The sequence below is a fragment of the Tachyglossus aculeatus genome, chromosome 16 (genome assembly GCF_015852505.1).
Source record: "Tachyglossus aculeatus isolate mTacAcu1 chromosome 16, mTacAcu1.pri, whole genome shotgun sequence".
Lineage (NCBI taxonomy): Eukaryota > Metazoa > Chordata > Mammalia > Monotremata > Tachyglossidae > Tachyglossus > Tachyglossus aculeatus.
This window is the reverse complement of record NC_052081.1, coordinates 11,028,233-11,281,850: the sequence shown is the minus strand read 5'-3', so window position 1 is coordinate 11,281,850 and position 253,618 is coordinate 11,028,233. Positions and strand designations below refer to the sequence as shown.

The 253,618-nt window shown below is 45.1% G+C and overlaps 3 protein-coding genes across 3 annotated transcripts; 1 reads left to right on the top strand and 2 right to left on the bottom strand.

Annotated features, from left to right (window-relative positions):
* Positions 1-10,935: 10,935 nt before the first annotated feature.
* ACBD6 (acyl-CoA binding domain containing 6) lies at positions 10,936-126,368 on the top strand. The gene is made up of 8 exons (XM_038758597.1): positions 10,936-11,145; positions 18,381-18,445; positions 19,451-19,547; positions 45,901-45,983; positions 61,657-61,762; positions 71,103-71,192; positions 120,062-120,092; positions 124,960-126,368. The coding sequence occupies exons 1-8, from the start codon at positions 10,936-10,938 to the stop codon at positions 125,112-125,114; spliced, it is 837 nt and encodes a 278-aa protein (XP_038614525.1). The 3' UTR covers positions 125,115-126,368.
* A 12,583-nt stretch (positions 126,369-138,951) lies between these two features.
* Positions 138,952-177,478, bottom strand: LHX4 (LIM homeobox 4). The gene is made up of 6 exons (XM_038758437.1): positions 177,403-177,478; positions 159,107-159,278; positions 146,478-146,680; positions 142,637-142,791; positions 141,886-142,057; positions 138,952-139,511 (listed from the first exon to the last, which is right to left on the bottom strand). Exons 1-6 carry the CDS (start codon positions 177,476-177,478, stop codon positions 139,117-139,119), a joined length of 1,173 nt encoding a protein of 390 aa, XP_038614365.1. The 3' UTR covers positions 138,952-139,116.
* An 18,560-nt stretch (positions 177,479-196,038) lies between these two features.
* QSOX1 (quiescin sulfhydryl oxidase 1) lies at positions 196,039-233,709 on the bottom strand. Its single transcript, XM_038758596.1, has 12 exons — positions 233,412-233,709; positions 224,511-224,611; positions 219,336-219,384; positions 218,525-218,627; positions 214,806-214,896; positions 213,375-213,520; positions 208,295-208,429; positions 206,563-206,692; positions 201,992-202,114; positions 201,083-201,230; positions 199,791-199,967; positions 196,039-198,018 (listed from the first exon to the last, which is right to left on the bottom strand). The coding sequence occupies exons 1-12, from the start codon at positions 233,707-233,709 to the stop codon at positions 197,123-197,125; spliced, it is 2,397 nt and encodes a 798-aa protein (XP_038614524.1). The 3' UTR covers positions 196,039-197,122.
* Between the last annotated feature and the right edge of the window lie 19,909 nt (positions 233,710-253,618).

Sequence of the window (253,618 nt, the reverse complement as noted above, 5' to 3'; positions counted from 1 at the left end):
ATAATAATAATAATGATGGCATTTATTAAGCGCTTACTATCTGCAAGGCACTGTTCTAAGCGCTGGGAAAGGGACTGGAGGTGTTTTAGAAAGAAGGTTATCTTGTCCTTGAAAATCTGGTTACTTATGTGTGCTAAGCCCATACTTTAGTAAATGAGCTGAAGATTTCATCATCATCATAATAATTCAGGTAGTTGTTAACCACTTAACTAAGTTCCAAGCACTATGCTCAATGCTGGGATGGATGGGATAGAATCAGATCAGGCCTAGCTGGATGTCCCGTGTGGGAATACCAGTTAAAGAGGAAGGGAGAACAGAAATGTAATCCCCATTTTACAGATGGGGAAACTGTGGAACTGAAGAGTTAAATGACTTGCCGCAGGCCACGAAGCCAGCAAATGGAGGAGCCAGGATTAGAACCCAGGTCTCCTGACTTCCTATCCTGTGCTCTTTCTGCTAAACCATATTAATTTTTCCCTTTTCTCAGTGCTCCAGGCTCCTTTGCTGCGCAGAAGAGCAGCGTGGCTCAGTGGAAAGAGCCCGGGCTTTGGAGTCAGAGATCATGGGTTCAAATCCCAGCTCTGCCAATTGTCAGCTGTGTGACTTTGGGCAAGTCACTTAACTTCTCTGGGCCTCAGTTACCTCATCTGTAAAATGGGGATTAAGATTGTGAGCCCCCCGTGGGACAACCTGATCACCTTGTAACCTCCCCAGCACTTAGAACAGTGCTTGGCACATAGTAAGCACTTAATAAATTCCATCAAAAAAAAAAAAGAGGCAGTCTTCAATTTACAACTGACAAAGTTACGACAACTGGCACTTCTGAAACCTCCTAATTTACACCTAATTCAGAGTTGGGACACAGAGGGACTCAGACACTACGCTGTGATGGTAAGCACTGTATTACATACCTCTGCCCCCTCCCTCTTCTCCCAGCCCTCTCCAGATCCTGGACAGCAGTCCCGTTCCGCTTTCCGGCTTCTCTTCCTGCTCCCATCCCTAGGCCATGTCTTTTATTTTGCCTTTTTACTATTCAGCAGACCCCTCTCCTGGCTGCCCCACCTGTAGCCTGTCGCCGCTGCCTTTGGAGACTACAAAATTGGAGAGCTGGGGCCTGAGCAGAGCGGTCAGGGAATGGGTTGGTGTCTTGTGGGGGTGACCCTGGCCTTGCTCTTCTCCACTGCCCGCCCTCCTTCTCCTCCATTCCACCCCAGCCCGGCTCAGGGCAGTCATCATCATCATCATCAATCGTATTTATTGAGCGCTTACTGTGTGCAGAGCACTGTACTAAGCGCTTGGGAAGTACAAGTTGGCAACATATAGAGGCAGTCCCTACCCAACAGTGGGCTCACAGTCCCAGGGGCTGCAAGCAGAAAAGGGGCCCTCCTGGGCCTCTTCTTCTTCTGGTCTGGCTGGTGGACTCCCGATGGTGGCCCATCCAACTTGGCATCCCACAGAAACTCCTTGCCAATGGATTTAAAACACTCAATCAGCTCACCCCCTCCTACCTTACCTCTCCCACTGTGGGCAGGGAATGGGTCTGTTTACAGTTATATTGTACTCTCCCAAGCACTTAGTACGGTGCTCTGCCCACGGTGAGCACTCAGTAAATACAAGTGAATGAAGAAATGAATTTGCTACTACAGTCCAGCCAGTACGTTTCACTTCTGTAGCTCCAGCTTGCTCACTGTGCCTCGATCTTGCTTATCCCACAGCTGACCCCTAATTTACAGTCCCCCTCTGACCTGGAACTTCCTCACCCTCCATATATGACCTAGTAATAATAATAATAATAATGGTATTTATTAAGCGCTTACTATAAGCACTGGGGAGGTTACAAGGTAATTAGGTTGTCCCACGGCGGGGCTCACAGTTTTAATCCCCACTTTACAGATGAGGTAACTGAGGCACAGAGAAGTGAAGTGACTTGCCCAAAGTTACACATATGACACTTGGTGGAGCCGGGATTTGAACCCATGACCTCTGACTCCAAAGCCCGGGCTCTTTCTGCTGAGCCACACTGCTTCTCTAACCACTCTCCCCACCTTCAAAGCCTTTGGAAAAAGAACAGGATAATGGGGGAATTGGGCAAACCGCAGAGTCAGTCAGACAGTCTGTCGTATTTATTGAGGAATTACCGTATGCAGAGCCCTGTACTAAGTGCTCGGGAGAGTACCATGTAATAACAGACACATTCCCTGCCCACAACGAGTTCACAGTGTAGAGGGGGAGACAGACATTAATACAAATAAATTGTAGATAGAAATAAATTACATGTATAAATAAACAAATTACAGATTATCTAAATTTAATATATTCAGAGAACCCTGAATTGGATCAGTGGGGAAAAAGGCTTGAATCTCTTCGCAGTTTTAAGAAATCAATTGTGTTGAAAGTTCAAGGGCTGTTCCTATTGCTCAACTTCTTGCACAAAGCTCAGTCTCAGCCCTCCCATAATGATCCTTAACTCCCTGGGAAAGCTATACCTCTGTCACACCGCCTTTGGGGAAAGAACTTTATTCTCCTCAGTCAGTGTTCTCCAACTCTGTGGTTCCTACCCACTGCAAATGAGTGTACAACTCATGATAAAAATCACACGTAAATAATAATAATCATCATCATCATCATCAATTTATTTATTGAGCGCTTACTGTGTGCAGAGCACTGTACTAAGTGCTTGGGAAGTACAAATTGGCAACATATAGAGACAGTCCCTACCCAACAGTGGGCTCACAGTCTAAAATGGGGAGACAAAACCAAACATACTAACAAAATAAAATAAATAGAATAAAATAAATGAAATAAATAATCTAAACATAAAAAAGCCGTATCTACATGTGAAAATGCTTCCAAGGAGTGAACCAGAAATATTAATAGCTAGGAAGAATATAAACTGTTAATGACACAGCCCCAAGCTCAATTATTTTCCCCTGAGAGCAGAGGCCTGAAGTCATGAAATCCTGACCAAACAGAAAATTTAAATTGAGGTAATAACATTATGTAATAAATGTCTATTTTATTTTTTACACAGTTTTAATTATGTGTTCTTTCCTTACACTGAGGAAGTGTAAATATGCCATCTAATTTCATTTGGTGCTCTGCAAGCTCTTGAGTGACACCAAAGAAGCAGCGTGGCCTAGTGGAAAGAACATGGGTCTGAGGGCTAGAGGATCTGGATTCTAATCCTGGCCTGCCACTTGCCTGCTATGGGAACTTGGGCACATCCCTTCACTTCTTTATGCCTCAGTTTCCTCATCTGTAAAATAGGGATTCAATACCTGTTCCTTCCCCTACTCAGACTGTGAGTCCTCTATGGGGCAGGGACTGTGTAATACCTGATTAGCTTGTTTCTACCCCATTGCTTCGCATAGAACAATGCTTGGCACATAGTTAGCATTTAACCACACCATTATTTCTAAGACATCTTGAATTATTATTATTATCAACAATAATAAATGGTCATATAATCTATTTAATTGTATCTAAATACTTAAAGAAAATAAATACATCAAATACTTAAATTATATATTACAAATTACTTATTTATTCTTATTAATGTCTGTCTCCCCCTCTAGACTGAACGTTTGTTACGTACTGGGAACATGTCAGCTAATCCTGTTGTATTTACCATCCCAAGTGCTTAGTACAGTGCTCTGCACCTAGTCAGTGCTCAATAAACATGATTGATTGATAATAATAAAAGAAGTCTTAGAAATAGACTTTGATCTACTGCACTCAAATATGCTCAGATCATTGCTTCAATCAATCGTATTTATTGATTGCTTACCGTGTGCAGAACACTGTACTAAGCTCTTGGGCGAGTACGATACAACAGAGTTGACAGACACGTTCCCTGCCGACAGTGAGGTTATAGTCTCCTGCCTGCAGCAGCCTGAACAGGAAGGGGGACTCGGACCCTCATCTTCTCTGGACCCTGATTTTTGTTTGACGTGTTTGTAACTTGCCAGAGAGGTACAGCGCAGTATGCAATCTAGAGATAAAATCAGTAGGCCACAGGTTAGACCCATTATTTTTCCAAGATCTACTGTGATGCCAGAAGAAGTGATGACAGGCGAGGCTTCAGGAGGGTCATGGGGTGAAATTTATTTTATTTTATTTTGTTTTGTTAGTATGTTTGGTTTTGTTCTCTGTCTCCCCCTTTTAGACTGTGAGCCCACTGTTGGGTAGGGACCGTCTCTATATGTTGCCAACTTGTACTTCCCAAGCGCTTAGTACAGTGCTCTGCATACAATAAGTGCTCAATAAATACAATTGATTGATTGATTGATTGATTGAAAAAAATTTGGATCAACTTCATTAGATCAATAGTTTTATTTAATATCACTTCACTCTCAGATCCAATCCAAAAATGGAAATAGAATAGAGTTGACGGTTCATTCATTCATTCAACCGTATTTGAGCGCTTACTGTGTGCAGAGCACTGTACTAAGCGCTTGGGAAGTACAAGTTGGCAACATATAGAGGCTGTCCCTACCCAACAACGGGCTCACAGTCACTTAGTCCCTCTGGTGAGAAGCAGAGAAGCGGCGTGGCTCAGTGGAAAGAGCATGTGCTTTGGAGTCAGAGGTCATGGGTTCAAATCCCAACTCCGCCAATTGTCAGCTGTGTGACTTTGGGCAAGTCACTTAACTTCTCTGCGCCTCAGTTACCTCATCTATAAAATAGGAATTAAGACTGGGAGCCCCCTGTGGGACAACCTGATCACCTTGTAACCTCCCCAGTGCTTAGAACAGTGCTTTGCACATAGTAAGTGCTTAATAAATGCCATTATCAACTGGGCCTCAGTTTCCGTACCTCATCATCATCATCATCAATCGTATTTATTGAGCGCTTACTGTGTGCAGAGCACTGTACCAAGCGCTTGGGAAGTACAAGTTGGCAACATATAGAGACAGTCCCTACCCAACAGTGGGCTCACAGTCTAAAAGGGGGAGACAGAGAACAAAACCAAACATACTAACGAAATAAAATAAATGGAATAGATATGTACAAGTAAAATAAATAAATGAATAAATAGAGTAATAAATATGTACAAACATATATACATATATACAGGTGCAGTGGGGAAGGGAAGGAGGTCAGATGGGGGGGATGGAGAGGGGTACGAGGGGGAGAGGAAGGAAGGGGCTCAGTCTGGGAAGGCCTCCTGGAGGAGGTGAGCTCTCAGTAGGGCCTTGAAAAAGGCAAAATGCCTTTGTACCTGCAAAATGCCTCTTCTCTTCCTACCCTACAGGGAGGTTGTGAGGACAAAAATGAGATAACAGATAGTGGTTTCAAAAATAAACTGCAATACAAAAACAGAGTGTTTTTATTATTGTCCCCCAGACTAAACTCAGCAGAAGAGATGGTTGGGCTGTAAAGTCTATGTTGCCATCGTGTGGTTTTTGTCTGAATTACATACAGAATCCAGTCAATCAATCAATCAATCGTATTTATTGAGCGCTTACTGTGTGCAGAGCACTGTACTAAGCGCTTGGGAAGTACAAGTTGGCAACATATAGAGACAGACCCTACCCAACAGTGGGCTCACAGTCTAAAATAACGGGGTGAATCATGGAGAGCAGGCAAAAAAAAAACCCCAAAAAGCCAATTCTCTTTTCATTAACCAACTCGGCTGAAATGATTTTCTGGATGTATCAGTATGCATTATTGCTGAGTCAATTTTAGTTGATCACTGGGATTTTAGGGGATCCAAAATAGGGTTCAGGAGAGATGACGGATCAAACCAAGAATTTCTATCTAAGAATAATTGGTATACCAGTTAACTTCATTCCCCAAGACTGCTTATCTCTGATACAGGATTAAGTTGCCATCATACCTTGGAATCATTTCTCCCAAAATATTCCCACTAAATTGGACTGTAAAATCTCTGAAGGCAGGTCATATATCTCTCACTTCTTTAATATGTTTCCCAAATATTTAGTGGGAAATAAATTATATTTATTTATTACATTGTATTGTACAATATTGTACAATACAATATATTGTATTGTGTTGTAATCTACAATCTGCTGTGTGTTACCTGCAACCAGTAGATGATAAATACTATTGACATGAGCTCTTTTTGCTCATTTTTGAAAGGAACCCTTCTTTGAATGCTTGATTGATTATTTTCGTTTATTTTTGTAAAGTGAAGGAAAAATTAATTCCACCCTCATTTTGCTCATTACATAGATTATAAAGGAGATGATTTTGGGATTTAAATATCTTGGTTTTGGTCTCTAGCTTTGATTCTTGCTTCTATTTTTGGTAAGAATCTACTGGTGTCTGGTGCATTTGGAAATAATCAAATAAGCCAATAGATTACGCAGATGAAAGAAATGTCCAATGTCTTCATCTATTTAACTGCTTCTACATTAACACCAATGCAGTTAAAGATGAATTAAAGGCTAATGTATTTTCTGTGAATCATATTTAGATCTGCCTTGCTGATAAGCTCTATTTTGATTCTAGTTAATGAGAAATAAAACTTTCAGCAGTGCCTTCTTATGAAGATGAATGATCTCTCTTCAGATACATATTTTCAAAAAAAGTATTCTTAAACTAATCAATCAGACAATCGATATTTATTGAGTGTTCACTAAGTACAGAGCACTGTATTAAGTGCTTGGGGGAATACATTGTAACAGAGTTTGTAGGCAAGTAGCTCAAGAAGCTTATAATCAAGTGGAAGAAGCATGGCCTAATGGATAGAGCATGGGCCTGGGCGACAGAAGGCCATGGTCCGGCTCTGCCCAGTGTCTGCTGTGTGACCTTGGGCAAGTCACTTAACTTCTCTGGGCCTCAATTCTCTCATCCGTAAAATGGGGATTAAGACTGTGAGCCCTATGTGGGGCAGGGACTGTATCCAACCCCACTATCTTGTATCTACCCCAGTGCTTAGAACAGTGCCTAGCACATAGTAAGTGCTTAATACCATTATTATTATTATTATTATTAATAATAAAAAACAAGAAACTTTATGTTCAAAGAACTAAGACAATGGGACAGGAAGTGCAGGCCCTTTACTTGGAGTTGAAAGGGGAGATGGTTTTAATTCCAAGGCGCCTTAAGCCAAGGCATAATGTTTCTTAAAGAAATGAAGGCTCATCATCAAATTAGGGGTTTCATAACTATCACTAAATGCATATGGTCCCTACATTCTGGGCTAAATTCCAAAATAGGAAATATCAACATAGACACTCTGTTGTATTGTGCTCTCCCAAGCACTGCTTACTACAGTGCTTACTACAGTGCTGTACACATAATAAGCACTCAAGAAATACCACTGATAGACTGATATGCAGATATCTAACATGACCAGATACTTGCATTAGGTGGGACAGTCAGGAAATTGAGTGACACTATCCAAAAGTAGTTGCTGTTGCAGGTTTGGTGGGTTGGCAAATGGAGCCTTGAGCAGGGCAGAAATTTGCAGGAAACAGTAAACAGTTTTCCAGTGCTCTGCATACGGTAAGTGCTCACTAAATACGACTGAATGAATGAATTCCCATCCCATCCAGGGACAACGAGCAGGGGGTGGGATGCCATCATTGTTATGGCATTGTCAAATGCCATTCGTTATTAATGAATGATTCTAGACTGTGAGCCCCGCTGTTGGGTAGGGACCGTCTCTCCATGTTTTTTTTTACAATGGCATTCATTAAGCGCTTACTATGTGCAAAGCACTGTTCTAAGCGCTGGGGAGGTTACAAGGTGATCAGGTTGTCCCACGGGGGGCTCACAGTCTTAATCCCCATTTTACAGATGAGGGAACTGAGGCCCAGAGAAGTGAAGTGACTTGCCCAAAATCACACAGCTGACAATTGGCAGAGCCGGGATTCGAACCCATGACCCCTTTATGGCATTGTCAAATGCCATCATTGTTATTAATGAATGATTCTAGACTGTGAGCCCTGCTGTTGGGTAGAGACCGTCTCTCTATGTTTTTTTTTACAATGGCATTTATTAAGCGCTTATACTATGTGCAAAGCACTGTACTAAGCGCTGGGGAGATTACAAGGAGATCAGGTTGTCCCACGGGGGGGCTCACAGTCTTCATCCCCATTTTACAGATGAGGAAACTGAGGCCCAGAGAAGTGAAGTGACTTGCCCGAAGTCACACAGCTGACAATTGGCGGAGCCGGGATTTGAACCCCTGACCTCTGACTCCAAAGCTCGTGTTCTTTCCACTGAGCCAGGCTGCTTCCCCTCCTCTCAGAACTTGCATATGTTTGTACAGATTTATTAATTTATTTTACTTGTACATCCTTCTTACTCTGTCTTGTTAATGATGTGCATATAGCATTTAGACTGTGAGCCCGCTGTTGGGTAGGGACCGTCTCTATATGTTGCCAACTTGGACTTCCCAAGCGCTTAGTCCAGTGCCCTGCACACAGTAAGCACTCAATAAGGACGATTGACTGATTGATTGAGCTATCATTCTATCTATTCTGACGGTTTTGACACCCATCTACCTGTTTTGTTTTGTTGTCTGTCTCATGACCCCTTTATGGCATTGTCAAATGCCATCATTATTAATGAATGATTCTAGACTGCGAGCCCCGCTGTGGGGGTAGGGGCCGTCTCTCTATGTTGCCAACTTGGACTTGCCAAGCGCTCAGTACAGTGCTGTGCCCGCAGTGAGTGCTCAGTAAATACGATTGAATGAATTCCCTTCCCCACAGCACCTGTATATATGTATATATGTTTGTACATATTTCTTACTCTATTTATTTATTTATTTATTTTACCTGTACATATCTATTCTATTTATTTTATTTTGTTAGTATGTTTGGTTTTGTTCTCCGTCTCCCCATTTTGGACTGTGAGCCTGCTGTTGGGTAGGGACCGTCTCTAGATGTTGCCAACTTGTACTTCCCAAGCGCTCAGTCCAGTGCTCTGCACACAGTAAGCGCTCAATAAATATATGTATATATATGTATGTACATATTTATTACTCTATTTATTTACTTTACCTGTACATATCTATTCTATTCATTTTATTTTGTTAGTATGTTTGGCTTTGTTCTCCGTCTCCCCCTTTTATCATCATCTTCATCATCAATCGTCTTTATTGAGCACTTACTGTGTGCAGAGCACTGGACTAAGCGCTTGGGAAGTCCAAGTTGGCGACATATAGAGACAGTCCCTACCCAACAGTGGGCTCACAGTCTAAAAGGGGGAGACAGAGAACAAAACCAAACATACTAACAAAATAAAATAAGTAGAATAGATATGTACAAGTATCTATTGTGAGCCCGCTGTTGGGTAGGGACCGTCTCTAGATGTTCCCAACTTGGACTTCCCAAGCGCTTAGTCCAGTGCTCTGCACACAGTAAGCGCTTAATAAATATCTGTATATATGTTTGTACATATTTATTACTCTATTTATTTATTTTACCTGTACCTATCTATTCTATTTATTTTATTTTGTTAGTATGTTTGGCTTTGTTCTCCGTCTCCCCCTTCTAGACTGTGAGCCCACTGTTGGGTAGGGACCGTCTCTAGATGTTGCCAACTTGGACTTCCCAAGCGCTTAGTCCAGTGCTCTGCACACAGTAAGCGCTTAATAAATATCTGTATATATGTTTGTACATATTTATTACTCTATTTATTTATTTTACCTGTACCTATCTATTCTATTTATTTTATTTTGTTAGTATGTTTGGCTTTGTTCTCCGTCTCCCCCTTCTAGACTGTGAGCCCACTGTTGGGTAGGGACCGTCTCTAGATGTTGCCAACTTGGACTTCCCAAGCGCTTAGTACAGTGCTCTGCACACAGTAAGCGCTCAATAAATATCTGTATATATGTTTGTACATATTTATTACTCTATTTATTTATTTTACCTGTACCTATCTATTCTATTTATTTTATTTTGTTAGTATGTTTGGCTTTGTTCTCCGTCTCCCCCTTCTAGACTGTGAGCCCACTGTTGGGTAGGGACCGTCTCTAGATGTTGCCAACTTGGACTTCCCAAGCGCTTAGTCCAGTGCTCTGCACACAGTAAGCGCTTAATAAATATCTGTATATATGTTTGTACATATTTATTACTCTATTTATTTATTTTACCTGTACCTATCTATTCTATTTATTTTATTTTGTTAGTATGTTTGGCTTTGGTCTCCGTCTCCCCCTTCTAGACTGTGAGCCCACTGTTGGGTAGGGACTGTCTCTAGATGTTGCCAACTTGGACTTCCCAAGCGCTTAGTCCAGTGCTCTGCACACAGTAAGCCCTTAATATATGTATATATGTTTGTACATATTTATTACTCTGTCTATTTATTTATTTATTTTACCTGTACCTAACTATTCTATTTATTTTATTTTGTTAGTATGTTTGGTTTTTGTTCTCTGTCTCCCCCTTTTAGACTGTGAGCCCACTGTTGGGTAGGGACTGTCTCTATGTGTTGTCAACTTGTACTTCCCAAGCGCTTAGTCCAGTGCTCTGCACACAGTAAGCGCTCAATAAACATATGTATATATGTTTGTACATATTTATTATTCTATTTATTTTATTTGTGCATATCTATTCTATTTATTTTATTTTGTTAGTACGTTTGGTTTTGTTCTCCGTCTCCCCCTTCTAGACTGTGAGCCCGCTGTTGGGTAGGGACCGTCTCTAGATGTTCCCAACTTGTACTTCCCAAGCGCTTAGTCCAGTGCTCTGCACACAGTAAGCGCTCAATAAAGACGATTGATTGATTGAGTGATTGAATGACGGGGGGCGGACGGAACCTTTCTCCCGAGTCAGGCGTTTCCGACGGCGCCAGTCCGCGGCGGACCGCCCCCCCACCGCCCCCCTCCGGCAGCGGGGCCCGGGGCGCATGCGCGCGGGCTGGGCGCGCGCCCCCCCCCCGCAGTCGCGCGCGCGCGCGTGCGCGGTCTCGGCGCCCCCCCCCCCCGCAGTCGCGCGCGCGCGCACGCGCACAGCCATGGCCACCCCCTTGGCGGGCGCGGCGGGCGGCGACCTCCCGTCCGGCGACGAGGGGGCGTCCAAACAGTCGGGCGACCTCCCCTCCGGCGACGAGGAGGCGTCCAAACAGTTGGGCGACCTCTTCGAGCAGGCGGCGGCGCACCTGCAGGGCCTGGTGCAGGGGGCCAGTAGGGAGCAGCTCCTCTACCTGTACGCCAGGTACAAGCAGGTAATAATAATAATAATCATGATGATGATGATGGCATTTATTAAACGCTTACTAGGTGCAAAGCATTCATTCCTTCAGTCGTATTTATTGAGCGCTTACTGCGTGCGGAGCCCAAAGTCACACAGCTGGCAATTGACAGAGCTGGGATTTGAACCCATGACCTCTGACTACAAAGCCCATGCTCTTTTCACTGAGCCATGCTGCTTCTCCTATTAATAATAATAATAATAATAATAATAATGGCATTTATTAAGCGCTTGCTATGTGCAAAGCATTCATTCCTTCAGTCGTATTTATTGAGCGCTTACTGCGTGCGGAGCCCAAAGTCACACAGCTGGCAATTGACAGAGCCGGGATTTGAACCCATGACCTCTGACTACAAAGCCCGTGCTCTTTTCACTGAGCCACGCTGCTTCTATTAATAATAATAATGATGATGATGGCATTTATTAAGCGCTTATTATGTGCAAAGCATTTATTCATTCAATCGCATTTATTGAGCGCTTACTGCGTGCAGAGCCCAAAGTCACACAGCTGGCAATTGACAGAGCCGGGATTTGAACCCATGACCTCTGACTACAAAGCCCGTGCTCTTTTCACTGAGCCACGCTGCTTCTATTAATAATAATAATGATGATGATGGCATTAAGCGCTTACTATGTGCAAAGCATTCATTCATTCAGTCGTATTTATTGAGCGCTTACTGCGTGCGGAGCCCCAAGTCACACAGCTGGCAGTTGACAGAGCCGGGATTTGAACCCATGACCTCCGACTACAAAGCCCGTGCTCTTTTCACTGAGCCACGCTGCTTCTCCTATTAATAATAATAATAATAATGTCATTTATTAAGCGCTTATTATGTGCAAAGCATTTATTCAATCGTATTTATTGAGCGCTCACTGTGTGCAGGGCCCAAAGTCACACAGCTGGCAATTGACAGAGCTGGGATTTGAACCCTTGACCTCTGACTACAAAGCCCGTGCTCTTTTCACTGAGCCATGCTGCTTCTCCTATTAATAATAATGATAATAATAATGATGGCATTTATTAAGTGCTTACTATGTGCAAAGCATTCATTCAGTCAATCATATTTATTGAGCGCTTACTGCATGCAGAGCCCAAAGTCACACAGCTGGCAATTGACAGAGCTGGGATTTGAACCCATGACCTCTGACTACAAAGCCCGTGCTCTTTTCACTGAGCCACGCTGCTTCTATTAATAATAATAATAATAATAACGGTGGAATTTATTAAGCGCTTACTATGTACAAAGCATTCATTCATTCAATCATATTTATTGAGCGCTTACTGCGTGCGGAGCTCAGTCACACAGCTGGCAATTGGCAGAGTCGGGATTTGAACCCATGACCTCTGACTACAAAGCCCATGCTCTTTTCACTGAGCCACGCTGCGTCTCCTATTAATAATAATAATAATGGCATTTATTAAGCGCTTACTGTGTGCAAAGCATTCAATCATATTTATTGAGCACTTACTGTGTGCAGAGCCCAAAGTCACACAGCTGGCAATTGACAGAGCTGGGATTTGAACCCATGACCTCTGACTACAAAGCCCGTGCTCTTTTCACTGAGCCACGCTGCCTGTCCTATTAATAATAATAATAATAATAATGGCATTTTATTAAGCGCTTACTATGTGCAAAGCATTCATTCAGTCGTATTTATTGAGCGCTTACTGCGTGCAGAGCCCAAAGTCACACAGCTGGCAATTGACAGAGCCGGGATTTGAACCCATGACCTCTGACTACAAAGCCCATGCTCTTTTCACTGAGCCACGCTGCTTCTCCTATTAATAATAATAATAATAATAATGATGATGGCATTTATTAAGCGCTTACTATGTGCAAAGCATTCATTCATTCAGTTGTATTTATTGAGCGCTTACTGTGTGCAGAGCACTGGACTGAGCGCTTGGGAAGTACAGGTTGGCAACGTATAGAGGCAGTCCCTACCCAACAGTGGGCTCACAGTCTAAAAGGGGGAGACAGAGAACAAAACCAAACATACAAAATAAAATAAATAGAATAGATATGTACAAGTAAAATAAATAAATAAATAGAGTAATAAATATGTACACGCAAGTATACAGGCTGGGTTCTAATCCCAGCTCTGCCGCTTTTCTGCTGTGTGACCTCGGGCAAGTCACTTCACCTCTCTGAGTCGTAGTTTCCTCATGAATCAGTCATATTTATTGAGCACTTACTGTGTGTGCAGAGCACTGTACTTAGCACTTAGGAGAGTACGGTAGAACTGAGTTGGTAGGCATGTTCCCTGACCACAGCGAGTTTACAGTCGAGAGGATCTGTAAAATGGGGATTAAGACAGGAAGAGGCGGGGGCTGGAACCCGATTACCCTGTATCTACCCCAGTGCTTAGTTCAGTGCATGTTAAATAGTAAACTCTTTACAAGTACCAGAATAATAGTTAAAAAAAAGATATTAGGAAATAAGGATCTTAGCTTCCAGTATCCGCACTTTCTTGAATGGCCTTGGGCACATTGCTAAATCAATCAATCAATGAATCGTATTTATTGAGCGCTTACTATGTGCAGAGCACTGTACTAAGCGCTTGGGAAGTACAAATTGGCATCACATAGAGACAGTCCCTACCCAACAGTGGGCTCACAGTCTAAAAGGGGGAGACAGAGAACAGAACCAAACATACCAACAAAATAAAATAAGTAGGATAGAAATGTACAAGTAAAATAAATAAATAAATAAATAAATAGAGTAATAAATATGCTAAACCTGCCTGAACCTCAGTGCCTCTAAGCATAAAGTAGGGTAGCAGTACATTTCGTGTCCATCACTTAATCTCACAGTTATTGCCACCCAATGTGGCAGTTAAAGATTTTTGAGGTTCTTAAAGGGATAATAGTGCCGTAACAATAACCAAGACAAAGTGCTGCCTTTATCACAGTGTGTCAATCCCAGTAAAGTCCTTTTTCCAATCTGGAACTCAGGTATTTGAATCTGTGCAACTGACAAACGTTTTAGCAGAGTATATGATGCATGTACACCTTAGGGAAGGAAATATTTTTAATGTACCCCATCAAGCTATTAAAATTATATTGTCCAACTACATAGTTGTTAACGACCTTTCTTCACCTCTGAGCACAGCAGCTGCCTACTCTACTGTCCCTTTCCATATTTCCATACTCCTTCCATCATCTGATAGAAACCTGCTGAGAGCTACACAAATGGGTGGCCATCAAGGCAGGACAGTAAAGAAGGGATGAAACAAAGGGAGATTGTATATATTAACTATAAAACTAATTGTCAGTTACCCAAACAGTCCTCAGTTTGACAGTACCAGTTACAGCAAGTGGCACTTAGAGCGTTATTAAATTTACACCATATTTCTGCTGTTCAGCACATTGGATTTGACTTTATAATAATACCCTCCTTTATGGTACTAACTTACAGGGGGAGATGCCCGGGAGCAAAGGGGAAATTTTAAACAATTTTAAAAGCTGGGATCGAGTGTGGGGGAGGGAGAAAAGTTTGAAAAAGACAGGCGTATTGAAATGGGAGAAGCCCTACAGGAGGGAGGAGGGTAACTTGGTCACCAGGAAAGTTTCACAAATATATTTTCCTTCTGGTGAAGTCTAAGTTGGCTATCTCACTATGCAACTTGACTCAGTGTAAGTACATTAATGGGGCTGTATTGTTCTTGTTGAATTGAGCACACAAATAATAAAAATGATTGTGGTAATTGTTAAGCATTTACTATGTGCCAAGCACTGTACTAAATGCTGGGGTAGATACAATTGTGGGTAATCTTGATGAAAAATAGGATTTCTGGCCAGTGCTCCATTCCTAACATTGTTCCGGTGATAAACTTGGTCCCAACTTACATTTTGAGTTAGGATGCAGTTGTCAGGAACCAATTATGTCATAAATCTGAAGGCTTGGAATATTTTTACATCCCTAGTGGGCATGCATGCCCACTGCTAGAGGTGATGGGGGCAATTGAACCTAGCCCCTAAGGTTGCTGGTGTCTGGTGCTCTCCCTCTTGCCCTTTTCTCTTGATTTTGTCCTGGCTTCCTCTCTCCCCAGGCTATTAAAGCCCTGGCAAGCAGTTGAGCAGTAAGTACTAGCATAAACATTTGGGGAAAGACAAACTTTCTGAGCTAGGCAGTGTGACAGCAACAGGTAAGGGACAGTGTGGTTTCACCAGCGACTTCCCGCACTCTCCCCTCTGTACTTGATTCCGAGCTTACCCTCCACATCCAAACGATAGATTGGTAGCCGTGATTGAGGCCACAATACCTTCATATGCAAACCAGTTTACAGTGTTTGTTTCTCTGTAATTTCTACCTTTGTTTCCAAATTTTATTTCTGTTCAATGGTGGTGCATTTTCCAAATAAACGCCTCCTTACATTACACTTGGACAAATATTATATAAAGGGAAGCATGTTTTTGAGTCTAAAAATATAGTGTAATTTGAAAGTATTTGCCTTACAGATGCACGCTTGGATTTATATTTTCACATCTGTCTTTTGGGTGTGAAGCAACTGTAATTTGTTTACTTGATTTGGCTGTTTTGGGCCATTTGTATTAATGTTATTTAAACGGTAGCAGGACATAGAATAATAATAATAATAATAATAATGGCATTTATCAAGCGCTTACTATGTGCAAAGCACTGTTCTAAGTGCTGGGGATGTTACAAGGTGACGAGGTTGTCCCACGGGGGGGTTCACAGTCTTAATCCCCATTTTACAGATGAGGTAACTGAGGCCCAGAGAAATGAAGTGACTTGCCCAAAGTCACACAGCTGACAGTTGGCGGAGCCGGGATTTGAACCCATGACCTCTGACTCCAAAGCCCAGGCTCTTTCCACTGAGCCACGCTGCTTCTCCGAATGGCTTCTCCGAAAGAATGGCTTTGATGGTTCTGGTTTATTGGAAAAAGTCCTTAACCTTGGGTATTTCCATTTTGAATATTATCACCATTTTGTACAGAAGCATTTGCAACTTGACAGTGACTTGTATGACAGCGCACTGGTAGTTTGAAGAATTCAGGCCAGTGTGTGTGGGGGCTCATAGTCAATTTGTAATATACTATGAAATTGGCAGATTTTCCACTTGAAGAAATTAGTCTTGTAAACAAGTTTAGAAGATACAATACTTGTGGTATTTTTCTACTTGTCATTTCCCTGCCCCTTAGATCCATATCTAATCTAACTGAACTATCTTGGGTTAGAAGTTTGGTACAATAGGTGTAATAATAATCATGGTATTTGTTGAGCACCAAACTAAGCACTGGGTGATCAGGTCCCACATGGAGCTCACAGTTTAAGTAGGACAGAGAACAGGCATTGAATCCCTCTTTTGCCGATGAGGTAACTGAGGCACAGAGAAGTTAAGTGACTTGCCCAAGATCACACAGCAGGAAAGCGGAAGAGCTCAGATTAAAACACAGGGCATGACGCCCAGGCTCTTTAGGTCATGCTGCTTCCCAGATGTAATTGCCAGTATATATGAATAAGTGGTATTTATTGAGCACTTACTATGTGCAGAGGATTGTACTAAGCACTCGGGAGAGTACAGTACAACAAAGTCAGCATATACTAAATGATGTGGATTGACAAAGCGCTTAGTACAGTGCTGTGCACACAGTAAGCGCTCAATAAATACGATTGATTGACAAAGGGCTAGGGCACACTTAACTGGCGGAGTGATATGGATCCCAGTGCATCTAATAGACAAATTCATTTCTGAGGTAGGATTTAGCTGCAGTCAGAATAAGTTCTTTATAAACAGAAAAACTTAAGTATGATTTATGATTTTGTGACTAATAAGTCACTTTTGATAATAATAATAATAATGGTATCTAAGTGCTTACTATGTGCAAAGCACTGTTCTAAGCACTGGGGGGGATACAGGGTGATCAGGTTGTCCCACGTGGGGCTCACAGTCTTAATCCCCATTTTACAGATGAGGGAACTGAGGCACAGAGAAGTTAAATGACTTGCCCAAAGTCACACAGCTGACACTTGCCGGAGCTGGGATTTGAACCCATGACCTCTGACTCCAAAGCCCATGCTCTTTCCACTGAGCTACACTCAATCAAACAGTTTAAATGGCTACACTTGTGGAAGTCAAATAGTGTGAAATAGACTCATGCAGGTTGATAAATTCCACTCAGTTGGAAGGCGTCAATTTGGAAACATACTTCGAAGCCGTCCAGAATTCCTCCAGAACATTTTTAGATTTCAGAATTCTTCCAAGGGTGGGTTTTTTTTTTCTGAGACAGTTCTACTTTAATGAAACTTATTTGAACAATTGCTTTCAAGAGAATCACATGTATTTAAAAAGGCAATACCGCTTGAGGTGGCTTTGGGTGTGGGAGGGTACTTTAGCTGGGAAGCAAAATTTGTGTTATGGTCATTTTTGAGTGATGCAGAATAGCTTTTTAACTAATTGAAATTCAGAAATGCCTAAGTGCATTTGCGGTAACATTAAGCATTTTTTATTTTTCCTCCTGAATAGTGTGAATAGACTGTTCATCAAAATGTTATTTAATCTTAGGGAAAATAGCTACCTTGCTGTAATAAATATGACTAGTGTAACATGAGGGTTTTAAACCTGCATCTTCAGGGAGACGCTCACTTAGAATACTTTTCTGTTTCATTTTGGTGAAGTTTATTAATAGATCTTTTAAGGATGAAAAAGACTAATAAGTGAGGACTTTTGTGGAATAGAAGAATATTTAATTTTTCAAGAGAAATCCCCACCCTCAGCTCCATAGCACTTACATATCTATACATTTTATATTAAAAATTGTACATTTATATTACTGTCTCACCCCATCTAAACTGCAGGCTCATTGTGGATAGGGTATGTGTCTATTAACTTCATTGTCCCAAGTGCTTAGGACAGTGTTGTGCACACAGTAAGCACTCAGTAAATACCATTGATGATGAAATCTTAAAAATGGGTTGTATCGCTCTCTTTTTTTTTAGCATTTATTAAGCACTTACTATGTGCAAAGCACTGTTCTAAGTGCTTTCTCTTTGCCCTTTATGAACTTCATGGTCATCTTAAGTATTCTGTTTTGGAGAGGAATGCAAGGCTGATGATCAAGGTTTCCTATACCAGAAACCATGGAAAGAAATGCAGCAAATTTTTTTTAAAAAAGGAACTTTTAACCTTCACCTGTATGTACCGCATTTATTCACTTTCTAAGTTTCACTTTTTTCTCTTTAGGTCAAAGTTGGAAATTGCAATGTTCCCAAACCAGGCTTCTTTGATTTCGAGGGGAAACAGAAATGGTAAGGCAAATCTTTGGATTTCTAGTCATCTGTTAGAAATCTTGTAAGCTGTTGGGAATTAGTAAGAAGATTAGTGTGTTCTTTAGTTAATCTCTCTCCCTCCATCCCTCCCTCCGTTCAATTGTGATGATGACAACCAAGCAGTAGGTAGAGAGATTAAAAGAATCCGCTCTTACCTAAGACATTCTTAAACTATGCTGTTTACTCTGGTAACCTACTGGACTGGATATACTTCAGTGTACGTTAAACGAATGGAGGACTTTTTTTTATCCCTAGCTCAACTGAGATGCAGCAGTGTCAACTTGAATAAATAAAGGTCCCTGGAATTCTATATCTTGCATCAAGATAAAATATACAACCTGTTCTCCTGTAACATGAGGGTCACTTTCTTGCAGAACCTGAGTGAAGGAAAACTCACTTTATAGGCTCACTCTTGTCCAAAGCCGCATGCATTCGCACAGCCCTTTCTTCCCACACTGGGTTGTGCTGTAGCCAAACAGATGCACTTAGTCAGAAGAACTTTCCCTAATCCTGCCATTGTGTTCTGTCCAAAATGGGCAATAAATATTTGTGTCCCGGCAGACCTAAGTGTTTATGTAAACCTAATGTAAAGGAGATGTGGATGTTTTATTGGGAAAAGGGAATAAACATAAGAAGTTGCATGGCCTAGTGGATGGAGCATGAGCCTGCCAGTCAGAAGGTCATGGATTCTAATCCCGGCTCTGCCACTTGTCTGCTGTGTGACCTTGGGCAAGTCACTTTACTTCTCTGTGCCTAAGTTACCTCATCTGTAAAGTGAGGATTAAGATTGTGAGCCCCATGTGGGGCAGGGACTGTGTCCAACCCAATTTGCTTGTATTTAACCCTGGGCTTAGTACAGTATCTTGCACATAATAAGCACTTAACAAATGCCATAATTCTTCTTCTTATTATTATTATTAATAAACAGGCTTATTGTATTGCTACTCAAAAGATCGTATGTTGGCTTTTTCTTCTGAACTCCAGGGAAGCGTGGAAAGCTCTGGGAGAAGCAAGCCCCAAGCAAGCCATGCAAGAGTATGTTGCTGCAGTGAGAAAACTGGACCCAAACTGGAACCCTCAGGTAAGAGTCCTAGATGTAAATGTCACTTACAAATTATCCATCAAGTTTGTAGCATTAATATATAAACATCCCTTGCAGGAAGCGTTAAGAAGTATGACATTTTTAACACTTCATTATCACTGTACTGAATCAAGACGTCATGATATTGTATGATTCACTTGGCAGAAACACTATCACTCAGTATTAATGCAACTCATTTCCATCAAAGAACCAGACCACACTCACAATCTGAGATTGTGCAAATCTCAGATTTGCACAATCTGAGAGAGTTTAAATAAGGACAATTTATGTCTACATAGGGAACAAGAGAAAAGGTCCCTCTTTGATAATCAGACTACGCGTCAGAAGCATTTCTCTATCCCTACCAATAGAGGAGTCTGTGTTGGGCACCCTTCAAAATTATTTAGATAGCTGAGGCTTCTGCCCTGTACAAATCCACAATCAAAACTGTGGACTCTATAATTCTCACTTCTATGCTTTTTAAAGTGTACTTAAAGTGTATATGATTGAGAAGCAGCATGGTCTAGAGGAAAGAACACAGGTTTGGGAGTCATTGTTCCTGGGCTTTAATCACGGCTCCACGAATTGCCTGCCGTGTGATCTTGGGCAAATCAGTTAACTTCTTTGTTCCTTCATCTATAAAATGGGGATTAAATCCTACTCCCTCCTACTTAGGCTATGAGCTCCATGTATGTTTGGGGCTGTGTCCAATCTGATTATCATCTACCTACCCCAGTGCCTAATACAGTGTATGGCACATAGTGTTTAACAAATGAACTTACTGTTATTGTAATATGACTATAGAAATCTCCTTTATCAAAATTCACCGGTCTTGTGAATCTATTATACAGTATCCCATCCTTTAAGCGGATGGTTAGAAAATAATTAAGAAAGATGTAGCTAAATTAAAATATAATGACCTTCAAGGAGAGAGTATAAGTTTGCAGCAAAGCATTTTAACACCCTTGAAGATACTTAGTTTTAAAACTGAATTTTTTCCCATTCATCTCAGTGATATGTCTTCTTTGGAAACTTGATGTTGGTCATTCTTTGAGCATGTTAACCACCTACTGGTGTACTGCCCCAGTACTTCTAGTAGAAGGTTCATGACTTTCTTTTAGTTTTTTCCCTTGTTTTGGGTAACAGATAAAGAAAAATAAGATTGTTTTCTGAACACTGCAAGTAACTAGACATTTTCACTTGCTTCCATTCCCTTTATAATCTTTAGTCATCTCCATCTCCTTTTCAATACACCACTCAGCTTGTGAGTTCTGAGTTCAGATGGCAATAGAGCAAAATTATTAAGAAGGCTAAGGCTGTAGGATTAATCCCATTTATCTTTACCCATCCCTGAAGGTCTCAATACATTGTGTTCACTTGGGACTGCATATTAGCATTCTTAGCTGAGATTTCACTGCACACGTTAGTCGATATTTAATAACCCCAATAAACTTCTGTTTAATAGGCAAACAGATGGGGCTGTTTTTTTAGAGAGAAGGAGAAATTTCTCTAGCATGGCTCAGTGGAAAGAGCCCGGGCTTGGGAGTCAGAGGACGTGGATTCCAATCCCGGCTCTGCCACTTGTCTTCTGCATGACCTTGGGCAAACTATTTAACTTCTCTGTGCCTCAGTTACCTCATATGAAACATGGGGATTAAGACTGTGAGCCTCACGTGGGACAACCTCATTACCTTGTATCTACCCCAGTGCTTAGAGCAGTGCTTGGCACATAGTAAGCGCTCAACAAATACCTTGATTACTCTAAACTGAGTATTTTCTTTTATATGTTTTTTGGATTGCTATCATTTAAGTTAATAATCCTGATTTAAACAAAGAGACTGTATCAATCAATCAATCGTATTTATTGAGCATTTACTGTGTGCAGAGCACTGTACTAAGCGCTTGGGAAGTACAAGTTGGCAATATCTAGAGACAGTCCCTACCCAACAGTGGGCTCACAGTCTAGAAGGGGGAGACAGAGAACAAAACCAAACATACTAACAAAATAAAATAAATAGAATAGATATGTACTAGTAAAAATATATCCTGTATAGGATATCTTATAGACTGTGAGCCCACTGTTGGGTAGGGACTGTCTCTATATGTTGCCAACTTGTACTTCCCAAGCGCTTAGTACAGTGCTCTGCACACAGTAAGCGCTCAATAAATACGATTGATTGATTGATTGATATCTTTGGTCTTGCACTCTGTAAAAGTGAACAGGTTGCAAGAACCTTTCTGGTATTGTTAATGTCTCTTCTATAGTTTTTCTTTTTCAGTTTCTTTCCTTTCCGTCATCCCACTTTTACATTTCTTTTGCAACCACAAGGGGGAGCTCAGTGCATTAAAATTAAAATACTACACTTTATTTTGTTCTTGGGAAACTGAAGGTTTTTAAATGTAGGGGTGGAACAAGCACTCTGGTGCCCCTAAGTAAAACTGCATTTTGTGTCTCTGGGTGGCAGTGGGAAGAAAAGAAGGAGGGGGGTTGATAAAAGGGTGGAAGCGCCTGCTACCTCAGTAGTTTGGTACCTCAAAACCCTGGATTGAGAACATAAAATCTTTGTTCCTGTGGTCTGACACCATCCTGGACTTAATCTAGGAGATCCAGTGGAACTGCTGGGTGCTCTGTTCTATATGCCCCTCCCTCCATCCAGCCCAGGTCTGCTCTCTTAGCACCAGAAGTTATGCTTGTCATAGTAAGTATTGGTATTTATTGAGCACTTACTCTGTGCAAACCACTGTATTAAGTGCTTGAGAGAGTACATTAGACTAGGCGCACAATCTCTGCTTTCAAGGAGCTCTCAGTCTAGCAGACAGTGGTATTAATACTTTGAGGGCCCACTTAGTGCAATGCACTGTACAAAGGCACTTGGAAAGTATGAAATGAAAAAGGGACATTTCCCTACTTGAAAGAAATTTGCTTTATAATTGGGGAACTAGACAAACAAATATTTACAAGTAGAGAAATCAAGATAAATAGCTATGATTAATAACTATATATAGTACTATTAATTATTATGGTATTTGTTACACACTTACTAAGTGCCAGGCACTGTACTAAGCACTGGGGTAGATACTAGGTAAAAGGATCAAACACAGTTCCTGTCTCACAAGGGGCTCACAGTCTTCATCCCCATTTTACAGATTAGGAAACGGAGGCACAGAGAAGTGAAGTGATTTGCCCAGGGTCACCAAGCAAACAAGTGGCAGAGCCAGGATTAGAACCCAGGTCCTCCTGAATCCCAGGCGCCCATGCTCTATCCACTGGGCCACGCTGCTTCTCTGAGTGAATATATAGCGTTCACTCAGAGCAGGTTTTGGGTTCTGTGTTGCCTTCTTTCCGCTTCCTCTCCAATGCAAAAAGATTTCACAAAGGACATTTGGTCCCAGGATGATCCGGGGCTAATCCTCTGCAGTGGTTTCCACCATGAAAATGAATCTAGTTTTCTTTTTTCTTAAATGTTAAAAATTCAGGAAATTAAAGCCAACAGCTTTATATACTGAATGTATTTGTTCTTTGAAGTATTCAATTGCTATGGGAATGAGTATTTTAAAACTATTCAATTAGGTGGGTTGGGCTTAATTTCTTTTGTTCATGTCTCTTATTTTCTCAATAATGTTGAAACATTAATTACCCATTGGGTACATAACATTGAATTAAGGGCTTTGCACCAAGCTACGACCTTTTTCCTTTACATTTTAAACTGTGAGAATCAACAAAAGTCAAAATTAGAAGTTGTCAGGAACCTTAGACGAATTGATGTTTGTGATTTTTACTTTAATCAGGGTGACAACTTTTCTGGTATCTGATGGCTGCAAGGGACCTGAGAGGCCAATCTAATTCATCTCCTTGCTTCCAGCCTGGACTGCTCCTAAATTGCCTTAGAGATAATTGGTGTTTTTTTGTTTTGTTTTGCTTTAGTTAAAAAAAACCAAAAACATCAAACCAAAAAGAAAAAAACCTCTGTTGATGATTTGTTTCTGTGGCTTCCATCTATTTTATTTAGGGGAATTCTAACTTTCCATGTTTCTTCTGTAATTTAAACTCATCACCTCTTATCCTGTATTCCAAAATATTTTTGTTCCACATCACCCTCTTTCCTTTAGGCTAATTCCCCTTCCTCTAGCCTTGTCTTAAAGGGCCACTTTCCCAAATTCGTGTTCACTTTCATTGGTCCCCTCAGGGCTACATATTAGCAACCTGAAGGTCGCCTGTGACCCTCTGGAAAGTTCTGTACAGCCCCCCTAAGCCAGCTGGCCCCAGCAGGGGAGTAGGAGGTTAGGGATGCCGGTGAAGGCATCCACTCACCCCGACCTCTGTTACCACTCTGACCTCTTTCTCCAGCTCAGGGTTAAAGACCCCACTTGCTTCCATTTCTGGGAGCTCTTCTGTGTCATTTCTCTAGACGACAAGCTCATTGTGGACAGGGAACGTGTCTACAACCTCTGTACCCTCACAAGTTCATCGAACAGTGCTGTGCACCAGTAAATGTTCAATAAATACCATTGCTTGATTGTTGGATTGATTGGTTTCCGTGGGTCACCCTACATGCCAGAAACCATAGAGAGCATCCTTTGGCAGTCGCAGCAACAATGACCCTTGAGTTCAAAACTGGATCAAGCTTTGAGGATGGGTTCCACTGAGTGGCTTGTCTCCCGCCTCTCTTGCCAGCTGGAGTGAGTGTAAATGTGTGTGTATGCGCTTGTTTTCTCCCCTTCACATCTTGGACCGCAATCCCTGCTCCAGTGGAAGCCCCATCAAATAACCCTTTATTGGCAAGAAATTAATGCAGATTTTTCTATTCAATTTAATATTTTAATATTCCATTTAATAATAGCATAGCACATTGCTAATTCATCAAGTTCTTCCGTATCACATGTTCTCACGGTTATTAAGGAGCTGTAAGCCCAGTTTTGAACAAGTTCCTCTTGGTAAGTGGATTAATTGAATTTTTATCTGGATTGATTTCAGTTTTGTTTCTATCGTTTTCCTACAGGCACATGAAAGTTAGCAAAATATTTAATTTTAAAATTGTGCAGGACGAGCAGAATGAGGGGTAGGATATTTAAATTACACTGAAAATTTACTAGCTAGTGGCATCGTATATTGTAGAATCCATAGGATCTTGAAAACAACGATGTTTCTAGAGTATAAGAATTTTGGTTAGGAAACAAGGAGATTTGAAAGGCCAAAATTCCTTTGCTTGAACGGATGGGTAGGTTAGAAAAATCAGGTCACATTTCATTTCAATCGACTGCAGGGGCAGTGTGCCCTAATACGGGCAGAGCAGCTTCTGTCACTACTGTTACTGTATTTCGCTGTAGATGCGGTCAAACTCTATCATGCTTAGGTAATATTTTACAGTCGTATATTGAGCCTTGTTTAGTTGAATTTATAGAAAGGAGCAAAATAAGTCTGTCGGGTAGGTTACATTTTAAATTATTTTAAAAGGGTATTTTTAAAAAGATATTTAAAAAGCTCATATACCCTGAGTTAGAAATGCATTTATTAAAACTAAGCAAGGTGGATATTTCAGATGTGAGGGCCTGAGAATTTTGATTTTTTAAAAACTGATATGAATTATCCTTCAGGGTTTCAAGCCAACATATTGCATTTTAGGTTTAGCTTGTGAGATTTAGAAGGTGAGGTTGCTTTTGTTTGTATTATCTAATTTATCAATCAGTGGTATTTATTGAACGTATACTCTGTGCAGAGCACTGTACTAAGAACTTTGGAGAGAACAGTGCAATAAAGTTGGTAGACATAATCACAACCCATGAGGAGTTCTTAGTGGTGAGCTTGCAAATAATAGAGCAGCAGCTAGAGAAAAGCCACACTTCTTCCTCCCAGTTTAGTTTCAATTGGGTCAAACAAGGCAGTGAAATAAGAGGTATATTTTTTAACAACTCACCAAAGTATGAATAATATTTGTAAGATGTATTCAAAACTGAGCAGGTCTGTATCCTTGCATGTACACTGAAGTGAGGTGTTTTTTTATATAAGTATAGGAGTTATTCTGTGACTGTAGATTAAACTATGTCCTGTATTAGAACCATGTATCAACAACAGAAGTAAGTTTAGCACCTCAAATGTATTTGTGGAAAAAAAAGGGAGTTCATTCCTTAGGCATTATAAGAGAATAGAATCAAGAACAATATTTAAAGATAATTTATTCACCTGAAGAATACATTTTATGGTTTCAAAATATAGTTGGTAACTAGAATGTAGCTAAGAACTGTGACATGTAATGCTCTAGTTTTTGTGATATTACCCTACAGTTGTTTTGTTAAGTTAGGTTGCAGTTAAGAAGAGTAGAATGTTTTGGGCAGGTTCATTATGAATAGGCAAATAGGTTTTCACTTGATATATTCATTATGATTTCATATTTATTCCATACATTTGTTTTGGGTATTCTTTATTTCACTCCTTCAGAAATGCTAACCAGTGGAAAAAAACGAGTCCCCATTTGTGATCTGTCTTTTAATATCATGTTTAGGTAAAAATCTTCCAATGAGAACTTTCTGTATTTAAAAATAATGAATTGGATCATAGAGTTTAAATCAATGAAACCATGAAAATGCAGCATTTTGACATTGCTACAATTATTTAACCTAGGGTAAGGGTCTTTTTGTGATTCCCATGTAATGTCTAAACTCTGTATCAGGATACCATGGATGACAAATTTTTCACCTCCTTTTCTAGACTATTATGGGTTTTGAGTTTTTCACATAGCTCTTTGAATTAAATAAGATTCTGTAAACATCAACTTGAAAATCAAATTTAGTTCAGTACCAAATAGTGTTATATTTTATTGATGTGTAAGTGGAATTTACTTCAGTAATAAATTAATTTTCCATTAACATCTCATGACCTGACTAGTCCTTTCAACATGAAGATACCAATAGAATCACAGTGGTTTTTATTAAAACCGATCATAAATGCTGCAATTTAACTCCTCATTTACAGCAGCGAACTGAGGTATCATGTGAAATGCCTCCAAACTAGTTAACTCGTATTTTAGTTTTAGTGTACATCCATAAATTATCGGGTCTGTCATGTCTAATTTCAACTATTTGAATCTAGAATGGCGTGTGAGTATATCATTTCCCAATTTCAGCCATCTGTGGATATCAGGTTTGGTGGGTGGGAGAGAACAGTTACAGCAGTGTAATGTGAATTCCATAGATGATGAGGATGATATTGTTGTTACAGCACTGTGCACCCATCAAATACCAAATGGTGCATATTTTGAGAGGTTGGCTTATGTTTGACAGCCTCCTTTATGATCCTTCTGGTACTACAGTTAATATTCTGTTCTGCTTTAGTAGTAATAATAACGGCATGTATTAAGCATTTACTAGGAATTAAGCACTGGTGTAGATACAAGATAAGATCTATTTATTTATTCTCTATTTATTTATTTATTTTACTTGTACATATCTATTCTATGTATTTTATTTTGTTAGTATGTTTGGTTTTGTTCTCTATCTCCCACCTTTTAGACTGTGAACCCACTGTTGGGCAGGGACTATCTCTATATGTTGCCAATTTGTACTTCCCAAGTGCTTAGTACAGTGCTCTGCACACAGTAAGCGCTCAATAAATACGATTGATGATGATGATGAAGATAATCAAATGAAACAGTGCTTGCAGTCGAAGTGGCAGAACAGGGACTTGAACCCAGGTCTTCTTACTCCCGGACCCATGTTCTTTCTACTAAGCCATTAGGACCAACTTTGAAGCTTCATTATAGCATTTTAACTTCGATTTGCTGTTATAAAGCAAGATATCCTCCGGATCTCTTTTCAGTTGGTCTCATAGCTCTTCATCCTACATTTGACAATCCAGAACCATTTCTTTCTGCATTTCTCAATGGATGGAATTGACTATTAGGAGACCCACTTAGTTAATTAGAAACTGTAGCAGGACAGAGAAATGATGTTTTCTATTTGTTCTTGAGGTTTGTGATCACCGAAAATGTTTTGAGGCATTCATTCTGCTAGATTTAAAAGGAAGCGGAATTCCTGATAAAGGAAAATAGTTTTGTTCAATTTTAAAATTCTACTCATGCTAATTCTTGTTTTGTGTAAAAAGAAAACTATGAATTTTAAGTGGGTACAGACACATTCTGCCAGTATTAGTGTCTTTAGTAGTCATTTTACTTGAAGTGCTTAATTACCAAGATTATCCCAATTCACTCGTTACTCTCTGGTAGTAATTTTGGGCGGCACTTTGAGACATACAGGCTACTAGAGGTACTATTTCTTATTGGGAATAAACAAGTTTATTAAACTAAACTATTTACCCATTTGAAGTCACCTGTTAAAGTAGTTCTTTCCATTATACCTTTGTATCTTTCAAGCAGAAAAACAGTCTTATTTGTCTTGCTTTAGATGTGGTTTATGATTAAAATTAATCAATCAGCGGTATTTATTGGGTGATTATTTTGTGCAGAGCACTGTACTAAGTGCTTCTGGTATTCACTTGATAGACACAGTCTCTGCCTTCAGGGAGCTTACCGTCTAGCAGGGGAGCCAGACATTAAAATAAATTGCAGGTAAAGGAAGCAACCTGGTATAAGGATATGTGCATAAATACCGGCTGGGTGGGGTGAATACCCAAGTGCCTAGGAACGTGGATGAGGCCCTAAAGAAGGAAAACAAGGTAGGGGTTAGAGTAAGCATAATCAAGGAAGGTTTCCTGGAGGAGATGTGATTTTAGTAGGGCATTCAGTGGGTGGTAGAGAACACAGATTTCATAAGATTGGCTTGTAGAGGTAATGATGAGCCTTTTTAATTGGTCCTTTGAGATTCAATTAAACTAATTTATAATGTTTTGAATGCCTAAAGATACATGGCACTGAACTAGACGCTATGAGCACACTGACATATTCTAGCCCATGATACTAAATAATGTCATCTTGGATTTACATAGGATTTTCCTTTAAAAACAACCTTAGGTGCCCAGATACTTTTGATCTGTTCTAAAATATAAATAAGGAAATATTTTTAATAAGGAAATATAAATAAACTTACAGAATCAAACTGGTGGATTTATACCAGTTTCTACCAGTCCTCCTGATTAATATGAAATTATAAGCCCTTTTACATGAATTGTTTTAAGACTGATTAACAAATATTACTCATGATGTCTTTGGAAGCATAAGATTTAAATATGTAATAAGTTGATTTGTTTCTTTTAAGGTGAAAATGCAACCAACGTTGAAAGAAGTGTAATTTTCTCAGTCATGTGTTTTGCATGTCAGCCTCAAGTTGTAGAAAGGTATCTAATCTTTCTATCCCTGATGAAACGTCTGTAGAATTTATGATCCAGAGAGAATCAAAGTATTACAACAGACCATATGCACGTGCATTTTGGGGTTTTGTGTTTAGTTGCTTGATTTTAATTTATTGGAGGAAGAATGGTTATCAATTTGTGCTGGTCATCTTCAATAATTTGCAGTTTTAATTGTTTATAGCTTTAGTTTTAAGTCCTTATGTGCTTTTAAAAACAAGTTCCATTCATATTTTTATGTATTTATATATTAAGCAGATTATCTATTAGATTTATTTTACTGAGCAACAAGATAAATATTTAATTTGTTGGATTTGTTGAAGGAAAGAACAAAAGAAGCATTGAAGTATCAGAATGGACTGTCTGCCTCTGCTTCATTGTAATATGTAACCAATTTCTTCAATTATTTATATGTAGAATTTGGCAGTTGTCTGTCATGATTATGTAATTTGAGATGGAACTATCTAAAGAATGTTTCCGTTTTGTGTTGGTCAGACATTGTTTCTTGCAGAATAATATTTAAATAGTCCTCAGTAGGCAGTCTTATTCTAGATAGTTTGCTCTTTTTATTCCTTTCCAGGCAAATCCTAGGCTGTCTTTCCCCACTACTTCATAATTTACAACAAAGCATAAAATGAAAACACCAATGTAGAAATATATGATTTGGGCTCTTTGGTAATAATCTCAATATCAGTGCAGGGCAACAAACATTAAATCCCTTCAGAATAGACCTGGACATTATTCAGGATCCATTTTATTTAGGAATTCCAATTTCCTGATTATTTGAGAAGCAGCGTGGCACAGTGGCAAGAGCTCGGGCTTTGTAGTCAGAGGTCGTGGGTTCAAATCCCGGCTCCACCAACTGTCAGCTGTGTGACTTTGGGCAAGTCACTTCACTTCTCTGGGCCTCAGTTACCGCATCTGTAAAATGGGGATTAAGACTGTGAGCCCCCCCATGGGACAACCTGATCACCTTGTAACCTCCCCAGTGCTTAGTACAGTGCTTTGCACATAGTAAGCGCTTTATAAATGCCATCGTATTATTATTCCTTCCCCCTTTTTTTGCATTCAGTTGAGGTTTTTCTGTTATCTTTGATTTTGTGTCTCTGTAGAAATTTATGATCTTGTGCTTTATTTATGACAGTCTTCATTCAAGCAATTGATTGAAGTACAATAAAGTCAAATTTAGCAGGCATTTCACAGAAGCTTGAATTTGAAATATGAAAGAGTGGTAAACCTGAAGGTTCAAGGCACCAGATAAAATTTGTTCTTCCCCTGGCCCTCCCTTGTTTTTTTTTTTCCGAATCCCTGATCTTTTTGTTGTTTTCCATGTCTGACTTCCTAAAATTTGATCTTATTAATCACCTATCTCGGAAGAAATGAGGAAGGTTGGTTTCTCCCAAAGAAGAGGAAAGAAATTGATTTATTTAGATTCCTATTGATTTTATTGCTCAAGTTTTTTTCTTCCTTTGTATAGCACAGTGTATTTCTGTAATATGAGTATGACATATGAAAATGTACAGTTTAACTCTGTAGCAACCTAGACGAGATTGAGGTACAGTGAATGGGTTGGCAGTAGAGGAGCGAAGTGTGTGTCTGGGTGGAGAAGAATGAGATGTGAGGTAGGAGGGAGCAAGGTGATTGAGTGCTTTAAAACTGATGGTAAAGAGATTCTGTTTGATGGGCAACCACTGTAGGTTCCCGAGGAGTGGGGAAACATGGACTGAGTGTTTTTGTAGAAAAATAATTGGGGCAGCAGAGTAAACTATTGACTGGAGGGGCAAGAGACAGGAGGCAGAGAGGTAAGCAAGGAGGCTGATACAGTAATCAAGGAGAATAGGATAAATTCTTGGATTAATGTGGGAGCAGTTTGGGTAGAGAGGAAAGGATGGATTTTAGTGATATCATGGAGGTAATCAGTGAGTGAGCTTGAAACTACGTACGGTTATTCGAATGTGAAAAAGTTAACTCTGAAGATCCAATAATAGGCAACATTCATGTGAAGATACGCAGTGGAAAACGAGTTTTTGAAGAGTTGGTGTTGAAAACAGTCTAGCATATTTTTATATAGTTTGGATGGCCCTAATAATAATAATAATGATGATGATGTTCTTCCCCCATCCCAACCCCATGGCATTTATATGCATTTCTGTAATTTATATTAATGTCTGTTTCCCCCGCTCTAGACTGTAAGTCCATTGTGGGCAGGGAATGTGTCTCTTTATTGTTGTATTGTACTCTCCCAAGTGCTTAATACAGTATGCTCTGCACACAGTAAGTGCTCAATAAATACGATTGATTGAATGAATGAATGAATAAATACCCAGATGGAGGTTAAACACTGTTTCTTTCCCTTGAGGGACACAAAACTCTCTGCTACAGTTGTACAGACTTTCAGCCTCTGCTTTTGTGGAATGGAAAAGTTTAATGGTTATAACTGATTATAAGTATGGTGGGGAAAAAAGGACAGTAAAGTTGTATAGTGCAAATTCTATTGAACGTGTGGAATTTTCCATGGGCTGTAAATAGAAATGGTTTAAGATAGGTAGAACTATATCTGACTGCATGGAGCACAAACTATAAACTCTTAAAGAGGCATATGTAGGTTCGATTGCTGATCAGGTCTTTATGTTTTTGTTATTTAAAAAAAATGGCAGTGTATTTTGATATGTTTGCCCATTGATTATGTTTTCAAAGCATGGCTGTTATATCTAAATTATGTGTTCATCATTGCTTTTGTCAATTTACATTATGCATTCAGGATATTGATGTTGAGTATGAGAACTGAATACCATATTGCTTAATTTTGTAACTCCCTTCTGTGAAAGAGCTATTAAATGGAGCAATTTAATATAGATGTTCAGCACTTTATGGATAATTCAGCATTTGGATGAATTCAGCAAATGCGCTCCTGTTTTAGTTCAGTATCTCTAGACTGTAAACACATTTTGGGTAGGGAACATATCTGCTAATTCTGTTGTATTGTACTCTCCCAAGCTCTTATTACAATGCTCTGCACATAGTAAGCGCTCAATAAGTACCATTGATTGATTGATTGTTGTTGGGTAATATCAGGAAGGCTTTTGTATAAGGGGGTTTTTGAGATTGGTTGTGATGCTTTTTTTCCTAGAAAATAATTGCATCTATATCAATACATCTTATTTGCATAAATTAGATGTGCAGTAAATGTGGCTACAGAGATTTGCACATTTTAAAGGAATTCTTGGGTTTTTTGCTGACTGTTGCTCTCACTAAATGTAAATAAAGAGCAATTCAGCTAATTCCCTGCAAAGCATTGTCTTTCCTTTCATTTAATAAAACAAAATCATAGTACAAAAATATTCAAAAAGGAAAGGTATTTCACAGGGTCACTAGTTCTCTTACTCTTAAGAATCATACCTTGTTATTTGATTGCTAAGGCAATCAATCAGTGCCATTTATTGTGTGCTTTACTTTGTTCAGAGGGCTGCACTAAGCACTTAAGGGACAGAGTAGGAAAACTCAGTCCCTGGCCTCTAGGATTTTCCAATCTAATGAGGAAAACAGAAATTAAATTAAATTAAAATATAGATAGGGGAAGCAGCCGAGTATTAAGGATATGTCCGTAAGTGCTGTGGGAGTGGGGTGAGTATCAAAGTCAGTACAAACTGTGTGCAAAGTACTGTAAGTGAAGGGTAAAAGCATAATGGAGGAAAAATTAGGCATGGTCCCTGACCCTCCCAAGGGTTTCCAATCGGAAAATAAAAGGGGAGAAAGGAAAAATTGAAGTAACAAAATAACACGATAAAATAAAAACAGGAAGAGGTAGTGTAAGTTCATTCATTCAGTTGTATTTAATGAGCGATTACTGTGTGCAGAGCACTGTACTGAGTGCTTGGGGGAGTACAATGCAACAATAAATAGATTCCCTGCCACTATACTAAACTCACTAAGTGAGCTTATAGTCTGGAGGGAGCCGTTATGGATAGAGAGCTGTTTTTAGGCTTTTCATCAGTTCAGCAGGTCAGTGCAGAGTCCAGGGATCACAACAGGTACAGCCCACCAACATTCAACAGCCCTACAGAGAGCAGCAGTTTCTACTAGTTCCCGCTTCCATTGGGAGAAGGAAGAGAGGGTGATCTGCAGGCTTCTTCTTAATCTGCCCTTTTCTGTCACCTAGCCCCCTATTGTCAGTCAATTCAGGAGCTGATTATGCAATTTAGGGATCGTTTTTGGCATCTCTCATACTGCCGTCCTTTTGGACTTTTTTTTCCACTGCATAATAATACCACCTCTTCTTGCAGCCTTGATTCAACTCTAAAATAAGTAATTTAATGATGATAATAGTGGTATTTAAGTGCTTACTAGGTGCCAAGCACTGTATTAAGTGCTAGAATGGATACAAGATGATCAGGTCCCACATAAGGCTCATCGTCTAATAAGGAGGGAAAGCAGGTATTGAATCCCCAGTTTGCAGTTGAGGGAACTAAGGTACAGAGAAGTTAAGTGACCTGCCCAAGATCAAACAGCAGGTGAGTGGCAGGTCCTCTGACTCCCAGGCTCCCTTTTTCCATAAAACCAAACTGCTTCTCGTGTAGTACTTGTTAGCCCTGAAACAGGTATGGAGAGGGAAAAGATAGGCACAGTAATGACAAATATGTAGGTTCAGTTGTGCCCCCAGCCTTCCTCTCCCATTAACCTCACATAGTAGTTGATTTCTTTATGGAATAACAGAGGATAAAATGAAGAAACTGCCTTTGTAACTGCTTATAAAGAAAGGTTTTGGGATTCTCTTAATTTAATAAAATCTGGCATGAGATTTAGACACTGAGCTGGGCAAAGTGCACTGGAGTGAAAATTATATTTCAGTGATTCATTTGGAAGAAGGGAGAAGGTGGATATAGGTCTTTAGCAGAATGAATAAAAACCTTTAAAAGAATCAATATTTTGGGTTGATTCAGAAAATTCTCAGGGGAAAATTTTGAGCGCTGTGAATTAAAAATAATTAAGGTATTTGTTAAGTGCTTTCTATGTGCCAAGCCCTGGGGTAGGTACAGGTTAATCAGGTGGGACACAGTCTCTGTCCCACATTGGGCTTGCAGTCTAAGGAGAGGGAGTAGGATTTAATCCCCATTTTACCAATGGGGTAACCGAGGCACAGAGAACTTAAGTGACTTGCCCAAGGTCACACAGCAGACATGTGGCAGAGCTGGAATTACAACTAAGGCCCGTGCTCTTTCCACTAGGCCATGTTGCTGTCTGCAGAGAAATAATCCAACTAAAATAATACAGTTTAAATATATACTCAAGTCCAACTCTTTGCAGAAGTACAGAATTTTAATATTATGCTATTGATTCTCACAATGCAGTTGCTTGTAAAATCGCATTCCGCAAAATTAACAATATTGTTTAAATTATATATAGTTTTCATTACCTTAGGCATCCATATATGCTCGATTTTTGAGATTTTGGAAGACGTACACAGAGTAGGGTTTTTTGGTCACAATTCTTAATCTTAGTAATAATGCTATTTTGCGCTTACTGTGTGCAGAGCACTGTGTTAAGTATTGGCAAAGAGTACACAAGTGGTGCTCTCGGGCTCACAATCTAAAAAAATGTTATTGTACTATTAGCCAAATTTTCATTTAGAATTCAAAGTTGAATTAAGTCTCTCCATAGGCTGCATTATATGGTGTTTCCCAGCGTGTATGTATGTTGGCAGCTTTTTATAATTTTCTTTATCAGGTGTGGTAGATTTAGATGAATTTTATGGTTATTTTAGAAGGTTGGGCTGTGTGAGAATTCAACTATCACTGTAATCAGACACCACATTATATAGTGGAGGCTCCAGGCAAAGTTTCTAGAATGCTGAGTCTTCCAGTCGAATAGATTTTTCAGAGATTCTTTGAAAATATTCCAGTTGCTGATTCATGCTTACCCACTGCAAAGAGCAGCTTCTTTGAGCCAAGAATTATTGAAAAAGGATTATTTAAAAAGGATGGGTTTGGTAGATATTAATAAAGTTGGTGGACTGCCCTAGGACTGAGCGGAAGGGCGATGGGGAAAGCAAGCCTCCCTCAGGCAAGGGTTTTGAAACTCTGTCCTCTCCTTCTCCTCTTCCCCATTTTGAGTCCCCACCACATCACTGTCATCCACTGGCAGTCGTGTCTGCAGCGAGCGAAGTCAAGCCAGCTCATAGTTGGAGAGGACTACATGAGGGTGTTTTAAATGACAGAAAATAATGGGAATTTTCTATTCCTTACCCACTTCGTTTTTAAAAATTTGTTAGAAATAATTGGTACGCAGGAGCACTGTGAAACACAGATGGTTCTCAAGACTCCTAGAACTTTGTGTTGGAAAACCCTGAATAATTTAGTGTATGTCCCTTAAGCATCTCACATTCTGATGGGGGTTTTGTAAGAAAAAATGTCTGTTCCCTTTATTCTGAAAGTATCTAACGGTTCACTGTGTGAAGTTAACTTTTCCATCTTGTAAAGTAGAATGTTCAGAGGGCAAATAACTGTATAACTGCATATCGTTTGTTCTGTTTTATGCTTCATGAGCCAGCCTGTCCAAGAAAGCTCTGCGTTTTGCTTCTGTCTGTAATCCCCTTACATACCCATCTCTTTCCGGGGTTTGGACCACTTGCATTCAGGTTAAAGCTGATTTACCATTGACTTTTCTGGAAATAGCCTTAGATAGTAAAGGAGAGGATGGAAGCCATTATGGCATACACAATTAACGGGTTTCTAATCTCCAGCCTTGCATGTAATTGCTGCTGTCAAATACAATTAGTGTCTGCTTAAATTCTCTTCCCAAGGGGCAGCCAGGCCATGACACAGAGACAGAAAGGAAGAACAATGTTTCTAAAACTTTTTTGAAGGTTTGAAGTATACCATCTTCCCACTGCTTGATATTACACACAATAAAATCTTTTTAGTTTTCAGAACCTAGCACAGCCCCATGGACTTCTAATGCCTTTTACTGTTGTTCATTCATTCAATCGTATTTATTGAGTTCTTACTGTGTGCAGTGTTGTACTAAGCACTTGAGGAGCCTAAATCTCAGAATTGTTAAGATTGTAAGTGATAAGTGTATTTTCTGTTCACATTTTTTCTGGCCAACTTCCTGATATTTTTTAGCTATGCCATATTTTTTTCCCTCGCTATACACTTGCTAATGTGCACAACTGATAGATTCATAAAAAACGTTTTTTTATTAAAGCAGTTATCATAAAGTATCAAATGCAAGATAAGTCAATAGATGTTATATTTCATGAGGCATATAAATCTGCAGGATGCTATTGATTTCCAATTGTGAGTCCCCAGATGGCATTAATTAATGTGTTTTCCTGTGTACTGAAATCATAAGTTTGAGTCCGAAGGCAGATAAGGTATTGGTGGTTGAGTTCCTTAGACTTTGTTCTTCTAAAACCTGACCTTCCTGTCCCAAGAGAAACCAGAACCCCTGGGCTTGTGGCAGTCATCTGTTCAGTTAACAGGTCTTCTCCCACTTCTGCAACTGTCCTGGGGTTGAGGGGAAGGTGGATTTAGGAAGATGGGTTGCGAGCCTCCCTCAGGCCAGGTTTTAAAACTCTGTCCTCCCCTTCTCCATGGCCCTATTTTGAGCTCACCCGTCTGTCACTGCCATCCCCTGGCTATTGTGTCGGCTGTGAGTTCAGTAAATCTGGCTCAGATTTGGAGATGATCCCTCCCTAGACAAACTGTGGGTCCTCCAAGCCTGGATGATCATGTGATAAATTGTGGGGGACCAGGCTCAATGACTCCAGTGGCTAGTGCTGCCTCAGGAGGTGTGATCTGGGGTGCCCAGAGCCAAGGAGTTGTGCATTAGGCTACAGAGGCACCAAAATCTACCTTTCTTAGAACGTATCCTCTTCAAAAACAGTCCAGAGTAGTTGATCTAGGCATTGGGAAGGGAGAGGGGCACGGCAGGAGGAAGTGGACTGAAGGTAGCCTGCACCCTGTTTTGGGGGAGGAGAGCATTACTAGAAGAGATGAGGGTCAGGATGGCCAGTGCACTGGTAGATGCCACTTGGGGAGCACTTTAGGCCTCCTTTTTGTGCAATTTGTTAAATATTTACTATGTGTCAAGCACTGTTTTAATCACTGGGATAGATACAAGTGTTTCAGGTTTGACACAGTTCCCGTCTCACGTGGGACTCAGTCTAAATTGGAGGGAGAAGGATTTAATTCCCATTTAACAGATGGTAACTCAAAACCTCCAATGGCTACCGATCAATCTGCGCATCAGGCAGAAACTCCTCACCCTGGGCTTCAAGGCTGTCCATCACCTCGCCCCCTCCTACCTCACCTCCCTTCTCTCCTTCTACTGCCCAGCCCGCACCCTCCGCTCCTCCACCACTAATCTCCTCACTGTACCTCGCTCTCGCCTGTCCCACCATCGACCCCCGGCCCACGTCATCCCCCGGGCCTGGAATGCCCTCCCTCTGCCCATCCGCCAAGCTAGCTCTCTTCCTCCCTTCAAGGCCCTGCTGAGAGCTCACCTTCTCCAGGAGGCCTTCCCAGACTGAGCCCCTTCTTTCCTCTCCCCCTCGTCCCCCTCTCCATCCCCCCGTCTTACCTCCTTCCCTTCCCCACAGCACCTGTATATATGTATATATGGTTGTACATATTTATTACTCTATTTATTTATTTATTTATTTATTTTACTTGTACATTTCTATCCTACTTATTTTATTTTGTTGGTATGTTTGGTTCTGTTCTCTGTCTCCCCCTTTTAGACTGTGAGCCCACTGTTGGGTAGGGACTGTCTCTATGTGATGCCAATTTGTACTTCCCAAGCGCTTAGTACAGTGCTCTGCACATAGTAAGCGCTCAATAAATACGATTGATTGATTGATTGATTGATTGGTAACGGAGACACAGAGAAACCCAAGGTCACACAGCAAGCAATTAAACAGAGCTGAGATTAGAACCTAGGTCTTTGAGTTCCAGGCCTGTGCTCTTTCCACTACGCCATGATGCCCCTCTTTCTCCCGGTTCTCAAGGAGTATGCAATCTTCAGGCGTGACAGACACGAAAATATATTAATGGTAGGGGAATTTTAGTAATTAGCAGATCAGTAATATTTGTTCATAGTTTAGTCTGTAGCTACACTAACCAGAAAAACCACTATAGTTTCAAGGTATTTTCAAACCGCTTTAACCTGACACTTGGTTTTGATTGAACTGAACAAGATTACAAAATAGAATGTTGTGCAATTTCGGTGTTTATAGATATTGAAGAAATATATTTACACTTGTATACCATTGTACAGTGGTACATGAAATGGATTGGTAGAAATAAGATCGTAGGAGATTTTGTAGCTCTGAATGAAATGTTCGTTTCTCTTAGCAAAGATTGCTGCCTTGGGAAAAGAATTGAATATGTGAAGGTTCTTTTAAGGTCATTCTTTCTCAAAACTCTTAATTAAAATTTCAAGAATGAATTGATTCTACTTTTATAAAATTTTGCTTCTGGTTTGACTGTTAATTGTATCACTGCTTGGAATTTTAAATTTGCACACCTTCCAGAACAACATGAAACTGAAAGATTTGCAAGTATGAAGTTAAATTCTCATTACTGTTAAAATCCCTAATTAAGCCCTCTTTACCCTCACTCCCTCTCCCTTCTGCATTGCTTATGCATGTGGATTTGTGCCCTTTGGACACTTGCTATTCACCCCACTTTCAGCCCCACACCACTTGTGGACGTTTCCATAATTTTTTTGTAATTTATATTAATTTGTCTCCTCCTGTTGCATGTAAGCTCTTTATTGGCAGGGAATGTGTCTACCACCTGTGTTATTGTACTCTCCCAAGTGCTTGTATAGTACTCTGCACACAGTAAGCACTCAAGAAATACTCTAGAGCCAACTTGGCCAACCTCCTGATTTTTGTATGTCAAACGTTAAACAACAACTAAGTGACTATTTGAACTTGCTTTTTGATGAAATGGGCATGAAAACTGACCAGCAGCTTCTCTGGTGCAAGGAAAATTACCATTATATTTTCTGACTAACCTAAAATAGTCACTCCATTGCCACTAGGCTTTACCATTCCTTTCAGTCCCAGGCCTCGCTAAAATGTCATCTGTAAGTTTTTTTGTATTGCCCAGAGACATCAGTAAACATCCTGCTTTTATGTGATGCAAGTATTTTCTTTACTGTGTTCAGATATCTATGCAGTTATGAAGCCCAAGGCACAAAATCCTTGGCTGAGCTTGAATCTCTGACCTTTGGGCATTTGATATTCACTCTTCCATCAACCCAAAGCATTTACATACATAATCTATAAATTATAATTATAAATTATTTATATTAATGTCTGTCTCACCCTCTAGACTGTAAGCTCGTTGTGGACAGGGAACGTGTTTATCAGCTCTGTTGTATTGTACCCTCCCAAGTGCTTAGTACAGTGTTTTGCACACAGCGCTCGATAAGTACCATCAATTTATTGATGACGGTGAAGAGGCAGTAGCACAGTTCAGTAGCATTCTGGGTGTCTGAGCAGTCCTATCTAGGGAAACACTGCTAATTCCTAATATCAGGGGAGCCAGTGGAGCCTGCTGGTTTGTCAGGGATGGAATTGGGACTCACTTGGGAGCCTTTCTTATACAGAAGTAATACCGATAACCTGATAATCCTTTGGTACAGTGGTTGTTGATAATAATAGTTTACAAGTCTTAGGAGCGGTTCTGCAACTTCTCCAAGTCCCTTCAGAACACTTGGTGGATATCAGGCAGTCTGCATGATTCATTCAAGTCATGATCTAACATACCCTTATAATTGCTCTCATGGGGGAAATCTTTTCAAATTTTCATACTTAATCTGAAAAACTGGACTATTTTAAAATATAAGTAACCACATAATACTTGAATATGTTTATGTACAATTACAGATTGAGACCAAACCATGGTTTTAAAGTTTTTGCCTTTTTCAACACCCATCAAAGTCCAAGAAATATTCTCACTGCTTAAGTTGTACTTTTTAAAAAAATTTTTCAGTTATCCAAAGCTACAGTAAAAACCCAGGTCTTAGACACAATTCTTTCAGTTCATCGTCATCATCATCAATCGTATTTATTGAGCGCTTACTGTGTGCAGAGCACTGTACTAAGCGCTTGGGAAGTACAAATTGGCAACATATAGAGACAGTCCCTACCCAACAGTGGGCTCACAGTTCACTGAAGTTGATGGTTTTTCATCCTATTCAGATGTTGCTATAGTTTAATGTAATTCATTCAAGTGTATCATTCTTACCATGGACTGTGCTGAGATATTTGGTTAGGTGTTAAAGAAAGGCCCCGTTGCATTTTCAGGACTGTGTCATAAAAGGAAGGAACAGGACAGGGATGACTAGGAGGGGAGAATCTCACTAGCATTACCAGGATTTTTTTCTTTGAAGAACATTTAGATGATAAAGCTGTCCTTTCCTATTATTTTATTGTTTTAGTCACAATTAGATTTTAATGATGCTAGAGCTTATAACTGAGTTTAAGATACTGCTTCTCTAAAAAGAAAATGGAGTTGAAATTGTCAGTAAGCTATTACCTAGGCTTTTTTAAAAAGTGCTGTCATTTTAGGTTAACCTCTGAACCATTTGTTACACGTGGTGCATCTATTATGGCTCAGAACAGTCTAAAGGTGGGCAGCTATAGCCAAGCATCACAAGAAAAGGTAGAAAACAAAATTAATTGTATTAACAAATATTAGACACTGAATTTCTGCTCCATCTGGAATGCAGCTGATAGGTTTTTGCCTCCTGGAATAGTATAACTGATGACAGACCGCCAGGGTATAATTGAACTGGATGGTCTTACATTAACAAATACACTCCTGTGCCTCTAAACAAGAGGAAGAAGAGTTTGCTACCTCTGATTTGCAAAAAAAGCATCAACTTTGCTCCTGCAACTGCTTGATATTGATTTAGTTTGTACCTATTAGATTGGTGCAACCGAACCATCTTTGATTAGAGAATCAGCGAGGCCTAGTGGAAAGAGCAAGGGCCTGGCTCTGGCTCCGCCACTTGCCTGTTGGGTGACCTTGGACAAGTCACTTAACTTCTCTGTGCCTGAGATACAGTGGGTAAATCACTTCACTTTGATCCTCAGTTCCCTCATCTGTAAAATGGGGATTAAGTCTGTGAGCCCCATATGGGATATGGACTATGTCTAACGTGATGATCTTGTATCTACCCTGGTGCTTAGTACTGTGCCTGGCACATAGTAAATGCCTAATAAATACAATTAAAAAAACCCAAAACAGTCAAATGTTACATTCCTTTCAGTAATTGCATGAAGGAATGCATGATAGTAATGTTTAAATATGTACATGGAATTATAGAAAGTACAACTGAAAAAATATTATATATCCATATCTTTCCTAGAACAGTAGTGTGTTTTGCCCCTTGTAAACCCTTTTTAGATTGTAAACTCCTGGTGGAATGGGAACATGTCTTCCAACTCTGTTGTACTTTCCCAAGTGCTTAGTACAGTATTCTGCACACAGTAAGTGCTCAATAAATATGATTGATTGACTAATTTTTTAACCACTCCATGCTGAATTTTCCCATTTATAAAAATGGGGATAGGAACACATTTTAAGGGGACACATAACAGTTAAGGGGAGCAAACCCAAGTGCAGAGGCAACACAGAAGGGAGGGCTTAGTCAGAGTAGGCCTCTTTGAGGGATTAGGATTTTAGGATGGCATTGAAGGTGGGAAGAGGGCTGATTTGTTGGCTGTGAAGCAGGAGGGAGTTCCAGGCCGGAAAGAGGACATGAAGATGGGTTGGTGGACACAAATCATGGTACAGAGAGTGGGTTGGTGTTAGAGGAATGAGATGTATGGGTTGGGTTGTAGTAGGAGATCCTCGAGTTAAGTTAGGTTGGGGAAAACTCATTGCCTTTAAACTAATGGTAAAGAGTTTGTTTTATCCAGAGATGGGTGGGCAACCATTGGAGATTTTTGAGGAATGGAGAAATAGATATGGACCAAATGGTTTTTTTAAGAAAAATGATCTGGGCAGCAGAGTGACGTATGGTCTGGAGACGGGGAGAGACAGGAGGCAGAGTGGTCAGCGAGAAAGCTGATGCTATAGTTAGGGTGGTATATGAGTGCATGGGTCATTGTGGTAGCAGTTTGGATGGAGAGAAAAGGGGAGAGTCCAGAGGTTTTATGAAGGTAGAACTCACAGGATTTTGTGACAGAATGAATATGTTGAATTCACTCATTCATCCAATCGTATTTATTGAGCGCTTACTGTGTGCAGAGCACTGTACTAAGTTCTTGGGAAGTACAAGTTGGCAGTGGTCCCTACCCAACAATGGGCTCACAGTCTAGAAGGGGGAGACAGACAACGAAACAAAACATGTAGGCAGGTGTCAAGTCATCAGAACAAATAGAATTAAAGCTAAATGCACATCATTAACAAAATAAATAGAATAGTAAATATGTACAAGTAAAATAAATGGAGTGATAAATTTGTACAAGCATATATACAGGTGCTGCGGGGAGGGGAAGGAGGTAGGGTGGGGGAGATGGGGAAGAGGAGAGGAAAAAGGGGGCCCAGGCTGGGAAGGCCTCTTGAAGGAGGTGAGCTCTCAGTAGGACTTTGAAGAGAGGAAGAGAGCTAGCTTGGCGGATGTGTGGAGGGAGGACATTCCAGGCCGGGGAAGGCCGTGGGCCGGGGGTCGACGGTTGGACAGGCGGGAACGAGGTACAGTGAGGAGGTTAGCAGTTGAATGAGAGTGCTGTTTCAGAATTTTCTAAACAATATAGCAAGGTCTGGATTTTCATTTTAAATAAATATTACCTTATTTTGCTTTACATTTTTCCAGCCATTTCTAGTCATTTAACAGGGAATGGGATATGGGTTAAAATCCTGAAAAAGTGCCTCCTATTGTAGTAGAAAAGCAATGTGACCTAGTGGGAGGAACATGGGCCCGGGAGTTAGAGGGCTTGTGTTGATCCTAGCTCTGCCATTTATACATGATAATAATAATAGAATTTGTTAAGCACTTACTATATGCCAAGTACTATATAAGCACTAGGTTAGATAAAAGTTAAAGCAGGTTGGACACAGTCCCTGTCCCCCAAAGGGCTCACACACTAAGTAGGAGAAAGATCGGGAATTGAAATTTTACACTGAGGAAACTGAGGTGTAGAGAAGTTGTGACTTGTACAGCAAGCAAGTGGCAGATCTGGGATTAGAACCAGGTCGTATAACTCCCAAGCCTGTGCTCTTTTCACTAGTCTACTCCACTTCCTCCATGCCTGCTGTATTAACATTGAACAAGTCACATAATTTCTCTGTTCCTCAGTTTTGTCATCTGTAAAATGGGGATTAAATATCTGTTCTCCCTCACACTTAGATGATGAGCCCCATTAGGAACAGGGACTGTGTCCAACCTGATTACCTTGTATCTATCCCAGCACTTAGTTCAGTGCTTGGCACATAGTAAGCTCTTAACAAATACATTATTATTATTACTATAATAACAATTTTATTATTACTACTACTGCCCTGTCTCACCTAAAATGACATTCAGTAAATGTTTTCCATTGAAGTGCTTTAAGTAGCTTTAAAGCCTGTATACATGCTAGGATTTTTCAAAGCTGTATTGTTAAAGATTGTTAATATGGAGTGTGTTATGTGATTTAACTTTTAAAAAAAGAAATTTAAAGAAAAGAAAATATATACCTAGAGAGCCAATATTTTTTTTCAGTGAATGCAGAATATTTTTGTGTTTTATCAAGAGATAAGTACCAGCCATTTCTTAAAGCCCCAAGAAAAATAGCTCATGCCCATAACAAATAGCAGATGAGACAGGATTTAATTTCCACCTAATTAGTATGGAAATGACTGATTGGTTTGATGAAAATTGCTACATAGATTTATTTAGGGACCCTGTCTTAAGACTTTTTTAGGATAAGATGCTCAGTTATTAAAACCTTTTCAGTAAATATTAATTTTTGTTTAACAAATAATTAATTGCAGAAAAAAGTTGGATTTTTTCCCACTATTTGCTAAATAATAAATGATTTTTGAAAGGGGATTCTGAAAATTTAAGGATTATTGTCAAGGGGATTCTAATTCCTACTTCATCTTGGTGTGATGGTGTCCTGCTAAGTGTTTCTCTGAGAGAAGAGTAATTTTATACCCCTTAAGAGTAAACTAAAGAAATAAGCAATTTAGTCTGAGTTGCATAGCTGACCAAAGTGTATGAGTTTCTATCTCTAACAAGACCCAGGTCTCCTCACTGTGAGTGAGTTAGTTAGTGTCCAGAAAAGCTGAAGATACAGAGCGAGAAAGCCCTCCCTACTTAAATCATTTCATCATATTTCAACATGAAAAACCCCAAGGAGGAGGCTTTTTTTTCCAGTGGCTAGAGAGACTTCACGGGGTTTTAATCTTGACCCCAAACTGAGTGAGGTAGATTCTAGATCAAGTGATAAAGCTTCAGCCAACAATTTATTCTTTTCTCTCTGAGCTACCTAGCATTTCATATCTCAAATAATACAGCCACAAGCAAAATAAGTTGGCAAAATGTATCCCAATATGTGCCAAGTTGGAATCTTATCCCAGTTGCTGAAGCAACAGAAAAACAGTGTAATGGATTGAGAGTAGAGAAAAATACTAAAACTTCACAAGAGATGCTCTAGTTCCTTTGAAGAATGGTGAAGAAAATGGGCAAAACTTGCCCTACTGCTATTAAGCAATAGAAGGGAGAGTGGAATAAACCAATCTACCCCAAGTTGAACAAATTAGCTCAAAGCAGTTGTGAGGCTTACTTTTCTCTTGGACCATTCCACTGCATTTCGGAAGCAACTGACCACTGCCTTATTGTGGCTCTTTTGGCCTTTTTGCCTGTTGCTCATAGTGGGAGTTGCTACAAGGCCTTTGTAAGTGAGGGAATGGTTGTGTAGACTCCTCTCTTAGTGTGCTGCTTGGGTCTGCAGCATTCCTATTTTAAGACTTGGCTTGGTCCACTTCAAGCCGTAAAACTGCCTTAAGTGTGGCATAAAATCGAAGCCCTGAGCAGGGTGCCAGAGGAATGGCCTCTTTCGCAGAGCCAGGAGTATCTCTAAGAAAGTCAATCAGTGGGATTGATTGAGTGCTAACTATGTACTAAGGAGTTGGAGGAGTACAATACAGTAAAGTTGGTAGACACTCTCCCTGCCCTCCAGTAGTTTACAATTTATGGATCCAAGTGTTTCCAGTTGAATGAATAGAGGAGGCGTATGGCATATCATTCTTTCTCATTATGCCTGATTTATGCAGTAGGGAATTTTGAACTAATTTGCTCAAATTTGTCCTGCCATATGGAAAAATTACATATCTCTGATCTAAAGTGTCAGTCCTGTTATGGATTAAGCACCTTTTCTGACATGAATTTTCCAGAAATTTTAGAGGTACAGTCTGTTTTCTTTGGGTTACACTCTTGGATAGCAAGAGTTACACTCTTGGAAAAACTCCACGGTGAGGAACATTCACATTTTAATATGCCTGCCTTGTTAGGATGCTACTATGGCGTAGTTTAGGGACAATCATCACATTGCACCGTGATATAATTTTGTATGGTTCTCCTGAACAGAAGGATTGCTGACCCCTGTCCCAGATTAGGTAATGTTAAGGGTGCTTAATGTTGCCGTGTGTGCCAACGGATAACTAAGAATTTGAACCTGACTTTTACCTAAATAAAAAAAGGTGTATTAAAAATTGTGTAGTTGACTCATTCCTCCCCTAGGAATATTATTTTTTTTAACCTAAAAAAAGTGCATGTGGTTTAGGGAAGAGAGGGGAGGGAGATGACAGAGTACTTTCTTCAGTAATTCTTTTTGGACAATTTTTCAAGTGAATATGAAGATTCTAATTGTTCAGGAACGCTACTTGGGGAAGCAGTTAAGGAAGGCAAAAGAAAAATGGTTCAAGACCAAATCCTAGAAGTTTCCTCACCACCCTCTGAGCAAATTATCTTAAATACTAATGTGTAATTGAGAACACATCTAACACTATCCTACATTACCCCATTTTCCCAATTTTTTTCTTCTTTCAGACACCAGAGAAGAAAGAGAAAGAAGGAAAGATTGGTTTTGGTGGGCCAGTCATTAGCTCTCTGTATCAAGAAGAAACTATCAGGTAAATCTTTCTTTAGGTATTTGACCACCATTGATATTATTTAAAGAAATTGTGTTGAATTTTGTGTAGTGTTTTCTCTTTCCAGAAAACCATTTAGTGGCATTTTTAGCAGGATAATAAATGGCAGGAAGGGACGTTTTAGGTCCATAATCCCTTAAATCAATAACTGCCTGTTTCAGTGCCAGGTTCTAACCTTTACCAGCATTGAGACGTGGGCAGGGAAAGCCATTCTTTCTTCAAAATCCCCAACTTGAAAGGCAGATTTTTGTCTGTTCTTGATCATTTTATTCTAAACAAATAATTACTTTTCAAATATATTTCAGTAGCTAGGTACATGGATGCTTTATCTTCCAAACAAATCAGTTATAGTTATTTTAGCAAGTCTGGAAATATGACATTCTATTTTAAAAGGTCTGCTATATATATATATATATATGTACACACACACACACACTCTCTCTCTCTCTCTGTCTCTCAAACTCGTGTTCTTTACTGTCAAAGTTGTGGTTTTGTGTAGAAAAAATACATTTTGTGATTGGATCGGCTTGCAGAATGATAGTAACTAGCTTTCCCTGAGGTCTGGCATAATTGCCCAGGCCAGGTGGCCTTTATGACTGCTCAGCTCTAGCAAAACTGGTAAACTTCCCCAGTATCCCTTTTTTCCTTCTCCCTATCTTGTTCTCTCCCCCTCCCCCTTTTCTTTTATTCTGCCCTCTGACCACTGTTTTCCCTTTTGCCTCTACTTTCCTCCTCTTCCTTGCTCTTTCTCTTTGTATCTATGCCTTTCTTTTTACTTTCTGCATGTCTTCCCGATCCCTCACCTCTCTGTTGTCCAAGGGGAATCTGCTTACCTTAATCTAGTTATGATGTGTAGAAGCATCACACAATAGTTTAGAACAAGCAACCCAGAAAAGCAGACTATGCATTTAAAATGGCAGGGGATAACTGTGAAAGTAGTTAAACTCTATAGAATGTAGTGCCTGAATTAGAAATAAAGTATTAAGCATCTTTATTTTGAAAGTATGTTCCCAGAGATCTAAAATCATGACCTCAGAAGTTAACCATTAAAGACAAATATGTCATGAACATGCAGTTCTAAAATATTACTTTTTTTCTAATAATGCTTTTAAAAATACTGGTATTTTTAGTTTTCAGACTCTTCACTGACTTCCTGGGATTTCTAGTGTTTTATTTGTATATCTTTAGAGTTTACAGCAGGCACAAATGAGTGTTTAGTGCTTTTAATTGTTGAGAACTTTTTCCCTTTCACCGTATCAAAGTTGTAGTAATAATGTTTTTTTTATTGGGCATTGCACTGCAGTAAGACCTAGGAAAGTACAGCCCATTCTCCAATAAAAGAGATAGACATAAAATACTAGCAAATGGAGTGACCAGAGTAAGTAATTGCGTGTACAGTGGAGTGTATGTGTCAATCAATCAATCAATCAATCGTATTTATTGAGCGCTTACTGTGTGCAGAGCACTGTACTAAGCGCTTGGGAAGTACAAGTTGGTAATATCAGTGGTATGTATTGAGCACTCTCCCTTCTGTGTCATCTATGCACCTGGATCTGTGAGCTTTGAGTGTTGATGCTCACCCCACCCTCCACCCCCAGCACTTATGTACATATCGATAAATTATATATTAGAAGTTATTTATATTACTGTCTGTCTCCCCTCTAGACTGTAAGCTCACTGTGGGCAGGGAATGTGTCTAATAACTTTGTTATATTATACTCTCCCAAGCACTTAATATAGTGCTCTACACACACTAAGTGCTGAACAAGTATGATTGATGACGATGCAGAGCCCTGTACTAAGTGGGAGACTATAACAGAATAGAGTTAGACTGTGAATAGCATGTGGACCCGAGATGGTGTTAAACCTGATTAACTTGTTTCTACATCTGTGCTTAGAAAAGCGCTTGACACATAGTAAGCACTTAACAAATGCCATTACTAATAGGGTTAGTAGATGTGATCCCTAGCCATAAGTCGCTTACAGCCTATTGGATGAGACTGACATTAAAATCAATTTCATATAGGGGTTGGGCAAAGAAGGATATGATCGTAAGTGCTGTGGGGTATCAAAGTGTGTATGGGTTACACATCTAAGTGCACAGACAGTGCAGAAGGATGGGGAAATGAGGGATTAGTCAGGAAAGGCTTCTTGGAGGAGATATGATTTTAGTAAGTCTTTGAAGACAAGGAGAGTAGCCGTTTTCCAGATATGAACGGATAGGGAGTTACAGGTCAGAGGGAGAACGTGAGCAAGGGGTTAGCAACAATAGAGATGAGATCAACATATATCATTATTATTGTTATTACTATTATGGTACTTTTTAAGGATTTACTCTGCACCAAGCACCATTCTAAGCGCTGGGGTAGATACAAGTTAATCAGGTAGCTTGTAGCTTGTCCCACATGGGGTTTGCAGTCTAAGTAGGAGGGAGTAGAATTTCATTCTCATTTTACAGATGAGGAAACTGAGGCACAGAAAAGTTAAGTGACTTGCCCAAGGTCACACAAGCTGACATGTTGCAGAGTTGAGATTAGAACTCAGGTCCTTTGACTTCCAGGTCTGTGCTCTTTCCACTAGGCCACTGTGCTTCTCTAGGCCACTTGAATGCAAGCACATATATTGTAAGATATACTGTAAAGAAATTAGATTTTCAAGATCGAAAATGAAAATATCCCCATTGGTTCTATTGGGGGAGAAGAAACATGGAATTCATTTTAGCTAGTTCAGTCTCCATCATTTTTAATTATACTGCAAACTCCAGAATTTCCATAGATTAGAAAGTTCACTGAGCAGTCAGAATTTTATTTTCTAGAATGCACTTTAGGATATGGCAGTATCTCCTAATGAAGTCCATTATGATGAAAATTCTTGTTACAAAATGCTGGAGAGCTGCAACCACCTGCCAGCCACATTCTACGTACAGTTTCTTTAAGAGCAAAATTTAATTAGAACAAAATACGAGAAAATCTTGAAGCTCGTCTTAATGACATTCTGTGTACACCTTTTGTTTTGTGAAAATTAGTACTGGTTTTTATGGTTTCCAGTTCCTCATGGAAAGCTCACATCTTGTTTCAAACACAAATTCTTTGTTAACACTATTGACAGGGAAATTCCTAAAAACATCTCATAGAGCTTAGACTGTAGCCCTATGTGAGACAAGGACTATGCCTGACCTGATTAACTTGTGTCTACCTCAGCACTTAAAACAGTTTTTGATACAGGGTAAATGCTTCACAAATATCATAATTCAATTTTTAAAAATAGAGCTGGCATCTAGAAACAATCAAATTAGAGTTATTTTATAAAAATGTCACTATGTGGTGGACAAAATTATTTCAAGCATGCCATCATTTTCTCAAGTTCCTAACTGTGGGAGTTATTTTAAGCTCCATTTTTAAAAAGAAAGCGGAATTAAGACTCAGAGCTAATAGATGAGAAGTGATGCACTCACTGAGACAGTACTTCTGAAACTTTTCAAAGTGCTAACACCCCAAATCCACTTTTATGTTTTTGAAGTGTACCATCCCCTCACAACTTAATTGGAAAGCTCTGTTCAATGTTACCAAGGTTCATTTTTGGGGAAAAAAAATCTAATCTGTAGATCAGCATGTATTTCATTTGTAAAATAGGGCATAATGATACATTTCTGAATAGTGTCCTACATTTTCAAAATCACTGATCACAAGGCAAATCAATATAAACACACTGACCTTTTGGTTCATTTTAGGTTGTGTGGACTTGAGAAGATTTACTTATTTGCTTCAGCCAGGCCTCCTCACATTTAATCTTTCTGAAGTCATTCTCTTTTCTTTCAAAAACGAAAGATAGATACTGCCTTTACATGGCAGTTGTTAAAAAAAACCCAACAAAACACTAAGATAAAAGAGCCATTTCTTAAATCCCAGGCCGCCATTTTTAAGCAAAAAGGGATTCTTCTGAAAATTAATACTTGATAAAGAGGACTCACAAATGGGTTTAAAGATTGCTAACTCAGAATCTCTTACGAATTCTGTTGAAAGGATTAAGGTCTTTGCCCAGAGTAAAGGCATATGAAAAGAAGTCTTTATTTTAGTTGAGGTAAGTGTTTCAAGTCCACTTGCTAATTTCCTCCAAATCTCTCCCACAGAACCTCTTTATTACTTCTGTCAGTTGGTTAGCAATGTCATTTCAAAGCAGAAGCCCATCAGATTAATTTAAAAATATGCATTTGAGAGGTGTGACCTGTTTTAAAAATAAAAAAAACCCAAAACCTTGCTGCTCATGTACAAAGATACACGTGGTAAGAATCATTTGTAGCCCTTGTACTTGGAAAACTCTGATCTAGGAGTTGGAAGATAAATTTAGGAATTGGACAGAGCAGGTATTAAAAGTGCTAACAAATGATGAAGCCGTGCATTCTTCCATCTCTCCCCCCAAGATTTGATGGTCCCCATTATGTTTTGTAGTTTGCTTGATGCCATGTAATCTATCAGAATTTTATTAATCCCACTAACATAAGCAGCCATCTGGACCCCCTCTGAGAAAGACCAGAGTCGTGCACAACTGGAATGATTGATGGGCTCTGGAATTGATTAGTTGTTCTGTGAGACAAATGAACTGTTTTGGCAGAAAATACCAGAGGTCACTGCATGTGGTCAAGCACAAAGGCCTGTAGAATTTTAAAGAGATGCCTCCACCAGAGGCTTAAAAAGTTGCTATTTGCGGACAATAATAGATTTTGAAAACATTACAACAGTTGAAATTTCTTCCCCTCACCGGTAATTGTTTAGCCGTAACTTTTCATAAAACTGAAGGATTAACTATGAAAATGAGAACTGGGAATGATGATTTTTTTTTTCCGTGTTGCTAATAGGTCTTAAGGGCACCGTGTGTGTGCACATGCAGAGCAAATGCTGGACAGTTACCTGGCAACACAGATGTGTGCTTAAACATATATGTGGGACAGGGACTGTGTCTGATCTGATTGTAGTGTACGTACCCCGTCTCATGCTTGGTACTTATAATAGTAATAATGGCATTTATTAAGCGCTTACTTGGTACGTAGTAAATGCTTAGCAAGTATTACTGTCATTGCTATTTTCAGAAAGAACTGTTTTTCACCAGCCCCAAGTCAGCTTGAGACTGACATAATCGGATCAAAGTTCAGGGGAACCCAGGGTACAAGAAGCCAAATTTTACCCCCTTGGCTGCAAGACTGCTCTCCTCTTTCTGTCCTCCCACATAGAGTGTGGCAGAACTCGTTTGGCCCTCCCGGGTAGTGGTGTGTTCTGGGCAGTTGTCCATCTGCTCAAAGGTTGTAGAGAACTGAATAAGGATGGTGCTTATGAATAAGTAATTATGTACCAGGCAGTGTGTTAAGCTCTGAAGTAGATTCAAGGTAATCAGGTCAGTTTCCTCTCCGACATGAGACTCACAATCTAAGAGGACAGAAAGCCGGTGTTTTATCCTCATTTTGTAGATGGGGAAACCCAGGCTCTGGGAGGTTGTGATTTTCCTGAAGACACCCAGCCAGCTAGTGACAGGGCTAGGCATAGAACCCAGTCTCTTGATTTCCAGTCTTGTTTTGTTTCACACTGTCACACCAGTTTAGTTGCAGCAAGTATTTTAAGTCATCATTATAGGCATTTCGTTTTTATTATTAATATGGTTTTTATTTGTATTAGGAATTTCAGGCTTTGAATAAGCACGTCCCTTTAGAACAACATTTTTCTTTCTCCCCTCTTAGCACTTGAAGGTGTAACAACCTTTAACTGCATCTGCTTGGCTCTGTTTTTGTCACTGTGCTGGTCACCCTCAGAACTGGGCTAACGCTTGGACTGTGGGTGGGGAATTGGATGACACATGTCTTGTTACGTCCTGGTTACTCTCAGAGGACTGCACAAGAGTGTATAGGCAAGTGGGTAACTCCCCCCTCGGGAACCTGACTGCTCAGAATGAACTTGAGTTATGGATTTATTCAGCCCGTAAAACCTCAGCTGGCATAAATAATTGAGAAAGCAAAGGTTTGTCTGTGGTCCATACCTCAGGGACACTTAGCTCCCTTCCTCCTTCCTACCTCCCTTTCTTATGAAAATGATCCCAGTTGCACTGCTAGATAATAACAACACCAAGCAATTAAAAGCTATGGGTGGCTGGAGAGAGGAGAAAAGGTTCAGTTAATGAGCTTTTCCTCTTCCCGGACCCAGGAGAACCTCAAGAGTGACGAGGCGATTAAAGCGAAGAGATAATTATAGATTATGTGAAAATGGGTCCCACGGGCAAGAGGACCTTGACATAAACAGTAACTGTTGCAAAGTCTCTTGGATCCCCTTACTCACCTTCTCTCTAACATGCTTCATTTTAACTTGAGAATGCTCAGTGGAATAATGCCAAACAGACTGCCAGGGCCACCTGTTTGCTGTTCACTGGCCCTCCTAGGCAAAGTGTCATCCTTCAAACACATGTGTAGCAATGAATCTCAGATAAAGGCTAAGTCAACAAATGAGAGCAATCACAGCAGTATTAGCAAAGGCCTTCCTCTCTTTACTTAGAGATTTAACGTATGGAGGACAGAGACTGTGTCTGATCAATCAATCAATCATATTTATTGAGTGCTTACTGTGTGCAGAGCACTGTACTAAGCAGTTGGGAAGTACAAGTTGGCAACAACTTGATCTGATTGTATTTCATCAATCTAGCTATCTCAGTGCTTGGCATATAATATGTGCTTAACGAATAGCATAATAATAATTAGTGTTATTATTATTATTGCTAGTATTATAGTAGGTGCCTCTAACTTTGCTGAAATAACTTGAACCCAAGGAGAAAGTAAATGTATAATTTCCCATTTAATAATCTTTCTAGCTTCCTCCTGAAGAAAACTTTAATGAACCATTTTAAAGTTCTGCCAGTTACAGTTTTTTTCAATCAACCAATTGTATTTATTGAGCGCTTACTGTGTGCAGAGCACTGTACTGAGAGTACAGTCTAACAGAGTTGGTAGATAAATTCCCTGCCCACAATGAGCTTCAGTCTAAAGGGGGAATCATCCCCCTGGCCTGGAGTGCCCTCCCTCTGCACATCCGCCAAGCTAGCTCTCTTCCTCCCTTCAAAGGCCTACTGAGAGCTCACCTCCTCCAGGAGGCCTTCCCAGACTGAACCCCCTCCTTCCTCTCCCCTTCCTCCCCATCCCCCCACCTTACCTCCTTCCCCTCTCCACAGCACCTGTATATATGTATATATGTTTGTACGTATTTATTACTCTATTTTACTTGTACATATTTATTCTATTTATTTTATTTTGTTAATATGTTTTGTTTTGTTGTCTGTCTCCCCCTTCTAGACTGTGATCCCGCTGTTGGGTAGGGACCGTCTCTATATGTTGCCAACCTGTACTTCCCAAGCTCTTAGTACAGTGCTCTGCACACAGTAAGCGCTCAATAAATACGATTGAATGAATGAATCTTCTGGACTTTATTATTTAGGGACTCCGAGTTCTGTGGAGAAAAAGCATTATATGAAACCAAGATGTATCATTATTAATATTACTGTTATTACTGCTTTTGCTTGCCAGTTATGAGGTTTAGGCTCCTGAGAGTGCCTGGGAATTGCAGAGGGGGATGGAACACTGTGGTGCCTCCATGACTTTGGGCATACCACGTGAAAATGAAGTACGATTATGCCTCTCCCCCTCCCCAAACAGACATTCTAAGGCTGAACTAAGCATTTTACAAAAAAAATCAGTGTGAAAATCACTTTTACTTACCTCTGAAGTACTGTTATTAAAAGTGTCACCTAAGCATTTGGTCTCTGCACTATAAACTCCACCCAAACCCTATCCTCCTCTTACTCTTTCATCACTGTAGACAGCACCACCATCCTCCTTGTCTCTCAGCCCGTAACCTTGACATTATCCTCGACTCATCTCTCTCTTTAACTCACACTTTCAATCTGCCACCAAGTGCTGTCAGTCCCATCTTCACAACATCGCTTAAATCCACCCTTTCCTCTCCATCCAAACAGCTACCTCATTAATCCAAGCATTGCCTCTAGCCTCCCCCCTCTAGACTGCAAGACTGTTGTGGACAGGGATCTGGTCTACCAACTCTGTTGTTTTGTACTCTCCCCAGTGCGTAGTGCAGTGCTCTGCACAGAGTAAGAGCCCAATAAAGTTGATTAACTGATTGACAGGAATCATGTCTACTAACTCTATTGTACTCTTCCAGTGACCAGTACAGTACTCTGCACTACGTGATTGAGATAACTGGGGGAGTGAAAAATCTGTAAGACTTGGGATAGTACTAATAAATTACCTGGGCACCTTTGGGGTTCATTAACCTTGGCTATTTAGGAGGGTTTTGAATGGGAAAGACTGTCTGTGCAGATGGTTACAGTAAAGCACCCCTAATGTGCAAATGGGGCAGAATGGGACATTTCTGCCCTGAAAGATTCTCAGACATTATATGTCCGGTTGTTAATCTGAGGCACCTCCCCTCTGGAATCACAAGGCGGGTTGGCATGTTGCAAAGTTTACTTTGGCTTAAGCACCTTGCTTGAATAGGGAGATTAAAGCACATTTCCATTTAGCATAGGGAATGGCAGATCAGTCAGTCATATTTATTGGTATGTAAAACACTGTAAAACATCATCGTCAGTACTTTTTGAGCACTAACTATTTTCAGAGCATTGTATTAAGGCACTTGGGATAATTCACTATTACAGAGTTGGTAGACACTTCCTCTGCCCACAAGGTGCTAACAGCCTGGATGGGGTGACAGACTTTAATATAAATAAATAAATTATGGATCTGTACATAAGTGCTGTAGGGCTGAGGGTAGGGTGAATTAAGGGTGCAAATCCAAGTGAAGGCTTAGTTGGGGAAGGCTTCTTGGAGATGTGTTTTTAATAAGGCTTTGGAGTGGGGAGAGTGATCATCTGTTGGATATGACAAAGGAGGACGTTCCAGGCCAGAGATCGGACATAGACAAGAGGTTGGCGGCGAGATATACGAGCTCGAAGTTCAGTGAGTAGGTTGGCATTAGAGGAGCAAAATGTGCGGGCTGGGTTGTAGTAAGAAATCTGAGAGGCAAGATAGGAAGAGGCAAACAATAATAATAATAATAATGTGCTTACTATGTGCAAAACACTGTTCTAAGCCCCGGGGAGGTTACAAGGTGATCAGGTTGTCCCACGGGGGGGCTCACAGGCTTAATCCCCATTTTACAGATGAGGTAACCGAGGCACAGAGAAGTGAAGTGACTTGCCCAAATCTATAGTTTGTTAGTACTACGTGCCTAAATGTGGAGTAGTGTGGAAAAGGTTTTATTTTTGAAAATTAAGAATTTACATATGTGTACATAAAAGAATCAAATTCCCCAAAATTTATTTGGTATGTATTTGCCATGTTTTGGCTCATGTAACTAGTTTGTGTGTTTATCACCATTTTTAATATATCATTTTAGTCAATTTTATGGATCCCTGTGTAGGCTGCTCAGAATGGGGGTTGGGTGCCGGGTGCATTTGTGTTTGGGGAAACAGACTGCCCTTTGTCTCAGAGTACAATAAAGACATGAATGCCAATAATGTAAAGTGAAACTCAGTTAATACCCAGATGGCCACAGAGACCTAGGCAGAGTGCCGGAGTTGGAGCCCATCAGGAAGCTGATGACCCTGCCATTTCCTGGAGTTGATGCTAGAGGCTTGAAGGACCTCCCTTTAGAACCCCATGGGAGAAAGGTCCAAGATGTCGGCTGGGTTGGGGGGTGGGGGTGAGGAGGAGAGACTGGTGGTGGGGCAGTGGGGGGAGAGGCAGGGGAGTGCTTGTTGGACTAAGGGGACCCTGCCTGGGACAGTGACCATGACAGAGGACTGGGTAGTGCTAAGGCTAAGGTGGGACAGTGGGAACTTGCCATCATTTGGGAGCTTCACTGCTATTGAAGCCTGTGACTCCCTGAAACTACAAGATAGCAAATAAATCAATCAGTAGTATCTTTACAGAACACTCTACCAGATGTGGGAGGGTACAGTGGAGTTAGTAGGCATGATCCTTGCCTTCAAAGAGCTGAAAGTATAGAGGGAGAGACAGACGCTAAAATAATTAAGATTGGCTAGATAACTCAAAAAAGATGAGATTATGATTATACAGCAAGAATTGTATTATGAAAAGTAGATCATCTTTGTGTCAATGCTACTGGGCACTTATTGTGTGTAGAACACTGTTGTAAGAACCTGGGAGAGTACGATACAACAGAGTTAGTAAGGCTCAAATAATTCTGTGGTCTTTGCTTAGGAAAATTTACACCCAAATTGATTTTTCATAATAGATCACAGTTATTCGTTCAAATTGTGCCAAAGCACCCAGATTGTTTTAGACCAAATTGATAATTATAGCCCCATTAGACTGTAAACTCCTTGAATGTAGGGATTGAGTCTGCCAACTGTATTATACTCTCCCAAGCACGTAGTTTAGTACTCTTGTACAAAGCATAAAATAAATACCATGGATTGATTGATAAAACTAGATGGGATGGGAGCCATCCCAGGGCTCTGAAAGAATCTGGAGGGGAGGTTGTAAAATTCCTTCAAAGACTTTATCACCTATTGTCACATATAGCCACTGTACTGAAAAACCTGCAAGTCACCAGTGCTGTTCCCACTGTAAGAAGATTCCATAGATTACTCTAGTTATTAGAGAAAGTCAAGTCCCACTTGTGTATCTGGCAAAATGGTAGAATTTAAAATCAAGTTGAGGGTCTGCACTTTCTACTAGGTCAGGCTCTAATTCTGGTTCTGCCACTTGCCTGCTCTGAGACCTTGGTCAAGTCACTTAACTTCTGTGTGACTCAGATTCCTCATCTGTAAAATGGACTGTGAGCTCCACGTCAGACAGGAACCATGTCTGACCTGATTATCTTGTACAGTGTGTGGGATCTAATAAGTGTTAAGCAAACAATCATTTTTATTATTACTATTATTATTATTATGGGGAAATCAGACCTCACTGATCTGCGTGAGGTTTTGAGAGGATCTTATAAGTATGTGGTTAGAGGGAAACCAATAGACAGAACATATGGACAATTTCAAGAGTCCTTTGACAAGATTGCGCACAGCAAAGCTTTTTAAACAAAGTTATAATCATGGGTTATAGAGGGAAGTGTTCTTTCAGCCATAGACAACATGTTAGGGGAATAGAAACAAGGATAGAAATAAATAGCCACTTTTCTAGTTGGAGAAGTATAAATAGTGGGATCCTCCTTGAATCTGTGTTAAGGGCTGATTTTATTTAACGTTCTCTTAAAGGACTGTGTGATGAAATCTCCAGGTTTGCAAATGACACGAAGCCCTTCCAGGTGATGAAGTGCCATGCAAATGGGAATAAACTGCAGGGAGGTCTCATGAAGCTGCGTGAGTGGGTAGAAAATTTGCAGATGAGGTTGAGGATGAGCAAATATAAGGTAATGCAGCTAAGGAAAAATAATTCAAGCTCCAGCTTCATGATGATGCGTTCCTAGCTATTAGTTGTGTTTCAGGAAGAGATATTGGAGTCATTGTAGACTGTTCCCTCAAATTATTGGCCTAATGTGCAGCTGCAGCCAAAAGAGCAAATATATGCTCATCATCATCATGTAGAGTATTAGAAAATCAGACAAAATGCAGAGTTCTTCCTTGTGTTTGCGATGGGGATACTTGCCTCTTGTTCTGTTCAGCACATTGTCCACTGATTCTGTTGTATTGTACTCTCCTACACGTTTAGGTCAGCGCTCCGCACATAGTAAGTGCTCAATGAATATCATCGAGTGATTTTAGGAAGAATGTACAGAACTGAAAGAGGTACAGAGGAAGGATAACTAAAATAATCAAGGAGGTAGAGCCACTTCTGCCTAAGGGTAGACCGAAAAAGATTAGGATCCCACAGCCTGGGTGCGAGCAGAGCTAACATGGTATTGTCCCCAAATCCTACTGCACCAGTATGAGGGGGTAGCAATTGAAGATTGAAACTTGTAGATTCAGGAGAAACCTAGGGAAAAACTTATTTACAAAGATGTGGTAAGCCAGTAGAATTTGCTACCGAAGAAAATTGCCTAATGCAAAAAAGCAAAATGTTCATAGAGGTTTTATATGTTAGAAATGTCCATGCTCTGTATTGAATGGAGAAGCTTGGCAGAAGTTGGTAGCATTCATAACCATGAGGATAGATGTCAGAGAAGCCAACCATCACCAGTTCTGCAACAGTTCTTTTGCTGCTACTGTTGGAGACAGAATACTGAACTGTGTGGACCATTAAGTCTGTCAGTGTTTGTAGGAGTGTATAGTCTGTTTTGCATTTGTGTGTGGTATTTGCATATCTGCACCTGGCTGTTTGTTTTTAAATTAATTTGTGAATTATTTGTTCGTAGATATAGATATAGGTATATGGAAGTCTGTTTTTTTATTTGTAAATGAGAGTGTGTGCATATGTGTCTACAAATCTAATCTTGTTGATCCCGTGGGAAGAGCAGTGCAGAGGGAATCAGGGGAACTGGATTCTAGTCTTGGTTCTGTCTGTAGCTACAAACCAGTGTGGGCAGAAGCTGCTTGTGCACTTAGCAATGTGCTACACCCCACTTGTCTCCTAGGAGGGAGGCTCATCCCCTTCATTCTCTAGGGAGGTGTCCAGGTCATGGTGGGCTTTCCTTCTCCCAAACCAAAACAATGCCTACCACAGCTGCTAAAAGCATATATAAAGAGAACTGTCTTTCCCCAGCAGGCAAGATTGTGAAAACGGATTGAGCCTGTGTTCATCAGCAGAAGGAAATATTGGTAAAACTAATGCACTCATACTCATCTCACTGTTGTGAAAATTGAAGTTCTGCCTGGTCTTTTCATTAAAAATGTAGAGAGACTTCTATAGCAACTTGTAAAATATCGATAGAGTAGTCACAATAGAACATTTAATAAGAGTATTTTTTTAAAAGACTACATTAGCCTTTGGTGGTTTGTATTTGGCATACTAAATAGATATGGAAGATCACTGTTGATTGATATCAAAGAAGAAGGCAGAGCAATGTCTCCCAACATCACGTTTGGACAGAAATATCAATCCTTTACCTTTCAAGTTGACAACTTCTTGTCATGCGTCCAAGGTAGGGAACCTGGAATTAGAAATGTGCCCACAAAGGAGGGGTGATCTTTATCAGCAGTGCTTTTCAGTTGACTGGACAGCAGAGAAAGTAAGTCATGGCCCTTTTCCTTCAGCAAGAGCTTTGTATCAGTAGTTTCTCTCTCTCTTTCTCCCTCCCCCCAACTGTTTCACTACAGTCAGGGGGGGAAAAATGAAGCTGAGATCTGAAGAATGAATCATGATTTATATAAGGCACATAAAAATTGAGGAAATTAAACTAAGAAGTTACCAAACTGAGCCTTCCTTGTTCTGCTGTGTCCTCACCTTTTTTATATTGCTTGGAAGATTCACATTTTTAGCCCTGATCATCCCCTTTTTTTCATTGTCATTTTTATTTGAGAACTACGAGGGGGCTCTTTCTGTGCCTGACTGCCCTATTCAGATTCTAAGGATTACCTCCATTATATGGAAAATAAAACAGTATGGCTACAAATTAAATCAAACCATTGATTTGATTACATAGGCAGCCTAATCTACTGTTACCCCACTTCAAAGGAAAGAATCAGTGAACATTTTCACAAGGGCCAAATCCTGGCTTGGAGTTCCTGTATGTTGAGCCCATTTCTTGAGGGTGTCTATTACAGGTTTGGTCATTGCTTTGTCTCAAGGGCCACATTAAATTAAACACGTAATAATTAAATAAATCTTTAAATTGATGACAAAAATTTTATATGTTTTATTTGAAATAATCAGTCAATCACTGATATTTGTTGAGTGCTTCCTGAGTGCTGAGCAATGTATCAAGCGGTTGAATAGCCTGAACTACGTAGTTAGGACAGATTCCATTGCTTGGTTTTTCAGATTAGGATGTTATTCTAACATTCTTAAAACATTTCCAAGGAGAAGAAATGTTGTACTAGGGTTACATTTTTAACTTTAAACAGATAAAGATTCACAACAATCTAAATATAGCTCCACTGAAGTATTTACAGTTCTCTGAAGGTGGATTGGGGAACTGTTTCCCTTTTTCAGAGTGTAGCGTAAGTATTATTTCTGATTAATCTGCATTAAGGTATGATTTAAATCTGTGTGAAAGTTAATTGAAATGAGGCTTAGTTGTATTTAAACATGTTAAGGAGCAGAACCATCCCCAAGTGTGACATTAAAAAAAATGCACAGGATAGATTACATTACATCATTTCTTGCCTGAAGGAATATGAGCCAGTTATACCATGTTTAACACTTTGGCATCTAAAAAAAAAAAAAAACCCAAATTCTTCCAGCAAGAAATTTTACAATGCCACTGGACTGCACAATTAAGTAATCTGACAGCTGTAGTGAATATGAGATTTTAGGAAGTGTTTTCAGTGCAATATGATGAGACTTTACTGAATCATTTTCAATGACATTATTTGGATTAATGACATGTTATATCACCATCAGATAATATTCATTACATGCTCAGGGATCATTGCATGTGCTGGGCACTATAAAAAGTGAGTTAAGCAGACATGACCCCTAACCTCCAGAAATGTACATCTTGAAAAAGACATTGTGTACCCAGTTACATAATTAAGTAAAGATTATATAAAGAAGAACAGATTTATTGACAACTAAACAAAAAAGAAAAAGTAACTATTTTCAGGATTTATAATGTTGCTGTGTGTAGGGTGCTAAGGTGTGAGTTCAGGAGTCACTTTCACTTTTGGAGTGGAAGGGAGTTGGTTAGGCTTTGTAAAATGGGATATGCCATTTATAGTTGCAGTCAGAGGGCAGAGTTGGGTAGCTAGATTCAGGGGGCATAGGTGGTATGGGAAATGATGTAGAATTATGAGTAAAAATTTACCTGGGGAAAATGTTTTTGTTTTAATCATTTTAAACAGTATTCTTTCGTCATAATGAAAGAATTGGAATTTACTTTCCTAGGTTTCCAGTGTATCAGTCACTTCACAGTTTTGATTCTGGCTTTGCTATAGCAAATTATGTAATATGCTGATAAGCCCCGAATTTCTAACTCTTCTTCTGCTCCCTCATTTCCACTTCTTGGATATTGCCTCTAATAATAAACTATCCTTGGACATAAGTGCTTAAATAAAAACAGGATTTTAAATACCAAAACAGCAGTACACTGCAAGAATGAGATTTACCAGTCTCCTTTCAAGCCCATAAGTTAACAATAACTTGGAGAAGTTAACCACCACAAGCACTTTCCCTTCTGTGTGTTTTCTCATTTTGTGCCCTCGACTTAGTGCATTATGTAGAAAATGCCTAAGATTGAGGTATGGAGTCATCTACACATAAAATGAGTACTGGGAAAATGTAGTAGTGTTCTTGTTGAAGCAGATGGATTTTTTTTTCCTCTCAATACTCTGATAGCATTTCTGTTCCTTGGAAATAGATTGGGCTGTGTTATGATAGAGAAATCATTGGTTGACATGTAAACTATCAGAAATCTGTTTCACATCAATGATATCATTGTGCATGCATCTGCAAAAAGCAGCTTATGTTTAAACTGTATCATATTTGTGTGTGGATCTAATAGGAACACATCTTTTTGTTTTTCACCCCAATTAGGGAGGAAGACAAGAACATATTTGATTACTGCAGGGAAAACAACATTGACCATGTAACAAAAGCCATCAAATCAAAAAAAGTGGATGTGAATGTTAAGGATGAAGAGGTATGAAAAATGGGTCCTGTCCTGATCAATTGCTCCTTGTTTTAGTCAGTTGGGTATGTCTGAATTTTTTTTTAAATTATCAAACTAAATTATGAACACCTCAATAGGGCTCTGTGATCATACAAGCAAGAATGAAAACATCACTGAAATTTCAGGTCCAGCTGAAACGTTTCTTCTGCTCCAGAAGACTCTGGAGTACATAGAGTCTTAATTATTTGAAATTACTGGCAGGGGTGACCTAGATAAATAAAATCCATTGATAATTCTGCAACCTCTCTTTAGCCAGTAATTTCAAATTCTTAGGAGCTCTCATAATGTATTTTTATAGGGAGGAAGTATTCAACTAACTGGTTACATTTGCATAGTTTTCTGTTCCTGTCTATCTTTGAGGTTGAAAGATGAATAAAAACAACAAAAAGCAAGTGGGAAAGTATTAACAAAGAGGAAGGAATAAGTAATCCATCAAATATCTAATCAGCTTCTGAATAATTTAGAGTTGTATAAACTTTAGCACTAATAATACTCTAACTCTGTAGTGAGATCATTAGCATTAGTAGCACTGTCTAGCCCAGTAAGTATTCAGTTTTGTTTCCTTCTATGAACTTGATAAAAACAATCAATCCATTGTATTTACTGAGTGCTTACTATGTGCAGAGCACTAATACTAAATGTTTGGGAGAGTACAGTACAACAGAATTAGCAGGCCCGTTCCCTTCCCATAAGAAAGGTTGGTTTAATAGAAAATGTATCCCAGCTGTGGTCAGTCAATCTAGGTTTCCATCCCAATGTATAGCTACAGTTTTTGGCAGGACACAATCAATCGGGGACACAAATGATTTTCTTCGATCAGTGGCTTCCAAGAACTCTGCTGCAAGGCTAAGAGTCCCATGACCACAAGTAGTAATGACCTTTGCACCTTTGAATGCAGAGGTGCCTAATATTTAATAAAACACTTAAAAAACAACTGCACAGTGGCTCTGCCACTAGCCTGCTATATAGCCTATCTAAGGCCATCACATATGCAGCCTCCTTTACCCCCCTCCTCCCAGCACATTGTATTTTCCCAAACAGATGAAGTGCTTACACATTCATAGACTGAGACGCCACAAATTCAGTTGGGTTCTTTCATAGCTCCAAGCAGATTTCTGTCCTCTCAGCCATGACAGCTCAGGCTGGGGTTTTGAATGCTGATGGCAAAGTTGTTTTGGGTTGGGGGTTTTTTTGTTGTTTTTTTTTTTTTTTACAATTCACCAGGATTTCAAGTGAATTAATTTTGTGAGGAGGAAAAGGGAGTTGAAAATGAAAGTCAAATTTTTACGTTCTAAATGATATGAATTTGAGATTGCGTTGTGCCATTTTGAATTCTGTTTGTAGTTCTCTTAATTTCTATCAACTGCAGATATTGGTCAGTAGTCTTAAAATGAAGAATCAAAAAGAATTACTGCTTCCAGGTAATTCTTCCTAATAATTGATAAAAGATACACACTGAGTAAAATGAAGTAGCAGAGCCTCTATTTTCAAGTCATCTGCAGGTGAACTTGTGATTGTGTGTTCTGTTAGTGGTAATGTGCTTTTCCTTGGAAAGGTACACATATGTTAAAGCTGCATTTAAAGCACTCAGATCCAAGCTGGCTTTCACTTTTGAAGGTGACTCTTCTGACATTGAAATACTAACCATGCAAGTGGGGTATTGACCAAAAAAACCAGATGCAGGACTTGCAGTCCATGCCAAATTGGGTGCACATAAAGATAATTCCTGGCAATATAATACTTTGGCCCCTGGCAGAGTAATTCACTTTTTTCGAGACCACACCTTTTGGTTTATTCATCCTGCTCCCTATCCTCTTGGCTGCCTGACAAATTTTCTGCAGCTTTGGTCTCTCCACAGACCACTATTATATTGTGGGATTGTGACTGTTCCTTCCTTATGCCTTTTAAACGTTTATTCTATCCTTCCTGCTTGTTTGTATCTTTTAGCCCTCCATGCCTCCACTGCATGAGAATCCTGCTGTTAACCATTCTTGTCCCATCCAATGACACTGAACTGCAGTGAGCTCAATGCTGCTGAAGTGACTGGATTTCAGAAAGTCATTGTTGGTAACCTTTTCCTACCGGTTGACGTTAAATAGGGCTCATAAGTGACCCTGCTCATAAGTAAAACTGCTCAAAAAGTTGACTGTGTTTACTGTAATGGTCCAGGTCTCAAATCTTTAAGAAGCTTGATTCCTAGGTGTTACGAACTCTGTACTCCCAAAAGGCATGATGTTCTGAAATTTGGCCCTTACTTTTATCTTTGCATCGTTGGATAGCAGATTGCTTAGGGTGAAGAAATTTGTGACAACATTTGTGTGTGTGTGTGTATAGGGCTTCCCAAGTGCAGGCTGGTATGTTACCTTGGTTTTCCTTAGGCTTTTTGTCAGTCCATAGTTCTATGTTGAATCTGCAAAACAATTCATAATTACTTGCAGGTTGTCTTGTGTTTGTGCCTTAAGAGCCCAGGATTCGACAAGTAGAAACACATACTTTGTGTTTTGTGATCTATAGCAACAGCTTATTTATAAAACCTCAGATGCTTATGCAGGCACTTGGAATGATAACTGACAAATTTGGTGTGGAGACAAAGAAGCAAAATGTGCTCTGAATGAATTATGTTTCAGGATAATTAAGCCGTGGGTTTATTTAGTTGTGATTGACGATAGTTCCTCTTACATCTTTTTGAAAATTCAGTATTCCAAATGTAGTGATATAATTAAATTGGATATCAAATGTGTGGAAATGCAGAATTTCTGTGATTTATTGTAGTTGAAAAGTAAGTAGATCAAATTGCCCTTGTAGTAGGCAAAACAGTTAATAGCATAGATGACAGTTTCAGAATTCTGTGCATTTAAAATCCTTTTTACATTCATATAGCTGAGATCTTTAATGCAAACATTTTCAAGGAAGGTTGGAAATTGAGAACTTGACCAAAAATCAGAACTATATTTGTATTCAGTTTAAAAGAGATATTTAATGTGTTTTCTTGGGATCCATATCAGTACAGAGCCCTCTATGCACCAGCCTGAAAGTCTACTGTGCTAATGATGGACACAATATTTTATTTATATCAACTTGAAAACTATCAATTGTGCTACTGGAATTCCTACCACAAAGTAAATGTGATTCCTACTATCTCTGGAACAAACATCAAGCATTTTGTTTGTTTCTATATTTAATAGTGGGGGTGTTTCGTAAAACTAAAGACAGGGAATTACTGTTTTAATGTGAAGTGTAGTTTAAACCTATCTTAAAACAGAAGAGACTATGCAGGTTTATGTTGAGATAATTGATAGAAATTGCATATTTTTTTTCATTAATCTATCATAGGTCACCCCAAAAACTCTTTCATTTGGAGAAGGTGGTCTTCACATCAGCTCATACTTAGTTTCCTGTAATGCTTTTTGCACTGAGATAATTCCAGTACAGTCTCTTTCTTCATTCCAACCAATTATTGGGTGGCTGTAATGAATAGTCATCTGTATGCTTGCTTATTAATTTTTTCAAATATTTTGAAGGAATTAATCCCTTCCCCCTTCTACTTTCTTTGTTTTTGAATAAATTTGTGACTCATGGCAGAATAAAATTTATATTCGGTTGGCTTGAGAAACTGCTACCAAACTGACCAACTTGACAGTAGTAACCCAAGCCAGGCAGAGAAGATTTAAAAGGCAGGGTCAGTTCACTAAAGCTAAATTTATGCTTTTTTATTCCAGATTTGATGGGGGGGGGGGGGGAAACGCATCCTCTTAAATAACCTCTGCTTAGCAGTATATGTTCTGTAGGGTACTGTTGTTGATTAAAATATTAATTCAGTAGAAAATTGTTCATTCACACTAATGACTGGGACATATATTTTGAATTATGAAATTCCAAAAGTTTTCATGAGTACAGACAATTTAGGGAGAGCCCTAAATTAAAGAAATCATCTAAATTTACCAAACAATACATCCCATTTAAAATTGAAAATTCAGATTCTACATTATTTGTTACTACAACTGTGCTTTCATAAATCCTAACCTGGGGATACTTTGGGAAATTGACAGAATGTGGTGTCAGTGGGACATCAAATCTCTTTCCAAATTAAGGTTCTCCAAAACTGTAGAAATGTCCAACTTTCTCCATGATTATGGCATTAAACACTAGTTCAAATCCAACATGAGGTCTCAGGCAATTTCATTGGTGTTGCCTTTTCAAGTGGCAAAGTAGAATGGCCAAAGAATAGGCCCTGCAATATAATCAGATCGGTGTTGAAGCAGCGCTGGTGAAAACTCAGATTTACTGGGAAGAGGGTATGGGGGAAAAATGGATGATACCAGAATACCAAAGCAGCTGGTATACTGAAATGGGAATATGCAAGTAGGGAAGGAGATTCGAACAAGTGTTTTTAGAGGTCAGCTGACGCACAATCTTAAATAATGAGGTGGAGCCGGGCTGTTGGGAGGAAACAGTAGCAGATGGGACTAGCTTGGTGTCTAACAATTAGATGAGGGATTGTTCACATATACCAGAAGCTTTGGAAAGATTGTCATATCAAGAAGCAGTAATGGCAGGCAGCAGATATAACTGTCACAGCAGCGTGGCCAAAGATTGTTTTTCCACGTACCCAGTGCGTATTGGATTGGGCATCCTCTCACTCAGGGATAAGATCATTATCTTTGAGAGAAAGGGCAGTTCAAAATAGAGAGCTGTCTTTCAGGTTTGTGTGTGTGTACATATATATGAGTGTATGTATCTATTTGTAGCTTATTGTGATGGAAAGATGCTTTTAAAATACCCATTTATGATTAATAGTGCTTTTTACAGAATCAGGTATATATTATAGTGTGTTATAAATCAACAATGCTAACATGCATCAGGTGATCGTATAAAGTAGACAGTAGTAGCCCTTGAATTTGACCTCAATTCACGGTAAGGATACTAAAACCTTTGCTTACAAGAGAATCTTTTACTATTTGTCATTTCTGGTAGCTCTAGAGTATATAAATGTCTTCCCTCTTCTATTTTGGGATTAAGGGCAGGTTTGGGGACATTTAGAGTAACTCTTCAAAGTGGAGTATTTGCATTTACAGGTTGAAACAAATGATTTAAAGGGCATGAAGGGGAACTGCCAGAAGCAGCCAGTCCGTCAGTACCCCTGACACCTTAAAGAAGCCATGATGCAGGCACGAGATCCTGAGCCAGTGGAGGCTCAAGGAAGCCACAGGGTGGGACAGCTCAGGCCAGTGGCATAATGAGCCATGCCCAATCACTGTAAATCCCAAGCAGCTTCATCAGAACTTTCTAAAAGTGCTACATTTTCACATAGAGGAGGGACTTGGGGAACCTGCCTACTAATGCTTCATTATTTCTCAGTCACTGTAACCATGATCAGTCACAGTAATCAGTATTATTGAGGGCTTACTATACCAGCACAGTACTCAGCACTTGGGAGGTAGTGCAATACAACAGGTTAGTAGACCTGTTCCCTGCCGACAGTGAGCTTATAAGCTAGAGGCAGAGAAACTGTAACAATGTAAAATCCATACCTTTGAAGTTTCCATTTCTACTAGCAATTTAAAGATGTTTTTTTACTTGTGTTTATCAGGGCGTTTAAGCTTGTAGTCTTTCTTTTCGTCTTGCATTTTACCATGTGAAGATATTACTAAGTAGATGGTACTAATGTAGCTTTCATCTGCACTTGCAAAGAAAGTCATTGTCAGAAAATTCATTCTAATTCAAGGTTAATTAGTGTACCATTAAAATAATGTGTTACAAAAATTAATTACATATCAGGTCAAAAAGTGTGTTAAAAAGCTTAATGTAAATGTCTGGGATCACATCATCCTCCTTAAAACCATGTTATACAGATACCATCGTGCTGAAAAAATATCCAAAGATGAAAATCATTTGTGAGGTCCAGTCATAGGTGTTTCCCCTAAAGTAAATTTTTGGCAGAGAATATGGGAAATTTAACATGTAACACCCATTAAGAATAAAATAAGTTGCTTGTCCACTTCCCTGTGGCAATGTTCAAAAATTTATATGATAGCATAACTTGTTTAAATGCTTCTAGGTTTCAAAATGAGAAAAGGGAAACTGGGAAAGCCCTTGATGGAAAGTCAGAAAGGGATTTCATCATTCTGGAGCTTCCTTGAGGGCAGTTGAACCTCGTAACATATACCAGGATTTCAGATGACTGGAGGGAGGCAGAGGGGGGCCTGGCTTTCTTTGCATTTTGAGAGTCTTCAGGGCTCCTTGTATTATTATCTGGAGGTTTGGATTGGATGGGCACCAGAGAGCTTCATAACCCCCTGCCTCATTACCACCCAGGCCAATCATAAGCAAGATTCTTCCAAGGCTGCCTAGGAGTTCCTAATAGTGAAGGAAATAGTGAAGAAATTCCAGGAATCTGCAAATAAATGAGTCACCAGAAGACTGTGGAAGTTGATTAGCTTTCTGGAGCCTCCCATCTGCTTGGTAGTCCTTCAGGCTGTGAGTTGGGTTGGGGGCAACAAAAAACCACCTCTGTGAAGCCATGGACTCTGGATCTGCTTGGGTGCCAGCCCACTCACTTATGGTGACCCTAAGAGCCCCAGAGGATACATGTCTGGAATTTGGAGTGGATGAAGGAGAGAAATAGATCCCAAGCCACAGGGCCTTAAAGGGCCTTAAACATTATGGGTTTGTTTTTTGCTTTCTCATTAGCATGTGCATTCCTATCAGCTTAAGCAGCTAGGTTGTCAATGGGAAAGCACATCCAGTTGTCAAATGGCCGAATATTTAATAGTTTTCATTTTACAGTAGCTGTAGTATACCTTTTGCACAAGTGCTTCATAAACAGTTAATTTTGAAATCATTTATATTAATAGTTGAACTTAACAACTATAATGTGTACATGTTAAAATTACAGTTATTAATTATAGAGAAGGTGAAACACTTTCCAAGTGACAAAGTAGAAGATGTAAAGCATTACCAATTTCTAAATTTTTTTAGTTCATAAAAATCGTTTTGGAGTTGTTCATTCAAAGGATGTCATTATGCCTCTGGGGGTTTTTGGAATTAGTGAACAGACCAATTGAATAATTGGGCAGGCAACACAAACCAAAATCATGCCTTGCTACACAACCCAAGATATTTTCTTAAAGGCATTTTGAAGTCACTTTATTTGGTCTTTCCTGACTATTCGATTTACTTCTGACTTCAAGTTACTTCTAGCTCTTGATCAGTAGTATTTATTGAACATGTACAAAGTGTAGAGCACTGTACAGTGTGCTCTATTGAACATGTACAGTGTGCTCTATTGAACATGTACAATGTGTAGAGCTTGAGAGAGTACAATAAAGGAAGGAGACAGGATCTCTTCCCACCAGGTATTTGCAATCTAACGGGGTTGGTCTATAGCAGATACATCAGATTCACTTCTGTGAATGGGGCACCTAGGAGGTTATACAAGCTGTCTGTGAAACTGCTGCAGATAAGGAATTCATTCTGTGTAAAAGAATGATCAGCTAGTACATTACAGTTAAATTAAATAAAAGGAAATAAAATTGGTGAATAGAAGTATTGTTATTCATTTGCTATAAGAGTATTAGTGGATGAGATTTCTATGGGGATTGGAAGGCGGGGAGAGAGACAGACAGACCTACAGAAAGAGAACAAGAACAAAAATGAGTACACACACCAGAATGAGAACATAGTGACATAGTGGGAAAGAGGGAGGGAGGCAGACCAAGATAGTTACTAGCCCAATAACAGGGAGCAAGAGGGAAGATAAAGGTGCCCCACTCCTATCTCTGCAGTCCAGCTCTATGTTCTGGTAGGGAAGACTGCAAGCAAAATGATATTCCAAAGTCCTGGAGAGCTGCCTAGGTACCAGCAGCAGCAGCACCTCCAACCTGAAACAAGGAGGTAGGCTGTAGGTAGAGGTAGGGACAAGACATTCTATCGTGCGTCTTTCTTTTATCCTCCCTCTACAGGGTAATGGTTCATCCTCCTCCCATTTAGCACCTTTTATTAATCCACCGGAAACAGGTATTCCCAAGCAAATGGAAGCAACTCAAACATTAAAAGAGAAAGGTGCAAGATGCATCATATAAATTGTGGCATTATTTATACATTAATTTTTTTTCAAAAAGGCTTTCCTTTAATTAGATGAAGAAATAGCTACATCAGGAAAAGTTTTAAAAAGTGAGTGGGTGGAGAAAATTTGCTTTTGAGAGGTGTTCTTCATTCTAATACCTCCCTTGCCCCCAGTGTATACTGGCTTAATCTCTCCTAAAACCAACATAATGCAAGGATTTGAGTTTAATGTGGAAAAACATTCCACTTTCTAAACATGACCACAGCACCACCATCTTCAAAAAAACAGTGCTAAACTGCACATCAGTCAGTCGTCAGGAAGATCCTTGGCTTTTGGTATCTAGCTTGCTGGATAGAGCACAGGCCTGGGGGTCAGAAGAACCTGGGTTCTAATGCCGGCTCCACAACTTTACTTATCTGCTATGCAGTCTTGGGCAACTCACCTAATTTTTCTGGGCCTCAGTTACCTCCATCTCCAAATGGACACTAAGATTGTGGGCCCCATGTGGGATATGGGCTGTATGCAACTTGATTAGCTCGAATCTACCCCAGCACTTAGTACAGTACCTGGCATATCATAAGCATTCATTCATTCATTCATTGTCGTATTTATTGTGCACTTACTGTCTGCAGAGCACTGTACTAAGCGCTTGGAAAGTACAGTTCGGCAACATATAGAGACAATCCCTACCCAGCAATGGGCTCACACTTAACAAATGCCAAAAAAAAAAAAAGATAGGACTTTCACATCCACTAAACCTGAGCCCTTGTCACTTCCAAATATAGTTATCACACTTGCCAGGATCTGTGAGTGTGCTTGCCTGATGATTCAGGACTTCTTTTCCTTCCAGATAGTCACCATCAGTAGTCTGTCTACACAGAAACAACTTGATTGAGACTTGCTTAAAAACTTGCAAGTGACAAAACCATAACCATGTTCAAATAATATTTGAATGAAAAATTGGGGTGTCAAAGTCAACTGAATCCATTGCAGTGATTAAACAAAGCCCATTTTAGACTTGTACCTAGTTCCAAAAGCAGGTTTGCCCACCATTTTATTTAATCCAGTTTTCGTTTATTTAGGATGATCTCAGCTAAAATGTATTCATCCCTAAAGAAGTGGTGACCAGTGCTTTTCTATATCCTTGGCATGGAAATACTCCTTAAACTAAATATTCTAAGAGTAAATTACTGTTTTAATAATGAGTTTTTTTCAACTCACATTGTAACTTTTTCAAAATTTCAGGGCAGGGCTCTGCTCCATTGGGCTTGTGACCGAGGACACAAGGAGCTGGTTTCAGTATTGCTGCAGTTCACAGCTGACATTAACAGCCAGGTAAGGGATGACAGAAGACAACACTTGTATGGTGCTCTGCATTCTGTTTTCTTCAAGTCATATTTATTATTCCTATAAGCCTCAATCTGTTGGTGAGAGTGAGAAAAACGTATTATAGGAATAAAGGGATTGTCCAGTAACAGTTTTCAAGACAAGAGCGTCCCTTTTATTACTCTGAAAAAAGTCATTTACTAGAGAGTACCATCATGTCCTGAAAGAGTTAATAGATGAGAAGCGGATTCTGAAAATATTTTATTAATGCTCATTCAGCAAAGATTCGATACCCAGTAACTTCTTCACAGGATCTTTTAATTTGCTTAATGTCAGGGCTTTATAGAAGCCTCCTTGAGAAGGCAATTCCATATAAAAATATTTTAATATTGAGCTTCTTATTCTAAGGTTATTTTTCATTTTAACAATTTTATGTACCTGTGGTTTTTCCTGCTACTGAAATACAGCTACCAAAGTGGGTGGGAAATCATCGGAGAAAAAGCTAGAGCAAACAGTGAATAAAAATTTAGGTATGGAAATGTACACTAACTTTTTCAACTCAAAAGTCACTAAAAATGTACTTGGACTTTTTGCAACATTACATAGCCACATATCTTCCAAGGATGCGCTGAAATAGAAAAATACTTGGCTATGCACAAATACAGTTTCTTGAATTGCTTTTTGGTTAAGACACTTCCTAGTAAATACACTTGCTCTTACACAAAGTTGTTTGTGAGGGAATTTTTGTGACTGCACTTTGGATCTTGGTTTCCTTCATTTCCAAAGAATGGTAACTTGCCAAACAGTCACATTTCCTGGAAAGTGCCTCAGTCAAGTCCCCCTGATTGCGGTGGCCACCCTCAACTGTGTGACTGCTGCGGGGCAAGCTTGTGGTATGGGTAGGGAGGGTGGTACTCCCAAGGTGGCAGAGATGCAGCTGCCTACCACCATCAGCATCCCAACCCATCCTCAGCCTTGAAGATGCTGCCATCCAACTCATTGGGTAGCATTGTTCAGAAGTAGCGGGAAAGAAGGACGCATGCCTGGCATGAGTTTAAACTGTATTATTATTTTTTGGCACGCATTTATCAATTATGTTAAGCACTTCTAATGGCAGGCACTGTGCTAAGAGCTGGGGTAGATAAAAGATAATCAGATCAGGATCTCACAGAATGAGGGTGCAAATTGAGGGAACTGAGGCACAGATTTGCCCAGAGCAGGCCACTGGGAGAGCTAGAAGTAGAACCCAGATCCCATGATTCCCAGGCCTGTGATCTTTCCATTAGGACGTATCTACAAGGCGTCAGTTTAGTCGGTCCCCCTACTTATTATCCCAGCTAAGCATTCTGGCTTTGAGAAACAGCGTGGCCGAGAGAAAAGATCATCGGCCTGGGAGTCAGAGGACCTGGGTTCTAATCCCAGGTCTACCATTTGTCTGCTTGTTGGCCTTAGTCAAATCACTTAACTTCTCTGTGCCTCGCTTACCTCATCCATAAAACAGGGACTGAGACTGTGAGCCCCATGTGGGTCATGGGCTGTGTCCAACCTGATTAGCTTGTAAGAGCACGGGCTTTGGAGTCAGAGGTCATGGGTTCGAGTCCCGGCTCCGCCACATGTCTGCTGTGTAACCTTGGGTAAGTCACTTAACTTCTCGGAACCTCAGTTACGTCATCTGTAAAATGGGGATGATGACTGTAAGCCCCACGTGGGACAACCTGATCACCTTGTATCCCCCACCCCAATGCTTAGAACATTTGCACATAGTAAGCGCTTAACAAATGCCATCATTAATTAATTAATTAATTATCTACCAACCCTTTTCTATTGTACTTTCCCAAGTGCTTAATACAGTGCTCTGCACACAATAAGCACTCAATAAATATGATTGATTGATCTACCCCAGCACTTAGAACAGTGCCTCGCCCATTATTAAGCACTGACCAGATGCCATAAAAAAATTTCATTCTTGTGCCTCAGTTTTTTCATATGTAAAAGGAACAATGAATATCTCTTCTCCCTCCTCCTTTGACTGTGAGTGTCGTGTAGGACAGGGACATGCAGTACATGCAAAGAAGAGACTTAAAAAACAGAATCGTTTCACCTTTGAATAGGAAAATAAGGGCGAACTGACTTTTATTAATTATTCACTGGTACCTCACAAGCCCCACCAAAAAGAAATCTGGTTAGAAATGCAAGTTATTCCCTACAAAAGAAAAGGACTACACTGGTAAAGCAAAACACAAGAAAAGGAAGTTTATTCCCAAATCCAGGTGCTTTGGGAATTTATTAAAGACACTGAAAAACTTACAATTTCTAGAATAAGAAACTTTAGGGATCAGGCGGTATGTTTTTTATTTTTACTTTAAAGAGATGTTACCTTTGAAAAAGCCTGCTGCCAGGGAGTTCTTTTGAGTGTTAGTAATTAGCTCTAATTGTATTCCTGACTCCTCTTCTGTAAAGAGGTGGTAAGTGATTTGCCATGGTGGGGGGTGAAGGATTGGGTGAAACAAAATAGACATTCCTGCTTTATGTTGAAAAGGGACATTTATGTAATCGAATTACCTAAATCCTCTGAGCCACAGGCCATTTCTCAGTGGGTGGCTAGAGAGTAAGAGAGAGAGAGAGAGAGAGTGTGTGTGTGTGTTCCTGTGCATATGTGCCTGTAATGTTTTGAGAGGATCTGTTACCCTCAGAATCCAGAGGTTATATCACAGCGAAATGAAATCAGCAAGTCAAGAAACACACAAGGTTTCCTCTTTTCTGGATTCCCTGAGTGTTTCATTGTACCCACAGGGAGTGGACCTCCAGGCTGTGCTTGAGAGACTTCTAAATTCAAGAATCTTCAGAAAACCATTTGGTTCTGGGATTCCCCCATGCAATCCTAGTCATGATTCTTGGGATCTGATCTGGAACCCTTCTGGCTTCCTTGTGCCCTTAGAATCTTGGCCTCATCATCCCAGGGATCCATGGGTTTGGTGACTTAGTAGGGCCCCACCCAGGCTAGATCTCAGTCTCAGTCCGACCCAGTCCCGACCCTTACCCACCACCAGCATGTGGAACTCCTTTCCAGCACATATGCAATGTTGTCGTATGGGATAGTGGGAGTTGTAGTCCTGATACTCAATGTAAGTTCCACTCAATCTGATGCTGAGTTGTAGTCCTGATATTACTGTGGGTTACATCTGCAGACACAAATGTTGCTAAAATGTGTATGTCATCCATTAGCCTCACTTTCCCAAGGCCTTAGTACAGTGCTCTGCACACAGTAAGTGCTTAATAAATATGACGGAATGAATGAATTGCAAGTTAGTGTCTGAATTAGCAATATATTATAAATATGAACCCAGTAATGTGGTAGAAAGCAGTTCCTTTAAGGTATATTGGGGGAAAAGATGATAGATCGGATTTTGTGCTGCTTGATAAATTATTGGAACAATGGAGTTTACTGTTGTTTTTCTAAGCAGTAGTCCACGTATACCCAGGGAGGATAAGATCATAGTGGCAATAGAGGCAGTGCCATCTACAAACTGAAGGACAGCTCTACTAGTGGGAGTTGAAATATGTGAGAAGTTTGAATAATAACAAAATAGTCATGACATATAGGGTGGTTACACATACCCTAGTTAAGCATCTTAAAAAAATGGACGTTTAAGAAATGGAGGTTCATTATTTGCTGACCTCTATTCAAAATATGTGTCACGTTACCTGGATAATTTTATTTTTCTCTGATTGTTATAATGAGGCTGGCTATATCATTTTTAAATGTATAAAAAGATGAGATGAATTTGAGAAATAAAAATAGAGTGATGATAATGTTGAACTCTGCTCTTAGCAGTGCACCCTTGGTAGCTAGAGAAAGGAGGAATCCTCCCTCTGCCCCTTCTGATTCTGTGATTGAAACAGGCACGTACCTCCTGGGCTGCAGCTGCTTGTACTATCACTTGCTTTGTTCCACCCCAACATGGCCCTTGAAGCCACGTTGAAGAGCTGTTGTAGGGAAGAGAAGTGGCAGCAGCCGTGCTCACAGCTGAATTGTCAGCAGTGTGTGCCCACGTCCCCCCCACCCCTAGGCCTGCTCCTCAGTAGTCCCGGATGCCCTCATGAGTTTTCACTTTGCACTGTGCTACCTTCCATTTCCACTAAATCCATTTAATTGTCCCTTCAAGAATCAATCGTATCCCATTCTCTCCTTCTCCGTTTCCTACTCCCCCACCTCCCCCCATTCAGGGGCAGAATCAGATTCAGTTATAGTAATTATGGTGATATCTCAGTTGTTTATGTTTGGTGTCCCACAGCCCTGAGGTAACTAAAAAAACCTCATGGAAAAAAGTATGCCATTATCCAGGTAATTAATTGAAGACAGATTGAGCCCTCCTGTACCTCATGGACAGGTTTGATTTCCTTGCCACTTCTGTCACCCTCAAGCAGGCCTGGGTGCAAGTAGAAACCAACACTAAAGTGAGTAAGGGATTAAAAAAATTATTTACCAGCTTTATATGCACAGCACCTTTTTCTGAGGCACTCAAAGCACTTCACTTATATTGCCTCATTTATATTCACAGTGGCCTTGTATTGTATATAGATGGCAGGTGTTATGCCCATTTTGTACCATAATTGAGAAAATTAAGGCACAGGGAGTTGCCCAGCAAATGCTGAAATGTCATATAATCGCTCCAGGGCAATGATCTATGGGGCATGTGGCAGGCTGTTCTTTTCAATCATTTAACTTCTAGGTATAAATTCCAAATGGTAATCTATGATGCTCCATTTCATCCCAGGGTTTACAATCTCAAGAGGAATGGAAATTAAGTCAAAATTGGGACATAAAATTCTAATGCAGAAGAGAGAGGAAGAATCAGATGATGATGTCTGCAGCTCCTAGTCATTGACAGAATGATCAGATGCATGCAGTGTTGAGAGACAGGGACCCTGCAAGGAAACTGTTACCTAGTCAGAAACCAAACACAGTGATGTGAATGGACTTAGATCAGTCATGTAGGTACCAATGTTCTTGCCAAAAGCCCAGATTTCACAACCCTAAAGACCCTAAGATGTCTCTAAGGAATCTCTGGGTCCATGTATCAGCAATTGAAACAGCCAGCCAGGGATTGAAGCCCTTCCTTGTCTCCAGGGAGTCCTGAGATAGGTTTTAACAGCCTCAGCCTGCTACCTGAAAGTGTGATTAGGTTGCCTCTTTAAAGCCAGTCTGGGCACCCCAGAAGGCACCAATGCACAACCTGCCTAGGGATGAAATGTTGTCTTATGAAAACATTCAGAATCCAGGTGGAAGGAAGGAAGGGTATGTCCTTTTAGTAGACACTTTATCCCTTTGAATTAGGAATTAGAGCTGTTTTGGATGGTTCTCTTCCCTCTCTCTGTAAAATCACTCTGTTCTGCCTTGGCCTCTAGATTTATCCAGACTTTCTCTGGACAACAGGAGACCCAAACTAGATTGCAAATCTAGTTATCCCACATGGTATTATATTACACTTGCTTTTAATTACCCAAGGAAGTCACTTCACTTATCACTTGCGTTGAATGTCATAGAAAGCAGTCTATAGGAATGGAAAGAGTCTTGTCAATCCAGTTTAGAGAACATGAACAGTATGACTCCTGAGCAGGCTTTGTTTATTCTCTTTCTGTTTGCCTCATGCCAAAAGAGTAGCTTTATTTTGCTTCTGAGCTTGATCTGACCTTGCTATTGATGAGATTAAAAAACACAAAACAAAACAGAAGATTCGTAGCTGCTTTTCCTTTACTCCTACCACCTTTCATCAGTAAACTGAGGCGCTCCTGGCTCTGTCAATTCAGATGCTAACATGCTTCTGAATTTCGGGGCTTCTGGAGTCAGTCTCACGAAATAGCTTTCCTCCTTATAATTCCTTCTTTCATGTCTTTATTGGAAAACTCTTTTCAAATGGAGACAATACAAACATAATAAATGGCAGAGAAGGCTCATCTCCCTCATGACTCAATACTTCTCAAACAACATTATTATTGACTGGCCTATTGGTTGCCAAAAAGGAAAATCAATTTTATTAGAAGTAGTTGCCTGGCCACAGATCATGGTACTAGCCCAGCAAAGACAGGCTGATTTTATCAACTATCTGAAGACTAATTTCCACCATTAGCCAGAAACGAAGTAGGAATTATAGATATGTCAAAGTCCACTTGAGATTTTTCTGTCATTTTTTTCCTCTTCATTGCTCATCTCCAAAAGAGATATATGTCTGGGTATTCTTTCATTTCACTGCTGCCTCTAAGTGCTACAACAGGGATACAGATAAATCTAATGGAGTTGAACCCTGGAGTTTTAAATATTATTTTCATCTGGGGAGAAAGTACTGGAATAGCTAGCTCTGTTATGAATGTTCCTTAGCCTTTCTTTTTCCACAGTGCACTCACTTTTGCGGATTCCACCTCCCCTTGGCGTTAGGATGGTTTCTAAATGCGTCCCCTCCACCCAATTTTCAAGTACTGAACTTTATAAAGGTTAAAACTGCCTCCATGGCATAGTAAAAGGAGCCTGAATACTGATGTTTCAGTTTAAGGATTTGTTCTGGTATTTTTAAAAAGGAGTGCTGCAGTGAAGGGAATTATTTTTTAAAAATCATCCCAAGTAAGGGAAAATTGTTGATGTGAATAAGATAATTTAATGTGGAAAATGATCAGCATCTCAGATGAGTTGGCTTCTGTAATTTATTCTTTAATAGAAGAATTCTTCAATTTGGGGATTTTTTTTTCCATCCTTTTTTCTTGTGAATTTATTGGGCTTTTTTCACCACAAGGACAAATGGGATAAAAAAAAGTTGGAGGGAAAAGAGTGATGATCCTTGGGTTAATGTCAGATTTTATTCTGGGTCTGAAATTGGACCCAGCCGTGTCCCCACCGGCAGTTCAAGGTTTTAGGTGTGCTAAGTATTCCTCACCCCAACCTGAGCTGGTCACTGCTGGCAGTGAAGGATGTGCTTGATCCCTTCCATTAGTCAGAAAAGAGATTGAGGCAATTCTTTCTCTGGTCAGCAGCATCAGACATGGCAGGAGCCAAGGTAAAAATTTCCAGGCCCCATACCCAATTTCCAAGACTAAAGCTGCCGAAGGAAGAGGGTCAGAAACAGGACGTGGGCCTCTACTTCCTCCCCATCCCGGTTCAGATTATTTGGGTTTCTGAAATAGATTGGATTTCCAATATTTGGGATGTTTGGAGAGAAATCAGATTTTTTTGAAAAGCTGAGAATTTGGGATAAAATAATTTAAAGTCATAATGAAATGCTTTAAGTATTAGGCAGCATTATCCAACTGCTCGCTGAAGACGCTTTAGGAGCAGGTTCCTATCCTGCACTTCTGACACTTGCCAGGGGGTTTGAAATCCATTAGCCTAAAGAGAAATATCTGCTTGGTAAAACAGGGTAGATTTCTACATTAAAGCATTGACTTGGTGCCAATGACATAGTATTAAAAGTGGCACAGCTCCATGTCGGTATGGAAAGCTGGCTGGCAGCAGGTTGAATTCTAAATCGTCAGCATAGTTCTGTTTTCAAACTTCTTAGTGCATAGACTAAAATTCTTCCAGCTTTTGGGGAAATTTATTTTAACCTCAGCTAGGTTGAGGCTTAGGAAAGTTTTGTTTTGTTTTCTTGCATCTCTCATTTTCAAATGCATAACTGCTTCCTTATACCTTTTTGAAAATTAATTAACAATACTCTTCATGAGCATCGATACAACATTTGTAGAGAGAACTGCAGTAAAATGCAATTACCTCCAAGAAGGGAAATACTTTAATCATTGATGATTTGTAGTCATCAATGAGATATAAACCCAGAGGACAGCAGTATATTCCCTTCTCTATCATAATGCACTTTTGAATTAATTTTTATCATTCCTCGTGTTATGAAAGTGAGGAATTAATAACCCTAGCCTAGAGAGAATCAAAAGGAATAATAATGCAGCCTTTAAAGAAGATACGTCAAAGAACGATAAGGAGGTTGGAGATGTATGCAGTTGGTCAGTTCTGCTGAATCAGGATTTATCATTGCACATTTTGAGTGTAATACTGCTGTGGAAATTAAGGAATGTTTTCTTAACAACATGTTGCATTGGGCACAAGTGAGTACTTGAAGTTGAGGTTCTCCAGGTACAAAACTCCCATATTATGGCAGAACTGACTATATTCAAATCTTTAGTTTAACATTTGGTTCATGATTAGGCCTCTCAGAAGAGAGGGAAAAAAAAATCAATGAACCCACATTAAAAAGAAATGTGTTAATATGACTGAAAGTTTGTGCCATTTCTTTCTTTCAGTAATTTTCCTTAGTAGACTATTTTCCTTAGTAGTACAGTTCAGCAATTCTCACAGTTGTTAGTTTTTTATGTTGTCTATATGGAAAATCTTTTAGGTAAGATGAAAAACTGCTGAGATCCTCCCAAATTCAACAGTTGAATGATGAACTCAAATTTGCTACTTACTGACAGTTCTTAAAGAAGGGTAATATAATGGATGAACTTTTGAAATCTCTGGCCTTCACCTTTCCCAAACCTATTATCTTTATAATAATTCCCCCAAATATTATATGGGAGATTCTCTGTGGCTGGCAGCACATTCATAACCTTTCTTTGGTTTGATGAAAGGGCTGTTCATAATTGAGATTTATAATAATAATTGTGGTGTTCATTAGCGCTTACTAAGTGCCAAATACCGTACTAAAGCTGGGGTAGATACAAGACAATTGGGTCAGACACAATCCCTGTCCCACACAGGGCTTAATCCCCATTTTACAGATTAGGTAATTGAGGCACAGAGAAGTGAAGTGACTTGCCCAAGGTCACACATCAGACAAGTGGCAAAGCTGGGATTAGAACAGTTATTGTTGTACTCTCCAAATGCTTAGTACAGTGCTTTGCACACAGTAAGCACTCAATAAATGTGATTGAACGAATGAATGAACAAACGAACGAACTGTGGTCCTCTGACTTCCACGCATGTGCTGTTTCCACTAGGCAATGCTGCTTCTAAATGATGGTAAATTAGAAGTGTTCCTTTTAAGGAAACCCCTCAAAAATAAAGACTAGTTCCCATTTCAATTTGTTAGATCACAAAATAGTTAAAATTTGTACAGAATGTTTTCTGAACCATGAACGCAGTACAGTCATACATAAACACAATGTGTCTTCTTTCGATATCTCAAAACTAAAGGTATTTTTCCAGAAGTTTTTTTGGGAGATACCCCAACACTATAAAGATGCAAAGTTTTTACCCACATGCCCCCCTCTGCTTCATGCAGTGCAGTATGGTGCTGGAATGGTTACAGATGTGACCTTTCTAATAGAGAAGTATTTAAATAATATTTAATTAGAAATATGGTGAACTAGTTGATGCTTGCCTACAGAGAAGCAGTATATTAGTAAATCTAATAAATGTATGTCCTGGCTTCATTTATAGCAAAATATTCCAAACTATAAGAATGAAAACATTTTAAACTGGAAATGTCTGTAAGTTTGTAAGGAAGTATTTTGAAGCTGTTAAAAACTTTAACAGGTATCCAGACCATCAAAATTGTACCTTTTGTACTTTTATGTAATCGTTTTTACAGTTAAAATGAATAATGATGGTGTTTTTTAAGAACTTTGTCTTAAAGTGAAGGAAGGAAAGTTAAGGGACATACTCTTTGGTTGTCATGCTTCCCACTGTCCAGATGGTCCTGAAAGGTCATTTGAAAAATGTAGGTTAATGTGTTAAATCTCCTGTATAATTTGATGATGCATTTTTTGAAACACTTTAGCCTCATTCAGGTATATCCAGTTTACGGAAAGTCAGGTGTGAAAACATGGCTATTTTGTAGAAGCACAGCCCTTTTAGATAGCCGAGCTGCTTTTCCAGCTGAGTGCATCATTGTGGATATAAACACAATCTTAAAATCCTTTCTTTAATCCTGGGTTCCATCTCATAATGCCAGGAAAGCTGTTCTTGTACACGGATCCAAATTTACTCTCCCTTTGCATTTTCCTCAGTATGTATTGTTCTTGAAGTAGAAGTGCTTAACAGTACTTGAGCTTTTCCCTGTAGGACACAAATCTTTTCACTAAAATAACTAAAGAAGTTCCTTACTTCTGGCATCCCACTGTTTCCATTGCTTATGCTTTGATTTTGTGCTGTTTTTTAGCCTGTTTGGAACATAGTCATTTTTATGTAATAGTTTTCTGTTACGTTAAGTCAAGTTTAATCAATCATATTTATTGAGTGCTCACTGTGTGCCAAGCACTGTACAAAAGCTCTTGAAAGAGTACAGTGTAACAGAGTTTGTAGACATTCCCTGCCCACAATGGCCTCACAGTCTAGAGAGAGAAATGTGTTGCATGTAAACTATTTGTTTAACAGTTACCCTTCCTTTCTTAAAGGTTTGGGAAACAGTGAGTGAATAACAAAGTAAGTGACCAGATATCATTACTTTTTATCTTGTAATAGAAATCGTGCCATCCAATTATGCTTTATGATTTTTAGCTTCCATTAAGATAAATTCCATTATCAGTGGATGGGAAAGGTAAGAAAATTATTTTTAATAACAACATTGCAGCGTGGCTCAGTGGAAAGATCATGGGCTTTGGAGTCAGAGGTCATGGATTCAAATCCTGGCTCTGCCATTTGTCAGCTGTGTGACTTCGGGCAAGTCACTTAACTTCTCTGTGCCTCAGTTACCTCATCTGTAAAATGGGGATTAAGACTGTGAGCCCCACGTGGGACAACCTGATCACCTTGTAACCTCCCCAGCGCTTAGAACAGTGCTTTGCACATAGGAAGCGCTTAATAAATGCCATCATTATTATTATTAATTTTAGCATGTCAGTCACTATCATAGTTTACCCCAGTACTGTCAAACACCTGCTGTTTGATTGACTGATTAATTGTTTGTACTTTCTAGGATTAATCCAAAATCTATATTTCAGAAATGACAAACTGAATGAGCTGTTTTGTTAAGATGAGATGTCATTCTTTTGAGAATCCTGCCAGATGCAGAGTCAGTGCCTTTAACCTAGAAAATGTGAGAATTTCTATGTAATATACCTTTTTAGTGAATCTTTTCCTTTTTGATTTAGTAAACAAGGCCATCTTGTAAAAATAATATAGTTTGCAGGTACCAGTCCCTCTAGTTAGCTTCTAAACCTTCATTATTTAGAATTTTCATTGGCCAGGTAAATTTTTCCCATTTATTTATACACGTTTTCCATGTATTAAGGATATCCAAAAATGTGTTAAATTAGTATACCCATTCTCTACTGGAGTGGGTATTGCCTTCTTAGGGACATTTCATTGATTTGCCAGCTAATTAACTATTATGGGAAAAATCCAAATTGGATGTATATAGATAATAAACCAAAAATATAATAATTCATATCCCCAGAACTGGTTTTCTTCTCCCTTTTTATTTGCCTGGCTTTCTTGGATTATTAAAAACCTATCAATGGCATTCTTACTATTAGTTTTGACAAGTTATTCTGAGGAGACTTGGAAGTAGCCGCAAACAAGGGATACTAAAATGGCAAGGAACCTTTTGATCTCTTTACTGGAAGGGCATGTTTGGGAAGTTGAAGCAAAGGGGGAAAGTCCAATTACTAAAAAGAAATAAAAAGAAGGTAAATGAGGTCATCAAAGTCAGAGAAATTGGTATTGGCAGGTTTCTGAATGATGTTCTTGGATGAGCAATCTTTCAAAATCCTTCCTTGTACACTGCTGCTGTTCTTTTATTTATTATTAAAATAACATGATCCATGAGGAGCTTGGGGTGACTCTCGGCCTAGCTAATTCTAATTAATCCAGTCAGGGAGAGCAGCAGGGTAAGTGGAGCAGTCTATCGGATTGAAATTCATAACTTAATTGAGGTCAAAGTCCCAGCCTGGGAGAACAAAAGTCTTTCGCTAGGACCAGGCAGATCAATAGCAATAAATATCTGGCTTGGATACAAGTAGCTTATAGTGACAGATTATCTGACACTGGCCAGAGGTCTTGGTTCTGTTAAGGACAAAGTCCTGAGCATGGACAGTATGCCATGGCTCTTGCTGTTATTTCTTCTATACCCATTGACAGTGGATAGAAGACACAGACTATGTAGAGAACTCGACGAGCTAGGGAAAAATAGGGTGTGTGACAAATCTCTAATGGCTTTCATTTTTTAGTACGAAAAATAAAAATTTTCAAGGAGCAGGCCTCCTTCAAGGACCACAGAGGTTTCTTTCATCTTAGCAGTAAGTTCAGAAGGATTTGCAAAATTTAGAGTTTGTTCACTGGAGAATTGTCAGAACTGCTATATGCGGAAGAGAATATGATTTATGTCTCCCCCATGAGACCCCATTTATAGACAGTAAATGTATCTATGCACACACATAACATGTAAAATATGAGAATTGGAACAATAAAATATAGTTCAAGTAGCATGATGGTAAATTCCAGAATTTTACTCTAACCTTTTCTCTTCCATCATGACCCCAAATTTACAAAGTATTTTGCCTATTATTTTTGCATCTGTCCTTACATTCTACTCTTTTTTATTATTTATCAACCCAAACTTGGGGTGAAGTTCCAGTTTCCATCAGAGCTGTAACTAGGAGAATTAACCCTGTGATGTCCAATTTGAATGTGCCTGCTAAACACTTTTGTCCCATGTCACGGGCCTTTAACACATTGAGCCCAATTCTCCCAAGGTTGAAAGGATGTGCAAATTCAGTTCCAGAGCACTGTATCTGGAAAAAGTGTTTTAAACTCCCAAAGTTGTCATCATGTTTTTGGTGTACTATGACTCCTACACAATTTTATGTTCCTGAATGTATTTGCTTCTAAAAAATAGGAAAATTTAGATCATTTTAATCCTTAATTTTGAGCTCCAAAATTTACATAAATCCTTTCCTTCAACCAGCTCAAATCAGTTTTTCATAGATTGTTTCACTCTGCACTAACTGAGGCACAGAGAGGCAGATGGTCACACTGTGAATCAGGGCAGAACTGGGATTACAGCCTGAGACTTCTAATCACATTACCTTTTGGAGCACATTCTGCCTCTATGAAGTGCTCCAGAAGAAATATAAATATAGTCAGACAGTTTGCTTTAGTTTTGAAAACAAATTCTTTTTCCTTGGAGGCATGTGAATAAATATTTCTCTCAAAGGAGAGTATTGGTTGAGCCAGCTTATCAATTGGGTTGGTTCCTTCCAGGGTGCCAGAGAGACTAGTAATAGTAGTAGTGTTTATTAAGTGCTTACTTCCTGCAGAGCACTGAACTAAGCTCTAAAAAGATCGGAATGGCTTGGAAAATATTCAGAGACTGACCTGCCAGGGAGGACACTTGTGCCTTTTCAGATGGATCCAGGCTATACCTCTTCCTCTGAGAAAGAATGTATATTTGAAATTGTTGTATATATTTTCCACATAGAACAGTTTGACTCACGGTGCTATCCATGGTCATTTCCCAGGAGCTCCGAGTTCCAATGCTGCTTCTTTCCCATTGATTTCTAGGTGATGAGTCTAGTGGCGCTAGTGATTATTTATTGTTTGCCAGATGCGAGTTTAGATAGCAGTTTTCTAGGAGGGAATTTTTATGGGCAAGTTATAAATCTGTAAAATGAATACATTTTAGATTCTGAGTAGAAATGATAACAAAATGGGACCTACCTTAATGTTTTGTGGATTGCAGAGCAGGAAAAATACTGAAGAAATAATGTGGGTGGGAACACACTTTCTCTTTCCAGGGTTTTTCTGTGCTTTTCATCTTTCTGTTGGCACACAACATTAGCACTCTTAGCAACAGGATTATTTGTTCTGCCTAGAATTGTTTAAATGCCACAGGTCTAAAAATTGTTCTCCAGGAAATTTATCAGGTAGAGAGATTCCTGAGCAGCTTGATACTAAAGACTTTGTACCATAGATAAATTGGATGGGCTCTTAAATGAAGGTTATGTATTATGAGACCACAGTGTCCATGTTGAAGTGACTTATTACCCTTGACAAATATCTTGGCAAGAGCCTGGTTTATTTTATGTGGTTGTTGGTTTATATTTGAATTCTAATAGAGCATATAAGAAGCTGTTTTGATATGTTAATGTTCAAAAACGTGTTTTCCTTTGTTAAATAGGGATTTATTTTTATTTACTCATTCTTGCAGCCTCTTCATCAGCTATTCACTCTCACTGCTGTGCATCTACTCTCTCTCTCCCCCTCAGTCATTCACCTAACTACTCCCTCTTCTCACCATCTGCCATCTTCTCCCACTTTCCCATCCAATCAATCAATCAGTTGTATTTTTGAGTGCTTATTGTGTGCAGAGCACTGTAGTAAGTGCTTGGTAGAGTAAATTACATCAGTATAACAGACACATTCCCTGCCCAAAATGAGCTTACAGTCTGGGGTTGGAGAAAACAGACATTAATATAAATTATGAATATATGTGTAAGTGCTGTAGGGCTTGGGTGGGTGTGGTGAATAAAAGGAGCAAGTCAGGGCAATGTAGAAGGGAGTGGGAAAAGAGGAATTGAGGGCTTGGACAAGGAAGACCTCTTGGAGGAGTTGTGCCTTCAGTAAGGCTTTGAAGGTGGGTAGAGTAATTGTCCGATATGAAAAGGAAGGGCATTCCGGCACTTACTCTGTTTCTCACTTAGCAAGCTGCCCACACTCACATTATCCTCTGCCTGTCTTTGGTATCTCCTTGTCTTTTTTGACTCTCTGTTTTGCTCTTTGTCATCAGAAGATGGAAGGGAGGCCTGTTGGGGTTTTTTCTTGCTCAGCTAGAGAGGTGAAAGAGCAGAAGAGGGAAGAGCATGATGGAGGAGAGGGTATTGAATAGGAAGGGATTGGACACATGGAACCATAGAGAAATGATGTTATGGTTTCATATAATAGAATGGTTTCATTGCATTCTAGTAAAACCCCACTTTTAAGGAATTTTCACAATGTAGCATTTATTATGGCTAAGGCTGAGGGCAAGTGCACAACTGATTTTCTGATCTTCAGAAAATGCAGCGTTTTTGTATCCAAATCCCTAACTCACTAATAATGGTTTACTCAAAGTGTGTAGTGAAAAACATTCTGGCAGAACCGAGTGTGTTGTGTATAAATCGTTATTCTTTCCAGAAGGGGAAATAGAATCTCGACTGTTCTCATTGTATTGGGATAGAATATATTGGGGAAGATAGTTTTTTCACCCATTTAGGGAAGATAATAAAAAGAATACTCAGTTGCTGACTAATGTCCTTTACATACTGTGGAAATTTGCCAACATATCATTGTCCTACCATGTCTTACCTACCCCTTTTTAATGATGGACTATTACAAGATTTCCTGTCTTAAATAGATTTTTAATTGTGCATTTCAAACCTTTCACTCTTTTGTTCTCTCTTATGAGAGCTTCTTCCTGTTGGATAAGTGCTCTGATAGGATTGCTAGAATAAATTGTGGAGCTACTGGATATCATTTCTCCATTTTGCAAGTAAACTACTAGGAGAATGGTCTTTCATGAAGGAGATAAAAAGCAGTTTTCAAATGTGTTTTAGACATTTGTGATTGGATATATACAGGGACACATTTTCATTACTTCTTCTGAGTTGTCTTCCCCAATAAATTAGAATCTACAAGCCAGATGATTATTCCTATATGTCACCCCACCCTGCTGCTCCCATTCCAGTCCTAAGTCTTTGAACAAGATGTATACACTGCCTTCACTGTCACTCCTCCGACTGTCTTCTTCGCCCACTACAGTTTGTTTTCCACCCTCTTCACTTAGACTACACTGTCCAAGGTCACCAGCGACCAAAACACTAGTCTCCAGTGACCTTCCCTTTGTCAAATATCCTAAGTTGACATATCCTAATATCCTAATTTAGGGCATTATTCTGATCCTCCTGACCTAGGCTGGCCGGATTCCTTCCCTTTCTGTCCATCCAGTGACCACTGTCATGCAATCAATCAATCAATCATATTTATTGAGTGCTTACTCTGTGCAGGGCACAGTACCAAGCACTTGGGAGAGTTCTCTCTCTTCATAGACCAGCGGGACATCTGCCTCAGAACTTCTGGCCTCCCACCTTGCCCCTTTCCAGTCCATACTTCACTTTGCTGCCCAGATAGTTGATGTAGAATGGGGTTCTTCCCATTCCTTAAAAGCTGTCAGTGAGTACCCATTCCTCTACCCATCAAGTGAAATCTATCATATTTATTTAGCACTTACTGTGTGCAAAGCACTGTATACAAAATGCTTGGGAGAGTACAGTATAACAGAGTTTTATATATATATATATATATATATATATTGTAAGTGCTGTGTGAGTGGGGCGAATAGCAAAGTGCATAAAGACTATATCCTGAAGTGCAAAGGCAGTGCAGAAGGGAGGGTAAGTAGGGGAAATGAGGGCTTAGTGAGGAAAGGCCACTTGGAGGAAATGTGATTTTAGTAGGACTTTAAAGGCAGGGAGAATGGTGGTCTGTCAGATGTGAAGGGCGAGTAGAAGATTCCCAGCTATTCTTAGCTAGGTTTTATGGATTCTCCTGTCAGGAATGACGGGTGAGCTTCAGCCCTGAGATGTCGGAACTGAAACCCTGTGTGAAGGAATGGATTGGAGTACTGAGATAGCGTATAGCACCACTTTCACTTTTGACTGTCCCCACCAATCATGTTTCTGTTTAGATATATAATGCAACAAGCAAGTAGCTATGTTTAATAAATCTCTAATAAACTCAACAGTGTAACGAAGGCTGTTCCTAGTCTCTGCCAGGTTCAGTCAGTCAGTCAGTTGTATTTATTGAGTGTTTACTGTGTGCAGAGTACAGTATGAATGAGCAGGTAGGCACGTTCCCTGCCCACAACGATCTTACAGTGCAAGTTGCCGGCTAGCAAAGTTGAATTCTGAATTATAAGGATTTTCCAACTGATCAGTCATATTTAGATGTTGGGCAGAACAGGGAGTTTCAATGTAGTGGAATTTCTGCCATAGTCATGGAGAAGGAAAAAAATCCTGTCGAGCCTTTCTTTTATTTTCTACCAGTGGTCAAGAAAAGAAATCAGATCTGTTTTAGGAGGAAGTGTAAGAGGTGGTCCCTTTGCAGAAGTAATTCATTGAGACTCAACATCGGATTTGGGTATGACTGAAGGACATGTATCAAGAAGAAAGGGAGTGAGGAAATTATGTCAGTGGTTCATTGCCATTTTTTTTTGAGAGGAACAGATTAAATTTGTTTAAGGCATTCAGAGGAAAGCTGTTCATTCATAATGCAGTTTTGATATGTGGGAAAAATTTTACCCTGCTAATCAATTTTCCCATCCTACTTTAATTTTTCTTATTTCCCCTGAATAGATTAATCTTTTTGAGAAAACAGAAGAGCATTTCAGTATTGAATGACTAAAAATCATTTGTTCCTCGTTTTCATATTGCAGAGGGAATCAGGTCTTTAGATAATTTTTTGTTCACCAAAATAATCTGACAGGCCTTCAGCACAATAGCGCATGTGAATCAAGTTCAAATTACTTTGGGTTCAGAGAGTGCCCATTGTCACCTTATTTTCACATCTTAACTGAATTATAGGGCACTGTCAGAGTGTGATGACCTCTTATAGTAATTTACCCCTTCTTAATAGTCCCCTGACTACTTTGCCTCTTGCGGTTGCTGCTGAACACCACAGGGCTGTTGACTTCTTGCTGTAACTGAAACCATAAGGTCCTGTTCTTCCTTGGGCGAAGCTTCTTTGTGAAAAATGTTGGTTTTAGCCAAACATTCAGCTAGCTATGCTAACAGGTACTTCAGGTTATGTTGGCAGCATTTTTTGGGTAGCCCTGCATTGTTGCAACTTAAAAAAAATAAAAAAATTCTCTTTCCCAATTTTTTTCTGAGCATAGTATTGGAATAATCAACTCATTTGTTAGACCTCGGGCCTGTAATTTGAAAAGGGATGCTATGAGCTGTGGAAACGTGCACTGGGGACGCAGAAAGAATGGTCTGCGATGGTATGTCGCTACCATATTTCTATGCAAAATTGTAAATGCATGTTTCCTATGTAACATGTTCTTCTGCCAGGAGATGAGATTAAATTTTGTGCTACTCCAGACAACATTATAGTAATAAAAGCTAATAAATGCTACTTGCAATATAGAATTGCAGTGGGTGTTGTTTCCTGAAATTGTGTAGTGTAAACTCACGGAGTGGCTTTTTGGGCAACTAAAATATAGATTCCTGCTTCTCTTCAAAGGACTCCAAAACGTTATTTCATGCCTTAGCGTATTCTGCTTAAATCACTGAAGTGTTTGGGGTTATTTTATTTAAAGAGCACACCACTGTAGTAATATTTCATTTTATTTGAGTCCCCCCCACTATTATTATTATTATTTTCTAATGCCATCGAGTAGTTTCCGATTCATAGTGATTCTGTGGATATATTCTCTCCAGAACATCCTATCTTCTGCCATAATCCGTAACCTTGCTAACGGTTCTTCTGGTGTCGTCGTTATGGTTTCTATCTATCTAGCCACTGGTCTGCCTCTTCCACATTTTCCCTGGACTCTTCCTAGCATTTGTGACTTCTCCAGAGAATTAGTCCTCCTAATGATGTGTCCAAAATATGCTAATCCAGGTTGAGTCATTTGCCCTTCCAAAGACCAAATCCCCCACTATGCCCCCAGATTTTTGGTGATCACAGAATTGTTACCAGTGAGTGACATCTGGGCAATGACAAGTTAACTCTAACAGGGCGAATATTGGAGTGAAAACCCCAAAAAGGCATTTACTACTAGTTGATCAGCTCAGCCTACTTCCTTCTCTGCCTTTAAAGAAAACACCTAAGAGGTTTCAGAAAAATGCTGGGCCAGCAATTTAGAGTCAGCTTTTAGGTTTTACTCTGGGGATAGGACTTCACGACAGCAGAATCATTACTTTAGACTTGCCTTCTAGTTAATAGGGAATATTTTGGCACTCTTTCTAAATGGACACTGTGTCTTGAAAAACGAACAGTTTAGGAATAGATCGAGTAGCCTGTGGGTGTGATGACGTTTGTCACTGTGCTCCTTCTTTTTAATTTTCCAGGCTCTTGCAGACTTAATCCCATGAGCTTCCTTTTAATAACAGAAAAGGATATGAGTTGTCTGTGCTGTGCAGACTGCCACTTGAAGGTTTTTCCTTCCTAAGGAGCTCTGTTAATGCAATTCAAGGCTCTTTCTCAGGGTGCTTATTACACAGTCTTCCAAGACTGCTGCAGAAGGGTGAAGTGCACTGTGGGTTCAAGGACACACTCCCAGTTTAATGTGCGCAGGCATGCTTCAGCTCCTGCTCATTCTCTGATTGGCAAGGTTAACTCTGAGAGACTGCAGCTTTTTAAAGTGATTTGATTACACCCGCTACTTTATCCCATTCGCTTTCCCCTCCTCCCCTTTCCAGCACCAAACTACCACTCTCTGATCCTTTTACTACACTCCTTATTCCACTAAACCATTCATTCATTATTTCATCCCCACGTACTACCTTTTTTGAGGCTGAATTTTGGCATTTTGCAGAGTAAATCAAGGAATCCCAAAGATCAGTTTAAAGCATGGTGCTTTGCCCCATGGGAAGTGTCCTGTCCACATCACACAGTCACACTTTCATGGCCCACACCTCCATTGTTGTGTCCCTCAAAACATTTGCAAAGACTGAGTGGGGGTTTTGAGGTGTGCTATCCAGTTATATAGCCAGTGCAGTACAAAGTTGCTTACCTCGGTGACTGGGATCCACATGGACTGATTATTTGAAGTAAGCCTCGTGTGGGTAATAAAGTTGAAATAACTAAACAAAACTATCAGAGCAACCACCATTCTTCAAGGTTCCATACTTTTAAATACTACCTGATTCCTTACTCACCTTCTCCCATAGATATTTCGTCACAAAATGGAACCAGTTGTTCTGTGCCATATTTCTACAATTCAGCCTCTCTTCCATGCCAAAGCCCAGGTGCTGACCCTACCATTTCACACCTGAGTTACTGCACAAGCCCCTTTGCCAACCTCTCTTCCTTCTATCCTACCAGCGGCTAGGATCGTATTCCCCAAGGGTCATTGTGAGCATATCACTTCCATCCTCAGAAGTTTATACGTGGCTACAAGCTGCCCCTCAGATCAAACTAAAATTCTTGCTCACCAACAGGCCTCACTTGGTTGCCTTTTCTGAAACTAGTCACACTTTTCCAGAAGTTGAAAATTTGGCAGCTCTTCAAAGATTAAAGGATGAGGATTTCACTTAGCGAATAGGTCAAAAGAGAAAAGAACCTTAGGAAATCAAATCATCATACAATTAATTATTTAGCATTAGCATGCATACTGGATTTTCCTGAATGGAAGGATTTTCCCTAGTGTTAATGAAATACTTGTAATTAACCAATCAGGCAACCAATTTTTTGAGTGCCTGCTATGTGCAGAACACTCTACTAAGCACATGGGAAAGTACAGTACAGTGATGTTGGTAGACTTGTCCCCTGCCCACTAGAGAAGCAGCGTGGCTCAGTGGAAAGAGCACGGGCTTTGGAGTCAGAGGTCATGGGTTCAATCCCGGCTCTGCCAAAGCTGTGTGACTGTGGGCAAGTCACTTCACTTCTCTGTGCCTCAGTTACCTCATCTGTAAAATGAGGATTAAGACTGTGAGCCCCCCATGGGACAACCTGATCACCTTGTAACCTCCCCAGCTTTGTGCTTTGCACATAGTAAGCGCTTAATAAATGTCATTATTATTATTGTTATTATTATTATTATTAGTGCTATGGGGCTGAGGGTAGGGTGACTATCAAGTGCTTAATGGGTACAGATCCAAGTCAGTAGGAGACTCAGAAGGGAGAGGGAGGAGGGGGGAAAGATGGCTTAATGGGTGAAGGCCTCTTGGAGGAGATGTGATGCCAGGAAAGCTTTGAAATACTAAAGCCTATCTTTTGTATTCACCAAAAAGAAATTAAGCGCGCACAGATACAGGCTAATTAGTATAAAAAGAAAGATATAGCAAGATACCCTCTGCAAGGTTTTAAAAGTTTCATATTTTGAAAGTATTTGGGGATTCATTATTTTACATGCATCATCTGTTCCACGTGCCTGCTGGCAACATACCCTTTTGAACCCTTCTGATACGCTTATTGAGGGCTAAATTTTTTGATGAACTTATGAAGAAACCCAGTAGAGAAACAGTACATGTACCAAATTGGGATCTACCCTGTTGTTTTTAATGTTATTTTTAAAGGTGTCAAAAATATTTCCGCTGAAATGCCCTCATTTGATTTTGCTCCTCTGGATCCACTTTTAGTGTCTGTGGCTGCAGTTGAGCTGTTGTAGTTGAGATCTTAGCTCTCTGAAGCAGGGCCTTGACCTCCTGTGTAGAGAACTCTGCATACAAAACTATCTCCAGTGAAAGAGCAAACAGCATGGGCTGAAATGAAACCCCCTCCACCCCCCAATTTATTAAACCTTGACATACTGCATTACTTAAGAGTTCTCAGGGAGAATTAAAACCCTTTTGACTTGGTTTTGCAATGCAGGGGAAATTTTTAGTGACATTTAAAAGGTTTCTCTTGTGTTCCTCTAATGGGATAAATAAAAAAGGCTTGTTTTAGCCCAGCAAATGGGGGGACAATCCAATTTCCCTGATTCCATCAAGACACTCTTAAAGCATTAGCTCGTGCAGTAAAAAAAACTAGACTGACCCCCTTCGCCTGATGGCTTTGAAAAGTGTCCTGATGTGTAGGTATTTGCCCGACGCAGCACACTTGGTTATTGCTCTTCCAACACTTTTTTTTCTCTGTGAAGGAAAAAGATGCCATGAAGCTCCAATAAATGTCAGTTTATATTATTGAAATATTGTAGCTGTTACAGAAGTGTCCCCTAGTAGCACCTCTGATTGGAAGCTCTTGTCACTGGGAAATGAATAAGAAAACTTGCCAAATATTTTAAAATCAAAAATCTAATTTAAGGAAAAATATGGCAAAAAGGTGTAGTTTCATTGGTATTGATTTCCCCTTTTTTTACCAGAACAAAAAATCAGTGTTTCAGTGTTTATTTCAAAGAAGACAGAGTAGCAGAAGAGAATAAAGGGACCCATGAATGTTTCCCATCTGGTTCACTCGTTCAGGGTTTGGACAAAACAGGTTGCAGATCTAGCAGTGCTTTTGAACAAGGTGAAGTGCGCTGGTGGTTGTCAGTCCAGGCCTTAGACAGGCATTCATATGATCATTGACACTCCCTTGCTGGTGGTTTCGAAAGTTCAACTTGAGGAAGGCACAGTGCAAGGAGCAGAAGGGAGAAACCTTATCACCTGCGTCTCTGCACTCCCTGCCCTACTAGAATATGGCTTGAGTGGTCAAAGCTGTTACCTTTGCCCTGTAGCTTTTGAAGGCAGAACAGGCAGCCATAGCCCCTTAGAATTAGATAGGGGTTAGCAGAACTTGAGATGCTCCAAGATGCTGACCAGTTCACGTCCCTCCTTTTAGGTGCAATGGAAATCTCTTTAGTCGTAGTTGAGAGCAGACTCTGCGCTGGAATCCCTTTAGTCATGGCTGAGAGCAGCGTCTCACCTGTCTGGGTTTATGGAGGGGTCACACTACTCCCAGTGCACCCAGGGACACTCTATGTCTCTTCCCGCCCTCTCCCTCCCCTCTCTCCCTGGACTCACTGCTTCAGGCCTTTCCAGGGTTTGGGTTTTTGGTTGGGGTTTTTTTTCCCCCATGCAGACTCCAAGACAGAAAGGTGGGAGATTAATTTTCTTCACTCGTGCTCTGAGGATAGAGGTTTTCTGCACCCCACCCGCTACCAGTCTGACCTCTATGTTTTACTCTTTCTCTCTCCTTTCCCCTCTCCCTCTCTCCTCTGTCTCTTTGTCTCTCATTCCCTGGTGCTCTTTTCCCATTTAAACTGCTCCCCAAATTTGGAAAGAGCATACCTGTAGTATGAAAATGAAATTATGTCTTTAGTCTGGTTAAAAAATATTGATAGGCATAGTATTATTGATATTCAAATGTGCATGTTATTAAAATCAATAGAGAGTGAAAATGAACATTCTCCGACTGGCCAACAAACAATACAGTAACAGTACAGTGCCTTGGAATCATATGATGCCTGTCCTTCAAAGTGATCTGTCGTTGCATAAGGCTTGGTCTGCACTGGCCAGGTGAATTAAAGATTTAAGCAATTTTCTGGTTGATTTCCTCCATAATGACTGTTCCACTGGGAAGATCAAAATATTCATTTGAGGGCAAGAATCATCCAATGGGGCTGTCTACTGTCTACATGGAACAAAACCACCAGATAACCAGGGAACATGTCTGCCATTTCTGTTGTATTGTACTCTCTAAAGTGCTTACTACAGTGCTCTGCACATAGTAAGCATTCAGTAAATACCATTGATAGGTAATTGCTGAATCCTCCATTTAATTTGGATTGAGTAGATGGGTCATCCATCCACATAGCATCCCTGTGTGAGAGAGAGGTAGTAGCATTATAGCAATCCTACAAGTGGAAGATTGAAGCCTAGAAAAGCCAATTCACTTGTCCAAGAATACCTGTTGCAGAACTAGAACTATACTGAAGTCCCCTGGTTCCCAGGCTAGTTCCAACCCACTCTTAATCAATGAGTGGTATTTACTGAGCACTTACCATGTACAAAGCACCGTACCAAACGCTGGGGTGAGTACCATATAACAGCAGACACATTCCCTGCCCACAACGAACTCACGGCTTTTGGCTCAAGCTCCCAATCTGGGAATTGTCTTTAACTTCTCCCCTTTTTTCAATTCCATATTCATGATGTCACCAAATGCTACCAGTTTTTTCCTCCACAGCACTTCCAGTCTCTGCCCTTCCTTCTCCATTCAGGCTGCTACCATGTTGGTCCAGGTACTTGTGTCCCAGGGTGACTATCACTGATCCCCATGCCTCAGCCGCTCTTTTCTAGTCTTCATTATGCTGCCCGAATTATCTTTCTAAAATGTTGTTTTCCACCTGTCTCCTCACTGCTCTAAAACACCCAACCATTTTCCATTCCTCTCCACATCAAGCAGCAACTCCCTGAATCACTCAATCAGCAGTCTCCCTCTTACTTATTCACTCTCTTCTCCTACTGTACCCATCCTCACAATCTTTATTCCTCTCAGTCAAGCCTACTCACTGCTCCATTCTCACCTCTCCCATCACCAGCCTCTTGGTCATGCCCTCCACCTTGCCTGGGATTTTCTTCCCTGTCATATTGACATATCAAACCCTAATTCTCCCCATCTTTAAAGTCCCTCTAAAATCACATCTCCCCAGTATGTAGCCCCTCTAGAGACACCTAAGCACTGAACACTCAATTATGTTCGTAGCAAGTCACTTAACTTCTCTGTGCCTCAGTTACCTCATCTGTAAAATGGGGATTAAGATTGTGAGCCCCATGTGGGACAACCTGATTACCTTGTATCTACCCCAGCATTTAGATCAGTGCTTGGCACATAGTAAGCGCTTAACAAAGACCATCACTATTATTTTACATATCTATTATCTCTTTCTATCTGTAATTCATTTTAATAACTATCTCCCCTTGTAGATTGTAAGCATTTTAGGACAGGGCAGGGATTATATATACCAATTATTTTGTACTCTCACAAATGCTTAATACAGTGTTCTTTACATAGTGGGTACTAAAATGCTATTGATTATTATTGTAAATTATTTATATTGACTGTCTCCCCCTCTAGACTATAGGCTCATTGCAGACAGGGAACGTATCTACCAGCTCTGTTGTATTTTACTTTCCCAAGCACTTGGTACAGTGCTCCGCACACAGTAAGTGCTCAGTAAATATCATCGATGATGATGATGATAACTAAATTTAGACTGTATTTTGGATACACATTCTTTTTTTCGCCCCAGTGAATGTCTTTAGGAATGACTCCTGTTCATAAAATACTCAACTCCAATTGGCCTGCCTCTGAAATTGACACTGCAGAATTGAGCTAACCATAAAGGAAAGAATGATGTTCTTACTAATAGAAGGCTGTTTGTTCTGAACTGTCCTTCAGTCTGTTCTGTGCCATTAGATTGGTTGTAAACTTGTTGAGGCTAGGCAACTGAGTTTTTAATTGGATTCTGTGCTCTCAAGCACCTAGTACAGCTCTTCAGACACAAATAGGCCCTCAGTATATGCTCTTGGTAATGAGGCTCCTATTATTTTCAATGACTTTTGAATCTCAGTCAGATTTTTAAGAAAACAGGGAGTTTTCTGCAGAGCATGTATGACTTTCTCAAGAGTTAGAATGCTGTTTGTATTCATAATTTAGTTTGAAAACTAAATATAGATTTGGCACAGCTGTAGGTTATTAAATAAGATAGGGCAGTCAAGATTTTTCCTGTGTCCCTCCATTTCTCCATCAATCTTCTAGAGATCCATTTAATAATCAACTCCCAATGTAACCTTTCTTTATTTCTTTGAAAATCGGCTGTGAGGTAAAAGACAACCACCCTTCTTGGTGTACAGTGCTGGGATTTCACCTCAAGGCCAGGAGTAGAGCAGGGTGGCTCCCAGAAGGAATATTATATAGGAGAGGCCAGGACAGTGGTAGTAGTGGTTAATCTTTATATTTCTACCTCTGTGTGCTGTTCTGATATTCGACAGCCGGTCGGTCGGTCATGGGCCGGGTGCCAGCAGTGACTTTACAGGCTTTGTGGTCCAGATTATTTAAAGGAGATTAACCCTTCTAAACCCCTTAGATTTTAATTATTTCTGTATGTGGTTATAAAACCCGCAGTCTGCTAGTTTGAGGACACAACTGGCCAAGCCCTCATCCTTAACCTGGTTTCCACAACCACATAGTTTTAATTCTGCCACCAGAAAGGCTGTGTGTTTGCTTTTCCTTGTGGTTACATTGTATTCTTCTTTACATTGTGTTTTACATTGTGGGACTAGTTCCCATTTTGTTACCAAGATGACTACAATGTCAAAAGATAAAAATGTGACCAAATTAGAAGTAACTATTTTAAAATACTTGCAAAAATGCTCTTTGATAAATGTTAGAAATATAGTGTCACCAAGCTATAGCCCAGGACCTAAAAGAAATCAGTTATGGATTCCAGATTTCCTCTGTGAATCCTCAGGATGAGAGAGGAAGATTCAAATCTCCAAGACCCATGTGGGCCTTAGGAGGAAGGGAATCCTCAGAAAAGTGGGGATTAGGCACAGATGCACAAAGGGTGCACAAAGCTTCTTGATCTGCTGGGTCCTGTCTCCACATTCAGAAATCCAAAATAATAATAATAATAATAAAGTGATCACTGAGTGCCAGGCACTCTCCAAAGCACTGAGGTAGATACAAGTAAATCAGGTTGGACACAGTCCCTGTCCCACATGGGACTCACAGTCTTAAGCCCCATTTTACAGATGGGAGAGCTGAAGCCCAGAGTAAGTGAAGTGACTTATAGTCACACAGGGGCCAAGTGGTGGAGCTGACCCAGGTCCTTTGACTCCCAGTCCCGTGCTCTATCCACTAGGCCACATTGCTTCCCAAGGCTCCTGGGGTAATAGGTAAGAGAAAGTATGGATAGATACCTTACCACTGTCTTAGAATACTGAATGGATCCCCATTTTGCCCATCTGCTCTAGAGACCCCAAGTTCAACTGCCACCCAGCTCCCTCTTCTGTGTATTTGAAATGTAAAGCCTTTTGAGGGATTTACCCACAGCAGTTGGGGAATATGGGCAAGTATGCCAGAACATGAGATGTGGCCAGAATGGATGTAACCCTTTGTCACAAATTTGGGGTTTTCATTGTAAATTGTTTTTCTGGTTGTGTTTTCGGTAGTCTCCTAGATGGGTGATCTCTTTTCTCTGCTTATTTCCTAAAGCTTCCAAGTGGACAGACTTGGGCTACAGTGTAGGCTGCTCAGACTAGTAAGGATGGGTTTGGATGTGTCCTTTGTCTGAGAGGACAGAAGAGAAATAGGTACCAATGGCTTTCCCAGCTCTGTTACCCAAGAAGCTCTGAAGTCTAGTACAATGTACCGAGCATAACCCCTGAAATAATGGCCACCTCATAAGGCGTCCAGCAGGAAGTGGTATTAAGTATTAAGTGGTATTAAGTGCTCAATAAATATGATTGAATGAATGAATTAATGAATGAATGAGCCTGTATATATGTTTGTCCATATTTATTACTCTATTTATTTTACTTGTACATATGTACTATTCTATTTATTGTATTTTGTTAATATGTTTTGTTTTGTAGTCCGTCTCCCCCTTCTAGCCTGTGAGCCCGCTGTTGGATAGGGACCGTCTCTATATGTTGCCAACTTGTACTTCCCAAGCGCTTAGTACAGTGCTCTGCACACAGTAAGCGCTTAATAATTACGATTGAATGAATGAATGAAGTAGTAGTTAGGGGTCATCAGGAATCCATTGACTTTCGGAAATGTTATTGGATGGCCTAAAGAATCTCTCACAGAACGCAGCCCCATAGCATAATGTCCAGCAGCTGAGAAGCTATTAACTTTAGTGGTGATCACTCTCAGAAGAAAGGCCAGGAACCATCTTGATTGGGTCAGGCCATCGGAGCTGAACTGCATGCTTTCCAGAGACCATCCTGCCAGCAAGGACCCTCCTTGCTGAAGACACTGAATGCAAAGGAAGACAACCCGAGGGGAAAGATCAGAGTGTGGCATAGTGGAAAGAGCACAGAGCTGGGAGGTAGAGCACCTGGGTTCTAAACCTGGCTCTGCCACTTGTCCTTTGTGTAGCTTTAGGCAAGTCACTTCACTTCTCTGGACCTCAGTTTCCTCATCTGAAAAATGCAGATAAAATCCTACTCCCTCCCTCTGCCCCACAGCCCTAATGTATTTATTAATTTCTATTAATTTATTTCTGTTAATGTCCATCTCCCCCACTAGACTGTAAGCTCATTGAGGGCAAGGAACATGTCTACCAACTCTGTTATAGTGTACTCTCCCAAGTGCTCAGTATAGTACTCTCCGCACACACAGTAAGTGCTCAGTAAATACGATTGATTGACTGATTATTCCCTCCTACTTAGACTGTGAGCCCCACGTGGGACAGGGACTATGTCCAGCCAGATTGTCTTATATCTGCCTCATGCTTGTACACAGTAAGCTCTTCACAAGTACCATAATTATTATGTACATGTGATTTGAACCAGATGACTGTCTTGGGAGGAGCTTGGGTATCACTGTATGTGTCTGTAAGGCCTGCTGCTCCCTGTAGTGTTCCTAGTTCCTGTTAAATCTTATTCTTACCTCCTCTTTGGCAGCAAGCTCCCTGTAGTGTCCCTAGTAGACCTGTTAAGTCTTATTCTTACCCCTTCTTTGACAGCAATAATAATGATAATTATGGTATTTATTAAGTGCTTGCTATGTGCTAAGCACTGTACTAAGCCCTGGGAGTAGATACAAGATAATCAGGTTGGACATAATCCCTGGCTACATAGCAGACCCTGAAATCCAGCGCAGGAGAGGTTGCTTCCATGGATGACCTGGGTCGGAGATTGGTTAGGCCAATTGGAAGTTTTATATTCCAGTTTCGGTATCACATAATCTATTGCAATTTTTTATCTAAATACTGGAAATACAGATTAGATATTGAATTGAGGAGCTGTGGAATCTAGGAGGACAGGCCTGGGATTCAGCAAACCTGGGTTCTAATCCTGGCTGTGCCAGTTGCCTGTTGCGTGACCCTGGGCAAGTCGCTTACCTTCTTTGTGCCTGCGTTTCCTCATCTTTAAGTGGGGATTCAATGTCTGTTCTCCCTCCTACTTAGACTGTAAATCCAATATAGGACCAGATTATCTCGTACCTCCCCCAGTGTTTAGTACAGTGCTTGGCACATAGTAAGCACTTAACAAATACCACAGTTATTATTATTCCAGTGATTAGAACAGGGCTTAACGTATAGTAAGCACTTAACAAATAAAATGACAATAATTCTAGCAAATGACACCCACCTTTAAAGATGTTGCTTGTGTGGAGGAAGGTATATGCCATCTGATTCCCTGTGGTTTCAAAGATAAGGGCTTGTTCCCCTGCCTTTAGATTTTTTAAGCTAAACCAGATGTTTTGAAAAGTTTCTCAATTAGTGTACACCAAGCACTTTCCCCATCTCTGCCATCGATAAACGTCTTTAAATTCCTTCTCTCCCAGCACTCCGCTTTCAAGTCATTTAACAGTCTGTTAAATTATGGTTTCTGAGAAGATGAGTGCTGTGAAAGATTATTGTTCTTTATTAAATGATGGCATAATATCTTCTCGTGATTTAACTGCAGAGTTATGTTCAGTTGTGTTGTCATACCTAACATAAAGTTCTTACAAGAGCATGAAATGTACTGCACCATGCAGTTTCCTTAATATGCATCAGATGAAATATGCAATCTAATTTTAAGCTTCTGAGAATTGAATGCTGTCTTAACTTGTAGAGACAAACACATATGTATAATAACTATAAAATTCTAGGTACTTGGAATTGGTTTTTTCAATTCCATGGTGTTCTCCAAAGTGAATGGATGAGAATTATTATATGGAGTTATTTGCAAGTATTTATTTTATTCCTGGGTACCTTTTTGAAAGAAATAAATGCTGATAATAATTGTGGTATTTAAGTGCTTACTGTGTGCCAAGCACCGTACAAAGCACTGGTGGAGATGCAAGATAATCAGCTCTCACTTGAGGCACTCAGTTTAAAAAGAACTCCTTCTAGACTGTGAGCCCGCTGTTGGGTAGGGACCGTCTTTATATGTTGCCAACTTGTACATCCCAAGCGCTTAGTACAGTGCTCGGCACACAGTAAGCGCTCAATAAATAAAAGTGAATGAATGAAGGAAGGGAGAACAGGTATTGAATCCCCATTTTGCAAATAAGGAAATTGAGGCATAGAGAAGTTAAGTGATTTGCCCAAGGTCACACAGCAATAGGTGGCGGAGCCAGGATTAGAACCAGGGTCCCCTGATTCCCTCGCCCAGGCTCTTTCCACTGTGCTACACTGCTTATCCAGTGATTTATGATTCCATAAAGTTATATGAAGGCAGAACTAAGAAAATAATACAGTAATAAATGAAATTAAACAGACTATGCAGTGTGGATTAGTTTGTGGATTAGGTATAATAAGTATTCCCCAATCCAGCAAAGGTTGCTAAATTTTGGAGATCTTTAAAATCAGGGTTTACATCTCTCTGGGCTAATTTAAGTGAAGGGAACTTGAGGGTAGAGGAATAGTCAAGGTGACCAATGATTTAGTAATGTAGTGTATGAAGTTATCATTGTGATTGTATTTTTTAAGCCTTTACTATGTGTCAAGCACTGTTCTAGCCACCTGGGTAGATGAGAAGCAGTGTGGCTTAGTGGAAAGAGCCCGGGCTTGGGAGTCAGAGGCCATGGATTCTAATCCCCGCTCCGCCACTTACCACCTGTGTGACTTTGGGCAAGTCACTTAATTTCTCTGGGCCTCAGTTACCTCATCTGTAAAATGGGGATTAAAAGTGTGAGCCCCACCTGGGACGACCACCTGATTACCTTGTTTCTACTACAGCGCTTAGAATAATGCTTGGCACATAGTAAGTGCTTAACAAATGCCATCATTATTATTATTATTTTGCAAGTTAATCAGGTCAGACACAGTCCTTGTTCCAAATGGAACTCACAGTCTAAGTAGGAGGGAGCATAGGCATTGAATTCCCATTTTACAGATGAGGAAATTGAATGTAAGTGACTTTTCCAAGGTCGCATAGCAAGCCATTGGCAGTGCTGGAATTAGAACCCGGCTCCTCAAGCCCCCAGTCCCACTAGGCCACACAGGCCTCAACTAACTCTGAAGACAGTTCTGGTCTCCTAAAGAATTGTCAGAGAAGATAAAAGAATTCCACTTAGTCTGCTTAAAAGTGGATAGTTAATACTTTCTTCAAAGAGCTGTCACCTGGTTGCAACAATTCACTGTAAAGGCACTAAAATGTATTTCTATAAAGCTCAGCAGAAAGCGCAAGCATATTTACAAGCATATACAATTTAGTGTAAATAGTGTGGAAATTGAAAATTGAGTGCCTCAGAAGGAAAGAGGGGATCTTAGGCCAAGGGACTTCCCTGAATTTGATCATTTGGGGGGCAGGCAAATGGCCTTGGTGCTGAAAAATCTTGAGTTCAGACCTATAGACCTATGCTGAAAGGGGAAACAGGGGGTTAAATTTCTGAGCTGTAGGAGCAGATTGTGTTTTTCTTCTGTGATCTGGGCTGACAAGACATCAGTATTCTATTCATCTGTTGGGAATTAGGCTGTTAATCCAATCAATGACTCTTGAGTGAGCTGTGGGCCTGCCTCCCCCACTGGGGAACAATGGGATCAGACTGTAGATTGTTTAAGAGCACTGGGCTGTCCCTGTGTCAGGTGGAATTCTCAAATGTTCCCTGGTGAATTGAGGATAGGGAAAGCTGTCTCAGCCCATTTATTCTGCTCCTTAAAATCCAGGTATCTGCCTTATCCATACTAAAGCAATAGAGACCTCAGTGGCTAAAAGAGTGGCTAAAAGAATGCAATAGACACGAACTAACTGTACAACAGAGAAGAGTGGTTGTATCTTAGACAATTACTGTAGACCCGTTTTCACTGTACAGTAACTAATGTGTGACTCACCAATTGTAATTAAAGCAAGTTTCACTTTTTTCTAATGTGTTGTAAGGTTATGCAATTTTTAAAATCTTTCTGGCATCCTGGCATGATTCATTTCACAGTTGCTGTTTTATCAAGTCTCTAACTATATTTAGAAATCTTTCCTGAAATGATTAGGTAAACAGAAGGCTTTTGAGCTAGGTTTTTCTGGAGTGTTGCGGCATGTTTTTCTAAACTGACCGTAGGGATAGGATGATCTGTCAAAGAAAACCAGGAGAAAATCCTGAATGCAGGTGCAGGCAAAGACAGAAAAAAAAAAAAGCAATCACATTCTTCCCTTTAGGTATATCCACGCTCTACAGGAAAACATCCCGAATGAATGATTGTGGGTCTGTATTAAGAAAATTAAAGTTATTGTTGGTATAGTTCATGTGATTTATACAATTCTTTCACCTTGAAGGATTCCATAGCACTTCACAAATTTCATATACAGCAAATACTACGTATCTGTAACAAAGAGCCTCATAATGAAATAGGAGTCTTACTGGGTTTAGTGATAGCATAGGGCCACTACAACACGAGAGGAAATGAGAACTGCAGTACCCCATAGAGAAGTTCATTTAAGTTATCTTCAGAGTTTTCTTTAAAAAAGATAGAAGCTCTAAATTCCATTATGGGCAGGGAATGTGTTTGCTAATTCTGTTGTGTGGTATCCACCCAAGCGCTTAGTACAGTGTTCTGCACACAGTAAGTGCTCAGTAAATCCCTTTGATTGATTGATTGAATTGGCTTTATGTAGAGATTGAGGGAAATGCAAAGCAACAATTTCTTTTTAATTATTAGTGCCTGATAAATGTAATTATCTCAGCTGCCAGAAATTATGGCATTTATTGTGCAGTTGTAGTTTTAAAGGTAATATGAAATGAGACATTCCCTACCCAGTGCAGACTCTTTTTTTTCCTCAAGATATTGAGGGCTGTTTGGCATTTGAAGTTGAGATTTTATGCATGCCCTAAAGTAATTTTCCAGTGTACCAACTGATTACAATTGTAACTGTGGTATTTGTTAAATGCTAACTGTGTTCTAGGCTCTGAACTAAGCATAGATACCAGTGCTTCAAGTCAGGGTGAAGTAGGAGTTGGAGTCAAGTGTAGGTTGGTGTTAGATGTGTGAAGTGTGTGTGATGGGTTATAGTAGAACAGCGAGGTAAGTTTGGAGGAGAGCTTACCCAACGCCATAAAGCTGACAGTAATGAAGTATTGGTTTGATGCAGAGGTGGGTGGGTAACTATTAGATGTTTTCAAAGAGTGTTTTTCCTTGTGGGCAGGGATCATGTCTACAAACTCTGTCATATTTTATTCTCCCGAGTGCTTAGTACAGTGTGCCGCACACAGTAAGGGCTCAGTAAATATGATTGATTGTGTTTTTCGTAAAAATGATCTGGGCAGCAGAGTGAAGTATGGACCGGAGAGGTGAGAGAGAGGAGTCAGGGAGGTCAGGTGGCAGACTGTGCAATAACCAAGGAACAATAGGATAAATACTTGGATTAGCATGGTGGCAATTTGGAAGGAGTGGAAAGGGTGGATTCTAGAGCTGAAGGTAGAATTTACAAGATTTGATAACAGGGAATATATGAGGTGAATGAGAGAAATGAGTGGAGGATAATGCCAAGGTTAAGGGCTTGTGAGGCAGGGAGGATGGTAGTGTTGTCTGTGGTGACTAGCCCAAGGGACACAACAACAGGTGGTAGAGTCAGGATTAGAACCCAAATCATCTGACCCCCAGGCCTTTAATCTTTCTACTACTAGGCCAAGCTGAATTATTTCAGTTATCTTTAGTGCAGTGAAAGCTGTTCTACCTAGATTCCCCAAGCCATGTGTTTTGTGTCTGAGAAAGTTCATCCTGGCAACCAGAGTGTACAGTAAAGGAACAGAATTGATGCTTACCACTCCCTCCTATTGCTTTTTCCATATACCAGCATGCAGCTTTTCAGCCATCTGGAATGTTCCCTTGGCCCTCCGTAGAACACACTTTTGCTGTCTGAACATTTTCCATCGTTCCTTTGTTGTCTTCTGCGCCCAACTGGCTGATGTCCGTGGTCCCAAAAAACATATATAAGTGCTCTGGCCACAGCTTTGGAGTACTAGTCCACATAACAGTGCTACAGGCTGGGTTGGCCCTTGGAATAATCCCCACCTTCTAAAAAGCTGCTGCTTCTGCCCTTACCTAAGGAGCAGGGACAACAAGAGTACTTACTTTACAGTCAGGCCATGTACTAAGTACTGCTTGGTTGACAGGGCTTCAAGCCTAGAACCTAATGCTTGCCTGCTTCCCTCCCTTCCCTGCCCCACATTCTAACTTAATTCCAGTTTATGGGAAAACTAGACCTGCATGTTTGGTTTCCCTGTTTGATTAAAAGTAGAAAGATTCATTATTTAAATCTTATATCGTTTTTGGTCTTAAAAGAATAAAACAAAAACTACAGATCCAACATCACCACCATTTGGAAAATTTCACGGAAGCAGAGAAAAAGGCAGTTTCAGTAGAGCTATCCATATGTCTTTCTTTTAATATTTCTTTTGAGTAAATTAAAAATCCAGCAGGGAAGGAGGGTGGCACCAGCTCTAAGCCCAGGGAGATAGATGAGCTTTCCTAGAGCTCCTGACCTCTAAGAATACAATCTAATGTTTTAACCATATCCTGAAGTTCAATTTGAGCAAAAAGTAAAGGCTGAAATACCTGGAAAAAGATTTCTCTAATCGTGACCTTCTTGGAGGGAAAATATATATCCAAGAAAAAACAGCCAATGAGTGAGTACTTCAAAAAAGAAATGAGAGTAGAGAATGGAAAATAGAAATACCATTTCTCTCAACTCACACCATTGGTGAAAGGTAGGAATCAGGTCTTGTTCAAAGTAATTCTGTGACAACTGACTAAACACAAGTTTACAATATTGATAAACTCTTGGGCTTATGAAATGACAAATCTGGTTGCATCCTAAAAACCAATTCAGAAACTCTGAAGTTGTTTAGACACTACACTTCAGCCAGCAAATTCACAGTTTATGCATCTTCTTCCCAGCCTTAAAAAAAAAGCTACTGCTAAGAATAAAAACTCTCAAAACATTATTGTGTAGGAAAGTGAAGTGGAATTTCTAATAGTCAATACCACAGTGCTCTGCACATAGTAAGCGCTTAGTAAATACCATTAATTGATAATAGAACCAAAGAAGTCATAGACTTGCCAAAATAATAATAATAATAATAATTGGCATTTGTTAATCGCTTACTATGTGCAAAGCACTGTTCTAAGCGCTGGGGGGGGGATACAGGGTGATCAGGTTGTCCCACGTGGGGCTCACAGTCTTAATCCCCATTTTACAGATGAGGTAACTGAGGCCCAGAGAAGTTAAGTGACTTGCCCAAGATCACACAGCAGGCATGTGGCGGAGTGGGATTCGAACCCATGACCTCTGACTCCAAAGCCCATAGTCTTTCCACTGAGCCACGCTGCTTCTCTAAAGAGAAAGACAGTGGTCTTCTCCACAAAGTTATGGAGAATGACTCCTGAAAAAGATTCCGGAGAAAACTGAACTTTGATTTGTATGGAGAACTTCTAGTTGTCCATTATTTTTCTTGAATAGATCTAAAAATCAATTAAAATGGAATTCAGTCTCACAAGTTTTTCAGCATACACAGGCTTGACATAAGCTTTGTGTCAAGGGAGCCCCCGATGATGGAAATCGTCAGCGCAGTGTTACACTCTAGGCAATGCTCTTTGGTATATTTTATGCCAGACTGGAATAAACATGTTTTCTAACCATCCTGTAGTTTATTTCAGAATTGCCGTTTTTCTAGAACTTTGGGGGATTTTTTAAGGTTTTTTTGTTTGTTTTTTAGTTTTCATTTGAATAATTTCAAAATTGATTCCTAATTATTTTCTGGCTGTTCTAATCTGTTTGTATTACTTATGTAGTCTGTCATTCGTTTTCTTACCCTTTCCACTTTCAAAGCGAAATTGATGGCACATCTTCTCCAAGAGGCCTTCCCTGACTAAACCCTCATTTCCTGTTTTCCCACTTCCTTGTGTCACTCTGATTTGCTCCCTTTACTCACCCCTCCCTCAGCCCCACAGCACTTATGTACCTATCCATAATGTGTTTACTATATTAATGCCTGTTTCCCCCTCTAGACTGTGAGCTCGTTGTGGGCAGGGACTGTGTCTACCTACTCTGTTATATCGTACTTTCCCAAGTTCTTAATACATTGCTTACTTGCTTGATTGATTGGATATAGTACAGTATGGTAGTTCTCATTTCCAGAATGTCTGGTTTAGCCTCTTATATTCTGCATCATCTATACACTTGGATCTGTGACCTTATGACATTTGGTATTCTCCCCACCCTCAACCCCTCAGCACTTATGTACATGTCTGTAAATTATGCATTGTAAATTATCTCTTTAAACTGATGCCTGTATCCCCTTCTAGACTAGACTGTAAGCTCATTGTAGTCAAGGAACATGTCTGCCAACTCTGTTGTACTCTCCCAAGCACTTAGTCCACTGCTCTGTACAAGTAAGTGTTCAATAAATGTCACTGATGAGGGTGATCCTGAGTAAACACTGAACTCTTAGGAGTACATCTCCCTTGATGGGTATGTTTCCATTTGTGGAAAAACGAGGTTTGTGACTGAGCCTACTTGGTCTAACTTTTTAAAGTGAATTATATTAAGTGCCGTGTTTAAGCCTATATATGAAATATCTACTGCTTACCCCTCAACTATTAATTTTACAACTCAGTCCAAAAAAGCTATCAAGGTTTATCCAAAATAATTTCTTTTTGACAAACAAGGAATGATTGTTACTCTTGAGTCCATTGTTTCTTAAATGTTTTTGATTTCTTTCCTCAATATTTGCTCAGTGGGTTTTGCCAAATTTGGATGCTGAATTCAAAAGCATTCTTCTTTTACTCATAAAAATTGTAACCACTTTAGCTCTTTTTAATCTCTCTAGTTCTCGGTAATTTTTCAGAAAGAATTGTAAATAATTCAACATGTACACTAGCAAAGTGCCCTGATACGTTGATCTTCTTGTTGAAGACAGCTTTAAAAAAAGTGTTCAGTGCTTATTGATGGAATATTAGAATCTTCATTAAGTTCATACCCCCTCATTTATTAACAAGTCAGCGTTCTCTGTAATCTCTCTCCTTCATGATATAAAAACCCTTTTCTACTGTGTTCAGACATTTTTTTACAAACAGTAATTCATCCTGGTTTTTATGACTTTATATACCCCCACAAAGTTTAATTTGATGCTTCAAATTCTTTTCAGGCTTTTCCTCTGAACTCATGGAATTCATTTTTTTCTTAAGATTTTCAATTTTGGAGGAGAAGGGGGGAAAAAAAGTCTATAGTTACTAGTATTTGTTGGTCACACAGCCATCCACTTAAGGATACAGAAGTCCTATGCACTCCTAGTACCAGCAGTTCTTTTGGGGCTCCTGGGGAAAAGGCCTATACATTATGCCACTGGTTTAATAGCCATTTCCATAAAACATGACCAGACTTAACTTTTTCTCCTTCGGAGGGGGAGTGGAGTGGCGTCAAGTCACAGAGAAGTGTCTTCAGAGTTCCTCTGTGGGTTTATCTAGAAAAGAAAGTATCTTTTCCCCAACTTTCCTCAAGGGAAATACTGTTACACAGAGGCACTGCACCAGATCATATTGTTAGTAGAACATCAGTAGTGAATAATGGTATTCAGTAGTAATTGCAGTATTCATTGAGCATGTACTTCATACAATACAAGGTTCTAAGCCCTGGCAAAAGTGCAACATAAACCCCAGGGGGACAGTGTCTGTGTCCAACCTGATTAGCTTGTATCTACCCCAGCACTTAGTACAGTACCTGGCACACAGTAAGCACATAACAGGTACCATTTAAAAACAAAAAAATACCACAGAAACCCAAGTTGTGTTCTCCACCACAAGGAGCTTACACTCTACCAAAAGGTAGTGGAATGTATGGCTACCTACTGATGCCATTTCCCTACCCTCTTCTGCCCTACAAAAACTTTAGTGCTTCCCTTCAGAATTTAGAAGTTGCTAAGGGTTGATTCTCCCCTTCTAGTCTTTTTCTGGGTTGTGCTTGCCTCTACTAATAAGCTTGGCAAAAGAGGAAAGCAGAGAAAGGGACTAGATGCAGGCTCTTCCCTCCATCCTCCATGCCCCTCCCTGAGTGTTCATGACTGAGTCCCTCCTGAATGCTCAGATGAGAAAGCCCAAAATACACTCATTGAGGGGAGGCTTACCCAGAAGATAATGTGGATTTAGCCAGTTTAGGCCAGAGCTGCTTGTTTGTTATTTTCTTGGCTTTTATTATTCATTAAGTAGAGCATCAATCATTCAGTCCTGTCAGTTACCTGCCACATATTGCAGCTTTCTGAAGGACTACAAAGCCCAGAAAGCTTAAGTTGTACTAAAGATGTAGCCATGGGGTACAACTGCACCATCTATTCCCCTCCCTCATCGTACTTTCTTCTTTTTTATCCTTTTATTTCAAAGATCACTTGTGTATGTGAGATTAACTAAATACTTTTCTTTCACACTTGGTTTTTCAGTCCTGTTCTCCCCATACTAATGGCAAAAATGTCTGGAATGAAACCTGTTGGCCTTGTTTCACTATGCAGGCAGAGGCTTCGGGCAATCCATATGGCTTTCTCCTGAAGATGCTTGCAGAATCATTTTTTCACTGAAAGCGAAGGAATGGTGCCCAATTTCATTTACATTTAGCATAGGCACTTAGTTTGTGGCTTGCTGGCCCTCCAGTGAACTATACCCCCAGTCCCTTTGTTGTGTGATTATTGACAGTAAAACCTCGTTAAAATGATACTGGTTTATTCAGCATGGCATGTAATTTGAAGCAACTGCTATTTTCCAGCTGACTTGATTCTAGTCTGAACCTGGTTAATATCGTAAATCAATGTTTTTCCTGGATTCCTACCTTTTGAATTAATATTTTACAGTTTCTTCTTGTCGTGATAAAGATCGTTGCTTACCAAGGTGTAAAAATGTTTGACACATAAATTAGTCCAAAAATGAAATCCTTTCTCCACAGGTAATTGGGCAAAGTAGTTCAGAAGCTGTCCTAGACCAAAATGGTTTTGAATCTTATACCATAACAAGCCCCTGTCATCCTCCTCCCATTATGTGTTGGAGAGGACATTGTTTTTTATTTGTATGACATAAATGATACATCTGAGTTTGAAGTTGACTTGAGCTTTCATTTCGTGCTTCACATCTGCAGTGTTTCACTTTGCCCTCCTTCCTTCCTGCCGTCTCCTCACCCATTTCTCCTATCATATCCACTCCCCCTTTCCCGTCCTCTGCCCCCTCCTTCTATAATTCTTTTCGATTCCTCATATTTCAACCCCATTTTCTCACCCACTTTTCCCCTGTCCTGGTTCTCCCCATTTTTTCCCTGCCTCTGCACCAATTTCCTGGCCTAACCCATTGCCTTCTATCTTGCTCTAGCCCTTCTCTTCTCCTTCCCCAATCCATCACCTACCAATTCCCATTTTTATTTTGCATCCCTGTTCTTCCAGGCCCCAGAGTGATCCAGTTGCTTCCTCTTTCTTGCAACCATAACCTTCTCCAGCTCCTCTCTTTGTCCCCTAAACTTTATTGAACACCTATTGTGTAGCAGGAATTGGGCTAGGTGCCTAGGAACTTAAAGTAGAAATTGAAGACATAATCTCCCTGTCCTCAAAAAGTTAAATTCTAATTAGCCAATTTATGACTCTTAGTTGACCTTGATGGAAGTTGATGATGAAACCAAATGTCTACTAGCCATTTGGTAGATTAAGCACTTCAACTCTGTTGATCTTCAGCTTGACAAGATTTATGCCTTATTAATCAGTCAGTCAGTGGTATTTATTGAGTGGTATTTATTTATTGAGTGGTATTTATTGTGTGCAGAGCACTGTTCTGAGCACTTTCAAGAGTACAGTACAACAGAGTTGGTAGACATGTTCCCTGCCCATAAGAACCTTACTGTCTTGAGTGGGAGACAGACATTAAAATAAAATACAGACTTGTGTAAGTGCTTTGGGACATAAGGACAGGTGGATATCTAGTACTTAAAGGGTTCAGATACGAGGGCATAGGTGACACGAGAGGGAGTGGGGGAAAAGAGGGCTTAAGAAGGCCTCATGGAGGAGATGTGATTTTAATAAGACTTTGAAGGTGGGTAGGGTGGTGTCCTGTTTTATATGAAGTGGGAGGGAGTTCTAGGCTAAAGGGAGGATGTGGGAAAGGGTTCAGAAGCAAGACAGACAAAATCAAGGTACAATGAGCAGGTTGGCATTAGAGAACCAACCGTACTGGCTTGATTGTAGAAGGAATTCAGTGAAGTAAGATAGGAGGGGGTGAGCTGATTGAGCCATTTAAAGCCGATGGTAAGGATTTTCTGTTGGATGCATTGGTGAATGGGCAACCGCTGGAGGTTCTTGAGGATTAGGGAGGTGTGAACTGACCTTATTTTAGAAATATGATCTGGGGAGCTGAGTGAAGTGTGGACTGGAGAGAGGAGAGACAAAAGGCAGGGAGGTCAGCAAGGAGGCTGATATAGTTGTCAAAATGGGATAAGATAAGTGCTTGGATCAGCATAGTAGCAGTTATCCCAGTATCCTATCAAGCTTTCCAATCTGACTTTCTTGATTCAGTTTTCTACTTTATCTATCTTTGTAATTTAAGCCTCATAAGATGTATTACCAAGGACACAGGATTCTGCAACAGCATTCAAATTTTTTACCCTGTTAAAGCCTGGCACATAACCTTGATCCTTAGGTGTATTGTCAGTCTATAATGGTAAAGTTGTCCTTCAGTGATTAGGTTTGTTAATCCTTAGCTCTCTGCTGACTCTCTGGAGGAGTTCTGGATCATCTGAAAGTCTTCTGATATATATGCCTGCCAAACACAGTCCACAATGACTGTCATCAGTCAGTCAATAGACTCTATTAAGCATTTGGAAGAGTTACAATAGAAGTATAAGATGACTCGGGCACCCAAGTAATTTACGATCTAAAGGTGAGCTAGACCCAAATTATTCACAGTTTGAAGGAAACACTTTTCCCTCTTTCCAGTCTCCTATTATAATCAGCTGTGTTATAATAAGAGAATGGAAAGAGGGAAAACTGAATAAACATTTAAAGAGTGGAACAGTGTGTGTGGAAGTGTTTTGTGAGGGTTGTTAGTACTTAAGTATTGATCAGCAGCCCTATTTCCTCTATTGACTACTTACTGTGGGTCAATCAATCAATCAATCAATCAATCAATCGTATTTATTGAGCGCTTACTATGTGCAGAGCACTGTACTAAGCGCTTGGGAAGTACAAATTGGCATCACATAGAGACAGTCCCTACCCGATAGTGGGCTCACAGTCTAAAAGGGGGAGACAGAGAACAGAACCAAACATACCAACAAAATAAAATAAGTAGGATAGAAATGTACAAGTAAAATAAATAAATAAATAAATAAACAGAGTAATAAATATGTACAACCATATATACATATATACAGGTGCTGTGGGGAGGGGAAGGCGGTAAGGCGGGGGGATGGAGAGGGGGACGAGGGGGAGAGGAAAGAAGGGGCTCAATCTGGGAAGGCCTCCTGGAGGAGGTGAGCTCTCAGCAGGGCCTTGAAGGGAGGAAGAGAGCTAGCTTAGCGGATGGGCAGAGGGAGGGCATTCCAGGCCCGGGGGATGACGTGGGCCGGGGGTCGATGGCGGGACAGGCGAGAGCGAGGTACAGTGAGGAGATTAGTGGTGGAGGAGCGGAGGGTGCGGGCTGGGCAGTAGAAGGAGAGAAGGGAGGTGAGGTAGGAGGGGGCGAGGTGATGGAGAGCCTTGAAGCCCAGGGTGAGGAGTTTCTGCCTGATGCGCAGATTGATCGGTAGCCATTGGAGGTTTTTGAGGAGGGGAGTGATATGTCCAGAGCGTTTCTGGACAAAGATAATCCGGGCAGCAGCATGAAGTATGGATTGAAGTGGAGAGAGACACGAGGATGGGAGATCAGAGAGAAGGCTAGTGCAGTAGTCCAGACGGGATAGGGTCAAGCATTGTGCTATTTGAGGCAGTATTTTGCTGGGTTAGTTTCAACTTTTTTGTAACAGTTTTTGTTGCAGGAACTTGCCCTGTGCCTGCCATTTTTCACTCTTCTTAGTTTTGGTCAAAATCTCAAAACTTCCTTGGTCATTCTGTCATTTATTTGCACTCTTCTATTATTTAGGAAAGTGGGCATAAAGCGGAGGCACAGAAGTTTCTTATTTTTCTGTTTTGAATAATTTTGATATTTGGTAAATTTAGCTGCTTTTCTGTATTTTAACTTGTGTGGGGTTTTTTGTTTTAACTATTTTTATGTAGTCCAGGTACCTACTATAGTATCCCCACATTTCAGTTAAATGACTGATTTTGTTCTTTGCAATGGCCACTACTGTTGTTCAGTACAACTCCTTATTTATTGAATTTAGTCAATTTCTTCTAAATTCAGACAGAGGAAAAAAAAAATAATGACAAGCATTCCTCTTCTGGTGTGGTCATTTGGAATGAAACAAAAAAAAAACCCTAATCAGTTTAAATCTAGAAAAATTAGCTGATACTAGTTGTAAACCAGATAAGTAAAAGCTTTCACTTATTCATTCTTGACATTCAATTCCATTTATTTATTCCTTGCAACATATTTTAAAATAAAACGTCTGCAAAGACTCCAGGTTTTTGGCCCATGAACTGGATTTCAAGGTTACACATGAGGAATATGCTGTGTCCTTGTATCTTTTGCATCCAGTCCATTTTTAAATCAGTTATGAGGGGCAACAATATTAAAGGACTTGGTAGTTAAGTGAGTGTAAATGCTTGACATTTAAGTACAAAAAATTTTTTTCTTCAACTTGGTGTTGGTGAGGTTGTACCAGGAACCCCACAGTCTTTGAAACTACAATCTTCTGCTCATCGAACAAGATAAAAAATGAGCGTCTCCAGGCTTTAGGAGCTATAGTATACCTAGTTCAGGTTGCCAGCCAAGCTTTAACCAACAAGTGTCAAAAATCAATCAATCATATTTGTTGAGCAATTACTGTGTGCAGAGCACTAGTAAACTCTAGGGAGAGTACAATATAGCAGATGCATTCTGTGCCCACAACAAACTTACAGTCTAGATGACATTAATTTAAATAAATAACAGATATCTATGGAAGTGCCGAAGGGATGGGGAGTGAATAAAGGGAGCAAATCAGGGTGATGCAGAAGGGAGTAGGAAAAAGGAAATGAGGGCTTAGGGAAGCCCCCTTGGAGGAGATGTGCCTTCATTAAGGCTTTGAAGATGGGAAAAGTAATTTTTGGATATAAATAGAGAGGGCATTTCAGGCCAGAGGCAGGACATGGATGAGAGGTCAGTGGCGCGATAGACGAGATCAGGGTTCAGTGAGTAAATTGGCATTAGAGGTGTGAAGTGTGCAGACTGGGTTGTTGGAGGAGAGCAGTGAGGTGTGAGGTAAGAGGGGATAAATTTTATTTTGTTAGTATGTTTGGTTTTGTTCTCTGTCTCCCCCTTTTAGACTGTGAGCCCACTGTTGGGTAGGGACTGTCTCTATATGTTGCCAATTTGTACTTCCCAAGCGCTTAGTACAGTGCTCTGCACACAGTAAGAGCTCAATAAATACGATTGATGATGATGATGATTGCTTTAAAGCAGAAAGTAAGGAGTTTCTGTTTGATGTGGAGGTGGATGGTCAACCACTGGAGGTTCATGAGGAGAGGGGAAACATGGGCTGCACTTTTTTGTAGAAAAATGACCCTGGCAGCAGAGTGAAGTATGGACTGGATTCGGGAGCGATAGGAGGCAAGGAGGTCAGCAAGGAGGCTGATACACTAAACAAGGTGGGATAGGATAAGTGCATAGATTAATGTGGTAGCAGTTTGGATGGAGTGGAAATGACAGATATTAGTGATGTTGTGATGGTTGAACTGACAGGATTTAGTGTTAGAGAAGCAGCAAGGCTTAGTGGCAAGAACATGGTCTTGGGATTCAGAGAACGTGGGTTCTAATCTCAGCCCTGCCACTTGTCTGCTGTGTGACCTTGGGTAGGTCACTTAACTTCTCTGTGTCTCAGTTACCGCATCTGTAAAATGGGGATTAAGACTGTGTGCCCCATGTGGGACAGCGTAATTACCTTGTATCTACCCCAGTGTTTTGAACAGTGCTTGGCACATAGTAAGCACTTAGCAAATACCGTAATAATAATTACTGTTATAGGCAATATGTGGGTTAAATGAGAGAGATGAGTCAAGGCTAACTCCAAGGGTAAGGGGTTGTGAGACAGGAAGGATGGGAGTGCTGTCTACAGGATGGGAAAGTCAGGGGAAGGACATGGTTTAGGTGGGAAGATAAGGATTCTGTTTTGTACATGTTAAGTTTGAGGCAGAGGGAGGAAATGTGAGACTGCAGAGCGGGAGAGAAGTCAGGGCTGAAGATGTATGTTTGGGAATCATTTGCATAAAAGTGGTAGTTGAAGCCATATGAGCGAATGCGTTCTCCAAGGGAGTTGGGGTGGATGGAGAATAGAAGGGGACCCAGGACTAAATAATAATAACACAAAAAAATTGTGAATATTTGTGTCTTTGTACCAGTCTACCAAGACCTCCAGTTTATTTCAGGTATCTCTCTAAAAAGTCATTCACTTAATGGAAAATTAAATTGTAAACCCCTAGGCAGGTCAGTATTAGTAAAATGAGTGGTAATTAATAAAAAGTAAAAGTAACCCTGAATTGGATATACTGGGGACCCCAGGATCATCTATGCTACCTGAAGAGGTTTGAGACTGGAAGGTTAATTTCAGCGAGTTGGTGGCACCTGTCTGATACTTAATTTCTAGTTCTCCAGCCCATGCCAAGAGGTGGGGTACAAAAAACATTTTGAAACCTTCACCCCTTTTCTGTAGCTCTGCTAGAAAACAGCAGAGCTAATAGAATTAGATAGCTGTATAAGCCATTTATCTCTCCACTCCCCTTACTTCTGTGATTACAGTCATGGTCCTTTCGTGAGCGGCCCCCTTCTAATTGGTTTTCAGGTAGAAATGCTAGAAATTGAAGGATCAAAATTTCTGTCTCACATCAAGCATTTGAATGCTTCAGCACAGCACCACTGAGCACATAAGTCTTGCATTAGCTATGGCGGTCCTAGAAACAAAGTGAACAGGCGAATGAGAATGGCAACCCCATCAAAGCGTGTCAAAGAGTCATTTCAAAGGGACCTTGCTTGGGTCTTTTTTTGGTTCAGGTGGCTTAAAATTTTCCACAGGGCAAATGCAAATGATAACTATTCCATCTAGAAAATAATCACTGGAAAATGCTTTTGTACACACTCAGCTGGCATTTACAGTTGGTGAAAGGGAAAATGAATGTTAAAAGATCTTTCCATATCATGCCAATATTTAAAAAAAAAAAAGACAAAAGAAGAATATTTGGGGAAAAGTTTTTTGTTTTTTTTTAAAGTGAAAATTTATGGTTGATCAATTTATCTTTTAAGACTACTTCTGGAGTGCAGCAATATTGAAGTTATTATATTATACTGGCCACAGCCAGTTTCTTTGCCGATTTGTTCTAAGTCCAAATCATAGCTGGAGTTTTTCTTTAAAAGGGCCTGTCACCAGCACTGCTATTTCTGGTTCAGAGCATAGGTCCATCCAGCCCCGAGTTCTGTTTCTAAGAGGAACTGGGTGGTGGTTGCCCTCCCTGACATCAGTTCTAATGTTTAAAGATGTACTATCTAATATCCTAAATCCTTCCCCTCTACAACTCTAACTTTCCCTCCAGTAAGCTACCATGGACCACTGGCCAATAATTTACCCAAACCTCTCAGGCCTTCTGATTTTTTTTCTCTCCACACATCTTCCTGTGATAAATTACATACGCTTTCCTGAGAGCAGTCAGTCAATCAGTTCTTTTGTGCAGTGCTTTCTGTATGCAGAGCACTGTACTAAGCACTTGGGAAAGTGCAGTAGGAGTACAGAAGTTCCTGTCTCTTTTGGGTCTGCCACCTTCAAACTTGAGTGAGTGATCCCCTCTTCTTGTATTGTGGGATTTGGTGAACAACCATTTTGTATTCACCCTATCCACACTCGTTATGATTTTGTAGATTTCAGTCATGTCCCCTTTCAGCCTACAACTTTGCAGACCGACCATTCTTAACCCCTTCCGTGTGAGCCCACTGTTGGGTAGTGACTGTCTCTATATGTTGCCAACTTGTACTTCCCAAGCTCTTAGTACAGTGCTCTGCACACAGTAAGCGCTCAATAAATACGATTGATTGATTTCTTTGTAAAGAAGCTTTTCCATCTCCCAGATCGTTCTAATGGTCTCTCTCTGTACCCTCTCTATCTCTATTATGTCAGAAGAGTAGCAGACAGAACCACACACAGTTTTGTAGCTCAGGTATACCATGGTTTTATTTGGTGATAAAACTTTCCTTTTTGTGTGATTTTCTCTTTCTCATCTTTCCTGATGATGTCCAATATTTGGTTGACCTTTTTAGCTGCAGCCACAGATTTGTCTGATGCTTGAAAATAAAAGTCAGTTGCCATCCTTTTTTAAATCATTTATGAAGGTGCCAAACAAAACCAGTCCCCAGCAGTGATACCTTAGGAGTCCTCACTATCTGCCCTCTCCATCCTAACAAGTGGCCATATATTCGATTTGCACTTCCCAAGCGCTTGGTACAGTGCTCTGCCCACAGTAAGCGCTCAATAAATATGATTGAATGAATGAATGAATATCCCTACACTTTGTTTTCTGCCTTTTAGCCAGTTTTCTACCCATGATGGAACATTCCCTTCTATTTTTCAATTGCCCAGCCTTTTAAAATACCTTGGATATGAGATCTAGTCAACCTTGTGAAGACTACTGTTTTCCCTTTATCCATGCCTTTAGCATACTAATGAGGCCTGATTTCCCTTTCCAGGAGACACCTTGTCCTTGCCCATGCTGGTTTTCTAAGTGTTCACTTATTCTAAATTTAATTAACACCTTTAATTTTCCTTGGAAAATACTAATTTTCCAAATGTAACGATGAAACCTGCCATCTATAATTTCTAGAATAACCTCTAGAACCTTGCTTTTTGTAAATTGGGTTTTTTGGGGGGAGGGTTTACACATGAGAGTTACTTGCTAGATTTACCAGTCGTTTGGTACAATTTTCAATGATAAAGATAGATTACACACTCTTAGCGGGACTCTGCAGCTTTCCCTACAAGTTCTCCTCAGAACCTTCAAATGGATACTGTTTGGTCTCAGTGATTTGTGTAGATATAGTTTATCAATTTGGTGTAAAAACAGTTTGGGTGTGGGAGTCTCAATTACATTTTCAGTTCACACTAAACTAAAGAATTAATTGAGTTTCTTGGCTCTCTCCCCTTTTTATCCTTGAATACCCCTTTTATCCCATGATCAGCTAGTGGGGCCTACTGAATCCCTAGTCTACTGCCTGTTTCTGCTATATTTGACGAAGCTATTTGTTATTAGCTTTTACAGCCAACGTAAGGGTTGTGTTCAGATGCAGATGCTTTTTTAGCTGCCGGATCTCCTCTAGACTGTAAGCTCACTGTGAGCAGGGAATGTGTCTGTTTATTGTTATAGTGCACTCTTCCCAGTGCGTAGTACAATGCTCTGCACACAGTAAGCCCTCAATAAATATGATTGAGCAACTATATGCACCTGACCTGCCTTCCTTATGGAATTTCTCAATCAGACTAACTTTCCATTTTTAAAAAGATGACTTCTCTCAACCTCTTTTAGCTTTCCAGTTATCTTGCAGGGTTTCTTTTCTGTAGGCTGATGAATTTTAAGCAGCCACCAGGTGTGTAGTAAGTCACTTATTTTTAAGCTGGGTTTGTGAACTACTTTTTTGTCATTATTTAGGCACCTTTCATACAAATCTCAATCATGGTATGGGATGAGGCAGTATGGTGGCTTTTCATTATGTTTTAGCAAGATTGAAATCATCCTAAGACTTTTACAGTCAGGAAAAACCATGCCAGTGATTTGTCCTATTAGATGATATAGAAACCATCTCCTTTCCTTTTTCTTCAAATTTCTGAGCCAGTGTTCTTTTCTTCCATCCCATTTTTAAAAGGTTCTAATACTTTGGCCAAAATGTATATTAGGACTTCTATGTTGTGGAAATACTCTTCCCCTCCCCCTTACAAGCTAGCAGAACCGTAGATACATTCATTATACATTCTGTATTTCCAATAACTCATTTATACTGCATCGGGTCTACTCCAACCTCTGCCTCTCCAGCGATTTCAGTGTCTTGCTGAAGTCAATGCAGTCATCTTTATTGCAGCTTCCAAAGTAAGCCTGTGCTTCAGAACCATTTGTGGGCATTGTGAATCTGATCTGTTGCCTTATTAAGGATGAATAATCGATAGATGCTGTCCTTGATTGTTTTCCTTTCAGTCATTTGCTTGTTGTGTTTGAGTAGATATTAATCAATTTACATATCATATAGTCAAGCTTGCTTTTACCATTGCAACCCAAATGGGAAAAAAGTGCCTCCTTTTCCATTCCATTGGCTGTAGGGAGGCATAATGTGTAGCTGAAAAATGCTTAGTCTTCCTTTTGGGTCTAGAATACACAATTTCCATGTTCCAAAACAAATCAAAATTTAAATGTTAATTTTCCCTTCCCAGATGAATTTTTAAAAACAAAAAGCTCTGAAAATCATTTGTTGATCTCTCTATCGTATTCTTGGTCACTTTACAGATTATGGTGTAGAGTACAAACATCTGAACTATACTCAGAATAAGTCACTGGATGCACCTGTCAGAGGGCAGATCAACAGGCAGTGACCATGTAACTAGTTGCATTTATTGAGCACTTACTGTATGCAGAGCATTCTCCTGAGCACTTAGGAGAGTACGATACAGCAGAGTTTGTGGGGGTAACATGCATTTGGATACTCAACTTTCTGTTCAGTAAATAAGCTGATGAAAAAGAGTGGTTTACAAAGGACTGCCCAGAATTCCCGTTCCACGGTACTCTGCACAGGAAACACTACTCTGTTCATTTCATAAATAGGGTCAGAGAATTGAACTTTTCTGTTTTCCTGTGGGTTGGATCAATCTGTTAAATTCTGGAATATTTAATATATTTGACAGAGGAAAATAATATGACTTTCCATATGTCCTGCAACCTCATGGGTTTGCCTAGTTTCCTAAAAATGGTTATTTTTGCCTTGCAGGATAATGAAGGACAGACAGCTCTACATTATGGTAAGCTATTTTAAAATACTGAATGTTAAGTATAACCCATTTAAAACTAATCGCTCCTCCATCCTAAGCTTATATTACCAGGCATATATTAGTTCTGTGCTTACCCAGAGAGTAAATGCAACAGTTTTCCAAATCTTACCCACTGGGAAGGAAAGAGTGGATTTTAGAGGCACTCCAAAAGCCCGGTGTACTGTAATATTGGGCAAGATGCAAGAATCATACCCCAAAGTCAGCTAGTGACCCCATCCTCTGCCACAATTTCAGTAATTTTGCAAAGGACTAAGCAAATGTTACATAGAGATAGACACTGAAAATCTAGATCACAGGCCTAGGAGTCAGAGGACCTTGTGTTCTAATCCTGGCTCTGCCACTTCTCTTCTGGGTAACCTTGAACAAGTCACTCAATTTCTTTATGCCTCAGTTCCCTCACTGGCATAATGGAGATTCACTTCCTGTTCTCCCTCCTACTCGGACTGTGAGCCGCGTGTAGGACCTGATTATCTGGTATCTACCCCATCTTTTAGTACAGGGCTTGGCACATAGTAAAGCGTTCATCAAATCTTGTCTTGTGCTGTCGAGTCATCTCCAACCCATAGCGACACCATGATCATATCACTCCCAGAATGCCCCACCTCCATCTGCCATCGTTCTGGTGGTGTATCCATAATTTTCTTGGTAAAAATACAGAAGTGGTTTATCATTGCCTCCTTCTGCACAGTCAACTTGAGTCTCTGCCCATGACTCTCTCCCATGCCACTGCTGCCCAGCACAGGGGAGTTTTGACTTGTAGCAGATGGCCTTCTACTCTCTAGCCACTGCCCAAGCTATGAATGGAATGGACTGGCCTGTGCTTGACTCTCCCTCCCATAGTCGAGACAGGTGGAGTACTGGAAACTCTCCAGGTGCAACCCTGAGAGGGGGTTTATCACGTACAACATTTATTATTATTGTCCTGTTTTAGCACAGATATTTCAAAATTAAAATATTTGGCAGTTCTCTCATTTTAACGGTATGCCTTACATCAGGGAGATTGTGCAAATTTTCATTTCCCACAAAAAGTATCCTTTCAGTTCATAAATTAGCACCTCCCGTTCTTAATAGCTGTGATAGAAATTCAGACATAGTTGAGTTTGCAGTGGGGTCACTAAGACAGGAGAATATCTTGAGGGTTTTCCCATTCCCCTTTGAGTTACAGTTTGGCCTGACAGCTGTCCTTGTGATGACAGTTCTCCTGATTACAGCAGGTGTCAAACTCCATCCTTCGATGCGTTGTAAATCCTGGCTCGTTCAGATTAAAGCCGGGGTCAGAGCCAATTGGAGGTTAAATAGAGGCCAGTATTCAACTACTGTACACCCCTTCCCCTATCACGCCAAATAGACTTTGCATTGTAACACACTCCAGACGTTCATTTACCACCATTCCACCAAAGTCTCACAAACTTTCAGGCATTGGTTTTTCTGTAATTTTGTGATTAAATGTGGTCCTTTTTGAGGAGTTGATTGGTATGAGTGTGGTCTCCCTCAGAAATGGCCAGTTAGCCTTCCCCCTCCCCCACCGTCCCTCCTCTGGGAATACTAATATCATTGCTTCTATGTCTCCCAGAGGAAATCAGCGCTTTTTCCTTGCACATGTAGTCATGTGATTTCAGAGTGGGCAGGCTTTGTATCCTCATGGGCTCTCTGTCTACCCCGCCAAGCACCATCTGTTCTGCTCCTTCCATGCTGTTGCAGGGCAGTGGGAGGAGACGTTCGAGTGAAAATAAATAAAATTAAAAAAAAGAAAGAAAGAAATTCATCATCAAAACCCTGAGGATTAATGGAGTCGGAAGGCAAACTGCGCTGAATGAAAATTCATCTTCACCTGTGCCAGTGTCAGGGCTGCCTCTCTGTCACTTGACAAATAGAGGTTCCCAGGGTACCATAAATTCAGCAGCTGTTCTAATCCCTAGAGGCCTGTTCAAGCTTTTCCGAGATGGGCTGATGACTGTTTTTGGATTTCCCAGCACAGTAGGAGTACCAGCATATTTCCTCATTAATTCTGTTCAAAATACAGCCCTTTTCCTTCTCCGTAGGTTGCCACTCCCCTTTCCTTCATGCCCTTTCGTGTCTGGGTGAGGGAAAACGGGTAACGCACATGTGTCATTCTGAAAAGATTCTCTACCATGCTGATTATAACTAATAGAAAATGGGTGGGGGGTGTTTGGGGGTTTTTTTTCCCACTTTTGACCCAAGTTATCCACCATTCTCCAGCCTGGGCTTTGTGGCAGGTCATGTGGGTTTCTTACCTGCCTTTTGGACCTGTCTTTTGAGGTTCCTTCCTTCAGTACCCCCAACTCTGTAGACTACTGTTCCTTTCCTCTGTCGTTTCAATCCCCGCCTCCTTTTATGAACATGAGTAGCACATTAATAAAGCTGCTGTCCTTGTGAATGCAGTGTGACCATGGCTCTGAAGAATCACTGTGGTGCTCTCAGCTCTCAAATTCCAAATTAGGTGGCTGCTTCAAGTCCAAGAATGATTTTCCTCTCGGATGGAGCATGGCCCCTTAGGTATAGAGTGTAAAATTTCAAACTCCATTGAAGAGCCCCTAAATTGATATCCATAGATTGCATCACATTTCATTTTAAAGATGGAAATCTTATCATGCCAATGATTACTCAGCTTTAATCTGGCTAGTTGAGAAACTAGGCCTAAAGGATAGCACGTATCAATTTAGGGGCATCACCTTGGGCTCTGCTCTTCCTCTGAGGGGCTGCCAGTCTGCCCCTTCTCCCTCCTCCACCTCTCCCCCTACCCACTCCCTTTGCAATCCCTCAAAACATCTGGCAGTGGCTGCCTGGCCTCCCCCACTGCCAAGAGGTTATTGTTTGGACGATTGTTGTTTCATGGGGATGATCTATTGCATGTCATTCATTTATTCAGTTGTATGTATTGAGTGCTTACTGTGTGCTGAGCATTGTCCCAAGCGCTTGGGAGAGTACAGTGTAATAATAAACAGATACATTCCCTGCCCACAATGGGCTTGCCGTCTAGAAGAACCCTAAGAGCATATCAGTGTGTGTCACTAGAATGGATAGAGATTGATAACAAGAAGCATGAACAATGAGGCAGCAGCAAAGTCTTCTATATTAAGCTCAGCAAGAAGGTTGGTGGGTTATCAAAAACTCTTATGCATGCATAACCAATCTGTAACCAATCAGCATTTATTCTGCCAATCCCCTCAAGAACTGCAGAAGGACCAGGGGGAGAGCCAGTCTGAAGGAGTGTTGGGGAGAAGCGGTAAGGAGGCCCGGGAGAAACACAGCCAGTCAATCAATCATTGGTATTTATTTAGGGCTTGCTGTGTGCAGAGCAGCCAAACTCCCCAGAACAAGGACCCTCCTCCTACCTCTCTTCCCCTAAATGCCCCAAGAACCAATCTCACCATCACTGCCCAGCATTTGAAGTGCCACTTTGTCCAGTGGTCAGTTGAACGTTGCTCTTAAAACAGATGCAGTTGATATTCCCACATTGTAGGAATTGCTCCTCTTGTCTTCACATCATCTCTAGTCCTCAGGCAGCACAATTTTAATTTTCTCCCTCTCCTGAAAAATGACCCTCCTTCATTTTTGGCCCTTAATTTGAGAAATAATGACTCAATTGGAAAATTCTTTGGGAGAGAAAAAAAGCTGATGTTATGTAAAGAAACCACTTCATTCCTTACCTGAGAAAAAGCTAGGTCCCAGCAAAGGGTAAAAAGAGGAAGTGTCATCACAAAATTGTTTAAAATCAAAGTCCAGCTGTAGGTGCCAAGTGGCAAAATCCAAAGTGGATAAATACAAGCCGTAGCCAAAGCCGAAGCCAAAGCTGTAAGTGAAGATTGTAATAACTGGCAGTAGTAGTTTGTGGCTTTTAAGCTTTTTTTTTTTCAACCTCATAAATGTGTCTGCTGAAGGGCACAGTTGGGGAATTTCCACAGTAGCACCTTCCTGCCAAGTCCTTCCCCCTGCGTGGAAGAGGTTCAGTTTAGCTAGGGGGCTTTCATGTCAGACATTGGCTCTCCCTTCACCTCTAACTGCCTCCTGGGTGAGCTGATCTCACTCTAAGGACAGTGCTTTGTCCAAAACAGTTTTGCTGGATCTGTGTTCTGAGCTTGCCCCCTCAGCTGGGAAATGTACAGGAGGGCAGGGATTTTGTGGCTTGGAGAGCAGGGCAGAGTCACTGGAGAGCTCTATTTCCAGAAGCAGCTGACCTTCCAGCAGGGCAGCAATTCTCAGCTACTGGGAGGCAAATATCGTTCCCAAGGAATTCATTCATTCTCCAACACACCTGTGCTGCTGTGTCACCAGTCAAAATGAAAGCTTCAGGTTGTCATTCTTTTGAAGGGCATGATTTTCCAGACTGTGGTCCAGCTTCTTTCTGTTTTTGAAATTTTATAATATTCATTCTTTTTACTTCTTCCTTTCTTCCTTGCGATGCCTACAGATAAACGTATGCATTTCACAATTTGCCATTCTTCCAAAAGCAAGCAAACCATTCCTGGTTCCTAAACATGGATCACATCAAAGAGAAAGTGATTTTTCCATCTTCCACTTCCCCTTTCAAAACCATGTCAAAGTCCATAAGCTCTCCTTGATATACCTTGTGACTTAAAAAAAAAAAAAAACGTAGGCAACAGGCTGCCAAATTAAACTGGGGTTTCCTAGCCTTGAGGATCCTCAGAATGTACAAATCCAGTTGTACTCCTTGCAAGGTCTTTTCAGTGTCGTGATATTGGGCATAGGTTCACTCTCTGCAGCAGAGCTGTAATTGCTTTAGCTACTAAATTACAATATCTGTTCCTTTAAAGTATCAAAGTATGTCCCATCAACCTCTACTCTTTCTTTGTAGCATCTGCCTGTGAGTTTTTGGACATCGTGGAGCTGCTGCTCCAGTCCGGAGCAGACCCTACTCTTCGGGACCAAGAGGGCTGCCTGCCGGAGGAAGTGACAGACTGTAAAGCCATCTCCTCAGTCCTGCAGCAGCATACAGCTGGCAGAGCTTAGCCAGCCTGCAGTCTTTATCAGCACTGGGCTCCAGGAATCAAAGAAAACTGCAATAATAACCCATCTCCGTTGCCCTTTTTGGGGGGTGCATTGGCTAACGAGATGAGGACATTCAGGCATTCAGAGGTATTGAGTGGAGGTCCAAAGCCTCAGTAATTCCTTCTATCTTCTGACAATTTGAGGGTGTGGCATTCCTGTGGATAAACTGTGGGCTATACGACCTTATTTTGTTGAGCATATGTGCTCTGAAATTTGTCACTGCACTAGAGGGTGAGGAAAGGGGAGCCAGACCTCCTTCACATTATGAAACCTGGCTGCTCTTGGGAGAAACATAAGTAAAAAATGAGATAGAGGTGTTCATTGAAAATTAAGGACTGCGTTCCTGGAACGCCAGGTAGGTCAAGGAGCGTCGGCATCACTAGTGTGAACAAGAGAGCTAAAGTGCTCTCTCTAGGAGAATGAATTGGGAGGGGAGGAGATGGTGGCAGCAAAAAAGTTGGAATAAGAATAGGATCCAGAAAACCATCTCCTGAGTTTGCAGTGGCCTTGGAGAAGACAAACTAGGCCGGTGCTCTTCCAGAAACCAGCCTTCTCAGAGCCCTGGAGATGGAGATGGAGCAGGGCAGTCATTGCGTGGTCACAGTCTTGTCAGAGGAGGAACTTTAAAGCTGTACTGTTCAGTGTCTTGTGGTTTCTTATACAGAACCAGTTCAGAGCAATAGAAGTTTTGGATCCCAACCTAGGCTTTGTTCTTTAAAAAATAGTCAAGAATGTCAACACTATAACCGATCTTCTTGTTCTGTCTTTTAGCTTGCCCTTACAACCCGTGGGAATCCAATATAGGAAATTCCTTGTTTATGACCAAGTATCTAGTTGAAAAAGGAAGATGCAGACAGTGGTTTGAAATGATAGTTGTTTAGCATACAGATGTTTTTGATATAATAGCAACTGACCTATCTTTTAGGACTTTGGTATGATGACAGCAACTAGTCTGTTGCTCCCTGCCCTTCTTACCCTATAGACACAGTCCCTCCAAAGCAGAATTGGGTCATATTAATGCCATTTTGAAAATTGTTGAATTCTGATGCTAGCCAGAGGGCTTAGGACATGAACCTGGACCTTTCACCATAAATGTTTTTTTTAAAAAAAATGCTGGTTTTTTTTTTTTAACTCTAGTGGAGATAGTGTGCATGGTAGAAAACCTACAAACATCTGGAAGTTTGGTAATTCTAATAAAGCCTTCTCTTTACTAAATGTCTGCTTTCCCCCTGGTCAAAACCTCATTGTGGCTTTGACGTTTGGCTAGTATGCTATACTCCACTTCACTGTCCCTGAATGTGTGAAAGAGGATGTGTATCTCTTGGTTACAATTGAAGGGCTGAAGGTGTTGCATGCATATTTTTTATTGATCTTACTTTTGTGCTTCTTTAAACCTGAGCAAGACAGAAAAGCTTCTGTTCTGTCCAGGTCGACAGGACAACCTGAAGCAATTTTCTTCATATATTTTGTAGTTTGACTTTCTTAATATTCCATAGCCTAAGAATTTCAATCCCCTCTTTCATCATATTCCAGACTACCCAAAGTAGCTGGGATTTAAGCCCAGGATCTACCTTATTTTTAATTCATTTAATTTAAAGCTGTTGAGTTCACCTTCACAACTGTACATCATTTAAAAAGTACACAAAATCACAAAACATTGAAAAATCAATTGTGGGAAATTCAGCTGTCCTGTTATTTAGCTACCAAGAATTTAATTCAGGAAGCCTTTTCTCTGCTGCAGCAGATTCATGACAACCATCTACAGCAGCCGAAGGAATCCATCTCCCTCTGCTTTGAAGGGGTTGTTGTTCTCAGCTGGAGTTTGGTTCCCTTAAAATTCATCTTGCGTTACGAAGGCAGCACATTTTTTGTAAGAGCTGGGGGGTGAGTTTGGGGGCCAGAAGCTGTAGCCAGCCCAGCTCAGTAAAGCCTTCCTGCTCACTGTTGAAGTAAAGGCTCAGCTGGCCCACCTTATGGTCAGTGTCTCACACAGTTTAGCGCCAGATTCCGTTTGGGGCATTGAACCCATAAACATTTCAATGTTGTGAAAGTTCAGGTCAAAGACAGCTCTGTCAGAAGTGATGCCTTGGGCTGGCAGATGAATAACAATTCAAACCACTGGAACAATTTTAGCTTAACAGACCAGGCCCCATTCCTGTGCCTGCAAACATTGGCATTTGGGCTAGTGTTTGGTTCAGCCCCTGGGTTGAACCCTTTTCCATTGGAATGGTTTGCAGCTTTCTAATGCAAGATTTCGGGAAAGAAATCCACACTCTTTTTCAGCCAAATCCTCCTGTTTGAATAGTGAATTTGGAACGTCTGGAACACCTTGAAATCATCGGTCAACTCATTTCACCTAAAAGTAAACCTGTCGGATATTAGGGTAGGTTGCTAGTAACTATTGTCTTGACCATCACGCCAAACCTGAGGTTGGTAATTTTTGCCTCTTGGTTCCTTGACCTTTTCTAAATCATTTAGTCCATTTCACCAGTTAGATTTTATGTGTTTTTTTTTAAAAAAAATACCTCTTTTCTGATATTTGCTTCATAGATATATGTACATTAGTTTTCATATACAAACACATCATTCTGATTTTTTTGTACCCTAGCAAGGAATCACTGAATTTTTCCAAATTTCCTTCATTTGTTGAAGGAATCAAAATATGATTGCTAATTGTTTGTGCTTAGTGTATAGTAAAGTCCTCAAAAAAGAAATTTCTATAGTCCCCTTGTTATAGACAAGTAAATGTTAAAACAGGTACCTAGAGCTTTAAAATTATTGTGTGGCCCTTCAACAACATTTACATACCTATTTATAAGTATCAGAGCCCAGAAAGAGAGGTGGTAAGCTAGTTTTTCTAACGAAAATGTAGCATCACCTGATTGTTAATATATTATGTACAATACATCATGTTAAGTCAATTACATTCCTTTTTAGTGCTTCAGCATTTTCTAGCTAAAAGATTGTGATTTTTCCATTGAGCCTTTTGAAAACAGGTATTTGTTTCCTTAGTGCCAGGTCTTACTGGTGGGCAGGCAGCTGCTTGTGGTCCATAAGCATCTATGGGTAGCAGACCATCTGTGAGGATTAATGAGCTAACAACCCACTGATTTCATCAGCGCAGTGCTAATAGATCCCTGCAGTGAAGCTGGGCTTCAGCTGCAAAGGGTTAAGTGATAAACCTTATGCAAGTAGAGATCTTTTCATGTGTTTCATTTTCAAAATGATAATGTGAAATTAATATCCACCAAGAATTGCTCTAAATGTTCACATTCCCGGAGTCTGGTTCATAATTCAGAAGGTGCATGCGTACCCCAGGAAAGAGCAGAATTCTAACTCCCTGTTAGTGTCCAGAGCGTTGAGGATCTGAGCCTCGTGCCAGTGAGTATACAAACCTAAATCCAAAGGTAATTTATTTGGGAGTTTTACTAGTAAAATGAAAAAAATCAGAGTCCAGCCAAATACAAAGGGGTCTGAGAGCTTGATTAATTAACACCCGGGTTTGCACGTTTTTTTTTTTTTTAAAAGAAGGGCATGACACCAACCAAGTCACTCAAGGTCTTTCTGAAGTTGTGCTTCAACGAAGGGGCTTGGAGTTTTTCAAGGGCTTTGGTATGTTATATCTCTGCAACATTTTTCTTCCTGAGAACTAGACCAGTCATCAAGCCATTTGGAGTTGAGTAGTTGCTCTCGGCATAATCAAGAGTATTTATTGAGCGCTTAACTGTGTGGACAGCACTGTTCTAAGCACTTGAGAGAGTACAGTACAACAGAGTTGCTGGGCACATTGCCTGCCCACAACGAGCCAAGAAGAGGAGTCACCGATTAGGGCATCTTTCATTGTTCTTTTTAACATTTTATAGTGGCTTCATCTTGGAGAAGGATTTTTATCCAGAATGGAATTGTCCTAAGCTCCCTGATCTATATAGAGGCTGGGTAACAAAAGACATGAGCTGAAATGGCTCAGAAGGAAGGACGATTCTAGCCCTCTTCACAGAATCCCCATTTCACAGTCCCAAGACCACAGGACCCTACCAGTTTGCTCCTATTCTGATGATGGGGATGCATCAAGTTTCATCTGTAAATTATTTTACCAAGTTTAAATTATCCTCTGAAATAGCCAAGATGATTCACTGCTAACCTGAAAATATCGCTGGTTGCTTTTGGGCCTAGAAATTGTCATGAAGGGGGAGGTGGTCCTTTTATTCGTGGACTTGGCTATTTCCTACTTTGTAGCTGTCTTGGTTTTGATGATCAGTCAGTGGTATTTATTGAAGGCTTAGTGTGTGCAGAGCACTAGAAAGAGAACTGCTGTGTGATCTTGGGCAAGTCACTTAACTTCCCTGTTCCTCAGTTACCTCATTGTAAAATGGGGATTAAGTTCTCCTCCCTTCAACTTAAACTGAGCCTAAGTGATTAGTACAGTGTTCTGGATATAGTAAGCTCTCAATAAATTCCATTGATTGTACTAAGCGCTTAGAAAGTACAGTGGAGTTGTTAGACATGATTCCTGCCCTCAAGCAGCTTTCAGTGAGTCTTGGGATCCTCTTGTTATTTGTTCAGAAATGTCTTCCCCATACTTCTTCTATCTCAATATATCTCAGTGCCTTATAGTATTTCTGAAATAGATGTCATAATGTAAAGCCTCAGTGATTGTGTCTTCTATAGGGGACACACCCAATTCTCAGACATTTTGGGGGTAGTTTGGCAGTATGGTACAGGTCAGTGACAAGCTGCCTCACGTAACTGAGATGTATCCTTCATGCTCTGTGCTGACTCCTCATGTAGTGTGGTAAGGCTCTGCCACCCCCTGAAGTGCGTGCCCTTGCCCATATGTGCCAGTTTGTGCCCATCTATTTGTGCAAAAAACAACTATGTGTGTTTTGTCGTTGTTCTTTGTGTACTTGTTTGGGGGAATTTTTTGCTTTTTCCTCCGTTTTCACGAACCTCGGCCCCTCCCAGGCCTTACTAAGTGATCCGCATAGCATCCTTAGTGACTGAAGTGCAAGAGCTATTGTGTTCTGTGACCACAGACCGCAAGTATTCTCCTCCCCAGCCTGCATGCAGTGTGGCACTGACCATTGGAGGGCCGGGTGAGAGAGCCTGTGGCTGGCTCAATGCCAAGCAACACCATTACTGGGAAAATGTCAAGAGCGTGTACCACAGATGGTAGGACAAACTTTCTTTTCCCTTTTAACCGTTGATGTTTGAACAAGGGAACAGACAAGGTACGCTACTGCATTCTTCTGGGCCCAGCATGTAAGGGATTCTCTCTGAGACCTTCTCACACTCATGGCTGCCTTCTCTCATCATTGGCAGCATCAACTCCAAACTCAAGGATAATTACCAAGTGACTTTGGTTCTAATCATCCATATATTCTTCTCAAATATCTCTTCTGGTCACTGGAAATCAGAAAGACCTTGGTAATCCTGGCTTCACCACTTGTCCGCTCTGTGACCCTGGGCAAGTCACTTCATTTCTTTATGCCTCAGTTACCTTATCTGTAAAATGAAGATTAAAATGGTGAGCCCCATGTGGGACAGGGGCTGTGTCCAACCTGACCACCATGTGTCCCCTGTCCCACTTCATGGTCAGTTTCCTCAGCTGTGTAAATATGAATGACTCTGACCTCTAAGGAAGGGAAGCGCAACCAAACGTGGCACACAACCAGGACAGCATTGCCTCGAAACTGCGTTCTCAAGCTGACAGAGAACCCACAGGCCCCAAGAAGCACAGAGGAGTACTGTGGAGGTAAGAGAGGGACCAGGGTTCCTTAATTGCTGTTTATTAAGCTCTTGATATATATCAAGCACGATATTAATCCTTGGGGTAGATAGATGAGGGCTACTTCTCTTTCCTACAGGGGAGTCACAATCTAAGAAGTAGGGAGAGCTGGCATCTTAACCCCATTTTACAGATGAAGAAACTGGGGTCTAGTAGAGAACTTAAATGGGCTTGCCGAAGGTCCACAGCAGGCCAGTGCTAGAGCTGGGACTAGAACCCAGGTCCCCAGACCCCAAGTCTTTCCACTAGGCTTCCCATCTGGAACAAAAGCCTAGGAATTTACTGCAGGTTTTCCTTTTCACAGGAGGAAATGAGGATTGACTGTAGAAACTTGAAGGCAGTGGCTGAAATTGCAGGACTGCTGGCACTAAAGAATCAGGGAGGGGAAGTGTTGGGGGTGGAAGGGGATGACCTTCAAGTGCTTCCTTTGCAGCAGCAACACATTCATCCTCCTCTCTTTGGCCAGGATTTATTTTCTCCTCTCTTACACGGCAATCCCGGTTTACATTTTAATATTTAGAAGGTAAGTTCAGCTTGATGGACACTTTGTGTAATAAAAAGCTCTTTCAGAGCACACATACACACACACACATATGGATGAGAAGTGGCACTGCCAGTGCCCACAGCTTTCATGAAGTACATTTGTGGAGCTCAAAGCTTAGCCCTGGATATGTTTATAGCACTTTAGCCCTGTTTGTGAGTTTGGAGCCCTTCCAAAAAAAGAGGAGAAAGACATATATTATTGTTTATAATCTGCTTTATTCCGCCAAACCTTGACTGAACAGACTTGTGGATTGCTGTTTAAATCCCTCAGTGCCTTTAACTACCGCTACAGAAAGTGGTTAATGCGCGTTCAAAACTAAGCTTGGCATCCAGTCCAGGAAATCACTTTAATTGAGAAGCATTAAATGTTAAAATGATTAAAAAAATATATAAAGCCAACACGCACGCCGGTTATAAAGGGCCTCTGCTCCCCGCTAGCAATGGGGGCTCTTGGAACCCATGCCTCCAGCTTGGGCGAGGGCTAGCCCCTGGAGCAGCAGGATGCTGGAAGGGGAAGGGCTGCCTGGTCCCTGGGGGTGTTTTCTCCGGGCTGCTAGATGGACTCTTGCCTTGTAGGGTGTTGGCGTGGGCCGGGTCTAGATCCCAGGGAGAATTTGCAGGCTCTGCACAGCTTTGGAGGAGGGGTGGGGGCGTACAAAGAGGTAGGAAGGCCAAGGCCATTGCCGTAATTTAGTTCTAGGAACCTAAAATGGCATCACATTTGCTTTCTCTGGAGTGGAGAGAGGAGGGACCTGGAGGTTGCAGAGCTGCCCCAAGTCTGGGGCAGAGAAGGAGCAGCTCACACTCTCTCCTCTCATGGTAAGACCTGGCCTGGGGTTAGCTCCTTTGGGCGTCACCTGGTCTAAGATGACAGATTTCACACCGGATCTTCTGTTGGCCGGGAGAAAGTCAGCCAGTGCAACCTGATCCAACTTCCTTGGTCGTGGCAGGCACCAGTCTAGATTGTCACAGCTCCCTTTCCGACCCCCTGCAGGAACCAGGCCCTTCATGGTGGTTCTTACCTGACAGGAAGCAACTGCCCCCAAAAAGCAGGGCTCCAATGTGTCCCGGAGGGACAGGAATTAGTTTTTAAAATGAGTGAGCCTGAAATGTATCTCGGTCTGTTGTCAGTGTTCTCCCTTTTATTTCAATTTCCTCCTAATGTCTTAGCAGCTATTACCCACTGAATAACTACATAAGGAATGTTTCTTCCCAGAACTGGATTTTAAGATGTTGGTCTGAACCAGGGGGTTTGTCTCTTCTCCCTTACCATAAAAGAGCCCCCAGGCTTGTTGGTACAACAACCAAGGGCCAGACTAGCTTTTTCAGAGGATCTGGGACCAAAAGATAGTCACAAAATGGAACAGTCAAAAGGTGCAGTTGAGAATCGAGTGAGGCCAAAACTGGGAACTGATCACAACTATCAGGAACAGGCACTGTTTGAAAAGGGAAAAACGGGGGTGGTTTCAAAGACCATCATTTAACCATTCCCCACCATTCCTCTCTTTAGAAGAATATTAATAAAAATCTCCTTCCCAGTGGTCTTGGCCCAACATTCCAAGGGCTGATTATTTTGCCTTCTCTCTCTCCCACCATATTTGTAGTGCAGCTGTGAACAGCACCGACTGCTCAGTAACCATGGGAAGGAGGCAAGATTGGAGTCCACCGAGTTTGGCTGTTGGCAGCCGTGACCTGCTGGAGAAGGACTCTGAGAGAAGGGCGGTGGTGAGGTGCGTGTAAAAGCAGGGAGCGGTGGGAGGGGCTTGTCCAAATGTAGCACTTGGACTCCAAAGGCCAATTTGGAGAGCCAGATCAGAACCGGCCAAGGCTGTGCTTTGGCTCACTGCCAGACGGGTCCCAGGGGATATCCCCCCTGCAAGAAACAAAATGTCAAAACAAAAGTCTTTGCTCAGGCAACCGAGAACAGGCTTCCCACCAGAACCGAACACCCAAATTCCAACACTTGACTAATTAGATGTTGCTGCGGTTGCTGGCCCTCGGCTTCTCCCTCTCTGGACAAGTCCTGCTCAAGGCATAATTTGTCCCAGGGGAAAGGCAGGGCATCCAGAGTCGGCCCCTTACACTGCTGTCTGCTCAGGTGCAGTGCCACCCGGGGTGGAGAATTTTCTATGATTTCCCACCCCTCTCCTCCCCCACCACCTATCCCCCAGGACTAATTTCCCATCCTGGGGTTTAGAGGGGCAGAGCTTGGGCAACCAAAGCCTGGTCTAGTGGAAAGAACATGGACCTGGATTCTAATCCTGGCTCCACCATTTGCTGTGTGATCATGGGCAGTCACTTAACTTAGTTACCTCATCTGTAAAATGGGGATTAAGACTGTGAGCCCCCTGAGGGACATGGACTGTGTCCAACTTGATTAGCTCATATCTGCCCCAATGCTTAGTACAGTGCCTGGCATATAGTAAGTGCTTAACAAATACCATTTTTTAGAAAAGAGAGAAGAATAGGAGAGCCAAATCCAGCAAGAGCTAAGAATTCCCAGAATATTGGAAGGTAAACTTCTTGTTACTGGCTTCCATCAGAGTTCCTCAAGGCAATGGTAAAGCCCCAGTGGTATACTTAAAACATACTAGGGAGCAAACTTGGCGATATTCTTATAAAGCAGCGTATATCTGTATAGTGCTATGGTGTCACTTCATTTTTCTTACAACCCTGTGAATAAATGGGAACAGGCATTCATCTTCCTGGAAAATGAGGCTCTGAGAGGGTAAGTGAGTCACCTAAGGCCATACCATACGTAACCCGTGGCAAAACTAGGATTAGAACTCAGAGGCCCCAGGTTCCTAGACTTCAGCTTAGTGCCCCGTGCCCTTTTCTGTCACGTGGACCTCATCCATTTCCCCAGCCAGGCACTCGGGACTCTTCCTGACGGGCAACAAAAATCACCTCTCCCCTTGGTCCTTAGCTTCTCACCAGAACAAAATTGCAGTTAAACGAGGGAAAAGCACCCACTTGTTTTTTTCCAGATGGAGTTCTAGGGGAATGCCCTGACTTTAATCAGAAAAGATTTTATTGATGAAAGTGTCTCCGCCGCTCTCTGATTTCCAGCTAAACTTCAGGTCCTGCATACTAATAAGGGCAACATGGAGACTCCTGGCAAAGCCTGTCAACGAGAGAAGGGCAGTCTCCTCTGACGCACCAGGCCAGATGATTTAGAAGAGGTTTTGCTTTCCTCCGGAGCAGAGGGGTAAGAGTTACAGCAGATGGTCTACATAGTAAAGGAAAGACTTTCCCCTCTCACTGTGAGTTTGCGAGTAAAACCCATTCAACGGGGTCAGGTGCAGCCAGAGTGTGCACCACCCTGTCCCTTGGTGACCTCCTGGCGGCCCACCTGTGCTTACCTGCATGGTCATAATCCCCCAATGGGGGTGGGCTGTGACTGCTGTTCTGTTTTTGCCTTTAAATCAGCCTCTGCTGCCAGTCCTGGCCCTTGATTTCCCAGTGCTGATGGCCCCAAGCCTTGTTGCTGGGGTTTTATTCTGTTTCTTTCACTCACGATTAGAGGGATCACCGCCAGAGAGCAGAAAGAAAAAGCGAGACCCATCACTTCTAAAGAACTTTCCATATTTATTTTACATAGTTTTACCATACACATCTCATGCCAACGCACAGGAGGCATATACAAACGAACTCACCAGCTTCTGTTTTCCAAAGACACATGGCAATAAATAAGGTAGGTCGGGTTTTTGTTCAGGAAACAAGACTTAAATTCTTTTGAGCTGTACAAAATTTACACTGCAAAGGATGAGGGCAAGTGGTCAGGAGCTTGGGGTCATGGGGCCTGATGAGGGAACTCAGAGCAACTTATCCATTGATCGTATGCCCTGCAGCCACTTTGCTGAACCCCTGGGCCCAGTCCCATGGGCTTCACTGTGCCTCCAGGGCAGCAGTGTAGAGGGTCTTTCTCTCTTCCACCCATAGAACAGGATCTGGTGCTGGGAAATCTGCACAGCCTAGCTAAGAAACTCTGCCGTGGAAGCCTCCTCCTTCACCAGTGTGGAGGAGCGGGGATTGAGAAATTATGTGCTTTTGGTTTGGTCCTACCAAGCAGGATGGAAATAGGGGACTGCTGACCTTTCCTTTTTGCCCCAGTTGCTGTGTCAGTACCGTTGGAGCGACTGCTGCAGAAAGAGCCAATCAAACAATCCAAGAGAGAGAGAAAGAGGGGGAAAGAGAGAGCCAGTGATGTGCTTTTTATTTAGCTTTCAGCGTGCCCAGAGCCCTTCGGCAGCAGGCAATAAAACAAAACTCATTTCCGCTTAATTGAATTCATCTTCATCTCACCATTTCCAACTTTTAAAGTGCAGGGTTTAAAAACGAACTTCCTCCAAACTCCTCCAGCCTCAGTGCAATGGGTTGGGAATGAAAGTGATTTCTGGGGAAAGCACTGAGGCATCCCAAGTGAGTATACGTGTGTGTACACATATGTTCAACACACCCTTGTGTTGCACACAAACGCACACACAACTCTTCCTGATCTGTCCAACAAAAATACAGGAGGAAGCAGCTATTACAGTAAAAACCAATGGGGGGGTGGGGGGGGGGGTGGGGCCCTGCCTATTTCTCCCTTGTGCCGCAATCCCTCCTGCCTTGATGTTCAAAAAGTGCGACAATCGCCACCCCTCCATTATCTTGGTAGCTGCTATACTTGTATGTTATCTACCCTTGGGCTTGGCCAACATTTGCTTTTTAAAGGGCTTTGTGTTTGCTTCCCTTTTTCCTAAGGTTTTATTTCTCTGTCTACCCTATGGTACATCAGAATCTCTACCTTCATGCAGCCTTGACATAAGACCCTCCCACTAAAAATTGGGTGGCAGGGCCTGAGCCTCGCTCAGCAAGGCACTGCCTCCCATCCCTGGGTCTCATCAACTGGCCAAGACTCTCCTGATTTTTCCCTTTAGGGTTTTCAGCCCACAGCCCAGCTCCATGTTCCCTTTTGGAAACTGCAAGGGGGTTTGGGGTCCTTTTTCTTCCAGGCCATCCTGAGCCCTGGGCACTTTCCTCCCTTCAACCTGCCTGCACAGCACAGACGAGGGGTGGCTGGTCAGTTACAGACCTCGAGGAAAACACCATACCTGGTTTTGGAGAGTCTTGATTCCTTTTCCATCATCCTGGTTGTACTAACAAGGAAGAAACAGCAGTGACCTAAGGGATCGCCCGGTGAGTCTTGAGATCCTGAGAACTACCTCCTTGCCCAGGTCGTTCTACTAGTACATCCAGCCCTTGCCCCTTGCCTCCTTTCTGTAGGAAAATGGAGACCGATCGGTGGCGTGCGGCTAAGCCGGACGTGGAACTTTCCCTTGGGGCATCTGAGACCAACTGCTGAGGTGGCCCCCAGTGGGACTACAAGCCTCTGTGCCCTGCTTTGGAATGAGCCACTTCCATTCTAGCCCACTCTCACCTGCCCCCACCAAAATGCACCAGAGCAAAGATCTGGGGGAAAATCTGCAGCGGGTAATGGCTCCTGCCATTCCTGGAACAGACAGAAAGGATGCCCCTTGGCTTCCCCATCATCCCGCCCTTTTAAACCAGCAGCCTCCACCCATCTGCTACTCTAGATTGGACCCGGGGCAAAAGCCTGCAGTTTGGAAGTGAACACCTGTTCAACTGGTGGGTGGGGTTTTTGTTTTACCAGCGCTCGAATTCTGACCCAGTGGTGGTCAGTTCCTAAGGGGTCTGGAAACCTCAGGCTCCTCTTGTCTCCAGCAGCACACCAGCCCCTGCCCATGTAGCTGTGAGAACAAAAGGTCAGTTCCGTTACTGAGCTCACCGCTTCACGGCAGACCCCGTGAAGGACTGTTCTAAAAAGGCCTCAGTTCTAGAAATCAGCTCCACTGGGGTTTGGCTCCGGGAAATCCAGTTGGTGCCGAACTCAGCAGCTGAGCTGGGACCACCTGGCTTCTCCCTTCCAACCCACCCTGGGTGGTCCCTGGCTCTGCAAACCTTGCTAACAGACTTATTTCCCAAGAGGGAAGAGATGCTCAGAGAAGAAAAGGGCCCTTTGACTCCTGATTCCCACATGATTATGGAAAGCAATGTAGCTGCAAAATGGACCAGAAGCATAGGGAGGGGTCAGATGCCACCTCTCTCGGAAATGCCAGCCATTGGCTGCCATTTGGCAGAATGCAGCCAATACAAGTTTGGAGAGCTTACTGGTCCCCAGGTGGGTGTTGTGATCCTTTCCTCTGCAGAAAACAGTCTTCCCTCTTCAAGATGGGCCACTGCAGCAAAGGGGATGGCAACTCCTCCGTCCTTACAATCCTTCCTGCCATATGAGTTGGGTGTAGCCCACGGTCCCCTTAACAGCCTTCAGGTGCAGCAGGACAAATAATTACCAACAGAACCTGGTGCACTGACTACCTGCCTGCACTCCAGAATCTTTCTCTTAATCCTGTTCTCTAAGAGATTTCCCTCAGACACCTAAAAAGCCACTTAATCAACAGTCTTGAGTAACAACCCCCTGTGGTTCCCTGGAGCCCAGCAGTGGAGCTGTCCCTCTTTAATTCCCAAATGGGGGGGGCTCTCCCAGGCAGCCTCGTAAGCACTTTGGAGACTTCTATTTTCCATCATCTGGGAAGGAGCACCTTGCCTTGCCCCTCTGAACAGGATGCTGAGCCCAGGTAGATAGTCCTAGAATCACTGCAATGTTTCACCCTATCGATTGTCTCTCTAGCTATTCTCACCATGTTTGAGTGCCTTACCCTGCAGCCTGGGCTGTGGAGTATGGGTCAGAGCTGCAGAGTGAGTGACATTAGCAGGTTAAAACAGCCACATTTGTGGACCAAGAGGCTGCTGCATGGAGGGCAGTGGAACTCCTGTTCTTAAAGGTTGGGGTTTCGCAGATGTTCATGGCACTTTTTAACCAAAACAGACATGAAGGCATTGTTTTGCACTCAGGGAGATGGAGGGAAAGGAGAAGTGGAGTTGCTAAAGCTTCCTATTGAAAAATGGAGGGAGGATTTTGCTATCGAGCAGTGGCTGTCAGGGTGGCCCATGGCCTTTGGAAGCAGATTGCTGGGCTTGGAAATTTGGGGTTTTGTACGGGCTGTCCGCAAAGCACTTAGATACCTGAGTTAATGAACATCAGGTCTCTTGCTGCCAGCCCAGTCAGTCCCGGCTGAAGGGGAATGCTTGGGAGGCATCAGAAATCAGGAAAAACACTCACTAGCCGAAGCTGAATTCCCAAAGGCCAGTGTGAGCGGTCACAGTCAACGTGCTTCAAAGCACCAAACAGCCAAAGCCTCTAAGCATGGGGTGGGGGGTGAGGGGAGGGAGGTGAGAGTAGCGGATACGGGGTGTAGAGTCAACAAGTCTGCATCCACTACAGCCCGAACCCTCAAGTCATACATTATACACCCATGTGCTGGTTTCCAGGGGAACTCTCCTCCCCACCTCCACACCCTTCTCTCCCCCGCCGCCCGACCCCACAGAAAAAATGCCCTAGTATTGTCTTACAACCTTCCGGGAACCAGTGGAGGGCATCCATTGAAAATAATGGAAATCTACGTCGGTTTGTCCATGATCCCCAAACATCACGTGCCGTCGTCTCTCTTGATACGTGAACGGACTCTCTCGGGCCAACGGGACAAGCAGGGTTCGGGGGAGGAGAGAGGTTTAAAAAGGAGGATGATCCATTTCATCAAGCCAAGAGGCTGGGCTGGTTGGAAAGTCTGGGTAGCCTACACTGCTTCCCGTGGAGAGATCTGAGGTGGGGCCCCCGGCCATGGCTCTCAGCGTCTGGCTCACCCCCTGCCCGCCGTGCGCTAGGATTCCCAAATTACTGTCCATCGCGTAATCCAGCCCATTGAGCAACGGAGTGTGGGACGGGAGGGACGATATGGAGGATGGAGACTGAGGAATTCCATAGGGGCTCCCATCCCTCAAGTCCTGATAGGATTGTCCTGTCCCGTCCATAGAGAAGCTCCCGTTCATTAACTGTCCGCCGGATACATCCCCCACGTTGCTGTAAATTCTATTGGTGTGGCCGAGCTCTGAGAGAATCTGATCTTCTGTGAACAAAAGAATGTAAATTCAATGATGGGCACTGCCACTGCCACCCTGTGGCCCCCAACTCTTCGCCCCTTGTTGCCAGGTAGCTGCTGCTCAAGGGCCAAGCCTGGGCCAAAGAGTCAGGGGTCCTGGATTCTAGTTCCGCCACATAGCTGCTGGGACCTTGGGAAAGTCACAACTTCTCTGGGCCTCAATCCCTTCAACTGTAAAATGGGGTTTAATACTTGTGTTCTCCCTCCTACTTAGACAGTGACTCCTATGGGGAGCAGGGCCTGTGTCCAATCTGATTACCTTCCATCTATCCTGTGCTCAGTACAGTGCCTGGCACATATTAATAACTGTGATATTCGTTAAACACTTACCCTGTACCAAGCCCTGTACTAAGTGCTGGGTAGATACAAAATCATGTCCCACTTGGGGAATCACAGTATGAATAGGAAGAAGAGGTACCGAATCCCCAATTTGCAAATCCCCAAGTACTTAGTACAGTGCTCTGCACACAGTAAGCGCTCAATAAATACGATTGAATGAAAGAACTGAAGCACAGAAAAGTTAAGTGACTTGCCCAAGGACACACAGCAGGTAAGTGGCAGATCCAGGTCTTCTGACTCACAGGCCATGCTCTTTCCACAAGGCCACACTGCTTCTCTGTGCACACATAATAAGCACTTATCAAATACCACGATTACTAACTTTACTGTTATTGCCATTATTCAGGGTACTGCAAAAGCCCAAGCCCAAGAAGAAGACAACAAGAAAACTAGTGGGATAACACTTTTCCTTTGCCAAGGACAGACCTTTCATGTCCTTTAAGTCTCACGTCCTCTAGAGGCAGTTTCTACAGAGATTCCGGAGGGGTGCAGGAGTCATTTTATTTGCATCACAATAAGGATTATATATAGTCTACGGCTCACCAACTGCTTATTATTATTAGAGAAGCTGCATGGCTCAGTGGAAAGAGCATGGGCTTTGGAGTCAGAGGTCATGGGTTCAAATCCCAGCTCCGCCAATTGTCAGCTGTGTGACTTGGGCAAGTCACTTAATTTCTCTATGCCTCAATTATCTCATCTGTAAAATGGGGATTAAGTCTGTGAACCCCACGTGGGACAACCTAATCACTTTGTATCCTCCCCAGTGCTTAGAACAGTGCTTTGCACATAGTAAGTGCTTAATTAATGCCATTATTATTAGTATTTGTTTAGAGGAAAGTTGAAGTTTCTGAAGCTTCAATTTGTGTTTTTTGAGCAAAGCAATTTAGGCTTACACTACTTTCCAATTAAAATGCCTGATGTTGATTAGTTGAAAAAATGGCAGAAAAAGTCTTTTGACTTTTCAGTGGCCACAAAATATGAAGAAGAGAAGCAGTGTGGAAAAAGCACGGGCCAGGGAGGCAGAGGACCTGAGTTTTAATCCCCGCTCTGTCACTTGCCTGCTGTGTGACCTTGGGCAAGTCACTTAACTTCTCTGTGTCTCAATTACCTCATCTGTAAAATGGGGATTAAATTCTCCTCCCTCCAATTTAGACTCGGTGAACCCCATGTGGGACAAAGAACTGTCCAACCTGATTAGCTGTATCTTCCCCAGTGCCTGGCTCATAGTAAGTACTTAAATAGTACAATTTTTTTTTTTAAGAAAAGGAAAGTAATTGGGATCCGAACACTTTCCCAATGCTCCTGTGACCCAAGACTAGGAAGGGTTGATGATCAGTAGGCTTCTGTGCCTTCTACCTATTGCCATCCCCATACCTTGGTCCTACCTACTTCCTCTCTTCCTCCAGGCCATCTCCTAACCTTCCCTGGCTCGTTTGGTTTCTTGATCCTTTGCTCCTTCTTTTCCTATCCTAGTTCTACCCTTCCTGCCTTTTCATTCCTACTACCTTTTGCTGTCCCTTTTCCTTTGATCTATTCTCCTGGTTCCTCTCGTTCTTCCCTTCTCCTTCATCCTGCTACAAATTTCCCTCTCCTTTTATATTTGTCCTTTGCCTCTTGCCTGCCCCTCCCGCCTTTAATCTTCATCTTTTCCTTCCTCCTGCTCATAGCAGCTGTGCTCTTGAAAGCAGCTTTGGAGACCTTGAGCTCGAGGACACAGCTCTGAAGCGAATGAGTGGAGGAGGAAACAGGGAAGCAGGGGAGACTCCTCACAGGGAGGGAGACAGGGAGCTTGGGCTGGCTGGGACTGGAGACCCTGAGGTACCCTCATCACCCCTCCCCAGGCCCTCCACAGCCTGCCCCACCTGTGGCAACACATCTCTCCTTGGCCTCAGCCCCGCCTCCCGGACATTTGCAGCAGGCAGAGTGGTTCCGGACACCCTCCCCGCCCCTCCCGAGATGGTAACAGGTGGCTCCCGGCCCCCTCCCTCCAGGTTCTGCTCACCTCGGAAGCTCAGCTCACTGTCGCTAACGCCGCAGTCCTCGGCCGAGCTCTCCTTCTCATGCTTGCTGCCTCCTCGGTTCCTCTTCACGCTCTTGTAGAACTGCCCCCAGCGGTGCCGCCCAGCATCCTTCTTCAGACGTTTCTCCTTGGCTCTCCTGTTCTGAAACCAGACCTGGAGCAGGTGGTCCAGGGAGGGGAGACGGGAGAGTTGGGGAAGGGCGGGATCCCGAGGGCAGGGCAGAGCAAGGCGGGACAATCCTGCCTGTAGGCATATCACTATATGCCTACATTCTTACTATACTATGAAAGCACTATATGCTTTCATTCTTCCCTCTAGCCCCACTGGGTAGTATGCAGAGGGACCAACCCTCCAATGCTTCTGTCTCTTCAGTCTCCGAATCTCAGCAAGCTGCCCTGCTCTTTCCTACCCCCTTGGTTTCCCAAAAAGGAAACTCTTCATCCCAGGCCAATAGTTTACCCTGTAGATCCCGCTCCTTTTTGGACTGTCAGCCCGTTGAGGGGCAGGGATCGTGTCTAACTTTTACCTGGGTATTTTTTCCTAGTGTTTAGGATAGTACTTTGCAGATAATACTGTGATACCACTACTCCAGCTTGGGCATCAGGGACAGACAGCTGGAGAGACAAGGGCCAAGGACTTGCACAGCAAACAAGTGGCTTCCCTCCTTCTGCCCCTGGTACCGGTGAGTGAGGCCATCAGAAGGGCAGCAGGCCACCCAGGCCTGATGCTTACCTGGACCACCCTCATGTCCAGTCCCGTCTCAGAAGACAACTGTTCCCTCACGTGGCGGGCTGGTTTGGGGGAGTTCTTGTAGGCATTCTTCAGGGTCTCCAGCTGCTTGGCCGTGATGGTGGTCCGGGGTCTCTTGGCTCCAGCCTCCGAGTCATCTGCAAGAGATGTCATTCCTTAATGGCTAGGAAAGACGGAAGGACAACCAGAAAAAAAGCAACACTTGCCAGAAAATGATCCTACAGCCTTTTCCCATCTTAACAGGGGAGTTCTCTTGGGGTTTGCCTTTGGAGGTCACCACCTCCCACCGCTAAAATAGATTAACCCTTTCTGAGACAGTTTTTGGGACCCTGAGGGAAATTGCTAGTCCAGGGTAGAATCGGCTAATGCTGCCCAGACCACTGACTTGCCCTGAGCTATCAGTGTTGTTGAAGTGACTCCTCCCTCTCTAAAAGCGCTGTCACCCAATCATAGCTGCCCCACCCTTTCCCCTTAATGACTCCCACAGGATGGACCACTGCCTGAGTCCGGAATAATGCCTCGGCCCAACCTCCTCCTCCTTCCATCCTGCTGCCCCTGTGGCCCCCTCCCCCATCCAACCAGGACAAACAAAGCCTTCTGCTCAAGAGAATCAACTTCCACTGACCGGAGTTCTGTCTATTACAGATGGAGTCCATTTGTTGAGAATTATAAGAGCCAGAAAAGATACTAACAACTCCACTTCCCCTTCCTGGCTGTCTTTCTAAATCTATCCTTTCTATCAGCGGCTCTCATCTCTTAAAAACGTTTGCTCCCACTCTCCTCTCTTACCACCATCTTCAACCTGTCACCCTCAGATGGTTCCTTCCCCATGTTTTCAAAGTCAGTCAGGTCTCCCCCATTCTACAAAAAGCCTTCTCTGGATCCCATGCTCCCCCCCCCCAGCCTCCCCTACTGACTTGCTGTTCTCTTTCTCTCCACCACCTCTCTTCTTGAGCTGCTTTAAGGGAGTCATCCTCTTCAATCCACTGAGATCACAGTCTCCAGAGTCACCAGTGACCAACTCAGAGCCAAGTCCAATGGGCTCTACTCTATCCTAATCCTCCCTGACATCACAGCCACCATCAACACTGTTGAATGCTCCCTTATCCTTGAAACACTCTCAGATCTCAGTTTTGCTAATCAGATACTCTCCTGATTCTCCTTCCTCTCCTCACAGTTTCTTTCAATGGCTCTTCTCCCACCTTTCATCACTTAACTGTGGGTGTTCTGTGAAGCTCTGTTCTGGATCCCTTTATCTTTTCAGGGTCACTCAGGGAGCTCACAGCTAGCATGGTTTCAGCTACCACCACTATGCGAATGACCCACAAACCTACCCCTCTAGACTCAGCCTCTCTCCCGCATCTCCTCTTGCTTTCAGGACATGACCACATGGCTGGAATTCAACATTTTTTAAGCTTAAGTTCTCACCTTCCCAATTTTTCCATCTCTGCCAATAACACCACCATCCTTCCTGTCCGAAAAGGCCTACCTCCTTGATGTCATCCCTGACTGTTAAGTCTGCCTTCTACTTCACATTCAGTCAACTGCTAAATCGTGCTGATTTTTCCTAGGTCTGTTCCTTCCTCTCCACCAAAACAGCCACCACCCTGATTCAGTCAACTAATAATAGATGTCATTTATTGAGCACTTAACTGTGTGCAGAATACTGCACTAAGTGCTTGGGAAAGTAGAATATAGAACAAGCACTCGTCAAATAGCAGTTAAACTACAGTATCAGCGTCCTCACTGATCTTCTTGCTTCTAGCCTCTCCCCCCCTCCTCCATTTTATCCATGTCTTTACCCAGATCACCTTCCTGAAATGGCACTCAGGACACAACCCCCAAAATGCCCTGCTGGCTGCCCAACTCCCTCTGCATCAAGCAGAAACTTCCTAGCAATGGCTTCAACACTCTCCCTCAGCTTTTTCCATCTGACGTGTTGGCCCTCCTCAGCTTGTCCTCTTCCAAGCTCACCAAACTGTAAATCCCTGTCACTTCTCATGCCTCCAACCTTTCTTCATGCTGTTCCCCCAATCTGGAATGCCCTCCAACTCCACAAAAATCCTTCTAGACAACAGTTCACCCCACCTTCAAAGCCCTCCTAAAATTCCACCTTCTCCTAAGAGTCTTCTCCCTAAAGTCTTCTCCAGTGAACTCCCAACATCCAGAGTTGTATCAACGCAACAGGTGTCATGCATTTTTACCCATCCTCAATCAATCAATCGTATTTATTGAGCGCTTACTGTGTGCAGAGCACTGTACTAAGCGCTTGGGAAGTACAAGTTGGCAACATATAGAGACAGTCCCTACCCAACAGTGGGCTCACAGTCTAAAAGGGGGAGACGGAGAACAAAACCAAACATACTAACAAAATAAAATAAATATAAAATCCTCAGCATTGTGTAGTACTAAATCATGTCCTAGTAGAAAGAGCATGGACCTGGGAGTCAGAGACCCTGAGTTCTAATCCCGACTCTGCCACCTGTCTGCTGTATGACCTTGGCCAAGTCACTTAATAATAATAATGGTATTTGTTAAGTGCTTACTATGTGCAAAGCACTGTTCTAAACACAGGGGTAGATACAAGGTGATCAGGTTGTCCCACGTGGGGCTCACAGTCTTAATCCCCTTTTTACAGATGGGTAGCTAAGGCCCGGAGAAGTTAAGTGACTTGCCCAAAGTCACACAGCTGACGAGCGGTGGAGCTGGGATTAGAACCCGTGACCTCTGACTCCCGAGCCCGGGCTCTTTCCACTGAGCCACACTGCTTCTCTACTTAACTTCTCTGGGCCTGTTTCCTTAGCTGTAAAAGAGAATGAAATCCTGGGGGAATTAAATCTTACTCTCTCTTACTTGGACTGTGAGCCCTAGGTAGGATAAGGCCTGTGTCCAAGTTAATTATTTTGTATTTACCCCAATGCTTAGAACAGTGATTGGCACATAGTAAGGGCTTAACAAATATCATTATTATGGATATATTCAATTTTTTATGGTATTTATAAATTCAGTGTTTTTTCTGATATTTTATCCTGGCATATAGTAGTTTAGTAATAGTACTTATAAAGTTCTATGTGCAAGTAACTGAGTTAAGTTCTGGGGGAAAATGTACCTGGATAAGAATTACAGAGCCCTTGGCCTCTGATACAAGAATAAACCGGGGAGGAGGAGTTGACACAAGACACATAAAAGAATGGAACAATTGAGATACAAGTCTAGGCCCATCCTAGCCATGTCTTTCCTCCTCCCCACTTTCAGACCGTTTTGCCCAAGAGTTGAAGCTGTTCAATGGGTCTGACCCATCTACAATTAAGGTTGGAAAAAGGGGCAAGGATATTTACATCCTACTTATATGGATTTCTTCCAGATAAGAGAGTTTTCCCCATTCTCTTTGGTCTAAGCTATCTAAACTGTTATGGCTGTTAAACCAACATCGGCTAGGAAACACCCTAGAGGTGCCTGTGTGCCCACTGGAAGGTAAGGACTCCAGGAGCAGAGTTCCAGCCCAGCGATTCCCATAGAGTGATGAGGTGATATCTGGGGTTGAGATGGTGAGTCGGAAAATAAAGATACCCCAATCATGGGCCCGGGACACACAAGGACACACAGGGACAGAAAAAAAAAAAAGGTGGGGAGGTGGCGGGGTTGTACAATTTGGCCACAGACCATGGATGGGGGGAAGCCTTGGAGAAAAAAAGCCAAGAGCTGCTACCCAGACTTCCTTCAGGATGAAGAGGGCAAAGGAAACAGCTGCCACCATGAATGCCAACCTGGAGCGAAAGGGGTCAGGACTTCCTCTCCTCCACAGAATTCTGGGGATCCCTACCGTTCTGCTTGGCCGTCTCATAGTCCTCCTTGCACACCAACCGCCCATCCTCCATAAGGTAGAACTCGTCGCCCGTGGCCAGCTGGCGGTTGCAGATGATGCAGGCAAAGCAGTGGAGGTGGTAGACAAAGTCCTGGGCCTTCCGGACCACTTGGGTTGGAGGGATGCCCTGCTGGCAGGCCGTGCATTTTGTGCCAAAGCGCCTGGGAGGGAGACAAGAGCCACAGAGAGGAGCATTACTACAAATGGAAGGGGCCGACCCGATGCACTCAGCCCTGGCCCTGACCCCCAGTGGCACCAGTTTGGGTCTCCACTAAGGAGAAGCAGCATCAGTGTTCATCCAAAGTCCTGTAGGCACTGAGCCAAGAACTCATTTCTCGCCGGGGGGGGGGGGAGCACTTTTTATCTACCAAGCCAAAGTTAGTTATTCATTAGGAAAATGACTAAATAAATAACACCACCACATGGGCACCACCTCCATAGCCCTCCAACTAACCCTACTGGTTTTTTCCCCCTAATGAGGGCTCAGCTTAACTGCCCTGGAAGCCAAAATGAACTCTCGGCACATAGGCTGCCCCTAAAGTGGTTGGCAAAAAGTGTTATTCTGTCGCAGCAGACTACATCTCAGGGTCAGCAGCGTGGATTCTTGTCCTAAGGAAGCACTCAGACCCATACCAGTTCTGGGGGTTCAGAAATAAAGTGAGTTGATGGACATCCCAGTCCTTTCCCCGAATGCTAATTCCCACCAAAAGTGAATTACTTTAACCCCAAAATCTTCCTCTGGTGAATTATGAGCAAAGGCTGACCTGGCCAAAGCCACTGCTGACTGAGATGGCAGGTGAGGCTTCCCCACTGCAAGAGGGAGGAGGAGGGGAAGGCGGGAAGGCAGGGGCAGAGTTTAAAACAGCAATCAACCTAATTATTCATGACATTTCACACGGCAGAACTTTATCTTCTTCAGGATGAAAGACTTTGCCTAATGGATCTGGGGAAGGTTTGATTTTAATGGTCCTTTTAACTAATGCTTATAGGCAGTATGATTTCCCCTGAAAGGACAGTACATATTTCATCCACATTAATACCAAATAAATTAATTATAGTCGTGGTTATCATGATGAATCCCAGATTAATATGGAATGATAGGACTCTTATTCTCTAATGATACCTGGTGTTGGGGGTGTGCGTGAGTGAGTGTTTCTGGGGGGCTGGGGAAGCACAGTTTGTGCACTATTGTGGTTGTCTGGAGGTGGGCAACTGGGGAGGGTCTGTGCTGGGGGTCCCTGAGTTTCCCCAACACGGGCTATAGAGGGGAGTAAAAGACTGCCCCCCTACAGGCTTTGGGGCTCCTTCCCTGGATAAACCACAGCAGGTGGGGAGGGAGCCAAGGCGGGCTGCTCCCCCAGAGGTTTCCTGATCTATCCAGAAAGAAGCCGTGGCTTGGTCTGTGTATTTCCAGGCGTAGACAGCATACCTCCCTGCTGAGGGTGTCCCTATAACCACCTGAGCTGAAAGGGGGTGGGATGGGGGGAAATTTCGGGGAGGTAGTGAAACATGTCAACCCGGTGAATGAGGGATGGTTGCAGGTTTCTCCAAGAGCGAATCCTGAGAGTGAATGTGTTGTATTCATGTGTATTTGTATACACTTGTGTACACAAATACCCACAGTAGCAAATCGGAGCAAACTATCTGCTTACCAGAATCCCACTAGCCCAACTCTTTGTTGCAGTGTCACTATCAGGAAATTGAAAACGTCTCAGGAATTCATGTGAAACAAACGAAGTGGGAGGGAGGAGGCGAAGGGTGGGGGGGTGGAGAATGAGGGGAGAGGGAGGAGTAGCTTTTCTCAAGCCTGTTACCAAACCTACAGAAAGAATAGGTTTTCCATATCAAGAATCTGTTCCAGTAAGCATCCAAGTCCCTTTAACTGGGGCTGGGGGAGGGACAGGCAACCTCTCTAGGTACAGCAATTGGCACCACCGACCCTAGGGGTGAAGGAAGGGGGAGAGGAGGGATTGAGCAAAGGAGAGTGGAGGGAGAAGCCCTGGGGAAGGAGAAGAAAAGGAAAGGACGGGAGAGGGAGGGGGGAGATGGGTATATTTTCTTGAGTACAGCGAAGCTGGTTCTCAGGCACTCCTGTGGCCTTTATCGAAGGGGCAGGAACCAGCTCTCTCACTACAAAGCAGCTTTTGAATTTCAAGTGCAAGAAGCCCAGTTGACACATATGCACTGGAGACAGGAAAGATAATGGGGGAATAAATTTAATCTACATAACGACAGTGATTCATGCACAGGGGTGGCGAGTGCACTAGAAAAATGAAAAATAAATGGACTTCCCCACCAGTGTTTTTTTAGCAATTGAAGCAATTTCCCTGATTGTGGGACTTCTGCCTCTGCTAAGGAGCAGCCTCCTGTCCCTTGCTACCTTTTCCTCATAGTCACGGCCCTGTGGCCAGTCAGGCGGGGCCGTAGTTGCCCCTTCAAGTACAGCACCCTCCCATCATGCTCCAACTCCTATGATGGCCGGGTGGGGCAGAGGCAGCGGCTGGCTACAAGGGTGCTGGAGGAAGGCAGACGAATGAGACGTTCCCAAATGGCCAGAGCTTTGGGGTGGTCCCATCCGCCTGGGCAGACTCGAAAATCCCACCCAAAACCCCACCACCACCACTGGCTTCCTCATGGTCCCAGTACTGGCTGAAGTGGCCTCCTCTGGACGCACCAGAGCCATGGAAGAATAAGAAAGTTCAGGGCCTCAGAGCGAAGTCTTCCTCAGCCCCGGGAAGCAGACTCCTCCCGGCACATGGCTGAGTTGTCCCCATCCATCTTCTCTCTCCACCCACTACCACCACCACACTTAACCCAACAGTGCCCAGAGGCTGGACAGCCGGACATCCATTTGAGGATTATCCAGGTCTCTAGCTTCTCCTCAACCATCTTCCTACTTGCCTTTCAGCTCCCAGGGGGTGATCTTAGAAAGTGGGAAGAGAAAACATAATAATCATAATAATTATGGTATTTGTTAAGCACACTAAATATCAATCACTGTTCTAAGCACTGGGGTAGATACAAGGTAATCAGGTTGTCCCACATGGGGCTCACATTCTCCATCCCCATTTTACTGATAACTGAGGCACAGAGAAGTGAAGTGACTGGCCCCAAGTCACACAGCTGGTAAGTGGCAGAGCAGGAATTAGAACTCACGTCCTCTGACTCCCAAGCCCATGCTCTTGCCACTAGGCGACCCATCTCAAGTCAGTCCGTTGGCTCCTTGTCAGCTATCTGGTTTAGGAGGGAAGGCTAAACCCTTTGGCTAAAATGAGATTTGGGGGGAGTCATAGGGCTCTCCTTGTCTTCCTCCCCTCCGCCCCCCAGCTAAAGTTAGAGAGAATCCGGTTTTGAAACCTGGGTTACCCAATTCCTCCCATAGTAGACAGAGAGGGACAGAGTCCCCAACTGAGTAGCCAACTGGGGCGGGCCACATCTATTTACACACTCCCAATGTTTGGGCAGGTGTCCAGGGGCTTCCCTCCTCCAGGGTCCCGCACACTCATCCCCTGCCTCAGCCCCCAGCCCCACCAGGCCCTGCCCTGTCCCAAGCTGGCAGAAAAGAAAAGACGCAGCACGATTCCAAGCTGCTCCTCTGGCGATGAGCCAAGGAGAAAAGACCAAAGAGAGATTGGGGTCAGAATAGGTGACCAAAGAGCCACGGCCTCGCCAGACCCCTGGAGCTTATATTCAGGAGCTGGTCCACCCAACAGCCATCCCGCCCTTTGCTTTAGGCAAGGCCTGAGAGGGATCCTGGTGATTAGAGTGAGAAACCAGAGTGGCCACTCTTAGCACCCCTTGGCTGATGGCTCTGCACATAGCAAGCACTCAATAAATACCTCTGATTGATGGGAAGAAACAGACAAATGAAAGTTACATGACAATGACAAAAGGACACATGAAAAGCCTCTTGGCGGAAATCCGTGAAACCTAGAGCTTTTTTCCAGTTGGGTCCCTGACCACCCCTCCCCTCCCATCCCCCACTTGTTAATAGAGGTGGCGTTTGTGAGTTGCAGGACCTGGTGGCAGCATCTCAGAAATAGGTGGCCAGGAATTTAAAATATCAGATATAGAAGGGCCCAGTGCTAAATCGATGCCAGATCAGGGATGGACTGACTGAAAACAGGACAACTGCCCCCAACCCTTATAGGAAATGCAGACCCAGAGTAATCACAGGATATTCCTGGAGACCCACAGGAAGTCCAGAGACTAAGCCCGCATTACTACTATCCTCCCCACTGCCCCCCGAGCCTTTAAATGCCCTCTCAGCTTCATGCCTTTCTCTCTCCTCTACTGCTCCTCAACCCCCACTTTTCCTCGCTTCTCATCCAGCTCCACTAGAACCCACTTTAAGTCGTAGCCGGGGACTGAGGCTGTCTCCTGGGCCTTGCATTCCTCTGAACCAAGATTCCAGATCCCTGGCACAACAGAAACATCTCAACGGACTCTGAGTGGCACCACTATAACACCTCTTCTCCTCCAGCACCTTAAATGACATACAGTGCACTCTGCACACAGTAAGCACTCAAATACAATTGAATGAGTGAATAAATGAATGTGGTAGCCAGGGGCAACCATCAGGAAGGAGACAGGAAATGTGTGAGGGTGAAAGGGGGTAAAGAGTCCTCAAGAGCCAAGAGAAGGGAAAACCATGCAAATACAGACTGAGAACATTTATAGGAAAAATGACTTTTCCCATTTGACACTCAAAGCCCTTTACATCTAGCACCATGTTCAGAGGGAGTCCCTGGCATGGACCAACCTACACCCCCCCTCCCATCCCCTGAACTAACACACTAATAACTGCAGGATTTATTATATGCTTACTTTGTGCCAACCACAAAGTACTAAGTACTAAACACAGGGGGAGATGCAAGATAATAAGGTCAGACACAGTCTCTGCCCCACATGGTGCTCGTAGTCTAACCGGCAGAGAAAACAGGTATTTAACCCCCATTTTACAGATGAGGAAATGAGGCACAGAGAAGTGACTTGCCAAAAGTAATACAGCAGTCAAGTGGCAGAGCCAGCATTAAACTCAGACGTCCTGGCCCACGCTCTTTCCACTAGGCCACACACTGCTTCTCTGTGACCCATGGGACTGTGCTGCGTCACCCAGAGCACATGAAATACTATCCAGGACCAAAGACACCCTCTATTAGGAAGGGACAGACAGCCCAGCCACACCCACGGACAAGTACAGGAAGGGATCTTCTTGGCATACTGGCCAAAGCATCATTATTAACCCTTTCTAGTTCTGACCAAGGCTTCCCCACAGAGGGAAGACATGGTGGAGAGGGCGCAGGACCCTACTGAGAAGGAAAAAGACCTCTAACTCATGCTCGGACTCCTCACTCCAAAGCTGAGTGAAGTGTCAAGGGAGCCGGGCGCCAGTCCCACTCAAACTCCCCATGCCTCATTTCCTTACCATTAATTCATTCATTCAATCGGATTTATTGAGTGCTTTCAGTGTGCAGAACACTGTACTAAGCGCTTGAAAAGTACAACATATAGAGACGATCCCTACCCAACAACGGGTTCACAGTCTTACCACCTTAGGGGCTCAATTTAAACTTTTTGAGGCTAGGCCTTCAAGTAGGGGGATGGTCTGGAGGAAGGAAAGGGCCCCAAACCTCCACCACTCGCTTCTTGGAAGGAGGTTCCCGCTGCAGGAAAGCCCTTCCCAGAGCAGGTGCTGCACCTGGGTCCATGTGATGTAATTCTTGGCTTAGGCGATGCCCTCACTGATTGAATGACCATCCATAAGCTGCGGACCTTGGGCCACTCTGAAGCTAGTTCCCATTAAGAGAGAGCTCTATGCCCAGTCCCTCTAACCCCGCTCCCCAGCCTGTATGCCTGGCCCCAGTCCTGCTTTCCCATCCGTGGAAACAAAATACTGTTTAACTTGGATTTTCTACTTTAATTGCTTTGGCTGTGATTTATCACCGGCCATATATTTTTCTCGGCTGACACTTCCCTACGTGTATTTCTTTTATCTATCACCGCATTTGACAGATAAGTTGCTGATATTTACTGTTACTGTAGGGCCCAATACTTCCAGCATATATCACCACTCTCTGAGAAGCAGTTTAATGAGTCAAGTTTGGTCGCTCGTAAACTACCCCCTGACAACGGACTCCCCACCCGAGCCTGTTTCCTGCGGAGGGAGAAATACAAAGGACCACAGAGGACAAGCCGTCCTTTCCAAAGGACACCCGGAGACCGGGCTGGCCCCTCCAGCTTGTGAGGAGATGAAGTCGGGAAGGTTGGGGCTCTAGGCACCTGAAGTAGAATCCACCTTGTGGGAAGGTGCTTATGAGCCGCTGGAAGCTGGAGACCAGAATTCAGCTCTGCCCAGCCCTGTCCCTACCTCACTTCTATACTGTGAGCCCATTGTTGGGTAGGGATCGTCTCTATTTGTTGCCGACTTGCACTTCCCAAGCGCTTAGTACAGTGCTCTGTACACAGTAAGTGCTCAGTAAATATGATTGAATGAATGAATAAATGAAATTAAGAACCAAAAGCCATGAGCAAGAACACTACTGAGCCAAAACAGTGGTCCATCCAGCTCAGTTTTTGGTCTCCACCAGTGGCCACAGAATACTTGGAGGCTGCCTTCCTTGACACTGTCATCGTCATCGGTATTTATTGAGCATTTATTTTGTGCAGAACACAGTACTAAGCACTTAGGAGAGTACAACAGAATTGGTAGACACATTCCCAGCCCACAGTGAGCGGATATACCACCCACAGTTGCTTAGTTTCCCCTCCATGTTTTCTAACTTTGCCCCAGAAACTTATTATGGACTACTTGTCCATGAATTTACCCAAAGTCCTCTGGAACCCAATGATATTTGCAACCTACACAGTTTCCTGTAATTAAGTAATTACAGTAAGTAATTAATCAGTTATGCTGGCCACCTACTATGTAGGGAAGGGCTTCCTTTTGCTTGCTTTGAATTTATCAACTTAATCCTTCAATGGAGGTCCCTTGTTCTAGTGTCGTGGGATTTGTTGACAAGTTATTCTGTGTTCACTCTGCCTATATCCTGCATGATTCTGTAGGCTTCATTCATTCATTCATATTTATTGAGCACTTACTGCGTATTTATTGAGCACTGTCCTAAGCGCTTGGGAAGTACAAGTCGGCAACATATAGAGATGGTCCCTACCCAACAACAGGCTCACAGTCTAGAAGGGGGAGGCAGACAACTGCTGTCCCCTCTCAGCCCGTATCTTCCAGACTGAAGAGTGCTCAACCTTTCAGTGAGTCACATCTGCATCTCAGACTCTTCAGCCGGAAAAGGGAATAGAGACAGCTAATTATTCCCCAGATGTGTTGTAAGCATTCACTGATGTCTGTCAAGTGCTTGGAGATGAATACTTGTACCCACCAAGAGGCATCATGGGGGCAGGGTTGCCAGCTAACATCACAGACCATTTCCTCGGTTCTGGAGCCATTTCCCCTCAGAATGGAAAATTGGGGGTTTGGGCCCTGCCCAAAAGTGAAGATACAAGTTGATTTCAACCACATATCCACACGGGCAACACTTGGATGCTTTTCCAGGAGACTGTGAAGGCCACAGATGTAGACAATCACCCCTCTCCAGCTTTTCTCTTCTCGGTTTCACTTCCCCACCCACTGACACCAGCCTGGATTCCTTGAGTGATGTGTGCAGCAGGAGTTGGGGAGGAAAGAGCCAAGAAGACTGGACTGGTGAAGGCCCGTGGCCACATGGGGAGAACTCGGACTCACTCAAGCTGATTCTGTGGGATGCACAACAAAGTCAAGGGCTCTGTACAATGGCAGGATCCTGGACTCTCAACAAATATAAATCGATGGCCCGGCAATCAAGAGAAATTCCTCTAGACTCTAAGTTTGCTTTGGGCAGGGAACTTATCTACCAACTCTGTTGTACTGTACTCTCCCAATTGTACCAAGTACGTACCAAGAAGGGTGCACTGAACACAGTAATTGCTCAGTCAATACCACTGATTGAACTCCTCCGTCCTTGCACCCCCAGCCCAAGGCACATAGTAAGCACTCAATAAATGCCATTATTATTATTATTATGAGTCCAGCTCTGCCTTCCTGGTTCTGCCCAGCTCCCTATGGGATAGGGATTTTACCTGATCTATTCCTATTGTACCTACCCTAACATTTAGAACAGTGCTTGGCACATAATCAGCACCTAACAAATACCACAAGAAAGGGGTTTGGCTCAGCCCTCCCACTCCACGTTTCTTTCAGCCATTTGTTAGTCGAAGACGGAAGGAAGCTCTAGTGATCACCTGGTCCACCCGTCTCTCCAGAAACGTCGGAAAACTTCCAGCCGCAACAGCTGGCTTCTAAGAGCGTGGCCAAGGTGGGAATGGGAGGGCAGGGTCAGAACCTACCAGAAGGCTGGAGGGACATGCCCTGGTCAGTCAGAGAGTACCAGTGGTCAGAATAAAAACTACGGAGGCATTTCTGTGGTCCCACATGAATACATCCATCTCCAGAGCAGCAACAAGGTGCCTTGGACCTGACTGGCATAAATCAGGGCTGGTTGGTGCCCCGGTCAGCATGGGGCCACTCCTGATCCCCCAACTCCCAAGGACAGCAGCTACCCGCCCTTTGTCGGTGGCAAGGCTGGAGGCTTGGCGATCATCTGGCTGGGGAGAAAAACAGCAGGGAGAAGGCCAGAGCCTTGGCCCTGGAGCCAGCTGGCTCTGCCCAGCACCGCAGACAGAATGCTTGCAGACTACTTGTCACTCGGGCTGCAGGTGTGGCTGCGGTGGTCCCTCCCTCCCAGCTAAGTTACCTCACTGTCCAGTCCCCCTGTGAAACAGCAGACGCAACCCAGAGGAGGAGGGAGTGGTACTAATGAACCCAAGTGAGTTCTGAGCTGCGCTATGGGCAGCCCCCACCCAGGGAAAAACTCAGAGGCCCCAGTAATGACGGCCCATCGGCCGAAGGTGTCTACACACCCAGGGCCTCATAGAGAAAACAAACTATGAACTATGAAATGGAGGCTGAGGTGCTCTCACTCCTCCAAGGCCACAGACCCATCCTGGCGGCGGATCCTATTGGAAATCAGCTCTAGGGTTTCAGGCAATAATGAGCACCCGGACAACCACAGATGGCGTTGGGCAGGGGGTTGGGTAGATTCAGACAGAGGATGTTCCCCTAGGGGCTGCCTGCTTTACTTGGATCTACAGAACAGGTAACCCCTGAACCAGAGACAGATGGTGAGAAGGGGTAGTAGGGTGCCCAAATCCTTGTCCCCCGGTGGCCAGAAAAAGCGGCCTCACTGCCCTAGGAGGGGGTGGGGGATGAAAGGGAGAGCTGAACTCACTATGTTTGCTCATAGATTTTAACACTGCAAGGATGTTGACGGTATATCAGGACTCCTCTGCTTGATTCAGAAATATCTGCCAAAGGGCCAGGGAGAGGCCAGCCAGAAACAGAGGTAACTTCAAGGAGACACATGCAGCAGGGCACCAGGGAGAGACTTGCCTCTGGAGAGCTGTGGGGAGGCCTCTGGAGCTTGGTCTGCCTTCTCCCACCCCCAAGTTCCTCAGAGTCAGTCTCCCCCTACCCATCTTGCAGAGTTAGGGATGGGGGGAGGTGGAGCAAGGTGGAGGGTGTGCACAGAGCATCCCCGTCCCCCGGCCTGGGGTTGACCCTGCTGCCTCTCTTCCCCTGGTTCAGGAGTCTCCAGCCTCTGCTGCTGCCACCTCCACCACCATTCCTCCTCCTCCTCCTCTCCTAGGCCCTTGCAGGCAGCGGTGGAAGGGAGTCTTAACCAGGAGTCACAGGATAAGCGGATTCAGGACTCAGCTGTTTGCCTATTTTATGAAAGGAGCCATCTTGAGTAAACGCAGGGCTGAGCCTTATTATCTCCGAAACTTACCATTCCAAATGCAGTGTGCTTTGGAATGCTCTGTGGCTTTGCGTGTGCTCTCTGAATACTAAATACTCACTGTTATTAAAACAAATGACAGCTCCGTTACCCTGCATTAGTCACCCAGGTAGTTTCTTCCCCAGGGCCTCTATGTCCGTCCTAGGGGGGAGCCAAGGATCCGCGGTGGTAAAACTAACACAATGTCACTGTCCAAGAAAAATGCAGCTGCAGCAACAATCGATGCAACAACCACAAAGGACAAACAAACCCCAGACGCCTTTCTGCCGCTGTGTGCATACTAACAGCGCCCTCTGCTGCTTAACACTAGGACTCTCCTCTGGCCTAAACTCTGACCTCTAAAGTTCACCCGCCTGTTGCACTGCGTTTGGTGCCAAGAGAACGAAGGTACCAATGCAGTGCTGCTCATCTGACTTCCATAAGTGACTTTGGCCTCGTGGACCCTCCAGAGGTCACCTAGGTCATCCATCTGCCTTCGAGCAGACTTGCCCCTAAGTCATCTGAGATGGCCTGGGGTCTCTTCGTTTCTTAAAGATCTCCAGGGAAGGAAAATTCTCATTTCTCTTAGGTGGTTGCAGTAGACACAAAATGTGGGTGTGGAGAGCTTCCACTAAAATCAGATCGCGGGGGGACGGACGGACGGACCTGGCCATGTAGCCAACATCGGGGGGGCGGGGGGCTGCCTGTCTCGCTCCTGAAGCCATGGCAGAGGACACTTTCTCAGCCAATACTAGAATAGACTACAAGAGCCAGCTTCTCTAGGGACCTCTGCCCCAGGTCTCGCACTGGGGTAAGGGGGCTGACCAGCACAAGCTAAGAACACACAGCAGCTCAGGGGAAAACCAACAGCACAGGGAGCTAAGATCCTTCATCCCCTGGTCACTAGGCTCACCTTTCTCCTCCACAGGCCACAGGGAACAACTGTCCCTAGGCTCACACATCAGAACCAGTCAGGCCCCACCAATTAAAGATCCTTCCTCTCTTATCTGACTCTCTTCTTGCTAAGACCCTACCTACTCCTTCCCCTGCCCCCAACCCGTGCACTTAAAATACTGCTGCCCTCATCCGAGGAATCAATATGTGCACACAATCCCCTTCCTTATTTCCATAAGCTCCTTGGGCTGAAGGAAGCTGGGGTTGATTCATCCGTCTAATCACATAGACATGGTCACCTGTAGTGAATAAAAGTGGGGAGGGATCCCACTGACTCAAACCTCTCTGCTTCCTGCCAACTTTCCCCTATTCCCTCTCATTACTGTCATCTACCTGCATCCCTCTATCTCAGCTGCAGCCGGCCAGGTTGAAAATGGGGACTCCCACCTGGTCAGTGACAGCTAAAAGGTAAGCCTAAACAGGAGCTGGGGGAAGGGAGAGAAGACATCCTGAATATTCCCAAAGGAGCTTGAGTCACCACAGGTAGCCTGCTGAGGCCTACTGGGATTTAAGTCTCCAAGCAGCTCCGGGAGAGGAAGGGTGATGGTACCTGAACGAACACTAGAGAAGTAGCCACCGTGGGGTAGACACAGACGCAGACTCTCAGGAGAACATGAGGTGCCTGGCTTGTGATCAGTAGAGACCAACAGAAGAGGGTGACCCTATCCCTCTGACCCTGATCTGAACAGATGCCAGCGAAGCAGCCCCGGTGATTAACAAGACAACTCTTTAGTCCAATTTGGGTTTAAAAATGTATTAGAGAGATTTGAATCCCTAAGAAGTTCAAATCCCCACACATAGTCTTCATCCTGCAGTAGCCCTGAACCATCACAATTCCCTTTATTTACACACATGGACTTCAAAAAAATAAATACATGAAAAAAATAAGGTGACTAGGGAGAAAGTGTCTTCAATAAAGGTTGGCCGCCGTGTTTATCGCTGGCTTCTTGGCCCTGGGATTGCATTGCTTTGTCTGAGCCTGTTTCATTACTCTTCCGGTCCGACCACATCTCTCTGCTCTGCAGCTGTTCGGTTCCTGCAAATTCTCCCAGAACCCCCGGCAAGCACACACCCTGCCCTAAACCCACCAGCTCACCTCTGTTCCTCTCTGCCAGAAGCCCAAAACTCCACTCCTTTAGCCACAGTACTTCTTGCATTTATCCTTATATTTTGCTCATTTTATATTCTTATTGTTTAATTTCCCCTTATGTATCTCTCACCAGTTTCCCCTCATTCTTTATTTTTTAGCTTGTAAGCCCCTGGAGAGCCAAGGACTTTGGCTAATTCTCACCAGTGCATTGGTTCCCAGAGCTTAGTAGAGTGTCTTATATACAGGAGGCACTCAATACTATTAATACTACTACTACTAAATCAGGAACTATAGGCTTGAGCATACTTCCTGGAAAAACTCCCTCTACCCTCTCCTCTAGTCACAAGCATCTTCCCTGGCACTTTTACACAGGGTTTACATATACATACACCTTCCCTTCTCCCCCAGTCCTTTCTGCCAACCCTTCCTTTGAGAGGACAATGAAAAATAGTCTGATGTTAAAAGGAGGAAATAAAATACCCCTGACCCTGACAGTCTTCCTGCCATGAAACTAAGCCACAGGTGTGACCACGAGAAACAGGTGCACATCTTGCAAGTCCTGAGATCTGGGGGAAAAGAGATGCTAACCCAAGCAAGTGTGAGTGAGAAGGAAGGAGGTAAGACCAAAGGACACAAGGATTTTCTGTTTTCTGACTTACTTGAAGAAGTCTTCCTTGCAGTAGACACTCCCCGCTCTGGAGAAGCACCGGTCTGCCAACTGCATCTGGCAGTCCGCGCACTTGAGGCAGGAGCCGTGCCAGTGCCTGTCTAGGACTTTCAGGATGAATTTATCCAGGATGTGCTGATTGCAGCCGGCACACTGAGGGATCTCTGAGGAGGCAGGAGCAGAGGGGGAGAGGAAAGGAGAGAGAAGAATAGCAGCATCAGCCCTGTGTCCGGCATCAGGTGCAGATACAACCACAAACTCAAATCACAATCACATAAGCAGTGTGGCATAGTGGAAAAAAGAGCATGAGCCTGGGAACCAGAAGACCTGGCCTCTAATCCTAGCTCTGTCACTTGTCTTCTGTGTGACTGTGGGCAAGTCAATTAATTTCTCTATGCCTCAGTTTCACCTGTAAAATTGGGACCAAGTAACTGTATCCCCTTAGGCTGTGAGTTCTGTATGGCATAGGAACTGAGTCTGACCTGATTATCGTAGTGCTTAACACAGTGCTTGGCACATAACAAGCATTTAACAAACACTACAAAAAATCCCCAAACACTTGGGTTCTCACGCAACCCTATACCACTTATGACCATACATTTATTCTCTATTTTCTCCTAAATGAAATGTATTTTAATTGTCTGTCTCCCTTGCTAGAGGAAAGGATCACGACGGCAGGGATCACGTCTACGAATTCTATTGTACTCTTTCAAGCATTTAGTACAGTGCTCTACTCACAGAAGGTGTTCAGTAAATACTATTGAAGGAAACGCTATTGAGAAACAATGCTGACCCTTACAGTGTGATCTTCCAAGGGAACAGAACGAGTGGAGAACATGGAACTGCTCAATCTGTCTGCACTTCTGTTGGTCACTTACCGGTTGTACAAGGAATTCTAGTCCAATGAGGCTGAGACACCTTTGGACAGCCTTTCGGCCCACTTAGGCTGTAAATTCCATGTGGGAAAGGGACTCTGTCCAACCTAATTAAGTTGTATTTACCCCAGTGTGATAGACCACGGGCCTGGGAGTTGGAAGGGCATGGGTTCTAATCCCAGCCTTGCCACTTGTCTGCTGTGTGACTTTGGGCAAGTCATTTCACTTCTCTGAGCCTCAGTTACCTCATCTGCAAAACGGAGATTAAGACCGTGGGACACGGATTATTTCCAACTCGATTTGCTTGTGCACTCCCCCAGCGTTTAGTAAAGTGCCTAACACATAGTAAGCACTTAATAAATACTACAATTAAACAGTAACTGATACATAGTTAGCCCTTAAATACCATCATTAGACTCTCCCTTTGGCTCCCACTTCTCTCCAATGCCTAATTCCCACTGGCCTATCCATCCACTCCCCATTTCCACCAGTGACCCTGCTGGCCTCTTCCACATATTGGCAGTCCCATAGCCCATACATGCCAGCTGCCACTGCCCAGTTTGTCAAAAATTCCATCGGGAGACTGGAGGGGTGGGAGACTTCCTCCCTCAAAGGGAAGGCATGGAAGGGCTATGGGGAGCTAGGATGTGTTCTCCTTCCCTTCATCCTGCACACCCGTCCCTCTTTCAGATGCTCCAGGGATCCCACCTGAGTGGTAGCAGGAGCAATGGTGAGGAGAGGATCAGGGGACTATTGCCAGGGGCAGGACCTGCCCTCTCCCTCTCCCTCATAAAACAAGGATGAAGGTGCCAGGACTCCACTCTTTACTGCCTCCCAGAAGGGAACATGTGCCATTCTCATGGCCCAGTAGTGCCGGATGGAATCATCCTCATTTAGTGCTCCACTTTGTGCTATCAGCCCTGGGCCAGGCCCTCAGGGAGAGGAGTCATGGACCTGAAATGAAGTTAGCAGATTCAACGTGGGCAGAGACTAGCTTCCAGAAGTCAGGTAGGTCTGTGCTGGAGAATAGCGTCAACCTTCCCCCACCCAAGCTTTGATCACCCTTGCTCTTGCTGCCAGCCCAGGAGGTGGTTTCTGGCCAACCCCAGGGTGTCACTTTTGGATCTGGAACTGGTGGGTCATTAAATCAAGCAAAAACTAGCCTGGCATCAGTGGTTGAAAAATTCGCTCTCTCCACACCATTCAAGTGGAGAGACAATTTCTTCCTGCCTTTCCCCCCAAAGACTGGATTTCTGACCTAAAATTTCCACCTGATTTAGACCCCGCACATTATGGAAGAGGTGAGGCAGCAAAAAGCCAGGACCCCAAAATCATAAGGTAAATGCAGCAGCAGCTTACAAACCCAACCCCCTGCCAGCGAGTGTCACACTGCAATGGTTGTCTCAGAGACGGCTGGGGCTTTGAATCCCGGGGGGAAACAGGGACTTCTACAGCAAAGCAAGGCATCCACCTCTACTGGCCCACCACGCTGCCTCCCCGGAAACCTGAGTCCTGCAGGAATCTGCGTCCTCGAGGAATCTCCATTCTGACCTGCCCGGCAGCACCCCGGTGGAACAGAGAAAACCAGCCACAGGCTGGCACCACCTCCATAAAACCTCAGGGAGGTGGAGAGACTGCTGCTAAAGTCAGCGCTGCAGCCATGGCTTTAACTGGAATCTGAGTCCCAAGGAGTCTGAATTTCTGCTCCTCCTGCCACAGCAACCTACTTTGATTTTGTATTTAATAATAACAATAATAATAATAATAATAATGGCATTTATCAAGCGCTTACTATGTGCAAAGCACTGTTCGAAGCACTGGGGAGTTTACAAGGTGATCAGGTTGTCCCCCGTGGAGCTCACAGTCTTCATCCCCATTTTCCCGATGAGGCCCAGAGAAGTGAAGTAACTTGCCCAAGGTCACACAGCTGATAAATGGCAGAGTTGGGATTTGAACCCATGACCTCTGACTCCAAAGCCCGGACTCTTTCCACTGAGCCATGCTGCTTCTCTATTTAAGGAATCTCGGTGTTTTGTTTCATCTCTCTTTATGTAAGTGTCACCAATCCCCTCTCCTGATTTTTATTTTCAGATGGTGAGCCCCACCAAGGAACAGGGACCATGTCTAATTTCCAACTGTGTATTCTTTCCCAGTGCTTAGCACAGTGCTCAGCGCACAATAAGCACTTAATACTATTACTACCTCTGCTAAGGAGATTACAGTGCTCAGGCTTTCTGGGACCCTTGGTCCCCCTGGCCCAAGGATGCTTGAAATAGGGAGGGGGGAAGGGAAGCAGAATTGGCCACAAAGGCTCAAACCCAGTCAAGTCGAGCACACCTCCTGCCAGTCAGTCGGGACCCATGCGGGACTTCAAGGGGTGTGCAGCGGGTGGGAGCAAGTGTATGGGAGAAGGAAAGGCAACATACCATTCATGTCAACCCCCTCTCCCTAGGCACTCAATACTACCTCGGTTGCACTGCCATGGGAACCGAATGCAAATCCAGACTGTGCCACAGATGTCAAAATAATAATGATGGTATTTGTTAAGCACTTACTATGTGCCAAGCACTATTCTAAGCACTGGGATAAATACAAGGTTATCAGGTTGTCCCACGTGGGGCTCACAGTCTTAATCCCCATTTTACAGATGAGGTAACTGAGGCATAGAGGAATTAAGTGACTTTGACTTGCCCAAAGTCACAGAGGAAATGCCAACACTATGCCCCTGTGTGGAATCAACTCTGCTCTCCAACTTGAAAGGTTTCCTTCTCAAAATACTTTCCCCCGCTTACTGGTTGTGTCTACTGATGTCTCCCAATCTCAGCTGGACTCGAACACCAGTGAAAGCGGAGAAATCTATCATCAAATACTGCAACACGTTGTTACTGAGCCATTACATAGACAACTTCATTATAACTCTTTACGGGGGATTAAAATGTGCAGGGGAGTGGGGAGTGACACGGGACTTGAGAATTGCTTCTCCATTAGCCTCCTGAAATACAAATGAGCCCCTTTTCTGAAGAGGAATGGTTCACAGCTTAACCACTCACATAAGTTTTGCATGTGAATTTTTCAAATTTTCTACCAGCTCCTCCCCCCACAAATCCTCCTGACACACCTCCTCCTTGCCTGCCCCCTTCTCCCAAGCTAGGAGGGACCAAACATATGCTGACCTGAGGTCCTGCAACTAGCACCAGGCCCTCAGGGGCCTATGGGGAGGTGGAGCAGAGTGATGGGGGAGAGGGAAGGGGAAGGGCTTGGCTGCTGCCACTGAGCAGAGAAGCAGCACCCCAAGAGCAGCAGGGGGACACATTTCTGCCCCCATCAGCACATATTCTGAAGTCCCAGGTACAGGCCAGCAATATTCCTTAATGAGCGGAGGGAGGGAAGGGAAGGGGCATGTCCGCTGGGGAGGAGAGGATGGGAAGGGAGAGACAATATGCCTTTTGCATCTGTCCCTGTTATTAATCAATCAACTGTACTGAGCATGCAGAGCACCGTAGTAAGTGCTTGAGAGAATACAACAGAGTTGGTAGTCACATTCCCAGCCCACAAAGAGCTTCCAGTCTAGAGAGGGAGGTAGACATTAACAGAAATAAATTATGGATATGTACATGAGCGTTGTGAAGCTGAAGGAGGGATGAACAAAGGGAGCAAATCCAAGTGCAGGGCAAGACAGAAGGGAGTGGGAGAAGAGGAAATGAGGGCTTAGTCAGGGAAGGCCTCTTGGAGGAGAGGTGCCTTCAATAAGGCTTTGAGGTGGGGAGAGTGATTGTGGTGGCAGTTTGAATGGAGAGGAAAGGGTGGATTTTAGCCATGTTGTGATGGTTGAACTGACATGATTTAGTGACAGATTGAATATGTGGGATGAACGAGAAAGATGAGACAGGGAGGATGGTGGTGCTGTTTACAGTGTTGGGAAAGTCAGGGGGAGGACAGGGTTCGGGTGGTAAGCTATGGAGTGCTAAATACACTGTAAATGAACTCGAAGGGTGCCTTACTTAAGAATGAGGCACAGTGAGCAGTCTTTAACTGTGGCCAACTGACATTGCTCACTGATAGATGTGATAGCATCTATTCCCCTTCTAGACTGTGAACCCCTCTTCTAGACTGTGAGCCCACTGTTGGGTAGGGACTGTCTCTATATGTTGCCAACTTGTACTTTCCAAGTGCTTAGTACAGTGCTCTGCACACAGTAAGCACCAATAAATACGACTGAATAAATGAATGAATGAATGAACTGTGGGGGAAGGGAATGAAGAATCAGAGCTATGCAACAGAATCAAAATCCTAACCCCATCCCCTCCACCAAGCAAATCCCTTTGAAAACCTAAACCAATGCGGCTGAAAGGAGAGGCAAGGGGCACTCAATTTATTTTCAGCCTTCAGCCTGATTTCTTCTATGCCCTGGGTAGATGCTAATCTTCAAGGCTGGTCCCAGTTTAGCCCTTACCAATCAGAGCTAATAACTAGGAGCAGCAAGGCCTAGTGGAAAGACCATAGGCTGAGGAGTCAGAGGACGTGGGTGCTAATCCCAGCACCGCCACTATCCAGCTGTGTGACCTTAGGTAAGACCCTTAACTTCTCTATGCCTCGCTGGCAAAATGGAGATTCAATATCTGTTATCCCTCCTACTTAGACTGCAAGCCCCATATGGAACCTGATGATCTTGTATTCACCCCAATGTTCAGTGCAGTGCTTGGCACATGGTAAGCACTTTACAAAAATCACATTTATAATTATTATCACTAGGAGCCCCATTCACAGAGTGGGCTGGGGCTAAAGAATCGAAGGAACTGGTAGGGCCCGTGCTGTTCGGAGTTGCCCATTCCACCCAGAACCTTATACGGCTGTAGCCTGGACCTGCCAAAATTCTTTGAGGCTTCAGAGATTAGGGAGCACAAACACCATCACCCAGGAGGGAGCAGATTCCTGGGCTACCAGAAGAGCTAGATGTAGGGCAAGACAAACAAGTACGGCTACCGAGGGCTGGCTGGCCTTCTTTCTGGATTCAGAAAGAACTTACGTGCATAGGCAGTTGCCCTTGGGGCTTGAGGAAACACTGCTTGAGGTTCAGTCTCTGTAGGTTGGAGCTAAAAGGGTCTTTTCAGCCCAGTAAACTCACACCAGCTGAGCAGCGTCTTCCTCCAGGTAAAAGGATTAACTCTTTAAGAGGAGCACCACCTAGTGCCTTGAGAAAGGCAATTTTCTAAAAGCCTTCCCTAGTGCCCTAGAAGAGTGAATTACTCTCCCACCTCACCGAGTTGGGGACGGTGGGGGTGGCCGCGGGGATCAGAGCTGTTCCTCTAATGCAACTCTAAAGCAACCAAAAAAAAAAAATCTAGAAGCCCGCAGCATATATAGATAATTATTATTCAGCCCCTCCTCCAAGGAAGGACATAACTATATTTCTCTTCCCATACACAAATCCATAGGAGTCAGAACCCAGGAAGTATGCACATAACAGAAAATTTATTTCGAGTAAGGTATCCAACAGGGAGGCTTAATATGATGAGTATTCAAGGGAGAATACATTAGTGCTAATGTATGCGGAGAATGTCCCCATCGGGAGAGTTTTTAAGAGACATCCCCTCAGAGAGCAACATAACAATCAGGAACAAAACCTAGGCAGGGCTGCAAGCTGTAGCTTGAAAGCAAGGGTGGTCCTGCTTATCTAAATCCACGGGACCGGTTATCCCCTGCCCCCTCGAGCCCCCCCGCAAAAGAGCGCTGTGGCTTGCCCTGGGGCACTGCTCTGCCACAATCAATAGCAGAAGTGCCTGCCTATCAGGAACGAATTATTCTTGATGACTCTACTACCTAATGTGTATGTGAAGCGACTGTAAACTTATACAGAACATTAAGCTCCCTCAGGCCCCAAAACTCAATACTTGTTAGAATGTTACATTTACTATAAACAGCTTAGGAACACCACGAGTAGGGAACATAGTCCATCATTTTGCCCCCAATACAAAGGAATTAAAACCAAATCTGGAGGGCTTATATTGGAACAGGGCAGATTTTCATACTAAGAGGAAGGAGTTTTGGTTATTTCTACGTAGACAGGACTGCAACAATCCCTCCCCAACAAGTCCTCCTTTAAGACTGTAAAAGATGTTTTTGAAGGGAATTTTGGACAGACTCAAATAGAAATATTCGCTTACCACAGAATGACAATAATTCACGCAGAGAATAAGTCCATTTTTCCTTGCCATAACCTGATTCCTCCTACTGGGGAAAGTTATAAAATATGCACTCCTGCTTTCTCCAGGGCACACAGGCCTTACACTCTGCTTCTCTGTATACCCAGCAATCAATCAGTAGTATTTATTGAGTGTCTTGTATACCCAGCAGTCAATTGTACTTATTGAGCATTGTGGACAGAGCACTGTACTAAGCGACTGGGTGAGTACAACAGAGTGAGAGGAACCGGTTTATGAACATAAAACATCTTCAGTTTAAAATCTCTAAATCCCTTGAAGATGTTGCTATTGCAGGGGGAGAACTGGCAATGGGAAGGATCAGGTACAGAGTGAATTGGAACAGAGATTTCTGGTGAAGGTTTAGGATGGCAAGAGATACTGGACGCAATTTTCATCACCCTAACCACAAGGTGCAGAATCAGCTAATTCCGACTCAGGTTTGTCTCTCTAAGTGGCCCCTACAAGAGAGCGGGAAGAAAGCTGAAAGAAAGTGTTGCCTCCCTCCTCCTTGGGCAAGGCCTTGGTACAGGACGAAAAACACATTCGAGGACCCAAAACAAAAATCCAATTAGCATGCCTGCTGGGTCTTCTAAAATTCATTCAATTGAATTTGTCTTCCCGGGAAACAAACTGTAAGATCCGATTCCCCTCACTGGAAGCAAAATGCTGATTAATCACTCTGATTTATTCCCTCTTTTCTCTTAAGCTTAGAGATGTGCCATATGAGAAATAATACTAATTATCTCCTATGACCAGTTTATTGTCCAGATCCTTAAAATTAGCATCTCAGCTTCACCTCTGTGTTTATTTTTATTAAATGCTTTACCTCTCACCATTTGTCTTGCAGTAGACAATTATGGTCAGAATGCATAATTACGCTGGCACAGCTAAACTGCCTAATTAAAAGGCAGATTCATTTGGACCTATCCTGATCTTTCCCCTCTCACTCTGGGCCCCTGATCAGGGGTGCTGGTCTCCCACACAGTTTGGGGACCTTGATCAGGGGGTGTTGGTCTTCCCCTCACTGGCGTCTTGGCTAGAGACAACGAACTTCCCATGGTTTTCAGTTTCTCCAACTCAGTAGCAGGGGCAAGGACATAGGAGGGTTGTAAAGGATGGAAAGGGAGGTTTTGAAGAGGAAGGAGGGGTTCCCAGCCCCTATCTGAGACTCTGGACAGAGCAGCCCACTGCTTACTTGTACATATCTATTCTATTTATTTTATTTTGTTAGTATGTTTGGTTTTGTTCTCTGTCTCCCCCTTTTAGACTGTGAGCCCACTGTTGGGTAGGGACGGTCTCTGTGTGTTGCCAACTTGTACTTCCCAAGCACTTAGTACAGTGCTCTGCACACAGTAAGCGCTCAATAAATACTACTGATTGATTGATTGATCCTCACTCATGAGGCAGCTGGTCCCTTCAGACCACCTTAAATCCAATCTGGGTGGTATATTTCGAATGCCACATCAGGTCTACTTGTTTTCTGGCTGTGAAACATAAAAACTAATTTACCTTGCTCTTTACCATATTGAAAGGGAAGGCCAAATTGAAAACCTGTGCTACGGAACAAAAACAAAATGCCCACAAAAAATAAACAGGCAAAAAAATCAGAAATCTGTAATTTGTGTTTACTTCCAGACTAGATGAAAATGATGACTCTGGTCTTCTCTTCCTTTGATTCCCACTCTCTTTTAGTCCTCACCGGAAAGACCCCCTTGTTAACTCTGTCAGCATTAACTGACACGAGTTCGCCATAAAAATGAAGAGACATCGCCTTTTGCTTTGCTGAGGAATGGAAAGAGGAGTTTGTGATTCCAGAAAGCAAGCTGGGAAGTCCTCATCCAAAGAAGAATGAATTATAAAATGCAAACTGGGTATGGCAAAGCACAGGGCAAGGTAGAATTCAAGTGCCACTTATTGCCTGTGAGATCAAAATCTATGTCACCTGCATTCAAGCTTGGAATGACAACACACGAACAGGATCAAAGAAATTCTGTCAATACTAGAAATACTAGTCACCAGCATGGCTCAGTGGAAAGAGCCCGGGCTTTGGAATCAGAGGTCATGGGTTCAAATCCCAGCTCCACCAATTGTCAGCTGTGTGATTTTGGGCAAGTCACTTCACTTCTCTGTGCCTCAGTTACCTCATCTGTAAAATGGGGATTAAGACTGTGAGCCCCACGTGGGACAACCTGATCACCTTGTAACCCCCCAGTGCTTAGAACAGTGCTTTGCACATAGTAAGCGCTTAACAAATACCATTATTATTAGTAGTAGTAGTAGTAACCAGAGTGCTTTGAAATTTGGGAAAAATCAATGATACCTCTTCCTAAAATGATTGCTTTTGTTCCCCTTCTTGGAGAAAAAGCTCAAAAACCAAAATGTCATATTAATGCTTACAGCCATCCAGGAATACGAAAGGTATCAAAAGATAGGCAAAGAAAAACACATATATCCTTTCTTTTGTTTCTGTCACAGACCTGATCATTGCCCACGTTGTGAATGGAAGGGCAAAGAGACCAGTTGAAAAGACCATTTGACACAGCCTGTGTCCAGTGGAGCCTTCATTTTCTGAGCATGTTTTACATTATCCAAACTGCAGTTACAATGATTTATGACACTTCCTCCCTGGATTATGGTTTCTCTGTCAGTGGCACTTCATTATTTGTCAACAATTTCAAAATTCTTTTTGAACTGAATTTCGATTTTAATTTGGTGCATTTTGGAGAAGCAGAAGCACTATCCTTCCCACAAGGTTTCTAAAATTTTGCCTATGGCTTAGAGCCATAGTATAAGGACCACAAAAAGTCTGAACCTACCTTTGAAATGTAAAAGAATGGAATCACAAAATCAGTGTTTTGAATCTGCAGAATTGCTTATCATGATACATTTTCTCAGATTTATCTGGGTTTCCCCCAGATAGCATTAATTTCTGCTGCTGTGCTGTTCAGAGTGAGGTACAAGCCAAAATTTTAAAATTAAAAGGATTGTAATTTGTAATTTTTTAAAATGTATATTTGCAAGTTTATATCCACAAATTCATGTATTTAAATTAATTAATTCATTCATTCAATCAATCGTATCTATTGAGCACTTACTGTGTGCAGAGCACTGTACTAACTCACAAGTTGGCAACATATAGAGATGGTCCCTACCCAACAGCGGGCTCACAGTCTAAAAGGGGGAGAGAGACAACAAAACAAAACGTATTAACAAAATAAAATAAATTTAAAATGCCTTGAATTCACAAATATACACAACAAATACATACTGAACAGAGACACCAAGTTCTCAACCACTGACTAACGGAAATCAAAAACAAGTCTTTTCACAACAGACCCAATTCCCAGTTAAAAACATTCCCTCCCCGATCTTGTTTCCAACTTTCAGTGGTTTGGGTCCTTTTTCCGTTTGAGGGGCATAAAATACAGACAGCATTTGAAAGCATAACATTCAGAAACATCTCAAGAGCAATTCTTTTCTGTGAAATTTGGGCTAGACTTGGAGAGGCACAACTGTTTTTATTATAGGGTCTTTTTGGCCCTAAATTCATGATGTGTCAAAGGTATAATTTTATCTAGAGTAGCCAAAATTTTATCTCAGTAACCCAATATTATATTCTCCAAGAGTAGGGTGGAAAATGTGCAGAATTGCAGATACGATCAAAAAGCAGACACTGATCCGGCTACGTAAATAATTGGTGGCACGTTTACATTTCTACTTCAGTTACACATTTAATTAATTGCTAAATTACTGTGATATATTTTTCTTGTTTTCTTCCCTGAAAGTCCTATTCCGTAGTAATACCTTCGCAGCCAGTTCACAGGTAGATGAAACTGACAATTCATTTTATCGGAAGTTCCTTCAGGTGCTAAATCCCTGCAGAACCGATCCCTTGCTCAAAAAAAAAAACCACCTTTACATCACAATGAAACCAGATTATATTTTAAAAACATTCGGGGTGATACACTGCAGCAAAATCCTCCCGAATAGCTTCAGCCCAAGTCAGGAGAAACGGGACAGAGAAAAATTGTAGAGGGGAAAAAGGATCCCCTGCACCCTAAACTTGTCCAGCGCATTCCCGATAACATTTGGCTCAAAGGCTATTTTCCAGGGAGGAACAAAATCCAATTCAGTGTTTTAAAATAAAACGTGTTCAGCTGATTTACGGTCAAGGTTTGCAACAGGGCTCACGAATATCGAGCTAATTTTTTTTTTTTAATGGAGGGGGAGGACTGGTCCCTATTGTCTCTTCTCCGCAAGTTCCCGAGCACTAGAAACAGCTCCTTTCAGCCCACTTACAGCGAGGCTGGTGAGGCTCCCGTTGCCCTTCTAAGGTTGCTGAAAAGATGTTTATTCTACAGTGGTACAATCGGGGGTCTTGGCGGGGACTGGGTGTGTTTGTGTGCCAACAAACAAGAGAAGAACACACTCAGGCTGTCAATACGTGCTAGGGCACAAAAACAAAAGGCCCATAAAAGACAAGCAAACAAACAAATCAGGAATCTGTGTTTTGTGTTTACTTACAGACTGGAGGAAGAAAATGACGACTACGGTCTTCTCTTCCTTCAATTCCCTCACTCTTTTACTCCCCACTGGATTCTCCCCCACCACCACCACCACTGTTAACATATGTGTATGTTTATACCCATATTAAATCAGAGGGGAACCCCAAAACACCCTGTCTGCTAACGGAGTCCTCACAGTGAAAAGATTTTACTGGCTCTTCCCTGCCGCAGAAACTTCATCGGACCCTGAACGGCCAACCCTCTCGACGCTGTCGGAAACCGTTCAAGATTTTCGGACCACCTGCTTTCTATCTAAATCCATCAATCGTATTTATTGAGCGCTTACGGTGTGCAGAGCACTGTACTATGCGCTTGGGAAGTACAAGTTGGCAACACATAGAGACAGTCCCTACCCAACAGCGGGCTCACAGTCTAAACGGGGGAGACAGAGAACAAAAACAAACGTACTAACAAAATAAAATAAAATAAAAGTTGTTTTGTCTGCTGGGAACAGCCCTCCCTCCGCCCACCGAGCGTGCGTGTGGGCAGGTGGACCACTGTTACCTGGGAGGCGGGGGGTGGAGGGAGGGAGAGGCTAAAAAATGAAATCTCGGGGAAATTGAGGCCGTTTCTCCATGGGGCCGCTAAAGGGATCGTTGCCCCGTTCTTCATCATCAACATCATCAATGGTATTTATTGAGCACTTACTGTGTGCAGAGCACTGTACTAAGCGCTTGGTAAGTACAAGTTGGCAACATATAGAGACAGTCCCTACCCAACAGTGGGCTCACAGTCTAAAAGACTTTCCTTCCTTCCTTCCTTTCCTTCCATCCCAAGCCCGGGACCACTTCGGGGCCCAAAAGGGGCAAGCGTTTTTCCGGGATGGTCCGGCTCTTCCCGAAGGTCCGGATGGACTGGTGGGTGGGCTCTATCTCTGACCACAAGCGTCCAGCTGGGAGAGGAAAGCGGGGTGAGAAGAGGACACCGGGATCCGCCCGTCGGAGTTTGCCCTACTGTCCCGGGCCGGGGGAAGCGTTTGTACATATTTATTACTCTATTTATTTATTTGTGCATATCTATTCTATTTATTTTCTTTTGTTAGTATGTTTGGTTTTGGTCTCTGTCTCCCCCTTTTAGACTGTAAGCCCACTGCTGGGTACGGAACTGTCTCTATATGTTGCCAACTTGCACTTCCCAAGCGCTTAGTCCAGTGCTCTGCACACAGTAAGCGCTCAATAAATACGACTGATTGATTGAGTGACCCCGAGCTGAGCGATCCGCACAGTGCCAAAACTGCGGAGGGCGAGGGAGGAGGTGGACAGAAAGGGAAGGCCGCGTTTGGGAAGGGGTCGCCTCTGCTCCCTCTCGTCATCTTGCTTCTTCCCGCCGCTTAATCCAGTGTTCAGCACATAATAAGCGCGTAGCCAACACCACAGTTGCTATTTACTGTACTCTCCCAGGCGCTGAATCCAGTGTTCGATGCAGTGAGCGTGTGGGCGCGGAATGTGTTTGTTTATTACTATACGGTACTTTCTCGAGCGCTTAGGACAGTGCTCTGCACACAGTAAGCACTCAATAAATACGACTGACACTGAGTACTGATGGTTCGGGATGGCTCCGGCTTGGCGGGGATTCGGGAGGGTTTCCCGTCCTCCTGCTTCCCCAAATCAATCAATCAATCAAATTTATTGAGCGCTTACTGTGTGCAGAGCACTGTACTAAGCGCTTGGGAAGTACAAGTTGGCAACATATAGGGACAGTCCCTACCCAACAGTGGGCTCACAGTCCAAAAACCTAAACCTCGTCCTTACGCTTTCCTTCTTCATCCTGTTTGCAATTCCTTTTCGCGTCTGTCTCTCCCGTTACAGTGTAAAGTCTTGGAGGGCAGTAACTCCGATGGACTTCCCTAGCGTTCAGTACAGCACAGCGTTGTGCACGTAGTACGCGCCCGATGACTGACTTCCCGGCATTCGGGGCCCAGGACTGTGGCCAAGTCCAGGCAAACGGGGCCGCTTTGGGATCACTGCAGGGAGATGTTCCCGGCACGGAGGGCGGGAAGGGAGGTAGTGGGCTCCCTCACACCTAGGCTAGGCCCTCAATTCCCTGCCCTGCTTGTCCAGGGCGAATTCCATCTGAATCAAATACCAATAATAATAATAAATAATAATAATGATGCTCCTAAGCGCTTAGTACAGTGCTCTGCACACACTAAGCACTCAATACGATTGAATGAATGAATAAGTGCCAGGCACTGTACTAAGCGGTGGAGTGGATACAAGCCAATCGGTAGGACACAGTCCCTGTCCCACGAAGGGCTTACAGTCTCATCCCCCATTTTACAGATGAGGGCACTGAGGCATAGAGACGTTAAGTAACCTGCCCAAGGCGCAGCTTTGGCCCGCGGCTCGTTTTGGACCGACGCCCCCTCCTTGCTCCCCCTGGCCGGGGTCCCACGGCGCTTCTTTCCTTCCCTGCACATCCCAGCGTGGCTCACAGAGGAAAGAGCCCGGGCTTTGGAGTCAGAGGTCACGGGTTCAAATCCCGGCTCCTCCAACTGTCAGCTGGGTGACTTTGGGCAAGTCACAACTTCTCTGTGCCTGAGTTACCTCATCTGAAAAATGGGGATTAAAAACTGTGAGCCCCCCCGTGGGACAATCTGATCACCCTGTAACCTCCCCAGCGCTTAGAACAGTGCTTTGCACATAGTAAGCGCTTAACAAATGCCATTATTATTATTATCCCCCCACCAACCCCACGCACCGCAGCCGATCTGTGCGGTACGGCGGATCCAGAGCAGAGGGGCGGGAGCCCCCAAAGCAGGAGGGGCCTGAGCGGTCGAGGACCCAAGATCCAGGGGCCCGGGCTCCGACGGGGCGGGAGGTTGGGGAGAGGGGGGCAGGCCCTGCCCACCCCGCCCCCGCGAAAGGGTAGATAATAATAACGATGGTACTTGTTAAGCGCTTACTATGTCCAAAGCACTGTTCTAAGCGCTGGGGTAGACACAAGGTAAGCATTTGGACACAGTCCCTCTCCCCCGTGGGGCTCACGGTCTCAATCCCCATTTTACAGATGAGGTTACTGAGGCATTGAGAAGTGAAGGGACTTACCTATGGTCACGCAGCAGACAAGTGGCAGAACCGGGATTAGAACCCACGACCTCTGATTCGCAAGCCCGGGCACTTGTCTCCATCCCCCCATCTTACCTCTCCATCCCCCCCATCTTACCTCCTTCCCTTCCCTACAGCACCTGTATATATGTATATACGTTTGTACATATTTATTACTCTATTTATTTATTCATTTATTTTACTTGTACATATCCACTCTATTTATTTTATTTTGTTAGTATGTTTGGTTTTGTTCTCCGTCTTCCCCTTTTAGACTGTGAGCCCACTGTTGGGTAGGGTCTGTCTCTATATGTTGCCAACTTGTACTTCCCAAGCGCTTCGTCCAGTGCTCTGCGCACAGTAAGCGCTCAATAAATACGATTGATTGATTGATTGATTGTCAGTAGGCCACGCTGCCTCTCAAGGATCCTTGCCGGGGTCTCCAGGCTCCCACACTTCTGCGACCCCCGCGCCTTAAAGGGGTCACGCCAGACTTGACGGCGCTGAGCACCCCTTCTTACCCTCCAGATGTGAGGACAAGGGATGGGGATCCCGCTTGCTTTCGAATCAGAAAGGTCAGCGGAGGCAGTGGGCAGCTGGGGCGATGGGCTGGTACCCCAAGAATAGGTGGGAGGGGGAGGGAGGAGGGCAGGGAAGGGAAGGGACGGAGAGGGGTGATCGGGCCTCGGACTCTGATCCCTTCCCTCCTCTCCCGCCCCACTTGGCCTCCCGGTCCAAAGCCCACCGCCCTCCCCCAAATCTCCAGATTCAGAGGAAGCGGGGAGAAGGCCCAACCCTCGGGCCATGGGGCCGCATCCGAACCCCAGCACATCACTCCAGAGCCCAGCACTGCACCCCAGACCCCAGCCGGACCCCAGCAAGAGCGAATCTCCTTTATCTGGCTCGTCCCTCCGACGAAAAGGGGGCGGAGAGGGCAGAGAAGGGAATTCCCGGGAAGGGAATTCCCGGAAAGGGGTCCCCGCACGACCACCCTCCTGGGGAAGCGGCCGGGAGACCTCTGGGATTCCCCGCGGGCTCCAGGTTAGGGAGGGAAGGAGGGAGGGGAGGAGGGGGGCAAGGAGAGGGCCCCTCTCCTCGCCTCTCGCTTTCCGTCTTTCCAACTGAGCTGGGAATCCCGGCGGCGTCCTGGGAGAATTCCCGCAACTCCGCGGGAGTAGCCCGGCTCCTTCCTCCCGCAGCCGGCGGCCCGGGAAGCGGAGCGGGCGGGAAGATTGCAAAGGCGCCGACTGCAAAGGAAGATTGCAAAGATTGCAACCCCGCCACAAACACAAGTCATAGATACAAACAACATCCCACCCGCCCACGCCACATCCCAGACGTACTACACACACCCCTGTCCCTACCCCCGCGCTTAGCACAGTGCTTGGCACACAAACAGTTATCACCATCCTCGAGGAGACAAATTAATGGTCCACACCACACCGGAACGGTGTCCGATCTGACCCGCTTGACTCTAAGCTCGCTAGGGGCCGGCGACGAGTCTGCTAATTCTGTTGTAGTGTACTTTCTCAAGTGCTTAGGACAGTGCTCTGCACATAGTATGCACTCAATAAATATGATCGATTGTGTCGTATATACTACAGCGTTCGTACAATATTTGGTACTTTTAGACCGTGAGCCCACTGTTGGGTAGGGACTGTCTCTATACGTTGCCAGCTTGTACTTCCCAAGCGCTTAATACAGTGCTGTGCACACAGTAAGCGCTCAATAAATACGATTGATTGATTGGTACGTAGTAAGAGCTTAATAAATACCGCAATTATTATCATAAAAATCTTCACGTCACTCAGACGGTCTGAAAGCCTTTTAATGGCCCACACCACACAAGCACACCCATCACTGACACACTACCCTCCGCACAGACGGTTTAAAAGCCTTTAATAGTCCACACTGCATCAGCGACACACAACAACCCCCCCACGCACACCACCCAGACACCCGCATTACAGCTACACCACGGAGACCCAACATCATAGACACATATCTAATGGGCATCCCAGACCCGTCCCTAAACAAATTTCATTTACACTCATTACATTTGCACACACGACCCACATTCACACGCACGGCAATACCATTCTAGACACACACCCACAAACGCAAAACAGTATACACAAAACTCACGCACAGGCACAGATTTCCCCCCCCCCCCGCCATCAAATTCATCACATCATCATCATCGAGGCCTACCACAACGCAGTTTCGGTAGGCGCTTAGGCTATTCGGAGGGAAATTGACTAGAGACAATTCCTGCCCACGAGGAGTGCACCATCTAGAGAGTAAGACATACCTAGGGACAATGAATAGTTCAACTTAATAAAGCCACATTTTATCACTTAAACAAGTGCTGCCTGGAGCGATTCTATGACGGACCAGCAGAACACACTCGCCTCCGACCGACACAAACCATGCACCTTCACATCCCCCGCACCATCGGCCCCGAAACGGAGAGGTCACAACCCCGAATTGCACGTCGAGGGAGAGGGGGCAGGAGAGGGTGCTTCCCGGCCCGGGAGGGCACGAAGGAAATCCTGAAAAAGAGGGAACCCAGGGAATATTTTTTAAAATCACGGAATCCGGCACGGCTCTTATTCCCACGCTTCTTCCAAGAGAAAAAGAAAACCAGACCGAAACGAGCAGTGACTCCCGGGACAGGTACCAAAGAATAAAGGGACGATCACTCGGTGGGCCAAGAAACGACCTTAAACCGGGTGCTGAGGCTTCCACCCTAACCCAGGATCACACACGACTGGCCCCGTCCTCCCCCCCACGCCCAGCAAACTTCTAGACGGGAAAGAAAGCCGTCCGGAGTGACACAGACGCCAGGAGGGTATCTCACTTTAGGTGTTGGATAGGTAGGGAAATCATTAGATGAAACCCACCGCCCGAGCGGATAGAAATTCGCCAAAAATAAAAAGTGGACCGCGGGCGTTACACCGGCCTATAGGAAGCCAGCTCGGACAGATGGGTGACCTGCATCAACACCGTCCGAACTGCTAAAATACAGCGGCGGGCACGTGGGTTGGCAGGAGAAACTGTGCTAAGGCTAAGCTAAACTTTTCGGGCCCCCCAGAAGGAAGGGGGCCTCTTCTCCGCAGAGCGCGACCACAGGTCCCAACTTCTCCCGACGGCTTTCGGCGCAGGAGCCTCAGGCACCGGGGACATTCCCTGGAGATACTTTCCCGAGCCGAGGTCAGCCGCCAGGGCCCACCGGAGGGAAAGGGATGGACCTGTGGGAAACCACGCCTGAGACGACAACAACCGTGGGCAACTCCGTCGGGAACACAGACACCGAGGGGCAGCGCGCTCTAGCCCACCTCCTCATTCCTGGATTCTTCCCTACATTCCTGCCAGGGCAGGAATGCGACAGGGGCATTCCCACATAGAAGAGGAGACCCCCCAGAGGGTCAGGCGGCCCCAAGACCCCGCGGTCAACCACCAACCCCATCTCTCCAGCCCAGAGTGGGCTCAGCCCGTCCTCCCCTACCGCTCCGCCCTCCCTGCACCATGCGGTCTCCCGAGGCTGCCGGGTTTCTTTACGGTTCCACCGATGGGGGTGAGAGGGAAGATGCCTTACGTTGCAGCGGCACGCCGAGGATCTCCGGGAGCCCCTTCACCGAGCCTTCCGGGGTGACTCCTGCGCTTTGCATCATCTTGGGCCGGGAGGAGAGGGCCAAACGGACGCTCCGGAAACCTGGCAATTTCTCGCTCTCTCTCTTTCTCTCTCTCCCTTCACCCCGCCCCCTCTCGTCCTGGATTCGGGAATATTAAAATAATAGTAATAAATCCCCCCCCCCGCAACGAAATCGCCAGAGTCACAATCGAAAACCGGTCCCCTCGCCTCCTCCGGGTGGCTTGGTGCTGTGCCTCCCTGCCAGCCCCTGGTCTGCTTCGAGTCCCTTCGGTCCTGCTCTCCCGGGTTAGTGTGTCTCCCGGGTTAAGGCGACGCTGTTGCTGCAGCTCTGGCTTTCCTCCCTCCGGCCCCCCACTCCCACCCCTTCTCCTCCTCCTCCTCCTCTCCCTCCTCTGCTGCCCCGGTGTCGGTGGCTGGGCGGCTGGGCCGGGAGGCAGTTTGATTCATTCACACTGCAGGAGCCGGTGTGACGTCGCTTATCCGCAGGGAGGCCCCGCCCTTCGGCCAATCCCCTTTGGGGGGCCCCCGGGGCGGGGACCCCGACCCGACGGGACCCAAGTAGATGGGGCACCCCGGGGTGAGGGCTGGGGGGCGGGCCCTGGGGCCCTGGGGCGGGGCAGCCCTGCCAGCCTCCCGCGGAGCCCCGCCTCCCACTCCCCCGAGGGCTGCTGCAGCAGCAGCAGCAGGTGGGGCCTGTTCGGAGGGTGGCTGGTGGCAACGGGGGGCCGGGGGCTCGTGGCCCCAAGCCCGCATCCCCCGAGGGTCGGGGACCCCCAGGGAGGGAGCCCTTGGTGGGATAACCGGGTCTCCACCGCCCTCCCGGGGGCACAGGCCTAGCCTCCCCCCGCTCCTCCTCCTCCTCCTCCTCGGCTCCCCGTCCCCTGGCCGGTGTCCGGCTGAGGCTGGGCCAGAGACGGGGACAGCGACAGGGACAACCCGTGCCGGGCCGGAACAACTGAGTCATGCGGCGGCGGGAGCGGCTCCCGGGTCTGGGCCCGGCCCTGGCCGCCCTTGGAAGACGGGAAGGGGAAGGGGAGGTAGGGGAAGGGGAAAGGGAGGTAGGAGGAGAGGAAGGGGATGGGGAAGGGGTGAGCTAGGTGGTCTCCTTCCCTCCCGTCTCTCCCCGCTAAACGGTGCCCAACCCGTCGTTCCCTCCAACCCACCGTCCCCTGGCTCTGGCCCTGGCAAGGTCCACTCCCCCGCCCAAACCCCACTAGGCCTCGGAGGCGACACTGAGGCTCGTGCCCTGGGCACGATGGGTGCCCATGTCCCCCCCCTCGGAATGGGCACACATCTGGGCACTTCTGCCCCTACACGAAGACGCAGAACAAGGGCTCGCGGAACAAGGGCTCGCAGCCCGGCCTGGTCCTGGCCTGCAGGAGGACACAAGTTACCTACTTCTCAAGGAAAATTGATCAAACACATTCTCCCCCAAGCAAATCCAGACAGCAAAGGCAGGGCCCAACGGCTGTCACATAGTGAACCTCCCCCCTGTAATCCATGGAAAACGGGTAATAACCCGAAAGAGGATACCAGGAGAGTCATAAGGCCCAGTCCAGCTCCCCTCAGGTTCCCAAACTGGATCGACGATTGGTGGGTGGGTGGGTGGGTGGCTGTTGGGGGGAAACATCAGATCCCCTCACTCCAAACAAGCCCCAGACACAGCCTTCCCGTGCTTCCGGGAGGAACGACCAGGAGAGGCCCGGTTGGGGGGGAGAGGGAAAGAGAGAATCAGGAACCCCCTTCATCCCCTTCCCAATCTCCAAATCCCCAAATCCTTGCTCCCGGAAACGTCCCACCCACTGTGCCCTCTGAGCTCCCAGGGCCCGGGACTGGGCGCACTCCATAGGCCTCTGAGGTAAGGGTTCCTTCCCTCCCCTAGTAATACCCCCACATCACTAGATCACTGGATCACAGATCGGGCTCCCCTGGGCACTGCACTCCAGTTATTGCTTAGGGAATCCTTTTGCCGTCCCTGGGAAGCAGACTTCGAGTTAGGATTGGAAATCTGTGCATCCAAGGGTATCAACACTCCCCACACAACCCTCCTGCCAAACTCCAGCTACCCCTTCTGCCCTCTTGAACCTTCCCCCAAGGACACTCTAACGCCAGTCCCCTAGTTCTCTCCCAGGGACACGGTGGGGCTGAAGATCTTAAAAATTCTCTGAGGAAGGGGTACACCCAAACCTTCCAACAGTCCAAGCCCCCCAGCCAGGTCACTCCCCAAGGCCACCAACCTAAAGCCCCTTCCACTCTAGCTCGGGCAGAACCACCCCCCTGCCCTTGGGGCAAGAAGTTCAGAGCCCAGGGAGGTTAGGAGAGGGGCTGCTAGGGGGTGGTCTTTTAAACCTTTATTAAAAGGTTTACTTGCCTGCAATTCGGTTTCTTTGATCAATCATTCAATAGTACTCTAACACCGGTGAGCAAAGCACTGTAGAAAGGGCGTGGGAGAATATAATGTAGTTAGTACAACTGATGCCTGCCCTCAGGGAATTTACAATCTAGTGGGGGAGAGAGACAACGTGTGGGGAGTGCGGGGAGGAAAAGGAGCAATGTACATGAATTAGTGCTGAAGTAGTAGGATATGTAAGATACATACGAAAGTACTATGGAAGGTTGCGAGTACTTAAATGACCCACAAGTGTTATGCTGGTGTTATGCTGGTAGTGGGGGGGAATATAAACAGGGGAGATTGGGAATCAATCAGGGAAGTCCTTCAGGGCGAGTTATAATTTCTGAACAGCTCTGAAAATGGAGGGAGCTGCAGTCTGTTACATTTAAAAAGGGGGAGTGTTCCAGCAGGGGAGAGGACACAGAGCAAGAGGTCAGCAGTGGGAAGCAACAATAAGGCTAGAGGAGGCTAGCCTTGGCCTCTGGAATCCTGCTAATTTTCATGGCTGCATTAGCTGGTATCACTGCTGTTAGTGTCACCATTAGAGGGGGAGTTGTTACAATACAATATGAATACTAATCACACCAGTAAGTGCTCCAGTTCTCAAGCTGTCTTTTTCCTCTTCCCCTTCACCCTGACAAGAGCCCTTGGCAACCTGACACAGGTAGAGCACCCTAGATGAGATATCGTTTGGAGAGGCTAGGACCAGGAATCAGTCCTAACTCCTCCTTTAGCTCACTGCTTCACTTTCCTGGGTCTCAGTTACCCCATCCAGAAAATAGGGACAACTTAGTAACAGCCGATCCCTCACTACCTCTCAAGGATACTGAGGTGGAGAATGGGTAGTGGCTGAGACCCAAGGGAAATACTGGGTCCAAGTCATCCATCCCCTCCTTCGTAAAGCCAGGCTGAGGTCCCTGGAGTCTCACTCCATGGGGAGAGGTGCACGTTCACTCTCAGACACACTTGGGACCAGACCTCCAAGATCTTTTGATGACCTGAAACCAACCAGCTCTCTCCCAAGTCCTTAAGGTGGGACGTTGGCAGTTTGGCACAGATGAGGATACTCTGGGGTTTTAGCAGGCCAGCGTGGAAGTCCTGGGTCTATCTCGAAACGGTACCTCTGGCTCTCGGCTGCTAGGGTGGAGTGCGGCATGGGAAGAAATGTTGTTGGCCTCTTTCAATTCCTGACTGCTATCCAGAACCTCTCTACACAGATAAACAGCACGGCTTAATGGAAAAAGCACAGGCTTGGGAGTCAGAGGTCGTGGGTTCTAATTCCGACTCCGCCACTTTTCAGCTGGGTGACTTTGGGCAAGGCACTTAACTTCTCAGTGCCTCAGTTACCTCATCTGTAAAATGGGGAATTAAGACTGTGAGCCCCACGTCGGGCAACCTGATTACCTTGTATCTACCCCATCTCTTAAAACATTGCTTGGCACATAGTAAGCGCTTAACAAATACCATCATCATCATAAGGAGAACCCCTCCTGTTGTGGGGAGCTGAGGGGACAAGATCTGTTCAGTTCTTTTAACAAGTTAGAGTGTAAAGTTCTGTGTGGCCAGGGTACATATCCTGGTGCTTCTGTCGTATTTCCCAAGTTCTTAGCATTGGATTCAGTAGGCTCTCAATACCATTATAAATACCATTATTACTACTACAACCTGGAGGGCACTGATCTGTGTTTCTTATCGTTTAGTTTTTAGGATTCCGTTAATTTTTAAATAAACAGCAAAACCCTTGGGAATTACAACCCAACACCCCCAAAAGGTGGGTGAATCAGAATCTCAGGGCACTCTTGAAGTCTAGCTAGCTCCATGTAGCCCACACTAGAGTATGTGTGTGCATGTGCATGTGTGAGCTTCTAACCCTTAATTGCAGTCGCTACTAGCTTCTTTGGGTGGTGACATCCAGTTGCATCTAGGAAAAACTCAATCCCAGCCACTCTCCCCCAGAGCATGAATCACCCTACTTAGGGGGACCTTCACCCCCACCTATCCTCCTTTTCTAAGAATCCACCCCTCCCCCAAATTCCATCATTTGCATCTTGAAACTGTTTCCTTAATTATTCCACTGCTGTTGGAAGCCCAGCTTGTCCCTCGGCCTCTCTCAGGCATCCTTTGATTTATCTCTCTGTCTGGATAACAGCTCCCCCCTGTTTCCTTGGGGAATTCAATTTTCATTCATTTTTCTGCTTTGCTAGATTGATATAGACCCTCTGCCCTGGTCCATATTACTCATCGCTGTAAAGAATACCATGGAGACTGCTCCCCAGCAGAGCCTCAGGAGAACCACTGTCCTGCTACAGGGAGCCATGAAGAGTTTTCCAATAAAGGAACAGGATCCTTTGCTCTTTTCCATCTGTCCACTGAGGCCTTTCCAGTAATCTGTCATAGGCTCTTCTCCCTGACCACTTTCTCTTTTGTCTCTTCCCTGCATAAGAGAGGCCCCGTGGGGTGTGGATGGAATCACGAAAGGACTTTTGGAACCTAACAAGCTCCAGGGCCCAAGACAACTACCACCTGTTTTTGGTCAATTCATGGAATTTACTGAGTGCTTAGTGTGTGCAGAGTACTGTACTAAGTGCTGGGGAGAGTACAACAGAGTTGGTAGATTAATTCCTTGCCCACAATAAGGTGGCAGTCTACAGACACATCTAGAGGACACAAAACAAAGATAAAGGTACTCTGACCCCAGTATTCATCATCTTCTTAAGTACTTTTTGAGCTTTTTGTGGGCAAAGCCCCATCTCAGGTACTTGAGAATACACAAAATCGGCACTCTACCCTCTTCCAAGAAATGGAGCTTCAGTAGTGGCTAATGGGACAACATTCACCCAATAGTATTTATTGAGCGCTCACTATGTGCAGAGCATGACCAGGGAATGGGGACCAGTCGAGGACTATGTACTGGAGGTGGTGGTTTTGAAGGTGGGGAGGGATGCGGTTTGGTGGATTTCAACAGGAAGGGAAATTGCAATGGGTCAGAGGCATAATTAGTTTAGCTTGCATAGAGTTTGGGCTGGGACGTGGCCGAAGAGAGCAGAGATAAAGGCAACTGATGGTGTAGGACACGGGCCCGGAATCTAAGCCTCCTGACTCAGCCCAGGTTCTGACCTGCTCAGTGACTGAGAAAAAGCTCCAATTGGTTGGGACTTGAAGGGAAAAGATGGCTAGAGACTAAGCTCCTTGTGGGCAGGAAATGTGTCTTGTTATTCTGTTGTACTTTTCCAAGTGCTTAGTTGAGAGCATCACACTCAGTTGGTGCTTAATACCAACAGTTCTATCACTAACTGCAACACCCCACCTCTACCAGGATGATCATCACCATGACAGTGGCAACCCTGAGCTGCAACCAAGTGGCAGCTGCTGTTGGAATTTGGTGCTTTTTTTTTTTTTGCAAGATCCCTCTCTCCAGAACTCAAAGTCCATAGTTGCCATCCCTTATTCCTTTTCCCAATAAAGCTGTAGTAGCAGTCTGTCCTTTTTCTTAGAAAACTGAGGCACACATATGTGTCACTTGGGGCCCAAAGAGGGCATCTGTGTTGGAGCAGGGACTAGAACTGCAAAGTTCCTGCCTGCTGAGCTGGCCACCTGGGGCTGAAGTTAGCCCTAGTTACCTGGAGCAGAAGACATTAAGGATCCACAGGGTAAAACTGTCTCAACATGTATAAACTGCTCCCAGCTTCCCAAACCCCAGGCTTCACATGGAAAATTGGCATCTTTGGGGGCAGGGATGGCTAGAGTCAGTGTTGGCTTTTTCCAGGGTGCCATCCACACTTGCCTCAAATCCACACCTCCAGAAATCATTCTTGTAACACCTATGATCATATCTTCCACTTTTCATATTTTCTCCCTCAAAATTTTATTAAAACAAGATCTTAACTTCCTGTTGTTTGTCTTCTCTCCCTAGCTCTTCTCCCTCCCCATAGTTCCTCTTCTCCCTCTGACCTCCCTGCTTGCTCCTGCAATCCTCCTGGTGACATCAGACTTCTCCAGATGACATCATAATTATTTACGCGCCAGATCATGTGCGATGTAAACAATCCCAGTTGAAGGAAAAAGGAAGACTAAAACCTGGATAACCCACCTGATATGGGGAAACGGCTTTTACATTAAATGCCGAGCTACAAAGCAACAAAATCTTACACTTTTACCGATTATAAGATATTACACTTCGGAGCTTAAAATGGATAACATCACAAGAATTCATCTTGAACTTTTTTCTTTTGGTTTTTTGTTGGTTTTTTTTTTGACAGGAGTCAGGTGAAGCGGCTGGGAATTTCCCTACCACCAATGTGAGGGAACACAGGGAAACCTGATTTTTTGATCCTGGTTAAAACACGTGTGTGTGTATGCAAGTAAACCCCCCGTCCCCAACCCCCCGACACATACATACCCTCCCCCACCCAACACACACACACACACACACACACACACACACACACACACACACACACACACACAAACACACACCATGTGACCCCTGGCCTCACCTTCCTTTAAATCACCCTGTGTTGCCCTCCCTCCCCAGCCCTGACTCCTCCTGAAGTGGGTGGGCACAGAAGCTCTCTTCTTTAGGATCCTAACTCATAAGGGGGTAGGGTGGTGGGGGAGAAGCCATTCTCAGTGATTAGAAAGGAAATTCAGACACTCCCAGGGGCAAGGGACTGCTACCAATGGCAGACCCTTCACCCTGCACCTCTGCACTAGCTGCACCCCCACTGGCCTGCATTGTGGTGCGAGCTGCCCGCAGAGAGACACACAAAGGCACGCAGGAAGGGAGAGCAGGTGGGAGAAGAACAGTTGGAGGAGGCACAGAGAGGGCCCTTAGATTCTTCCATTTGACCCTGACCTGACACCAATCCATCCTCTGTCATCTCCCTACCACCCCTGCCTCCCTCTCCCCAGAGTTGTAATGGAAAAAAAAAAAGTGCTGGATCCTCCAGTCACAAACATATTTTTCCCAGCCCCTTCTCTCTTCTCCCATCAAAATCAGGACCAGATCGGCCGTCCCGGGAGGCCCCACTTGACATCCCTTTAAGACCACTAACTCCTGCCCTTTCCTCTGTCTCCGCCTGACCAGGTCATCCTCCAGCTCAAGCAATCCTGCTGTGTCCAGCCTCGCTTTTCCCTTCTCTCTCTTCCCAGGGCTTAAGCTACCACACATCTCTCTCCGCATCCCTCAAGTTCGGGGAGACATAGGTCGCAGCCTGGGGCCTAGACACAGCCTGATCCTCTCCAGAACAGCCTCCTACTCTTGTCCTCTGAGAGAGGTTGGTCAGCAGGGAGTCCTGGGGTGGATGGTGGGTCCTCAAAGAAAGGAATGAAAAGCATTTTCCATGAGAGAAATTTTCCCCTTGGGGAATCCAGGGGAGGGGAAGAGGGCAAGGAGCGGAAAAGCAGCTCAGCCCTCAGCTTGTAGAAGAGTCTCTCAGCCGCTTCTTCCCTCCCTGCTCTCTTCTGGATCCGAAACCTGATCAGATTCAGGGGAGGCCCATCCCGTGGGCCTCTGTGTGGGTTCTCCCCTTGCCCATTTGGCACTGTCATCACCTGAATCAAGCCCAATAGGCCCACATCACCTCCTTGTCCGCCAGAATATGTTGCGTCTCAGTCAGCTCTTCCTTCCCCCCACAGACCAGGGATAGAGAACTTAGAAAGAGTCCACACTTACCAGAAAGCAAGAAAAGAGTCTGTCTGCCGCTGAAGATGGGCCGGTGCCGGGGGTCATCTGAACTGCCTGCGGTTCTCGAGAGAAAGCCAGTGAATAACTTGAAGAGGAAACCTCTTCCAGGACATCAAGTCCCAACTGAGGAAGAATCCTGGGCAGCCACCTGCAAAACAAAGAGGAAGGAAATGGGGAAGAAGGGCCAAGCTGGACCCGAAAAAGGAAGGGGAGAGGAGGATGGCACGTTTCCCTGAAGAAAAGGTGCTTTGATCCCACCCTGGAACTGGGGAAGTGCCTGTGTGATGGGGCTGGGGGGAGGCGGGTGGGAGGGAGGAAAGGGGGCTGGAAAACAACCTCTGAGAAAATTAAATTGCACTTGAGGGCAAATTCTATTAGGGAATAGTGACTGTCTCTCAACAGCCTGGGTCCATTTAGGTAATTAGTTAAAGGGCAGGAATCTCCATCCAGAAGCAGGGCAAGCCTCTGTCGGCCTCTACAGCCTCGATTGCCTGCCTGCAAGAAGAGTTTGAAGAGGCCCCTTGTGGACTCTGATGTCCCCTGGATTATCATTCTCCCCTGCCTTTCAGTGCCCAAGCTTCTGGTCCTGCTTTTCAATCCTCCTAGGAGCCACCTGAGGAAATAGGTGGCAGATAACTTTGATGAGCAAGGCCCTGTGCTGCGGTGAGTGCAGAGAGAAAAAACACAAAACTCAAATCCCTGGGGAGTCTTCTGTGACCCAGACACTGCCTCCCTAAAATACGACACTTCACTCTCTTCTCCCATTATACCCCAGCTCACACACTTTATTCCTCTCAAGCCAGCCAACTCACTGTGCCTTGCTCTCATCTCTCCCACCTCTAACCTCTTGTTCATGCCCTTTCCCCTCCCTGTAACTTCTTCCTGTTTCACATCCAGCAAACCACTGCTCTCCCCACCTTCAAAATGCTTCTGAAATCACATCTCCTCTAGGAGGCCTTCCCTGATTAATTTTTCATCTCTCCAAGATACTGTAAGCTTCTTGTGGACAGGGATCATGGCTATTTATTCTAACTACTCTCTCAGGCACTTAGGACAATGCTCTGCACACAATACTACTTTTCTAAGAAAAGGAATCAAACAAAATGAGTCCTATGAACAGTTGTAGTGCAAAGAGTCATGCAATTTATGCCCTGCCTCCGCAACATGTGATGTCACTGCATCACATTATGCACAGTGCAAGATGATGATGTCACTCTGCCTTGTGGCTACTTTTTCATGGTATTTGTTGAGCGCTTACTATGTGCCAGGCACTGTACTAAGTGCTGGGATAGATGCAAGCTAGTCAGGTTGATACAGTCCCTGTCCTACAGGGCTCACAGTCCTAATCCTCATTTTACTGATGAAGTAACTGAGGCACAGAGAAGTTAAAATGATTTGCCCAAGTTCACACAGCAGACAGGTTTAGAACCCAGGTCCTTCTCACTCCTAGGCCCTTGCCCTATCCACTAGGCAATGCTGCTTCCCCTACTTCAAAGCTACAGCTGTTGCTTCCAGTAGGGAAGGGAGGAAAGAAAAATAATAGAGGGGAGAAGAAGGGAGAGAAGGAAAGGGGAACAGAGGGGCAGTGAGACAGGCCAGCTTTGAAAGTGGTCTCCCAGGGAACCAGATCGGTGGCCTTCTGGAGGTTAGTGACCAGTAGCCCCAACCGGCGGAAGGCCTAGGGCAGGCTGCCGGTTGCTGACTTCTTCAATCCCTCCCTCTGCCCCCCGGTAGCGATGGACCAGAGGGATCTCAACAACTCCTCACCATCTACACGCTGACGGGTGGTTGTGTCTGCAGTACTGTGTGTGGTAGCTCTACCATGCAGTAAAGGAAGTTCAGGCTCTTTTCCTGACAGACACATTTATTCCAAGGAGAGCCTGTTCGTGCTCTAGAACCACACGGTGCAGACCTTTTGTCCAGAGGCATGGCTTTCATCCTGGTCCATCCTCCAAAGGGCAAGTCACTTCACTTCTCTGGACCTCAGTTTCCTCGTCTGTAAAATGGGGACTCCCTTGGACTGTAAGCCCTATGTGGGGCAAGAGATTGGGTCTGTCCTAATTGTACTGCATTTACCTCAAAGTAAATACAATGCCACACAGTAAGCATTCAATAAACACAGTTATTAGGGCTGTTCCGTTATACCAAGTTACTACGTTACCAATACTTTTGCAGCAGAATAATTATACTAGTGAATTCTGCCCCAGCTTATCTTATTCCTGTAATAAACCCAGACTTTTATCATCAAACCTCTCCAGTCAATTACACCCCTGTCCAAGAGGCCTTACATAAAGCACGTCAGCATTCCAGGAGTAAGGGTTGGGACTCGGTCTTAAAAATCAATCCATCAGTAGTATTTGTTGAGTACCTACTGTGTGCAGACCATTGTACTAAGCATTAGGAGAGTACAAAACAACACAGTTGGTAGTCACATTCCCTGTCTACAACTTACAGTCTGGGGGGGGGGACAGATATTAAAATAAATTACAGTTATGTACATAAATGCTGTGGGGCTGAAGGTGGGGTGAGTGTGGGAAGCAGCGTTGTCTGGTGGAAAGACCATGGGCCCGGGAGTCAGAAGGACCTGGGTTCTAATCCAGGTCCACCACATGTCTGCTGTATGACCTTGGGCAAGTCACTTCACTTCTCTGTGCCTCAGTTATCTCATCTGTAAAATAGGGATTAAGACTATGAGCCCAATGTGGAACGGGGTCTGTGTCCAGCCCAATTACCTTGTATCTACCCCAGCATTTAGTACAGTGCCTGGCACATAGTAAGTGCTTAACAAATACCACAATTATTATTAATATTATTACCATTATAATAATTATTATTATTGAGAAGCAGCATGGCTCAGTGGAAAGAGCATGGGCTTTGGAGTCAGAGGTCATGGGTTCAAATCCCAGCTCCGCCACTTGTCAGCTGTGTGACTTTGGGCAGGTCACTGCACTTCTCTGCGCCTCAGTTACCTCATCTGTAAAATGGGGGTTAAGACTGTGAGCCCCCCTTGGGACAACCTGATCACCTTGTAACCTCCCCAGTGCTTAGAACAGTGCTTTGCACATAGTAAGCGCTTAATAAATGCTATCATTATTATTATTACCAAATGTTTAAAAGTACAGATCCAAGTGCATAGGCAACAGAGAAGGGAGGGGGAGTAGGGGAAAAGAGGATTTAATTGGTGAAGGCCTCTCTGAAGAACTGTAACCTTAATAAGGCTTTGAAGGTGGGGAGAGTGATATTCTGTCCCATGTGAGACATTGACTGTATCCAATCTGATTGTCTTTTATCTACCCCGGTACTTAGAACAGTGCCTGGTACATAGTAAACACCTAACACAAACCACTAAAAATAAAGAAATAAACACTGTTTATATTTATTTTATAGATGAGGTAATTGAAGCACAGAGAAGTTAAATGACTTGTCCAAGGTCACACAGCAGACAAGTGGTAGATTCATTCAATCGTATTTATTGAGCACTTACTGTGTGCAAGTACAAGTCGGCAACATATAGAGACAGTCCCTACCCAACAATGGGCTCATAGTCTAGAAGTGAGGTTAGATCCCAGGTCCTTCTGACTTCGAGGCCTGTGCGCCATCCATTAGGCCAAGCTGCTTCCCAAATGTCGGGGGGGACGGCCAAGTAGAGATGTCTGCTCATTGTGGGCAGAGAACATGTCTGTTTACTGTTATATTATACTCTCCCAAACTCTTAGTACAGTGCTTTGCACATAGTAAGTGCTCAATAAGTATGACTGAATGAATGAAAGAATGAATGAAGGCAGATGTGTGAGACCGCACAGAATGTGGTTGGGCTGGAGATGTAAATTTGGAAATCATCCATGTAGTTGAAGGTGTGGGAGTGAATGAGTTATCAAAGGGAGTTGGTGTAGATGGAGAAAAGAAGGGGACCCAGAACTGAGACTTAAGGGGCTCCCACTGTCAGAGGGTGGGAGGCAGAGGGGGAGCACATGAAAGAGACTGAGAATGAGTGGCCAGAGAAAGGAGGACAACCAGGAAGGGACAGTGTCAGTGAAGCCAAGGTTGGATAAGGATTAACATAGAAGGGATGTGGTCCAGTGTCAAAGGCCGGGGAAAGGTCAGGAGGATTAGGGTGGGGTAGAGGCTGTTGAATTTGGCAAGAAAAAGGTCACTGATGATCTTGGAGAGATCAGTTTCCGAGGAGTGAAGGGGGCTGAACCCAAAATGGAAGGGATTAAAGAGAAAAATGAAGGCAGTAGGTTCTAGTACTTATTATTATAATAAAAAGGTATTAAGCATTTAAACTGTGCTAAGGTTGATGCAAGATAATTAGATCAGATACAGTCCCTATACCACAGTGGTTCCGAGTCTAAAAGGAAGGGAGAAAGGGTATTGTATCCCCATTTTACAGTTGAGGAAGCTGAGGCACAGAGCGGCTACATGGATTTAACCAAGGTCGTACAGTAGTTTGAGTTGGGATTAAAACCTGTGCCTCCTACCCAAAGACCATGCTTTTTCTATTAGGATACTTTGCCACTCTCAACTGCCTAATATAGTGCTCTGCCCACAAGGGGTGCTCAGGACATAGTGAGGAGGAGGAGGAGGAGGTGGAAGAGGGAGTGGTACAATCAATCATATTTATTGTGTGCAGAGCACTGTACTATACAGAAATATACCCAGAAAAAAACAATATCTAAAGGTTTCACAGTGCATCAGTAGCCGTAGCTAGGACTGAAACCCAAATCAAACCTCTTGTTTGGCCCATTTAAACACTGTTGCCCCAGCTATCTCTGCCATCCACCAAAAAGGGTGGCACATATTACCCTGACAAAGTTCTACAAATGAAAAAGCCTCAGGGTTTCTGGGGATAAACAGTTACCTCAGGGAAGGGGACTGAGACATGGGTACAGCCATATTAGAGAGGAGCATCAGGAAAACTTGGGGGCTAGTGAAGAGGGGGACACTTTTCCTCATCTAGTCCTCAGCACTACCGGGAGAGGGGAATGTTTCTGTCCCAGATTGGGCAGGGGAACTGAGGGGAGAGGGAAAGTAAGGACTGTGTTGCATCCACCCCAGAACATAGTTCAGGGTTTTACACAGAGTATACAGTTAACAAATACCATTATTCTTATTATTATCCAATCCTTCCCAGTAGAACTTCTCAGTGATAGTCACAGACCCCAAACCAGGGAATTGCAAGGAGAGTGTTGCTTTGGACAAAGCCTGGACCCTGAACCCAGGGTAATTTCCTGGAGAAACATAGTAGCCATCCTATCATCCTGGTGCCACACAGGGAGCTCCCCAAGCATTGGGAATTCACCGCAGAAATCAGATTTCACGCTTTTTAGCAGCAAGAAAGGACTGGAGGGGGGTTGCTACCAGGGAGGACAAATAGAATTAGTCATGCTAATTTGCCCATCTCTCTGAGCACGTGGCATGACTGGTGAAGGGGATATTCCCATCCATGCCTCTGAGGATGGGAAGCCATTCTCAAAGGAGCAGGGATATGGGGGTCACCAAAACGTTTCTCCTTTTGCCAAGAGGAGGGTTTTCCTCGGGTAAACCACATTTCTGGAAGAATGGCAGAACTAAGCCTCCCCTTGACTACACACCACAGAATAATTTTTTTTCCGTAATAGAGACAGCCCAAGTCATGGAGCCAACCTGGGGTCAAACTGTAGGCTGAATAATAATAATAATAATAATAATAATGGTATTTGTTAAGCACTTACTATGTGACAGGCACTGTACTAAGTGCTGGGGTAGATACACGCAAATTGAGTTGGATACAGTCCCTGTCCCATGTGGGAGTCACAGTCTCGATCCCCATTTTACAGATGAGGGAACTCAGGGAGTGGGACCTCCAAGCATCCATTCTGCCTCCAGGTCTACAGCCAGTTTGTGCTGTTACTGGTCATTTGAAGAGTTGCCCTCCCCCCAGCCACCTTTCCCTGTTTGTGGACTGTCTGTGTTCAATGCAAATGACTCCAGTCTGGCTTCTTTTAACACTGCTCCACAGACTCTGGGCACAGAAACAAGTTGACAACTTTGCATTGCTATCTCAGCATCAACATTCCCATCATCGCCACTATTTATGGACTGGCCGCTATAGAAAAAGCACTGCCCCACATCCTGAAGGGAGTTACAAGAAACGGAAAAGACAAGGTCCTGGCCCTCAGTGAGCTTACAACTTAATGACACCAGTTTATTTTGCAAATCAGAGTGGAAAAAGTCCTGGATTGGGAACCAGGCCAGCAGAGTCCTAGTCCCAGCTGTATCCCTGGGTAAACTAAGGCATAGAGCAGTTGAGTGAGGCACATATTTTTTCACCCTCACTCTCTGGCCATATTAGCCGTTCAGCACCGCTCCCTTGGGCTTGGTCTTGTCATTCCTGGTTTTCTGACTCTTGGTGGAGTGAGCTGTGGGGACAGTGTCTTAGTTAACCGGACTGGGGTGCAAATAAAGAGAGAGATGGAAGGGTACCTACAGCTGAGAAGAATAAGAAAGTGAGAGACAGTTTTCCCCCAGAACATTAGATGTCTAGGGAGACTAGGAAAAGGTAAGGGTAAGGACAGGGGAGAGGAGGGCAGGTGCCATTGGCCATCCTAAACTCGATCCTTGTGGAGGCTAGAGCAGATGGCACATGTTCAATACACCCACACCTGGGCTCAAATTAAAGAAGAGCAAGTGTCAAACTGGGGGTAAGATTGGGCTGGACTGGACACCGGGGTTTTGGCATCTGCAGAGCTCCACCAGGGAATGGGATCTGAGGGGTGGGTGGAAGGGGAAGGATGGGGAAATGAAGATGAAGATCCCAGCAGCCCTTGGCAGAGGAAGCCTCTGGCTCCCCCCAGCCAAAGGTCATCCTGCTCCTCCGGAGGGATGTTCCTTACCTTTGCTGATGTTGCTGGCCACCGCAGAGGACAAAGAGGATGCTGTAGAGATGATTTGGTGGCTTTCAGGCAGCTGAGAGGAAAGGCACCATTAGAGTTGTACATCTAGGGCAGCCCCTGCTTTTGCCAAATGTTAGAGAAACTTTGGGTGGCCAAGAAGATCAGGGAGAGGAGAAGTCAGAGGTACCAACTCCCTCTGGCCATGAAGGCCACTGCCCCCTAGGTTGCCACCTTTGAGACCAAAACCGTTATTCCACCACCTCAGTTCTGCGGCAGGCTCCAACTCTCACTCACCCAGGCCTCTGACGAATCTTGAGCGGAGTAGATGAGCTTGTGTGTTGCATGATCCAGGGCACTGGGAAGGCATTTGGAGAGGTTGCAGAAGTGAGCGGTGAGGGGAGGGACCACAACAAGGGGAGGGATGTGTAATGAGAAGTGGGATAGGTGGCGGACGAGAGGGGGAATGTGGTGGACTCCCCCGAGGACAGTAGCCAGGGCGGTTGAAGCTTTTGCCCGAGGGCTAAAGCTTCTCTGAACGTGCACGTGTGACAGAGTGGGAGGAGAGGGGCTGGCGGGTGAGTGTCCTCCATGTGTTCTCAATTGGCCCGTGGTGAGCTCTGCCTGACGAATTCCCGCGGGCCCTCTGGAGGCTCCGGCTTCTCCACCTCAGGCTGTGGCAGCTGGGGAGGCTTTAAGGACGATAGGGCCCCTTCCCGGGCAGCAGTGTGCTGGACGCCTCCATCAGTCAGGCTGAGGGGCGAGGGAGGCCGGGGGTGGCTCGCTGGGCTGAGGGGGTGGGGCACGAGGAAGAGCTTGGGTGATCCGCAGTTGGGGGAAAAGAAGCCATTTAGAAAGTTTAGGGGGTGAATTGGTGGCTCAGAGATCCCCCTGTCTCGCCAGCCTCATGAGGAGGGGGAGGAGGAGGAGGAAAACGGGGTGGTCGGGAAGGGCGGAGCCAGGGAGGGCCAAGGCGGGGCTCACGTGCTTCCTGAGGAGCTGGGAATGGAGGCAGCAGGCGGAAGGACCCGTGACACCCCTGGACTCGTCTCCAGCCAAGTTTGGGAAGCAGCGGGGTTGTAGTGGATAGTCCACGGGCCTGGGAGGCCGAAGGTCACGGGTCCTAATTCAGACTCTGCCGCCTGTCTATGTGATCTTGGACAAGTCACTTCCTCTGTGCCTCAGTTGCCTCACCTGTAAAATGGGGATTAAAACTGTGAGCTGCACGTGGGACATGGACTGTGTCCAACTCAGTTGGCTCATATCCATTCCAGAGCTTAGTAAAGTGCCTGGCACACAAAAAGTGATTAACATATACCATTATTATTATTACTATTAATGATAACCAAGATCTTGCAGGGAGAGGGAAGCAAGGGCTGAGCAATGTCTCACCCACAATCCACGCTGGCTCTGTTCTCACAGCCACCACACAACTCTACTTAATAGCCCCCTCTGAGGATGGGCTAGGGGAACCAGGGCAGGTGTGCAATCGTTTTTCCAACATCTCTTTGCTCCATGAACTATTTGGAAGGCAGTGGCAGAGCCAGTGACAGTGGTTGTGGGGGCAGGAGAGGAACACAGAGGGCAACATGGGACCCACAACTCGCACACCTCTGCCTCATGCATCCCCTTCCCACAGTGGGTGTTGTGACTTGCCTGCTGAGGGTGGGCTTTTGGGACAGTTGCGACGCTTGACATGCCCTCGGCAAGCCATGATTGCACCCAGAACCTTTGTCCTCAGCCACCTTGGAATTTCAGTTGCCCAGGCTTTTCCCTTAGCAGGACCACAAAGCAGAAACAAGGGGGAAAATCCTTTATCCTCTCTACTTGCCGTGTAAGCAATTGAGCTGTTACAATTTAAGAGGGAAACATAGTCTCCTGTTGATGGGATCTGCCTGGTTTCTCAGCCCAGCTGCCCGTGATGAAGCAGAGACAAAGCCAGGCAAGGTCCAGTGGGCTCCTAGCACTCTGGGGCTCGTGAGGGTCTCCAAAGCATGGAGCAGAACTACGGGCATTTTCATTGCCAAGACCAGCAGCCTCCAGGTCCCTGGACTGGCAGACTTGGTGGGGGGAGGGGAGCAGCTGGTGGGATTGAAGCCTGGTGTTTATTGATGACAAGAGCCCTGGGGAAATCAAGGTGAAAGGCGGCAGCAGCCCTGCTACCAAGGAGGGACCACCCACCAGTTTATCAGTCAGAGCTGTGGGGACTGAAGCTTCACAGCAGGGCAGCTGGGAGGGGGAGACCTGTCTACTCCCCATTTACAGGCTTGGGGTATACATGCTCTCTTTCCTTGTATCCCCATGCAAAATTATAATTACATATGGTGGATACCAAAGGCACAGATGTAAACCCAGGACCACCAATCCTCCCTCTTTCATACTCTGCTCCAAGCTTTCAATCCAGTGGATTGAAATCTCCCCAACTGGGAAGAGGGATAGGGGAATCACAGATTGCTGCCCCCCTCCTCCTCTGCCTCAGCAGCACCAAGGGAAAGTTAGGGAGACCGCATCTTCACTAGTGCTCTATGGCCCATCCAAGAGCCCGTTTCCCCTAAGACTGGTGAACCCCAGCAGGAAGGACTACGAGGTGTGCTCTGGTCATTGATAAAGGAAAGGTGAAGGGGCCCGGCTGGGACAGTGGGCTGATGGGGGAGGGGACAGTAACTAGGACCCAGGGGAAAGGGGGGTCAAGAGACCCAAGCAAGGAATGGGAAATAGAAACAGCTTTGAAAGGAAAGTAGGAAGAAGGGAAATCTAGAGACAACAGTAAAGGATGATAACAGATTCTTCCTTCCCCCAGCCTGGGGCGGGGGGTGGGGGGACGGGCTCCAGGATCTGTGGACTCTACTTCTCAGGAGGGATGCTGTCCCCTTCCTCTCAGCTCAGCCTACATTGGCCAGGGCCTACCCACAAATCTGAGCAGAATGAAGACGTCAAGAAAAAAGTCCAAATCGGATTGACACCCACCGCCCCCCTTAATGAAGTTTATTATCAGCCAGCCTGTAATCCCTGCAAATCCTTGCGGCAGAGGGAGGCCTGGGATTAGGGGAGTCCGGTGTAATCCCATCGAATGTGTTACAGGCACATTGACCAGTAGGGCCAGAGGAGCAGATGGCCCGGCCTCTGGCTCTCAAAAACAACCATTTTCCTGAATGATCTGTAATAAGGGTTAAAAGTCTGGAAGGGAACAGGGTGCGGCATGGAGGGGTGAGGCCTTGGACAGGAGGGGCAGGGCCTGGCCAAGAGGCTAAAGTGGAAGACCAAGAGCAGAAAGCCAGGGGCCAGGAAAAAAGGGGAGAAAAGACAGAAGGAACATGTTGAAACTTACTGTTTCATGAATCCTGGGAAGAAATTGAGAAGGAAGAGATCAGGACCAGCCTGTATTAAAATTCCAGGCTAGTGGAGTCCAGCCCCATGGGTTTCTCCATCCTCCCCAGTTCTTATCTGTCACATCAAAGACACCCAGGTACAAAAGGATTTGGGGAGCCCCAGTGTCACCCTCCAGGTTCCAGGGGTGGGGCGGGAGGGACGTCCTGTGTAGGAGGGCGGCTGGGTCTAGAGCTGCCATTTATTGAGGATGGGGACGGCAGTTCTAGAGCTCTGTCCAGGCCACAGGCTGAAGCAAATGCTAGTCTTAAGAAAAAAAATTTATTCCACAAACACCAACAGTGATCCCTGACGACTGAGAGGAGTAGGTATAGGGTGGTCGCTGGATTTCAGTCCCATTCCCTCCCCCTCCACACCATTCCCAATGCAAAGCCCCTTGCTTCCACAGGCACCAGACCCAGAGGTGGATGGCAGATGGTTAAAGCCGTTTTCCCTTGCCCCATCTTGCTTCTCCTGCAGGGAACAGCCTGGAGCCAGTGAGCAGTGAAGAGAAGGAGAAAGCCAAGGCGAGTGGCCCTGTACCACAGACCCCTCCTCACTACAGGGCCCTTCTCCAGACTGCGGAAGCCACTCTCGCTCAGGATCACCCCTGTGCCTGCAGACTACCCAGAATCAAACCAGTGAATATGTCCCCATTTACCCCCAAACCTGATTTCTTGAGCCCTTGTGCCTGGTCAGGTATTCACTCCGCAGTCCTCACCTCATGCCCAGGGATGGAGAAGCCCAGAGAGAGCTCTAAAGTGCTACGAGAGACCCTGAGGCAGGAAAGGGGGCACTACCGAACCTGGGCCGCAGAAAGACCTTTGGAATCGCCATTCCTCCCACCCCATGTAAGCAGGAGACTCATCCCTCCCAGCCTCCAATCCCAGGATTGGCCAATGAGCAGCAGTGGCATCAGTAATCCTAGTTTGCTGATGAGGATCAGGGAAGATGGAGGCAGCAGCACTGTTTTTTTCCCCAACCCCGTTGTCTCGGGGATGGTGGAGTGGCTCGGCTCATGGATTCTTCACATGCTCTGCCCCCTGCTATCCCAACAAGTCAAGATCTCAGAAAAAGGTCTCAGGACAGGCAGGCTGTGGTTACTGAATGAGGAAGGCCAGGGCTACTGACAACCCCAAGCTTTCCTGCTGTCCAACTACTGACCTGACCCAGCCTTCTCCCTCTCCTGCACACCCACCCCTCTTCGCCACACCTGTCATGTCCCAACCCCATCTCCAAAGGTCACCTGCCCCCGCCCTCCCAGCCGGAAGCTGAAGCAGCAGGTAACTTGCACCCCAGATCTCTGGACTCCACCAGCAAAGAAACTGGGGGCTGCCTTGCCTCTCCTCAATCTCGGCTGGTCACGCTGAGGAGGTAGCCGGCCCGGCCCTTGCGGACCCTCATTCTGAGTCGGAAGTAAGCGTACATGCCCAGCAAGCACATGGAGGACAGGAAGTAAAGCCCAATGCAGAGGCTGACGTCCAGGAGAGAGAAGTCCCCGCCCAGCAACCGCAGCCACAGGCCACCCAGCGGGGCTTTGACCCCCTCTTTTCCCTCAAGGATGCTGGCCAGCTGCTTGGCTCCCTGGCCCTGCTGCTTCAGCCGCTCCAAAGCCGCTGCGTATTTAAGGAGGCTCTTCTCCTCCTCCTCCTCTCCCTCCCCGACCAGTAGCAGGGGCACCGTGTCCCTCTTGCTCAGTCGCCGCCCCTGTGGCAACTGTTGTCGGGGTAATGTCATCACAACTGCTTCTGGCTGGGTCTGAGGCTTGTAGAGGTCCCTGGTGAAGGCATCCAAGTCCACGATTTCCTCCTCCTCTTCCTCCTCCTGGGCCTTTGTACTCATCCGTATGATTCTGGGTCTCTGGGGGCGGTGGGGCCTACGCCTCTCTGTGCCCAGGACCGATCTCTCCATCACTGGCTCCCTTCCCTTCTCGGTTCTGAATGGCCCCTCTGGTTTCTTGGTGGGGGCTGGGGACCAAGCTTGTATTGTTGTAATCAAATCCTCCTCCATCTCCTTCCTTTCTCTCTCCCCTACTGAGAGTCGCCTCCCGCGGGCTGGCAGTATCCTCAGAGGCTGAGCGTAGTCATTGGCGATGTTGCCCGGAGAGAAGTGGGCCTTGAAGAAGTTGAGAATGGCACCCAGGTCCCATACGGGATCCCCCCGCAACTCATTATGGCATGGGGCACAGAGGCTGCGTGGTGGCCACTGTATCTTGGGGAACCTGGGGTCCTCGCTGGGCGCACCTGATGGAGAGATCCAAGCATACAGAGGATGTGATCTGGCCCTTCAGCAGGGAAACACATTTGGCTCCACTGGACTTATACAGCCCCTTCCCTTCAAGGGGCACTCCCGATTGCTGCCCACTCCCAGCAGCCAATCACCTCCAAGCTCTTGCTTCCTCCTCCTCCTCCTCCTCTCTCCCACTGCTTTCCCGTTGGCCACTTCAGCCTTTACTGCTCCTACTCCTAAAGTCTGAGCAGGGGTGAGGAGAAACAAAGAAACTCAAAAGAGTCCCATTGCCTCCTTGCTGGAAGACGGCTGGGGTGGGGAGAGAGGTTGACTCTCTCTTGGAGAAAGGTGGACAGGAGGCAGGACGGAGCCTCTGGCTTCCACCAGCTGAAGAGGTGAAGCTGACAGGTAGCATTGGAGAGGAGAGTTAGACTTTTAGGTGTGCTATTAGTGACTGCAGATTGTGAGCTTTTTGGGTGCAGGGAATGTGTCTACCAACTCTGTTGTAGTGTTCTCTCCCAACTGCTTACTACAGAGCTCTGCACAAAGTGCTTAATAAATTCCACTGATTGAGTGACTTTCTCCTGTTTCGCAAAAGTTCACCCCTTAGGCTAGATCTGTTCCCTATGGAAAGATCATCATTTCTTTATAGGCAATGATATTAATAGGCTACCTCCTCCTACAGGAGGTGGACAACGCTGCTTTCCCCTTGATATGACCTCACTTGCCCTCACAGAATAATAAAAGTGACTGTGGCACTTGCTAAACACTTACTATGCACCAAGTACCGCACTAAGCACTGGGTAGATGCAAGATCCATGGAAGGGGGCTCAAAGTCCAAGTCAGAAGAACAGGTATTGGATCCTCATTTTATAGTTGTGGAAACCGAGGCCCAAAGAATTTAAGTGACCTTGCCCAAGCTCATTCAGCAGGCACAGAGCAGAGCTGGGATTGGTACGCAGGCCCTCTGACTCCTGGGCCCATACTCTTCCCACTAGGCAATTTCTACAAAATATGTTTTGAGGAGTAAGGAGGTCAAGGAGATTGACAGATGGTAGAGGAGTCAGGCCTGTCCCCCAATATTCCCCCAAGCACTCCCACCCACTGGGAGTCACTGCCTAAAAGCCCAAATGACTTCAGAAACCTTAGAAAGTCCTCATTCCCCACCCCTACCAGAGGAAGAGGATGGTCTCTCCCACCTCTGACCTGGGGGTGGAGGTGGGTAAGGCATCAACCAGAAGCCTCTCTGTCTGGAGGGGAGAAGTGTGAGTTAAACTCCAATCCAGGAGAGGGACCATACCTACAATGGGATCTGGCTGGTCATCCCCTCGATGCTCCCTCCCAGCAGCCGGACCAGGATCAGACCTGCTGCCGCTGGTGTGGGAGGAGGGAGGATTGGGGAGCAGGGGCCACCCACTGTGGGGTCCCTGAGGAGGACCTGGCCAAATGGAGCATTTGGTGACAAGTGGTGGGAGGCAGCGGTGGGAGGGCGCAGGCTGGTACAAGCTCCCCCTATTCGGGGAGGGAGGAGGCCAGACAAGATTTAGGCTGCATCTCAGCCCCATCTGCTGCTCTGCTCTCAGGTCTTTTAACCTCCAGCTTCCCCCAAGAGGATCCCAATCCCAGCCCTCCCCCAACCTCTCTGGCAGCCGGTTTAGTTAACCCCTTGCTGTCCACGTCCTGCTTTCAAAGGCAGGCTCTCCAGGCCTGATTCCCCTGGGCTCCTCGGACACTGGCCTTAGCTCCCCCAGCGGCCTCTGCCGCTTCCCTCCCATTGGCTCCTCACCTGCCAGGCGAGAGTTGACCTGGTTGTGCCGGGACCAAAGCCAGAGGATGGCCTCGTCCTGACTCTTCACCCGGGCCATGGAGGCAGCAGCCATCTCCTCAAAGTGGGCGGCGCAGTCGCGGCAGCCGAAGAAGAAGCGCACGTAGCCCCGGATGGCACTGAGGACCTCCTGGGGGGCTGCATGGACAGGTGTGGCTGGGCTGACCCTGCTCCTCTCCACCTCCCCAGCCCCCAAACCCGCTGCTATGGCAGTCCACTGGGCCCTGCGCATCTCTTCCCTTGGTCCCTGACCCTCAGAATCTTCTTTCTCCTTCTGCCCCTTGAGCAGACTTTGGATGAGATGGACAGCAGAGATTGTGGAGGGGCAGAGGGACCGGGGACCAGGGACCTCAGGCTACCAAATGTGGATATGGAGTCTCTTTCTGAGGATCCTTAAGAGTGCGACAAAATAATCCTCTCTTCTGGGTGGATTAGGCATTTTCCCCACTCAGAGAGAGGGGGATGGATCAGATGATCTCCAGGCCCCTTCCTGCTCCAGGAGTTTTCCTGCTTCAGGGGAGCTACTCTGGGGTGACTAGGGGATACCTCTGCCAGTCAACTGGCCAACAGTACTTACTGAGCATTTACTGCAAGCAGAGCACTGTCCTATGTGCTTGGCACTGTCACAGCCGGGTGGCTCCTCAAAACAAGCAGCCACACCCATCCTCACTTTCAGCCCTCTCCCCACTCCCCACGTCCTAGCTGGTCTCAGATTCCTATTCAGTCTGGGCCAAAAGCGCTACAAGAGTCCCAGTCCTGGAGGAAATACAGTCCCTGGCAGGAGCAGGGAGTTCAAGGGAACTGTGGGAGCAGGCTGGAAGAGGCCCCTTATAGGTGATGGGGAGATCGGGAAGGGCTTAGGTGATAGGAATAGCCCTCAAAGTCACACGGGCTCAAATGGCCACAGTCCATGGAGGGAATCAGGAGATGGGCAGAAGGTACAGTTTCCCTGAAGGGGAAGGAGAGGTATCTGGGGGGCTCCCTCCCCAGTAATGAAGGCCCAAGACCTTACCCCTTACAGGTCAGGCCGGTGCACTCACACCTGCCCCCACTTCCTCACAGCCAAGCCATAGGGCTACTGATTTAACGCAGGAGATGCTGCAGGTTGAGCAGGGGTTCATATGCCACCTCCCCCCATCTTTCCTGCCCACTCCGCTCCCCACCTACACACACACAAGGCCTGTTGTGGGCAGAGCCAATCCCTCCACCCCCCTCAGGAGTAGGAGTGCCAGGGGAAGAGGCGTGGTGTTTACGTGTGTCTGGCAGGGAGTACTTGGCGTGCTGAGCTGCCTGCACCGTCAGGAAGTGGAAGAGGATCCAGAGGGAACAGGGAAAGCCGCGGAACTGGGGCTTGCTTCCCTGACAGCCGACCCAGGTCACCTTTTTAGTCAGAACATTTCCCTGAGGGGAGAAGGGGGAAAGGCTGGTCAGCATCAGAGAGAGGAAATGCAAACAACAGCAAGAGTATCTCTTTCCCCTACACCTCCCATCCAGACCCACCCCAAAATGGTCCAATTTAGACAAGACGAGGGCTCCCCTTCACTCCTTCCGACTCTAGAGGGGATGCGGCCTTCGGAGAGGAGAAGAAAACAAAGAGTAAAGGGCAGTTGGCATTGGGGGATGCCCACCTGACCTCCAGAACAGATCTAGGAAAGTCCAGAAGGGATAAGGTAGCAAAGGGTAATGAGGGTTGAGCCACCGGGGTGACCAGAAATGCTGCTGGGCAGAGCCTGCCAAATGAACAAGGGCCAACGGCAGCCTGAGTTAAGGCTTCAGTCTGGTTGTCCTTGGGTCAAAAACTTTATGATGGGCATGCTGAGCTAACGTTATCTACCAATGTTTAAGGAAAGGCAGGTGGGAAGAGTGGGTAGAGGTGTTGTCTTGACAATCAGAAGAGTCTCACCAACTGAGAGGCCCCTGGAAACAAGAGAGAGTGGCCACTCTTGTGAGTGCTTTTGGGCTAAGATAACAGGAGACAGGAGTCTCTGACAGACTTCCGGCTCAGGAGAAATTGGATAAGCCAACTTCTGGAGGTTGTTTAGTCATTCACCAGCTCAGAGATAGGGAGTTGGATGGATGACTTCCCTGGACACCTCCTGGCTCTCTGAGTCAATGAACAGTGAGGGCTGGAAGGACAGACTCGAGGGACCCAAGAGACTTACCTCCTTCTTCCTGTTCAGGACTGCCTCAAAGGTGCTGTACAGAATTCTCTGCCTCCCTTGATCCTTCAGCCAGTCATTCAGTTCACGCAGGAAGTTCTGAACCAAAGGCCGTCCAGGGAAGTACTGCAACAAGAAGGCAGAGGGAAGGGGGAGTGAACCATATCGCCTAATACAGCCCGGTCCCTTCTCTCCAAGGATAAAGGCACTGGAGCCCACGGAGACCAGTGGGAACGGGAACCTGCTAAGAACAGAGGGTTTCTGATCACGGATCAACTCTATGGGCAACACTGCCCAGGGTAGAATCAGTAGTCCCTCTCCACACTCTTCTCAGTCACCTGTCTAATGCTTAGCCAATCTCTGGGGCCCACGGCAGGGTAACTTCAGGACAAAGGCTAGAAGGATGGGATATAAATACTTCAAAAGGCTGAGCAAGGAGATCACAAACAAGATCAGGGTCTCTGCTCTTAGGCAACGGAGAGTGGTTCTGTGGAACCAGGACTCCCTTGGCACCTGCAGTTCAAGTCCCTCTCAGGCGGGGTAACTTTAAGGAGGAATTTAAGTCATTAATATTTGTGGTATTTGCTAAGCACTTACTATGTGCCAAGCCTTGTATGGAGTGTTGGTGTAGATACAAGATAATCAGGTCTCACTTGTGGCTCACAGTTTAAATAGGAGGGAAAGCAGGTATTGAATCCCCATTTTGTAGATGAGGGAATTGAGGCGCAGAGAAGATAAGTGACTTGCCCAAGGTCACACGGCAGGTCCTCTGACTCACAAAACCGTGCTTTTTCTACTAGACCCTACAGCTTCCCTTGAATTTATATAGTGTTTTCATTTTCCAAAGCACTTACCAATTACTCACGTCATTTTTTTTGTCCTCATATACCCTGGTGAGGTAGGGAACAGCAAGTATTTATGATTACCCTTTTACAGATGAGGAAACTGAGGCACAGAGGACTTACCCAAGGTCACAGAGCAGGCCAGTGGCAGAGCTGGCATCAGAACCCATGTTCTTTCCACTAGATCCTGCTCCCTCTAGATGTAGAGGTCCTGCGCAAAGTTACATGGGCTGAACTTTCCTCATTGGGAATGTGAGTGATGGCAAGGTGGGAAGGGGCACATAGCAAGAGCAGAGTCAGGCTCTTCTTCTCCATGGAGGGGTCTATCTGAACTCAGGAGGGATATCTTCATTTGAATTCTAGGGGCTGCCTGTCAGCCCTTCAGGAACAAGGCAGCCCCGTGGGCTCATGGCCAAGATCTAAATCTTGATGGTAACTCCAAAAGTCCCTTGGGTGGATGAAAAGCTACTTTGACAATAAGTCAACTCAAATCTGATTAGTATCAGCACTTATAAACCACAAGAACTCCAGGGAGGGAGGGATAGAAGGAGGAAAATATATACAGCAGGCAATACACACACACACACACACACACACACACACACACACACCCCACCCCCCACCCCGAGTGTAAGCTCCTTGTGGACAGGGAACATCTGCCAACTCTATTGTACTGTATTCTCATTCATTCATTCCATCGTATTTATTGAGCACTTACTGTCTGCAGAGCACTGTACTAAGCGCTTGGGAAGTACAAATCGGCAACATTTAGAGACAGTCCCTACCCAACAACGGGCTCACAGTCTAGAAGGGGGAGACAGACAACAAAACAAAACAAGTAAACAAGTGTCAATACCATCAGAATAAATGGAATTATAGCTATTCTCCCCCAACCGTGCTCTGCCCACAGTAACTGCCCAACAAATACCACTGAGATTGAGAAATAAAGGTGGAGAGAAAAAGCAGAAAGGTGTCAAAAACAGGACTTGCACAACATACATGAATAAAAAAGAGAAGGGAAATACAAGGGAAAAATCCTCAAAAGTGAATGTGCGAGTAGAAGGGGAAAGGAAACTGAGATGGCTTGTTTCAAATCCAATCTCCATAGAAAGCTCTATCTGATTCAGCTTACGTTGGGATTTGGAAACAAAATTCTTAAATCAGGCTCAGCTAGAAATGCTGTTGGCTAACATCGGGTTAACATTCAGTCTAAAGGAGTGGGTGGCCTACGTCTTAATGCCAGCGGTCTCTCAGGTTCCCGCTCCACCTTGACTTGGGACTAAACGCTGCGAGGAAGGAGGTCAGTAAATTGAAGCTGATTGGGAAAAGAGGGCCGGTCATCTTCACAACCCAGAAAAGCAGAGAAATTCTAGAGGCAGAGCGCCACCGGGTGACCTGTTGGGGAGTGGCATCATGCACAGGCGGTCAGAGAGAGAGAGTGTGTGTGTGTGTGTGTGTGTGTGTGTGTGTGTGTGTGTGTGTGTGTGTGTGTGTGTGTGTGTGTGTGTGTGTGTGTGTGTGTGTGTGTGTGTGTGTGTGTGTGTGTGTGTTTTGGTGGGGCTGGGGGGAGGTTGCAGGAGGAAGGGGCCCCGACAAGCCATCAGTGGAGTGATGGGACACACAGAGCCCAGGGGTCAAGAGGGAGAGACTGAAAGTATTTCTTTCTCCCATCAGGCAAACACAAAGTAAACCTAGACAGAACTCGGGTGTGGGAAAGTGAACCAGGGGTTCTTTAGCCTAGTCCACCCTTAAGCTTCCCTGCTGTGTCCTTAAAGGCACGGGGAATGGTTAGCAGAGCTAAGGGGCCTCTGGGGACCTAAAAGGCCTGTGGTCCCCCGACTGCTTGGGGGAACCCTGGACTTGGTGGCAATCCCAGTCCATTCCCACCCTCCCACAGCACATCACTTTTTACTCATACATATCTATTCTATTTATTTTATTTTGTTAGTATGTTTGGTTTTGTTCTCTGTCTCCCCCTTTTCGACTGTGAGCCCACTGCTGGGTAGGGACTGTCTCTATATGTTGCCAATTTGGACTTCCCAAGCGCTTAGTACAGTGCTCTGCACATAGTAAGCACTCAATAAATACGATTGATGATGATGATGATCACCATCCTCCCATGGACTTGAGCTCAGGGGCTCAAGCACAAAATGAATCACAATAGAATCACTGGATCCATTTCCCTTCCGGGGCTGTGCTGTTGAAAGCTGGGGCCTCCCGAGATTTTGACTACCCCTTTCCTCTCCTGGCTCTGTCCAAGCCCTATCTGACCCGAGTGTCACCACGGAGGTAAGAAAAGGAAGAGGCAGGCTTAAAACCCAGCAGCAGGAGTTCCGGTTGGATCGACGGGAGATTTTCTGACCGTGCAGTGGCCTGGCATTGGAATGGGTTTGTAAGTGAGACAGAGAACTTTTCCCAAGGGGAATTTGAACACCAGGGCAGAATCTCATTGAGGTAGGATGACTTAGATGTGGTCCTGACTATATCAATCGAAGGCATTTATTGAGCACTTACTATGTGAAGAGCACGGAACTACAGGAGGTGGGAAGTGAGGGGCTAGATGACCTCACAACGTCCCCTCCGACCTTGACAGTCTGCGGCACCCTCCGCTCCAGTGCCCAGAAAGCATCAGTTGCAGAGATCTGTCTGTAAGGTCCTTCTCGGGGACAGTCTGGGAAACATTCATTTATATCCTGAGAGGGCCAACGGACCAAGAGTTGGGTGGGTGGGTAGGGTTGTGAAATCTTCCGGGGCAGGGGTTGCAACCCCAACCGTAGAAGATAAGTAGTTTCCCTCTCTCAACAGGACCCTTTCTGTCCTCTGGAAAGGCCTAGGTTTGGGGTGTGAAAAGGCACAGAAAACGTTTAGCTCATATAAGCAGCTCTATGGGAAAGCCCACCGCGTTTTATTTCAGTGACGATGGGCAGCTGAGTGCCGCAGGACGCAGAGCTAACCGCTGCCAGGTCAGGAAGCGCTATGGCAGACGGGGAAGCCGCTCAGGGAGTCGCATCTGGTCAAACTGCACACTGCTGAAGCACTAAGTGGAGCTGACTCAGCGACTGGCCCGCTCTGAAGGGAGCCAAAGCCCACAACTGACTCAGCAGCTCTTGGCAATGGTGCCTTGGGATTTTAAGACCAGTTGTTTTGGCAGCTGCTCTTGAGGCTGAGTTAGGGGAACAATGGGGAGGGAGCAGAGGGAAGACACACGCACACACTTGGCACCAGTTCCACAGAGACAGGAGGAAACCCGGAGTCTATGCTGCCATCTTGGTTAGGTATTCTGAGGAAAGGAATGGGGTGTGGTTGACAGTTTTTGAAGCGATGTGAGGAGCAGGTAGGTGTGTGTAGCCAGGGCTATGACTCTTGAGGTCAGGCTTCTGGCTACTGTCTGGTCTGGTCCCTTGGCAAGATCCTCTGATTGGGAAACAAAAGACCTTTTCCTCTTGAAACTCAGCAGCACCTCTGCCCACCCTCTCCCCCCAACCCTCCTGGCTACTTGGAAGGGCCACCACCCCTGTGGGATGGTAGCCTTGGAGCCGAAGAGCAGAGGGGATGGAGCACAAGGGAAGACAAGGTCTCAGGTGGATGTGAGAGTTGTTGGCCAAGTGGTATCCCGAGAAGCAGCAGCACAAAGTGTCACACATACTCCCAGGCTCCGCTGCCCCTAAAGAGGGGCAGACATCAGCCTCTGTTAGCTGAACGGAGAGGTGCGAGGCCACAGACGCCACTCACCTTGGCCAGAACTGCCACAAAACTTTTCAGAGCCTCCAGGCGTTCTCCCATCAGAACCGTGTACCTCCCCACCTCCAACCTCAGGATGTAGTGCAGCGAGGACTCCAAGTCGGCCATGTACACCTTGGAGCTGGGGGCAAAGAGCAGGCAGAGAAGGGCAGTATTAGCAGTGATGGGGATGTCTGGGTCTCCTACTGGGGGAGAAGGGTGGGGAAAGGAAGTCTTATCTGCCCTACGATCTTCATACCATCCGGTTTTGCTATCATCCCTGAGTTGGCCTGTTGGGGGGAAGGGAGAGATGCAAGGTAGACCTCAACCCCATCTTACAGGATAAACTTCTTCCCTTGGAGACTCACTCTGCCACAGGTTCCAGCAGACTTGCACTGTGCTACTGCCTCTCTGGGACCGCTCTTCCAGATCAAGACTCCAGAAATCCTTCAAAGAAGTTTGAATAGAGACCAAAACTGCTCTATTTGGGTTCTGGGAGAGGCTTATCCAGATCCACCCGGTCCCCACTGTCCTTAATTCCCAGCCTCTGTATGGAGTCCAGTCTCCAGCCTGTCTTCATAACAACCACTCAGATCATCGTCTTAAATTGCTATTCCTCTCCTCAGAAACCTTCAGTGGTTACCCATTACTTCTCACATGAAACAAAAACTCCTCACCTTTTGCTCCTATTTTTCTCTTACCTACCCACTCTCCTCTCCCGCTATATCCCAGCTCACACCCTTTGCTCCTCTCAAGACAATTTAACTGTTCTTCTCTCATGACTCCCATCTCTGACCCATTACTCATGTCTGTCCACTTGCATGGAACTCCCTCCACTTCAATCCCACCGAATCTCATCCCTCTTCAACTTTTAAGGACTCCAAAAAAGCCACCTCCTCCAAGGGGCCGTCCCAGACGAATCCCCCATCTTCCTGATCAGGCTGCACAGAAGCCATGTTTGTGTTCATCTGTGGATCTATTTACTCATCTGCTTACTTCTGTATTTGACCACTTGCACCTATCCTCTTAACTCTTACTTACTGTAAGTTTGGCAACCAATGTTTGCCCTGTCTCTCCCACTAGGCTGTAAGCTTCTCCAGGACAGGAGCACTTATCCTATGTTCCCAAGAGCCTATTAAAGTGCTCTGTACATATGTGCTATCTGAGCTGCTGATGTTGACAGGGGCTGGGGCACTGACCACCTTTGGTCCCAGCTGTGGGGACTCTGGCCAAGCCAGGTTCATGGCCTGTCTCCCTCCTGTTTTATCCTCCTTTTGACCATTCACTCTCATCAGCCACACCAGCCCCCTGTTTGTGTCATCCTTGCCAAGGTTATCAACCTAGACTGACACCAACAATTTCCCCATTTCCCTGCTTCTCTTTCCCATTCCTTCCTCTAACCTGGGTAAGACAGTTGCCCGAAGAAAGATTCCCTTGGGAATTTTGCATCTGGACTAAGGGGTGGAGAGTCCCCAGTGCCACTGATAACCCAAACCTGGTCTCGGGACATGACTGCTGTCTGGACTGTACTGGTTACCCTCGCTCTCACCTCCTACAAGCTGGAAATTCAGAACCAATGAGTCAAACCCAAGCTGAGGCTAAGAGAGCTCTCAGTGGGGCCAGGATAAGGCTATGGGAAGGTACCTGAGGAAGAGGATGAGGTGAGGGGCCAGGAAGAGAGGGAGGGATTCTTAGAAGAATGGTAACCAGGTAGGGAATAAAAGGGAAAGGAGGAAGGCCTTACCTGTCTGCTGATCTCCAAACAATAGGGGTAGTTGTGTCTTGGGAGGTTGGTGAGACAGTCGGTCTGTAGGTGCCTCGAGTGACTCCAGGTAACCTCTGCAGGTATGCTGTGTAGAAAGATCTGGTTTCCATGAGCCTATGAGGGAGGAAAAGGGCAATGAGGGAGAAGAGAGAGCGGTAGAAGGAGACATGGAGACATCTGAGTCATTCTGAATCAATCCTTGAAATGCCTGTCCCAGAGAGGGCGTGGGGAGTACCTGACAAAAGAGTTAATGTCAGGAAAAACAGCAAGGGAGGGGACTCCATGCAGAATTTCCACTAAAATACTTAGGAAAGCTCAGGGTGTCAATCTTGAATAGGGAATTGTTCAGAAGTACAAAGGGGAGTAAGAATCACCTGTTTGAAGGGGTAGAACAGTGCTTAGCACATAGTAAGTGCTTAACAAATACCATCATCGTCATCAAACCCATGCCTATCTCCATCTTTAGACTGTAAGCTCCTTATAGGCAGGGAATGGGTTGGCTGATTTGGCAGAATTGTACTCTCCCAAGTGCTTAGGACAGTGCTCTGTATATAGTAAGTGCTCAACAAATAATGATTATTATAGTGCTTGTTAAGCACTTACTAAGTTCCAAGCATTGTTCTAAGTGCTGGGGTAGATACAAGTTATTCAGACTGGACCCAGTCACTGTCCAACACAGGGTTCACAGTCTAAATCTCCATTTTACAGATGAGGCAACTGAGGCACAGAGAGGTGAAGTGACTTGCCCAAGGTCACACAGCAGACAAGAGATGGAGTTGGGATTAGAACCCAAGTCCTTCTCTCAGGCCCATGCTTTCTCCACTTAGCCACACTGCTTCTCATCAATTGACTGATAAATAGCATTGATTGATTGCTTGATTTCAGAGGGCAGTCGGTCATCAAGAGTCAATCCAAACCCTTCACTGCCTCAGCCAGGAGAAAACTGAATTCTGAATCTAGGCAGGAGGCACTCTCTGGAGAAGCCATGGTGGTGGCACAATATCTTAGGGACACCTTGGCTCAGATGTCCCGGAGGGAAGGGGAAAGACACACAAAAGCCCTAGAACACCTTAGCCAAACCCCCAATGGCTTCAAGCTACTAGTTCTTTCTTCAGCATGCTTTCAGTTTTCCCTCCTTTCCAGCAATTCAGGGACAGGCTCAAAATGGTGGTTCATTTGAGAGGGCTCTGAAACAACTGAAATCCAGTGCAGTTTGGGGAAATGTTAAAAAAAAAAACAACCCATTAAACTCTCCGAGTATAAGCTTGGTTGCCTTTGGTGGCATTCCTCTAGAACCACTTCGCTCACAGTGCAATGATCTCGTCTTTCTCGATGCCAATCCCTTTTCCACATCCTCCTTCTGGTCTGGAACGCCCTCCCCTTCCATGTATATCAGACCACCACTCTCCCCACCTTCAAAGCCTTTTTAAGGGTTACATCTCCTCCAAGAGGCTTTCCCTAATTGAGCCCTCTTTTCTCCAGCCTCCTCTCCCTTCTGATTAGCCTGTGTGCTCAGAGCTGTGCCGTTTGGACATCTGGCATTTGCCCTCACCCTCAGCCCCACAGCCTTTATGTACATATCTATAAATTGTATAACTATTTATTTACATTAACGTCTGACTCCAGGAAACAGTCTACCAACTCTCTTGTATTGCCATCATCAGTGGTACTTACTGAGCGCTTACTGTATGCAGAGCACTGAACTAGATGCTTGGGAGGGTACAACAGACTCAGTAGATATGTTCCCTGCCCACAGTGAGCTTCAATCTACAGGAGGAGTCAGACATTACCTGTACTGTCCTTTCCCAAGCACTAAGTATAATGCTCTGCACACAGTTAGTGCTCAATAAATATCATTAATTGAATGATTGGTGTCACTCCCCAGGGATATTCCCCTCCCCACCCCAAAGATTTCCATGCCTTCTGAGGAAAAGAAGTGTCCAAAGAGGTAAATCTCCTCGACTCTTGGGGACCCCTTCTCTCAACCCACATTCTGGTCTCAGCCATAGGTAACTTGTCAGAACCAGCTGCTGTGAGCAGACGCTAAAGCTCAGATAAAGCCCTGGGGATCAAGGCTCCAGGCACCAAACCTGGCCCTGTGCCAAGCTTGGCACTCACCTCCCACTGGGGAAAAAGAGGATTCTGAGAGGGTGGCAGAGGGGGAATACCCATCCCCACCCATCCTAGAGGGGATGAGAGAGCGAGGAACTACGGCAGAGGGAGAAAGCCCAGGGGAATCGATGGTAAGGAGCCATCACTTTCCGCTCCGCTCTCACAGCCCGATGTTTGTCGATGAGCAGATGGCGGGGAGACGGCATCGTCACAAACAATTTTCTCCTCCACCAACTCCGCTGTGAGGAAACAATAGCTCGGCTCTCTGCCATAGCTGGCACCCCCCAAACCAGGCCTGCCCGACCAACTACTCCAGCACCCCTGTTCACCTCTCCTTCTCCCACCAGCCTCTCTTCCTGGGATATCCACCAGCAAAGCCTCAGCTCTGGGGAGCCAAAAGGCTCAGGAAACTCCGCACACCTCATCTCCCACCATGGCACCGGGGCGGCACCTTGCTGCCCTCCCCCCAGAGGCAGCCACAGGTGCGTCTGAGTCCCTTTGTCTCCCTGCTTCATCATGGTCTTCTCCTGCACTGCCAGCCTGACATCAATCATCCATTGAGGGGCCGAAAACGCCATCTGGTTGCTATTTAACATGTCATTCAGCGGCGAGAAGCCACCAGAGGGACCGCGACTGGCCCTATTGTTTTCCGCTGGCATTTCAGAACCGCCTATTGTCTGGTTCCTAATGAACTTTTCTGCAATTAGGAAGCCAAGGGGAGGGAGAGTCAGGCACGCTGCCAATCTGGCAAGTCGGCCGATGGGCTGGCTGCCCTCGGGAACACCTGCGCACGGGGACAACTTTCAAAGTTTGTTGCAGCTGGGAACCCTGGTGGGTAAGGTGGACAGGGGAGGGGACCTAGAACTGAGTCAGCAGGTTCGAGCTGGGGCGGAGCACCGACTCAGCATCAGGGCTGCTGGCCTGGGGCTCGGACTGCACTGTCGGACAGTCATAGCGGCAGGATCTGCTAGGACTAAGGGCAGCTACCCACTTAATCTCCAACCTGGGCTGAACTACCACCCTGGGGCAGGCTGGACAGACTGTCCCAATGCCAGGCTCGGGGCCAACCTTGAGCTGATGCTCCTGAGCTGCTGCACTGGGACTGGGTACTGGGCCTGGGTCTGCAGGGGAGCCAGTATGGTGCGAAGAAGGTTGAAGTTGGGGCTGGGGCTGGGTTGGGCCAAGAAGGCAGATGGAGAAGTCAGAAGGCAGGTCCAAGCTTGAGACTTCTGAAGTCAGAACCATGACAAGAAGCCGTTTCCTGAAACCCACTCTCATGCTGCCCCTGCAACCACTCTACCTGCGTCTCTTACACTCCAAATCAATCAATCAATGGCATTGACTGAGCATTTGGTGCAAAGCACTGAACTAAAAGTACATTATAGTTTGCAATATGGTACACAATCCGTGCTCTCACAGAATTTAGAATCAAAGGATTAAACCTTTGACAGGTCACCTGACACCAAACAGAAGGATCCTCAAAACACAGCCTCCGTGTCATAACAATAATAGTAATAGTGATAGCAATCATATTTGTTGAGCTCTTACTATGTGCCAAGTACTGTACTGAGCACTGGGGTCAGATACAAGATAATCAGGTGGGGCACAGTCCCCGTCCCACATGGTGCTAACAGTCTAAGTGGGAGGGAGCAGACACTGAATCCTCAATTAACAGACGAAGAAACTAAGGCACAGAGAAGTTAAGTGACTTGCCCAAGGTCACACAACAGGCCAGTAGCAGAGTCAGGTTTCGAACTCAGGTCCCCTAACTCCCAGGCCTGTGCTCTTTCCACTAGACTACTGTTTTCTCCTTCTGCTCCTCCTCCTTCATTCCTCTCCCCTGTTCAATCACTCTTCTCACCTTCTTCCAAGAGTTAGCATCTTCCCAGGGCCCCTTTCAGCAGCTGCCTCAGCATCTCCCTGAACCTTGGGGGTGACCTGCAGAACTCAAGTCTCTACCCTTATCCCGACTTCCTCCCTTTCTCTTCCCTGCCCCCACTAACACCAGAAGTGGAATCCAAGGGTTGGACTCTTATCCCCTAAGTCCGAAGGGGTTATTTTTTATCGCATTTGTTAAGTTATTACTATGTGTCAGGCACTGTACTAAGTGCTGGGGTAGATACAAGCTAATCAGATTGGACACACTCTATGTCCCACATGGGGCTCCAACAGTCTTAATCCCCATTTTACAGTCAAGGTAACTGAGGCACAGATCAATTAAGTGACTTGTCCAAAGTCACACAGCAGACGAGAGACAGAGTCTGGACTGCCAGGGCCACTGAGCTCATCTAACTGCAAGTCTCTGCCCTTGAATGACGGATTCACAACCCAAGTTTCCTGGTGGTACCCAGCCTGGAGCACACAACCCTCTACCCCATCTAGTCCTGTTTTTGTTCACTCCTTGACCCCCTTCCCAGTTTTCTCCCTCACTCTCAACAGGCCTCCTGCCAGGACTGGCTGCCCTGAGGTAGTCTGCCAGCTGAAATGTCCAGCCCCAGCTACCGCAAGAAGGAGACTGCCAATTCCATCCCTGGATCCCAAAGCCCAGAGGACTGGCTCAAGCGGGAGCCACCTGCTTAACACTAGCTCGTACACATAAGCTTTCCTTCTTCCACTTAACTGTAAATTGTTTTAGGGTCTTCCTTCCCCAGCTGACCTGAGGGCAGAATCACGACAACTGTCTCTACTGAACTCTTCATAGGGCTTAGCACAGAGCTCTGCCTGTAGTAGGTGCTCAATAAATATTATTGTTTGATTGATTGATTAGCATTCAGCTTTCCAACAGAGCTCACAGTACAGGACGCTCCTGCTCAAGGCGAGCCACAGTGTCAGCCCCAGGGAAGTCAGTCCACATACTGGTAGGTAGTTCACTCGCTGTGCCCAGGGACGGCACGGGATCAGGGACAGGGATGGAGGGACAGGTTGGGAGGGGAGCGGAGGTACTCACACAGAGACCCGGGAGATGGAGCCGTTTCTGGACAGCAGGTAGCAGGACGGGAAGCTGGTGACCCTAAATTTGTGAACCGCGTCGGTCTCGGTGTCCAAGACCCTGCGCACTGCAATCCCCTCATACTGGGACAGGTCCAGCGTCACCTGCAAGCCAAACAAGGCGGGTTATGGAATCAGTCGGTCAATTTTATCTCTGGTGCGCTTACTGTATGCAGAGCACTGTACTACGCCCTTGGAAGAGTACACTACAACATTATAACACACAAATTTCCCGCCCACAACAAGCTTACAGTCTAGAGGGGGAGACAGATATGTACATAACAGATATTACAGATATGTACATAAGTGCTGTGGGTCTGGGAGTTGGGGTGAATATAGGAGGGGAGGGAAGAGTCAGGGCCAGGACGCTCGCTGCCACCACGTGAGGCTTTCTATGGCACTGCCTGAAGGAGAGGGAGGCCCTGGACCTTTGGAAATGGGAAAATGAGAAGGGCCAAGCCCTGGGCACGGGACACCGACAGAAGCATAATGGCTCAGTGGAAAGAGCACGGGCTTTGGAGTCAGGGGTCATGGGTTCGAATCCCGACTTTGCCAATTGTCAGCTGTGTGACTTTGGGCAAGTCACTTAACTTCTCTGTGCCTCAGTTCCCTCATCTGGAAAATGGGGATTCATTCATTCAATTGTATTTATTGAGCGTTTACTGTGCGCAGAGCACTGTACTAAGCGCTTGGGAAGTACAAGTTGGCAACATATAGAGACGGTCCCTACCCAACAGTGGGCTCACAGTCTAGAAGGGGGAGACAGAGAACAAAACATATTAACAGAATAAAATAAATAGAATATGTACAAGTAAAATAAATAGAGTAATAAATACGTGCAAACATATATACATATATACAGGTGCTGTGGGGAAAGGAAGGAGGTAAGGCGGGGGGATGGAGAGGGGGAGGAGGGGGAGAGGACTGTTCTAAGTGCTGGGGAGGTTACAAGGTGATCAGGTTGTCCCACAGGGGGCTCACAATTTTAATCCCCATCTTACAGATGAGGTAACTGAGGCACAGAGAAGTTAAGTGACTTGCCCAAAGTCACACAGCTGACAGTTGGCGGAGCCGGGATTTGAACCCATGACCTGTGACTCCAAAGCCCGTGCTCTTTCCACTGAGCCACGCTGCTTCTAAGAGGGGGATTAAGACTGTGAGCCCCCGTGGGACAACCTGATCTCCTTGTAACCTCCCCAGCGCTTAGAACAGTGCCTTGCACATAGTAAGCGCTTAATAAATGCTATTATTATTATTATTATTATTATTATCATTAAGTAGACTCACTGGTAGTATAGTTCTTTCTATAGCCAGTGGGGGTCACTATCGGAAAAGGTTTGAAGAAGAAGAGGGAAGAAGAAGGGGAGCCAGGAAAAAGTGAAATACTCACCTCTCTGCCCACGAAGGACCCTTTCTTCTCAAAAATCAAGGCCAGGAACTGGTCTCTATTTTTGGTGAAGAAGCTACTGATCTCCTCCAGCCTGTAAGAGACAACATTATTATCCTTAGAAGCAGCATGGCGTGGTGGATAGAGCACGGGCCTAGGAGTCAGGTCATGGGTTCTAATCCCCACTGGGCCACTTGTCTGCTATGTGACTTTGGGCAAGTCACTTAACTTCTCTGGGCCTCAGTTGTCCGTAAAATGAGGATTGAGACTGTGAGCCCCACTGTGCCTGACCCTATTTGCTTGTAACAACCCCAGCGCTTAGTACAGTGCCTGGCACATAGTTAAGCGCTTAACAAATACCATCATCATTATTATTACAGGGCAGCACACCAAATAGGATTTCAAGCACTCTTACTATTACTACTAAGATGACTATCTCTAAGGGATCCCTATCCTCAAGGAGCTTACAAGATGACAACTTCTGCATCGCCCTGACTTGCTCCCTTTGCTCTTCCCCACCTCCCTGCCCCACAGCACTTATTTACATATTTGTAATTTTATCTGTTTGTATTGATGTCTGTCTCCCCGCCTCTAGACTGTAAGCTTGTTGTGGGCAGGGACGGTCACTGTCTACTGTTGTACTGTACTTTCCCAAGCGCCTAGTACAGTGCTCTGCACTCAGTAAGTGCTCAATAAATATGACTGAATAGATGAATAGTGCTTTGCACATAGTAAGCGCTTAATAAATACCATCATTATTATTATTATGAATGAATGATCAAGTGATCCCAGTTTCCAAATGTAATGGCATGGCTGTACAAATAGATTGATGCAATGGGATTAAAGAAACCATTTCAAATAATACAGTCTTCCTAAGGTGCTGGAGAGGTCAAGCCTTCTACTAGACATTCCCTGCCGATGTTCACTGGACTTCTAGTTCCTCGGTGGAAAGGCCCGAGCCCTTAACCTAGATATCACCCAAGAGCTTGGGATCGGCTGAGATCTTCATGCAGGTCCTTTTCAGTGTCAAGGTCTCATTCTTCCCAGACCTTGTAAATCAATGGAGGCTCAGAGGAAGGAAGGAGAAAGCAAGGCGGTGAGGGAAAGAGTTTGTTTACTCATTCAGGTCTGAGGCGAGGACAGAGAGAAAAGGAACAGATAGGGAATGGTGTGAAACTGAGTTCCTGGATTCAGCCTAGATTCCACAAAATTAAGAGTGTGGTTTGCCGCAAGGCAGCACTGTAAAAGGCCCGGAAGTTTGAAATGGTTCACATGGATAACTAGGTAGCTAGGATCTGCCATCTCCCACAAACAGGAGCATGGTGAGAACTTTACAGCCAGGGCAAAATAACCAGGCGGACAACAGGAAAGTCGTCACTTATCCTGGGCTCTGGTCCCGGCCCCCCAAGAAATGCTAGGTTTCCTTTAACAGGATCCACTCAGCGGCAGGCCAGCTCATTCACACAGCATATTTAGGAGGAGGCGGGAATTCTAGGGTTCCAAGAGAACAGGGAGAGGCGGACTCCTCTACTGTTAGCCCATTGTCCAGTCAACCCTAGGGTGGTACTCTGTCAGCTCCTTGGAGTCCCTCTGCCACAGATCCTTCTCTGAACTCTCTGATCTCTGACCTAACACCAGCTAGTAGTCATAAGTCTGCTTGGATGACTCTATAAATCTATTCGCATCCTGGGTCCTCTGGAGCAGATGGTGGGCAGTTAACCTTTGACACCTGTCCTCCGATACTCACAAAATACAGTTTATTGGAACTGTGATGTGGGTGGTGGCAGATTTGATTTGCTGGGTAGAGATCTTGGCGTTACAGGTGGGATTTACATTTGAGAAACCTCAGACCTGAAAATGGGCCATGGCACTTATATGCATGTGCTACAATTTAATAATAATAATAATAGTAATGGCATTTGTTAAGCACTTACAATGTGCAAAGCACTGTTCTAAGCGCTGGGGGGGCACCGGGTGATCAGGTTGTCTCACATGGGGCTCACAGTCTTCATCCCCATTTTACAGATGAGGTAACTGAGGCCCTGAGAAGTTAAGTGACTTGCCCAAGGTCACACAGCAGACATGTGGTGGAACCGAGATTCGAACCCATGACCTCTGACTCCAAAGCCCATGCTCTTTCCACTGAGCCACGCTGGCAGTACTACATGTATTATATATGCAGTAAATATTTCTGAGTATATATGTAAAAACAGAGTAAATATATATATATATATATATCTTATATATATATGTATCATATATATGTATCTAGAAATAGGGGTATACATGAAACTTATTTTCTTTTAGAAAAGAGAAGGAAAAGGGGAATGCTAAAGGAAAAGAGGAAGAGATCTGGGTGGAGAAAAGGAGGACTTACATTTCCCCTCTTTCTCTTCACCTCTCTCCTCTCCGCTGGAGGATTTAGCCCTGGAACAAAGGACTAAGCAAGGGGATGTGAGTTTTGCCTGAGGGTTTGTAGGGAGAGGAGAAGAGGGGTCAGCATAGACTGGGTTCTAAACTAGTCTCCATCACCATCTCAACCCAGGCTCCACCACAGCCTCAGTGGGCAGGGCAGTCTCTCCACCTTGTAAAACTTGGAAAACAATTCCAAGTATTCTCAGAGAGGCATTACGAGGAACAACTCATTAATGACCATAAAGGGTTTTGAAATTATAAAGAGCTATCTAAATGAGGATTAGTAATTCCAACAAAGAGTTACTGACCACCAGTCCTGGGGCTATAAGCCTGTGAGGGTTTTCTGACATGGACCTGCACCACCTACCCACATCTGCTCAGATCTGAACAGAGACTGTCCACCACTCCTCCTGGGGTCAGGACTCAGCTCTTCTTCCCAGGCCTCTACTGCTGGCTAGTACTCACCCAATCGGTCCTATTTGGGCCAAATCTTTGGGACTTTGAGCTTTCATTCTGTCTCTACAGGTCCACCCTGTTTTCCCCTCTCTACAACAAAGCCAGTCATAGAGAACAGCCACAATGGAGAGCATGGATTGACTAGGGACTACACAGGTACTGGACACCGGACTGTTCTCCCAAAGTGGTGGCAGTCAACTCCTAGCACAGCTTAATCTCTCCAACAGAGAGCAATCACACCCACCCAAACACAAGCACACTCAGGCTTCTCCATATGTAAGGTCATGTATGAACCTTGGCCCCGCTCATCTCCCCAAAGACATAACCATCTTCTTTCCAAGAAGCAGAACTTCGATGGTTGAAAAAAGTTCGAGATCCTCCCTCTCACCCCTGCCATGCTAAAATTTAAAGAGTCTCCACCCTATCTCTCTACCCACTGAGAAAAAGTCCTGGAGCCTGCTTCACCAGAAGGAGAACTAGCAGCAGTAACGCCACCCGCTGCCTCCTGGCACTGAGGGGAATCTCCAGCAACCGGTCTGTGAGCTGACCAGAAGCCGACTAGGCCAAAGGCCAATTGAAGGCTAAGATGGAGCCGGGTGGGGTGGGGGTGGGGGGTTATGGAAGTAACTCAGCACTTGCGACCCAGGGGTTGCTGGAGAATCTCTGGGTACAGAAAAATTCATGCATCCACCATGGAGTGGGGAGATGGTCAAAGCACAAATATGCTCACTCATACCACCCGCTAGACCCCTGGTAACTACATGAAAACCTCCATCCAGGCCTGCTGGTGGCCCACCCACCTCCCCACTCCTTTCTCGCCGCCTAGGAGGAGGTACAGCTACCCGGGGTACCTGGCTGGCTCCAAGGATGGCCAATCTGGGGGCCATGCCCCTTGGTGGGTTTCCAAGGCAGTGATGAGTTTTTCCCGAAGCTCCTGGACTCCAGCACCAGCCACTGCAAATACACAAGAGAAGATTAGTTTCTGGGCATTTGTCTGCTGTCTGAGGAACCAGGTCAGGAAGGAGGCTTCATGAGCCTCCCACAAGTACATGGAGTGCCAAGGGGCATGTGAGCCCCCTGGCAGGGTGGGCAGAGCCAGCTGAAGCTTCAGTAGAAATGGAATGTAGAACCACCGAGTGCTAGGCAGTGCTAAGCACTGAGGTAAAAACAGGATAAGCTCTCGAAACCCAGCCCTCTTCCACAAGGGGTTCACTGATGGATAGGGGCTGGTCTGGTGCCAGTCCCATTAGAAAAGAAGAGGAGAACTAGCTTGGGAGAAGAACTGTAACCTCACAGCTACAGGAGGACTGAAATCATTAGGGCCAGGGAAATTTGAACAGTCTGGATTCTAGAGGGGCAAAGCAACCATGAGAAAATGGCATCACCCAAACCCAGGTAGATGCACTCCAGGACTTGGTCAACTAAAGCTTCCTCTAGGAGCTGTCCCATAGCTCTGGAAGCCTCCTCTCTCCCGGGATCCTATTACTGCCCCATGGAGACCCTACCCACCACCCTGAGAACTCCTTAGTAGTCAGGGCGACTTCCCTCTATTCTCTCCGGCAACCACCCACAGAGCCTGACAACTGCCGGGGCAGGAAGAGGCTGGGCCAGGACACACCAAAACCGGTCCGCCCAAGGCACTGCACGGCCCTGGATACTCACCGGACAACGTCTCGCCCGCAGAGGGAGTTCTAGAGAAAGCCTTAAAGAACTGCAAGAGAGAAACACACAAACACACACACAAAAAGGGAGAGTTAGTGAAGGCCCCTGGGAGTGGAGGCTCTTTTCCCCTAGCTGGTCGGGACCTCAGCCCTTCCCCACCACTGCTCTAGAGCACCAGAGCTGGTTTCTTGGTTAACTCCTGCTCTGCACCCATTTTAAAGAACTGAGGCATCTACCTTGCTGCCCAGGCTGGGGCCTCCCAAACTGTATCCTGGCAGGTGGGAATCAGAAGAACTTTGAGGGAGGGGAGGGGCTGCCGGATCAGAGCTTAACCCCTCCCCGGCCATTCCAAGGCTCCCGGCTCCAGCACCTGTACAATTCCCATCGGCCCACTGTGGTCTGGACTTTGGACCAACGCTAAGCCACTACTGAGGGTTTCTGCTGAGATCCTGCCTGGCTTTGCCTCCCTGCAGGAGAGGATTTTCTGGGGTCGGAGAGGAGACAGCAACAGGTGAACCCCGCTGAGGAGGATGTCGAAACTGAAGGTTGAGTGTTTGGGGAGCAGTGGGTGGAGGAAACCTTGGGGGGCAAGAGGGGGCAGCCCAGGAAGCAGCTTGCCAGCCTCTGAGGAGGGTAATAACAGGAAGCAGCTTTCCCTAATTCTGTTGTGGGGCTCTTTGGTCTCCCAGTGATGTTGTCCCAGACAGAAGCAGACAGTGCCCCCATATCATCCCCTATCTCAATCCTTCCTTCCTCTCTCCCTGCCTCCCAGCCATCCCAGACCTTGCTTTCTAAGCACCAGGCTACCTCTAGGCACCTAGCAGCCATATAAGGAGGTCCATCTCCTCAAGCACAGGCAGGCTACACACCACAAGGCAAAACCACAATCCCTTTACCTACTGTCACTCCTGCTCCCCTGTCCAGCCCCCCAGCATGGACTCTGAGGCACAGCAAAGCCCAGGGAGAAGGGCGGCCCCTTTAGAAGAAGGGTCAGCCTGCCTGCCTTTCTGCCTGCCATCCCTCTTTGCTTGTTTTCTTCTCCCTCTCCCCGTTCCCTTCCTTTGATCGTCTGCGAGCCCTGTTGGGAGAATATCATTAAGTCAGAGCCCGTCCTCCAGCATTTTTGCCACCCATTAAGGCTTCTCCTTTCACAACAGGCAGAGGACTCCACCCTGCCAAGGCAACTCCCGGAAACGGGTCATTAGACCTCTACTACCAGGCTTTGTTCTTCCTAGGAAAGAATGGGGTTCCCTTCCCTGTCATCACCTCCAATGGGGAGTCCTCTTTCTCCAAACAGGCCCCCTCCTCTATGGGTCAGTTAGGATGGACACCCTGATGAGCTAGCTCCCCAGTGCCCACTGTTCTCATCCTGGTGGGATGGGTGAATAGTAGGCAGATGAAGGAGAAGAGAACCCACTCTTCCAGCCCTGCCACGGGGTGCTAGTGGCCCCCTGCCATGTGTGAGCCTCTTTCTCCCTGTCCCTTATCCTGGTCTCTCCATTTGCCCCAGGCTCAGATGGGACTCCAATCCGGGCCTGGCCTCCATGGAGATTTCTTATCCAGAGAGACACCTGGGAACTAAAGAGGACGTTGCCGTGTCTAAGCACTTTTTAAATACTATCACTACTGCAACTAAGGAGGAGTAGGGAATCAAAAGAACCGATCACCATGCTCCTCAGCTCAAATCATCAAGGATGGGCCAAGTTCTTTGAACTCCCAAGTTCTCATCTCCCTGGGAGGTTTGCCACAAAGGCAATGGCCACATGGATGGAAAGGGACTAAATTGGCAGGGTGGGGGTGGGGATGAGGAGGGGAGAGAGGAAGTGCAAGGGAGTCCAAAGGGCAGGAGGGTTGTAGCCTGGTGTCCCCAGGACCTGGAAAGGCAGTAGGGCAGGCTTGTGCCCCACGCCCTCTTTCTCCATCACTCAAGCTCTGCGGATCTTTGTTTCCTGCCAATCCTCTGGCCTTCAGAAATAAAAGAACCACTCTTTAATGGTTGGGGATTTCCTGGGGGGTTGGGGCAGAACTGGAGGATTAGCTACCCACTCTGGAGAGGAGTCCAATCTGCCATGCTAGGCCCACACAGTGCCTGAAATAAATCAACTCCTCCCTTCCTTTGTTTACTGCCAACGGCTCACTGACTCCTACTCGATGCAACTCTGACCCAAGCAAGGCTGGGCCCAGCACGTCGCATGCGGGCCGAGTATTTGCTAAACAGGCTGGGCCAGACAGGAACGTGCTCTTTGCCCACAGTGACGGAGGGGCAGGAGCAGGTGGAAAGGGATAGTGAACCAGAGATGGCATACGGGTGCAGGAGCTTGTGTGCGCCCACTGTCGTCATCCTGGCAACCCTTCCCCGCCCTCTCCAGACACCCACAGGCTTTCAAAGTCACTCGGGGGTGGGGTGCGTTTTGGGTGGAGAGAGAGCTAGGAAGTGGCTCATCACCAGGGAGCAGAATCTTCACACTGGCACCCAGGTAAACTCCTCGGAGAGCACCGGCAGTCGGAATCTCTGCTGGCTCCAGCCTCTCTCTGGAGGAGACAGTCCTCCTGCCTGGTTCCCTGTTAGCCTTTCAGGGTGAACACCCTGAAGGGGTAAGCTAGCCTTTCAGCCCATAGTTTTCCACTGGGGCCATGGAAACTCCTTCCACTCTTCCATCCCTAGACACACATACCCTCTTCCCTCCTCCAACTTCTGCCTAAGTCAACCAGAAGGGAGGATGGTGAAAGCGCTGCGAAAGGTTGAGGAACATCCTTGTCTGGAGACATTAAAGAATCCAGAGCACCAGCCCCCATCTGGAGGTTGAGGGGCAAGATGAATGGAGGCAAGGGGACAAGTCCCTTCCAGGTTTTTCTCCCCAAGAGATGCTGGGGATGAAAGGGGGCGGGTAACACAAGCAGATCCCAGAGGGACACTATGCTGCATGATGCTAAGGGTCACTTCCCTAAATGCCCCTCGGCCCTTCAAAATCCATTAATGTCTGTCTCCCTAGTCAGACTGTAAGCTCGCTGTGAACAGGGAATGTGTCTACCAACTCTGTTGTATCATCCTCTCCCAAGAACTTAGTACAGTACTCTGCACAGATAAATGCTCAATAGATACCATAGGTTTACCAAGTTTTGGGGTAAATTGGGGTGTATTTGGGGGCTCAAAGGCAGCTTGTGATTGAGAATGAAGTCTTGCAGGCAGCTTCCAAGGACAGTTTTTTGGGTTGTTTTTTTTTTAAGGATTTGTTAAGCACTTACTATGTGCCAGGCACTGTACTAAGCACTGGGGTAGATACAAGTTAATCAAGTCAGACAGGGTCCATGTCCCAGATGGGGCTCATAGTCTTAATACCCATTTTACAAATGAGTAAACAGGCACAGAGAAGTGACTTGCTCAAGGTCACACAGCAGACAAGTGGTGGAGCTGGGATTAGAACTCAAATCCTTCTAACTCCCAAGTCCATGCTCTATCCACTAAGCCATGCTGCTCCCCAGTTCTTTTTATTGGAATGTGTGGCCAGAGTTGAATTCTTACTATTAATAGATAGCAATAGATACCCTGGATGTTGAAACAAACTAACTCATTTTCGGGGTTGCGGCGGGGGGGAGGAGAGGGAGGAGGAGGAATGGGGCAAAGGAAACCACCTTCCTTCTAAAACTGAAAAAAAAAAATGACTTCATTCATTCAATCATATTTATTGAGCACTTACTGTGGGCAGAGCACTATACTAAGTGCTTTAAGCACGGGGAGGGACTGAGGAGTTTCAGGTCAGGGGGTAAACAGAGCTTCACACCCAGCTGGGCCCTGACATTCTCATGGTTTCCCAAGTATAACCGAAAATGTAAATGTCTGCAGAGGTTGGAGGGGAGGTGGCAGGAAGCAAACAGGCAGATGGGGTCATTCAAGAGCTTGTGCCATCTTTCCTCAGAGAAGGATTGATGTTCACCCTCAGGCTGAGGGAAGATAGGTCCCATATTTGTTTCTCCAGTTGCTGCAGCTTCCAGCCTTCCCAGAAGGAGGTACCCGAGGCTACACCCAGGAGCCTCTGCATTTTTATGGAAATGAAGTAACCCAGACAGAGTTCTGATGTAAGGGGCTGTAGGTGTGATGCCAGGAGGCCAATCAATCATAGTTATTAAGTGCTTGCTATGTACAGAGCACTGTACTAAGCACTTAGGAGGGTACAATATAACACAGTTGGTAGACAGGTTCCCTGCCCTCAGTGAGTTTATACTCTAGATGGCCAATTTGGGTCAGAGGGCATTGGCCTGGTGGGCCTGTGGGGGAGAAAAGGGCACCCTAAGGGGTGTAGGACCCTCTGTACAGGAAATGAGGGCAGTGTGTCCAGTGGCAAACCAGGATCCCTGATCAGCAGTGCGTCAGGGACCCAGGGAGCAGAGGCGGATTTTCTGTTGTTTCTGACTAATCTGAGGACACACATGTAGAAGCCATGAACTGCAGCAAGCCTGGGACGGGTATGGAGAAGACTGTGAGCCTTCTAGACTGTGAGCCCACTGTTAGGTAGGGACCGTCTCTATACGTTGCCAACTTGTACTTCCCAAGCGCTTAGTACAGTGCTCTGCACACAGTAAGTGCTCAATAAATACAATTGAATGAATGAATGAGGGAGAGGCCTAGTGGACCCCATATTGTAGGGCCAGGCTGTCTCTGGGTCCAGAGTGATGAAGAGCCTGGAAGGGGTCTCAAAGCCCTCAGCTATAAATTGGGGCTTAGCCTGCTCGCTGTAGAGGCCTGCATGCTGGGTGACAGTTTTTCATTTGACCAGAGCCCCACTACAGCTCACGGTTAGAGTGCTTACACTTCACCATGGCAACAAGGTTGCACTCCTCTTAAAGGGTCACGAGATGAGGACACCCATTTCCTCTTCGGTTCCCAGGAACAAAAGCACAAGAGCAAATAGAAAACAAGTTCTGATCCGGTGAGGTAGGACCCTCAGGGGGCTTGGGCCTCTCTACCCTCCAGGTCCCCCTCTGTCCCTCTCAGATTCCCCCGGACTGATGAGAAATGTGGGATACATAAACCTGGAAATCTTAACGGGCACAGTTGCTTTGTGACGAGGTCTGGAATGGCAGGAAAAGGTCAACCCTGTGGAGATGGGTTTCCCTGGACTTCCCCCGACTCTCCTACACCCATTCCCCCTTGCCCCTGTACGGAGGAGGCATCACCTTCACAGTCGGGAAGCCGGAGATCTCAAAGTCCCGGCAGGCTGCCACATTAACCTCGTCGGCGCAGTCCAGGGCCGCCACGGTGAGCACTGGCTTCCAGTCTGAAACAATAAACAGGCCTCAGATGAATGGGGGTCCCTGGCAGGGTGACTCTCTATTAATAGTATTTTTATGGAATATTTCACGTGCTTACTATGTTTCAGGTACTGTACTAAGTGCTGGGGTAGAAAGAAGTTAAATGTTTACTACATACTTGATGCTGGAGCAGAAACAGATAGGTTGGACACAGTCCCTGTCCCACACAGAGCTCACAGCCTAAAAGACAGGAAAAACAGGTATCTTCTTCCTATCATTCAGGTGAAATTACTGAGGTCCAGAGAGGTTGAGGGACTTGCCCAAAGTCACACAACAGGCAAGTGACAGAAGTGAGACTAAAAGCTGGAGCTTCTGGCATCCAGGCCCATGCCCTCTCCTTTCTAGGGAAGGCCTGGCAGGAATCCCTCAGGCCATGGGGAGTTTTTCATAGGAAAAAGGGAATTGTAAGATTTCACTCCACCAAATCCCTAGAACACTGAGTTGGAGGGCCATGGCAGGTAACATTATCATTGTTTTCATAAGGAGAAACTGGGACTGTGGTCACATGGCAAGTGGATGGCATCTCTGGACCCACTCTGCAATAGCCCTGCTCTGGATGAGGGGGCCTGGACTCAGCCCTCCAGGCCACGTGGCTGTCACTCCTGAGCTCCCTGGCTGTAGGGGAAGATCACAGCCTGCCAGAAGTGCCAGCTAAGAGCTTGCCACAGACCTGGACCACTCAGCAGGTCCACTGTGGAAAGAACAGTCCCCAGAGCCTCTCACTGAGGCAGCAAGGAAACTGGATGGATTTGCCCACCTCCCCTCTAAAACTGGGTTACCTTCTGGGCATTGAGAACCATCGAGGAGGCTTGGTTAAGCAGTATAAAGTTGCAGGATCACCCCCTGGGAGCTCCAGAGGTTAGTAAAGAATCAGCGTGGTGTTGTCCCAAAACCAAGTCTTTCCAGGATCCTCTACAGGCTCAACTCCGCCCTTCCTAGAGGGAGTCCCTGACCCCTTTTGGTTTCAAACACCTGGGTCCATAGTTTGGGTCAGGCTGAATTGGACCGGGGGCGGTTCCTCAATCCTTTGAAGGCCCAAGGAGGAGGAAACCAAGCAGCCGTAGTAGTCTGCCTTCTCTCCTCACACTCATCATCATCATCATCAATCGTATTTATTGAGCGCTGCTTACTATGTGCAGAGCACTGTACTAAGCGCTTGGGAAGTACAAATTGGCAACATATAGAGACAGTCCCTACCCAACAGTGGGCTCACAGTCTAAAAGGGGGAGACAGAGAACAAAACCAAACATACTAACAAAATAAAATAAATAGAATAGATATGTACAAGTAAAATAGAGTAATAAATATGTACAAACATATATACATATATACAGGTGCTGTGGGGAAGGGAAGGAGGTAAGATGGGGGGATGGAGAGGGGGACGAGGGGGAGAGGAAGGAAGGGGCTCCCGGAATCTCCCGCTCCTGTCCCCACATCAGCACTCTCTTCCTCTCCACTAAATCAAATAAATGGAGCCCCCTTGTGCCTGCATGCACTGTGCTAGGCTCTTATTGCAGGACGGGGAAGTCTTAGTCTGGAAGGGAGGAAGTGGGAAGAACACGGAGCTTACTTGCTGAGTGTTTTCCAAACCTCTAGGTTCTTCTTCCCTTTAATCTCCCATGCAACAGTCCCAGAACCTGATGGAGGAATTTAGGGGAAAACAGGGCAGCCAGCCAAGTCAGAGTTCTCCTTCCAGAGACAGAAATTCTGACCTACATATTTTTTTCTAGCAGCCCCAGCTGTGCACATCTCCCGCGCCCTCTTTCAGTCCCATAGCCCTGGAGGCCTCCTGCAGATTCCTCGCCTCAGCTTGGCCTCAGCCCCTTCACGCCTGCCTTCATGTACACACTTGGCCCTGCCCGGCAACTGCAAGGAGTCTCTCCATCATCGCCTCTGAGGGACCAGTGAGGTTCTTGAGGCATGAGATGAGAGAAGCAGTGTGGCTTAGTGACTAGAGCATGGACCTGGGAATCAGAAGGATCTGGGTTCTAATCCCAGCTCAACCACATGTCTGCTGCGTGACCCTGAGCAAGTCACTTAACTTCTCTGGGCCTCAGTTGCCTTATCTGTAAAATGGGGATTAAGAGTATGAGCCCCTTGTGGGACAGGGACTGTGTTCAACCTGATTAACTTCTATGTATCCCAGTGCTTAGAACAGTGCTTGGCACATAGTAAGCTCTTAATACAATAATAATAATAATATCTACCCCAACGCTTGGAACAGTGCATGGCACATAGTAAGCGCTTAACAAATACCATAAAAAAGGTGGAAAATCCCTCCTTTCACAGAGCACAGCTCTGATCCCCCCCTATAAATCCCCACCACCACCCCCACCCACCCCCGCGTACACACCAGTTAAGCAGGGTGGCCTAGTTGAAAGAGCCTAGGCCTGAGAGTCAGAGGACCTGGGTTCTAATTCCCAGCTCCACCATTTGCCTGCTGTGTGACTTTGGGCAAATCACTTCACTTCTCTGTGCCACCATTTCATCATCTGTAAAATGGGGATTCAGTACCTGTTCTTCCTCCTAGACGGTGAACCTGATGAGGGACAGGGGCTGTGTCCAACCTGAGACTCTTAAAGCTACTCTAGGACTTAGTGCTTGACATAGTAAACATTTAACAAACATCACCACCAGCATTATTATTACCACCGCTGTGTGGCAACACAATCCTCCCTGGAATGTCTAACGGATCTTGTTGGTTTGCATTTTCAATCGAAGTAAAGTCAGTGAGTGCGTCTACATATCCATTCAATCGTATTTATTGAGTGCTTACTGTATATATGTCTCATCCTCCTCCGCCGGCCCCACAGACCGTACACTTCCAAACACAAACGGGAAGGCAGCCTGCACTGAGCTGGACACACTTTCTTCCCCCACAGCTGACCAGTCACTCCCTACTTTTGTCAGAGAAGTCCAGGAGAGTGACCAGTGTGATACTGGGCAGCACCCTGTGGACGCTCAGTAAATACTTGCTGCTTGACTGGTGTTCTCACTGTCTCTTGAGGGAGGAGGCCGGGGGCCCCGATGTCCTGCTAGGGAGAACCCAATGTCCCTTCTCCAATGTGGGTTCCTGCCCCCTCCGCCCCGACAGCCATTCACTGTGAGGTGAGACCGCCTCTTCATCAGACCACATCCTCCTGGGCTCCTACCCACCTCTCACATGGTTTTTGCTCCCCTTCAGGAACAAGTTCTTGCCCCCAAAATCTCGAGAGGCCAATGCTCGGAAGGTCAGCTTGGTAGGGCTCCACTGTGTCATTCTGTCTCCTTTTGGGACCTTCTGCAGGCTGAGGGGATGGGGGCTACTGAAACCTGTTCTAACAGGTGATTCATCCTTTAAAATGTCCAGGGATCTGAACTCTGAACAATTCTGTGATGACGGCAGAATCTGTAAGATTACTAAGGATTGTTTGTGGACAGGAGGACCACTAAGAACTTTTGGGAAAGGGGTTGGGGGGGGGGGGCACAGAATGGGCATGTTACAGAGCTTCTGGTTGCCCACACCCTCTACCGCTTACACTTTCCCTGAAAATGGACCATCAGACTGCTCCTCTGAATTGGACAGGCTCCTAACAACCTCTGGCTTTGGCTGGGAGCTTCCCAGCTTGAGTTCTCGGTCTCCTCCGTGGCTTACCCTCACTGATTATTTCAAGACATTGCCAATGGTGATCCCTGATATCCTGGGGTAGAACAACTCCTTCCATTCTTGGAAGGCTGTCGGGATCTGGTCCTAGCCTTCATGCTTTTCTAGCTCCTGGATTTCATATTCCCAAGGACCCTTGGACTGAAAAGACCTTCTAGAGGTCAACTTGTCCAACCCCCTGTCTCCAAGGAGGACTCCCCTGAAACCAATACAGGGTATAGTCCTCCATTTTTCTTATAATCCATTAGGAAAGAGACTCCATGATGTTTTTTGTCTGGCTTGTACCGTTGTTTAGGCCAGGTCTGCACACACAAAGTAAAGTATAAATTTGAAAGTCATCTGGCTAAAATGCCCAACTAGACAATTCCAAACAAAACAAGCCCACTTTGGGTCTAAATCTGCTGGATCTATTCCCCACATGACAGTGGGCCAAATTCTGCTTCCCTTGGTATAATGTACTTTTAGGATTAAGGTTTTTGATGTCTTCTGCTTCAGCAAAAGAGAATAAACCCTTATGCTCATGGTACGGATACGGTTCCATGCTCCTGTGGGCAGTGGAAGAAAACAAATATGTACCAAGTTCCAGTTATTGCTCGTGACCAGCAATGGAGGGTATGGAGACGGGAACACGATTTGCCTGTTCCTTCCAAACCCAACAGCCCTGGGTCTTAGTCATGGTGATGACTTTCAACCTTTTAACACTGTGGCACCAAGAGTCTTCGAAAGGACAACAATAGCTCCAGCTCCTGACTGACAGAGAAGGGGAGTGGGGAAGGAAGCGTGAGGAGTGATTAGGTTAGCAGCTGACATTTGTTTCCCTTTTCAGAGTGTAAGGTCCTTGTGAACGATGAACATGTCACTTCATTGTTCAGTACTTCCCAAAAGTAGTGTGGCCTAGTGGAAAGAGTACAGGACTGGAAGTCAGAGGACCTGGGTTCTGACCCCAGCTCCCCGACTGGTCTACTGTGTGACCTTGGGGAAATCACTTGATTCTCTGTGTCTCCGTTCCTCATCTGTAAAGTAGGAATTAAGGCTGTGAGGCCTATGTGGAAAAGGGACCATGATCAACCTGATTAGGCTGCATCTACTCCAGCCCTTAGTTCAATGCCTGGTACATAATAATAATTATAGTATTTGTTAAGTGCTTATTATGTGCCAGGCACTGTTCTAAGTGCAAGGTAATCAGGTTGTCCCATATGGGGCTCACAGTCTTAATCCCCATTTTATAGATGAGGTAACTGAGGCACAGAGAAGTCAAGTGGCGGAGCTGGGATTAGAACTCATGTCCTCTGATTCCCAAGCCCATGCTCTTTCCACTAAGCCATGCTGCTTCTCTAAGCCACACTGCTTCTCTACATAGTAAGTGCTTAACAAAGACCATAAAAGAGAAAAAAAAAAAGCACCCCCTAGTACAGCGCACTGCACGAAATGGGGATTCAATAAATGCTGCTGCTGCTCCTACCATCACTACTACCATCACCACCCTAGGTCCAATTCTTGCCTCGAAGTCCCACTGGATCCCCAAGTTTTTCACCTGAGTCTTACTTTTCTCACTTGTAAAACGCTGCTGTACCTGCACTGACCCACCCCCTCGGGGAGTGTTATCAAGACCTGTGAATGTTGGCTACGTGGCTGCAAGATCCTCACATGAAAAATGTTACACCAAGAATCAGCATTAATGCCATAATGAGGGGCAGTGGCATTTAAAGAGGGTATATGAACACTAGTCATCTCTGACTTTATTATTCACAGGTCTATTAATTTTAACTATTACAAAAACCTCTCCCTTCATGCTAAAATCAATGAAACAAAGCTATGGTGACATAAGTCAGTCACTGGCAGAGAGGAGCCGCTTTCCAGGAAAGATGCTTTTGAGGGCCATATGATGCAAATGTTTCACAAGACTAGCTCAGGTCTGTTGGCGACTCCTAAGTCCAGAGGGACCTCTTGGGCCTCCTCCACCTACGAGGGCCCTGGGCGCCACAGGCAGGAGATCCCTAAACATAGAAAACCCCTTCCCAACCCTGGGTTCTAATCCTGGTTCCTCCATGTACCTACCGTGTGACCTTGGGCAAGTCACTTTTAACCTCTCTATGCCTCAGTTCCCTCATCTGCAAAACAGGGATTCTATACCTTTTCTCCCTCCTTTTTAGACTGTGAGCCCCAGGATTATCTTGTATCTACTCCCAGGCGCTTAGTTCAGTGCTTGGCACATTGTAAGTAAGTGCTTAACAAATACCACAATTATTGTTATTACCTGAGACCTCCTAGTAAAACGCTTTCACACCCTATTGGTCCATCCTATGTCTCTGACGCAGTGGGAAGGCAGGAGGTGTGGAGATGGGGGGAGAGAGAGAGCGATTAGCACAGCCACCCTTGCTCCTAAGTAATTTTTCTTTTACCATTTATTTTTTATTATTATTGTCATCAATATTCACGATACTATTTGTTAAGTGCTAAGCACTATGTTAAATTCTGAGATAGATATGAGATAATCAGGTTGGCTCACGGTCTAAGTGGCAGGGAGAACGGATACTGAATTCCCATTTAACAGATGAGGAAACTGAGGCACCGAGAAGTGAAGTGACTTGCCCAAGGTCACACAGCAGGCAAGTGACGGAGCTGGGATTAGAACCCAGGTCCTCTGACTCCAGGGCCCACGCTCTTTCCACTAGGCCACACTGCTTCCCACCTCTCACTCTGTCAGCATCACACGGTCACATCCTTTCAGACCTCCTTTCCTGGTGGTGGAGTACACACCCTTCCCACTTCCCAATGCCCAGTTAGCCTAACTCTTATGGTGGCGTCATCCTCAATCCCGATGCTATGGAGCAATGTGTCTTGCCGGTTTCTAGTCTGACCTCAAAAAGGCCATATCCCAGAATCTTTTCCGAGACTATCCAGAAATAACCGACTATCCTGGGGGCAAAGGGGAGCAGCAGCTGCCTCTTTCTGCCTTGTGTCTTGACACTGCCGGCCAAAGAACAGGGCCCTCAATCCCTGCTCTACTGTTTGCCTTGTGTTGTGACTAAAGGCCAACTGACTTTGTTCCTTTCCTCATATTATAGTCTCACTCCTGTTTCTCTAACAAAGGGCCCAGGATACATTCCTATGAGCATAAGGCATCCACAAACCCAGTCCTTTGGCACCTCTGACAGCCTGTGGCTGGGCTCTTTCAAGGAGTCATCTTGGGTTTAGCAACCCATGGGAAGCAGGCTAGGCCAGTATCTGGGCGGGAAAGCTCTTGGGCCACCGTTGCCCTTGCTGGTGACTCAGCCAGAGACAAGTCCTTTGTTCATGCCCCGGGAGGGCAAACGGTGGGGGTGGAGGCTTTCAGGTTTGGGGCTGAAGACCTGTTCTCCGTTCCAGGATTTGAACTGGTTATAAACCAGTGAGACTCCCCATTCCAGGATGTGCCACTTTCCTCAAGGCTTAATTCAGCTCTGACACTTCCCTCCCAGACAACACATACTTCCTCCCTCCCAGCTCCAAACATCATTTGCTGGTATCACTGCCCCCACGGTGACCCCACTTGGGTGATGGGAAAGAGCTGTGGGAGCATGTGCGCCTGGGCTGACGGTGGGGGTGGGGGGGTGTAAAGTAATTTGCAAGATGTGTTAAAAAAAAGCCTTCAGCATCCATATGGCTTAAAGATGTAAATTCTTGATTATCATTTAATTACAGAGGGACCATTTTGCAAGCTGTTCTGGGGAAGTGTTGGATTTGAAAACTTCCAAGCACGCTAAAGCCTCACTGCATTCTCTTTCACCGTTCAGAAACTTAACCAAAGATCGAAAAGGTGGCTCGAGGTAGCCCTTTGACCCCTCTTTCTCCAGGAGACACCTGTTTCCCCACTTGTTCCAGGGATTTGCTCACTTGAAGAACGATGCCTGCTTTGACTGTGAGCCCCGGAAAGCCTGGTCCTAATGAACAGGAGGAGCAGAAAGGAGCTCTAAAACCAGGAGAAAAGCTTCTCTAAATAAAAGGGGCCTCCGATGACACAGGGCCATCCACAGTGTGTGCTGGATAGAGCCACAGACAGAGCAGTAGACAGGGCAGGGCTTCGAGTTTTACAAAACTTAACTTCAGAGAAGCTGATGGAGCAGTACGGTGCTCTGCACACAGTAAGCGCTCAATAAATACGATTGAATGAATGATGGGTCAAGAAACAAGGCAAAAGAAAGGAAATGCAGCATACTTGAGATCAGTAAATAGGAGAGTTCTGAAAACGTCCAGATCTCCAGGCTGGGAAAGGAAAATTCCGAGCTGGGGGCGGGGTGGGGGGCTGATAAGACAAGGGAGGGGAAGAGAAAGATGCCGAGGGGTGAGAGGAGCAGCAGAAGACCACCTGGAAAAGGAGGTAAAAGGATCTTGGGCCAGGGCTCGGGTGTGGGAGGAAAACTCGATGTGAAGGGGGAGGATGGAATATCTGGGTAGCAGAGGAGACTGTCGTAGGGCGGGGGAAGAGGGAGGTTGACAAGGCATTTTTTTTGTCTCTCTGGAGTGGTGAAGCAGCTGTGGGGGTGCAGTTAGGGTCACAAGGGGTGAAAGTGGGAGACGAAGTGGAAACCACCCCACTGGACCCAGGGAGGAGTAGCTGTAGATAGGGAGAGGGAGGGCGAGAGGGCACATTAAAGGGGTACCCAACCGAGACCCCGCAACGGGCTGATACAGGGGGAGGGTAAAGGGACGGGGATTCGGGGTGGGAAGGGAGCAGGGGGCTAAAGGGGGACAGCGGAGGCCGGGCCGAGAGACAGGGACCGACTGGAGGATGTGAAGCCAGGAGAGGGTTTGGAGGGGACAAGGGGGAGGACAGTGGGGATCCGACGGAGCAGCGAGGTGGCAGGGGAGGAAATGCCGAGGGGTCTGAGGCGGAGGAGAGGGAGGGGTGAGAAGTAATAATAATAATAACGTTGGTATTTGTTAAGCGCTTACTATGTGCAAAGCACTGTTCTAAGCGCTGGGGGGAACACAAGGAGATGAGGCTGTCCCGTGTGGGGCTCACAGTCTTCATCCCCATTTTACAGATGAGGGAACCGAGGCACAGAGAAGTGAAGTGACCCGCCCAAGGTCACACAGCAGACCGGCGGAGAAGCGGCCGGTGGCCCCCGCTGCCCGCTCACCTGTGACATCTGTGGCCAGCGCCTTCCAGGTGGGGGCGAAGGCGACGCAGTGTCCGCACCAGGAGGCGAAGAACTCCACGGCCCAGGCGGTGCGGGAGGCCAGCACGCTCGGCCGCACCGTGTCCGCCCCCAGCAGCACCAGCCCGTCCGAGGACGAGTACAGCGCCGACCTCCCCGACGCCGCCGCCGACGCCCCGGCCAGCAGGGCCACCGCCGCCAACACCCCCACCGGCCCCGGCCCCGGCCCCGGCCCGGGCAGGGGCGGCAGGAGGCCCCGGCGCCCGCCGCGCCAGCCCATGCCCACCCGCTCTCCCCGAGGCCCACACAGCCGCCCCTACCCTGGCACGGCCCGGCACGGCCCAGCCCGGCCCGGCCCCGGACGAGGAGGAGCAGCGCGGCGGCTCCGCCCCCACCGTCCAGCCCGCCCTCAACTTGAGAGGCGCCGCCGGGAATCAATCAATCAATCAATATTTGACTGCTTACGTTGGTGCGCCGACCAATCAATCAATCAATCGATCGATCGTGTTCATTAAGCGCTTACTGTGTGCAGAGCACCGTACTAGGCAATCGGGAAGTCCAAGTTGGCAACATCTAGAGACGGTCCCTACCCAACAGTGGGTTCACAGTCTAGAAGGGGGGGACAGAGAACAAAACCACTGTACTAAACTCTGGGAGAGCACAATCTAACAGACTTGGTGGATACCTTCCCATCCCACAAGGAGACCACGGTCTAGGCCCGGACACACACGGAGGCCCTCACCCCGGCGACCACTGTACTAAACTCTGGGAGAGCACAATCTAACGGACTTGGTGGATACCTTCCCGGCCCACAGGGAGCCCACGGTCTAGGCCCGGACACACACGGAGGCCCTCACCCCGGCGACCACTGTACTAAACTCTGGGAGAGCACAATCTAACAGACTTGGTGGACACCTTCCCATCCCACAAGGAGCCCACGGTCTAGGCCCGGAAACACATGGAGGCCCTCACCCCAGCGACCACTGTACTAAACTCTGGGAAAGCACAATCTAACAGACTTGGTGGATACCTTCCCGGCCCACAAGGAGCCCACGGTCTAGGCCCGGACACACACGGAGGCCCTCACCCCGGCGACCACTGTACTAAACTCTGGGAGAGCACAATCTAATGGACTTGGTGGATACCTTCCCGGCCCACAAGGAGCCCACGGTCTAGGCCCAGACACACACGGAGGCCCTCACCCCGGCGACCACTGTACTAAACTCTGGGAGAGCACAATCTAACGGACTTGGTGGATACCTTCCCGGCCCACAGGGAGCCCACGGTCTAGGCCCGGACACACACGGAGGCCCTCACCCCGGCGACCACTGTACTAAACTCTGGGAGAGCACAATCTAACAGACTTGGTGGACACCTTCCCATCCCACAAGGAGCCCACAGTCTAGGCCCGGAAACACATGGAGGCCCTCACCCCAGCGACCACTGTACTAAACTCTGGGAAAGCACAATCTAACAGACTTGGTGGATACCTTCCCGGCCCACAAGGAGCCCACGGTCTAGGCCCGGACACACACGGAGGCCCTCACCCCGGCGACCACTGTACTAAACTCTGGGAGAGCACAATCTAACGGACTTGGTGGATACCTTCCCGGCCCACAGGGAGCCCACGGTCTAGGCCCGGAAACACACGGAGGCCCTCACCCCGGCGACCACTGTACTAAACTCTGGGAGAGCACAATCTAACAGACTTGGTGGACACCTTCCCATCCCACAAGGAGCCCACGGTCTAGGCCCGGAAACACATGGAGGCCCTCACCCCGGCGACCACTGTACTAAACTCTGGGAGAGCACAATCTAACAGACTTGGTGGACACCTTCCCATCCCACAAGGAGCCCACGGTCTAGGCCCGGAAACACATGGAGGCCCTCACCCCGGCGACCACTGTACTAAACTCTGGGAAAGCACAATCTAACAGACTTGGTGGATACCTTCCCGGCCCACAAGGAGCCCACGGTCTAGGCCCGGACACACACGGAGGCCCTCACCCCGGCGACCACTGTACTAAACTCTGGGAGAGCACAATCTAACGGACTTGGTGGATACCTTCCCGGCCCACAGGGAGCCCACGGTCTAGGCCCGGAAACACACGGAGGCCCTCACCCCGGCGACCACTGTACTAAACTCTGGGAGAGCACAATCTAACAGACTTGGTGGACACCTTCCCATCCCACAAGGAGCCCACGGTCTAGGCCCGGAAACACATGGAGGCCCTCACCCCGGCGACCACTGTACTAAACTCTGGGAGAGCACAATCTAACAGACTTGGTGGACACCTTCCCATCCCACAAGGAGCCCACGGTCTAGGCCCGGAAACACATGGAGGCCCTCACCCCGGCGACCACTGTACTAAACTCTGGGAAAGCACAATCTAACAGACTTGGTGGATACCTTCCCGGCCCACAAGGAGCCCACGGTCTAGGCCCGGACACACACGGAGGCCCTCACCCCGGCGACCACTGTACTAAACTCTGGGAGAGCACAATCTAATGGACTTGGTGGATACCTTCCCGGCCCACAAGGAGCCCATGGTCTAGGCCCAGACACACACGGAGGCCCTCACCCCGGCGACCACTGTACTAAACTCTGGGAGAGCACAATCTAACGGACTTGGTGGATACCTTCCCGGCCCACAGGGAGCCCACGGTCTAGGCCCGGAAACACACGGAGGCCCTCACCCCGGCGACCACTGTACTAAACTCTGGGAGAGCACAATCTAACAGACTTGGTGGATACCTTCCCGGCCCACAGGGAGCCCACGGTCTAGGCCCGGAAACACACGGAGGCCCTCACCCCGGCGACCACTGTACTAAACTCTGGGAGAGCACAATCTAACGGACTTGGTGGATACCTTCCCGGCCCACAGGGAGCCCACGGTCTAGGCCCGGACACACACGGAGGCCCTCACCCCGGCGACCACTGTACTAAACTCTGGGAGAGCACAATCTAACAGACTTGGTGGACACCTTCCCATCCCACAAGGAGCCCACGGTCTAGGCCCGGAAACACATGGAGGCCCTCACCCCAGCGACCACTGTACTAAACTCTGGGAAAGCACAATCTAACAGACTTGGTGGATACCTTCCCGGCCCACAAGGAGCCCACGGTCTAGGCCCGGACACACACGGAGGCCCTCACCCCGGCGACCACTGTACTAAACTCTGGGAGAGCACAATCTAATGGACTTGGTGGATACCTTCCCGGCCCACAAGGAGCCCATGGTCTAGGCCCAGACACACACGGAGGCCCTCACCCCGGCGACCACTGTACTAAACTCTGGGAGAGCACAATCTAACGGACTTGGTGGATACCTTCCCGGCCCACAGGGAGCCCACGGTCTAGGCCCGGAAACACACGGAGGCCCTCACCCCGGCGACCACTGTACTAAACTCTGGGAGAGCACAATCTAACAGACTTGGTGGATACCTTCCCGGCCCACAGGGAGCCCACGGTCTAGGCCCGGAAACACACGGAGGCCCTCACCCCGGCGACCACTGTACTAAACTCTGGGAGAGCACAATCTAACGGACTTGGTGGATACCTTCCCGGCCCACAGGGAGCCCACGGTCTAGGCCCGGACACACACGGAGGCCCTCACCCCGGCGACCACTGTACTAAACTCTGGGAGAGCACAATCTAACAGACTTGGTGGACACCTTCCCATCCCACAAGGAGCCCACGGTCTAGGCCCGGAAACACATGGAGGCCCTCACCCCAGCGACCACTGTACTAAACTCTGGGAAAGCACAATCTAACAGACTTGGTGGATACCTTCCCGGCCCACAAGGAGCCCACGGTCTAGGCCCGGAAACACACGGAGGCCCTCACCCCGGCGACCACTGTACTAAACTCTGGGAGAGCACAATCTAACGGACTTGGTGGATACCTTCCCATCCCACAAGGAGCCCATGGTCTAGGCCCGGAAACACACAGAGGCCCTCGCCCCACCTCCTCGCCCCGGCGACCACTGTACTAAACTCTGGGAGAGCACAATCTAACAGACTTGGTGGATACCTTCCCGGCCCACAGGGAGCCCACGGTCTAGGCCCGGAAACACACGGAGGCCCTCACCCCGGCGACCACTGTACTAAACTCTGGGAGAGCACAATCTAACAGACTTGGTGGATACCTTCCCATCCCACAAGGAGCCCATGGTCTAGGCCCGGAAACACACAGAGGCCCTCGCCCCACCTCCTCACCCCGGCGACCACTGTACTAAACTCTGGGAGAGCACAATCTAACAGACTTGGTGGATACCTTCCCATCCCACAAGGAGCCCATGGTCTAGGCCCGGAAACACACAGAGGCCCTCGCCCCACCTCCTCGCCCCGGCGACCACTGTACTAAACTCTGGGAGTGCACAATCTAACAGACTTGGTGGATACCTTCCCGTCCCACAAGGAGCCCACGGTCTAGGCCCAGAAACACATGGAGGCCCTCACCCCACCTCCTCACCCCCGTGTCGGGGGCTGTGGCAGGGGATAGAAACAGCTCCTAACCAGCTCAGACAGGGTTTTTCCCCCTTTCAACTGAAACCCACTTCCACAAACTCCCTCAGTGTCTAGGCTGGTTCTAAACTCTGGGAGAGCACAATCCAACAGACCTGGTGGATACCATCCCATCCCACAAGGAGCCCACAATCTAGGCCCAGAAACACATGGAGGCCCTCGCCCCACCTCCTCACCCCCATGTGGGGGGCTGAGGCAGGGGATAGAAACAGCTCCTGCCCAACTCAGACAGGGTTTTTCCCCCTTTCAACTGAAACCCACTTCCACAAACTCCCTCAGTGTCTACGCTGGTTCCAGTTGTTGGGGGAAAACACTCACCACACCAGTCCTGAGCTGATTCTGTCCTCCAAATGCCACCAGTGTGGGGGCCATCCTGGGCACCCAGAGAGAGGGACAGCCAAAAAGGGGAGGGAGTGGGATTCCCACCCCAACTCACCTCTTCCATGCTTCCATTCAAGGAGTTTTCACAGTGATTGAGTAGCAGGGTAATACCATATTCCATTTGTCTTTACTATTAATCTTCCTGTAATGATCTCTCAGGGGATTTTCGAGTTAACCAGATAATGTGGGCAAATTTTCCCAAGCTCTTGGGAGCAATAATGCCACAGAAATGCACGGCACATCTATTATTATTTATATCTCCTTTTTAGAGCTGACCCATCTGCCCCAGCTCTTCCCTTCAGCTTCACTGTTTCTTCTCCCCTCTTTTTGGGGATGGGAGAGAGCCCCATGGTTTCATTAAAAGAGGGGGAGGGTGGGGTGAAAAGTCTTCCCAGCCCTTGTTCCATCTGCCCCTCCTCATCCCTTCTCACCTCCCTTAGTAGGTCATACTTTTCTCACCAGGATAATGTGTTCTTGCAACTGGTTCCTTTCCTGCAGAATTAAATAAGGTTAAGTCTTGCCCAAAGCCCCATGGGTCGGGGGGCAGTCTAATCACAGCTCCCCAGGGGTCCTAAACCAATTGGCAGAATCTGTAGTCGGGGAGAGTTCTGGGTCATCCCTGGCCCAAGGACACCGGGGAGTCTGGGCTGGTTTCAGGCCTGGGGAGTAGTCCAGACTGAACTGGACATTTGACTCCACAGAAGCATCATGCCCTAGAGGAAAAACCATGGTCCTGGGATTCAGAAGGACCTGGGTTCTAATCTAGCTTTGCTGTGTGACTTTAGGCAAGTCACTACATTTCTTTGTGCCCCAGTTACCTCATCTGTAAACTGAGTATTAAGGCTGTGTGCCCCATGTGGAACATGGACTGTGTCCAAACTCATGATCTTGTATCTATCCCTGCCCTTAGTGCAGTGCCTGGAATATAGTAAGTGCTTAACAGATAATGTAAAGCAAAAAAAGCAACAACAACAAAAAGATACTCTGAACCCAAAATGTTTTTCCCACATCCCTGGGCCTCTAGTCTTCTGGGGTTGATCCCAACACCCAGGGCTAGCCCAGCCTGGATCAAACTCAAACTGATCCCAAGGGGTTCCTAAGGGTACAGATCAGCTTTGGTATGGTCGAGAAGGAAATGGCAACCCTCCTAAGTGCTTAGTACAGTACTCTGCACACAGTAAGCACTCAAATACCACTGATGATGATGTCATGGTGCTGACTTCTTGGCAGGGGTGAGGAGCATAAGTTTACATCTGATCTTTCTTCTGCAACCCTGGGGCTGAGTTTTATGTTTCATCGTATTTGCTTCCCCTTCAGGATTTGCATGAGTTCTCATAATTAGAAGGGCCATATAGATGCTTCAAGACTGTACATCCTCAGGTCCTCATCTTCGTAGACCGAGATGACACCTCTTATCCTACATTTACTTCCCCCACACTCTCACACGGAGTTCTCTTCATTCTACTAACTAGCTCTGCAGAAAGCCCCCTACCATTCCCCCACCCAGCAAAGCCTAAGAGGAAAACAGAAAGAGCAAGAAAAGCAGGAAGCAGAAACCCAAACTCCTCATTCTCTGGTGTCCTTCCTTTATGGTATAGCAGAGGCTCCCCAGTTCACGGCCCATACTGGAAACAGAGTCAAGGTGATTGGAGCTGTATATTCTTGGAACTTCTCCAAGCCTTCATACACATCAAGTCCATTATCTGGCAAGGGACCAATAAAAGAAAATCTTTGACCACGCCCCATCTGTTAAGCGGCTTCTAGGGATGGAAGATGGAGCGTAAATCCACATTCTGCTTGATGTACTTTCGAAGAGGCCCTAGAGGACCACTTTACACAGTATTTCCCAGTTACATCTCAGCTAGGCAGAGGCAGCCCAGCTCCTTGAAGGACTCAAGTGGATGCACAAGTAAGTATCACCATGTAAACACCAGCAGTGAGTTCCAATGGGGCATGATAAAGTCTCAGACCATCTGCTCAAGCCAAAGCCTCTCAACTAATTTGCCACAGCAAACTACAGCTTATGATGCAGAAGCTGATAGGTCTAATAATGAGTATTCTTTCAGGAACCCTGACTAAGCCTTTTGAACCTCCCAAACTTCACCCCCCTCCCTCTCCTCTAGCTCTTCACCTTTTGCCCAGAGCAAAAGAACTTTCCTAACTATGAAGATGTGGCATAGTCTCCTAAAATTTATGCAAGGTGAGGAGAAATATGGGGAGTTGGTGATCTGAGAATCAGGACACTCCAGATCAGTATTAACTGTCCAATTATCCCTAACCTCACCAACTCTTTATAGTCTTCCCAAGGTGCCTGGTACACTAGGAATTGCAATGAGGTTTCTTCATGTTCAGAGTTATATTTGCCCAATAAATACTGAGGATTCAAATAATGAAAACGACACTCCTCTTAACAAAGATGAAGTGCCCACAATGGGTTCTGTTTCTTAGCAGCTTGCCAATAAAACCTTTTCTTCTTCATTAGCACTCTCTAGTTGCTTTCAGATTAATACAGTGCTCCTTTGATGCAAGCTGTTTTACCTCCTTGTGCAGATCCCTATAACATTCTCGATATGGACCCCCAACCTCCCATAGGATTACTCAGTCCCACATAGAAAGCAAAAACCTTTGGAGGAGATCGAACAGGAGCGTTTGGGTGAATAACCCTTCTACCCTATTCCCAAAATGACAATTTTTGGGTCATGTGACTTGGACCATTGTGGCTTAGTGGAAACAGCATGAGCCTGAAATTCAGATGACCTGGGTTCTAATCACAGCTTTGTCACTTGATGACTCTGTGACCTTGGGTAAGTCACTTAACTTCTCTGTGCCTGAGTTTCCTCATCTGTAAAATGGGGATTCAATACCTGTTCTCCCTCCTACTTAGCCTGTGTCAGGAACTGTGTCTGGCCTGATTATTTTGAATCCACTCCAGTGCTTAGTACAGCACCTGACGCAGTCAGTGATTGACACACAGTAAGCGCTTAAATGCCACAATTATTATTATTGAGCTAGGAATTCACAGTTTTAATCCTGCTGAATTGACGCAATGTCCCGGGCCAAGTGTTACATTTTTGTCAGTTTCCTCATTTCCTCAAAATAGGAGTAATGACACTGACATGTGGTATAAGGAAGCGATTCAGGTAATTGATTACAGGATGCCTTGAAAATCCAAAGTGCTATGTAACTTACCCTGTAAGCATCACAAATGCATGTTTTTAGTGCTGAGCTGAAAAGGCCACATTTACCTCGAGCAACAAAACAATAACAAGAACTCCGGTACGCCTGGAGAGTGAAATGAGTGGCTTTGGGGTAGGATTGGGTGTTAGGAGATTCCTTAACGTGTACTTTAATGAATTCCTGAGTTCCCTTCTCACGCCAGAACAAATCTCCCGTTGTTGGGTAGGGACCGTCTCTACATGTTGTCGATTTGCACTTCCCAAGCACTTAGTACAGTGGCTCAATAAATACGATTGAATGAATGAAATGAATGAATATGTTAATAGTTCCTACTCAGCTTCCTGGCTCAGAACTGCCTGCCCCAGCTCTGGCCAGCCTACCCTAGCCTATCCAGGCAGGCTGCTCTCCTTACGTCCATTTCCTGATGCTTATCCTATGGCTTTTGTTTTCTTGCTCTACTTGCAGTGGCAGGTTCGGGGGCTATACAAGCAACAGAGAGGTTTTTAACCACAACCAAATAGGAGCAATCCAATCCCAACTTTATTTTAGGAATATGATACTCACTCTAACAATACTCCCCATTCAGCAATTCAGAGTTGGGAATGTTAGCTGTTAACAACTGTTTACCTCAGACTCAAGAGGAATGCTAACAAACAAGAAGAACATGAGAAGCAGTGTGGCCAATGGATAGAGCATGGGCCTGGGAGTTAAAAAGACCTGGGTTATAGCCCCAGCTCTGCCACTTGTCTGCCGTGTGACTTGGGCGAGTCACTTAACACCTCTGGGAATCCAGTTACCTACTCTGTAAAACGAGGATTAAGACTGTGAGTCCCATGTGGGACATGGACTATGTCCAACCTGATTACTTTGTATCTAGCCCATCTCTTAGAACAGTGCCTGGCACATAGTAAATGCTTAACAAATTCCATTTAAGAAACCCACAAAAGCAAACCAACAAAAAACCTTAAAGACCATAGGAAGTCAGGACATTAAAAAATGCATCCAATCAAGACTCTTCTAATGATGTGGAGGGCTGGTGAAGTTAACAAAAGTCAAAAGTTTCCACCGAAGGCTAAGCTCGCAGTCTCCCCATTTAGAATCATCCTTCCCCCCTACCCTCCTCCCAACACTGACAAACCCACCTAGTGCTTGGCCTATGTCCATCCCTGGACATAGACATCCATGGTACAACCCTGGCTCTGTGTCTCAGAACTTGGATTAAAGCAGGGAGAAAAGTTACACAAGTGTTAAAAAAGTTTGGGCAATGTATTTAAAGAATTCCTGGGAAATCTTTAAATACACTGGTATTTACATAAGTTTCAAAATCAAGGCAACTGATGGGGAGAGTAAAAAACCAAGAATTCTTCTCCAATCTCTTTCCCATAGTTGATCAAGGAAGAAAATCACCTATATTATTAATATGGCTTAATTATTTTCATCATATCTTTGATTTTGAGGCTGGCAATGAAAACCAACATGGCTGTTTATATAGAATAAAGTCATTACCTAAACTTACATTATTCATTTTGGTACAAAAATACATATGTACTCTGGTTGAATGTTTCCCATGAAATTTCTACCAAAACGTGAACATTCTCTGCTTAAAAGTTCAAACTGCTTCATTCCTTTAATCCCCACATGTTACTGAATTCTCTTAGCAATGTGTCACATAATACTTTGGCCCCACACCCCAAATCTGACCCTTTGACCTTGTACAAGCCTGGTGACTCTGATGGCTTCCTCGGGATTAAGCCTTTTTCCAAATCTGATGGTTCATGGTTTTTTCTGTAATATATTTTCCTACCGAAGTAGAACATGTTGAGACTAAACTAACACAGTACGCCAAGTACTACAGTGTGGGGCTCACATTCCCGAAGAACCGCGGGTTAAAGAAAACTCATGTTTTCCATTATGCCCGACACCACATTCATTCATTCAATCGTATTTATTGAGTGCTTACTGTGTGCACCACATGGACAACTGTTTCTTCAACACGCAACACATCCTATCTGAACAGACACCTGCCGTTAGAAAAAGTCCCCAAATTCTACTATCTTGGAACGTGAAGCTCACCTTCTGGCGGAATTGACTTTAGATATGTTGGTTAGTATAGACTTACACTCCGACCTCCTAACTAGTTATTCACTGAGAGAAAGATGAAGATTGTGGGCATGGTCTAAGCAAATTAGCGGGCTGAGCTAAGGTGGTGCCGCAGTGGGCATGCTTCTCCCATTTATTTCAATGGTGGTGCCGAGGTAAAGGGGAATACTATGCCTTACCTCACCTGTCTACATGTTTGATTGTGTTGTCTGTTTCCCCCTTCTAGCCTGTGAGCCTGTTGTTGGGTAGGGACCGTCTCTATATGTTGCCAACATGTACTTCCCAAGTGCTTAGTACAGTGCTCTGCATCCAGTAAGTGCTCAATAAATACGATTGAATGAATGAATGAACTGAGGTGAATATTCTCCCGTTTTCCAAACCAGCCATTTATCAGACTAGAAAAAGCTCCTTAAATAAACAAAATTGGGCACCTGTCCAAGATAGCTCAACTCAATTTTGGCTTGAACTAGCCAAAGGTCCCAGGCCTCCTACAGTACAAGCAAAACAACAAGAGAGCAGCATGGCCTCTCGAGAAGCAGTGTGGACTGGTGGAAAGATTTCTAATCCTGGCTCTGCCACTTGTCTGCTGTGGGACCTTGGGCAAATCATTTAACTTCTCTGTGCCTTCTCTGTAAAATGAGGATTAAGACTGTGAGCCCTATTTGGGGCAGGGCCTGTGTCCAACACGACTACCTTGCATCTACCCCAGTGCTTGGTACATAATCGAATACCATTAAAAACAAAACAAACAAAAGGCCTTTTCTTGGAAGTTACTTTCTCCAGGTTTGACAGTGATTCACTTCCCTGCATCTCCTTCTGACTTTGTGCCGTCCCCTTTCCAGAATTTCCCTTGCCTACTTTTCCACACTCTCCCTCCCAAGCCCTGGCTGCAAGCTCAGCAACCTGTCTTTTCCACCTCCCATATTACCAATAAATGTTTTCTTTCCTAGGGCTCTGTTGAAGAGTGGATGTAGAGTCAAAAACATTTTGCTTTGAAGTTATGCTACATGACTTTTGACTGCCACACATTTTGAGGACATGGAATTCCACAGTGGTATGTTACTACCCCCTAATTACACCAAGAACGGTGGAACCATGAATCAAAGGTCCGAGGGCTTGACAATGAAAGAACAGTGTGGGAGGTTGGCCGCTTGTTTAAATACACCAAACTGTCCTGGCTAAGTGTGGCAGACTTACATCAACAAAAACGCAGAAAGAAAAGGGAATCTTTCAGGGGACAGTCAGCATTAGAAAACTTCGTCTCATTACAGTCCTTTAAATAGAAGGAAAAAGGGGCATCTCCTATGAAACTAAATCAGTTTATTTATAGACTTTATTTTATCTTAAAGTATAGCTATTTATTTACAATGGTATACAAAAAGGTATTTCCCTCATTATTTTACAATTCACCGTCCCTGCGGGTGGGGAACACTTCTGTTATACTGTACTCTCCCAAACACTTGTACAGTGCTCTGCACACAGTAAGTGCTCAATACACGTGATTGATACTTCCAAAACACACCCTTCAGTCTGCTGTGCAAAGCTGCCTTGGATGTGACTTTTGAGTGAAAATGGCCCAAATGCCAGTCTCTTTATACCTTCACAGTAAAATGTTTCTTTCAATATCTGCACAATGCAGTACACAATGACCCCCTAAAGTACGTTTTGTAAATGTATACCAATAAGGTTTTACAAAGTCAAGAACATGTATTCATTTAAAAATGACAATAATCCTTTTATCTATTTATATTTTCCACTTCAAATTTTCACAATACCAAGTCTCCTTAATTACTGCATTACTACCAGTCTCAGATGATTTGTAAACACGAGAATTCGTACAGTTCAAGGGAAACACTAATGAAGGTTTTGAAGGTGGGGAGAGAGATCATCTGTCAGTTATCAAGAGGGAGGGAGTTCCAGGCCAAGAAGTAAGGCCATGGGCAAGGGGTTGGTGGTGAGGTAGATGAGATCAACGTACAGTGAGTAGGTTGGTGTTGGAGGGCACAGTAAACATGCTGGGTTGTTTGGAAATCAGTGAGGTAAGATAGGAGGGGGCAAGGTGACGAGTGCTTTAAAGCCAATGGTAAGACATTTCTGTTCGATGCAGAGATGGATGGGCTACCAATCAAGGCTCTTGAGGACTGCAGAAAGATGGACTGATCATTTTTTTTAGAAAAATGATCTGGGCGGCAGAATGAATCAGGGCCTGGAATGGAGAGACAGGAGACAGGGAGGTCAGAAAGGAGGCTGATGCAGTAGTCAAGATGGGATATGATAAGTGCTGGGATGAGTGTGGTAACAGTTTGGTTGAAGAGGAGAGGATTTTAGTGATGTGAAGGTTGAACCAACAGGATTTAGTGACAGACTGCAGATTGAATGAGAGAGATGAGTCGAGTGAATCTAATGGCTTTCAAGGCATCACCTCCCCCTCCCCTGCTCGAGAACCACATTTAATTCCAAGAAGAGCCAGATATGACTCCTCAGCCAAAGGCTGCAGATCCCTGCATTAGATATTCAAAACAACTCTTGCTTCTTTTCTGTTTAATTATTCTGGTCAGATGCAGCTGCTGTCCCCTTAAGAACTCAGATATGAAGTCCTGGCCACCCATCTGGACTTCCCCAGGCCAAATTCCAACACCTTTGAGCTGCCGAAAAAAATCCGCCATTTTCCTGTCCTCATGGAAACTGTAAAAATTCCAATTACCACTTCAGAAGCTTTCTCAGAAAACAAAGATGGGACAAAAAAGAATTTTAATGCAGCTACATAAGAGATGGGCAGAAGCCAAGAAGGCCAGGGACACAGGCATCTTTCCTACACCCATTTAGAAGGCTGCAGCATCTTTGGGATATGACACATGCTTTGGAATACACAATACTGAATGATTGATAGATAACATTTATTACTGCTCGCAAATATGAATCCATTTGGGGTCTCCTGGCAGGTTCATGATTCAGGACCTTTGATATGAAGGCATCTACAGTCAAAACCTAGGCTTAAATCCACTTTTTTCCATATTATTTAATAAGGAGAGGTATAGGCATGATATGTAAAACCAGCCAAGAGAGCTGATAAAATGCCTTAGAGCCAGTAGTCAGGAGTTTGTGCTTGATGTGGGGAGAAACATGTAACCATTGAATATTTGGGGAGAATGGGGAGATGAGTATAAAACATTTTAGAAAAATGATCTGGGCAGTAAAGTATGAACTGGATGGGGAAAGGCTGGAGGCAGGATGACCAATGAGAAAACAGGTGCAGTAGACTAGTTGGGATATGAGAGGGTCCCGGACCAGGGGGGTGGCCATTTGGACAGAGAGGAGGAAGGGGATTCAGGAAATGTCATAGAGAAAACCAACAAGATTTAGCGATAGACTGAATGTGACGGTTAAAACAGAGCGAGGAATCAAAGATAATACCAAGATTTCAGGCTTTTGGAAACAGAGGCTGATAGTTTTGTCAACTGTGATGACAATGTTAGACAGGGGAGAGGATTTGAGCAGATTCAGTTTTAGACATATAGAGCTTGAGGTGTCATACATGTGGAGATATCCTAAAGGTAAGAGGGAATGTGAGACTGCAGAGGAGATCTCTTTTGCATGTTGACGCATGATGAACCCATTGTGGAAGTATTCTCTTCCTGTGCAAACACTGGGATCCACAGAAACTTTCTGGGCAGAAGTTTAAATAACTTAATAAAGTACCTTTCACAGATTCTACTATTTTTATGCCTATGGCACTACAGCCAACCACTGCATAGGATGCTCATTTCTAAGTGAACAATTTTTCTTAAATTTTCAAAGTTCCATGAGTAAACACCAGGACACTGTTGCCTAAATCTTATTCCAGTTCTGCTGCTGACTTGGTGAGTGACTTGGGGCAAGTTTCCTGGTGGCTGTTCTTCACTGCCAGCTATAAAACAGAGACAAAAAAATAATAATAGATGTTCTGTACATTTATGTAGCATTGTTCTTTGCTGGCATTATATCCTTAGCTCTCACCACACCCCTGGTAGATCATTACAAGAAGTTTAATAGTAAAGACTATGGTATAACCCTGTTATTCAATCACTGTGAAACTCCTTGAATGGAAGCATGGGAAAGTGCTGAGTTGGAGCAGGCATCCCACTCCCTTCCCTTTCTGACTGCCCCGCTCTCTCTCTGGGTCCCCAGAATGGGCCAGACTTAGTGGCAAACGGGGTTAGAATCAGTTTAAGACACGTATGGTTGGGGTTTTCCTCCTCCAACTGCAAACGGTCTGGGCTCTGGGCCCTGAGGAAATGTGTGGGAGTGAGTTTCAGTTAAAGAGGCAAGCCCTTCACCAGTCCTGTCTGTGTTGGAGCAGGATCCATTCCTGTCTTTCCTACCCCACTGCCTACTCATGGGTATAAATAATGATGGCATTTGTTAAGCGCTTACTATGTGCAAAGCACTGTTCTATGAGGAGGTATGAGGAGAAGGGTCTTCCTTCTATCACTGAGTGATTTACCCAAAATCAGCTCACGTAAAAGGGTGACCAAGGTCGCCTCTCCCAAAGGACCTGACACCCTGAGGCATATGACATCACCCACAGGATGCCAACACATAGTATGACAATGTCATCACGCAGCTGCCATTCTGAGGGGGTCCGGTTTCCTGACCCTCCCAATTGCTCCGGAGCCACTGAATTCCCCACCCCTCCCCAAGTCCACGTGAAGCTGGCTCCACCTGAGCTACGTAATTGGAAGCCAGGAGTCATAGATGAGGATGTCTTGATGCTGAAAACATGAGTCTCAACACAAAAGTGAGAAGCTGCATGTCCACAATGGTCCCGTGAGTCAGAAGGACCTGCGTTCTAATCTCAGCTCGGCCCCTTGTCTGCTCTGTGTGACCTTGGGCAAGTCGCTTAAATTCCTTTGTACATCAGTTACCTCACCTGAAAATGGGGACTAGGACCGTGAGCCCCATATGGGACAGGGGCTGTGTCCAACCTGATCAACTTGTATCTACCACAGCGCTCAGTACAGTCCCTGACACATAGTGAGCACTTAACAAATACTTTTTTTTTAAGTGCCTTACCCTAGCAGAACCCGCAAGTGGTGGGCCATCCGAAAACTGGACTGGTTGGAACAATACCGCCTGCTTGGCGGAACTGATGTCCATCCCTGAGGACCGGGCTGGTCGATGGTCCATTTCCTCCTGGCCAGTAGGCCGTTTTGTCCGAAGCAGCGTGGCTCAGTGGAAAGAGCCCGGGCTTGGGAGTCGGAGGCCGTGGGTTCTAATGCCGGCTCCACCGCCTGTCAGCTGTGTGACCTTGGCCCAGTCACTTGACTGCTCTGTGCCTCAGTTCCCTCATCTGTAAAATGGGGATGAAGACTGTGAGCCCCACGTGGGACAACCTGATAATCTTGTATCCTCCCCGGCGCTTAGAACAGTGCTTGGCACAAAGTAAGCGCTTAGCAAATACCACCATTATTATTATTGAGCCATAGGGACGCGGCATGGGGCTGGGCTCCGCCGTGGGGGCACAGTGACCCCGTTCAGGGGGACTCAGAAGGGGCACGCCCGGGTGCGGGGGCAGAGGGGCGCGGGGAAGACGGATGGGCCGGGAGAAACGGCGTATGTTGGGGCGCAATGGGCATGAGCCCCTTCCTTCCTCTCCCCCTCGTCCCCCTCTCCATCTCCCCCATCTTTCCTCCTTCCCTTCCCCACAGCACCTGTATAAATGTATATATGTTTGTACATATTTATTACTCTATGTATTTATTTATTTATTTATCTTGTACATATCTATTCTATTTATTTTATTTTGTTAGTATGTTTGGTTTTGTTCTCTGTCTCCCCCTTCTAGACTGTGAGCCCGCTGTTGGTACTTCCCGAGCGCTTAGTACACTTCCCAAGCGCTTAGTACAGTGCTCTGCACACAGTAAGCGCTCAATAAATACGATTGATTGATTTCCCCGGCGTGGTGTGGGCACCTTACCCCGCCTGCCCGACGTCGCCTGCATGACGTCCCTCCAAAGCCCTACTGAGAGCTCCCCTCCTCCAGGAGGCCTTCCCAGACTGAGCCCACTTTTTCCTCTCCTCCCCCCCTTCCTCTCCCCACAGCATTTGTACAGATTTATTACTCTACTTGTACGTATTTACTATTCTATTTATTTGGTTAATGATGTGCATAGAGCTTTAATTCTATTTGTTCTGACGATTTTGACACCTGTCTACATGTTTTGTTGTCCGTCTACCCCTTCTAATAGCATTTGTTAAGCACTTAAGCGCTGGGGAGGTCACAAGGCGATCAGGTTGTCCCACGTGGAGGCTCACAGTCTTAATCCCCACTTTACAGATGAGGGAACGGAGGCACAGAGAAGTGAAGTGACTTGCCCAAAGTCACACAGCTGACAATCGGCAGAGGCGGGATTTGAACCCATGACCGCTGACTCCAAAGCCCGTGCTCTTTCCACCGAGCCACGCCGCTTCTCTAATAATGGTGGCATTTATTAAGCGCTTACTATGTGCAAAGCAACATTCTAAGTGTTGGGGAGGTTACAAGGAGATCAGGCTGTTCCACGGGGGGCTCACAGTCTTAATCCCCATTTTACACACGAGGGAACGGAGGCACAGAGAAGTGAAGTGACTTGCCCAAAGTCACACAGCTGACAATCGGAAGAGTCGGGATTTGAACCCATGACTTCTGACTCCAAAGCCCGGGCTCTTTGCACTGAGCCACGCTACTTCTCTAATAATGGTGGCATTTATTAAGCGCTTATAATGTGCAAAGCGCCTTTCTAAGCGCTGGGGAGTTTACAAGGTGATCAGGTTGTCCCACGTGGGGCTCACGGAGAAGTGATTTGCCCAAAGTCACACAGCTGACAATTGGCAGAGTCGGGATTTGAACCCATGACCTCTGACTCCAAAGCCCGTGCTCTTTCCACGGAGCCACGCTGCTTCTCTAATAATGGTGGCATTTATTAAGCGCTTACTATGTGCAAAGCACCGTTCTAAGCGCTGGGAAGGTTACAAGGTGATCAGGTTGTCCCACGTGGGGCTCACAGAGAAGTGAAGTGACTTGCCCAAAGTCACACAGCTGACAATCGGCAGAGCAGGGATTTGAACCCATGACCTCTGACTCCAAAGCCCGGGCCCTTTCCACCGAGCCACCCTGCTTCTCTAATAACGGTGGCATTTATTAAGCGCTATGTGCAAAGCACCGTTCTAAGTGCTGGGGAGGTTACAAGGAGATAAGGTTGTTTCACGGGGGGCTCACAGTCTTAATCCCCATTTTACAGACGAGGGAACGGAGGCACAGAGAAGTGAAGTGACTTGCCCAAAGTCACACAGCTGACAATCGGAAGAGTCGGGATTTGAACCCATGACTTCTGACTCCAAAGCCCGGGCTCTTTGCACTGAGCCACCCTGCTTCTCTAATAATGGTGGCATTTATTAAGCGTTTATAATGTGCAAAGCACCGTTCTAAGCGCTGGGGAGTTTATAAGGTGATCAGGTTGTCCCACGTGGGGCTCACAGAGAAGTGATTTGCCCAAAGTCACACAGCTGACAATTGGCAGAGCTGGGATTTGAACCCATGACCTCTGACTCCAAAGCCCGTGCTTTTTCCACCGAGCCACGCTGCTTCTCTAATAATGGTGGCATTTATTAAGCGCTTACTATGTGCAAAGCACCGTTCTAAGCGCTGGGGAGGTTACAAGGAGATCAGGTTGTTCCACGGGGGGCTCACAGTCTTAATCCCCATTTTACAGATGAGGGAACGGAGGCACAGAGAAGTTGACTTGCCCAAAGTCACAGAGCTGGCAATTAGCAGAGGCGGAATTTGAACCCATGACCTCTGACTCCAAAGCCCGTGCTCTCTCCACTGAGCCACGCTGCTTCTCTAATCATTCATTCATTCAATTCAATCGTGTTTATTGAGCGCTTACTGTGTGCAGAGCACTGTACTAAGCGCTTGGGAAGTACAAGTTGGCAACATATAGAGACGGTCCCTACCCAACAGTGGGCTCTGGTGGCATTACTATGTGCAAAGCACTGTTCTAAGCGCTGGGGAGGTTTCAAGGTGCTCAGGTTGTCCCACGGGGGGCTCACAGTCCTAACCCGGCCCCGGCGCGGTAGGAGGAGCCGGCGGCCCACGGGGCCCGAGAGCCGATGGCCGCGGCTGTGAGCCCACGGGGGGCTCACAGAGAAGCAGCGTGGCTCAGTGGAAAGAGCATGGGCTTTGGAGTCAGAGGTCATGGGTTCAAATCCCGACCCTGCCACTTGTCAGCTGTGTGACTTTAAGCAAGTCGCTTAACTTCTCTGTGCCTCAGTTCCCTCATCTGTAAAATAGGGATTAAGACTGTGAACCCCCCCCGTGGAACAACCTGATCTCCTTGTAACCTCCCCAGCGCTTAGAACGGCGCTTTGCACATAGTAAGCGCTTAATAAATGCCACCATTATTAGAGAAGCAGCGTGGCTCGGTGGAAAGAGCACAGGCTTTGGAGTCAGAGGTCATGGGTTCAAATTCTCGCTCTGCCGATTGTCAGCTGTGTGACTTTGGGCAAATCACTTCACTTCTCTGTGAGCCCCACGTGGGAAAACCTGATCACCTTGTAACCTCCCCAGCGCTTAGAACGGCGCTTTGCACATAGTAAGCGCTTAATACATGCCACCATTATTAGAGAAGCAGCGTGGCTCGGTGGAAAGAGCCCGGGCTTTGGAGTCAGAGGTCATGGGTTCAAATCCCCGCTCTGCCGATTGTCAGCTGTGTGACTTTGGGCAAGTCACTTCACTTCTCTGTGCCTCCGTTCCCTCGTCTGTAAAATGGGGGTTAAGAGTGTGAGCCCCCCGTGGAACAGCCTGATCTCCTTGTAACCTCATTCATTCATGAATGAATCCCCATTTTACAGATGAGGGAACTGAGGCCCAGAGAAGTGAAGTGACATTCATTCATGAATGAATGCGGGCTGGGGGCGGGCCGCCGGCAGCCCGGCCTTCGACGGTTGGGGCCGCGGAAATGGGCTGTCATCAGGGCCAAGGTGGTGGGCCCGAGGGCCGCAGCGCCCACCGGCTCCTCCTACCGCGCCCTTGGACGGACACGGTGCGCCCGAAAGGGCCAGGGCCGTGGACTTCATCCCCTCCTGGTGCGGACACTGCCTCCCCTTCGTCTCCACGTGGAAATTGCTGGCCATTGATGTCGGAGGTGAGTGGACACCGGCCACTCCCCACCCCTCCCTCTCCTCCGCCTCAGACCCCTCAGCATTTCCTCTCCTACCACCTCTCTGCTCCAGCCGATAACAGAAATAATTGTGGTATTAGTTAAGTGTTTACTATGTGCCAGGCACTCTCCTCCAGCGCTTAGAGCAGTGTCCGGCACTTGGAACAGGGTATTGCATACATTCCCCCGGGCCTGGAATGCCCTCCTCTGCCCATCCGCCAAGCTAGCTCTCTTCCTCCTTTCAAGGCCCTGCTGAGAGCTCACCTCCTCCAGGAGGCCTTCCCAGACTGAGCCCCTTCCTTCCTCTCCCCCTCGTCCCCATCTTACCTCCTTCCCTTCCCCACAGCACCTGTTTATATATATATATATATGTTTGTACATATTTATTACTCTAGTTATTTATTTATTTATTTTACTTGTACATATAGCCCACTATTGGGTAGGGACTGTCTCTATATGTTGCCAACTTGTACTTCCCAAGCGCTTAGTACAGTGCTCTGCACACAGTAAGCACTCAATAAATACGATTGATGATGATGATATCTATTTTATTTATTTTACTTTGTTAGTATGTTTGGTTTTGTTCTCTGTCTCCCCCTTTTAGACTGTGAGCCCACTGTTGGGTAGGGACTGTCTCTGTATGTTGCCAACTTGTACTTCCCAAGCGCTTAGTACAGTGCTCTGCACACAGTAAGCACTCAATAAATACGATTGATGATGATGCTATCTATTCTATTTATTTTATTTTGTTAGTATGTTTGGTTTTGTTCCCCGTCTCCCCCTTTTAGACTGTGAGCCCACTGTTGGGTAGGGACTGTCTCTGTA

Bases quoted from the DNA above. Each gene is read 5' to 3' on its own strand.
- ACBD6 (XM_038758597.1), top strand. From the start codon at position 10,936: ATGGCCACCCCCTTGGCGGGCGCGGCGGGCGGCGACCTCCCGTCCGGC. The intron at 61,763-71,102 runs GTATGAAAAATG...TCAAAATTTCAG, and splicing joins TGAATGTTAAGGATGAAGAG to GGCAGGGCTCTGCTCCATTG. The intron at 71,193-120,061 runs GTAAGGGATGAC...TTTGCCTTGCAG, and splicing joins CAGCTGACATTAACAGCCAG to GATAATGAAGGACAGACAGC.
- LHX4 (XM_038758437.1), bottom strand. From the start codon at position 177,478: ATGATGCAAAGCGCAGGAGTCACCCCGGAAGGCTCGGTGAAGGGGCTC. The intron at 142,058-142,636 runs GTAAGCATCAGG...CACCTGCTCCAG, and splicing joins TGGACATGAGGGTGGTCCAG to GTCTGGTTTCAGAACAGGAG. The intron at 139,512-141,885 runs GTGAGCAGAACC...TTTTGTTCACAG, and splicing joins CAGTGAGCTGAGCTTCCGAG to AAGATCAGATTCTCTCAGAG.
- QSOX1 (XM_038758596.1), bottom strand. From the start codon at position 233,709: ATGGGCTGGCGCGGCGGGCGCCGGGGCCTCCTGCCGCCCCTGCCCGGG. The intron at 206,693-208,294 runs GTAAGGCCTTCC...CTTTGCCCCCAG, and splicing joins GTTTGGAGATCAGCAGACAG to CTCCAAGGTGTACATGGCCG. The intron at 201,231-201,991 runs GTAAGTCTCTTG...TTCTCCCCTCAG, and splicing joins TCCTGAACAGGAAGAAGGAG to GGAAATGTTCTGACTAAAAA.